Here is a 212,500-nt window from a genome sequence, read left to right as displayed (position 1 = left end):
GCTTGTTAGCAGGACCTCTTACAAGCTGACCAAAGATGCTTGCTGGTCTGCTAGCTTACTTTGAATAGCTTTTTACTCTGAATCTCTGTCTTAAAGAACCACAAACAGTGATAGCAGGTATGATGAAACAATACAGTATTACAAGTGTCTGTGTCTTGCATTCTTGCCTAACAAATGAGTTAAATGCAACTGGACTCATGAGGCTGGACTGGAGCTGGAGCAGATTAAAGTTCCTTTAAATGAAATTGTCCCAAATCAAGGCTTGGATAGGGAAAAAATTGCCCTGCCCTATCTCACACACTCCCTCCTCCCTGCCACAAAAAGCAGAGAACAGAAAATATTAAAAGTACACTTTTTTTTTTTTTTAATTAGCCATGATAATTTGGAATATCCTTATACTGGATGTTTGTTTTAAGCTTGCATCCAGATACTCAATTCTTAACAGCTAAACAGCAGGTTATTTATGAGTGACTTGTGTCTTGTGACTGTGTCCAACACATGATGCCTTAAATCTGGATTACAACAAAGTACTCAAAAGGATTGCCCTTCTAAAGAGCTAGCTTGTGGTTTGGATGTTAGTGACAGAGTAAAAGCTAGAAGAGTTTTAGTCTCCTTCAAAACCACAAAAAATGGTGTGTTGTTTTTTTATATTGGCCGGGGGAGGAATAAAAAAAATCTTGGGACTTTACTCCTCCATTACTCCAAATGAAGATTCCAAAGATGTTGGACGGTAAACTTGCTCTTGTAAACAGCTCTGCTTTAGGAACTCTTTGTTCCTTACATGAGTCACGGCTATGACAGCATTTTTACTGAGCAGTTAATGGTTCTCCAATTCAATACATAATGTCTTCCCTATATTAGAAAGATACTATTAAACAAAACTTGTTAGTTTTTAATCTTTAAACTACTCCACAGTATTACCCAGTCCCCATTCAGAGGAAAAAGTGGATTTTTCTGAAAAGTGGACTTTAGAGCATTTACCGTAAGGCAGTTTTGGTCCATTACTGGCATTCTTCAGTAAACACTGCTTTTTGTTTGTTCTCTTGGTAATAAATAACAAAAGGAACAGATAAATAAATTACAAATTCGGTCATGGCTATTCTAGTCTATTCAGCTACAAAATGAGAATCATGCTTGTTATCCTGCAGTTTATAACCATACTATGGAACTTAGAGATGGTTGTCTCACTTTTGGGGGAAAGCAGAAGGTAAGTGTTCTTTATCTTCTGCAGCTGTCTCTACTGTTTTGTTTCTCTTAACACAGAGTATAAACATCCAATGCAGACATTTCTTGTGGCAGCTTGCTTAGATACCCTATGAAAAAGCAAACTACTTCTTGCTGTATTTCAAGGAGTTAAATAGCAATGCTGTATCCATTTATTCTGGATGTGTGTGACACAATAAAGGTAACTGGTAGCAATTGAAGCCATATTCTTCCAGGGTGGTGAAGCTCAGACGCCTGTTTTCTGTTGCACACTGAGTGTTAAAATACTTAATATATTTCTTTCTGAAGATGTACAATTTTATGCTGACAGTACTTCTCTTACTATTTAAAGTCTACCTATTTCTAATCTTTGGAAATATAGCCTTTGTGTTTTCACTGCAAGTATCACTAGGAAGTGAACGAAGGCTTAGTCCCTACAAAATGATCACATGAAAACAACTAAAGCACTACTCTGTCAGAAATGTCTATATGTCATTTACTAGAATGGCCAATATGAATGATGAAAAAAATGTAAGTCTTATGTTGGAACAAGTCCAGAGGGCCACAAAGTTGATAAGAGGACTGGAGCACCTCCCCTACAAAGACAGACTAAGAAAGTTGGGGTTGGTCAGCCTGGAGAAGAGAAGGTTGTGGAGAGACCTCATAGCAACATTCCAGTGTCTGAAGGGAGCCTGCAGGGAAGCTGTAGAGGGACTTTTCAGCAGAAACTGTAGTGGTCAGACAAGGAGTAATGGGTACACACTGAAAGAGGGGAAATTTAGGCTGGGGACCTTGAAGATCATCTAGTCCTAACCACCCCTGTCATGTGCAGAGACACCTCCCACTAGACCAGGTTGTTCAGAGTTCCATACACCCTGGCCTTGAACACCTCAAAGGATGGGCCATCCTCAACGTCCCTGGGCAACCTGTTGCAGTGTCTCACCATCCCTACAGTAAGAATTTTTTCTGAATATCTATATGAACCTACTCTCTTAATCTGCTTTCCCTTGTCCTGTCCCTACATGCTCTGGTAAAAAGTTCCTCTCTATCTTTCTTGTAGGCTCCTTTCAGGTACCAGAAGGCCGCAATTAGGTCACCCCTAAGCTGTCTCTTTCTAGGCTGAACCATCTCAATTCTCTCAACCTTTCCTCATGGGAGAAGTGCTCCATCCCTCTAATCATCTTGGTGACCTCTGCACTTGCTCCAACAGGTCCATACCCTTCCTGTGCTGGGGACCCCAGAGCTGGATGCAATGCTCCAGGTGGGGTCTCACCAGAGCAGAGCTGAGGGGAAGAATCTTCTCCTTCACCTGCTGCCCACACTGCTTTGGATGCAGCCCAGGATGTTTGACTTTCTGGGTTGTGAGTGAATGTGGCCAGTTCATGTCCAACCTCTCATCCACCAGCACTCCCAAGTCTTGCTCTCCAGGGTTGCTCTCAGTTTGTTCATCCCCCAGCCTGTGTTGGTGCTGGGGATTACCTTAATCCAGGTGTGCAGTACCTTGTACTTGGTCATGTTGAACTTCGTGACATTTCCATGGAGCCACTTTTCGAGCTTGTCCAGGTCCCTCTGGATGGCGTCCCATCCTTCAGGTGTGTCAACAGCATCACTCCACTTGGTGTCATCTGCAAACTTGCTGAGGGTGCACTTTACTTCACTCTCTATTCATTAAAATATTAAATATATATAAATATATATAATAAATATATATAATGACCATGTTAAACAGCACTGTACGGACCCCTGAGGTACACCACTTGTCACCAATGTCCATTGGGACCCTGAGCCATTGACTACATCCCTCTGGATGCAACTATCCCAACTACTTCCTTATCCATCTAACAGCCCACCCACTGACACCATCTCTCTCCAATTTAGAGAGAAGGAAGTTGTGGGGGACTGTGTCAAAGGCTTTACAGAAATCCAGATTTATGATATATGTAGCCTTGTCCACTGATGTGATCACCCCATCATAGAAGGTCACTAGGTTGGTCAGGCATTTGCTTCTTATGTTTTGATGTTTATTATTATTTTGGCATTCAGATCCAATCAAAGCACAGGGTAGACATGTTCATTTAGAAACAGTCCTGCCAGAATATACAATTATTACAGGGAATCCATAGCAGGCAACTTTGGCCAGCAGCTTGGCTTCCCAGTGTACCAAAGACTGTGCAGCTTGATGATGGTGCTAGCAACTACAGCTGGCAAAGGTTATGCCCTCATGTGATGCTATCATGTCTCCAAATTTAAGAGAGCCATGCTTTCTCTCTTGGTCAGTGATAATTAAGCAACCAAGGCTTTTTCTTCAGTCTTCACTTTTGTCACTGATGAACTCAACAGTCCTCTATTTTGAAGTATGGCTCAATAATAAATCACCAGAGCTCTGTGGCCTGATGCTGTACAGGGTGTATTGTGCAATCCAAGACAAGGTGCAAACAATTCTGTGTTCTGATTGTGAAATGGCTTTTGCTTTCTAAAGAGTACCCTCCTGTCCCTCAAACCTCTCAATAAAGGATTGCAGGGAATGTACTTTGATTTCCTTGCTTGTCTGCAAAGTTCTTGCTTTCAGCTGTACCCTTCAGTGAAGTTCAGAAATATATTTCACTATAAACTTCTCTAGCGCCTGAATACGTGACGATCACTAGGAACAAGACGTACATCTACCTTTAGAAATCCTCTTAGACATCTCAACATATCTTTAAGGAACCTGTCAAGTCTTCAACCTGAGGTGCTGGAATACATGTTGTTACTCAGAGGTTTACAGTCCTACATCAGTAAGGAGATGAAAAGGTCATATATGAAGGCATCTCGCAGATATAGGAAGGGCTGATTCTCAATCATTTGCTAGAGCAGTAGATTTTAGTTTCTTCCCACTGTTCATGCTGCTGTCTGCTAAGTGGGCGGAAAATATTTTGTAGAATGCTGCACAGCAACTTTTCAAGCATTATTTGTTTATTATTAAGTATCTGTGATACTTATGATATGAGCTAATTACAGATGAAAGTTGTTTTTGAAGACACTGGAGAGCTATGTCAAATTTTGAATACACTACAACTTTCCAAAATTTCACAGAGCTGCAAAATACATTGAAAGGGACTTCTGGAGGTCTTCTACAATGTTCTGTTCAAAACAAGGCTTTAGATTAGGTTATCCAGGGGTCCTGTCAAACAGTCTTGAATACTTTCACGGTAACCTGTTTCCCTGCATTTCCCTGGGTAACCTATTTCAATGTTTAATGGTTATAATCATAACTGTTGGGTTTATTTTAATATTCAGATGACATTTCTCCTGAAGCAAATTCTGTATGGGACCTTTATCTTCTATATAACTATCTTCTAGAACTTAGCCTTTCCTATAGAAGTTTCTAAGAGTTGCTGTACACACTTCTCTTTTCCTTTATTCCTTTTGATTTATAAAACTTAATATAACATAGGGTAAGTGCAACTGAAGTGGAATTATAATGTCAAAAATCTTTATCCTTTCCCAGGCTGAATTATCATTCTGATCTATGCAAGCACATATGCTTAGTCAATGTTTGACATACACACACCTTGTAGTAAACCTCAACAGCACTGGAGAAAAAAAGCTGGCCCCTAGCTGGGCATGTGAAGGAAGAAGAAAGGACTCATGTTAAACATACCATGTTGAATCTAATCACAGTCCTTCTGTGTCGGGGTAAAGAGACAGAATCACAGAATCATGGAATCAACTGGATTAGAAAAGACCTCCAAGCAACACCACTGTGGTTACTAGACCATGGCATTAAGTGCCACATTCAGTCATAACTTAAAATCCTCCAGGGATGGTGACTATACCACTTCCCTGGGCAGCCCACTCCAATGCCTGATTACCCTCTCTGTAAAAAATTTATTTCTAATATCCAACCTAAACCTCCCCTGGCACAGTTTAAGACCATGCCCCCTTGTCCTACTGTTGGTTGCCTGGGAGAAGAGACCAACCCCCACCTGGCAACAACCTCCTTTCAGGGAGTTGTAAAGAGTGATGAGGTCTCCCCTGAGCCTCCTCTTCTCCAGGCTAAACAACTCCAGCTCCCTCAGCCTCTCCTCATAGGACTTTTGCTCAAGTCCCTTCACCAGCCTCACTGCTCTTCTCTGGACCTGCTCCAGCACCTCAATATCCTTCCTGAACTGAGGGGCCCAGAACCGGACACAACACTCCAGGTGTGGCCTCACCAGTGCTGAGTACAGAAGAATCACTTCCCTGGTCCTGTTGACCACACTGTTCCTGATCCAGGCCAGGATGCCATTGGCCTTCTTGGCCACCTGGGCACACTGCTGGCTCATGTTCATTTTCCTATCAATCCAAACTCCCAGGTCCCTTTCTGTCTGGCTGCTCTCCAGCCACTCTGTGCCCAGCCTGTAGTGCTGCAGGGGGTTGTTGTGGCCAAAGTGCAGGACCCAACACTTGACCTTATTGAACCTCATCCCATTCGAATCAGCCCAACTCTCCAGTCTGTCCAGGTCCCCCAGAAGAGCTCTCCTGCCTTCCAGCAGATTACCCCATACCTGATAGTGATCATTAATGGATGCACAGGTAGAAATGTAAGAACAAGACAGATGTTGAAAGCCATCTCCCTCATTCCCAGCACTTTCAGCTGCCAAACAGTGGGTTATAGATTTAGGTGCACAGAGTCCACCAGAGTATTAGTGAAAGAGAGTTCTGTATAAAATGGACTTCTCACAAGGTGGTTTCTACATCCTCTATCAAGCGCCCCAATTCCTGGTGTCAGGGACAAGCAAAGCTTCATGCTTCCCTACCAGGTAAGAGTTTGTAAGGTTCCTGTTGTATGGAGAGAATTCTTCATTCTTTATCTCATTTCTCCTGTGTATAGAGATTGGGCATACTTGCGCTCTTCTTTTTTTTTTTTTTTTCATAATCCCACCTGTTAAAAGCAACATCCTCAGCCAAGGATATATTTACTGCAGGTCCTGGGTTGAGGTCAGGGGACTTCTGGGAAGGAGCTGTTTAGGAGCAGCAGGCAAGGCCGTTGGGAGTCTATGATACAGATATTTCCAACAGCAGCTGTGTTGCATTTTTACTGCTTGTGTGTGTGACAGCAGAAAGTCTGAGAAATCAGAGCCAGTCAGGTCAGCAGATTATATAAAAGGTTGCACAGCAACCCTGTTATCCTTGATCTGTTTAAAATTCAATAGCTAGAAAGAAGTTGATTTATCATCTCAATGACAACTTACTACTTATGTAAACTGAACATAGAATAAATGGCACAAGGAAGTTAGAACAACTGCTATATCTTTCTTGTCCAAACTGCAGATTTCTTAATCTTGTGGAATCAGGTTATATTTGTTTAGAATCCTGACGTATCTGTACAATGTGAGGGGCTCAAAGAGCAGAGGGTAAGGCCCTGCCTGCAATGAAAATCCATATGTACGTCACACTGTGATCTGCTGGGCTCGGCAGAGAAGGTCCCAGTGTAGAGCAGAAGCAGCAACATTAACCTGGAGAGACACAGAGAGGGTGAATGAATATGGAAGCATGTAAGGCCAAATTGGAATAAATTACTCAGAGCAAACCAAGCAAGTCAGACTTTAATGATCCTTCATTCCTCTGCTATCTAACATTGTTACCTGTGAAGATAAGGTCAGCAGTAAACTACTGGCCTTGGTTTTTAAAATTAAAAAGTCATTCTACAGTGCATTAGTTTTTAATATCTACCAGTGAGTGCCTTAAAGAAACTTTATTTCTATTATGGCCTTTCACTTAATGACAACTGGTAGTTTGATGGTGTTTAAAACTGAGAACCAAAATGAAGAGTCACTCTAAAAGAAATAGGCCTCACTGCAGAAGTATTCAACTTGACAAGCTGAACAACAGTAAGATAAACACTTGTCTTTTTTTTTCCAACAATGTAAGTTAGTCTGTTACTAAGTAATACCTGTATTTATGAGTTTTCTTTCAACTCAGGAAAATATTTACACTTTTATCCAGGCTTAAGAACAATGCCATTAAAGTTAATAAGCTAAAAAAAAATCACAAAAACATGTGTTGAAGTACTGCATCTATTCAAGATGTGCTGCTGTGCCTTTGCCTTTAGACTTGCATATTGGGAAGCACAGCCACTGTTTGAATGGGGGACTGCAGATGTTCTCTGTGTATTATTGTTTCATTCTCCTCAATAATATGACCCATCAGAAGAGCATTTGTTTGCATGAAGATCTAAAAAACAGGGAAAGACCTGGCTTATTAAGTCTTCAAACTGTTTTTAATGTAATTGTAAGCCACCAAAGAATTTAATATTAGGCAGCTGTTTATACAACTAAGTACTGCTATGAAAGTGAAACAGAAATCAGCTTGAAGATTCTTCCAAAATATTGGCCCATGGTTTAAATACAAACTCACATGTGATTTTAGTGTACTGTCCAGGACTGTACTGGAATGTTTTGTTTGACAGCTCTTCAGAAAAAGCTTTCCACAGGGGAACAAGAGAACTGAATGCTCCATCTCCAATAGATTGTAAACTGAGCAGCTGGAGCGCATGGGGGCCCTGCGACCCATGCACCTATCAAAGGGTAAGCTGTTGTTGGAAGTCTTTGTTCCAAAGCCACAACTGAAGGGATGCTGTCTGTCTGGTTGTTGGTTATGAGAAAACATCAGACTGCAACTCTTAATACTGTATGTTCATGACTCAATGACACCCACAATCATTTCAGATGTGAAGCCATAAGAATAAGACAATAATGTAGAATAGTGTCAAGTGCTCTCATTCAAGATGTTTTCTTCATAGAAATTATCTGTTTTGGCCATATGGATGTTTCTATTAAAAAGCAGATTTTTATTTTCTTAGGGGAGTGGTTCTTATGAGACTTTAGAAAATAAAAGACTTGAAAGCATACAAAATATAAGTGATGCACTACCTCCATGGAATGAAATAAAAAAATTAATGAAATAAAGTAATTAGTGAAAAAATAGCATCTGTACGTATTAGCTGAATATTGATAATTATTAATTCAATATTGTTTTAACCAATGTGCCTGTGGAATTTCAACCAAATATTTCACCAAAGATGCTTCATTTTGAAAAGTTCTCATGTTCACATAGAAACCCTTCAGTTCTGGTAGAGTTCTCTTTTCTCTCTGGGCCATGTTAATAGTGTTATTTGTCTTTCAAGTTTCGCTCTAGACGTATTGAAAGATTTGGACAATTTGGTGGAAAACCGTGCCTGGAGGCCTTGGGAGACACACAGACCTGTGAAACCAGTGAAGTCTGTCCTGAAAAACCAGAAGCAGACTGTGGTGCTGACTTTCAGTGCACTTCTGGTAGGTCTTGTTTTTGTGCCATATAATGCCTTTACTCAGAAACTACACTTTACTTAGTGCTGTAAGTTAAATCATTCTCCATTGAAGACAAAATACATACACAAAAAAGAGATATATGCTTCATTGCTTTTCCAGCTGGAGGTGATTCCCTGAATAAAGGCCTCATGCCAGCACTTAAAGACAGTCTGTAGGCAGCTGGGTTCACAACCACAGTGACAAAACAACAGCATGAACAATGCTTAAGACAGAGTACATTCCTCTTATCTTCCATTATAATTTGCATGTAGTTTAAATTCTTCTGTAATTTCTTCTTCATGGTTAGAGGCTGACCATGCTGTGAGTATCCTTTCTTCTACCTTAACTGCTCCACCTGCTAATGAATCACTATGTTTTATGAAAAATCACTGGGGGGGGGACCTAAGGCTAAAAGAATTTTAACAGAATGGATATGGAAGTTTACTGATCTGAGGGTTATGATGGATGCTAGCTGGAGACCAGAATGCATCTCAATTGAAAGTAAGATATAAATTTGTAAAGCGATGCAAGCATGGCAAAGAAATTAATGTAGTGCTCAAGACTCATCAAAAATCAAAACAAAATAGGAAAAGCTAATAGTAATAAATCTAGTCAAAAAAGAAACGGAAAGATGGTAACAACTTTGAGGACTGAGACATTTTTAGTATTGTTTTAAAATCAGAGTAGTGCAAAAAGAGAAATTAAAAATTGGAAAGTAGGCCTTTAGCTACTAGTTCACAGGCATTGCGTGTCTTTACTGGAGAGGCAGATGATATCAAGTAGTGATGTTTTATTTTGCTAGGGCTAATTCATCTAAATCTTTAGATCCTATGGGGAAAAAAAAATGAGTCTTTGTAAAACTTGTGATATGCAGCCTCAGGAAAATTACTACTACACTGTTGCTTTAGAACACAAATCACTACAGTTTTGGACACTACAGTGGCCATAGTATTTAAATAATATTGTCCAAATTACCATAGTTTAAATAATTTAGAAATAATTCTTTGTTGATGTTGAATTGGCATTTTCCTGTAGTCTCTTAATACAAAAAACCACCAAACCCAAAACAAAACAACCAAGCTAACAATCAAAGTTTAATATAGAAAAAATCTCAGGCTGTAACAACTTTCTTCATATGACAGCAGTTCTCCTGTGACTTACTTTTCTCAGCCACCCTAATAACTCCTATGTAAATACAGTAATATGGGGGTTTTCATTTTAAAGAGGTAGAGTGTAGAATTTTAATCCCTCCTGAAAATAATAGAAATGTATGTAGAGGGAGATCTCAATAAAGAGTAGCTGAGGGTGTCATTTATAATCCATCTTGACAAAAATGCATTCATGTAATGTTTTATTCTTTGATTAGGTCGGTGTATAAAGCAACGACTTGTGTGCAATGTAGACAATGACTGTGGAGACTTTTCTGACGAAGATGACTGTAAATCTGACCCAAGATCACCATGCCGTAACCACGACATTGATGTGTCTGAAGTTGGTAGGACTGCAGGGCAGGGGTATGTATGAAGTAAAAGGTAGTATTGGACCTGGTGAAGAGTTTAGGATTGTCTCGAAAGCCAGCTGAAAATACTGGGGCACACTGACATTCCCAAAATTGGAATCTCAGTCATGTTTGCATTTGTATTCAGAAATGCTAAGTAGCTTTTGGAAGAACACTCAACTACCATTTTATTTTGTATACCTGTGGAGGATAAAATATTTATGCAGACAGTGTAAATCAATCACAAAGTTAGTAAACAGAATCATAAATAGATACTACATGAATTAACTTAAAATGCATATTATTCAAATGTAAAGTTTATAGAGATATAGATATGTTTCAAGTGATATTTCATAAGAAATCAGTAATTCCCAATTACTTTACTAAAAAGCATGTGTAAAGGGAGAAAATATCTCTTGATTATTTATACAATGAGATGCCTTACTGCAATAACACTCTGCCTGCAGCTTTTTTGCACCATTGAATTCTCCACTCCCCAGATCTTTGTTGTTTATAGGAGTTTTCATCGTTAATCTAAGATATAAATGAATCTTTCTATTCTCAGACTCTGCTGCATTTCTTTAGTTTCAAACAAAAAAAAGAATGACATATTGTTTATCTACAAACGGTTAGAAGACAGCTATCTAAACTTAATAGATGAAAATAAAAGTGTACAACAGCACCACCCTGTGTTTAATGAAAAGGATGATCCTTCTCATTTCATTTCTTACTGCATAAGGGAAAAAATGCTTCTGTTTAAGCATGGGGAAGTAAACCAAGTACTTAGGCAATTTTAGAAGTAGCTTCTTTCTTATTTCTACGGCAATCTATTACTAGAATCTTCCATGAGAAAACCTTGTATAGAGATGCAGTAGTGATGTTGGAGACTTCGATGATTCAATTACCACTTTCTGCACTCAAATAGGTACAGGCATTTCTCAGATGCATGTGTTGTAAATACTGAAAATACTCAAATGTATGAACCAGGCACAGAAGAGCAAAAAAGTCATGCAGAATCCTCCAAGGAGCAATTATTTTTGGAAATATTTCTTGTGCATCGGTATATAGATGCATAGAGCTTTACAGCCGATGTTCTTGCCTCCCTTGTTTTGTAATGATTCATATTTCCTTTCTTATGCTGCAGGAAACACTGCTATTTCACCAGGTCACACCCTGAAAGAAGAGACAATACTAGGAGTAGCTATATATTCCTTCTACAGATTTGATGGGTGTGGTACACGCTTGATGATGGAGCTCCTACCAGCAAACAAACTAACATAAGTTATGAAAAAAACCAAACCAGATCCAGGTTAAATATAGGTGTTGAGATGTACTTTTAAATCTATAAGGAATGCTTTCTCACAAACACATTGGTCAAGCAGAAATTATTTTAACCTCCTTTTATTCCTAAGGTTCTCACTGTGTTTGATGTTTACCATCTTTTATTTGTTTATTTCTCACACATGTAAAGAACTTTACAAAAGATGTTACCTGATTTCCGTTACACAGATGAGAAGACCACAAGAGATGAGTCAAGCTGCCTAGACGAAGCAAGATTCAGTTTCACAGCTACAGTCCCCATCTCCTGCAGAAAATGACATTTCCAGCCTTAATACCATTGTCTGCAGGTGCTGACACCTCCTGTCTTGTATTTTTCTTATAGAATCAATATTTTAGGGATGCAGCCAATGGCCAGCCCATTTGACAATGAATTTTTCAATGGTCTTTGTGAAAGGGTGCGTGATGGAAACACACGGATATACTACCGCAAGCCATGGAACGTGGCTGTTCTCATTTACGATGTAAGTTTAATTCCTGTGCAAACTAGGATGTGTTTAACCGAATACTGAATCCTGTCATCCTCTTGGAAGACTCAGCATATCTCTCGAGTCAGGCAGCTGAAGCTTTTTAGCATCAAGTTTGCGCTGAAGTCTAGAGAAAAACAAATTTTGTTATCATTTACTTTGGGAGTTAAGCTCAGTTGTACCAGAAAAACTCCCACAGGTTCATTGCTGCACCTTTGCACAACAAATGAAACTGTCTGGAATGTTTACAGTATGAGTGGATGAGATGAGCAGAAGCTGTACAGAAAGGATTATGATATCTAACTTTTACTCAGTAGAGAAGCAATTAAGCTACTTTTTCAAAGACACTGAAAAAAAAAAAGGCAGGAATGGTATTAGGATACTCTGGTCCTACTTGGTTTCCCTCTGTCCTGTTGAAAAAAAAAATCTAATAGGCTTTTGAGTTTCAGACTATGACTTCCTGTGAGGCTTGAAAACCAACAATGTTGATGATTGTTGAAACATAAACGTCAGATGCATTTCAGGAATCAAAGCAGTATTTTGCTTACCAAAGATTTTGCCTATTTCTTCAAGAAGGGACTTCATAAAACAAATACAACTTAAACCACCTCCTGCCTAAAATGTAAATCTGACCCAAGATGATTGTTTATATTTGATTTTGAGGTAGAACCATTTTCAGTTATTAAAATTCTATGTTCTGGTGAAGTATACTAAACAACACTGAAATAGGTATTTCTGAATTAGCTATTGTCTGCCGTAAGAAAAGAAGACAAAATCATAATTCTGACTCATTTCAGATGTCAGGACCTATTAGCAAACTTTATCTCCATTCTAGGAAAGAGATGGATACTATTATTCCTTACACAGAATCACAGAATCTCCTGAGTTTGGAAGGGACCCACAAGGATCAGCAAAGTCAACTCATGGCCCTGCAGAGGACCATCCCCAAGAGTCACACCGTACACCTGAGACCATTGTCCAAACGTTTCTTGAACTCTGTCAGGCTTGGTGCTCTGCCCACTTCCCTGGGGAGCCTATTCCAGTACCCAACCACCCAAGATGCTGGGTGAAGCACCTGTTCCTACTATCTGACCTAAACTTGCCCTGACAAAACTTCAGGCCATTCCCTCAGGTCTTGTCACTGGTCACCAGAGAGATCAGTGCCTGCCCTTCTGCTTCCCCTATGAGGAAGCTGTAAACCATGTAAAGGAACTCTTAATTCACATAAGGTACTTGGACAGTGTTACATGCTGAGATTTAATACTCACTGAAATATTGTCATTACAGCTTTCTCTTCACCATTGAACCACTGAACTGATTGAGATAAGGTGGTTTGTGGAGGGAATGGTATTTCTGTTTCCATTTGATTTGTTTTAAAAGAAAAAAAAGAGGTGTAAGAAAATGTATTGCTAAGTGATGTAAATTATATAGCTTTAAAGGGCTACATAGATTTTTATATTACTGCCTGTTTTGTTTTCTCATACAATCTTTCATTATCTTTTCTCAGACAAAGGCAGACAAAACCTTGGATTTTTTCTTATACAACTTTTTCATTATCTTTTCTCAGACAAAGGCAAACAAAACCTTGGGCTTTTTCTTACACAACCTTTTCATTATCTTTTCTCAGACAAAAGCAGACAAAACCTTCACATCAATATTCTACCATGATCGTTCAAAAATGTTACGAGAGGTCTACATGGAAAACCAGAAACACTTTAGTGCTGGCCTGTCTCTGAAATATACACCTACTGATGGAAGAAATATTGATGTAGAAGGAAATTTCACGTATAATTATAGAAAGACTGCAACCTTAAATTCCATTCTGCAAAGCTCCACTGAAAGGGTGAGTTTAATTCAACTAAAGGTTTTAATGAAAATATTCCACAAATAGCACAATTTGTACAGTGTTGGAATAACAAAATAATATTCTTTCTAATTATTCTAATCACCTGCTACTTTTCTGTCATTTAAAAAAACAATGGTAATAATAGGGTTAAGATTTCAGATGTGGACAAACGATAACCAAATGTAGCTTCTTTTTCCCACTGTTTCCCCTTGGCTAGCAAACACCCTCATCTCCCTCAGGAGTTGAAGTTAGAAAGGGTCAAGACCTGTGGTCTCACCTTGATTAAAGAGCAGCTCTGATCTAGTGCAATGTGGGCAAATTAGGTCAAGTTTTGTGACAAAAAACTGCCACTGAACAGACCTACACTATGTAAACAAAATAAACATGTAGAATAATGACTGAAAGGCCAGATCCCAGTCATTTGGGTACTTCTGTACTAAAGAACTGGCCAGGGCTAAGAGGCATGGGCATTAACACTGGTACATGGCAGTCTATTGTTTTTACTAGCATGGTTTTGGCAGTGTTAGCTCTTATGGACTCATAAGCAATGCCCATCCTGCACTTCCCTACAGGATGTTTGAAGCGGATGTTCTCATAGGCAGTCTGGAGAAAGCAAGCCTATTTTGGGGTTGCACAAAAGCCATATCACTACCATCACTTTGAGACAGGGGAAAGACCCATTTTATTTACCAGTAAAGAATTAGCCTTAGCATTTAGTGAAGGCCAAATGAGAAAGACCATAAAAAGTGACACTAGATGTGTTGTGGTTTAACCTCAGTCAGAAACCAAGCCCATGCAGCCACTCGCTCATTCTCCCCCCATCAGGATCAGGGAGAGAATTAGAAGGGTAAAAGCTAAAAATCTCATGGGTTGAGATAAATACAGTTTAATAGGGAAAGCAAAAGCTGTGCACATAGGCAAAGCAAAACAAGGAATTAATTCCCTGTTTCCAGTGTGCAGGCAGGTGTTCAGCCATCTCCAGGAGAGCAGGACCCCATCACATGTACTGCTTACTTGGGAAGACAAACACCATCATATCAAACATCTACTGCTTCCTCCTTCTTGCCTCCTGCTTTACATACTGAATATAATGTCATATAATATGGAAAATTGCTTTGATCAGTTTGGATCATCTGTCCTGGCTGTATCTCCTCCCAGCCTCCCATGCAGCCCCAGCACCCTCCCCAGTGTGGCAGTACAAAAAGCAGAAAAGGCCTTGGCTCTGTATAAACAGTGCTCAGCAATAGCAAAAACATCTCTATATTGTCAACCCTGTGTTCAGCACAAATCCAAAACACAGTTCCACACTAGCCACTGTGAAGAAAAATAACTCTATCCCTGCCAAAAAGCAGCACAACGTGGCATTATGGCCTATTCCAGCAGCTATGTGCTGGGTCATATACCATTCCTCACCCTGTATGCTAAGGTCTGTGATCACGACATGCCATCATGTACAAGGCACATCAATTCCATAGCGCTGAAGTGCACCACGTGAAAGCAAGAATAGATCTGCCTCAACTAATTCAAATTCTCAAGTTTATCAGCCTCGTTACCTAGGACCTGTTCAGAGCTCTGGAGGTCAAGTGGATATAAGGGAAAACTAATATAACTTCCACAACCTGTTAATTAAAATAATGCTGAAGAGAAAGGTCTGTACTATATAGATAATTTGACACCCAACACTGATTTTGTGTTGGTATGAGTTTTCTTGGGATGGAAAAGAACTCAAACCATAAATCTCCCCAGATGCAAAAGATCAAGTTCTGTAGCTTAAGGTGTTTTATGGACTGCTTACAATCAAGTGACCTGTGATAGGAATTTTGGCCTCCAATTCTTTCTTAGAGATCAATTCAGAAAATGAGTCACAATCTGTCACCAGCTAAGTTCTATCACTGTAAACTCATGTGGCTGAAGGGTAGTGGAGTGGTAGCCTCTGGCTGGGAATCCTCCAGGGCTCACGTGAAAGTTAAAGCCAGGAGGAGCCTGGAGGCACCTGGAGATCTAAGGATTTTGTACATCCTGGTTTGCAGGAATATTGCACCTGCAAAAATTTCCTCACAGTCATTTAGATACCTGCAGACTTCTGCTGGTCTCAAGCAGCATCTGAGTCACCAGTTTAAGATCCTTTAAATGGTGCCAGCTAGTATGATGGTCAGGTGCTAGATCCCTTTTACAAACCTCCTACTGGGCACTACTGTTGAGGGAGTCATATAAGTACTGCAGATAATAATGGGGTTTGGAAGGCATGCGTTTGCTTAGATTCTTAAGTAACTCTTTCAAAAAATTTTATTTCACAAGTTAAGTGCAGTAGCTAAGTCCTAGTTTAGAATATGATACAAAACCACCTGGTATGTAATTTACAGACATATCAGTCACTGTAGCTAGACTTACAATGTATGTATGGGTCAAATGACTCATGGATTTTTTCTGTCATTAATTCTCATTTTATGATGTTATTTGGGGGGCTTTTGTTCTTAATTGGAGCTGTGCCCTTCCTTCTGACGGTCTGAGAATAACAGGGAAGTGATCCAAAAAAAGAGAGAACTTAGTTCTGCTCTGACTATAAGCAAAGACAAAACTCCATCTTACCCAGAGTGGGCAGCTACTGTTATCTATATAGAATTACTTTTCAGTGTTATGAAAGTCAGAAATCCACTTTAGGTAGACGTCGTACTTACAGAGAAGACCCTGTTGTCAAATAGATCACAAAGGGCTTACTGAAATTAGTAAGGGAAGAGCTCTGCAAAACTGGAAGAACTGAAATTATGTCAGTCTCTTGATGTTTCCTCAGTTTAAATCAGAGAATGTTTAATTTTAATCAAACAAGTTTGACCTCTTCCAAAACACTAGACTGAATGCCATGTTTAAAAGTGCTGCTATAAATAACATAGAACAGATTTTCCTGCTGTGCTGCGTACCAGAATGGCACTCTCACCTCTTTTCTTCTTCCTGCATTCAGAACCAAACCTTTCTGCATATAAAAGGAAAGATTCAGCTGGGAAGATTCCAAATTCGAAGTCGTGATGTCCGTCTCACAGATAGTTTCCTAGATGATTTAAACGTTTTACCTGCTGAATATGATAAGGGGGAGTATTTCAAATTCCTAGAAGATTATGGAACTCACTATGCAGTCTCTGGAACTGTAGGAGGAAAATATGAACTTGTGTACGTGCTGGATGATTACGCTATGTCTCGAACAGGTATGCACTTTCTTGGTCTTCCTGTGGTAAAAATGTTCTAGCCAAGTCTCCAGACATTCAAAGAGATGTATGATGATCGATCTGTCTATATGATATGTGGAGCAATACTGAGAACAGCACAGTTCAGTGTGTACTGCTTGTGGTACACCAGTGGCATTACAGAATTACATGAATTCAACAGATATTAGAGTCAGCCTTTCTAACTGACAGAAATATTTGAAGTCTCTATTTTAAGTCTATAACTGAGAGGGATTTAAAAAAATTAAAAAGATCTCTTGAAAATATTAGGAATTATAATTGCTGGGACATGATTTACAAGAGATCTCCAAAGCCTTGAAAATCTGCCTAAATCTTAAATCCATTTGCTAGTTGGTACTTTTTGTGTTGCAATCACTCTAAGAGTACAGTGGTGACAAAAAACAAGGATAAAATTTAAGTACTTCCTAGAAATCACATGGTGCACTTGAGTGTGTTGAAACTGATTTCATAGCCTTTAGCATTCACACTGGAATTTTCCATGTCCTAGTTAAGATAGAAAAGCAGAAATTTAATCCTTCCTCATGTGCAGTTCAGAAATATGTGGGTTTGTGCTGGATTAAAGTGATCACTCTGGAAAAAATTTTAAAAAGGCAATTCTCATGCTGATTTTGGAAATCAGAAAATAATTACCTGCTGCATGCAGTGTCAGCAACAATATTACTGTCAGATATTCAGGCTATGCAAAGGGGCACAGGAGAAAGATGTCACATATCCTACTGTTAGTCTGTTCAGAACCTGGAGACTGTGGTGCTAGATTTTTTTTAAAGTACAAATTTTAAGCACAATTCTTTCTGAATACAAAAGTGAAGTTGCAGATGATATATTTGAGTTTAATAAACAGAAAGGAGGTGTTGGAGGCAATAGTGGATAGATGAGGATTAGAATTAATGAGAGTAGTGTACTTGTAAGAGATTAGTAGCCTTGATTAACTTTATGGGGAAAAGGAGTGGAGAAACTTGCTTGAGGTTAGGAAAAAGAGAGAGAGACTGGGAGAATTGAATAATTTGGCCCATAGAAAGTGTAAATGTTAAGCAGATGTGAAAGAAAAACATCTCAATATAATAATTGGAAAGAATGGTTCCTAGAGGGCCATTTGCTTTCAACTAGATCAAAGAAAAGAGAAATCCATTTTTAATATTTTCCTAATCACTATAGATCTTACCTGCATCTGTGCAGGCACTTCAATTACAATCATCCTCACATTCATTTCATAGAAGAGGACAAAGCAGAAGATAAATGGGAGGAAGAAAGCCACAAGCATTTTCAGTAGCCCCAAAAAATTTATTCTCTGTGAATAATATCACATTATTTATGGTCATGCAACTTCTCTAATCATTTTTTTCTACTCTCAGGTATCACTGTAGAAGACGTGCAAAAATGCCTTGGTTATCACTTAGATGCCAGTATTGCATTTAGAAACTTACACACCGATTTTAATATTGATAGTGGCAAATGTAAAAAGATTCATGTGAAGGACAAATGTAAGTATGTCCTTCATTTACATTATGTCTTTTACTTAAGAAAAGATGATAACAGTTGTTCCACCTTTTATAATCAATATAATCAATATAGTTATTGCTTTTAGTGGACCAATACAGGTGAGGCTGACATAATTCCATGCTCTCGAGACAGTCTGAGAACGTGTTTCCAGCACACACACATACCCACAAACACACTTACATGATACATACATATATGCACACATCACTGGCCACACAAATAAATACAGACAAAAGCACAGCACCCAGGCACCAATGGTTTCATCCTGTTCTCCCCTCCATCTGAACAGGGTGAAAGTCTTTTAGTGGGTAATATCACAGAAACACAGGATGGTGGAGGTTGGAAGAGTCCTTTGGAGGCCATCCAACTCTCCAGCTCACACAGGTTCAACTAGAGCAGATGTTCTTCCCAGGCACCGCAGGCCTCAGGATACTTCAGGCCCTCTACAACATACATGTATAGCCAAGACAGATCCCTCTAGCAGCTGATGTTAGGACATTCAATTGAATGAGCAACTAGATTGTTATAGTCTCCTGTTAGTGACTCTTAGATATACAACACTAGGCTCACAGCTCTACTCTCACTGCTAGTACAGACCACCTGATGCATGCCAACACACACCCACACACACACTGTGGATGCCTTCAGTAAGTGGCCTTAGGTGCCCAGTCTACCCAGCAATTGGCCCTTGAATCCTCTTACCTCCATTTGCCTTAGGCAGATATACCCTCACAAGCCAACAGGCCTCAGTCAAACCAGGGACCTTGACATCTCTCCAGTATTTGGCCTAGAAATCCTGGTCACTCTGGCAGCCATCTCCTCCACTTATCTCATTCTGGAGATATAAAATCATAGAATAACAGAATGATTTTTGAATGAGATCATCTAGTTCTAACACCCCACTATTGGAAGGGATTCCACGCACAAGATCATGTTGCTCAGGGTCCCATCCAATCTGGCCTTGAACACTTCGACAGATGAGGCATTCACAGTTTCTCTGGGCAACCTTTTCCAGTGCCTCACTGCTCTTTGAGTAAAGAACTTGATATGGTTTTAAGCTGGCTCCCTGCCAAGTATCCAAACCTTACCACAAGAAGTCCCGTCCCCCCCCCAAAACCTCAGGGAGAAGAGGGAGAAAAAACAACCAAGAAAACTGAAATTCGAGAGAAAGAGACAGCTAAAGCAACATATATAAATATATTTACACTTATGTTACAGTTATATACAATTGAAATATATATATAATTTCACAAGGGAAAGGGAAGGGAGAAGGGAAAAGGAATAAAACCAAAATAAAATATATATATATATATCCCGATTAGTAGCCCAATATCTAGCAACTAAAAGAACAGGCAAAAAACTATCTTACTACTCTCTTTGGGACAACGGAGAGTCACGCTGGAACAACCGCCAGCAACCTCTGTCTCCCAAGGTTGACAAGGCCTTACCAGGCCTCGCTCCCCAACCCGACAGACTCAACAGCAGGGAACCTGCACCTCCAAGCCGCCGGAAGGAAAGAGAGTGAAGGCCTTTCCTCCTTTCTTCTTATAGCCTGGCTTATGTAAAAATCATAAGGAATACTGGGTAAATCTGGGCACTTCCTTGGTTACAAACTGGTCACCAAGGAGGGCCTAGACCAAACTACCACAGAACTAATCTAAATCTCTCCTCTTTTAGTTTAAAACCATTCCCCTTGTTCTATCACTATCTAATCATGTAAAAAAATCACTCTCCTCTCTTTTTATAAGCCCCTTTTAAGTACTGGAAGACCACAATGAGGTCTCCCCAGAGCCTTCTGTTCTCCAGGCTGAACAACCCTAACTCTCTCAGCTTGTCCTCAGAGGAGAGGTGCTGTAGCACTCTGTCCATTTTTGTGGCCCTGCTCTGGGCTTGCTCCAACAGGTCCATATCTTCCTTGTGCTGAGGACCCCTGAGCCAAACACAGGTCATGTCTCATGTAAGCAGAGTAGAGGGGCAGAATCCCCTTCCACAACCTGCTCTTCTTACTGCTCTTGATGCAGCCCAGGACACGCTTGGCTTTCTGGGCTGTGAGTGCACATGGCTGGGTCATGTCCAGCCTCTCATCCAGAAGCACCCCCAAGTCCTTCTCACCAGGCTGCTCTCAATGATTTTTTCTTGTGGTCTGTACTCATGTCTAGCATTTCTCAACCCAGGTGCAGCACCTTGCATTTGGGTTTGTTGAATTTCATGAGGGTTTGGTTGGTCCACTTCTCAAGTTTGTCTGGGTCTCTCAGGATGAAATCCCATCCTTCTGTTGTGTCAACTGCACTCAGCTTTGTATCATTTGCAAATTTACTGAGGGTACACTTAATCCCACTGTCTATGAGACTGATAAAATCTCACAGACCACTGATCCCAAGACAACCCTGAGGGACACCACCCGTCATTGGCCTCCACTTGGACATATAGCCATTGACCACAACCTTCTGGCTGTGTCCATCCAACCAATTCCTTATCCACCAAATGGTCCATCCTCCAAATCCGTGTCTCTCCAATTAGGAGATAAGGATGTTGCGTGTGACTGTATCAAAGGCTTTACAGAAGTCTAGGTAGATGACATCGATTGGTCTTCCCTTGTTTCCATTGCAGTGACATCACCACAGAAAGCCACCAGATCTAGGCCAGAGTAACATCTGCTTTGATACCTGACTCCCAAGCCACTTACTTGTTTAATACCCGTTAGTGATCACACCTGGTGTATATATCCTAACTTACTCCACTTACTGGCACCACAAACACCAGGTCCCTGTCAATCATTGTCCAATTTTACATGCTGGCACACAGATCTCCATACACATGTGAGTACGCAGAATAAGGTCCCCTTGCCCTAGAAAATAGTCAGAAATGGACTTTAATGGTAAGCCAGGACAGACTGCAGAGATGAAAGACAGTATATGGTAGACAAGCTCACTGATCAGTCACCTTTCTATATGCAATCAGCCCCCTTTTCTTGCTTTTGTCCCTCTGTCTCCCTATGTTTATTCCTCCCAAAGCCACCATGATCACTCCTTACCTCTTCATTGGCACTTCTCTAAATATATGTCAATTATTTAAATTTGTGCAATTCCAAAATGCTATTCTTTGCATCCAAAGAACCCTTCCATTGACTCATCTTGGTCTTGACTCATCCGCAGCCTCATCCTGCAGGGCTAACGGCTCTGCTGGGACAAGGCCTGAGAGGACTCAAGGCAGGGGCTTCCTTTCCCTGATTAGCCTAGTTGTGTTCCCTTGCCTGTCACTGTTCATCTCTACTCCCTTGTGTGTCTGGAGACGGGCTTTGTTTCACATGACATAAAAGTTGCAGAAGGGAAGGAGATTTACTACTGGGTGCAGAAGAGGCAATTAATTTCCGTCCTCTGCTGTGTTTGAGTTACGAAGTAAAAGATGCTACTCGTCTAGTCCCTGCCCTTTACTGGTTCTGCTCAGGTGATACAGTAGCATTACTCATATTATCTTTGGCTTGTTGTCAAATGACTATGATCTCCGTAATACCTTTCAGTTTGTCCTATCCCTTCTTTTCATTTAAGACAATAGGGTTTTCTACTGTCATGGTTTGAGATAGCCCCAAAATCCAATTCCCTAGTCTAAGCCCCCTCCCACATCTCAACCTAATGTGAGATGGGTTTTTTCCAGACAAGAACACACCAGACTCCAAATGGAGGAAAGGGAATATAATACAATGACTGTACAAATAAATACTATAACACATTATACACACAATCACAACTATCTCTACGATGACATATAGTATTTACAATGGACCAGATCTCTTCTCCCCTCCAAATAAAAGTTCAGGAGGGAAAGAAGGACAGATCCCTTCCAGTCCTTAAGCAGCAGCATCTTCTAATGCAGCAATCTGTCTGTCCTCTCCACATGCAGCAGCTGATAGCTGGATTTCTGCCAGCACTCACGAGGGAGGTATCCAAGCTCCCTCGGCCCCTTGACGCAGGCAAAGGGGTCTTCTGTGGGCTTCATAACCCCAGACAAGGTCGTTTCACCACGGTCATATCACGAGCACAGGGGGCTTCGTGACGGTCTGGTATCTCCAGGAGATTCAAGCTCATTTCAAGGCCTCTGTGTTCTGCTGTCTCAGGCTGCCACTGTGGCAGCAGTGCGAGGGGGGGGAGAAAGCCAAGGTCACCCCCTCTGCATTCCTCTGGCTGTCCCGGTCCAGCTCCGGGACGTCTTTTGAGCTTCTTAGCTCCTCTCTCTCTCTCTCCAGTGCTGCATGTCCAAAACTGCTCTCCAAAATAGGAGTCCATGTCCCTCTTCTCCAAGAGGGGTCTCAAGGGAGTTTTTGGGGGGGGTCTGGTATCAGTTCTCACCCCCAGAGCTCTGTCTCTCAGCTGCTGGCTCTCTTTTTCCCGGCTCTCCTTCCAGGAGTCCTCTCTGCAGTGCTGCATGTTGTTTCTGCTGCTCCTCCATTTCAGGTCTTATCTGTCCTGGCTCTCTGCCACCATTTCTCTGGTCAGTGCCAGCTACTGCTCTGTGCCCATGGAGAAAACATCTCCCGGCATAACTACAGGCACCTAACTCAGCTTTATGCTGTTCCAGGTCCCTGCAGGCCCCCACTGGGGGCTGGGGGCCAAAGCCCCCCTGTGGGGCTCAGAGCCCCTTCCTCGTGGCTCTACAACATGGCCACCTCTCCTGCAACAACCAAAACTACAACTCATCTCTTCCGGTGAGCTTGTGGGTATGTTGACATTTTTGCAGGAGCGCCCATTGGACAGAATTTCAAAACTTCCAGGGATTTCCACCCCTTGGGGTCTACCACTTTTCTTAGCCTCTGGGGGAACACAAGATCCAAACCACTACATCTACTTAAATTGCAAAATAGATTTCCTCCCACATAAAAGGTAGGAGCAAAGAAAGATGGAATTGTATTACAACAGTGAGTGAAGGGGTCTCTCTACAATCATTTTAAAAAGAGGAACTGGCTGAACTAGAAGGACAACTGTGCTTCCAGATGCATGGGCATTAAACACTCTTCTTCTTCATCCTCTCTTTTTTTCTTTCTGTAGCACAATTAAATGATGATGCTGTCATTGATGATGTCCTCTCCTTAGTTGAGGGGGGAAAGATTGACTTTTCAGTTAAAATAAAAGAAATGTTACTACGAGGATCTAAAATGGTTGATGTGGAGGATTACATACAGTGGGCAAAGTCTTTGGTTGATGCTCCAGTAGTGATACAGCAACGGGTAAGTACAGCTTCTTCGAAGCTGTGGCTTTTACAGTTTGAAAGTTTTGTTCTAAGATGGAGGTAAGACACCAAGTTTATCATGAACTTTCAGGTATTTTCTTCATCTTGAGAGTTTCTTCAGATGCTTACGCTAGTGATGGCCATATAAAAAGGATTCGGAATTGTGGAAAAGTGTGTTTTGCATGGGCTTTTTTTTTTTTTCTACAGCCTTCCCCAATACATACGCTTGTTCCAGTTAAGATGAGAGATGCACATTTAAAGAAACAAAATTTGGAAAGAGCAATTGAAGACTACATTACTGAATACAGTGTGTGCAAATGTGAACCCTGCAAAAATGGAGGCACTCTTGTGCTGGTAGATGGAGCCTGTACATGCCTGTGCTTAAGCTATTTTAAGGGAATTGCTTGTCAGATTCCCAAATCAACATTAATTGAAGGTTAGTAAGTACTCTAAATAAACTGAGTATATTTGTTTTTGAAAATATCCTGACAAAATGAGCCTTCATAAGGACAGAAGAATTTCATAGCACTCCATTATACCTACTGCTGTCAAATCTCATGGGTATAATGGTGTGGAAATAAGTGTAAGTTACTGTGTTCTTTCTATAAAGAGGGTACTCTAATTTAGAGTTCATTGTCCCACATACATTATTGTGTCTGGAATGACATGAAGTTCATTTGAGTACACAGGAGCATTAGTGAAGCATGGTGCAGTAGTGGTAAACTGATTTCAGGAAAAAGCAATCTCACCATGTCTTAAACTATTTTGTCTTCAGCCTTCTGCAAAAGTGCTGTGTTTGCAAACACATGATCACATTTCACAGTTACTGTGCTAGCTTAATATTGGGTTGATCTACAAAATGGAAGAGGGAGAAGGATGCAGTTCCACAACTGACAATATAAAAAATTGATTGTGCAGTAAATTAATTCTCTGTGGCCAGGTTTTTAAAGCACAGGTGCCCAAAATGGGCCTTAGAACTTGATTCCTAGGATGAAAAATTGTTGAAAGCCTGGGGCTCTTAAACAGTGCCACTGATGAGAACATTCTCAAAAGCTAAATCTGTGCTTTGGGTTGTGTGCTGGAGGCTGCAATGGTCTGCAGAGTCACCATAACTCAGAATGTAAGAGTTGAATCACAGTCTCCTTGAGAGAGGTAGGTGGACTCATCTTGGTATTACTGTGTCTTAGTACCAGTTGTCATTAATGGAGGCTGGAGCTGTTGGAGTGCCTGGTCCACCTGCATCAATGGAGAAAGCACTCGAACTCGCCAGTGTAATCATCCTGCACCAGGACCTGGTGGCAGACCATGCCAGGGAGAAAGCATTGAAAAACGGCCCTGTGAAGGAAAAAAATAGCTAAGCTCCTCAAAAACAGGTAAGTAGCTTCTTTAAATGTGTTATTGAAGTTTATAGTAAATGATCAGAAAATACTTGGAGCATTTCAGAGATGCAGTTGATGAAGTACTGGGTAAGTCCACTTACATCTTTCATTTAAATCTGTTCTTTGATACAGCTGATCAGCCACCTTGTATCAAATTCAAGAACAGTTAGATTTGTATTTAAATGTCTTGATAAGTAATTTTATACTATAGAACTCAAGATTAGAATGGATTTCTGGATAAGAACAGACTAAAAATGCAATTCCTAAAAAAAGAGATTTCATGTTTATATTTCAGAGAGAGGAGAAAAGACGTATTTTACAGAAAAAAAATATTAAGACAGTTTGAGAAACTGAATTCTCTTCCTTGATAAATAGAATACTTAAATCTAACAAAGCTAGTGCTCTAGCAGTTTCAGAACTTTTAGCTTAGATAAATTTCTTCACCTGCTGAAAACAAGAAGCTTGTGTGCTGTTGGATGTGACAGTAATAGTTTTCATGCCTGGGAGGAAGTGCTTGGGTTTTCTGCTTAACGTGTTGTCGTAAGTTCTGAAAGTCACAAGAAGAAAACAGGTGGAAAGATAGGGAAAAGATGTTGAATGTTTTCCTACCGAAAGTCCTTGATGAGAATTCTTGCCATATGACCTCTACTTGCATAAAAAATATATAACAGAAGATTTCTTGTATGCCTCCCCTTTCTCAGCTTCAGTACAGTTCGGCTACATCTAATATTTTACTGCAGCCTGAAGCATGGCCAGCAAGGCTTAACAGGGGCCATCTAGCCATACATAAGGGAATTAAAAAAAAAGGAATTAATTACATTTCCAGGCTATCAGAGCTACTTATTCCATAAAGTGGAAAAGAGAAGATTGAGAAAAGAGCTGGAAAATCAAGAGCAATATAATGAAGACAGGTATAAAAAGTGGAGTAAATTAAATAAAATAGCAAGTGGCAAAGAAGACTACTCCTTCACACAGTGGGCATACGAAAAGTAAATATGCATTTTAAAACTTCAAGAGAAAATAATGGAAGGTTCTTCAACACATAGGCAATCATGCTCACTTAGGAAGTCTCTGAGGCATCAATTTTTGCAGGATTGGAAAGTATTCGGGAAAATATCATATTTCTGTGTGTTTCCCTACTCCTGGACCTTCCCTAGGTCAGTGCTATTTTCTTAAAGATAGGGTATGAAGTCAGTCTTTGCTTAATCCAGTTATTAAAAAAATTAAAAATAATAATTTTAAAAAAATCTCATAAAGAGCTTAATTTTATTCCTGTACTGTAGCACTAACATATTCCTGTTCAGCCATGAGAGCAAACACCATGATAATTATTCATGACACATGCATATTCACATATGTTTCCTGGGGTATGGCATAGTAAAAACTCTGAAAAAGCAATAACCTAACTTTGGCTTCTGGTATTTACATGGCTTCGGCCATGTGGAGCACTCACTCTTCAAGCAGAAGTCTGATAGTTCAGTTTTCTGAAAATCACACAATCACTAATCATGCTTCACGGAATTACAGAACCACAGAGTGGGTCAGGTTGGAAGGGATCACAGTGGGTCTTCTGGTCCAACCTCACTGCTCAAGCAGGTCCATCCCAGAGCACATGGCACAAGATTGTCCAGATGGTTCTTCATTAGAACCATTTCAGATTACAGTCATATTTGAAACACAGTGAAGTCATGCTCTTGGTGAGCCATAAGACTGCAATTTCTCTTAAATTTTAACAAGTATATATGTTGTGGCTACTACCTTCTATCATTGCTTCACTACTCTTTCTTCTTTTTTAGAAAAAAATAATGGATTTCAAACAAATTCCACCAATCACAGTTTCTGCTGTCCAGCTAGATACCCAAGAGCAGTGGAATGGCATGATAAAAGTACCTGCAGCTTCAATGATTGGTAATCAAAACAAAGTAATACACCAATAAACGTATTAACAGTCATAAGCTGATACACTGGCTGTGGTCAACCTTTTATTTGCCTGTGGCTCTCATTAGAGCATCTGTCCTTCATCGCTGGCATAATGGTGTCCCTTTATCAATGTTTTTTCATAATTCTTTGTGGTATGTTTTCAAACTAATTTTCAAGAATTCAAATCCAGCATGAGTATCAGAAAAATGTATATGACATCCACTGATGGATGGTATATTAGCTATGAATCTGGGAGAGTCTTTATCTTCAGCAAAATGCCCTTGTGGATTCTACATTTTACATCTAATTCACACCATGAATCACCACCCTGTTTATGAAGACATGCAGTTTTGCTAGAGTTATTACTCTTGCTTTTCCCAACATTTACTGAATAGTCCAACTTTTATCTTGACTATGTCAATGAGTTAAAGATTATTATATGAAATCAGAGGCACATTACAAAGAGATAGAGGAATTGTTATACTACCACCTATATTTTTAGCAGAACTTCCAAAGGAAACAAGGCTGATCCAATTGTATTGTCATTGCACCTACCTGTGAAACTCCCTCAATTATTTTTGAACCTAGCAGACAATTACTGGAAAATTTGTTTGAGGTGGAAAGGAAGGACAGTTCTCAAACAGGTTTCATTTGAAAAGGCAGCTAAGTTGAGGAAAAAAAGGAAATGAATGTCCCTGCTGAGCAAAAGATATACATATTAACTTAGCTATACTACTAGACCTCAGAAAAGCTACATGGAAGCAAGGTTTAAGGAAACAGTCAATAACAAAGGTATATGAGGGCTGAGTGGTTTGGAAATACAGTAATAGTAAAAGGCATCAGATCAGTGAGATTGATCCCCTCCATTTTGGCAGTCCAGGCCTAGAAAAATCCAGTAGAACTTTGTTTATCTGCCTCCCACCCACCACAAGTGGCTCTAAAGACTCTGAGTACCAAGATCAAACATTATGAAAGAACGAAGGAGAAAGAACTGTTTCCCAGGTTCCTATGGTAGGAGAAAATTCAAAAAGTCAGTGTGCTGACACCTTATGCTAGAAAGGCAGAACAGAAAAGGCCTCCCCACCACCATTAACAGTTCCTTTCAGACCATGGGAGTGGCAACAGTTTTCCACCTAACTAATAGGCTTCCAGTGGTTCATGTTCCCAAGTGCAAACACAGGATTTTTTCAATGGATGCAGCATACGTGCACCTAGCAACCCTTCAGTCCTCCTGGGACATTTCAGAAAGCCTCAGACCTAATACTTGGGCTCTTTAAGACATTGTGAACCTGCAATAAAGCTGCTTTTGGTGGAAGATCCAATGTTAATATCTCACAGTGAGAATAGCAGAAATCTTCATCAAGAGCAGAGCTATCAGGTATGACAAAATTCCTACCAGACAGAGTGATTCCTAAGGAGCCAGACACAAAACATTCCTGCTTAAAAAAATGCAGAGGATAGGTGTAGGGAAACCCACCACAGTCTAAGATTTAACACTCAATGTGAATAGACATGGTACCAAGCATCTTTCCATACAATTAGCACAGTTACTGTTCTCTATCCGATAAACAGATTTTTTTTCTAATAGCAGAATTCTCCCTCTACTGTGATTAAGTCTCTTTCATAAATTGCTCATGTAGCATATGGAAGCCTTACTGATCTACTTCCTCCTCTACTCTTTTTGAAAGATCATTCCTGAACACAAATGACTAAAAATGAATATAAATTCAGCTTTAAATTTACTCCTAACCTATTTATACCCATTTGATTTCAATCCTATATTTTTTGTATAAATAATCATTTTTCTCTGATACTTGCAAACCTTTTCACAACCATTCATCTCCACTTTCTTAAGGTACCCAAGGTAAGCTCTTTCAATGTCCTTTCAGAAGCCAGGAACTCCTTCTAGTCATAATAGAAGACTTCACTTTTACTGTGTCAGTTTAAATTCCTGATCACTCAACATAGTTGACCAGAACAGCACATGAGACTCTAACTGAGCTCTCATCAGTGCTCTGCACAAATTCTTTCCCTGCATCTCTCAAACATCATTGGCCTAATGTGCACTCGAATTATACACTCTTTTCACATGGGCATGTCCTGTTAGTGACTCATTATCTCCCTGGCACAAAGCAAAAACTCTTTTTCTTAGCCCTAAGTATATGACTTTATTATTAAACTTTGGTTGACTTCTATCACTTCTATACAAAAACTCTTCTTATTTTTCCTGTATAATGACTTGATTGTCCCCAGGAGGAGTAGAACCATTCAGATAACATCGCTACAGGCCCAGCTCTTGAACCACACTCATGATCCAGGTAATGGATCAGACAGGATTAATCCCACGACCAATGCCTATCTACTTGCAGAACACTGCAAGTAATCCCAGTAAAACTCAGTAATGCCCTTCCCAGTGCTAAAATGATGTTTCTTTAGCGATCTCCTTATTTACCTTGCAGTCCTTCTGACAGGTCACATCCTCTCCCTGTTCCCATCACTTAAATTTCAACAAAGGACATTGTACAAAATATTCTGTTTAAGTCTAGATGGATCAAGTTAGTTGTATTACTTTTGCCTAAAATGTCAGCTAAACTTCACTCCTCTTCTTCCTTCCTTCCTTTACCTCTTTTCTTTCTGGTTTAGTTTTTGGGTTTTTTCTAGATCCAGCTCAATGTAGTTATGGCCATATGCCCTTTATTCCTTCAATTTTTGTGCATAGGAAGTCTGCAGCACTGCAGAATTTCAATATCCTGGTAGACCAGGACAACCCTATGTTTCTGGTAGTGTCAGTTATGGAGACATGAATAATTAAAAAATAATTGATAGAAATATAGCTCAGTTTATTAGAGGTATAAAATTACTTCAGATTTTAAACATCTGTGAAAGTTTGAGCCAGAAGGAGACATGCACGAGGTTGATAAGGGAGTCTAAATACATGAAAATTCAGGAACCGTGAGTAGGAAAGACAAAACAAAAATATATTTACCTTTTTAGTTGAGTTGAAGATTACTGAAAACATAGCTATATAATTTTGTCAGCAGCACAGACCTGATTTTCATAACAATCTTTGAAGTCATAAAAGGAATAAACAAAACCCACTTGTTATCATCTGTGCTTCACAGGAGTGCAGTGTAACCTCAAAAAAAGCCATTTGAAGTTCACTTAGGTCTCATAACCTTGAGGTAAGCATACTTGTTTAGACCAGTTGTATTCTTCTGCAGTCGTCCTGCAAAACAAGAATTTGCTGGTAAGTTTTCCTATAAAATCTGGTTAGATCGCATATACTTTTGCAAAAAGGGACATTAACATCGAAGGGCAAAGAACATCTTTGACTTCAGTCCAGGACATCCTCTTCAGCAGACTTGTGGAGACAGAAATATCATGACTATGGTAAGTACAGAGCTCTATTCATTTTATTTTTATTACATGGATGCATAAGATTTAGCACTATAGCTGCTGTGGATGTGACAGCAAAATTTTAAATTTATTTCTTATAGTTTTCAAATCAATTATTTACATCTGACTTCCTGCTTTTGGGGGGATGCAGAATCCTTTTTTTTTTAGCTCCATCATGTAAACTGGTTTGTATGTGCCTCAAAATTCAAAATTAAGGAAGAGAAGATTGCTTCTTTTAAGGCCAACATGACAAATTATTTTGTGTATCTAAAGGAATTCCACAGTCAAATATTAATGTGACATTGAGCAAGAAATGGGAATGGGCAGCACCTTCTAATTAGACTTTTCAGAAAGCAGTTGTGTTGTTTTATTTTGATTCAGCAGGACTTTGTCACTAAAAAGATAAAGGGATTTTTGTCTGTCTGAATCGTCAGTATAGTTCAAGGAGGACTGTGGTGTGTTTAGCTACATTTGGAGGTAATATTTTTTAACTTGTATTTAAGGAGCCCAAATATATGTGGAACCTTTTGTTTGCAAAACCCTACTTTAGAATCTGTACAGCAAGCACACTCTCCTGGCATGATTCAGGTGTCTTGCTGCTTTCCCAAAAGGTTTGTTTAGAGCCAGTGCGTATGTAAATATATTGAACACAGAACTTTTTCTGTTGCCAAATGCAGCTTGAAAATAAACAACAATTTACAGTCCCACTATTTTTATTTGATTTTGATTAGTTGGACAAAATTGCTTCCAAAAGTCTCTGCTTGCCTAAATTATGTTGGAAGGCTGTGATTTGTGTCGGCAGTGACTTCTCCACTGGAGGTCACTGTTGTGCAGAAAACCGGGAAGGGCACCACAGGAAAAACACACTTGATGTTTCTACCCAGAGCTGCGTGGAGAGGTTCACTTCCCTCATAGTTACGAGGTAAGATCCACCAAACTGCAGATGCGATTCATCTCACAGTGTGTGACGGAATGGGGGACACACGGCCCACTTATCTCTTATTTCCCAGGTAGCACATTCCAAATACCGGATAAAAAGAGGAAAGGTGAGGTTAGCAGAAGAGCCTTGGAAAAAGACATGAGAGTAGGGCAGGAAGAAAGAAATGTTCTTTTTGAAAGAAACTCTGTATACTAGTAAGACTTTGTGTACACTCTCTGCCTAAGCTGGCTTTACTGAAATGACTTCCAGCAGATGGAAAACTGATCATGGGTCTCTGCTGTGATTGACAGAGGCACAGATGAATGCATTCTTATTTAACCTGACTTGCACTTTGTTTTGTTTATGGGTTTATATCACAGGCTAATCAGTCACTTTAAAGAAGGTTTTTATTACCAACTTGCTACCACCTGCTAAGGATCAGGGATCAGAATTTTGACTGATAGTCAAAATAAAGTTTTTTAAAAGGCTAAAGGGTAGGGACATAGAAAAGGATGTCAGGCATTATGCAAATACCAGGCAGAAAGCCTTAGGAAATTTTTTTTTTGAACCATTCTTCTTAAAGATGTTTGGATTAAACTGTGTTTTCATTTTTAAACTTTATTGTCTTTGATTAAAACTGCTTCTGAAGTTACTTTATGTTTTGAAATGCTTATGCTGGGGGAGCATCCTCTTTGTTGTTATTTAGGCCACATCACTGTCTTTATTACTGGTGTCTGGAATTATACAAAACTAAGAAATCTTATAAAGGGCTACATTTATTTTTAATTAAACTTTAACATTCTAGATTCAATGTTTTTCTAGACACCTAACTCTATGTCTGACAATCCTTGAAAATGTGTTGCTCATACAAGAAAATCAACAATAGAGAATGTGAGATTGTCCACATGAGAGAAATTCTGAGGTTTGGCCAGTTCTGTGACTGGTCAAAAGGTCCAGTACTCTAAACATGTCTGTTCCTCTTGCTTTTGCACTTCCTCTTCCTCCTGATATCAGCAGCTGGGGGGATGCCGAGGGGGAACCAGCAGATAATCCCCTGCCCAACCACTTACATGAGGGTATATGGGGAGGAAACTGAAGCAACTTCCTTGAGAAAGTTTCCTTCCACTCTTACTGCCTAATATCTCCTTCCCACAGTTTAGACTCTCTCTCTTCTCCTCTCCCTGGTGCCAGGGCGCTGCTGAGCCCCGCCCATGCTCTCAGGCTTGCACTGGCTCCAGCCAGCCCTGGGTCCCTCCACGACAGGGTGAGTCTCAGCAAAGGGGCACATTCAGGGCCCAGTGAGCCGATGGTGGGAGAAGGCAGAGCACAGGCATGGCCATTCCTGGGGGGCACAGGGGAGGGGGGCTGAGGGACCACAACCTCACAAGGGCGGACTGTCCCCAGCTGCCAGAGATCCTTTCCCCACACAAACTGCTGGTGCTCAGCTCCCAGTAGCCCTTTCCTGCTCCTCCATCCTTCATCTCTACGCCAGTCTCTACTGATTTTCTCTCATACACAGGTTCTAGCAACTTCCCAGCCAGAAACTTCCCTGCTTGTTTGCCAGTCTCCCGACTGGCTGGTTTGCCTTACAGAGATGGCCACCAGGTCCTCTCCACACCTCGCTTGCCTCAGACCAGAAGTTGGTTGCTGTAAACTCAGCCATCACACCTACATGCACATCACCTACAATTTAGCTCATTAAATTGTCTCACCAAGCCACCCGTGGTGATCAGTCGTGGTCCTCAGTGAGGCAAAGCTGTGGGATGTGAGAAGCAGTGGTGCTGTGGCCTACTCTGCAAGCCCCCTTAGCCCCTGCTTCGTGGGGCTGTGTCTGTCTGCATCAGGACTCTTCACCACCATGGTGAACGCTATACCTTCCTGAGTCTACCCTGGTGCCTGTGGAGGGTTTAGTGAAAGCTCAGTGTTCCTGTTTATTTTGTCTGGAGCATTTTCTGCTGCTGCACAGCATTCAATTCCCCCTGAACTGCTACTACTGAACTCAGGCAGGCAGAACACAGGAGCGCTGACATGAGCAAAAACCACTCAGCTTGCAGGGCAAAAAGCCTCATTCAAAAGCTGCCTAATTTGAGCCCCCTCCATAGGTGAGTGGGGGGGGGGGAAACAGTTTTCCCCCTGAAGATATAAAATGATAAACCCGCAGGGGGTGGTGACCCTTGGGGTTTGAGCCAATGAGCGCTTCTGCAAAATATAAACATATCACAAGCAGACCAGAAGAGAAGGTGATGTTGTAGTTGCTGTAGTTGTAGTTGTAGAAGTGGCCATGTTGCAAAGCCACAAGCAGAGGGGCAGGAGCCCCCTGGGGGGCTGCAGGGACTTGGAACAGTGTAAGACTGGGCTAAGTATCTGTAGCTGAGAAGGTAGAAGTTTTTCCACCGTGAGCAGCAGCAGCAGAACAGTACTGGCCAGAGACTGTGGCTGAGAGCCAAGAGATAAGGGAGAAGCAGCAGAAACGGCACGTAGCCAAGGGAGAGAGACACAGAGTTGTCTGAAGAGAAAGAGAGCCAGCCTCAGAGAGAGAGAGAGCAGAACTAAGCTCTACAGAGACAAAGTTTGGGTAAGAACTGAAACCAAAACCCCCCAAACTCCTTGGAGACCCCTCCTAGAATGGAGAAGGATGATGAACTCTTACTTGAAAGAGTCTTGGAGTGCTACAGCACTGCAGAAAGGAGCTGAAAAGCTCAGAGAAGGAATGTGGAGGGGGTGACCTTGCCCCTCTCCCCTCCCCTGCTGCTACTGCCAAGCTGGCAGTTTTTAGTCAGAGCACGAGAGCTCTGCAAAGGGGGCTTGAATCCCCTGAAGATATGAACCGTCATGAAGGCTTCTGCATTTCATTGACATGACGTGGTGAAGCAACCTTTGTCCAGCGAATGCAGCCCATGGAAGATAAGACCCTCACTTGGAGTCAAAGGGCCACGAGGGCTTGGATACCTCCCCCTTGTGTGTACCGGCAGAGATCCAGCTACAACTGCTGCATGAAGTGAGATATACTGCTGCCCTGGAGAGACTGCTGCTCTGAGAGTGGAAAGGATCTTTTCCTTCTTCCCTCCTGGACTTTTATTTGGAAGGGAGAAGAGATTTGATCCATTGTAAATACTACTTTGTCATGGTAGAGATAGTTGAGATTGTATACAATGTATTATACTATTTATTTTCTACAGTCATTGTAATATGACCCTTTCCCCCCATTTTGAGTCTCGTGTGGTGTCTGGAAAACCCATCTCACACTGGGTTGAGATGAGGGAGGGGGACTAGGACTCGAGAATTGGATTTTGGGGTTCTCAAACCATGACAGTGAGCCTGGCAGCAAAAGGGGCCTGTGACATGGCAGAGGGCACTGAGGGGCAGTGCAGGGGCAGGCACGGAGGTGGGGAGCAGCACAGTGCAGGTGAGTCACTTGGGAGAACATGACAGTGAATACCTGAATAAGAGCTTTGTATTGAAAGAGAAACTGCTTGAGATTTGAGCACTCCTGAGGTCGAGTCACTTTTGGCTCTTTGTGTGTAAGATTGTTTTGTACAGCAGGTGCTTTGCATCAGCTTTAGCTGTCCCTGGGAAGGATTGTGAGTTATTACAGTGTGTACACCCCAGCAGAAAACCAAGAGCTTAACACACACCTGACTGTGATGCTCTGGAGCACACTGGACTTCCCTTCATGAGAGGCATATGTTCCTCACAAAGCATAGCCAGAGCAAGGATGATGCCAGCGTCCTTTGACTTCTTTCTTGAATTTGTCAATTCTAACTTTCTATCACATAGAAAAATATAAGTAGTGGAAACAGATTTCTTCACTCTTGTTCAGGCAAATATAAATATAATAATAGGCAATGGTTAGAAGATCATAGAGATTGAATAACAAGTATTTGATAGATCCATAGCATTAACTTGAGGATCCAGGGAATCCTGCATGTCAGTTGTCCCCAAACAGCATCTGGAAAGGCCAGTTGTTCCCATAAGCATGACAGACACAAGGGAATGCAGTTAATTCAAACATGACCACATCAAATTTCAGTCAGAAATGCTAAAACTACCTTCAGTTTTTTTACAATACAATGGAAATGCCGCAGCACATTTTTCAGGAAGTCTAGGCCTGCCTGCAGACACAAAGATAATGCAGCTTGACACTGCCAGAAACTTTGGTTCTCATCACGTGCTGTAGCAATTGCAGGCAGAAGATCCTGACAGTGTCCAGGAACATCAAGTTTTTACTGAAAATCAGTTATTTTTCAAAGTGATGCTGTAAAAGGATCACTGCTGTGGTGAGGAGGTACTTCTCCCCAGATTTCCTGACCCTGGGGAGTGGCACAGCATTGTAAGGCAGGACTTCAGACTCTTTGACTTGCCTTCTGACGAGGTTTATGTACTCAAAATATTACTCCCAGCAGCAGCATGAAAGCAGGTACTCTGTAGCTTTTTCAGTACAAGTATGTATAGAGATTATCAATGGAGAAATATGTCATTTTTGCTGTTGTGTCCAGTCTTTCACCAGGAGGCAAAAGCCTTGTGAGAGAGAGGAGGAGGTAGGAAGCAAAATTGCACTGAAAAATGTTCCTAGCATTGACTTTCTCTTATCAATATTCCACATAGTTGTGTGCATTGTTATATTATAGAACAACATTATTCCACCTTACAAAGAAGATTTTCAAGTTTGCTTTAATCATATTAATGTACCCGTTTAAAGGTGGTCTCCCACATACTTCCCTCTACCTCCTTCCCCATATATACCTGGTTTAAAGATTATCTGCTCCAACCAATCATTTCTGCCTTTTTCTTCTCTCATGCTCACTCACCACTAATTCTATTATGCTGTCTCACCTGATCTAGGATCATGTAATATACTTAAGGTCAGTGAAATGAAGTAGGTTAAAAACAATATGAAAACAAAAAGATTTTTTGTGTATGTGTGTATCATGTCACTTCAGTTTACACCAACTCCAGCAGCAGTATTGAGACAGCTGTGAAGGTAACAAGATTCCAACTATGATAGTCTTTGCGACCATTGAATTGGAAAGCCAGAGGTGTTCAGATGGAAGTGCCTGACTTTTCAAACCCTTTCAGTGCATGGGACAACATCAGTAGATGAAAACAAGGCACCTCAAAAAGGTGGACTAGCACTTATAGCAGAGAAACTCAGTGATACTCACAGAATCACAGTCACAGGATTCTTAGGGTTGGAAGGAACCTCTGGAGATCATCTAGTCCGAGCCCCCCGCCAGGGCAGTGTCACTTAGAGCAGATGACACAGGAACTCCTCCAGGTGCCTTTTGAATGTCTTCAGGGAGGGAGACTCCACAGCCTCCCTGGGCAGCTGTTCCAGCGCTCTGCTCAATGCTATGTTTCTTCCCATGTTGAGGTGGAACTCCTGTGTTTTAGTTTATGACCACTGCTCCTTGTTCCATTGCTGGGCACCACTGAAAAGAGTCTGTCACCATCCTTTTGGTACCCCCCTTTGAGATATACATATTAATGAGATATCCTCTTAGTCTTGTCTTGGCTAAACAGGCCCAGCTCCCACAGTCTCTCCCCTTAAGAGAGATGTTCCAGACCCCTCATCATCTTTGTGGCATCCACGGGACCCACTCCAGTACCTCCTTGTCTTGGAGACCAGAACTGAACACAGTAATCTAGATGTGGCCTCACTAAGGCTGAGAAGAAGGGGAAGATCGCCTTCCTCAATCTGCTGGCCACACTTTTCCCTAGTGGCCAGTGTTCTAACTCTTTTTCTTCCCTTTTTTCTTTCTTTGGTTTTTGATAAATTTAATTCCAAGGCAGGCACTTTTCCCAAAGGTACATGGAAACAGCTGAATAAATGGTCTGATAAAAAAACATATTTAAAATTGCATTCATAAAATTTGCACCTTGTACCAATAACACACCATTGCTGTGCTGGGATTTAGATGGTGGCTGTGTTCTACACAGAGAGTGTATGGCATGTTTATAGATGGCATGTTTATAGATGAGAAAACATTATCATTATTGATATTCTGGTCTTGTTTGAACATTATCTTGTGATTTTGTTGCTGCTGCTGTTGTTTTTGTGAAAAATAAAAAGGCAAAATAACTTCACATTGCTTTCAGGCTTGAGGGTCCTGTTCCTGAAAGTATTAATTCCTTCATATTCTTTCTTCACCTAAAAATAACTAATTTCTCTATATCACTCACAAACATCCTTCAAAGAAATACGTGGAAAAAAAACAGAGAAGTTTCAGGAAGCTGCTGCACCTGCAAGTGTAAAATGAAGCATATGAGCATTGCAGATGGGCAACTTTCACAGTAATTTCACAGCATAAACTGTTATTTTCATTGTGGCTTTTGCAATTTTTATTCTCAGCAGCATTCTGTCAGTCAGGGTTATACTTACTTGTGTGTACTGGATAAAAGAGAAGATAGCAGGAACTGTCTAGCATTCAGAGCTGCAGAGATGAGCTAGTTCTTTGATCGTTGCATGATTTGTCTAGAGCTGATATTGTGAGCAAACACTTGCAGTGGTTTTTACCCATGCAAAATGACTGTATTGCTACAGTTAGCATCTTAAAAGTCCAACTGTCTTAAGACTGCCAGATATAATAGCAAGCCACAAAGTCTAATCTGCCCTAGTATTAATAATAAATGCTTTATCATCTGTGATGATTGTTTATTTTCACAAAAAAATATTATTTTATAAATAAAATATAGTGTTTAGCAGAATGAATAGCATAAAGAACTGCATTTCTACCACTACGAAAAAAACCCCATTATGTTATGTAACCAAAAAATCAGTTATCTTTGGCATGTAGCAGTGTCTTTAACTCAAATAAGTACCATCCCGCACTCTAATAAATTTCTGAACATACTAAGATAGAAGTTTTAGTAAAATAAAGCTGGAAACATAATGCGCTTCCAATGTTTTACTTCGACAACCCAAATCCTTTCAAAAATACTAAGAAGGTTGTGCAGAACAGCCTTTAATTAATTCAAAGACACACAGTTTTCTTCTGCAATCTCACCCCCTGCAGAGCTCCAGCAACTTCACTGAGCTGTATTTTGTAGGGGGTTCCGCCTTTGTGGTTTGGGTTTACCTTCAGCACAAATACAAGTTTAGAATTTCTTGTGAAGCTTATTTTCTCAATGTTGGCTTTCCCATTCTATATCATCCTTCCAACTCTTTGACTTGTGTAACAAGCACCCTTCTGAAGAAGGACGGAAGAAATGCATGATCATAGTTTTTAAAAAAGATGTATCTCCACATTGCAGAAATTTAAAAAAACTGGCAAGCAGAATCTCTCGAGATCCTACTGGCATAGGTCATAGCAAATAAACACATCAGCCAACACCTGATGAGTGGGAATGTATGCAGGATTCTTAGTGGTAGCAGGGCACTAGACTAGAGGTCAGCCCAATCTTTATGCCTGTAATTGCCACACACGTTTCCTTAGCTGCTATTCTGTGAAGATTCAAGCTTGTGTGCACCCATAGAGCTTCACGGGACTACACAATATGGGGAAAATGCAATACTTTTGAATATCACATGGTGCATACTGCTGATGGCAGCAGCCAACCAGCCTGAACACACTTTAGTTCCCTTTTCCTACACCACTTCTTGCCTAATATCCTGAAGAGAGCAGTTTTCTCTACTGTTCATGATAATGAAAACCACAAGCGACATTCTTATGCAAACCCTCTGAGAGAAGCAGAACTCCTCTTAGTGAACAGACCAGGCTGTAAAGGTGAAACACCCGTGGATTGTCACACTGAGGGAGCCAGTTTTTCTGCCTGTATCAAAATACTGGAGACCTTTGGGATATCCAGGTAAACTGTTGTATATGTTTGTCTTTGAAATAAATGTGCAAAGTTCCAGAAGAAATAGAATCAGTACAAGATATTACATATAATTTAATTAACTGGAAATTCATTTGTAGATTCTACTTGGAATTCATTTAGGAGCTGAAAAGATGCTAAGCTGACAAAACATACTTCTGTCTCTCAAAGTCTTTTTTGCTGAAATTTTACTGAGTGGTCCTAATTTAAGTCAACTTTGCATTTTGAATAATAGCATAAATGGTATCACTCAAAGGCAGTTATTTTTTTGTTATTCCTTTTGCATTATTTATGCCTTCTTGCTTTGTGGGTGGGCTATTTTTGTAATATACCATATTCTGGACTGAGATATCACTTTGTGTACTTTGTTATTAGTTGGCCATGGAAAATATTTTTGTTTCCAGCTATGAGTCTAAATGGTACTCAATGCCTTAAAACTCCATTAAATTTCCTTTAAAATCATCTGGGATTCTGAAATTCTAGAAATAAGGGTAGGAACTTTGCAGTGACAGGAACCCGAGTTTTTCTTCCTTGAAACTTAGAGCTGTTACATCCACCTTAGTGGGATAACCAGTCAAATAAGACATTCATAAGTTACTGTATGCACTGTATATGAACAGGGTTCTAAGCGAAGAGAGATCTGTTTGTTACATTTCTGGGCAGATCACTAGAGAGTTGAATTATTTTGAAATAAATAATTTATAAAGAAACTATATGAGAAAAATTATTTAAAAAAAAAAAAGAAAATTTTTAAGTTTAATGTAGTTCTGTGTTTATACAAAACCATGTTACAGAAATGTAATTGTTTTTCAGAAGGGGTATTAAACAGTCTGGTTTTATTGGATGGAAGCTCTTTATGGAAAATTAAAAACACCAGGTTTCTGTTGTTGAAGACTGAGTTGCCAATGATTGACAGTTTTTCTGATTTTGACTTAGATAGGTACCAAAAATAATCAATAAGGGAGAAACTTTGTGGTGAGGTTATCGGGACATAGGATGAAGAGATCATCATGCATAGACTGATGCTTAGACCTCATGCACAGCCTGTGACAGCAGTAGTTTGGGACTAAGCTGGGATGTCATCTGGCTGTTCTGATCCAGCCCTGTGCCCTCACTAGTCCTGGTCTCGAACTCATCTGGAGCTGTCCGTTTATGTTCCTGCAATATGAGTAGTTGGTCTCATGATTAAATAGAAGGTGAGTAAAAGTGACAAGAGAGAGGTACCAAGGTGCAGAGCAATGCACAATGGAAAAGATGCAGAATACACTGTGATCAGGCTGGAAAACTGTCTTGTGTAATTTTGACAACTGCACATTCTCACGGATGAGCTGGTTTTGTCTTGTTGGTGCTACGGGGATGTTTGAAATACTTTCAGGGTAACATAGAGGCTCTAAGCCTCTCAATGGAGAATCCCTTCGATTTCTGTCTATCCTTTCCACCCTAGCGATCTGCCTTTCATAAAAACTCCAGGCAGCAGAATAGCCTGCCTCTGTCGGATGAGGGCTGGTTTCTCTTTATACCAACCATTGTATGAGAAAGTCTTGCTTGGGCAAACTCTGTTTTTCTGCCTTCTTTTCATATTTTTGCTACCTACATTCATAGGTACAGAGCATTGCAAAACCTCAACTCCACTTTCCAAATGCTGTGCTTACTCTTAGAGTGAGTCTTCTTTAACTAGAAATTACAGCTAGACTCAAGAGGAAGAAAAGCAGTGTGGAAATTATTTAACTCTTCTGGAAACAACAAAGTTGCATAATGGTAATTCTGAAACCTCTCTGTCTGGAAAAGGAAATAGTCAAGCAATAATTTATCACTAATTCAGAATAGGACTAACATCCAAACAAGCAGCTACATTGCCTCAAATTCATGAAGTTCAGTAGAAGTTATATCAGGCCTCCATAAGGTTGCAAAATAATTTTCAGATCTGTATTTTTCTATAACTTTTACATAATTTTCCTTGTCTTTTCTGTCCAGTTCCTTATTCCATATATCGTGTCTGTGGATTAGAGCTCAATTCCCTTACTGGTTAACAGTTTCTCTGGTTATTTCACTGTCACAGAATTCATGAGGACAAACACTTTTCTTCTTAAAGGGATAGGTTTATAATGTTTATTTCATTACTCTCTAGCAAACTCATCAAGGTCTACTTCTACTGAAAGACCATGAGTTTTTTAAAGGCCTGTTTAGATCTTATCATTGGGGAATAGAAAGGAAAAAGTTACAGTTGAGAAGCAAACAGATTGGGTTTTTTTCCTTTATAAATCAGATCTGCATGCATTTTGAAGAATTGCACAATTCCTTGTACAGTCAACTTACATATATTTCATTTGCCTGATTAATAATCCTATGCACACACATCTGCTATTCCATTCACTGATCCAGTGTTGCTGTTTGAAGAAAGAGTAGCCTCCAGGGGAAGTTGAAGTTAAATGATCTTTTGTTTTCACCAAGACAGAAAAGTAAATAATAAGAGTATATGTATTCCCAGGCAAAACAAATATTTTTCAATCAAGCTTCTAGTTGAGACAGAAATATTCATAGTAAATTCAGGAATAATGTAGTTGGAACCTTCATACTTTTTGTGTTCTCATTACACTGCACTTCTGTACAGAAATGAGCAGTTATTTTGTAAATTATGGAGAATTACACTTGTTAACACTGAGGTGTAATTAAGATCTCATTGTGAAAGAATTCTGTACAAGTGATTCTTGGTACCTGTGCGAGTCTCTACTGAGGGCAGTGGCAGGCTGGAAAAGCATTGTGTATACAAAGGAATGTGTGGCATGGGAACTAAAACCTGAGGATTGCTCTAGAGTTGAACAAACACATTTGAATAATGCAAACATCTTGTATCAAAGCAAATCTTACTGTGCTCCTTACGTGCTGCTTCCAGTTCATATCAGAAGCTGAAAAGCCAAAAATATTTTGCACTGAATTTCCCAGTAGAGAACAAAGAGAGAGGTTAGAAAAATAATCCAAATATTATTGCATGAGGCTCCTCTGCTGCACAGGCAGTTTGCTCTTTAGAGTGCAAGGGTAGCGGGAGCTTAATCTCACTTCAGAATCTGTTCAAGTTCCCATTTCTTGATTTACAGCCTACTGTATGTGATAACGAAATAAGTAACTGCTGTCACTTCTGAGAAGGGAAACACAGGAACTGTGGGGATTGCTCTATGAGCAGGGCCACAAAAAAAAGATTTTCTCTTTTTCCCAGTTCCCAATCTGTCTATCTAGCCTGTCAGGTTGTGCATTAGAATCCACAACATGGCCTCTAATACAATGTAGTTTATGAAGGCAGAAACCAGTGAGGTACATTTAAGAGAAGCAGAAAGATTTCACCAAGTTTCTTACTCTCTTCTGACTCCTAGTGTTCCCTTTACCATTTACTACTCATTTTAATTAGACGAAAGAGGGTCTATTGCTGATTGTAAACCTTTCCACATGTCCAGCAGCTTTTTAGTCTTGAAGAGCTTGCAAATATGTATGACAAGGACAAGGTTTGTTCACAGAGTTGGGAAGAAACTTATTTAAAAAAATCCATTGGCAATCCTAACATGGCAGTAGTGAATGTTTCAGTGCATTTTAAAGCATGTATGAATGTAATTAATGTAATTTTGTTATTAAAAAGATGTAGAAAACTTCTCAGAAACCATATATATAATAATAAACTTCTTCAAGGCTGCATTCCCAGCTTTCAAAGTTTTACGTGCTGACCGTTGTGGGAGACCAAACAGGTGTTCAAGCTCTGAAGACTTCAGATATGAAGTAAAATTACATTATCTCTACTGGTTTAGTTTTGTTACAGAACTTAAAAAAAACCAAAACATGCATTAGTTCAAAATCAAAAGAGATCAAAGACAAAAGGCTTTATTATTCTCTCTTGCCTTTCTATTAGCTTAACTTTCTGTTTAAGGGGGTAAGATCAGTGTTTTGCAAGGTATTTTGGGAGAAATCTTAAATGATTAGTGGTACATATGTGTATGTCTGCAGTGGAATTCTGTGTGTGTGTGTGTGTGTGTGTGTGTGTGAGTGCATATGCATCAAACAGCAGTGGATGGCTTAAACCTGATAATTTCCGTAGTAAATGTGCACTTCCTCCCTTCTCTATATGTGCAAAAGAAACAACGTGGTGGTCTGGGTATAAATTTTATTAAGTCAATCTCGTTTTGGCTGCATTAAATGTGAGTAATTTGTACAACAACACAAGCAGTTTGGAAAGACTGAATTTCTTGGCAATGTTGAAAGACTGAGAAAGTTAACTTTAGGTTACAACTTTAGGTACAACTACTCCAGCATGACAGGCCATTTATGTAATGTGATACAATCAAATGGAAGGCAAAAGGAGCAAAAGCCCAATTGAAAAGCTCTTGTTAATGAAATTTAAAAAATCACTGAACACACGCTGAACTGTACTGACTGAAGACACAGTTCATTCCTCAATATTTAGATTTTTTCAAACACCTGTTTATTATGCTTTGTAGTGATACTTCCTTGTTTACAAACAAATTATTCAGAATCCTTCCTATTAATAACATTCCTGCTTTATGCTATTAGTTTTACATTTTAACTCACACACAAAATCCAGATCCTACTCAAACAAGTTGTGAATTGGATATGTCAGTGTATTTGCCATAGATGCACACCTGCTGCGACTGTCAGCTGGGAAAGGACTTCCTCTTTCAGGGGGCCCCTGGAGCCCAAAGCACAACAGGACCAGCTCACTCCCTTTGGTCCCATCCTTCACCGTGTTGGGTTTTGCTTGTGCTGAACTCAAATGTATTGAGCTTTTGTTTTCAGTTCATATTAAAGACTGGTCCAGAAAGTTACTCAATAGGGCTGATCAATTCAAATATTTATTTCTGAATGAAGCTGCATTTTATCCACTTGGAATTGTTCAACTTTTTTTTTTCCCCAAGAAGTTCAGTATCTTTGAAAGTATCTGGGTGCATTGTTTGTCATTTCTTCCCATTTTGCTTCACGTATTTTCATTTTCCATCCACACATGCACCATGTTTTTCAGATACAAAATGGAGAAGAGAAAGACGGACAAAGCAAGGGTGGGGGGAGCAGCAGGGAAGAACACTGCTGAGAATGGAAAGAAAAACTCACACACACACCCCTCAAATCAGAAAAATTTTTGTTTTCATGAAGGAACTTGCAGTTCTCCAAAGACTTGGCAGGAATAGCCCTAATATGGTACATTACCCAGGTCCTAGTACAATCTGTACTTCTCACCACAGACACTCAAATTTTTAGGTATATATTAATTTTAAAGTAGTAGTTTTTTACATTTATTATATGTCCAGTTCCCAATTCCAGATATAAACAGAAATTATAATAAGCCCAAAAGGAGCTACATGGGCACTCTCTAAAGGCAGTGCCTGAATGAAAATTTTAAAAGATTGTATCATCGAGGCAAGGATATAACAAAATGCTCAGCTTCTCTTAACCCTACAGGAAGATGTGCTAGCCAATCAGCAGTACCACAAGCCTCAGACCAGGAAACTCTTTAAAGTACAGTATGTGTGAACATTGTAACAGGACTTTCTCATTGCTCCTCTTTGTTTTTCTCTTCTTTGTGCTTTTAGCGTAGGAAGTCACATTTGACGTTACTCATGGAAAAATTTGAGAAGGGTAGCGGAGACAGAGAGGATGATCCTGCTCAAAGTCAACCCTTCAAAATCCCAAGAGAAGAAATTCCTGAAGGATTACAACAGGAAAGGAAAGCAGCATTTGAGAAACTAGCAAGTCAAGGAAATGCATTGTGTACTCCAGGACCCAGTACCTCTCATGAAACTGTTCATCCTAAGCCTCCTCTGGCAGTCAAGCCTTCAACTGATGACAAAAGAGAGCATGATCCAAAGCCATCACATTTGAACCCAGTGGCACAAAGGTTTGGTGTTCATCTTCAGCCAACTAACAGAGAAAATTATGGAAAAACTGAATGCACTAAATTCCCCATCAAAACCTGTCACTCGGCAAAAGGGGACCCAAAGCCTCTATGTCCAAAACCTGCAAGGAACAAGTTCCCCAGCTCTGCTCCTCCTGATAAAGAAGAAAATACTCTGGGAGAAAAACCAAATTCAGATTTGGCATCACAGAAGAGTGAGGCAAAACCAGCATTTCCAAAAGTAACTGGAATTAAGAAAAAGCTAATGTCTGCAGCACAGGAAAATGTACCCAAGCCTTCTCTCTTTAAAAAACCTTTTAACATTGAGGTCTCTAACAATACAGACACTTCTAATAAATGTGGTTCTCTTCAAAGTAGTCTGTCAGGCCCTAGAACAAATACACACTCACTTAAGAAAGTAAAGGAAATGAGTGAAAATAACTCAGCTGCAGAAGCTGCAGACAGTCATCTTCCTAAAATATCTCTGAAGCCTGCTGGCCACTCACAGAGCTTATTTCAAGGCACTTCGAAAAACGTGGAGGAAGAGACTGAAGAAAAGGGAATGAGTGTTACCAAGACCACCATTGCCAAGAAAGTCAACCAGGAAGGATCAGATTCTTCTAAGTTTCATAAAATCAATACAGCACTTGGTACAGAAAGGTCATCAGATGAATCACGAGAGAAAGAGGATGGGGACAGGAGTTCAAGATGCCCCAAGCGAAGGGTTTGGGGCCCAGTGGTCAAGATGGCCCCAAACCCACCAAAGCCCGACAGACCCCCACATGTGGAACTACGAGGATACCAGAAGAGCGCCCCAAAAAAGAGTAAGTCCACTCCGTTCTTTCTGTCTTGAGTGTTGGCTTTTTGAAGCATTTAGTATCAGGTTAATTTCAGACGGAATCCTCTCTTCTGTTCAGAAATAACATGGCACTGCTGCATCAGACAACCCCTTAAAACTTTAATTTATGCTTGTGTACAATCTATGTTTCCGTACAGGACAGAAATTAAAATTATATTCTCTATTCTCCAGCAATAAAGAGCAGGATGAATGCTTTCCGTATTGGGTTTATTTGTTTTTCAAAACTGCTTAGATACAGCTTTAACTTGTGTCAGGGAACATATTCTCAACAGACATTTAAGTCCTGATTTCCTATAAATGAGATGTTGGTGTCCTGTTCTTGACAGTAACTTCATGGCCACAGCTTGAGGGCCACCAAAATATTATATATATGATATTGCATATATTAAATCATAATCTGTAGTAACCACACTTTTTTTTTCCTTTTTGCCTTTCACAATGACTAGTCACAGCAGGAGTCTAGAATTTGAGGTATTTTAAAGTTTGTGACCCTGGAATTTGATGCATTTTAAAGTTTGTTTATAAAGTTGAACACTATGCAAAATGACAGAATTAAATGTTCTTACATGGAGCTGCAATGATTTTATACCCAGATCTGAATTTGGACTCCAAAACCTTCTCCCAGACTTAGCGTTTTCTGTTAGGTTTGGATGACTGCAGTAGTGTGGCAGCTAGTAGTACCTGAGGCTCTGTCTCATTATTTTTTGAAGAACCAAGTCTCTGAACTGTATAATGGCCCCAATATTAAGGCTTGTCACTAGCTTTCTGTAATATTTGAGATGGTCTTGCATCTGACCAGATGTCTGTAAATACATTTGAAATATCTGACAGGACACAAATCCCTGTGAAAAAAAAAAGAAATTGCTGTGACTCCATTTCTGCAAAGACTACTGTTTCAACAAACTGCTTTCACTGCATAAGAGAAGCTCAACAACAGTAGAAGCTGTTTCTGAGACACTCAAAATATGCCTTTGAAAAGCTCGCATAAAAATGTAGATTTCTGAAGTCAGACCCACATATCCACTGTGACCTCCTTGAAGGAAAGACCTATTTGCAGAGATTCCAAATGTCTTTGATTCTCCCCTAGATCACCTCCATTTCAAACTTTTGGGTTAGGGTTTTTCCTCAACAGCTTTTAGTCACTCTTTGACAATGCCAACTGACAAATGTTTAAGTTTTATAGTAGCTGAAGGAGGCTCTCTGTTTTTCTCTTCTAGCAACAGGTGTTCGCAACTATGAATGTGTAAGAAATACTGATTGCATTTCAAAATCAACATTTTAAATTATATGGTGGACAGGGAACGTCCCTCTCAGTGCATGAGAGAAATAAGGACTGAAATAAAAAATTATTACTGTGTTACATTTTTATGGGATTTTCTTCTTTTTTTCTTTTTTTTTTTTTTCCCTTGATGCACTGCTGTCTGTGTTGAGCACAGGAAGCAAAGAATATATTCTGTCCCTATATATATTTTTTTAGGTCACGTAATTTTAGCCTGTTGTGTCCTGTGTCTAACTGTATGCAGTTATACACATTTCACCTCTGTTAGTTTTCCTTAACCATTTCTCTTAGATTTAATTCAACAGATCAAACTTTGATTCTTAAATTTTTGTTGTAGTTAGTGGGAAAGGGAGATGCCCAATGATGTGATTTAGAGCTCTAAAGTACCTGACAGTGGATGCTCTGAGTAATTCCACGCTGTGCATATGCAGTACATCAGGTACGTTCATGTAATTTTGTAGATACATAGTTTGTCCTTGTACTTTCTGTGTCTAGAACACAGTATGGCTTGTGCTTCAGCAGTTCTTAATATATATAAGGCTGGTTTTCCTGAGACAGAAGATATGAAAAAGCTCAGAGTTGACTTTCTCTACAGACAAAAAGCCTTCCTAAAAACACAGAGTCTGCATGCAACTATGTATTGTGTTACCATTAATTCCACCCAGAAATTAGGAACATATCAGTAGCAAAAAAATGTACTTTCTTGTCAGCTGCCATATTCTGGTTTTTACCTATTAGCCTATAGTTAAGGAAATCCAAGATCAGGCCAAGATCCTCAAATGGTGCAAATTTGTGTATCTCTTTAAAAGAAATACGCCAATATACAATGTCAATATAGAAACGCAGAATTTTCAGCCAATTACACCAGCAAATATTCTGATTAAATAAAAACAGGAAGAGTTTTGCTAGCTAAAATTTTAAGAAGCCCTGACAAAGGCTGGAAACAAAAAATGACAATTTATGTTTTAAAAAATACATTTTATGGTTTAAGTAATTAATGGAGGAATTATTTTTATTTGTTTGCCTGTTTGGTCTTTATTCAATTTTTTCCTGATTTCCATTCAGTTATAGACACAAAGCATTTTTTTCAACTTCTTTTTAAAACTGAGGGTTAGAAATATTTATCCTGTGCATTTTAAATTAACACTATGAGCAGGGCTGTAAGAATAATACCAGAACTTTGCTAGAAGTAGGGTCTCCACTAACCAAGAGTTAGTGCAGCCATTAGATTGGATGAGTCACACTGGGAACTAAGGATGGAGCTGCCCAGCATGGTGGCACGGGTTGTTTTCCAAACGTTACAAAATGCACACCCAACTAAGTAGAACAGAAGAATCAGACATGATCTTCTCTATCTCACAGTCACAGGCTCAGGACAAGACTGAAAGATTTAGAAGCCACATTAGTGAGAAGCTGTTCATAGAGACCCTGAACTTCAGCCTTCCCCCACAGAGCTGGCATGAAGACCCTGATGTTCTTTAATTATCTTTAATTAATGCAAAGCATTCCTTTGTGGCCAGAAGTCTCCATAGAACAGTTCTGGTGGACAGCCCAGGGGACCTAGAGTGAATCCTGAACAAATTCCTTTTCAGATCAACAGTTATTCACTGTTGCTGTATTTCTTAGAACATAAGTAACAAAATCTACCTGCTTTGCAAGAGCAGTTAAACTGAAATGTATTCTTTTTTTCTTTTTAACTGTCATTTCAAGATTCAAAGTAATGTCAGGAAGACACCGCCCCCACAGAACAAAGTCTTCCCGCTCATTACTGTGTCCTGATAAACAGCAGCTTGCCATAGTTTCTTAATTTGGCACCATGATTCAGGTGCTGAATAAAAGAAGAATAAGCAAATGCAAATAGTTTTCCCATGCAACAAAGTTTTCTGAGATCTAACCTTCAGAGCTTTTGGTCTGTATTAGGGCAAAGGTTAGGCTTTGTGTTGTCGTTTGAGAAGAGAAAAGCTTTACACATGGTAGTTGTTACATTTGTGTTAGGGGTATGTGCCTGCACTGCAGAAAAACTTGTACTGCCTGATTTAAAATAGGAGTTTGAATTCTGCTTTCTCGGAAGTATCAGTTCACCCCTTTCTCCTTGTTTGTTCTCCTTTCCCAGGAAAGCTGTTTTAATGGGTTTTGTACATAAGTATTCACAGGGCATGAAGTAACATTAAATGTTAGATGCTGAAGGATGTACCTTTGACACAGCAGTCTTAGTCACACGTGGGAGAAGAATTTAAACCATCCACCACGTCTGCTTGAAAACTCAGGGATGCTAGTTTGGTGTTGGCATTGTTGTGGATTAGAAATTTTCACCTAGTCCTGAATAAAACTTCTGTAGATAACAAATGTCTTGTTAAGGAAAGTTTGACTATTGATGTGTTACCATTTTTCAGTCAAGTCAGTCTTTAAGAAATTCCTATCTGGGCCTGTGAATGCATGACAGGTTGGTAAATTCCTCTGTTATGTCCCATTACAGCAATTTTCCCTGAGAGGAGATCATATTTACGTCAGTTAAGAATCAATAATTCTGAACCACACATGTGCTCTCTAGTTCAGAAATAATACCAACTGTACTCTTTTATAATAAACATCTGAGATCTTAGGAAAAAGAAGAGAAGTAAAGTCATTTTGCTGGCAGCTTTCCATGTGAGGTCACAACCATACTGTTGCTTCCAGAGGAGAACCCCATCTGGGCTGACCTCAGTGGGATCATACATGTACAGGTGAAGTCAGTTGGAGGCTGAGAACCCCTTGTGCTCCACACATCCCTGAACAACTGGTGAACCATCAACACTGGGGCTTCAGCTAGGGAGAATATTTTGAGCTGTATGGTGACCAATGAAAGGATGCTCTGTACAGAATTTAGGAGGAAAAAAAAGAGATATGGAAGAAAATTCTCACTATTTATATTTTGGGTTATGTATGTGCAGTCCTCATTAAGGTTCTGTTCTATGATGGATTGTGTACCCGCACAGTGACATGACTCTTTCAGTTGGGTAAGACAATCAGAGAGAAAGGAGGAATTTGAGGTGCATTGTCAAAGTTATCATAACACTCTTTTGGCAAAGTAATTAACAATAAAACCCCACTCCCAAGGACAGTAAATGTCTTAACTGTCTTTGCAAAGCTGCTTAGAACAAGTCTATTGCTGTTTCTTACTTGATGGCAAGATGACACAGCAGCTTCCAAAGTTATAAATAACTGAGGATTTTTATTTTTTTTTTAAATCACATGGTGTCATGGCTATTTACTGCAGAATTTGGATTTAAATCTTAGAAGATTTTTCTTTTCATACCTCAGTGCCACACTGAATAAAGTTATGCAACAACTCAGTATTAAGGTGTAAGGGGATAAAAGAGAATTGTAACTCGAGCAAACCCTCTGCTTCTAAGATAGATGAAACTAAAAATAGGTGATGATATCTGATGACACTGTTCAGGGTGGGGTAGCAGTCACTGTGTGTAATGATGTGATGCCAGTGATTGCACTGATGAACTGTATTATGTATTATTACATTTCATGATGTTGATGTCTACTTTTATTGGTCCCCCATATATTTAACTGAAAACTATAGAAGTGATGATCACATAGATCTGCCAAGAACTTAACTTTCCTGGATCTGCTTGAAAACAACTACAAAATCTGGAGAAGAATTTGTATGTAGTTTTTAGCAATTCAGCATTCCTCTAAGGACATTTGTTTTTCTCCTTCTCTGAGAGAACCCAAACCATTCCTGTTTCAGCAGCATTATACTGAGAAACAGTACACCTCTGAGAAATAGCAGAGTCAATCTTTGAAGTTCCTAGAACTGATGAATGATGTTCAACTGGAATATAGTCGAAGCTGTGCGTTTATCATGAAAATCAGACTGCAGCATATGAAATCCCACACAATGTACATGGTTTAGTACAAGTGCAATGACATCACCTGTGTGGGCCCCCCTCCAAAGGAGTCATCTTGCTCATGCGAGTAGTATAAGGTCAGTTTCATTCCTTCCTCATTTCAGTATTGTTTCTTTGGCCATTTTTCAATACTTCAACCTGTAAGTTCCACAAGACCTGTTGAATTAAATTTCTCTCAGTCTTTTAGCTCACATCTTCATTCTCCAGCTATAATTACATGCATCGTAACTACAGAATATGCATGTAAGACCAAATTTTTCAGTGAGCAAGACAGAAAATTTTTCAGAATTTTTAAGACATTCCACAAGAACATTAAAGGTATGGAGGAAACTCTGACACTAAAGTTTTTGAAGCATTACATTTAATTGGTCAAGGGTTTATCATCTAACTATGCTAAAATATGTGGACAAAATTGTAAATTAAACTGCTAGTATGGCTTACAGAACTGAAAAAAAAAATCACTGCAATTTAAAAATTAATTCAGCCATCCTGATAGAAATATACATGAGACAGTTATTTATCTGCCCAAGGAAACAGGTAAACTTAATACACATTATAGATGACATGGATCTTGAAGGAAACCAACACTGAGTGTTTCTTTGCAGGTGATTTTCTGAGGGCAACTTGCTGGTTTTGTGCATTAGGAAGGAAAAGTACACAAAAACCATTGCAAATTGATATTTAAATTCATTTTCCTTGATTATTTGCTTTAATGTACTGAAATTTCTCTTTGAGCTGAAAGTCCTAATAATAATAATATTTCAAATAATATTTCCTTAGCAGCTCACAGATGTAAAACCTATGCAGTAAGCATAATGTTTGAATTTGAAAAAATAGGTATTATACTGGAGCAAGTACTTTTATCTTTTTATTTTCTAGACCTATTTTGGTCCACAGAAAGAAGCACTTTTAATGAATCTTTATCATTTGGTTGCATTACATGGGTGCAAAAGTTAATAAGTTGACTAGTTAAGATAGTTATCTAAATAGTTCATTATAGAAAATATATAAACAAATAAAAATAATAGTTCATGATACTTTATACATAGAAAACTTTCAGTCATTCCTGAAAGCTTTAATTATTAAATGTTAAAATAAATATTCACTATTAATAGAGATAAACAAAATACCAAGCATTTCATAGCAAAGCTGCTAGGAAGACTTTGAAATAGTATCCTAAAAGGTTCATTTTAATAATGAACATTCCTGAAGTCATTGGTTTCCACTTGAAACTGAACCCTCCCAAAATGTGTCCATTTGGAACAATGATGTTCCTTGTTTGCAGATGCTGAAGAGAAAACCTGCAAACCTCTACTGTCTGAATGCAAGACTTTGTTGCCTTGGATTTTTTATGAAACTGATGTTTTATATACCATGTATGATGTAATTATTTTTCAGATTGAAAAATTCATTTATGAAATTATCATTTTGTTAGTTTGGGAAATAGATAGTCACATTTCAAGTAAACTTTTACCTTTTCATCATTCTACACATTTTTTTTTGCCCTCTCTTTCAAATATAAATGAGTTATGAAATATTTTAAATTATTACTATCTTACATGTCATCTGTTCCAATTGCTTTTTTCTTGCATATGAAATGATACCATGCAATGTAAAATTAACTGGCTCAGGTTAATACTTCTTATTAAAAGCAGAAGTAATCATTAAAGCTTTTTATCAGACAATGAAAAGTTTCAACTGCAGTTCAATTGAGAATTAATTTTTTGTGTTCCCCTTTACATAAGGATAGGCTTCTGTGTAGGATTACACATCTGTAGTTTGAAATCACTTATGCCAGTCGGCACTGCCCAGATGAAGCTTTACAAATATCTAACCTCATATTTAGACACAATAAGGCTCAGTCCTGCAAACTTTACATACTGAAGTACTTTGGATGCAACCTGTGGTCTTTCCTTTGGGAGTAAGACTATTACTTATGCTTAATATTTTTCAGCTATCAACTTTAAATGTAGATTTAGACTCTTGCTTTCATTTTCCTTCATCTGTTTGTTTCTACATACATAGAATGGGAAAAATCGCCTACCAGGTATCATGTCTCGGACTTAATATGTCAACTCCATGACATTTTGAGAATATAAGGCATTGAATAGGTGTTAACACCCATAAGCAGTCTTTTCATCTGTTCTGGAAACAAGATTTTCCAGTTGAGATCAATAAGAAGTTCTGCTTAAAAGAGGACAAATTCTCCATCTGCTTTGATCATGTTTCTCATGATGTATGAGCAACCATCAGGAAAGTGATCTTAAAAAGGATGGTGAATTAGGTCTCCATTTTCCCCTTTTCCCTTCATGCACCTTTTTTTTTTGGAGGTGATTTCTTTTGTGCAAAGATGAAAAAGAGAGATTTATCATCCAGCTGGAAGGAGAATCAGGAGAAATGAGGAGAAGAAAAGAAAAGAAAATTAATAAAAGATTTTACCCTGTCATTTCTAAAAGTGGAATCTAGACTCAAGGAGAGCAATAATCACAAACTTTCTATGGTCTTTGTTTTGCATGAGCAGTGTTGCAAATGAGCTTTGTGTCTCTGTTGTCACAGTATGTCTGTCAACAGCATAATCAAAAGCACTGAGCTTCAGCAGTGTTTTACATTTACCTGCTCACTTTGAGCAGCTCCCAAGCAACATAACTGTGAAACCTGAAACCATGGCTTGTATCTAAACGAAAATGCAGTTAGGGAAGCAGAGCAGAGCACAGCTCTCTGCACATTACGAATTAGGTAGGAAGAGGGTGATCAGCTGCTGCAGATGTTGTTGTAGGTTCTTAAAAAACCCTCTGTAAAACCCAGAAAACTTCCCAGATCTTGAATGTAGAAGTGGTGAAATGTTTTGCAGTAAGACTGAAAAACATGTTGTGTTTGCAGTGTAGCTCAAAAGTGGTTTGCATTACGGAACTGTGCTTCTTTCAAAATGCAAGATTTTTTACTGTGTAGCTGCTTAAAAAATCCTTAAGTTCTTTTTTTATGAAAAATATAAAAATTCATTAAGAATTTTAAAATTCTGGGCATTTTTTTCCTGCAGAATTTTTGGAGTCTCCCTGTTGTACCTGATCATTGTCAGGTTTTCTTTAAGTTACTAAAAGAAGAAGTCAGCACCGCATCACGAGCTCACTGCGTCAGGGGTCAAAGGGAATAAGCTTTCACCAAGGCCATACTCTAGGCCAAAGGAAAAGTGGGGTAGTCTTCTTTTTAGGATATGAAGTCAAGAAACAGTTTTCCACTTGCATGTGCAAGAGACTGTCTTGTTTCTTACATATGGCTATGCATTTAAGGTGAAGCAGATGCGATCAGAGTGAACTCAAAACGGAAGGTAGAGCAATATGCGTTGCTATTTGGTTTTAGTTTTGTTTAGAAATTTCTAATTCAGTTTTGAACCAGAAATTTCTGGGTTGAGGAAATTAATAGCTTAGATGCTACAACCTGATACTTTAAACATCATTAAGAGTTCATTCTTTGCTGTTAAGTCTGGACTGCTTAGAGGCTAGAGGCCAGGCTGATGCATTAGGAAGAGAATGTGTTGCTGATAATATCAGTACAGTTATTCTGAGCTAACTGGGATTTCTAAGGCACTGTTGGCTTTGAGAGCAGGTACACATTGTTGCTGCAATTCAGCCAAGTATGAGAAAAATACAAATAGCTGAATCCAGATCACCCTCTGCTAGGATGGGATATTTTCCTGATTCAAGGGACATATCAAAATTAATATTTGCCACTGTTGTCAGGTAAAACCTTTCTGCCAAATAACCACATTCTATTGCAATACAAATTTGATTGATCAGCAGGTATTGTATCATCAGTGAATGGATGTTGAGCTGCAGGTGTGAGTGCTAAAAAATGTGGCTTTTTTTTCTTCTACTCTTTCTGTTCTGGCCAGGTTGATAATTGGTTATTCATCTTCATCTGCATCTCTTTATTCAGTGTAGCACAGCATGTGAAAAGTTCAGTCCTAAGAAGAGGGGAGAGGCTATTTGGAAACTGAGGTGCTAGTGGTCAAAGCTACCATACAGTGATCATCCCTAGCACTGTTTCCTGTGATGAGAATGCTTTAGGTGCATGTGAAGCCAGAATGTAGTTTCAGTTTGAATTCTTGATCTAAGTGTCTGCAGCTGACTGCAGTTCCACTACCTGCACAGAGCCTTTCCAGGTTTTCAGAGTTCCAAGTGTCCCAGACACAAAAAAACCCAAACCAAACCAAACAAACAAAAAACCCAAACTGGAATCAAAATTAAATGCTCCACTAAAATAGGAAAAAACACACTATTGAAATTTTATGATAGCTTTGGCTCATCAGGCCTGATTAGCTTTTTTATACTGCTTACCACTTTCCTATCTAACTCATCCCACTATTTCCAGTATTTGAGGTAAAGCATTTTACACCTACATCAGTCTCAGTCATAAGTGCGGTTAATTACAACTTTAAGGCAGAGAAGAGTCCATTCTGATAGTTAGACAATAAAGAGCATTATTTCCATTATTATGATGATCATTTAGTTACTGTTAGATTACAATGTACATAAAAAGGACAGATCACTCAGCCCTTATACTTAAAAATAAGCACTAAATCTAAAATGCATGTGGTGTCCTTTCCTGGCTCAGTTTCCTATTGCCTGGATTTGGCTTCCAAGGTATATCAGATCCGAGAAGTGTTATACACTGAGACTTGGGCAGAATTTTTACTTTAGTCCTACAAACTAATCACAATGAAGTAACACAATATGATGACATAATGCTTTTATGCATGTTGTGCATATACACAACACTCCATAAGGGCAACAGAAATCTAACCACAGAAAAACAATATAGGATATCCTGTTAAAACACAAAAATAAATTTGAGAGTATCATTAATACCAATTTACATGCCTTTTATGAAAAAAAAAAAGAAAAAAAATCAAAGTAAAAAACCCCTTCTTTCTGGTTGCTTTCTTTGGCTAGAATCTAGAACTCAGCTGCAGATATATGTTTAAGTAGTCAGTGCTATTCATCTTTATAAGGGGTTTCAGAACAATAAGAGATCATAGCAGATGAAACCTGTGGATGAATAAAGCCTGTGAAGAGTTAAATGCTACCACATCATCCTATGAGACCCAGATACAAGAGCACAATCATGTGTAACCTTGGCTCGTTTAAGCAAAGTTTACCTTTATTCAAAAGCAAGCATATATGTTGAATGAAGAAATGTGTTCCTTAACAAAAACACAAAAGAATCCACCTGTTTAATCAGCAGTGTTGGGGCTATTAGTACTTTGCTATTTAAGTAATGAAGGAATTTACAGGTTTCAAATTCACTCTTGTTGATGTGTATGTTAGCAGGTTGGTCCATCCAGCCATGAAGCAAAATTTCTCCATATATTTTTGAGTTCTTCGGTAATAAGTAGACAAACTGTCAAGGCTTGATAATTTCACTTTGATTTCCACATCAGACATGAGAGGTCCTTCTGAAAGTTACCAATTCCCCTTTTCCTGTCTATCCCAAAGACAGAATTTTGGACATCTCAGCAGCTAAAAAAAAGTCTTCCAGTAGTTTTTGTAACTTTATGTCTTGATATTAAACATTACTAAGTATTTGTTGTTGTTCTGTGTTTAAGGCAATTTTTTCCAGTGGTGTGAACATTTTCTTTCCTGACAAGATTTTAATTTCCACTGTACAGATGTGAACTTAAAGAAAATCTCCAGAAGAGAAGGGGGTTTCTTTTCACTTGTAGTTGGTGTTAACTTAACTCTGAATTTCCTTTTTCCTGCTGTTCTCTTCTTCCTTGGATTTTGTTGGGCTTCCCCCCATGTGGCTGGGGACAATTCTTTTTGGGTAGCTTTTAATCCACTAGTGATAATTCAGAAAAAATTCTAGGTTTAATATCATGACATCCAAACAGTGATTGAATTTGATTGTGTTGAATAAATTCTCTCAACGTGAACTCTCAAAGCAATGGTTACTATGGTTTGTTTGTGACTTATACATAGAGCATGAACTCAGTGCAGCACACATGAACACCAGCTCGCTCATGAAATTATGGCTTCTCTGCCTGGTGCACAGCATCATCATTTTTTTAAGACTACACCTGTCTGTTGAGGGGGTAGCTTCTGTGCAGATTCTTAAACTGCGACTTTTCTAGTGGAGGCTTGCTAGAAAATTATGTCCAGCCTTGTAAAACTTTCATTAAATACATATTTGAAGATGTTCAGGGACCAGTATATCTTTTAATAAATGCCCAAATATATTTTTATCTCTCATCCTTTCCCTTAAAACTCTGTCTCTGAGCAAGAAAAAGTCATCAAGACTGCATAAGTACTCACATGAAATTCTGCAGCTGGTTTTTCCAAGCAGATTGTGGAATTATATTATAATTTAGTTTCAAAGCACAGGTACTTATATATACTGGATGGCCTGTGAAGTTTTTGCATCTTGTTCATGTCTTGGCAAAGACATTTTCAAGGCTTTGTGCAGGCAGTACATTCTGCTATGTAGAGCCTCTTCCTCTCTACTCTGGTAAGATAATGCAACAAAGATTTATAAGAAGCAGGTTCAACAAAATATATTTGCTCTGGTATGTGTTCAGTACTGATATTTTACCCAATACTTCATGTAAAACAGCAAGGTTCTGTCCTCAGCTTGATACATCAATCTGTTCTTTATTTCAGCAGCTAAAGGTTTGAAACTCACAGCACCTTCCTCAGCAGCATCTGCCCCACAGTTACCACCTCCTCCACCAATCTCTTACCCAGCCCTGCAGGTTAAGGCAGCTCCCAGTCTGCCTCCCAGAAACATCAAGCCCAGCTCTGAAACAAGGTAAGTGAACGTAAACCTCAAGCTCTTTATTGTTTCACCTTTTTCTAACTGTTTTTTGCTCATGCAGCTGCAGATGAATACTACAGGAGTCCCAGGTTTCTGGGGGAGTGAAGTCTTACCACTGTCCTTGTCTTGCCCTGGCCTTGTCCTGTCTGGAATTAGTTTTTATTAGTTTGAACCCTTCATCTATTCAGTTGTTTCCCTGAATTGCCTTAGCTATAACAACACTTTTTTTGCCCTGTTGTGGGGGCTGGGGTGGGGAGAAGGGAACAGACTGAGTTTTTATTTTGAACCTGTTGAAAGACTTCATACATGGGTAGAAAAACAGTTGTAATAAATAACTGAAGGTTTACCCTGCATTTTTCTGGGGTAAGAGAGCAAGGAGAGTGATAACTCTGAGAAGCCTCTGTCAATACAGGGCTCCCTTCTTAATCCTTCTTTGAAGACTTGCATACAAAAGTGGAACCTCTGGTGAAAAAAAGTTATAAGTACTTTGATCTTGTGTCAAAACTGACTGGAATCAAGCTGAGCCTCAATAAGGAGATGCTCTCTGGCCAACAGTTACTGCAAAGAGCAGCAAACAACAGGCAGGGAGTGTTGGTGTGTGCCAACACAGGGCTCTGTGTCACTGTGGCCAGAGTGACAGCATCACTCCAGCCTCAAGGCCACGGCACCTGCAACAGCCATCCTGGGTATCCTCATCTTCACCTTCAGTGACCTGCGAAATTTACCTCCAGATGGCCCTTCTGGTCTTCCATTCCTGTATGCTCTCTGGGGTCTCCCCTCCACTGAAAACTTGTGCCTGGGTGCTGACACTTGTGCTTTCACCTGTCTCTGTGCTTTTGCTATGAGGCCAATTTTAGAACATCCCATTCTGCTTCAAAGTCCATTCTTTGATTACCCTTCTTGGATGATCACTATCAGCCCTAACTCTCTTTCAGCTGTTACAAGACATATTAAAGTTAAAAGTCCCTGATATTACTAGTTATATTCTCAATCAGTTGGACAGCACTTTTAAATCTAACATCAGAGACCTTTTACTTGGCCTAACCTTACACTACTGCTTCTCTTGTCCCTTGTTTAGACTTAAAGCCCTACAAGTCAAGGAGTAGTCTCAGAACTATATTTAACATTGATCAAAAGTCTCACGTTATGCTTGTGTATTGTGTAAGAAGCCTGCACCTGCAAGGATAGTTTAAAAGCCCAACATATTTTTTCATTCAGTCAGCCCATCTCCTGACTATATTTTTCATACCATACTCATCTTTATGGTATCTGAGTGCCTTTGGCTTATTTTGATCTTTTATTCTCAAGATCAAGGTGTCCCCATCTGAAACACCAAGCCACAATCAGGAAGAATAATTTAAAGAATCTTGTTTCTACTAAGTAGGATATAGAGCTCAATAGACTGTCCAGCCATTGTACAAAATAGATGGAAAAAGTAGCAGGACAATGGTGGATGAAAATATAAATATAAAATATAAGACCGCCTTCATAGGTTTCACGTGTCCACTTTTTCATACTTACAGAAATCCAGAAAATGAAGAAAATTATGATGACGTGGAATTTGTTTCGCAGGGTAAGATGCATACATTTTAATCAGTGGCAACTATGAGAAGCTGCAAGAAAGTTGTATTTATAAGATAAGCAAAAGAATATTATTTTCTATGTGTGATTTGTGTAATTTATTATACTAGTTCTGTAGTTTCATGAGTGAAGATGGTTGTCTCATAACACTAACTGTTCTACTGTTCTATGATTAATATGACAGACTTTCAGGAACTGCTTTAAATAACTTCCCTCTTACCTCCCTCCCTCCCTCCTTTCTTTTTTTTTCATTAGAAAAATGCTAGGACTGTAAATTACCAGATTTTTTAAATCTGAACCAAAATGAATGCTGTTCTTTCAGAGCTGAAGTTGTGTGGTCTGGTGAAGGAGGCACTGGCTTATACTTGCTAAAAAAAAATAAAAATTGTTGACTGTGCTTTTAATGTTGCTTTGTGGTCTGCCTCAATTAGAGGCAGTGAGCCACTGTGTTGTACCAGGAGCAGCAGAGAAGCAGATTGTGACATAAAAAATTTCAATCTGCCTTCTGATCTCTCTTTGGGGGGACTCAGTCTGTACCAGGCACAGTGTGCATCATTTAGTGTGCTGGCCATCCCTGACGGACAGCAATGCAGACTGTGGAGCTGAAACCGAGCTTGTCTAACCTAACTCCCTGCAGACTAAGGAGGAAGCAGGAAAGTCACAGAGCTTCTTCTTCTGCAGCCCAGGGCAGACACTGCCTTAGCCAAAGGGCCTTTGGCCTCCTTATTCAGCTGTGGGGCTGGTGCAAAAAAGTTCTTTGAGATCTGTTTGGATTTCTTAGGTTTTTAACCATGACTTTCTCATATAAATATGCATTTTTGTAAACAAATAGTATAGGTAAATTTTTCAATGTCACTAAAGAATCTTTAAAACAAATTTTCCACTTTTAAAACACAGAGTTAAATATGCTGTTTGTAGATATTTTTATTTTAGAGTGTACTATAAAACCACTTTGGAAGAATTCTGATTTTTGCATTCATTACCTCATTAAAAACCTGGAGTCTGCACATACTTCTGATTAATATCACTTGTATTATTAGCAGTTTAAAACAGTTAATGCTACAATTAATTGTTTTGTGTACAAGAAAAAATAAATACCCAGTTTTTGTTTTTCCTCCCATAGGTCATGGAAGTACACAGGGGGTAAGTGCTATCCTCCAAGATAAACCTATCATTTTTAGCAAAAAACTACCAAATTTATTAAAACCCCTTAAATGAATTAGAAAATTAATTGCAGAAATGATCCAGTATATTGACAGTAAGTTGTAGAAGCACTTACTTATTGTGAAGGACAGAAATAAATTCAGGTAAGCAGAATAAACCAGAACTAATTTTCAAAGCTGACTAGACAGCAAAAATTGATTAAAAAAAAAAAAAAAAAAAAAAAAGGCAAAAGTACACGTTCTAATAACACTGACATTTCATTTCACTACAATTTTCCAGAAACAAGGATCCTGCTGCATTCTAGTAAGAGAATATTTCAGTTAGTATTTCAGTTAAGCACAGTTTTATATTGGTATGCTTAAATACCTGGTTATAGGAAGACTAAAACTGTCTCTTGGACCCTAATCTTAGCCCCATTTAGATCATTAACATTCCAGTTTAAATAGTGCAAACTCTGCCACATTCATCATAGCAGTGCAACCATCAGCATGGATGCAGATTTTTCAGGACTAATGTTGCGATTAAAATGTCCCCTTAGGATTAAGTAGTGTGCTGGTGTGATTCTAACAATCCAGGACTTCATAGTTGTGGTATTGTAAAAACAAAGGTGGGGAAAAAAGAATAGTGGGATTGTATAATGTAGTAACTTGTTTTGGGAAGATTAAAGGAATTTGTGTTTGCATATTGCTATAAATGTATTTTATATAGTTTATGTGAAGCTTACGTAGCAGGCTCAGTTTCTTCATATCTTTCCAATTGTACTTAGACCATTTAAAACTGATTTTGTTTGTTTGTTTGTGTTTTGTTGTTTTGTTTGTTTGTTTGTTTTTTGTTTTGTAGGGCCAAAAAAGTGATGTAGAGATGTATGAAGATATAAATGACATCAGGTAGCAATTTTAAACTCTATAACCTATTGTATCTTTATTACTGTCTTTGTTAACAAAGATATTTCATCTGGCACAAAAGTGTCATTCCACTGCAGTCCCTGCCAGGGATTATTGTGTTCATTTTCACCTAAAGAAAGTCCAGTTGTTCTAAGGTTCTTTTCTAGTTAGATCTGCCATGCCTCGTGCTGGAAAAACTCCTGTAATTAACTGATGTTGTTACTGTGATTGAGGTAACAGAAGACTGATTTCTGATCTGAGGAACATGTCTGAACCACTTCTTGGAATTACAGTCTAGTTCTCTAAAAAATAAGCTCAGCTCAAGATACTATGGTACCAGATAGATTTTTGTTGTGGTTGTTTTTCTTGCTTTTCAGATAAATTGTCTCAGAACTCCTGTGGGAGGCTGGATTGACAGTTTTCATTGCCTGAGTACACTAGCGAGAATACAAGTTCTCTTATTCTTCTTCCATTTAGACCTTTACTTTGAGGACTCTTTTGCCCTGGTAATATCTAAATGTATGGCGTTTGCTGTATTACAATAGCCAATTCCCTTCAAATAAGTAGTAGATGTAGAATACTTCAGATTTAGAAGGACTTTCAGCAAAAATTTTTTGGTGAATTCCCTTTGCAAATAAGTGATATTAATACATGTTTTATAACCCAAGCAAATGATCTTCATTCTTCATTTTTTTTTAGTATAATTTAAGCATATCAGCTTATCAAAACTATCCTAAAAAAGGAATGAAACTGCTACCAGTTTCCAAGCTTGTTCAACACAATTGGGTCAGGGACATTTAGATACACACATGTAGAGCTGGTATTTTACCTCCAGGTAGCCTTTCCTGGTGTGCTGTCCCCTTAAGGACAGCCACTTTAAATTATATATGTAGTAAAGGATTCCTTACTCTATTTGTTGCAGCTTCACTAGAGTTTAGAATCCATAGCTTTGATTTCACTTGGAGAAGTCTTTTTTTATCACATGTAATTTTTTATCAACCTTGAGTAAGGAAGCTCTAGGGAAGATTTGCTTCACACATTCATTCCTGGCAATGCACTTTCAGATCATCAAGGGAAAAAGAGAAGAAGCAGAACAAAGAAGATAAGAGAAGAATGGAACAAGAGAAAAAAGAACAAAAGGAAAAAGAAAAGAAAGAACTGGAATTAAGGAAGAAGTTCAAAGTAAGCTTTTTGTTTTGTAATCTGGCCAAAAACACGTAAGAAGGATTATTTAGCAGTGTCAAGTTCAAAATACACTTCTCATCTAGTTACAAAATTATTTGTTATGGTAGGTAGTTCAAACACCTGAATAAATTCTGAATAAAGTTTTAAACTACCCTTTTATGTTGGGCATATACTTGACTTCAAGCTCCCCACTGATGGCAAGGACTTTGTTCAGTGCCTTTACAGTTTTCCTTAAATTACCTTCACAACTTCTTTCCATGTTAAAAAACAAAAAAAAAAAAACCAAAAATACAAAAAAAAACCCAAAACCAAAAACAAACAAAAAAACCAAGCAAAAAAAAAAAAAATTTGTTTTCACTTTTCTGTTTCTAATGATTTGCATCATTAGAATAGCACCAAAAGTCTTTAATAAAAGTGGGAATTGTATCCCGTATACTTAGTGTTACTTGCTTTGCTGTAGTCAGATACAAAAGTATCTAGCCCTTGAGAGATTTCATAATTGCAACATATTGCCCTTGCACTTGGCATACAGGTATCTAAACGGATATACAGCTTAAGTGGGGAGGAAGTGAATAGGGCATGTGTAGGGGAGCTAAAGTCTGTGTCTCAGGCTAAATCATGAGGCAGTTCTTTCTGTTATTAAATAATATTTATATATCTGGTGGTCAGCATGCTCCCACAGTTTGCAAATCAGCCAGCCAGTTTCTCTAAACTAATATCTGTTCACAATGCTCCACTGTGCTGCTTTCAGTGTCATTGTACATAGTGGGCAGCTTTGTTTTATTTCCTATTATGTTCAGTACACAGTAAAGCCATAGTGATTGTCTCACACTGAGGCCTTGGTCAGCTGTGGAGAGACTGGCATGACTTGATAAGCAAATATTAAAGAACCACTTAGTTAATAATAGTGGATTAACCACTCCTGTGAAGTGTAGGTATTAGTGCACAGAATGCTTTTAGCTTGCAGACTGTTGTCCTACAGCCATTAAGGAATGTTATTATATTTAAATAAATTTTAGTTGGTATTTTTTTTCACATTTATTCGCCACCTATACACCTATATTCCTGACCTATTCTCTAATTGGCAAGAGCACTGTGCCTCTGAAAGGTCATATATATCTTAAAGTAACAAATACTACAATCCAAAATGGTTTCTCCATAATGTAAAGATCCCACAGAGCAAATCCTAAACTCCAGTAAACAGTGTGATCATCTCTTGTGAGTATTTGCAATATCATTTATAGAAAAGAATTGTAAACACAGAGGATTATGTGACAGACTCTTTAATGTTAATGAATTTTATTCATGTGATTTGTATCAGCAATAGTGTGGCCAGCAGGACCACAGCAGCGATTGTCCATTTGTACTTGGTACTGGTGAGGCTGCACCTTGAATCCTGTGTCTGGTTTTGGGCCCCTTGCTACAAGACAGACATTGCTGTGCTGGAGAGAGTCCAGAGAAAGGCAATGGAGCTGGTGCAGGGTCTGGAACACAAGTTCTATGAGGAACAGCTGCAGAAGCCTGAGGTACTCAGCTCAGAGAAAAGGAGGTTCAGGGGAGATCTTATTACTCCAAACAAATACCTGAAAGGAGGTTGTGAGGGGTAGATTGGTCTCTTCTCCCACATAACAAGGATTAGGACAAGAGGAAGTAGCCCCAAGTTGTGCTGGGGGATATTTAGTTTGGATATTTCTTCCATTGAGCTCAGTGATCTCAGAGGTCTTTTCCGACATAAAAGATTCTGTTTTGGTGAGTGGTTCTGCTGGAAATACATGGAGATGTGCACTGGAATTAAATATGTCTGTTTTGTAAACTCATGAAAGGCTCCATAGTTAGTTCGTTGGTTTTAGTTTTTGTATTTTTGTGATTTTGCCAATCAGTTCAACTGGTCTACTTCCATGCTGTTCCCCTCTCTTTTAATCTCTGATTATTAATTTAAACTAGGTAGTTGTGGTGGCAGAAAGCCTTTCTGTTTATTTGCCTAGGCCACTTTAATGTCAATGAAACAAGTAATCATCATAACTGTTATTTTTTCTTTCATTCTGAATGTCTGGGAGAAAAAACCTCCATTTTCCACATCTGTGATTTATTTTGTTCCTTCTTTTCTGCAGTTAATGAGACCCATTGAAGTTATTCATCAGGCACGAGCTTGTGTTGACTACAAAGGGGGGAAGAATGAACTGACTGTCAAAGAGGGGGATAAGATTGAAATCATTCGCCTCACAGACAACCCAGAAGGAAAGTGGCTGGGCAGGATAGGAGAATGCTGTGAGTTCTGTTTCTCCCTTGTGCTCCTGAATGTTTTCACTGTATGACAGCAAACAGGTGAGCATTACACCAAAGAGTAGCCTTACTAAGGCTGAGTCACTGGCCACCATAGTAAGTAATTACCACAGTTTGCCCTCCTGTGCCCAGCTAGCATGAAAGGTTTAGTTCATATTATGAAGGTATTGCAAAACATGATGTAACATTTATAGGCACTAAAATAAGTCAGGTACAATATGCTGGAACCTTCGTTGACACACTGAGAAGCAATTCCCTGTCAGCTTTCAAATAGCATCAGAACTGGGCACTCTGCAAGTAACAAGGATCGCATTTTTTCCTGTCTTTCTCTTAATCATAACATTGGTGTTCCTAAAATAGAAATAGAGACTATAAGGACCAGTTCTAAGTCTTTATCTTGTTTCAACTCCTACGGAAATTTTCTAACTGATTTTTAGTTTTTATTTTGTCTGAAATCCAAGATGTTTTTCTAATTGTATAAATATCATCAGTGGATCTGTGAGTGTGATAAAGGGGTTGATGATCTGGCTCCTGGGTTATAAAAGACTGATCCGTTAAATCAATCAAAATTATTAAAAACACTTGCATGATTTTTAAGAGGACTGTCTAAAATTCCCCTCAGGAGATACAGAGTTCCTCATCTTAGGCCAACTGTTCTGATGACCTAAAATATGCGCAAGACTGCAGTGGTTCCAAGGTTAGCTGAGAAATGGAGTCTGCCTCATGATTCCAGGAGTCTGCAGTCCAGAAAATTCTGAGCTAGCACCTGAGAAGCAAATAGGGGTGAAGTTAACTTGACACCACCTGAGGAAGGCTTAGTGGGGAGACAGATCTGAGATTTGTATTTGTGTTGATGGAGAGTCAAGCTTAGGCTGCTTGGAATGAGACACTTTGAAAGTTTTCAAAACTCATTAAAAAAATTTCAGTTCTGAACCTTCTGTTAAACTCATCCCTTTACCATGACCTTTTAAAACTGTCTCTGCCTAATGATTTCATTCATTTAGATGGATACATTAAAACAACCATGGTAGAGATTGATTATGACTCTTTAAAAAGAAAGCAACGAGCACCTACTGGAGTCAATGTGGAATTTTCAGAGTGTGACATGGAAGTGTATGATGATGTTGGAGAGCAGGAGAGCTTGATGAGGTATGTATAAGGAATACATGGAAAGAAAAAAGTAATTCATCCCAGTCAGCCTAGCCAGGGGAAGTTTCACAACAACAAAGCCAACTCTTGTCATGGAACAGTCATTTGTATAAGAAACATGTAAGTTGGTTAGAGGAGCATAAATGAATTCTGTAATCCATTATCTGTAAGCTCCCATATTCAGGAGGAATTCATACTATTGGAAGAGGACCTACACTATTGCAGTCCAAAACAGAACAAAATGCAAATCATACAGGATTACAAATCATATGCAGGAAGTGCAGTTCTCTTCACTCCCTCTCTTCTCTCATCCTGTCTTTTGAAGTCATGTAGTCCCTTTTCTAACATGAAAAAATAAAAGACTCTAAAAGCAATTCACTGCAGGAGGGAACTCCTGATCACCCCCATTGCTTTCATGAGCCTCAGTGTGAGTCCATAAGTCTTCTTTTGAAGGGAAGGGACTTCTGGAATCAAGTTTAAGATGGCCCTTCAGGAAAGAGTGTGGCTAATGAGTTTAATCCTGAAAACAAGGCCTCTCAAGTTCCATGAGATGGGTATGAGCTTTTTTTGACTTTTTTGACTTCACCAGAAGCTTCTTCTCTATGGAACGGTCTCACACTAATTTGCAATGCAGTGCTCCACTGCATACTCTCTACTTCAATATGTCATCTTTTTCATGTCAAACAGATCTGCAGTTAAGATCTTCTTCGTACATTTCTCTAAGTGCCACCTCCAGCAGCAGATCAGATTTGCAGGCTGGGAAATATCCTAGTGACCTTGTGACAGGAGTCAAGGCTATCACACAACCTAGCATGACAGTGGTACCCTCCATTACCAGGCCTCACATAAAAGCCTGCTTCTGAAATGTGATGCAACAAACTAGTGCTCAATCTCCACTATGTGTCCAGATGTGCAGGAACACATAGCCTGGGACAAGGTATCTGCATACAGCTGCAAAGAATTTCCATATGTAGGACAACCATCTTGAAACAGCCATTACCCCTGCTTTCACTGCTTCCCATGAGGCTTCCTAACTTTGTAGGCCTACATAGAATAAAAGGACTGAAGCTGGCTGCCTGCTGAGTGCAGCTGATCCTCAGTTGATAGAACATTCCCACTGAGCTCCAGAAACAGCACTTGGAAAAGTCTGCTTTCAGGCTGACATTCTTAAGCAACAAATCTGATACTTCGCCAGCTTGCTCCATATCAGTTTTCCTCCCTGCACATTGGCCTCATGGCTTCGTGACCTAGCGAGGAGACTTGAGTTAGTTGTTTTACATTTTAGGTAATCTCAGCAATAGTTACTTTATTGCAAAAGTATCTTTGGCCAATCCTTCTCACTATGGCAAGAATCACAATTAACCATCTCAATGCAAGGTATTTAGAAAATCTGTTGAATGTAAAAGCAAACAATAATACTGACACTGTTGTGTACTAAAATAATAGTGTATTCCAAGGAACTTGGAAGGATGAATGATTTGCTCAGATTCATTAAATCTTTTAAGCTGTATTTTGACATTTTTATCTTCTCTGGTGATTAATAGCATTCTGTTAAGTTCTTGAGCATGAATTATTGGAAGGTCTGACATACATCAACATGTTTTGAAACCACTGTAAGAATACCATTCTAAAAAAAATCTCTTGACCAAATAGTATTAGCTCATTATCAGCAGTATTGCTAATATTCGAAAATTAATAAGTGATCACGGCTGTCGTATTTCAGGAGTTCTTGGCGCAAAAGTTTGACAGATAACTTGGTTCGATGTATGGTTTTAAGTAAGACTCTAACTTGGAAGTAATCTCAGCTACTGTGAACCTCTCAGGGTTTTTTCAACTACTATTAGAACACTGGGCTAACACAGAAACTTTGAAATGTTAGAAACATGCAGTTAGAGGTTTAAATTGTACCCAATGAAAGCTAGTTGAGCAATAAATTAATTTGTTTAACATTTCATTTCAAGAAGATCCCTCATAGGGAACAAATCTAAAGGGTCTGGATGCACTCTGTAGTGTTCAGTTGGATTATATTTTTATTCCCATCAAGTTAGACTACATGACCCCCTGAGGTCACTTCCAACATAAATTATCATATGACCCAAAGGCATATTTTGTACTTTAGTTTAAAGATATGAACAAGAATATAAAATATATTCTAAATATAGTAAATCATTATAGCTGTAGACATCAATTTGCATTTCGTTGAAAATGACACTTCATTGGAAATTGCTAACAATTGCTAACAATTAGGACCCAATATTCTGCTTATATGAAAAAGTGCACCTTCACTGGCTTGAAATATCTGCACTGATTTGTGAAAATAAAGAATTTGCTTCACAGCTTTACTTATAAAATACTAAGGATCGTACTGATAACCCTCTTATTCCCCTTTCAATTCCTTTGAGCGATGTATTAAAGCACTCTTTTATGATTTGTAACTAATTACTTCCCAGAAAAAAAAAAAAATGAAGCATTTTTCCTGCTTTACCAGAATCTACTAAGAGTTAATTTTTCTTCATCTAGGCCCTAGTTCATGTCTGAACTAGATTACACATTTTCTTTGGCATTAGTAAGAATACAAACTACTTATTTGACTGTAAGAAATTGATGTGAGTGTGGTGAAAGCAGACAGAAAGGAAGAGCTGGCACATTTAGTTATTCCCCACATAGAAAACACAAGCATGTGTCTGAGCTTCCAGTGCAGAACTGGTAATGTTCAGCTGACATGAACATGAGTGCCGAAAGTTTTAGAATTAATAACTGAAAAAGGGATGGGTGATCATGATGTTTTCTTTTACTCAAGGATGACTGCTCTTCTCTAAAATGTCTTTTGTTTGCTTTTCCAGCCTAGGTTCTGACAATAGTGGAACTGGAAGTAAGTTCTACATAAACATTTTGGGGGAGTTGTTAGTGTGTATTTTTTACAGCTTCCAGATAATGCACTAATTACCCATAAGCATATTAAATGTTTGCTAACGGGCAACAAACAAGGAAGTATAGTAGCCAAATTACCTTCCCCACCACTTAACAGGAACTTGAGTGAGATAGAAGTTTTGTCTTCAGATACTGTGAATCACTAGCAAGACAGATGACCAAACTTGGGTTTTGTGTGTGTGTGGAGGTAAATCATCCCACAAAACAGCACAGATATAGCTGTCAAAATACTAAGATGAGCAAGGGTTTCTGCGCTGGAGAATTCTGGTTCTGAAAAAGCCAGTAATACTACCAAATAAAGCTGCATTTTGCTAACAGAGTTAAGGGCAACTTCAGTTACAGTAATACACTGGAGTCCCAGATGCAGGAGCTCCACGCTTTAAGAACACACATTCAAACCCGGTTTCCCCTTTGGTAGCCTATATATTTATATAGCATTCTCTGCTGATCACAAGAGCACAGCTCATCTTCTCAGCTTAGAGTTTAGATACTGGTCATGGCAGAAGCATCCCCTGGCAGTACTGAATGGAGCTGCTGCCAGCTAAGTACAGATTTCAGTGATTGCTCTGACCGATGGCTGGAATTGCACATGCAAACTGAGCTAACTCTGCACTGAAGGAGGTGGGGCCCAAAGGTCAAAACTGAGGCCAAAATGGGGAGCTTACGTTGCACTTATCTCTGACTTCCATGGATGAAGACAAGATGTCCCTTACTAAGAGTATTGGTCTGGCATCTTCAGTTATCACTTGAGTCACACATAAAAATTTAAAAGTCATCCTAGTGTCTGGGCCGAATCAGCCATTTAGAATTTCATTGACTACAGTGTAGAAGCATACGTATTCAGTATCCATGCTCTTGTGATGGGTAGTGCCACATTAAAATTCTGTGGATGGCATTCCCAACTGAGATAAGTCTAAATCACTGTTTTAATAAACAGACTGTGCTGGTTTACAGAAATATTCCATTTACAAGGATATTACCTAAACTGCATACATGTCTAATATAGTCAAGAGGCCTGTAATGAATACCCTATTCTGCAGCATTAAATATATTTGCATTAATTCATTGTTTCATCTGTTAAAGATGTGTTCCCACCTCTTCCTCCTTCTAATCAAGATATTTACGATGAAATTGATGATGGAGATCCCATAGCAAGGTAAGGTTTTATATAATTTAAATAATTTTCTACTTTAACAGAATGTTTTCAGGTTTTAGTATTTTTTAATTAGACGTAATAATTAGCAAGTATTAGGATGATCAGCAAGTGGTTATATATCAGTATGAATTAGTGAAGCTAAACTAAAACAGTTCTTCTGTCTTTGGAGAAATTTTGTTCTGTAATTAATTTTAGTAAGTCAGCAAAAGCAGTTGCAATCATGAAAATCTCCAAATCCCCAAGTAGACAGAATAGGTCTGAAATGAAAATAACAAACTAAATGGCTAGCTAGCTGAGTAACAGCATGAAAACAGTAAGCCACTAGATTAATATATATACTATGAATATATCTCAGTATCTACAAGTAACATAACGTACATATTTCTAGTTTAGCATTTTACCATTTGGGTAAGTGACCTCACTTCATGGTATATATACATTGTTGGCATTAATGATAATTATGTGCATTAATGAAGAATTTAAACTGGGCCTTTTAAAAAGAACATTACATTTGACATTGTGATAATCGCATGCATACTCCAAAGGTCTGTATCACAGGATGAAGATAAGAATGGTATCTGGTCCTGGGGAATCTTGAAGAGGCTAAAGGTCAAAGATGACAAAAAGAAAAGTATACGAGAAAAAACAACCAAAGTCAATGAGGCAGAAGATAATGGAAATTTATTGTAAGAGTCTGCCAGGAAATCACAGTGCACATTAACTAATTCTAATAAAGCATTGATCATATGCTACTAACATGTCCTCACAGCAGCCTAATGAATCATGCATAAAATTGCAGCTCAGGATGATACTTTTCTGCAAAAACACTGAGCTTTCTTTTCACCTGCATAATTATTCTCTTAACAAGCCATATTTTTTGCAAAAGTCTGGTAACTAAAATATGCCAAATTTTCTTTTCAGTGAAGAGCACCAAAATAATCCATCATCTTTGTGCCACTCTGGTGATGCAAATTTGCTGTGTCCTCAGTTAAAATGTACTTTGCTTACCAGTACAATGTACCTGAGATAAACTGGTAAATCTAGACCCATTAATCCAAATTTTAGGAATAATATTCCAAACAGAAAAATGCAAAGATTGTCTTCTACTCATCTTACCTAGAGGTTAGATCAGCAACTGCTGCTTTTACCACCTGCCTCAGTCATTCAGTTCTGAAAAAGTTTACTTTGATTCAGTGGTAAAAATACATTTAGTCCCGAAGCATTGGTGGTGTCGGTGGCACCTCAAAATTTCTGGAGATTATTTGGAGCCCTGGTGTCGCAATTTTTTAGATTATTTAGGTTACAAAAAAAGCCTATGAATATGCTATAAATACTTAATAAGCTTTCTTTCACCTCCCCTCCCCAGCACATCTTCTTCAACAAAGCTGCCTGGAAAAGGTAATTAATGGTCTATTGTTCAGTCTCTCTATTGATTCCTGATCCTTTTTTTCTGTATACATTGCTCTGTATCATTCTAGTCACAAAAATACATCCAAGGAAGGAAACAGGATTTCCTATTGCTTACCCAGTTCTAGTAAACAAATTTCAAATATTGTGACTGATTGGCTACAGACAAGGAGATACATATACATTGCAAGCTCTCTAGAAAACAATTTAATACATTTAATGTGATTTTTCTATCTGAGATTTACACTAGTTCATTTTATTGGAACTTGATTTGAACAGATACACTTGGAAAGAAGCACTCAGTAAAAGACTTCAAAAGTAAAAAGAGGTGCTTGCTGTTACTTTTATCACTTGCAGTATCCCTGTAAAATAATATATAACTCATAACCATTGGCTCAGCCATGGAATAAAAAGCAACTTCTTCCAATTTTTGAGGCTGTTTCTAGAACTGAGTTCTAAACCTTTTATAACCTACTGATTTCTCTAGGCATTGATTTGATGAGTTAAAGAATTGCTTCCTCTCTACAAATACACTGAATGTGGTTCAAAGAATATTCCTGGGCTAAGATTTTTTTCGCTTCTTTGATGTTGCAATATGACCTAAAAACTAACATACACGTGATTCATATCCACTTTTAAGCAATGTTGTATTGACAAGAGTGCTCTACAAGTCCTTGAATATATGTTAAAATCAAATTCCAAAAATACATTTTGATGCACTATAGTGGGACATGGATTAATTAAAGTGAAGATTAAAGGCTATTGCATTAGCCATCATGTGCTAAAACTTGCTTAAACTTCAGAAGATTAAAATTTCAGTGACTACTGGCTATTGCTATTAAAGAGTCTTAATTTGAAAAGATTGGGTGGTGTCGCACAGTAGATTGTGCTAAACAGAGAATCCACAGTTACTATAGACAGTAAATGGCTACAGTACTTGCCTTATTTTCTTGTCAACTTCAGTAAAATACCATAGACTGTAACACAGTGTATTCACTTCTTAAGTTTCACATAATAACATTTCATTCTCCTAAACACTATTATTTCAGATTGTGGAGAGGATGTGTATGATGATGTGGATTCTTCGGACTTCCCTCCACCGCCGCTTGATGATACGTAAGTGGAAATATTATGATTAGAAATCTAATACATTGAGAGACATTTTTAAAGTATTTACTAGAGACAGACTGCTGTTAATGTCTGCTTTACTTAGTGTTGTCAGGTTTTGTAGTTCTCAAAAACTAAATGGCAGTTGAATGCTCTTTCCTCCATTTCAGATTGGAACAATAATTAGACCATAGAAAAAGTAAGAGGTAGAAATGGATGCATGGCTTAAAGGTACTTTTCAACGTAGATTCTCTGCACATAGTTCTTCTTCTATCAAAATTTGGGGACTGTTAGGATACATACTTGATCTCAGCTGCTCCAGTATTTTGAGAGAAAAGGAGACAGGGCTCTGTGTTATAAGTATGAAACACATCTGGAGGTGTAAAGTTCAGCTAGGAAGACTTTTATCCTGGATCAGAAAATTATGGTCATCTCTGGAGCATAGACGTGTTATGAGCACAGATGCATCTGTGATGGTGACTGCAAAATGATGCATTCTGGTGTCACTTACTCCACTCAGGTGGAGCAACAGAGTGGACTATGATAATCTAGTCTGGAGACGTTAAAACAGAGAGAACTCTTAGGCCTGTGTATCCAAAGGAAAATATGTGGCCGTTCTAAACTAAGTCTAGATTAGTTCACATACACACACACACAAACACTCATCACTAATGAAACTGTCATCCACAACTCCTACAGAGATCAGCAAGGAACAAAAAGGAGAATGAGACTTTACAGTCCCAGATACAGCATCAGAAAGGACAGTTAGGGCATGAAACACTTCCATGATTCTTGGCAGAAGTCAACACTATCAGGGATGTGGAAAAAAACCAACAGAACCTGAAATGGGTTATGTAATGCAGATTCTCTGGTGCAGCAAGGTTTTTTATGGCCATATAGGACTAACATATGTAAGGCTAAGATGTTCCAGCTGCCTCCACAGTGAGATACACTGTTATTCAGCTTACTGCCAAAAGATACACAGACTTCATAAAAATTGCTCCTTGCTGAGAAATTCTAAAGTGCTGTAGCAGACAGATATTTAAATACTCAATACTTAAATACTCAATACCTCAATATTCGCTTATGTGATAGATACATTAACATCAGAGAAAAACACAAAAGACAACTCCAGCTTTTTATTAATTTTGAAATAAAATCTGTATTGTATTACCTGCACTAGTTTTACAGAGCAACAAAAACATGATGAAGCCACATGAAGGAAAATGCATTTTCATCAAAATTATCGGAAAGCTTTCCAATACCTCAGATGTGTTGCTGATTTGGTTTTGTCTGTAACCTCTTGCTTTAGTTCATCAAAAGTAGCAAGCTTTGGAAAAAGGAAATCGGATGAAAAAGATGTACAAAAGCATGAACAGATGGAAAGAAAAGAGAAAGAATTCCGGAAAAAATTCAAAGTAAGTTTTGTTCAAAGTAAGTTTTTTTTCACAAAATATAAAAACTAAAATATCTATATGGCATGCTCTCATTTGTGTCCCTTAATCCTTTGAAAGATGAGGTATTACTACTTGTAATAATAGTGGTCTGAGCATCTGCAAGCATGGGCCCATACTACATAGCATATACAAATATTTGCCTAATTTTAGAAAATTTAGTAAAAAATGCATGAGCACAAGCTGTACATTAATGATTTTTAACCAGCATTTTTCTTTTTTTTCAGTTTGTAGGTAAAATAAAAGTTCTTTTTTCTACTACTGCGGTTCAGAATTTGCCTAAAAAAAGATGGGGATCTAAAGAATTACATATTAAACCGGGAGAGTCTCTTGATATTATAGAAAGTACGGATGACACCAAGGTCCTGTGCCGCAATGAAAAAGGAGAATGTAAGTTTTATGAAACAACTGCAGCACATATCAAATTATCAAAGAATGATTGAGTTGGAATATGTGAAAACTCTCTTCCACAACATATCCAAGTAGAATCTAGTACTTGTCTTTTACCTTGTCTGGTAGTTGACAAGAGGCAGATTGTTTTTATTTCATTACCATGTTTTAAGAGCAGCTTGCCTTAAAAGGAACTAAAACACTCCAAGGAGCAAGATATACGAATATGAGAAAAATAGACAACTTGATTACAGAAATTTTGCTTTGCATCAACTAGGATCAGCAGATGTTTCTGTTGCTTCTGTCTTTCCCTCTTTGCCAAAACGAGTATAGCTATGATACCCCACAGTGGCTAGTAAAGTCCTCACTGTACCTTTGGATAGCACTTCCTCATTGATTGCAGCCAAGAGAAAATCAGTAACAATATTCTTACTTTTGGTTGCAAGAGATGCAGTTTAATCTTTTCAACAGGCTGGGGGGAATATTGCTTAGTAGTCTTCCACCTAGCCTCTAGCTGATCCAAGGCATATGTCCTTGTTGGCATGTCTGCTTGTTCTGGGAGCTGCATGAAGCCTTCCAGTGTTTCTTTGAAACCTCTGGCTATGGTTTGCATTGGCAGAAGTTTTTGCATTTTTGAAGAATTCCGGACCATCTCCTGATGGTTTCGATTTCTTAAGTTACAATACTTTTCAAATCTCCTAACAAAAATTCATTTTGTGCTGGAACAGCCTAGGTTCAAAGTATCCTTTGAACAAGTAGCATTTTCTCACTCATTTTTACTTTTTACTTCTGACCTATGTAGAACAGAGTCCAATGCTATAAACCTCTGAAGGGGATTCAAGCACTTTCCTGATATTTTTTTCCCCTCTATACTCAACTCTTACAGTCTGGAGTACAGCCTTCTTCCTGGCAGGCCTGCAGGGTGAGGAAGAATTTCTTGCATAACACACATATGTTTTTCAAAATATGGATTTCACTAGTAAAGCCACTTCCCAAAAAAACAGCTTTCAAAGCTCCATTTTTTGAATCAAGCTAATAACAAAGTAGAAAGTAGTTCATGTTGACTGTTTTCCTCTCGTAGTCTCAAAGCCTTTCAAATAATGACAGGAGCTACTGCTTTGCTATGCATAAAAGAGCAAAACAAATAAAAATATCCTCCCTGGAAACCTCTGAAGAGATCTCTGTCAATTTCCACATTAGTTAGTGAAGTTTGAATTCTACTTCAGTAAATGCATGACAGTTTTGGTTATTTGCTGTGATTGATCAAGTTCCTCAGATCTTAAAGCTATGATTTTACCTTCAGAAGGCCAGATAGACTGAAAATCAGCAATTAGAGATGACTTTGTTACTTTCTTGCACGAGTTCTTTGATTTAATCATTAACTTCTGAAGCACTTCCATAGCTTCAAGCCTCTTCCAACAGTTAAAAAAAATTACAAATTATACTGTAATGTGTTTACACCTTTTCAAGCAAGGGCTGGTGATCTTAGGAACACATTCTGCTATCACTTATTTTGTTATTAAATTATTTGAAATGTCAAAAGTGAAACAAAGAACCGATTTTCATTTACCCTTTTAAATTCCTTCTTAGTCTGAACACATACATCTTTAAATACACAAAAACTTTTAATTCAGGTTCATAGATTTTGCTTAAACATTAGGATATAAATGGATTTCATTGCCTGAAAGTTTTTGTCCTCTCTGAGCTTCCTTTATGATGCAAATGACCAGCTGGCACGATGTGTCATAGCTTTCAGTGGTGCGAAGTAATTAACACAGAGTGTGCTGACCTGCTGGCTTGTTCCCTATTTGGAAGCCCTATAAAAATTAATGAATTAGTTAGAAACTGAAACTTTGGACATATAGCTTGGGATTAGTAACTCTGAAAGGCTGTGAGATCAGCAGGAGCTGTATTTCTCACCTATTTGAGGGCCAGGGACCATCAAAACTTAGATTGTGCTTTACCATGATCTAAGCACAGTCACATGCACATGACTTGCAAGCACACTGGGTTTGTATGCCATGATGGTGAGTGAAGAAGCTTTACTTTGGTGTATTTCAGAAGATTAGAATGATTTAGCCAAATCATTTTAAATTATTCCCTGGAGACTTCAGAAGTAATGGAAACTATTGGACTGTCCTACAGAGAACTTTAAAAAGACGACATCTTTAAAAAAAAAAAAATTAATCCATTTCCATTACTTTATCCCAGATAATAAAATCTGGGGAAGGACAACCAGGCTAAAAAAATCCTGATTAGACAGAGCTTCCTCAATGGGTTCCAGCTGGCATTCAACCTGAGACAATATTCAGGTGACTGAAAACCTGGAGCACTGGATTCTTTGACTTTTGAAGATTACTTGCAGCTCAACAGCTTTAGTAGGAAACTGTTATAAACGAATTTATGTATGTATCAAATCTTCATGACACCAAAGATAGAAATCAGGCAAATCAAGCAAATTGTATCTTATATGGCAGCAATCAAATATTAAAAGCACAGAACTGTTTTTTAATTCATGTAATTGTTAAGTCTTAAACAGTAGCTAATGTAGGTAAGCGTAAAATAAAATATTATCACGCAAAATTAATGCCTTTTCAGGCAACTTCAGCTCTAGCACAAGACAGAAGTTTTCTTTTAAAATCCCATGTTTGTAAATGTATTATGGCCTTTACAGATCAAATCACTAATCCACTATATATAGCATATTCTAGAAAAAAACCCCTTATGTACTTTGAGATTTATATAACATCTGATATCAATCTATTTTAAGATGGAAATATGCCAAGTTAAAGTGAATTATACAAATGTTTGTTTATGAAGAAAAACTGCTTATTATTGTGTTCTAAGAGGAGCTTGCCTTAAAAAAACCCACAAACAAAAAACTGTTGTTAAATAAAAGTTTTTCATTACTACTTGCAGGATTATTTGGGGTATTAGTCTTTTTTGATAGCTTTTCCAATTTTCCATATAGGAAGCATAGGATATTCTTATGTATTAAAACACTTGCCAGTTAAAGACTCTAATAACTTATCAGCTTTTGGGAACAGTTCTAGCTTATTGTATCTGACATGCATTTACAAGGCATGGTTCCCCCTACTAGTATATTTACAGATCTTAGAAAGGACAATTTCAGATAGAATAGAATTAGGGCTTGGACATAAAAAAGCCTTAAAAAAAATATGAGATTATGTAGCTGGACATCACTGTGTATTTAAAAAAAAGAAAAAAAAATACTTCCATGTCTTGTGTATCAGAAAAGAAAAATTATTGTGAAGGAGGAAACAAGATAAACAACATTTTATGAATATGTAAAGTATCCAGAACAGTAGACACCTAACTGGTCTCACAGCTACTACAGTATTCTGATTTCCTGTCTAAGACACCGTGTTATACTAAACAGGCAAATAAGAATAACTAAAACACTGGATATAGTAAAAGCTTCATCAAGTATGTGTCCATTTTACATTGTTATCCATCTATTATGTTTTTCTGTCTGAAGTATATAAAAGAGAAATAAGGCATTTCACTAGTGCTAGCAACAGAAGTAATGAGTATTTAAATTTAACTTTAATGCATATATATTTTACTTTTACAGATGGCTATGTCTTGAGAAGCAATTTAATTCAAAAGTAAGTACAAAGTGATTTTTTTGAAAAAATTGTTATAACAGTCAATTTTTTTCTAAACTCTCTGTTAAAAAAAAATGAAATGTAATTATTTTAGTCTGTCATTCTAGTCTGGAAAATTGAGTTATTTTTATGAAGTTATAATTTCTCAAGAATTAATCACATGCATCCACGCTGGAAATTTGCCAGGGCCTCTTTCCTTATTGTATAACCATAAACTCTGATTAAACCATGAAAAATTATATAAATTAAGTATTATTAGTATTAGAATCTATTAATGAACTGCAAGTTAATGTGATTAGGTGTATTGATGTCCTTTTCAAATGTTTAACTAAAATCAATCAAATTTTCTTTAGGTTTAATTTTATTTCAGTCTTATGAGGATTGAGCAGATTTGGCCCAGTGTTGCTCCAAATAATTGCATGGAGTTCAGTATTTCAGTTCTACTCCAAAACTCTTGTCAGACAAAGCCTTTCCATTTCCTTCAACAAGCTCTATATGAGACACTTAAATATCAAATCAGATGTCCCATTTATAATTGTCACATTTAGAATGTAGAGGCATCCAAATACTTACACACACATTTGAATTTTTAACATATATATATAAATATATATGTGTTTTTATATATACACAAAGCCTTATTGTCTTCCATGGGCTTCTTCACATATCTAAGTGAAATATTTTGAAAATTCCTGTTCATGAAGCATGTATCTTTTACAGACATTACCTAAATTCATTACCTAAAAAGAAACACCTCCAAAATTATGGAATTGCCAAGTACAGAAACAAAAAGAATTTCAAGGGCATACTGGGTTTTTTTATTCCTTATTTCTGGTGTTCATTTAGAAAAACCAAGGAAGTACTTCATTTTTTTAAGGAAATACCTCTATGAGAATAGCTGCTTAAAAATTTAATTGAAAAATCCCACTCTTTTAAAAAAGCCAGCCTTTCATATTAAAAAGAAATATATCCAGGTCAACCCTTTGCTGAAAATCCTCTAACCTGACCATCCTGCTAAACACTGTTCTATCACCACAAAGGTTGCACTTTCATAATTAGCAAATTAATTACTTGATAGCTTGTCTGTACCATACTACTACTCTATTTCATATCTGCATGCAAACAGTAATTTATATCTGATGTCTCGATATTTAAATGTATGGTTTTTCTTTTTTTTAACTTACAGCGAAGGAGAGATTTATGACAGTGTTGCTGAGGGTATGTTGAACATTTCAAACAATACAGTAGCTACATTCAATTACAATTAATAACTTTCTCCTTGAGTCAAAATACACAATACTAATATTTTTTGCATTTTTTTTCCATTTCAGACATCTATGATAATGACTCAGATGCATGATTCTGTTCAACTAATGACTTAAATGAAGATCACCTCTAGTTTGGACTCCTACTTGTGGAAGCTCAATTACAAATTAATTGGTTACACACCTGTAAATGAAGAATTAACTTTTCTTAGGAGTTCAGCCTTTTGTCCTCCATTGCTTTAAAATACATTACATTGCTATTTATCTGAGCCATTAAAATTCCCTTTATTGATGTTTTAAATACAATCAAATACAATTCGAATACATCTCAGAGGAGGGATATGGGGATATTAAAAAAAAAATAACTGTGGAGATAATAGCCTAAAAACTACTTTTTTACTGTATTTAAAATTACTGATAAAATAGTGAAAAGCTGTACACAAACTTTACTTTCTCCCTTTATATTTGCTATTTAACCAGCATCTAGACATAAAAAACTAGTGGTATTGTAAGTGTTTTCTTTTATTTTACCAATGCCATTCACTGGATGCATTTTTTTCTCTCTTCTGAAATTCTTTTGAATAAAAGCATACTTTCTGACGAGAAATGTGTGTACACAATCTTCTGTCATGTAGAGCAACAGTAGCTGCACAGTAACTTCTGAAAATTACCACTGAGCAGCTTACAGAATGAAAATCAACATTCTTATTGCTGTAAAGGCAGCACGAATACAACATGGTATTTGTCAATAATTGCTATCCAGAAAGTGAAATGTAAGCAGAAAATCTGTCAGATAGGAAAATCTATACTTAGGTAGTCTATATTCTAAGGGTTTCTCACCTGTAATTCATTCTATTTTCTTTTAAAAGTCATAAAGAAAGAAAAGAAAAGCTGTTCATGTGATATTTTTCCTTCTCCAAATTCAGTCTATCATTCTGGTGTATTTGGCTGTGCCTGCTAAAACATTCAGCAGTGAAAACATCAAAATATTGACATAAAAATTAGGCTTCAGCATGAACACCCCAGTTAAGGTAAACAGAGCTGGTGTTGTATCTCTATGCTGTCCCAGTAAACAGGTTAAGCAAAACCAAAACTGGGAAAGCAAAAAAGAATTCTCTAATTCAGTAGCTTTATAGCATTTCTCTGCTGTTACCACAGGCTCTGGATTGCAGGAATGCAGCTGATCTCCTGCACGTTCCTGTGTAAGAGGTTTATATTCTCAACCCACATAATTGCAGATCCCCTGGCTACTCCTCCTACAGCAGTAACAAAACCTTCCTCTATGTGTGATCCTTTTGCATAATCTGTCTCAGCTGTAAAGATCAGTACTTTAGTAAGGGGGAGGAAATTCAGTGGAGGAACACAGATTCTCTGTATGATTTAGATTACCCCTTACCACTACATTATTTTATAACAGACACAGGTGTAAGCACGTGTGCATATGCATGTGTGCCTCAGTGTGTTTGAGTATATATTATGTCAAATAAGACAACTTCTGAGGAGACTAACAGACCCATGAAAGGGTACCCTTATGGCTTCTGTTCAGCAGCCCCAGACCATCCTACATGGAAAAGCTTTTGCATGTAGTGTGAAGAACTCAAATGGTAGGAGAGGCAATAAACATGCTTGTATTTGCAGAGCCTCAGTTCTGACTCCTTCTGTGGATTCATCGTTAATTGCGTGCCCAGTCTATAATTACATGATGGCTCAGTACTTTTTTCCACAGGATCCCTGCCTCATTTAGTGCATGGGCTGGATGAAAGCTAACAGAAAGGGCAGTTGTTCAGCCCTGCTCATTCAGTTTCTGGCCACTCCTTTATTTAGTGCAAATCTTCCCAAGCTTACGCTGCACCCAGAATTATTAGTTTCTCATGGCATTCATCACAATGGTATCTCAGATTCCCATGAATAGGAATGGATCTATCTTGTGAGAGGAAAACATTTTATCCCATTCTAACATTTGAAAGGAAGGCATGAACAGAGAACAATTTGTGGCAGATGTCCATTAATCCTGGATATAAAACCAAACTGCTAAAGCTAAATTAATTAATTTTTTGTACTTTCCTAGATTAGGACTTTCACTATTTTATCTTCCTTTTCTTTGCCTCTACTTGTGGTTAAACACAGAAGAGAGAAAACACCTTGTATTTTAAAAGCTTGCAAAATTTGTATTATAAATATACCACAAAATCACAGAATTTCCTGAGCTGTAATGGACCCACAAGGATCATCAAAGTCCAACTCCTAGCCCTGCACAGGACAGGCCTAACAATCTCACCAAATGCCTGAGAGCATTGTCCAAAAGCTTTTTGAACTCCATCAGGCTTGGTACTGTGACCACCTCCCTGGGGAGCCTGTTCCAGTGCCCAACCACCTTTTGGGTGAAGTATCTAATCTAAACCTCCTCTGACACAACTTCAGGCCATTTCCTTGGGTCCTGTCACTAGTCAAAACAGTGCCTACCCCTTCTGAGGAAGTTGTAGACTGTGACTGGTCCCCCCTCAGACTCCTCTTCTGCTGGCTGAACAGACCAAGTGCCCTCAGATGCTCCTCAAGGCCCTTCACCATCTTAATTGTCCTCCTTTGGACACTCTCTAGGAGTTTAATGTCTTTTTACACATTGTGGTGCTCCAGACTGCACACAATATTTCAGGTGCGGCCACCACAGCGCAGAGCAGAGCGGGACAATCCCCTCTCTTGACTGGCTGGCAATGCTTTGCCTGATGCCCCCCAGGACATGGTTGGCCCTCCTGGCTGCCAGGGCACCAATGACTCATATTCAACTTGCCATCGACCAGGTCCCCCAGGTCCCTTTCCACAGGGCTGCTTTCCATTGTTCCTCAGTCTATACACGCAACCAGGGTTGCCCCATCCCAGGTGCAGAATCCAGACCTTGCCCTTGTAAAAAATCATAAGGTTGATGATTGTCCATCTCTCTAATCTAATTTGTTGACGTGTCTCTGCAGGGCCTCCCTGCCTTTGAGATAATCAACAGTTCTCAGTTTTGTATTATCTGCAAACTTATTTAGTGTCCCTTTGAGCCCTGCATAGAAGTTGTTTACAACAATGTTAAAGAGCACATGGCCTAAGATGGGGCCCTGCAGAACCCCTCTAGTGACCAGTCACGAGCAGGATTTTACTCCAGGCACTACAATGCTTTGTGCCTGACCTGTGAGCCAGCTGCTCACCTGTCATGTGCCAGCTGTATGCTGGACATTTTGTCCTGAAGGATACTATGAGAGTCACCATCAAAATCTTTTCTGAAATCCAAAAAGATTAAATTAACAGCCTTTACTTGATCAACAAGGTGGGTTACCTTGTCATAAAAGGAAATCAGATTTGAACCATGTTTACAGTAATAAAAAGAAGGGTAGATAGGAAATACCAATTAAAATGTAATGTAAATAATAGGTTAGATTATGTTCTGAAACCTTATAAAAAGTGGGAACTAATTCTAGAATTAAATGGTCCATGTTATTACCTCCACTTACATGATTTGCTGTCTCCCACCTTCCATGTTGACAGCTAGCTTTTTGGTGTGGTTTTCAGTGATGTCTATGGCTTTTGCCAGAATTAAACCCTTCTGTGTGTATGGTCTGGACATATCCTAGGCTGAGATACCTAAACCAGTTCTGAAAGAGTCAACTTATTTATCAGAAGCAATTCACCCAGGACACCAGCATAGCCCTACAAGCCCTCCACCTTGACTGCTTAGACTGGCTATGAAATAAGGTGGTAGTACACCTGGAGGGTCATCCTAAGCAGTTTCCAGCATCCCAGGTGGTTGGAAAACATAAGGATATTTCAGTGCCACTCCAGTTAGCTGTGGTACTACAGAACACCACTACTGCGTGTTGTAGCCTTGTGCCAAAAAGCAGTGCAGTAGTCCCAGGTCCCCTTCTTTTGGCTGTGTGTAGCAAAATACAATGATCTCAGAGTTTTCCTTTTTGTGTTTCATTCTAGCTAGCTGACTCCTACATAGAATTTGGTAAGTCATCTCTATTCGCCTTCTTCTAAAGTACATGGAGAGAGAAGATTAAACTATTACTAAATGTACAGAGTTTCTTGATTGAGGCTTTTCATATTGTGGGTCTTATTGAAAAGAATATGGGAAACTGTGCATCTTTTTTCATAACACACAGACTCATAAGTATTGCTTAAGTTTAAAATGGTTCACTAGTAGGCATAAAGGAAGTATGCAAAATGTCAACACAAACATGAATGAAATGTGAATTAGATGGATACCAAGGGTTTTAAGAAATATTATATGATTTGCAATACTTTAGTAATATCACCAAATCCTACTGCTCAGGCATCATGAGACAGACAAAGAAAAGAAAAATCAGCATTGGCTTTTTTCCCTGCCTTTTTTTTTTTTTTTTAGCCTGATTCCTGATTTTCAAGTTCTTAACAGGAAAAGCTGCCTTCATTTACGTGTGAGTGTGCTTCAGGTAGAAAATGTACACAAAACATAGACACAGAAACCGGGGCTCCCATCCATGTTTCCTGCTGACAGAAGGGACACACTGCCAACCTACCTTCCCTTCTCCTGCATCTCAGCTTATTTCATATTCTCCTACCCTGGACAATGTTGTCACACACCTTCCAGCTCACACAGGTAAGGCCAGTTTCTTCTTCTCTATTGATCCAAAGAAATCCTTATATTTTTATTGTGATTACCTCCTTTCACTGCCTAGGATGTTCTTTGTCCTACTTTTTTTCTTGATTACTTCCTGTTCCCTATAATTATTCCTCTTTTCCTTGAGCCTCTGACCATGGCATTCTGTTCTTTGCTTTTCTGCTTCCTTGTTCCTTTCTCTTTTTATGCATTTAAACTGTTCCCCTACTTCTGCATTTGTCCCTGGCACTTTCATTTTTATTTCAATTTTAAAAGCCGCTCTGTTTAAATGCTCATTTTTCGTGCAAGATTCCTAACTCTGTGGCTAACACCAGCAGAGGTTTCATGACTCACCATGCACTGGGGAGACTTACAATCCTTGTATTTTGAGTTCTAGGCTGTTTGTCCCATAGCATTTAAAATCAGGTCAAACACACCTTCCCTCTGCACTCAGTATCTGGGGAAGGTTTTTTTAGTACTTAAGATGGGATGCTGTATGTATAAATAAACCTTACTATTGCCAGTTTAAATTTAAAAATTAAGAAAAAAATCTTTTCTATCGCATCCCTTTTACTGGTCCTGTATTCGTAGCAAGCTACTTTCTACTGGCCATGTAAGAAACTGAAGCATGTTCTAAAGACAGCCACTGATGGCTGAGAATCTCCAATATCCAAATATTTCAGTATGGATACTGTGATATATAACAGTATTGCTGCTAAAATGTTAGCCAGCCTTTGTCAGCCAGTGCCCAAAGAAGATGCTAATGGACTTCTTCAGTTTTTAAGAAAAAACACTGAGTTACAAAAAGTAGTTTCTGCTGCCATATGGATTTTGAATTGGTTAATGATAAATTATCTTTACGTACAGCTTCAGCACTATTACTAGAGTTTGTTTGGACTGAAATACTTAACAGCTGCGTTTTTTTAAAGTTTTTTTTGCTCAGATCTAATTAATACGCCAACCATACCCAAACTCAACACCTGTTGCTTTTCACAGCTTCAATAGGATTATGCAGTGCCGAATCCTGTGAAGAATCTTACATGAATGGGTGCCTAGGTATAAGGTTGCACTAATTAACAATCTGGTTAGCAACCTGCCCACTTAATTAGGAAGACTTGTTGCATCACTTGTCATTCTGTTATTTTCCTGCTAATTATTAACACTTTAGTATGATATTTATTGGAACTCTTGCATAATTTCATGCTATGCACTCTAAGTTCATTTTTTAGTTTCTTCCACCGTGGGATACTGAGGAAATATTAACATTACACACAACTGCAACTAATTCTGAATGTTATTAATAGTTTTTATTTATATCTGTGTTTAAGGGTACTATCTTCGTGAATTAGCTTAGATTATGATATTTTTCAAAATCAGAGAAATTCTAGAAAAAAAAAATCTAAAAATTTTGTTAGGAATTGGAGATTTGTTTTTAGCAAATCATGTTACTTCTGCAAACTATATTACTGATACCTAAAATAGTACATGTAGAACCTTTTTTGCATTACAATATATGCAGAAACACACTATTGGATTGTATTTGAAAAGGCTAGCAAAGGAATATTTTAGGAATATACCACATAAGCCAGGAGAGTATTTGCACCCCAAAAAGCAAACTCAGTGGTAACAACCTTTCTGGGGAGAAAACTGCAAATTGCCCTTTCTTTTTCTCCAAGCTGGTGAACATGAGACCAAACCAGACAAACAAAAAATTGAACACATGGATCAAAAGTTAAGAAAAAAAACATTCAGCATCCACGTATAACCAGTGGTTAAATACTAAGGTCCTCCTTGCTTGACTTGCTCTCAGCACTGTCCCAGTTTAAGCAGTTGAGCAACCCACACCTTGTCTATAAACCAGATGCAGCCCAAAGCTGCATCCACATTAGTCACTTAAAACAGTACCAGTGAACATCCCTGGGCACAGGACCTTTATGGCCTTTATTGTCACATTGGTTTCATTAGACAGTTTTGGTTCATGACCAGTGCAAAGCTGTCCAAAGAATTTCCAGCATGTATTTACAGGATCTCCGTGGCACCACTGCCCTCTCCAAGCGACATCATGACCAGCTGGATTCCCAAGGGAGCAGATATGTGTAAAATACAATATCCTTGATTTCACATTGCAATTCGGTTTCGAGACCTCTTTCTTTCCCAATATCCCAAATTCTGCTAGCTTTTCAATCAAGCTCTAGCCACACTGACATTTTCTCAGATCCTCTGGCAGCATCCACAGCAAAGAAACTCTGTTCCCAGGAGGCCTACAATTTTATATGCGGGACAAAGGACCTTTGCTAGTTCTGGTTGTTGCTGTATTATCAAGACACAGAACAAAAATCCCAGGAATGGTGGACATTAAAGGACTTTGATTTATGCAGAATAAACTGCAGCTAGTAGAGTCACCCTTTTCCCCTTGTTTCCTTTCCCATATACTCTGGAGACTCAGCTGTTTTCATCTTGCAGCACAACCCTCTCCCTAGCAGATCCTACAACCTTCTGCTGCACACAAGCCCAGAGCTGCAGCTCCATCCTCCAGCACACTGCTCCATGTCACTAAATGGAGACATGGCGTTCAGGCTTGTACTACTTTATACAAACTCTGAAGCACAGGGAGGTCTGAGAGTATCACTGTGTGGCTGCCCACAGGTCAGGCATGGTGCAGGTCTGCAGGTCTACTCTCACACCTGTGTGTTCCTTCAGAGTGACCACTGGTATTTCAGAGCTGCCAATAACTTAATTTGGTATTATGCATTTGTCCAGCTGCTAAACTGTGCTGATGAGCTGGATTTTATTTATCTCAAACTGTGGAACCTCTAAATCAAATGCCTGCCAGGACCCATTCTTAGAATCAGAGAATCATTTAGGTTGGAAAAGGCCTTTAAGATAATTGAGTCCAACTATTAACCACTGCCAAGTCCACCAATAAACCATGCTCGTAAACACCATGTCTATATGCCTCTTAAATACCCTCACAAGATGGTGATTCCACCAGTTCCCTGGGCAGCCTGTTTCAATGCTTGAAAACTTTCTAGTGAAGAAATGGCTACTAACGAAGAATGGCTAAAAATCACAGTAGCTCAGTTGAATTCAATAAGTTAAGTTCTTGTCTGCATATCTTAATTCAAGTTTATATTTTTCTTTCTTCTACATCTACATAACAGGTGGGCTGCAGCTGGTGTACATTGCACATCCTTATTCATTTTCATGGAGTTTAAATGATTTAGGACAATTAAGGCTCTGCCCCTAGCTTGTCCTTCATACCCATGTTTCTTCATTTGACCCCAAACAAGTGAAAAGCTCTTCTCTTTGATCTTTATTTTGGATTTAAATCTTGAAAATTTATAATTCACATAGTAGTACCCTCTAGAGCATACTGCATATTCCTGTTTAGCATATAAAAAGGCTGCCACAACATGGGGGGCATAAGGGACAATTTTCTGATTGGAAAAAGAAGGAACAAAGAAGGTTTTTTGTGACTCCTTTGCACATATGCACAAAAATATGTCTCTAGCTTTAGAAGCCCCTCTCTGCTCCCTGAACATGTAGAAACATTTTACCATGGTTTCAAGATTAACCTACCTTTCAAACTTCCGGGTGACACTAGAGGTTTGTTATGGTCTTGTGTGACATGCTCTGCAGGTGGGAAAGGAAATACACCAGCAGCTCACAGGAAATTCTGCTTTCACACTGTGTTCTCGGCTACAAGAGATTTACTTATCTATATGGAGACGCTATACTCACATATAATTATAAAGCAGGAACTCAGACTAAACTATTCTTATTTCCCATTTGACCATTACAGTATCTTTTCTTTAATTGAATTTATAGGATTCAATGTATTGTGATTTAGACACTGAAAGACAAAAAAAATAAACTGAAGAGGCTGTCATATGCTGGATCAACTGTAATTTGTGACGCACAAGCAAAGTGCAGAAGTTAATTTTCTCTTTGGTATTAATTTCCCTCCTTCAAATGAATGAGATAGCTTTTTTTTCCCCTCTATGTTTCTCCACCCTGCATACTCAGGAGCAACAGTGGATGACAAAAATGTGTAGCAAATTTGATGGGTAAGGAATATTTATAATTTTTCAATTAGACTGCTGTGATTCTTTCCCCATATTCAAGGGAAGAATAGTACATAGGAAAAGCTCTAAAACCAGATACCCTAATGTCCTCTACTCTCACAGGGTGAGGATTATTCATTCCACCAGTTGTTTTTGTTTGATTTTTTTGTTTTGCTTTGTTGGTTTTTGGTTTTTTTTTGTGGGAAGCTCCTGTGGTAGTTAAGTAGTTAAGGTTAGTGCATTTTTCCTATTTTTCATTTCATGATAACAAAAAATTAAAAATCTAATGTTGTTTCCTTTTTTTTCCCAGTTGTGGCAAATATTAATTATACCTCAAACTACCTTTAATGTAGACTTAAAACTGACATTATGGCATTCTTTTGTGTGTCATTATCAGAGACAATCTCAATTTTGTCCACAGAATTCAAATATAACTAGGGTGAAAAAGAAAGAGGAAACTGAAGCCCCGCAAGTTAAACGTAATATTTTGATTATTAAAGGGTGTCTGTAGGAACAAAGCTGCAAAAGGGTATTTAAACCTTACTCCTTTCTTACTCTCCCTTATTGGAAGATGATGTTCAGATTCTTTTAAAATATATCAGTCTGTCTGACTTTCTATCTATAAGGGAAGAAATAAGTGTTGTATGATAATAATAATAAATGCTAACTCATATGGCAATAGTAACAAATGCTAACTCACAGCACTTGGCATGAACGTCCAAAGCATTTTACATGCAGGTTACAAAGTTCAAATCCGATTCAGAGTAGGCCAACCCTGAGTGGTGTTTCAAAGCTTATGTGAAAATAATTAGACACAGGAGAATTCGTAGTAAACAGGATACAAGATTAATACCACTAGCAGTAGTTAATTTGGCATTTTTAGGGTGTCAAAGGTTTTCCAGACATGAAATTTTAAAAGACAGTCCTGAAGCCTATTGATGAAACTCCTCAAGGATGTTTGACATGTTTTGGTCCTGTGGATGGATGAGATTTTACTATTTAGAGCTTTTAATTTTGAGAACCTGTGATTCCTCCAGAACATTAGCTTCATATTTAATAAGCAAAAATTATGATACAGAAGTTTTTTAAAATGGTATTTTAAATTAAATATGCTTGATATAATTCTATTGAAACAAGATTCTCATATGTGTGATATTAACTATGTCAGAAAGTTTTTCCACTCTGTCTTAACAAATAATTATTTTACTCATCTAAATCAGTATTAAAGTTTTAGAAGTGCATCAGTAACTGTGAAATCTAATTTACCAATTTTTAGGTGAAACTTATTGTTTATGAATACTTATAAGCCCCAGATTTTTATGGGTAGTGCAGGGTCTGAATTGAAAGACCTCTGGAGAAGAGGGAAAATTCAGAGTGGAAAATGATTGACTAGAAAACAGGAAAGCAATTATCTAAGCTTGTGAAGCTATTTTTATACGTCTGGCTACTTCTACACTTCAGCTTGAGTATTATTTGCTGGTTTTGTTCCCGAGAATTTCGGAAGTCTGTGTGCAAGAATTTGCCTCGTCTGTCTGAAGTGTCAGGGAACGACGACGTAAGGTGTTATCTGCATATGTAAACTCCTGCCTAAAAAAAGACATGATCGAGTAGGTAACCACACGGTTTCTTAGAGTGGGACTTTCCGACTTCTTTTTTTTTTCTTTAATATATACACTCATTAGTTAAGTTCAACAAATATAATTGCTACTTTTATATTTGTTGGAACTTAACTAAGTAGCAAGAAATAGACCAACGCTCGAGCTGCAGAGAGACCCACCTCGCACAGACCGAACAAAGCGGCGAAAAGCTTTTTTTTTTTCTGTTTGTTTTGTTTTTTTTAATTACTTCACGCATTAAAAAAGCAGAAAACATCCGGCGTACAAAAGCCCCCACGGTCACGCAGCACCCACGTGAATTACCACCTCGTCACAAGGTCAGGGGAAAAAAAAAAAAAAGAAAAAGAAAGAAACAGAACAGGCAAAGCTCGTAAAAAAAAAAAAAAAAAAAAAAAAAAAGAGAGAGAGAGAGAGAGAAAGAAAACGCAATTTCAGCTCCGAGGCCGCTCCCTCAGCCCAGCCCCGCCCACGCCTCCTCAGCCGCCCCGGGGCGGGGGGGGCGCAGCGCGCGCCTCCCCTCGCGAGAGCGGGCGAGGTTTCCGGTGTTGTGGCTGCGGGGCCGCAAACATGGCGGCGACGCTCCGCGCCCGCTCGCTGAGGCACCTCCGCATCCGAGGTGAGGAGCAACCCGCGGGCCGCCCCGCCGCTGCCCCATACCCACCGGCACCCTCCTTGTCTTCTCTCCTTTCCTCCCTCTCTCCCTCTTCCCACCTCCCTCTCTCCCCTGGCGCTCCTTCCTTCGCCGCCCGGCTAACGCGCTTCTCTTCCCCCCGTCCCTGCAGGTCGGAACGACAGCGGCGAGGAGAACGTGTCCCTCGATCTCAGCCGAGGTATGGGCGGGGGCGCCGGCCCGGGAGGGCCGCCTGAGCCTCGGTGCGGCCGCGGCTCAGGGGGGGGTGGGGGGGGGTCCGGCGGCGGCGTGGAGCGGCCTGGTGGGGCCGCGGGGCCGGGGCCGCTGGTGAAGCCGCTGCTCGGGCACCGCGGGGCCGCGCCGGGGCCGCTGGGCTCCTCCCGCACCGGCGGGCGGGCGGGCGCTGCGCTCCGAGCCTCCGGTGCTCGTGTTTACAGTGCCCGGCCCTCCGGCCGATCGCGCCCTGCGGCTCCGGGCAGCGCCGTGAGTGCTCCTGCCACCGTTCTGTGTGTATCCCTGCCTGTCGTGACTCCCTGCCTGACCTAGGCCAGCTGGCTGTGAGCTTTTTGCTCCAAGACCGGCAGCCAGTCGTCTCCCCTTTGCTTGTTAAATTGCTCCGAACATCCTCCACTGCCCTCAGATGTGCGTGTGTGTGCGGGGGGGAGGTAAGAGGAAGGAAGCAGCAGTGACATCTGCTACACACCGAGAGATTTTGCCGCAGGCGATCGGGAACTCTCCTACCTAAATGTGTAATTGGTCTTGTCTTGCTGAGCACTAAGGTAAGCGTTAGGCTCTCTCAAAACAGATGAGTAAAATACAAAAAGTAAGCTGGAATATTATTGCTCTAGAAGCAATGATATTTCCTGGAGCAAAGGATCCTAGTCTGGGAGAAGGAATAAATTTGATGCTGATGTATAACCGTTCTGCTTCAGGAGATTCAGGACTGCTTTTACCCTGTATAGATCAGTTTTATGGGGAAGCAGGCAGGGAAGTGACAGAATCAATGAGATAAAAGTGAATAGTGAAACATAAAGGAAGTACAAACATTAGCAGTATAAGTATTGTTTTCTACTTAGTAAGATGCAGGATCAACAATTTCTTTTCTAAGTCTCTTTTCCTCCAGTATGAGTGTTTAGAAACGGCTGAAAGTTATCTCCATGTATATGTATCATATTTACAAGTATGTTTTAGTTCCTGGGAAGAGAGCTAGGGTTTTTTCAGCTTAAAGAAGTAGGCTCTTATGTCTCCTCTCTCTCCAAATGGATATAATTCTTCCAGTGAAATACGGTCTTTAAAGTCAAGACAAGGGAAACTTTTGCCAACACAATTAGTACTGTAAGCAGTGCTACCTGTTTATCTGCAGAATCAGAATTTTAATCAATGGGTTTAGTAACTTTTTTATGTTGAGTAGCATACTGAAGTGTTTTGATGTGAAAGAACAATACATAGAATTTAAATGGTGGAATGGTAATTTTTAGATGTGGTCTGTTTGAAATCTTTTACTCAGAATTCCGTAGGCAACCATCATTGTGATACTGATTTTTGCCATGAGCTGTTTTCAGCCACCTACTGATTTCAAGAGACCTGTAGTAGTAGCAGTAAAACTACTTGACCTGTATGGTATTGAAAAGAGGCTCTCAGGTAAGATGCAAAACATTTTTAATACCATAAAAAATATTTTGCAATATGACTATATAGCTCCTATTAACAACAGTAAAAAAAAAAACATTGCAGTGGTTGCAGTTGAATAAAAAGCTGCTTTAAATTTAAATGTCATCTCTTATCAAAAAAGTGAGAGTCTTGATATTTTGTTGGAAAAACTGCAGCTTACTGGTCAGTAATCATGTAGCACTGTATATCCACAGTAGGTATTAACATCATTTTAAAGAGAAAGCAAAAGTAGGAAGCTTAAAAGTCATAGCAAGACATTAACTAAGCTAGATGATAACTTGATTTCCACAGTGAACTCAATGAGTATTTGTTTTTCCAGCTGTTAAAATGGTTATGTAAGCAATTAGTTCAAATATTTTGTTACCCTAATTCGCTACTAATAGTACAGTATTTTGGTTCACTGTGTTGTGCAGATCGCATAGTTTTCCATAGGGCTCACCTTTACATTAGCTTAGAAGAACATTCTAAAGTTTTTTGTTTCCCTGGACAACACTTTGTGTTGATTAATATGGAATACCTGATTTGGGCCAAGTAGAGGATCACCATAAACAGTGTTTCAGCCATATGCTTCTAGTTACAGGGGCCTCCTTGTTACAAACACAAGAAGTTATATTAGCATTGCATTGTTTTGAGTAGGTTTCCATTAGTAATGGTTTGATGAGCACGACTTAGCATACAGGTCAGTCCTTCACTCGTCTGTACCTGTGGACTATATTCTAACTATGTTCTTCCCATGCAAGGAACCAGTGCTGTTATTAAGAATTTCAAAACTAATAATAGATGCGGGGTGAGCACTACCCCTGTTTATGCTGCTTTGGGTCCTGCTGCTTACTGGCTTTTTGTGCATTAAGGCTCAAAGAGTGCTTTGCTGCATGTGGAGCCAGTCTACATTTCTCTGCATGTGTTTGGTTTGCTCTTTGCTGCAGTAGTTTCAGGGTTGCTGATGTTCTCTCACAAGACACCATATTGGTTTTTTTACTATGGCTACTTTAGTAGGGGTTTATTCTTTGGCGATCCTTCGTGCTCTACCTTTTTAAAAATGATACATAATGATGCTTATGAATGAGCTTTTATATGATAGTGGATGATGCATTGTCTGTGTTTGTGTAGGTGTGTGTGAATTTTCTATGTAAAATATTAGCCTGGTAAAAGATGATAATGTAAAGTAAGTATGTGGTTTGCTGTTTTGGGGCAGGAGGGTTTGCTTTTTTTTCATTTGTTTTTGAGTGGGGGATTGGTTCTTTCTTGGTGGTTTTGGTTTTGTTTTGTTTTTTTTTATTTTATGTCTGAGCCACTTGGCCCTGCCTGTACCCCATCTTTTAAAGGGATTCAGATAAATCTTCTCTTAAGAAAATCAGTTTGCTGAAAGGATGATCAACTCTGGAAGAATTGTTCCCAGGACAATTTTTGGCATAATTGCTGGTATAGTAAGAAAAAACTGTACAGATACAGGTTAAATTCATTGCTTTTGTCTGCTTAAGGTCATGTGTCATGTGTTCTGTTGATTATAAAATTGCAATTAATAATTGGGATTTAGAGCACTCAAGTTTTGGCCTTGTGTTATGTTACCTACTCAGAATAGAAAAGAAAAGGAAAAGGAGGGCAGACTTGCCACCAGTGCAACTCCCATTGCAGTCATCTGGAAGGAATTAGCAATGGGATGAGAGAGGCTGGTTTAATTAGACTACTGAAATCAAGCTCGTAACTCCTTAAGGCCAGAAAGGACAATGCAAATATTATATATTTTTAGTGTAATTCATCTTTGTTTCTGGATGTTTTATAGGTATTCCAAGCTGAATCACAGCAGCTCATATACCTCCCAGAGCTTTGGGCAAGCTCTAAAAGGCATGTGTAATCCACACTTGTTTTGCTCCTAAATTCTTTCAGGGAGTTGGACTAGGTGACCTTGAAAGGTCCCTTCCAGCCCAGACCATTTCATGATTCTTCGCTCACCTCTGTAGCTGAGTTGCCTTATGCTGCTGGGTGATCAACACCTTTTTCCTTGTTGGAGTTTTAGCTGTTGCCTTTGGGTTGTGAAGGCTGAGGTAGTTTATAACTTGCCTAGTTGAGAGCATAGTGCATTATCTGTAATCAGGCTTGTCTTCCTTCAAGGGATCCCTGTTTTCAGGGAATCTTGTAGCTTAGAGCTTGCAAAGGCTATTAGGAACTTTACAGAGCATGTTCACTTATGGATAGAGGGGTGCCAGCTGCTGATGGTTGAGTGCTGTATGTGTTCATTTCCTCCTTTTTGAGGATAACAGTCTTCACTTTCTGATAATGTACTCTTTAATCAACTGAAATGTACCTATCTCAAACATCAGTGCTTTCATTTATTATTCGTAAACACACATTATAAGATAATACTTTGGTTTATCAGCTTCTCCTGTACAACCAATTCTCTCTGTTTTGTAAATGTTGAGTCTTCTAGCTATAACACAGGACATGTATGAACTACGTAGCTGAGAAAACTGGCTATTTTTTTTCTCTTTGAGAGCGAGTATCACAAAACTGACTAGTGTTATCTGAGAAAATACCCTTTTCCTTTTTTGCCTCCATTGTTAATAATTTCCTCCTGTCATGTAGGTAATAATAAAACATACAGAGGTTCCCTATAACATCACAAGGTCTAAATGGTGTTACTTTTCTTACTGTGCTTGCATCGCTTTAAACCATGTAGTATTTGATTCCATATTCCCACATGGCAAATCGTAGTGCATTGCATGCAGGGCAAATATCTCGGGATTCTATTTGCAGTTTACAGCCCACAGAAATGTCGGGCATTTTTAAGGGTTATTTGTGGGATAGTCAAAGAAGGCTGGATGAATTTTGTTTCCAAAGTCAGCTTGAGATTTGATGACCACGCTGTTTTCAGCTTCCTTCATCAGGATGGAAGAAGCAGGGGAGGAATACAGGGCACCTGTCTGATACTGAAAGCTCAAAGTAGTGGGGGAAGAAAAAAACCCCTTTCGGAGTGGTAGGGAACCAGTGCTGAGATGGCAGCTGGTACATACTTTTTGGTGGCTCAGAGGCAGTTCTTCCACACTAATGGAAAGACTGTTGTGGAAAGCCTGTAGGTTCTTCTTTGCGTACTCTTATGGAGAAGTGGGGCTCTACCACACCATAGAAACAGTATTTTAAAAATAGCCAAGTAGTCATAATGTGTGGGCACCTTTCACCCTCACTTTGCAGTTTGCCACCATTCTGATGGGTAGCTATAGCAGGATGTTTTGTTAGAGCAGGTCACAGGGAGCAATAGCTGTTTTTTGCTCCCTTGTTTGTGAATCTGTAACTGAAGCTGTAATAGTAGCAAAAAGGTAATTAGTGACATTTTTTTCAGCTATTCTGAGATACAAAGGAGCAACTTGAAAAAAGCTGTCAGAGAGAGATCTTACTGTGCCTACTGTCTGAGAAATGTTCTACTGTGTTATTCTTGTATATTGAGGTTTTTATGTAGGGGGACCAAAGGAAAGTGATAATGAGGGTGGCCTGCTAACTTTTTTTGCAGTGTGCAAGCTTTTGATAGGTTTTAACAGTAATAGAGTTAGAAGGGCTGAGTACATGCACTCCAAAATTAAGGCACGCACTTAACTTTCTTGTCTGCGCTTGTGCTTGCACATGAGCTTTAGTTGACTATTGCTTTGGAATTGTACAGTGCATTGGCCTGGTTAGATTAAGAACACTTGTGTACCTTTGTCTTTGCTTCCTAAGTGCTGCTTTTATAATCGTAAGACTTCTCAGAGCTACAAACACAGTGTGTGCTTAAAATATTTTCACTTTTCATTTCTTGAAAGTAGGAACAACATTTTCAGTGAAGGAAGAATATTGACAAAAGACCACTTTAAAACCTTATGACTTGCTTATCTGTCATTAAGGTATCTCTAGGAATTGGCTACTGCTATGTCTTCAAAGATCTGCACTCATATCTGTGTTTAAAGTTCTCGTGTGCAGCATCTCTAAATTTGCTTCTGTGTGTGGGTTCTTTGTGGTTCAGAGAATAAAATATCTTGTACTTTCTGTTTTGCAAAAGAGATTATTCTGCGATTTGCATCAGTATCAATATCGTCTTCGATGTTTAGGCAATGCTGTGTTTTCACAACATTCCACAACATGCTTCCTCCCTACTCACCCGAACCGGTGAAGTATTAAAATGTTTTGCTTCCTTCTTGATATGTTTGAATCTTTGTGATAAATGTTATTCAGTTTTTTTTCATTTGCTTCCCACCACCCCACTTTGAGGTTAGCGCAATGCCTGGTTTCGCCATTTTTTTCCGTCTGAGCCTATCCATTGTAGATACTGTGTAAAGAAACACACCCCTCATCATAATTACAGTAAATAAGGAAGCTGTGTCAAGGATAGCCTGCCCAGAAAGAAATACATCACTTGCCAAACTGATGACCTTCATGCATACTTTACCAGTTACTTAGCAATCTTGGAAGTTTTCCCTTAGTAACATAAAGAGATGCTTAACATCAGGTAGGGATTTTTCTCTTTTAAGTGTAAAGTGAAATAGTCAGTTATAGTTATGTAGTTATAGTTACAACTGTAGTTTTCCTACTGTTTATATCCGTACAAACTCAAACCTGCAAAGGAGGGCAAGAGAGCTACAGGATGGCTTGAGAATTGATGTTGAAATGATGGCCGACTGGCCTGGGGGAATGTACTGAAAAATCAGATAAGTTTTTCTTAATTCTTGTACTTGAGATTTCATAATGGATACTCTTGTCTGAAACTTCTTTTTTAAAACAGTCAAGTGACACAAGACATCTACTTTTAATACCGACTATCTTCTTGCAACTAAGACATAAGCATGTGTGTTGAGGCTTTGATAACTACACAAAATATGTTATAAAATAAGAGCCTTGCTTTTCGTTGGAGGTGTTTTTACCTGCATACAGGTAGGCAGATGCTTGTACAAGACTGCAGGTAAATTTGTACACTGAGCAGCACTCCTGTGGTTAGTTATGATACAGAAGGGAAGGTGACATAACGTTGCTACACCCGTGCTAGCTGATATTTGTCAGTTTTTTAACTGGAGCACTCATAACTGTCACAATCAAAAGTATTTATTCCAGTTTAAAAATCTGTAATATTGGATTTAATGCAGAAGTGATTTTTTTCTTTTTTCATTTGCTGGTCATCTGTTTGGTGATGGAAAATTTGGGAAGCAAAACTTCAGAACACGGTTAGTGAGGAATTTTTTAACTAAGATGTTGTGTCTAGTGAAGAGGAGGAACACTGGTAAAGATGCATAAGTGAGAAAATGGAGTTAAAAAACCCCAACCAAACAAAAAAAACCCAACCAACAAGAACAAAAAAAATGTACTTACCACTGTATTTTTTAGTTACTTGACTGAATTTTACTTTTAGCACATATCTGAAAGCTTTATAGTATGCACCTCAGTGGTGCATAGGTTTGAGTAAATAAATGTAATGAGGAGGTCTTTTCACCTAAATTCTGCCTGAACAGCAATAGCTTATGAATCAATGTTATTCATTAATAAATTAGTCTGAGTGATAGAGTGTTTATGAAAGTTTTCCCAAAAGGGGAGATTTTGTTTCTAAATTTACTGGTTCTGTTCTTCGCTATCTGGACTTCTCTAAGGTCACTTTAATTCAACTGCTACTTACTGCTATGGTTTTGGCTACATATCACCATTCACTTAGGTGGTTTCTCCTGCAGCATTTCAGAGCAATACTTTTTAAATTGTCTATTTATTTATTTATTTGTTTGTTTTCTGACATTCATTGTCTGACATGTAAAATGAAAAACACAAAGATTTTTAATTCTCTTTCAGTTGGAGAAATGGGTAGTTAACATAATTTTATACTGTTTATAAGTGATATTTTCAATAACCTTTCAAGTCCTAGACCAAAAGGATGGCAGAATGATAAAGATGAGCAAGGACAGTTACTTGCCCATATTTGAAATGGCTCCTGTCAGTTAGCACTTGTTTGGTTGAAACGAGGTATCTACATCTCTATGCCCTATTTGCATAACTATTCATTGTGAAATGAACTACAGCTGTTGATTTAAGACTACAGAATGATTAATAGGAGGTACTTGTGCACAGAGGTAATGTATTTAAAGCAAAACAATATGGCCTTGATTTATGGAAAAATACACAATAATTGTAAGAGTAACAAAGAATAATTAATCTCTTCATGTAAAGATGTATGGTGAACAACACAGGGATTTTGTTTGGTTTTTTTTAGCTGCATAAAATATCTGTTTCCTGCTTGAAGGGTACATAGTCTATAAATAAATACATATATTTAAAAATAATTACTTCATAAAAATAGAGGACTATCAAGAACAGCTGTTGCCTGGAAATTACTTCTTTAAAAACAAATTATTAAATCTGTAAGTAATCTTATTCCTTTGTTACCTCCTGAGCATCAGTGAAGTCAGAATTCAGCTTGAGCAACCTCATATCTAGAGAATTTAGAATGTGTTCATATCTTTCTTTATGCAAACCATATGTGTGTGTCGTGGGTAGACTTTTTTTTTCATGAAATACAAAAAATGAAATGGAAAAAAATTTGCTGTTTTCATAAAAGTGATGTTTGCAGCTCAGATTTTTAGGTTAGTGTGTTACCTCAGTGGAATAGGTTTTCCTAAGTTGAAGCTGACCAAAAAGTTGAGTGTCTTGTATGTTCAAAGAATTGTACCTAGGTCTTGTTCTGAAATTTATAAATGACATTCCTATACCTTCTCTTAAAATTACCTTTACAGGAGAAAGTATAGAAGTCCTGAGTGTTGGCAGCAATGTGACTGTATGAGCTGTGTGACACAGGGACCTGTCCCTAATACAAGGGACTGAAGTTCCCAAGCGTCATCAATCAGCAGTATTCTGAAATCTTCTGGTTATAGCATTTTAAGGTGGGGTAATGAGCATATTGCATATTTACCACAGTTTAAAGTTTTCCTGCTGAAGTTAGTACTGTTTGTCAATTACTTGTAGTTTCTAGATGTCTCCATTTATTGTTTGAGTATGTTATTATTTCGATGTTTCCAAATTGCCCTTCGTGTCTTGATTGGCAAATTGGGTGATCCTACGTCTGCTGATGTTGCTGGACTTCTTACATGACTCTCTGAGTAACAGGATATTTCTGGAGAGAGTGGCTACCTCCTGAAAGCTTAGAGTTTATCAGAAAGGGCCAGGTAATACTTACAATTTCAGGTTCTTGAACAAATCAAAATGATTCAGAGAAGAATCAGAATGCTAATTGAGAAAATAGTCCTAGAATAGGATGATATTTCTGCCTTTCGTAAATTTTCTTTTAATGTTAGTTATATTAACTTGCTTCTCAGTTTGATAATACTCAGCAAAGTAGGTGATCAGGATTCTCTTGAGTAGTTTTGAAACCAGATTTGCCTGATCTGCTCTCTAAACAATAAGCAAATGATGTGAGGAAGGTGCACTGTATGTTTTTGTTAAAACAACTAAAAATTGATCACCCTGAATTTTCTGTTTCTAGAATTGGTGACAGAAAAGAAGAAAATGGGTTGAAAGAACTGAAGATAATTTTCTAAGCCATTACAATAAACTTATGTTCGTCATTCAAATCCATCCTTGATGTTCTGGGAAGTATTAATTTGATTTGTGTACTGACATGACCAGTGTTTTGTATCTGGGAAAGGCTTTTACTGACTTTCGAGCATAAGAACAGTTGTACTGGGTCACTCCAACCTTGGCAGCAGCTGATAATTGTTGCAGAGAAGAGAGCAGAACAGGGCAAATAAATACATAGTCACGCAGTTACAAAGTGTTTCTCAACCTCCAGCATTTTGATCCTCTGTGGTTTTTGTCTTTTTTTTTTTCTTTCTCTTTTTTCTTTTAAATATCTAAAATTATGAAAGTTTTAGGGGAAGTTCTTCTTGAGTTTCACTGTATTCTGGAATACGTGTATCACTATGAAGTGGTAATGAAGAAATGTTGTTAGGAAACTGTAATCCTAGTTTGGCTTTAGTCATCATAGTGTACAATTGTGTATGTACTAGTGCAGAGAGATGGCATTGTGGTGGGTTTTTTTGGAGAGGGGTTGGGTATAAGTTTGTTACTCTCTTTGCTGACTGCCATGAAAGAGAGGAGGTGTGCTTTTTTCTCTATTACTGAGCCCCTTTCATCTATTCATAGCTTTCTTAATTAGTAGTCATGAAAATAATCTGAGTTCTTAGCTTTTGTTTGCTTTCTATGTTCATGAACCTGAGTTCCTGGAACTTACATGTATTGAAAATAAAGTGCTCTTTGTATGGTTAAAGCTAGTGGAATCCCGTGAAAGCTATAGGAATCAAACTAAATAAATCACATGAATCACTAGTTTCATTCTTCAGAAATCTCACTTTTGCTCACCTACAAGGGGTTGTTCTCAATTTTTAAAACTTGATATACAATGTGGATTTTTCATCTAAAATTTATAAGACTTATATGGCAAAACATTACATTATACCAGTGCAAAGTATTTCACACCTCACTGATTCAAATGTCATAATACAATTTTAACTGTGATCTGGTTTAGTATTCAATACATTTTTCAGCATAACTACCTTAACTTGATACTGCTAGCAAACAGTTATTTATGTTTTTACCGTATAAACTGAGACATATCTTCAGTCTAAACATGTGCTATTATGTTTTTGGAAATCCTTGGTTGACTGTAAAGTCAATTTTTTTTTCAATCTGGCAAAGTGGAGTCGATGTGTTAACTTAATTCAGGAGTGATCTCTGTGTCATGCAGTTTGCTTTTTTTAATGTAGCTTTCCCTTCTTTAATTGTTCTTAGGTTTAGTGTGCAGTTTCCACCTTTTGAATTAGATGTATATTAAGAATACTTTCATATCACAAAGATTACATAATTGCCCTGATTTTTTTTTCCCAACAAGTTGATAGTGGTTTGATATGCCTTCTCACTGATATTTCATTTCAATAGTAAAGGTCTTGATTAAAAAGTGGTTTAGCAGACTCATTACTTGTCATATAGTCTTACGTAGACACCTTGAAGATATTGATTTCTGATGTTTCACTGCTTTTAATAACTGATAAGTTTTTCAGCAGAAATGGAGAACAGTGCATTAATGCTTCTAGTTGGTGTGTTTCCTTCAACTTCCTTCATTTTGGCAGCATGTACTTCAATTAAGAACAACTTGGCAATATGCAGTGGCATAGCATTTAAACTTTAAAAATCTCTTAATATATGTAGAGGTGTACAGAAATTCACTAGGATCATGTGTTTATATTGTGATTCTTTCCTTCAGAAAGAGGAAGGTATCTCTTGTGTTCTTAGTCAACAGTGAGATGCTTGATTATAGTGAAGTACAACTTCCTTCTTTTATATGTATTTAGTTCTTTACTTCACTTTTTGGCCCTGTGATTCTAGCAGGTGTGACATCAGCTGCTAGTGGAGTCTCTCACTTGAGAGTTTACTTACCGTACATACATTGGCTGCTGTGTACAGCTACTTTTTTAGCATCTACCAAGTGATGCATATGAAATACACACTCCTCAGTTTAACTCATTATGCCTGACTTCAGAGTTACTGAATTATTTGTGTGCTAAAGCCTACCATTTTTTTTCTTTCTGTCTTTTTTATTCACATGGCCATAACAGAATAGCGAGTTGGCATGCTGCTAGCATACTGAATGTGGTCAAACAATGCTGCTAAATCTGTCAGGGGAAAGGAAAGGAGTCGTCACTTGTGCTAATATAGCTGTTGCTGGTCCTATTTCATCCCTGCATTAGATGAAGCGCTCGCTGTTTTGTGTAGATGGACCTCTGTGGTGTTCTTTCTCTCTGGAGAATGGGATCTGTCAGAACGCATCATGATTCTCACTGGGGAAAAACAATGTCACAGTCCTGAAGGGGTGAAAAATGAGTCAAGCCCTAAAAGGTCATGAGAGTTTGAAAACAAACAACAACACAACATCGAAGATTTTTGATATACATGCATCTGTGAATTACTTTTAGGCATAGGAGGTCATGGAATTCTTGAGGCTAATGTTTTGAAAACACCAGCTTTGCTCTGTGCTAAAGATTATAATTTTAAGTACTGGATGTTAGTGCAGATAGTTGTGGGTGAGAAACTGTGTTTGGTGTCACAAAAGTAAACAGAACAACTGCTGCTACTTCAAAGTGTTTGCTGTCCAAAAAAAGGCAGACAGATATTCAGAAAATGAGATAGTAATGATTAGCAAGCTAAGCTGTTGCTGCAGAACACAAGTGGGCTCGTTTGCAACTTCTATATATACCAACAAGTTTTATGATGGCATTTGAGCAAAGTGGCTTTGTGTACAGTAATTGGGATGATTTGCCAATTGTAAAGTGCAAGTAAAAAAAAAAGATAGTTGGACATTTTTCTACTGAGCGTCTTGTGGAACAGGTACATCCTGCTTTCATCACTCTACCTGTGAATGGCTCAGTGGTTCAACCACTTCTGTGTGGATTTTGTAAGAATTCAGTTTGAGTGGTAACTCACTAGAGAACTAAGATAGCCAAAAGAGCACAAAGGATTCTGCTGAGTTATTTAACAGGATAATTTGAATGTAAAGTCAATGGGTGCTGAAGTAGTGTAAAGGATAGGATGTATCATAGTGGGACGGGAGAGGGAAGGGAAGGGGTTGTGCATCTTTGGCAGAAGAAAGCTGTAAGATCAGCTCAGTCATTTTGCGCAACTCCACCCTCAGAAGCACTATGGGAAAAAATGTGGAGATACTTGGTTGTTGCTGTGGGCCGGCTGGAGATCACAGAATTGTCTAGGTTGGAAAGACCCTGGGTCATCGAAGCCAAACATAAATATAACACTGCCAAGTCCAGCACTAAACCATGTCCCTAAGTACCACGTGTACACATCTTTTAATTACCTCCAGGGATGGTGACTCAACCACTTTCCTGGGCAGCCTGTTCCAGTGCTTGACAATCTTTTCGGTGAAGAAATTTTTCCTAATACGAGTCAGCATCTCAGTAATAAATGAAGTGAGTCAGAAAAGAATAGGCTTTTTGAGGGGTCTTTAATAAGTAGCTTCTTAGTCTTTTGTTTCAGATACAAAAGCAGGAACTTCTGAAGAACTAAAGAGTAAAAGCTAAGAAATCTCTGCAGCAGTGGTCTGAACTGGGGTCCTTAAAAAAAACAAACCCAAAACAACACACACCACCACCACCACCAGCCCCCTTATGTTGCAGTTATTAACTTCTTTTATAAGATACTTTTAGTGAGAGAGTTCTGGAGTTTAAAACAAGACTTCAACTCAAAAAGTCTCCTTTAATTTTAGTTCCTTCTGAGGTAGGATGCTGTTAGAAGGTCTTTATTTCTTTACTGCCTTATTTTTCTTAAGTGGTAGTGGTTTTGATAGAAGTGTGAGACATCTAACTTGCTGTATTTGTATTATCAATTCAATACTGGAAATGTCTGTCATGTTCTCAGTTTTCTCACAGGTTTGTAGATCTTGTTCTGGAGTTCCCACTTTGCTTCAAATTACTGATTTGAAGCTTCTGGGAAATACCTGGCTGCCCTGCTAAGCACTGCAGAGAGGGTTTTCCTCAAACTTTTCTGTTTCTAGAAATGAGTTTTTCTTAGCAGAAAGAGGACAACGTGAGGAAAAGTTGCTGTAACTGCAGTTTTTCATGCACAAATAGAGGAAAATGGTTTTAATGCATGTTTTAATTAGGCATCCTCATCACACAGGTCTGCCATTGCTACAGGATTGTTACTGTGGGAAATTGTAGTATCATTGTGTCCTGGTTTCTTCACATCCAAATTGACTGCCTTCCTCCAAGGCAGCGCAACTCACGCACTTCTGAATTAGTACCTGCTTTCTCAGATAGCGGAATAGGAATATTGATTCCCACTGAAGTGCAATGGGTTTTCTGGGCTACTCTCATGGTCTTTCCTGTCCATACAGCAAACTTAGTGTTGGTAGAGGTTTACTGGTTTACAGCTTACCATGCTCATGTAGCTATCTGCACTTTCAGAAATAAAACTTTTAAACATACTTGCAGGCATTTTGGAAAGTTACTTTTGCTGCTTGTTCTCCAGGGAACTGAAGTAGAAAACTCTGGAAAGCTCTAAGACTGCTCACCTGGGATCTTTATTGTGGTGTAAAGGGGTATGTTACAGGTCCAAAAGTGATGTGAGCCAGGGAAATTCCCACACGTTACCCAAGGCAGACCAAAGTATAAATGTCAGCCAAACTGTATTTTCAGAGAAACCAAATTATGAAGAAGTTATTTTCCTCTCCTGTTATGTACCCCTGAAATCAGGGGCTATGATATAAACTATTTGTAGTGCCATAACTATGCTAAACTACTTGTTTTCAGTGTGCCCTATCCTTGGAACTGTTAAAGGCCAGGTTGGATGGGGGTCTAAGCAAACTGGTCTAGTGAAAGGTTCCCTGCCCATGACAGAGGACTTAGAACTAGATGATCTTTAAGGTACTTTCCAACCCAAACTATTCTATGATCCTATGGCTTGAGCTATTGCAAACCTCTTAAACAGAATTAAGCCCTGGAAAAGCAAACTATTCAGAGGAAGCCTAAACTTGGGATCTCGTAAAAGTCTTACTGTGTCTAATTTCTGTGATCGTATCAAAGATTTTTTTAATTTTTTTCTGGATTGGAGGTGGTTCAAAGATGCGCATGCCCATATTCCAATTTAAATTCAGAGTTACTGGATGTTTGGTTTTACTATGCATACTGTTCAGCAGTGCAAGTGTGTCTGTATTTGAGTATCTGATTGTTGACTTTGCTTATGCTGTCATTAGATCTGTGGAAAAGGATGTTTCACATCAAGCTGGTGGTAGCAGAAATTGATGCCCAAATCTAAGAACCTATCTTGCCTTCCCAAAATCTCATTGATCCTTTGTCTGAAAATTGCCAGAATTATATGGTGTGACAGTAGCATGTCTCTACATGTACTAAAGTTTCATTAAACAGTATAGTCAATACAATTGATTCAACTTAGCCTTGAGTAGGCATCTAGCAGCTCATCAGGCTAATTGCTTTTGACTTCATTGGCTGATAGACAAGATATTCATTGACTGCAGTGGATTAACAGGTTTGTACACCTTAATTCGGGTGCCTACCTGTAGATGTCATAATCTTTAAATGCTGTCTGGATGCCTGATAGTGGTTCAAGTACATGATCTTGTCTTTCCAAATATGTTCTGGATATATCCTGACAAGATTGCTAGTTATGTTTGCTTTGTAGATCTGTTGGTTTAAGATTTTAAACTACAAGTGATATAAAAGCTTGGTTTATAGAGAGGTGGTGACGATGCTTCCTTTACATTTCCATTTCCTTTGTATAATGAAAAATATACAAGTACATCTTCAGGAAGAACAGGAAAATAAAAGACTATGTATGTGCCACAAATTCAACTCCAGCTGTTCATTCCGCAGTAGGAGGCAAGTTTCTCTTGCTAAAGCTAGCGTGGGGCACCACACACAAAAATCCTTCTCTGTCCTGCATTCCAGGTGTCTGATGTTTGGACTCTTCAGGTGTTTTCTGAAGGTTTCAATTTATGTAACACAATTATTTCTTTTTTTTTTTGGTAAGGTACTACTTTCACTAGTTTACATTTCCAGCGTAACCTTGGTATTTCATTTATTTCAAGCTGCTGATAGTATTGTTGTAATACCTATCCTCAGTGTCTAAACCAAGACTGCATGGGAATCCTGCAGCCAAATATATCTCCCTTTGAAAACTGTCCTGTTGCAGTACCATGATGTGCAGAGCTTACTGCAGTTTCTGTTACAGGAGCTCCCTGTGTACCCAGCCCCATTCTGCTTGTTCCATTCTGCCTAATCTTCCAACCTCAGTCCCAAAAGTGGAGCAATGCTGTCTCTTCTCACTATCGTAGTCCCTTTTCTGTTTTCCAGCAGAATGCGGGGTCGTCAACTGGTGTCTGAATTCTGGTTTGTGGGGTTTTGTTGTTATGGGTGAGGTTTTGTTTGTTTGTTGGGATGGTGGACTCTTAGGAAGAAAGGAGAAGACATTCCTAGCCTCTCTGTTTACCTTGTAGTTCACTTCCCATGTCACTAGAAAGGTCTGGCCCCCTATTTAAAGTTTAGGGTCATTGTGGAAAGTAATAGGGAGAGCAGAAAAGAGGCCCATGTTTACAAAATTCCAGCCCTTTGTCTGGAAAAAAAGAAATAATATGATGTGTCAGTAACATACGGTCCTTTTCCTTCCGTCTTTAAGCTTACATCTTGTCTTTCGATTGCAAGGGGATTAAGGATAAAGTTGTTCACTTATGAGATGTACGGATTGGAGTTTCAGACACTAAATGGATTTCTTTGTCAGCTGTAAATCTAAAATACTGATTAAAATCTGCTTTAAAATAAGAGTATCTCTCCTCCATGGCCTTTAGCATTTATTTTCCGGAACGCAGGTATGCCTGCTTTTGGTTCCAAGCATAAATCAAATTGGTGCTCCTTGGAGCAAAAATACTCTGTATCCCTAACTGAGGCCGAGAGAGCACCTATTATATTTATGAAACTGCATGCTGAACACATGTTTAGGGGGTTTTTTTGGTTTTGGTTTGGTTTTTTTTTTTACTGTATCTGCTAATAGCCTGTTTTCTTTTGCAGACCCCTGTGATAATATGAGAGAGATTCTCCAAAATGTGGCCAAATTACAAGGCGTGTCAAATATGAGAAAACTAGGTCACTTGAATAATTTTACTAAGGTAAGAGCTCAAATGGTGTCAGAAAACTAATAATCCTACAGGCAAAATATTTTGTATTTACTCTCAGACATTGGCTGGGAGATTAATGAAATCACTTAGTATCATGGAACGGTGCTTGAGGTCTGCATACATACTGTGGGAGAAGAAGGTATCAAATAAAGACAGGAATATATGTGAATGGAGAGTTATACTAAAGTTTGAGTACATGTTCTGCTGGCTGAATTTTTGTAGTATTTTAGTGCTTAGAAGATTGAAATACCTCCCAATTAATGGGTTAAGTTGCATAAATAGAGCTAAAGATTAGTTCTTGTGCCACAGAATTAAATCAAAAATGTGAAATGCCAAACTTTCTGGATGTAACTGATTGAATATGGTGAGTGGGGAGGACTCATGCATTTTGGGTATTAAAAGGACTCCTTGTAAGATTGACAACTTCAGTGGTAGTGTATGACATTCTTTTAGCTGGTGGGTGAGTATTGAGAACAAAATCACAATAAAAAATAAATGTATCTTCTAATGCATTAATAGCAAATGTGTAAATGCTCCATTTTCTGGGTTGGTTCAGAGCACGTGTAGGTGCACAGCATTCACTGAGGAACTGAACTTAGACTGAAATCTTTTCTTTGGGTCATTGCCTTGTGTCTGTCAGGCATCACCCATTGACAGAATGCTGCTGTTTTCACTGGGATTCCAAACTGTTGCAAGAAAACCCTTTATGCTGCTAGAAAAGTCTGACACATAGCTGTGTTTCCCTTTTGTGATAATCTGGAAACTTTTAAATGTGAATGCTTCCATATTCTCTAGTCATCTTAAAATTAAAGAACTGGATTAGGTTCGCAGATGCACAATTCCTAATGGAAAGTCAGTATTGGAAACTATGGATCTTAAAACAATGTAAATTCTGCTATTGAAAATCAGATGTTAATCACCCATAACTGGTAAATTAGTAAATAAACATACTGTAATTAAAAGAGGAACCAAAAATTCTTTTTAGAAGATAGTTTGGAAAAACTGAATAATTCCACAATTGAATATTTGAAGAATTTTCCATTAAAAATGGAAAATACTTACAGAAATGCAGGGAAGTTTTTCATAAATTGGACTTAAGACTGGCAGGAAATCATGAGTTTGTGAGAAGCAACTTCCTAAAATGAAATATACCTTTGAAGGTGGAGACTGTAGTTCATAAACTGGTTTTTATCCTAAATCAGAGTGACCATGTATAAGACAATCGTACTACTGTGTTTAATATTTAACACTTGTTCTTATATTCATCTCCCTAGAATATGTGCTTTACAAATGTACAACAGAGCATTTGGTTTTAAAAACTCTTCCTATTTCTGTTTGAACTGTAAATACAGTTATGAGAATAGAATAAAAGTGGCAAGTTGTACTGTATTGTCTGCCTTGTGGTTGGAACAATTCTGTGTCTTTCATTCCAGTGGTTAAAAGTGAAAGCCTGGAGCTTGAGGGAAATGGTTTTATTTCCTTTTTGCACTCTGTTCTTCTACCCTGGACTAGTATAGTCTCAGTTCCCCCTTTGCGAGACAAAAGTGTGAGTAAGGTTGATGTGCTAAGAGCTGAGGATGTTTGTATCCTGTCTTGGAATTGAAGGTGAACTTGATTTGTTTGTAAATTCTTGCATTTTATAATCCATTTTTGAAGGGCTAGTTTTTATCTAGCATATTTGTACTATGGACAGGGGAGGGACCTTTGAAAATTTTTAATAGCATATTTTAGATGAAATAATATGGAAAATTGATTAAGTTTAACTCTCCTACTAGGAATTTTCTCTTATACTTAAGAGAAAATGTCTGCAGTAGTCATATTTTCCTTCAAAGACTGCAAATCTGACTGTTCTAGTTCTTTGGTCAGGGGAAGCAAAATGTTCATATCATGTGGAAACAAGTGATGGAAGTTAACATGGAGTTTCCTGGTAGGGATCATAATAGATACCAAATTTTAAATTAATTTAAAGATGTCTGAAGTGTCTTAGATTTAGGTTTCTTTACTTGAAAGAGGGTGGTATTTTTAAGGTGAGGTTTGTTCCCCTCACCTCCCTTTATTTGAGGAGAAGGAAAGTATTCATCCTTTAAAAGTTACTGAATTAGTACTGAACTAGACTCCGGGATTTTATGCAGAAGTTAAATACTTTGATTAAATTTTTTTTTAATTTTTTTTTTTAATTTTTTTAAATAATAGTGATCAGCAGTCAACAGGATTTATTACTTCATCTGCAAGAATGATACTGTAAAGCAGATACTTTGTGTGTAGGTGATATAAATCCCTTTTCATTTTTATTTGCCTTCAAAACTAGTTAACTAGTTAACTAGTGACTTTCACATCTCCACAACACCATTATTACTGTGCAAAGTATGCTGTATGCATGATATTTTACAAAAACTTACATTTCATTCATCAAGTTTTAGCTAGTACTACTGCTTAGCTAAGTCATTGATGTTCATGTTCTTGGCTCTTTGGCTGCAGAACGTAGGTTGTTCTTGTCCAACAGGTGTTTTAAGTTTTCTGATCCAAGAAATTAGCATTCCCAGTCTGGTGATGCACGGGCTATGGAAAGGTGTGTTTAGTTCTGAATTGCAACAGTGGCAGACTCAGAAATCTTAGATGCTTTGAATGACAGCAGACTCCTCCCCTGCTGTTTGTCCACCTAGTAAGTGGAGTTGCAGTTTTTTGGGCAAAAACTTGCATTATCTCAATCTATATTCCTTTCAAACTACCTGTATCGCTATTTAAGCTAACCTAAATTCTGACCTGAAAACTGTTTGAGAACTTGACCTCTGGTAAATGATCAGTAACACTTTCAGTTGTCACAGCAGTTCACAAGCTTGGTATGTGCTTTTAGCTTCAGTAAGCTGAGTAGGATTACCCATCTTTCATTTATATGGCCACCTACGTAGGGCAAGAGCCTTGAAGTTTCCCAGCTTCTGCTGATTAATACCAAAACATCATGGTTACTTCTTGGGGGTTTTCCCCACCCCCATGAAAAGCAGTAAGTGATAAATCACTGAAAACCAGAAGAAACAGTACAATTGCAATTACCTAGTGGAAAATATCTCTGTGAGTTGAAGTATTTATTTATAATCCTGTATTATAGGAGGTTTATCCGACTGGGAGCTTCTGAGAGATCCTTTATACCATTGTAAAACTAAAAGGGTATTTTACTAATGAACTGAGGAAAAAATCCACAGACGATGTAGGGATTTCTGTTTTTCTTTCAAAAAGGAAGGTGCTTCTTAAAGGACAAAAATCAAACTTAATTCACTTTAGCTTAAACTTAGCAATTGAATAGCATTAGTGATACAGTGATTTGGAAAATTATGTTTTCAAACTGCTCAAAACTAATTCTGTCACTATTTAATGAAGCTCTACTGTTCTGCTCTCTATATCTCTTAGCTTTTAACCATGCTGCAGACTTTCACTGTGACATAGATTGATTGCCTTGGATATGGATATGGCCATAGAGGCTTTCACGAATCGTGTCTTGATTGTAGTCTGTGATTTTAGAGTCTTAGCTGTCTTTTGCAAAATCTAAGTATGTTAGAATCTGAATGTATATGCAGACTGTAACATTCATCCAAGTAGATAAACCATTGTCGGCAAAATGTGAAATGTCGTGATGATGTAGCAAATTGGAACAGAACATGTGCTTAGGGACATTTGGCTGTGAAAAACCTGGAGACAGTATGTGTCTAAATCTAGAGTCCACAATTTCAGTAGGGGCTTCTCTTAAGACTGGGATCTACAAAGTAGTCTCCTCATAAATATTACCAGCGGTGGTTCAAACTGTATTTCCAAAGTTACAGTGTAATAATTACATTTTGGACGCATAGAATAATGTAATATTTTTACCTAGTAATTGCTGTGGCTATTCTAAATATGAAATTGAATGGTCTCAGTGTGCACTCGCCTTGTATGAGCTGTTGACCTCCTGTGGTTTTGTTGTTCTGAGCTACCGTTTCCAAGACATGTTGATATGTTACTCATATTACTATGACTCATCTGAGTAGCATGAAAAACTCATAGCTGACAGTAAACATGAAAAAAACCTTCACTGTAAGTTAGTCACTCTCTGACCTAGTGTAAGTACCATTTTGTCCCAATATTAAATCTCACCCTCAAAGAGTCTTTGCTGTGCCTATTCATTGTCTGTTATATCACAAAATTTTAATTTTAAGGTTGACTCATTGGCACTTTTAAATTGCAAAGTATACTCTAGTTTTGTTTCTGTATATGTATATATAAAAATATATAAAATTTACAGTATGTATAAAAATATATTTTATATATAAGATCTATGTATGGAAAAACATAAGAAATATAAAAATATAGAGAATTGCATAATTCCAAGTATGATATGATAATCCATTGCTATTTTAATGAAATATGTTAGTGTATGTGTATATATATATTTATACCTATGTATAAAGGTAGATTTAGTGTACTGGTTGCCTACAAACTTATGCTACAATGTTATGTATGTTACAGTCAAACATAGGACAGTTACTTAGTTTTGTCAGGAATTCAGCCATCTACAAATGTCACTGCACTTCAGCCAGAATCTTTGATCTGCTTAATGTTGTTTGAAGGTGAAATGAGAAGAAAGTGGCAAAGTTTTTCATGTATTTAAGCCCAGATATTTATAACTCAGCAACACCCAAAGCATTAAGACCAGCAGAAGGGTATCTTCTTCATGACAGCTTCCATGACTTTTCTGCTTTCAAACATACAGCAGTCTGGCTTTACCTTTCTTTTTTTCCTGGACTAAATAAACCAAATTTAGTTTTGAGTGCACTTTCCCTCTTTATCTGCTCTTAAAATGTGGCACACAAAATTTTGTTCTTATGGTTTTGAGAGCAGCCTGTCAAATGGGGAAAACAAAGTCTCTTAATCTCAATCGTAGTGCAGTCCTATTAGTATTCCCAAAGATAAATCTCTTTTCTTTTTTCTTTTAAATTAACTTTATGAATGTTTTCTGGACACCTACTGTTTCTCTACTGGACTCTTTTAATTTCTTATGCATCCATTAATGTGTGGTACCCTGAAGGATGTGATACGCTCTTCCTTTTATTTAATTGAATTTTTTTCTTGAGTTTGGTCACTCCTTTTAAGTCACTGAAACATTTTTGAATTCTGATCTTGCTGTCGATCTTTCAGATTCTTTTTTATCTGGAAATCCTGTTAGCACACTACCTTGTATAAATTGTAAAGAAAGCTAATGCATAAGTATTGGTGGCCCACTGAAGTGAGAAGAAATGAGTAGCTACAGTAGCTAACCTACATATTTTTCTTTAGCCAATTTTACCAGTTCATTCTCTATGAGAAATATTGTGCATTTATGCACAGACACTAGCAAACACCTCTATAATAACTTCCATCAAATTCAGAAATATGTATCTGCACAGCGGCTAAACTTGATGAAAATTTTAATTTGTCAGGTCTAACTGTTTTGGAATTTCAAGATTAGGTCTAATTTTTTTCTGCATCAGTGAAAGTGTGTGCAGTGGGAACACATACAGAGATGAAAACAGTTGGCGTTGAGGAGCTAATAACCACAGTATACATATTTGCTGAGAACAAAAACTAGACTAGAACTGGTCTAGTGAACTGAATGCTCTTTAGCAGTTGCAGCAGGTTGAGTGGGTTCCTTGAACACATCAACTGCTTTAGTTTCGTCTCAGGACTGCTCAAGATGCAAACCAATGGTGAGTATGATGCTAGGAGAGCAGATTCAGAAATGCACTGATGCACACAATGGCAACTTTTTAAAATTGTTTTTTTCCTACATCAGAATTACAATTCTGTGGGGTTTTTTTTAAATAGGAAAAATAGACTGTTGAGGGTAATCTGGTATGTTAAATTAGGATTTCTCATTTGTGTCTGGGGTGGAATGCTGGGGAGAGGTTTAGATGTATAAATGATTAGCCTAAACAACTACTGATGTAATTGTCTGAAACTGAACAATGAACTGTTTTTACTGGCTACCTTCTCACACTGTTTTGCCTACACTCTGCCAGCCAGTTTTTACAGTTCATAAGATGTCAATAGAAATGCTAGAGCAGCAGTGGTGGCCTTAGGCAGTCTAACAACATGGCACAAAAATAGATTGATGTTAGGAAGTGGCAGGCTGTCATAACCAGTTAATGCATCAATTGTCTAGTTTTATTATCACTTAAATTTGAAAGGTGGGGGAAAAGAGGTTATGTAAAAACTTTCCCTGTATTTTATAATCATCTTTGGTTAAGAAAAGTGCAAAATCCAAAATACTTCAATTAACTTAGATTATTTGAACCCAAACGCGGAGCTGATCCAGGCCAATTTAATAATCTCTCATTAACCGCTTTGGATTTCACAATTATAACTATGCATACAATTTCATAAAATGTAATGTGATCCTTGTACTTTTTGAGCATAAATGTAAGTATTGTTTGAGTCTAAATGGTCATGCTAATAAAATGGGTTTACTTAAAAGCAGAGTTTGTGTGCAATATGCTGTTTTTTTCAGTTAGAGGTGAACAGTATAGAACTGGAGCATGGGACATACTAAATATTTTAAATTACAATAGCCTTAACTTAGCTGTTCGTTTTGTTTATTATAAATTTCTTATTGTTAGCAGTAAAAAGAGTGTCCCACGGTGTGGTATATTATAGTACTTTTAGAGCAGAGCTTTTGACTAGTTAGCACAGACACTTCCTGAATACCTCACTGAGGAGAAACTTAATACTGCACTGACTTAGAACTGAACACATGCCTGTTTTGAAAACAGAGGACAAAGTGCAAAGCTATTGCAATCAGTATTAGTCACTTGAGTTTTTGGAAGTGCTTGGAAAAGTGCTTTGGGATTTGGGCATGATAGTATTTTATAATTTTAGCTAGGAGGTGGTGAGATGACTAGGAATTTCTTTGCCGTTCTTGCAAAGGAGGATAGCATCACCTCTTCTCACAGAACAGATTTTCCTTTCCTCAAGAGGCTAAAACATTGGCATCCACTAGATTGCTCCTTTTGAGGTTGGTTTCAGACTTAAAAACTGCACTTAAAAATTTTTTGTGTTCAGAATTAATAGATATGGTTGAAATGTTCAGAGTTTGTGATAATTTACTGCTATCTTTTTGTGTACATAAATTCAACCTTCGCGCTGATTTTCCGGAGTTAGGAGTTCTGTGCAATGGATGACAGTCCAAGACCAAGTGCCAGTTACAGAACACTTGACAATGCCTTCTGATGTTTTGTACACCTCTGCTGCTGTGGCAAAACATGGCACTGGACCATCTGTGTCAGTCTTTGCTTCAAAATCCTCACCTGAACCTGCTTGGATCCAGATGTGCTGTGACTTCAGTCATTTTTTATCTCTGCTCAGGTTACCAGTTGCCCAGCCAGCAATCTGGAGCTTATAAACTTGACCAGTACACAGCTTACACAACTGTGCAACCTTTTCTTTGTATGAGAGGCCACAACTGTGTCTCAGTGTTTGATGTGCATAGGAACAGAATATGGACAACAGAAATTCTCAGACAAGTGTGAAGTTGGTACTTTTTTAATTGCTATGAATGAAATTTCTGAGGTTTATTTGGAAACGTTTCCCAAAATCTGAAGTTTTGCACAGTCATTTTTAAAAAGCTATAAATAACAGGTATTTTCTTTTATTTCCAGCTTCTTTGTAATACTGGCCATGCTGAAGAAAAGCTAGGTTTTACCTATGACAGCATCATAATATGGTAAGTAGTAAGGAGCACTAGAGCAGTCCTAGGGAGCTTCAGTTGTTTTGGTGCAATTCAATAAACTTCATTTGTGCTTTTGAGCTAGCATTTTGTATTTACAATGTGTTTGAAATTTCATAATGTAAGCATTGCAATGCAAATAGTTTAATGAGTAAAATCAGAAATACATTACTTTATTATATTACTCATAGATGTAAAAGTACCTCTAAATATTTCAGTACTTACAGAAAGCACTTTTAGTAAAAATGTACACCTACAAAATATGGAGCATACTCTTGATGTAGAATCAGGATTTTAAAGATCAATATTTTGTTATTTTGTTATGTGTATATCTTTGTAGCGTTGCTTTCCCTGCTACCAAACTGCTCTGTGTTTGTACTCTTAAATGAAATTTTTTTTTATTTTGTGGCCATTTTTGACAGTCCAGTGACGTGCATGTTTCCACATAGACATTGGTAAATTTGTCCTGAGGCTCAGCAGTGGTGGCAAAAACAATCACAAGAAGATCTAGTATTTAGTACATTTTTTGTGTTCTTTCAATTTGTTATCTCACTTAAGAAAAAAACTTAGAAAAGCTAATCACTCTTTAGGTAAAATGTTGGGAAATCTTGTGTAATTGCTTATGGAAATATTGTAAGTCATTTTCCTAAATAGAACTGGTGTCTTTATCTTTCTGGCTAGCTGTACTGTTTTCATTACATTTCTCAATATTTAAATATAATGATACATCCCTTTTTGGTAGCTTTTTCTTTTGAATGTTGGATCTCATGATTGTGTTGTCCTTTGTAGTGGTTTCACTTTAATTGGTGTACACTTTCCTCATAAGGGAAAGTGGAGGGGCAGACACTGATCTCTTCTCTGTGCTGACCAGTGACAGGACCCGAGTGAACAGCACAAAGCTGTGTTAGGGGAGTTTAGGTTCAGAAAAGGTTCTTCACCCAGAGGGTGGTTGGGCACGGGAACAGGCTCCCCGCAGAAGTGGTCACAGCACCAAGCCTGACAGTTCAAGAAGCATTTGGCCAACGCTCTCACATGGTGTGATTGTTGGGGCTGTCCTGTGCAGGGCCAGGAGCTGGACTTGGTGATCCTTGATATCAAGAATACCCCTGCTGTCAGTACAGACTGGGGCATGAGCTGATTGAGAGCAGCCTTGCGGGTGGGTGAGAGGCTGGATATGAGTCAGCAGTCCCATGTCCAGTCTTGCAGCCCAGGTAGCCAACCGTGTCCTGGGCTGCATCCAAGGCAGTGTGTCCAGCAGGTCAAGCGAGATGGTTCTTCCCCTCTACTCTGGGGTCCCCAGCACATGAAGGACATCGATCCTGTTGGAGCAAGTCCAAAGGAGGGCCACCGAAATGGTTAGAGAGGTAGAGCGCCTCTGTTACGAGGAGAGGCTGAGAGAATTGGTTTTGTTCAGCCTGGAAAACAGAAGGCTTAGGGGTGACCTAATTGTGGTCATCCAGTCCCTAAATGGAGACTACAAGAGAGACTGAGAGGAACTTTTTTATGCAGACAGATAGAGGCAGTAGGTTTAGGTTAGATATTAGGAGGAAGTTCTTTGCTATGAGGGTGGTGAGGCCCTGGAACAGGTTGCCCGGGGAAGCTGTAGATGCCCCATCCCTGGATGAAGCATCTGAGCTGGATGGAGCTCTGAGCAACCTGGGCTAGTGGAAGGCATCCCTGTCTGTGGCAGTGGGATCATTTTATGATTCTATGATTGATTTTGGTCTACAAATTAAGAATATCTTCCTCTTGTGAGTTGTAGAACAAGCTCTCAAAGCATTGATTTCTGTTGAGGAACTGTTTGTCTAAAGGTTGTTTTGGTCTGCCATTCAAGAAACATTTTCCTCTCAAATATAAAAGTAAAGCACTCTACTTGATGAGGGGAAGAAAAAAATCCAGAATTAATTTTTACCTGTGCTAATGAGAAATGACATGGATAGCAACAACACCACTTGCATGAGTAATGGGTAACTTCTGCCCTAAAAGGAAACTGCTGAAGAGTCTTTAACTGGCATATCCAGAGCAGTTGTAAACTGTGAGGTAGATGTCCAAACAGAAAAAATACCACTGACTCTTACATATTCATCCATCAGACTTTCACCTCTTCAAACATGCAAATCTAGAAACAGAGCAAAATGTCTGATCTAAAAAATACCTATTATCTGCTCAGCACAATTGAAGAGTTACTTATGTGCTTTTCTTGAATAACTCTGGAAATAAATATCTTCTCTAGTACACTTTTTCTTACAGGAATACTTTTTCTTAATGTCACAATATTGAAAATCTGTGTCTTATTTGCTTACAACTCAGCTTAGAGTGGCACTCTTTTTATGTAAAGAATCTTATTTCATGTTACAGAAAAGATGGTCTTCCTAAAATAATTCCCTCCTTGGTGCTGAAAGTAATAATCAGTTCATCTTTATCTGCATATGACACTGCAGACCTTCTACTTTGTGTAGATATCACCTGGAATTAGGCTTCTGTTACAGTGACTTACCTAGCCAATTAATCACCAACAGACTCAAGAGACTTTTTGCCTTGCAGTAGCTGATTACCACACATCATGACCCTAGAATAAGAAAAAAATAAGCCATTAGTATAAGTAGAAATTCAGTCTCACTGGCTGAAGTATTTACATTCTTAGGTGTACAGTGAAAGATCCTACTAGATTTTGTCACTGGGGGGTTGAGGATCCCTCCCCCACCTTCATGTGGTCAAGAAAGAGGGATGAATCTTTTGAGGGCCTTCAGAAGGACAGTGTGCCACTTACTGCTTTCAAACTCCATTTCTAGAGGTCTTCCGTATCTTATTTCCTCTTACCTACTTTACTCAGCCTGTTAATTTTCTTGGACTAATATTGTACTCCGCTGTTTTGTCAAATAACAAGTCACATACAGGTTTTGGTCATGTGTCATTTTATGGATGTACAAGCTGTTCTTTGGGGAAAAAAAATGGTTTGTGGCTTTTTCAGATTAGTATATGTAGCGGGTTGACCCTGGCCGGATGCAAGGTACCCGCTAAAGCCACTTTCTCACTCTCCCTCTGCAACTGGACAGAGGAGAGAAGAAAAAAGCAATGAAGGATTCATGAGTTAAGAGCTGTGAGAGGCCACTTACTGATTGCCTTCATGGGCAAAACAGACTCAAAATGGGGATATTCTAACAGGATAAGAACCAAAGAGTGAGAAAAAAAACAGTCTTAAAAGCACCTTCTCCCCACCCCTCCTTCCTTCCATGTTCTCCCTCCTCCCCCCCAGCTGTGCAGGGGGACGGGGAATGGGAGTTATGGTCAGTTGTTGTTTCTGCCGCTGCTCGGGGAGAGGAGTCCTTTCCTTGCTCCCGTGGGGTCCCTCCAATGGGAGACAGTCCTTGATGGACCTCTCCAGTGTGAGTCCATCCCTCGGGCAGCAGTTCTTCCCAAACTGCTGTCCCCTGGGTCACTCCTCCGTGGGGTGCAGTCCTTCACAAATGAGCTGTACCAATGTGGGTCCCCCACTGGGGCCACAAATCCTACCTGGGAAAAACCTGCTCCAGCATGGGTTTCCCTCTCCATGGGCCGCAGGTCTCTGGCAGGACCCTGCTCCATCTTGGGCCTCCCACAGGGTCACAGCCTCCTTCATGCATCCACCTGCATGGGCTCCTCCATGGGCTGCAGGTGGGTCTCTGCACCCTGATGGTCCCCCATGGGCTGCAGGGGCACAGCCGCTCCACCATGGTCTGCACCACGGGCTGCAGGGCCTCAGCTCCTGTGCCTGGAGCACCTCCTGCCCCTCCTTCTGCACTGACCTTGGTGTCTGCATTGTTGTTCCCATGTTCTCACTCCGCTCTTCCCTGGCTGGAATTCTTTTTGCACCACAACCTTCTTTTCTTAAATATGTTATCACAGAGGCGTTACTATTACTCCTGACTGGCTTGACCTTGGCCAGCGACCGGAAGTCCGTCCTGGAGCTGTCTGGCATCGGCTCCACTGAACAGGGGAAGCTTCTAGTAGCTTCTAACAGAAGCCACCCCTGTAGTCCCTCTGCTACCAAAACCCAGCCACAGAAACCCACTACAGTATATTATCTGTATCTGCTGACAAGGCTTCTAGGCTGCACATGGAAGTATCTCAAATGAGTAGGTAGTAGCTGCATGTCAGATGATGAATTCTACCTACTGCTTACTGGTTGTTTGTCCCTCTTGTTTTCTTCATTGTAGTCTGAGGTTAGCTTTACTGAATGAGGCAAAAGAGGTGCGAGCAGCAGGATTGCGAGCCCTCCGCTATCTTATTCGAGACTCCAGTATTCTCCAGAAGGTGCTAAAGCTGAAAGTGGATTATTTGATAGCCAGGTAATTTTTCTCTTTCTTCATGTTGTAAATTGCACAGTTGTGAATCACTTGCTTTTTCGCGGTTGAGACAGGTGAGAAAAGTGTTCTCATATTTTCTTACCTTCTTAATAAGCAGTTTTATAAAAGCCATTTTTCTTCAATAGAAGGCTATGTCATCACAACATCTAATCCAAATAAAATTTTGTCCTAATACATGATATACTATGAGTAATCTAAAGAATTTTTTCCATCATAAATGCCATTAATCATAAATTAATGAGATTGAAATAACAATAATTTTCATGTCTTAAGTTGTTGTATGTGAGTTGTTAAATTCTTTGTATTATCACAGTGCTTTGGAACCTGCAGTACAAATTCAGGGCTAAAACGTAGTTCATGCCGAAGAACTTGTAGTCTAGTATAACCGATGACACAACAGAATAATACCAAAGGGCAAAGCAACAGTGAGATAGTAAGATCAGCATGATGAATAGATGTAAATACTAGCAATGGTAGTGCCTTCTGTATTAAAATTTTTGGATTCAATATACTGATAGAGGTGTGTGTGAATTTTTGTTTGCAGATATACACATATAGTTTTAGTGTGCTGTTTAATTTTGTTTGAGCAAAAGGCTTTTCTAATCTGAGAACTCACAAAATGTGTTGATATGATACAAATACTTGGTTTAGTCTCATTTGCAAATGACAAATGCTAGCTCAGACAAATGCTTTGCCATTGTATATTTGAGAACATTCTACTGACTTAATTATAATGAGGATAACTGAAAAAAAATAAAGCAAAGCTAAGTGACCTATCATAATGAGTATGTTTGTTGAAATGCATAGTTTTTAAACAATAAGTCAATTCTTTTTCTTCTGTTTGTTCATGTGCATAAATATTAACATGACTTGTTAACAGTTAAGGTGAAAGTTACTGTTGTTATAAACAAAATGTGTTTTTTGACTTATTTTAGGTGCATTGACATACAACAGAGTAATGAAGTAGAAAGAACACAAGCACTTCGATTAGTCAGAAAGGTAAAATCTGCTATGTATGGTGGTATCAGCTGTGCCAGTCCGTTGTGCTGACTTCTGGTTTTTTCCATCAAGAGTGTTTTTTCACATACCTTACATTACCTTACATGGAAAGAAATTATAGATTTAGATAATTTGAATATGGATAATTTAAAAGACAAAATAAAAGTAATGAGGAGACTTGTTTTGATTTTAATATTTTACCATTTAGAATCTTGCTGATTTTCCTTTGATAGAAGTCATACTAGATGAGATTTGGGGAAAAACTTACCAAGGAGTGAATGCAAGGGCATAAGAACAATATTAAGTTTCATCTAGTGACTTGACTTCATTGTAGTCTGTTTAAGCATCTGTGAGTCAAGAATGGGAGATTTTCTGCCATTTGAGGAATGAGACAAATTTGCATCACTGTGGTAATCGGTTAAAGAATGCTTAAAGCCTTATTGCTTTATTCGTAGAGGTTGATGCTACCCATGGGCATTTTTTTCTCAGATAGTCAATAAGACATGGTTAGCCTATGATGGTTACTGCACTGTGTACTCACGTATATGAGATGTTTGAAGCTATGGTAGCTACATTTTCAAGTTCATCCTTGAGAAATTGGCGTATACAGCTACTAAATGTATTTTCTTCAGTGAAGAAAGTCCACGAAGTGCTGGACTTCACTATTCTTTATCATTCTTACATTCTTCAACTGACCTAAAAAGATTCAAGTCTGAAGTAGTTGGAAGAATTGTTCCTTGGGAGCACTGTGTATTTACAGTATATATATATAGTTTTAAAATATGGAAGTTTTCTGTATGATTTCTTTTCTTGTAATAAGCTCCTTTGGTTTCTGTCTTACAGAAAAAAACCAGTATAGTTGATTAACAATTGTGCCAAAAAAGAGGGGTTTAAATCTTAAACACTGGCCTCCACCTCCAAACCCAAACAAATGAACAAGAAAACAACCATAATGGAACGGGTCCTTGAGAAAGTTGCAATTTATAAAAGTTTTTGCTAATCTACTTTGAAATAAAGAGTTTCAATGTAGAGTCAGAATAACTTAAATCTGAAGATGGAGTGGAAACACGTTTATAATCGGTTTTATTTGGGTCAGAAATTTGTCCTCATTATTCCTGGGCTTTTTTGAGTATTTCCTACTTGAGTAAAAGCTTTTGTCTAGCGTGAAAGAAGAGACAGCAAGAGAATCAAATCCATTAGTTTCATTTGAAAAAATTATGTTCATAGATAAACATTAGAGAAATTATACAGCTGACCACCAGTCCTTTTATTTGTCCATCATTGTGGCAGGGTACTGTGCGTGCACCAGGTATGTGCATCAGGTGTATCGACTGTACAGGGATGCTTGTGGTTCCTTGACACTGAGAACTGTGTTGATGAAAGGTGTTTTCTACCATCTCATGCTACCTACAACATTCTTTTTTCTTGAAAGACAATCTCAGACAAACGAAAACCCCACCCAACCTGGCTACCAGTAAAGTTAACAGTTTTTTCATGTGCTATTTAGGCTACAGCAGCTAAACATGCCTTGCCATAGGGTAGTCGGTACCTGGGGGACTCTAACAAGGAATACTGTGACACACTTCCTGAATGGCATGCTCTGTATTTTCACACTTTTTATTACCCTGCTCTTACCTTTTTGTCACCTCTGTCTTCATCTCCCTCAATGTCTCAGGCTCAGTGGCTTGATGCCAGGATTCCTAAAAGATCATATAAAGGTCTAGAGGAGGAGAATGAATGGCAAAGACAAACAAAGCTAACTAATTTGTGCAGTAGATAATTTACTGTGAGCCATGAAGGAGCTGAACTGGGTTTTTTCAGCATCACAGAACTATTGTTTTCAGTTTTCTGGATGCAATTCTTTAGTAGCAAAAGTACCTATATGAGAATAGCAGAGATTAAATTAAAACATTTTCTCACTCTCCTGTCTTCCTTTTCATAGAGTAGAAGAACAAAATATAAAATATTAATACTTGTTTATGAGTTTAGAAAAGGCACTTAATAATAAATTTATTTAAAACTGTGCAGGTTAAAGTAGTAGAGGAAGATAAAAACAATTTCCTACTAAGAGCTTTACAATTTAGTAATGTCTTCAACCATGAAAAGGATGGCATGAAGTTGCTTAGGGAAGTGTTTTTCTACCTAACAGAAGTCAATAAGACAATTTTTTTTTTAATGTAGTAGGCAGGGTGTTTTCCTGTTAAAGCAGAGGTCAGGGTTAGATGCAATATGAACCACCTTCTTTCTTCCTGTTTTTTAAAGGAATCTTAAGGGACCAGATTTGTAGTCTTTATTATTATTTCATGATAGCTACTTGTAAGTAGCTCTGCATTACCTGTCATTTAGTCTTTAGAACTGCATTCTAATACCTAGCACAGATACAAATACAAAAATTTGTTATTCTACTAATGTATTTGGAATTGATTATTAAAATAAGTCTTTCGTTCTCATGTCTTAAAACTAAAGAAGGCAATGAAGCAGAATAGCCTTAAGAGGCTGCTTGTGTCCTCTCACTAAGTACATGTCAGTATCAGTAGGAAACAGATTACAGTTTTACAGTACACCCATTTTATTACTAATTCTTGTTTCTTCATGCCATTGTAAAACTGAAAGACTGTGTGGGTGGGGAGGAATTTGTTTTTAATTTAGAGTCCTGTCTTAAAGCTTCCTGTTTTGTTGGCATTAACATTATGTATAACAAGAAATTTCTCAAAAACATGTCTTAAAAGTAAATTTGTTAAAACTTCAATATATTGGTCATTGAGATTGATCTCATTTTAACATCCGTGCAAAAAAAGGTAGAAAATTAATCGCCTTTGAACAAGTGTCTATAACACATCAAAGGCAGATGTAAAATGAATATAGGACAAAACATTCTTTTGAAAAATAATGAAGATTTTGTTGTAAACGGAAGGGATGATAAACCCATGGAAAACTAACCCTGAGTTTTTAGGTGCTTGATGGAAACTGAGTATTTTTGTACATCTCACTTTTAGTGGGGAAAAAAGTGACATGGTTGAGTGGGCTATAAAACATTGTGTTGTTCCCTTTTTAAGCAGTCAGACAAAAACCTACTTCCTCCTTAGTAATATATCTGTTTAGTGATATTCTTGTTCCATAGTAGAGAGTATATGTGTATTTAATTTTCACAAATTGAAAAAATGTGGAGAAGCTACTCAGCCTTTGTAATCAAAGCCCCACTTGGGGGATGGTGAAGAGTTGGTGGTACTGGTTGTTTGTTTTGGAGTGGTTTTCTTGGCCTTTAATGTGTGCACAGGGTCTTGGTCCTTCATCTGGTGTGAATTCTGAGTGTACCAAACTAGTAGCTGAGGGTTTCCATGGTGCAGAACATCCTCAGTAATATAAATGAGCATTGACTATTAAATCTGTTTTTCTATTCTGTCTCAGATTTAAGTATTTTTTAGTTGAAGAACGACCTCATTAATGGACACAGGTGTTATTTCCATCTTTGCTTTTCCATTTAACATGTTTAAAGTGTGTGTGGTTTTCTTTTGCTATATCTCTATAACTTATGATGAAGATTAATTACGTTGCAGTTCTAGGACAATCAGGTACTGTGCAAAAGAATATAGAGGTGTTACTGATAGTTGCATTCCAAATACTGTTAGCAGCTGCTTCTGTTGCCTGTCATTTTTTTGATTTTGCAGCAGTCTAAGGATATCTCTACAATACAGGAGGTGCTAGTCTTGGCTAATTAAACAGTTGAGTAGGTATTGAATAATCTGCTGCAGTATGAATGAATCTTCTACATGAATTTGTAATCTACTCTGTGTCATTGGATAGTGTTCTTTGTCATAAAGAAATTATTGAAAACAGCTATGGAAAATGTAGTCATAATTCTAATTGCAACAGTCATCTTTTAACTCTTTCTTATTAAGATAAAATAATATAAAAATAAACAACTGGAGCAGGAAGAGAATACTAAAGTAAATTGACTGATGAATTGGAATTGAAATTCAATTTAGGAGCAAAAGAAATAGTTATGAGGATTCACCCAATAAACCAAGTAATAGACGGAGTGGTCTGTCTAATTATATGTAGGAAACAGAATGCTGGTGAATTTATGAGTGTATTTAGAGAAATATTATGAAGAAACCAGAGGACTTTTTCTTTCTTTTTTGGCAGATGATCACTGTGAATGCTTCATTGTTCCCCAGTTCTATAACTAATTCTTTGATAGCAGTTGGAAACGATGGTCTTCAAGAAAGAGACAGAATGGTTCGAGCATGCATAGCCATTATCTGTGAACTAGGTAAGATGATTTTTCTTAAATAGTTTTCAGTTTTGATGGGGTTGTCATTAGCAGTATTTGTTTAATTAGTTGTTAAGAGTTCTTAATGTCAGTTTCATGGATTTTTGCAATTAACATGATATGAACCAAATTACTTAAAATCCCTTTAAGAATAGTACCTGAAGGTTTCAGGTGCTCTTCTTTGCATTAAGATCTGCCAATTTTTGATTTACCCTAAAAACATTTCTGTACTGCAATTGGTGTTTCTTAAACTAATGGATTGGAAATAGGGAGAATTCCATACACATGATGCTGACAAATTTACAGGAGTTCAGAGAATTACAAGACATTTTCTTTTTAAAAATTCCTGGAGTGGTTGCTGTAGTTAACTGGCTTCTGAAAGTCAGTATTTGTGTCCCTGTTTAAAGGCTATCTGGACAGTGGTTTATACTAACTCCCTAGACTTTCATTTGTGTGCTGATTTTTGAAGTTTTTCCATAGTCAGTCAGAGGGAAATAACTTCAGCAATATTTTCAAGATACAAACTTCTGTTTTAAAGAAATAAACGATAAATTACTGTTATATTCTAGTCTGTCCAGTAAAGCGTGAAACTTCTCTGTGGGGAAATCCAGAAACTACCACATGGAAACTTGGTTGGAATTACGTTGGGACATGGCCACATGGTGGATACTGACCAGTATTTTTGTGTTTGATAAATTAATCCAAAATCTCTATTTATTGTCAGCCAGTTCCATTAAAAGCTTTATATGTGCCTCAGCGGTGTTCAGGAAGGATAAGATTTATATACTGAAGAGATGACAAGTTTATCATATGCCATGAAATGTTTTCTTTCCTATCACTGGCCAGAATGACGTGTTTGTCTTTATTTAGCACTTCAGAATCCCGAGGTGGTGGCTCTTCGGGGTGGTTTAAGTACCATCTTGAAAAATGTGATTGATTGTCAGCTAAGCCGAATAAATGAGGCTCTGATAACTACAGTTTTGCACCTCATTAATCATCCAAAGACCCGACAGTATGTGCGAGCAGATGTAGAATTAGAGGTGGGTGCAGTTTTACTTGTTTAGAGACAGAAATTAAACATTGTATTGGTAATGAAAATATTTCATTTTGTCTCAGATTTCACCCTCTGTGTTAGTGCACAGTGTTTAAAATATAATATTTTAGGCTAAGAGCCTAAGAAATATAAAGCAGCAATAATATGATGGTTTGGAGTGGGACTGAGGAAAGGACAACAGCGATTTAACTGTATTTTCATATGAAAATAATGTATGTCTTTCTTTTGTTTAGCGAATTTTAGCCCCTTACACAGATTTTCACTACAGGCATAATCCAGACACAGCAGAAGGACAACTCAAGTAAGTGTTAGTGCTGTAACTTGTGCTCCCAGTTATATTGGAGTTAGGCTATTCTTCTTTCCAAATACTAATTTTCTTGAAGTTGAATACAGTAGCCTAAAGTGCAAATTCCTAAAATACTGTTAAGCATTTAAGAATTAAAAGGGCTTGATTTGCCTAGAGAAGAGAGGGTTGGGGGACACCCTCCCTGGAATAGCAGACTTTTTAATACTTATGAAGAAGTTATCAAGAAGATGTAGTGTGGCCCTTCATGGTGGCGTAAGGTGGAAGGACAAGAAGCAACAGAGAGAAATTGAAGCAAGAGAGATTTCAACTTCATATGAGGGTAGCAGGGGGATTATTTTCTGTGAGACCAGTCAAGAGTTAGAACAGGCTGTCCAGAGAGATCCTGCAGCCTTCATTGTTAAGAGTTTAAGAGCCAACTGGATAAAGCCTTGAGTGTTTTACAGGTTTCAAGCTGAATTACAGAAGGCTTATGTAGTTCCCACAGCTCTAGATACTGTAAAAGGCATGTGTAATCCACACTGCATTTGCTGAGTTCTTTCAGGGGGGTTGAGCTAGATGACCTTTAAAGATCCCTTCCAAAGCAAACCATTCTATGATTCTATAACCTGGCTTGGTTTGATAACTGTCAACTTCTTTGTGCAGGAATTTCGACTAGAGAGAGATCTGAGATTGCTTCCAACTTGAATTTTTCAGGCTTTTTTAGTTGTCAGATGGGCTTAGAAGCGTAGGTCTGGGAAACTGAATAAGGTCCAATCTTTATGTCCCTGCTGTAGACCCACTGTCAGTGGAGGTGCAGAGTGATTCACCTGACCCCATATAGGTGTTTACTTTTTGATGTTATCCTCCTGTGGAAACTCCCCTGGAAGAGGAAGAGTAACAATACTTAAAAATTCTAAACTTTTTTGTGTGTATATACATTGTGTAAATACATATGCATGCGTGAAATATTTCTCTTACTCTGGATTTTGTCCCCCATCTAAAATCTCAATTAACTACCTTTAACTTGCTATGTTAGTAACACTGTTTTCTAGTAATTACCTGCATTGTGACATTTGTTGTTTTAATGACAGAGAGGACAGAGAAGCACGGTTCCTAGCTAGTAAAATGGGAATAGTGGCAGCATTTCGATCATGGGCAGGTAAGATTTGTTTACTTGTTTGAAGCTGGATGATTGGAAGGGTGATTTTACTTTCCAGTATAAATGATGCAAAATCTGTGTCATTTGATGTTTCTAACTTCTATCAATACCTTTGTACAATGTTTTGATACTGTAAAATTGGAGGACACATAGATAGTTTTCTTTGACTATAACATGGCACAGCTTTTTCCCTCCCTGTATAGAATACCTTATGAGTTGTATCTTATTATAAAAATTTGCCTTTGAGATAGTTCTGCCACTGTTAATGAGAAATGTCTATGTTAAGAGATACTGACAGAATTTAGTTTCATTAGCACCTGCTTTTACGAGCTGCCATAGCTTAAGGGAATTTGCAAATGGTATATAGGTTGCAATTTTTCATGTAGAAAACATTTCTAAATCAAAAAAATAGTTTTTTTAATGTTTTTAAATTCTTTCCCTGCAATATTACAATATCTAAAATGAACGTACTGCTTAGGGACTGCTAATTTTTTTAGTCAAGACTGTGTCTTGCAAATTTTAACTAAATCAGTTAATATAACCATTTACCAAAATTTTGAGTCAGAATTTTGCAGGCTATACTTAGAAAAGATTCAGGCTCTTTCTTCATACTTTTTGATTTAATTTTTAAAGCTCTGAAAATGATCACTGAGTTTAATTTTAATATCCAAGTATCCTCCAAGTTTCTCATGTGTTCTTTCATGTTTGGAGAGGAAGTGCAGGAAGCTTGAGACAACTTTGAAACTTCTAGGAAACAGTTTCTGATGGGAGTGTTGTTCCATCTTCCTGTACTCAGGCACTTAGAACTTAGCCTGTACCTGAAAGTGCAAGTGACTGAAGAAACAATTGTCCTGGAATATGTTACTTGTTGTGGCACTCCTGCTGTTAACATGTTCATTCTATTTTATATGATTTGTTATGTTGGAGACTAATGTCTTAGATATTCTTACTACAAAAGTGTCCTTATGCTGTCAGCCTTTGAAAAGGACATGCTTTAGGGTGTTGTTCTTTTTGTTTTGACTTCTTCTGTGTGTTTTTTCGCCTGTCTATTTGCCATATACTGCTGTTCTATTCTGCTTATTTACCAGTCTGTGTTCTTCTTCTGAGCTGATGGTTACTACATGCTTTATGCTCATGTGTGATCCTGTCCTTAGAGACAAAACTGGGGCATGGAGCAATGACTGCACGCACCCAAATCTATTCCTGCGTTGCAGTTGGGATGTGGCCACTGTACGCTCTTGCAAAAGGCCTCTGAGGTGCACTATGGCTCTTAGTGTGTCTAAGATGCCACATGTGCATATCTGAAGTTTTTGTGACTTGTAATTTTCAAAATTGAGAACTTTCTTCAAGTTCCTATGAAGCACACCATGGAAGTTAAATTTCTATTAGTGAAAATAAGTAGATGAGTAGGTGATATTTTCATCTCTCAGTACTTTTTAAAGAATAACAGTTTGAGTTTGTTTATGGTATCTAAGACAAAAAAGTGGGAAAATCTAGATTATTTTTGTTAATTTAAAGTTGCATTTTGTAGAAATTTGTTTGTTTTCTGGATAGTGTAATTTCTGTAAGTTTAATTTGTTCTGAGAAATCTGAAGTGGTCAAGGAAATGAACAAGGTTACTGTCTTTGCAGCCACGTTTAATGAAGAGACTGCATAAACTGAGGCTGAAAATCAGTGTGAGCTTTAAGTGATATGCTGTAACTTGAAAAATTTGAAGGTTCTCCCTATTAATATTGAAATTTTAAACTAACAGAGTAAAATAGAGTGTAAAACATGCAAATTTTAAGAGAGACTTTTATGTAATGTTAAATCTACTGTGTTGAAACATCCGGAGATGAGCACTGGTCTCTTGGGGGAATATTATTCTATATTTAATGTTTTTTAGGTATTATCAGCCTGTGCAAACCTGGAAATTCTGGGATTCAGTCTCTTATTGGGGTACTCTGTATACCAAATATGGAAATACGGGTAGGTAGTAAATATTTATTACTGATGTAGGCATAACATTGAATGTTTTAATTTACATATTCTAGCTTTCTAGCAGTTCGGTAAACACAGACTTCACAGTTATGAGACCACAGTCCTCAAGTTCATTTAACTCCCGAATTCAAGTCTGTAATTCCATTACAAAATTCCTGCGAGAATGGGAAACAGAGCATGTATTCTGAGAAAATGGAGGAGAGAAAAGTACAGGAATTAAGCATTACTGTGCTCCCAAATCAAAGGAAGTTTACAATAGCTGCAGTTACAAGCTTAAAGCATAATAATCAGAGTTGAATCCAAGGGAAATAAAAACATTTCTTCACAAATTAAAACTATTAACCATTGAAGTTGATGGTGCTAGCTGTGTAAGTGTTCTAAAAATCTGCAATCGAAATAGTCTGAACTTCTATAGAATTCATAGTGATAATTAGGTACAGTTCAAAAGTAAGAAAACCACGTCTTCTTCAGATTATTTCAGTTTATGAAAAAAGGAACAATTGCACAAATACACAAATGCAACACATACACCAGTTTTAGCACTCTGTAAAAAAATCTCAACTTCAGTATTAATAGTGAAAGTAAGGACAATTTTTTTGTACATCTCTAACATGCATGTTGTGGGGTTTTTTTTGGTAGCGAGGCCTGCTTGAAGTTCTCTATGACATATTTCGCCTTCCTCTTCCTGTTATCGCAGAAGAGTTTATTGAGGCACTTCTCAGTGTAGGTAGGTATTTAAAACAGTTCACTTAAGAATTCTGTCTATTAAACTTCTCTGCAAATTTGAAACTTTCACTGTTTCCTCTATATTGTCAATTGCCTTATTATTAACTGTTTTATCTCTGAATTCATTGAGTACTCAGAAGTCCTCTTTAAAATCCTTTATCAACTGTTAAGTGTAAAGTTTGATAAAAGATCAGCAATGGAGTGTAGTTAGGCATTTACACAAAGGATTGTGTAAACATATCTCTACAAATTAGACTTCTTTGAACTGTCACAAGTATTTATAATGCAGATGTGTTAGTGAATGTTACAGAAAAGTTATTATTCAATTTTTTCTATGTACTGTCTATCTACTAGCTATCCGCACTGCACCTTACCAAACTTTTGCTTTTTCAAGGGCAAGTGCATGTTTTTTTATGTCTTTATATTTAACTGAGTTAGTATTTTATCTTTAGAATTACTCCTTGTAAACCCAAGGTTATTCTCTGCTTTGTCCCTCAGTGCAAAAGTATGAGCCCAAAAGGAGCAAGTTTCAGCCTTTAGTGTTCCCGCAATTCTCCTCTTCAAACTCTGATTACAAATGTTTTGGCATGCAATTGATTATAAAAACTTAATCCTTGTTCCAAGTTTATAAGTAAATAAATCATTCTTTGTTGCAAACTTGCTACTTCAATGTGTGGACATATATTGTAAAATTTTAGGTGCTAATCGTATTTTCTGTTAAACAAGTTTAATGGGTTTATGGATTGGAAATGTCATTATTTTGGTTGACTCTTAGATACAGTCTTTATCCTAGCTATCAAGGGATCCTTGCTTTGTTCAGGAATGTGGGTTAGATGTATTGTTAAAGATCCCTTCCGACAAAATTTTCTGATATTTGAAACTGAGGTAACATTTGCTGGCAAGGATTATTATTTACCTACTGACAGCCATTAAAATAACACTACGAAAGCCAGTGTTATAGTTACCTTTGTCCATATTTTCTTGTTATAGATCCAGGCAGGTTTCAAGACTGCTGGAGACTTTCTGATGGCTTTGTAGCTGCTGAAGCTAAAACCGTATTACCCCATCGAGCCAGGTCAAGGTGAGGATTTAATGAACTCAGTCTAAACATCTTTTCTTGTTTTGTTTTTTGGTGGTGTTGACAAAATACTTCCTGTTTTCTGGCATACTTTTTTTTCTCCTTAGGCCTGATCTCATGGATAATTACTTGGCATTAGTGCTTTCAGCTTTTATTACCAATGGACTTCTAGAGGTAACTAATGACTTTGAGTTTCAATAGATGCTTGCTACTTTTTTCCTGTAAGCATTCAAATAAGATGTTACACATTAATGTTGTAATATTTTTTAACTTTTTGAAGGGTCTGGTTGAAGTGATCACGAGTAGCGATGACCATGTGTCTGTTAGAGCAACTATCCTTTTGGGAGAACTTTTGCACATGGTAAGTAAAACTTGTTGTAATTACTTGTAAATAGATATTTGCTATTATAGCTATTATAATATTGAATTTGTATTACAAACCTGGAACATGTAGTTTTCATCTGAATAGTGGATTAGTTTACGTTGCATCTTTTGGCATTTCATGTATTAAAACCAGTATTAATCAATAGAAAGACTGTTTGGAAAGAATTGGAAGTGCTAGGGGTTCTGATCCAAGGATAGTCTCCAGCTCTACCTCTCACCACTGCTATTCCTTGCTGTAGTAACCAGTTGTATTTTAAACTGGAATTGTGCAAACTCACCTATCAGTTACTGTGTTTGGGGAAAGGACCATTGGTGATTTTTCCTTTTCTTAGAATGATGGTAGGTAGCCCTCTGATAACGTGCTTAGCTTTCTGCTTCCCAGGATAGGCAGATAAAACGTTTTTCACATTCAGCTCCATGTGGTTTGGGTACTTGGTATTATTCATTGAGGGAACTCCATCTTGGTGGAGTGCCCTTTCAGCACTGCTGTGGGTATCTCCTGCTACAGGGAAGCTTTTACTTTGTTCTGCTTCCGTCTACCTTACGTGGCTTTTACAGTACTTCTCTCCTTTAACCTAAACTATTTTCATATGGAGGTGACATCATGTCCTCTCAATGATGAGAGTAGCATATGCAGCAGAGCACTTTAACCAGGTTTTTTTGTGTTTTTTTTAAAGAGTTAGTAAGATTGTGAAATATGACTTTGTCTTGCAAAAATTTGAATATGAGTTATCAGATGTAGTCTGCATCTTTAGACTGTTGACTCCTTTCGGTGGTATGCCAAAAAACCTGAAGTCACAATCTTCAGATATAGGATTGTTTATTACTGTAGTAATTACATCTCAGTTCAACAGTATGGGTCACAACCACAGCAAATCTTTTTTTTGTTTTTAGTTTTTTGAGTCATTTTTCTTTAAATAATTGATGGAATTGCACAGGTGTTCAGTCAGTCATTACAAAGTTTAAAAAGAGGAATCTGTAATAATGTTTACTATTTTACTGGTTTCCAGATAATTTTGAAATGGTTGTGATGGTTACTCACATTGGCATATTCTGGAAAGCATAGGTATTTCTTGATTTTATGAAGAGGTGATTTATTAGTCAAATATGGCTTTTATCAAGAACAGAACAAATATTTATATTTTTATTTAGTTTATAGAGATGGAAGTCAGTTCCTTATTTTCATTATTCTTTAGTTTCCAAAAATATTTGCAGAACTACTTATGTTTATTAAAAGCAGTTGAACATCTAGTACCTTATGTTAATTAATCAGTTGGAGTTTTTGTGCGTAGCATTTTAGTAGAAATCAGCTTAAATTGTATTTCTGATTTTAGATTTTTTTTTTAGTACTATGTGCACATAACATAAGCATGTCTGATGCTCTGCAAGTTTTTGCATGTTAACACTTAAAAAACCACCAGTGCAAACAATATGGATCATAAACTTCTGAAATCTGAAATTGTCCTAAGTTACTTTCAAGTGTATTTGAGATTGATCAGTTAGATCACAAATTCGAAATTGTATGTGTAATATGCTCTGACATTAAGTGAAAGGTAGTTTCATTGTCATGATTTTCTGAAAGTCTTGTGAAAAGTGGTAGATTCTTCAAATGTTGATCCTAAAGAGATGGCTGAAATTGTTATAATAAGTTATTCTAACTGGTCTTTTTTTGTTTGTTTTTTTTTTAGGCAAACACAATTCTTCCTCATTCTCACAGCCATCACTTGCACTGCTTGCCAACACTGATGAATATGGCAGCATCTTTTGACATCATGAAAGAGAAGAGACTGTAAGAATTCTAAGTTACATTTAAAAGGATAAAGCTCTGTCACAAAATACCATCTTCTGGGTACTTTACACAGTTTAAACCTCCTAATGAAAGAAATCAAATAATTTGATAGATTCGCATCTTTAATTGGTATTTCTTCAACTCAGTGTCCTTAGTTGCTTTTTTTTGTAGAAGACAAACTGAGTGTGTTGGGTTTTTGCTAATAGGAAATATTTTTATTAATTACTCTTTTGTTAATTACTCTTCCATGTGTCCTGTCAGATCATTATTCTGATAAATATCATAAAGTTCTGTTTTATCTTTCATTCTGTTGTTAGTGATAAATTACAGAATGTTTCCAAACTGCTACCGTGAAATGATAAATGCTACTTGTAGAGTGCTTCCTAAAAGTGTAGTGCTCTTCTGCTTTTTAGATTTGAAGATTTCATATCTCTCACTAGAAGATTTTGATATGCAAAAGCACCGTTAGTTTTCAAAAAAGGCATATCTGAAAAACTTCATCAGAGGATATTTCAGGTGGTCAAAGCTATGGGATGAGAGGAAGGATGAAAAGCAGAACAGATATGCTTGTGGATTACCTTCGGTTCATTTGCTTTTTGGCATTTGTGGACATACCTGGTAGAGCAGTAAGAATTCCCATTTCAGTTGGAAGAAAGTGATTTGTAGAAGTGGTACTTTTTATTTTGGGATCTTGATATTGGTCAACACTGCATTGTTTCATACATTCAAAAACTGTAATTCCTGCTACTGATTGAATTTGCATAATTTAGATAAGTGACCAAATTCAAAGGTATTTGTTTGAAAACAAAAAAAAACCCACTCTTCTATACTTCAAAAATTTTTATTTATGGGGAAGGAAGATAGACTTAAGTTCTCATTTTTAGACTTCCTTATTTTTATTTGCTCAGCAGGTGGGGGTTTTTTTCTGCTACCACTATTTTGTAATTAACTGTTCTTGCCCTTGTCAGCTGTCATTTCTGATACTTCCTATCTTTTCCTGTAACCCTTGTTACATGCTGCTGCTGAATTGTTTAGATATAAGAGCAGGAAGCGCACTATTGATAGTCCTACCACCCTCAAGGGGTGGGGGAAGTAATAGAATGTAAGAGAAAAACTTTGTTACTCTAAGTTGAAGCTAACCCCCTCAGCTGTCAAACAGCAGAATATTGATCTACTGTGGCATCTCACAATGTAAATCAACTTCAAACTTTACGATACCTTCTGTGAACTGTGACAGACACCACTACTTGCAGAGCAGAAGAAAAGTTATCCATAAGGGTCATACTTCAGAGGCTCTGAAAGATAGTTTTCTGTATAGTTTCAGTGTGAGACTGAGGCTTACAGGTATATGAAAACTTGTCTCAAGAAAATAACTTTCTTTGCTTCTGAATTGTTGGTCAAGTCTTTCTTGAGCTGTTTACTCAAGAGATAGTGGTGCTCTTTAGTTTGATAACAGTTGCCAAATACCGATTATGGTATTTTTTTTTCTCTTAGACGAGCAAGTGCAGCACTCAACTGCTTAAAGCGTTTTCATGAGATGAAGAAAAGAGGACCTAAACCTTACAGCCTTCATTTAGATCATATTATTCAGAAAGCAATCTCAACACACCAAAAAAGGGATCAGTACCGTGTACAGAAAGACATCTTTATTTTAAAGGTATTACCATTATTCATTATTCAAAAATGAATTTGACATTGTATTTTGGAGACTTGGATCCTGCCCTCACCCAGGCTTCACTTATTTAATTCTGAGTCATTTATGTGATTTCTTTGTAGTATTTTTTTTAATCTGTTTTGTCTTTTGGGTACTTGTAGATACTATATTATATTTCCAGGCATTGATGTGCAAAACTCCAGTAATTTTTAATTATTTTTGAGACTAGTTGTGACTTACTTTTAGATTCTTAATGCAGTACTATAACCATACAATTTAACTTCAAATGAAAATTATTGTGAAGCATTGCCCTTTTAATGATTGTGACATGAGCAGTAAGTATATCATGTGACAAGACTAAAAAATTAATGTAAGGAAACTTATTGTAGCTTTTTGTGTCTGTATTCCAGGATACAGAAGAAGCACTCATCATGAATCTTCGAGACAGCCAGGTTCTCAATCACAAAGAGAACCTTGACTGGAATTGGAATCTAATAGGGACCATACTGAAGGTGAGCTTACAAAGAGCATGATAATATTTTGAAGAAATTGTTTGGGAAAAAGTCTCTGTTTCACATCAGAGCTTTGACTTTCTAATATTAATTCTGTAGTACATCCAATAATCTGTTTTATTTGGGAAAATTAGGATCTCATAGGTTTAATCAGTGCTGATGTAGTCTCTTTGAATTCAAAACTATACTAAAAAATACACTACAGATAAATTCACAAGTTTTCTTAATAAACATGTGTTAAATGTTATATATCTTTATTTGTATAGAATTCAAGTTTACAGAATTAGCTATATTGTCTTTAAAGCTGCTTGTACTTTAGACTGCAGAGGGATACTGCCTTGTTCAGTTTCATAGCAGATTTTTAAATTATATGAGCTGAAAGTTAAAGCCAGAGATGGGTTCTAGATCAAACTTTAGATGCTTAGACTGAGCCACATATCAAAACTTCATTGATATGCAACCTCATCGAATGTTTTGAACTAATACAAACCTGTAGCGCCAGGTTAACTACAAAATTACTTTGGCTTTACAACATAAAGGTAATACCTGAGGGGGGGGCATTATTTTAAATATATTTAATGCACAGGTTTTAAGATACTGCCTCTTTTTATAAGCGGAAAATTTGCTTTCTTTGAGTAAGAAAACTCTGAGTACTCAGTATAGTTCAAACTAAAATAGCTCCTGTCATTCTGTGCATCAAAGCCATCCTTCAGCTGAGTAACATTTTCTTACTGTCTGTACTGTGTTGATATGAAGACAGTGAAAGTACAAAAAAGGATTAATGGTAACAATCATAATCAAGATTATGTGGGGTTTCGTGGGGTTTTTTTGTGTTGTTCATTGTTTTTTTTTAAAAATAAAAGAAATTAAGTATTTCTGTGCCTTTCTTTCAGGGACCGATAAACTTGAAAGAGCAAGAATCTTTCTGGTATAAAGACCTGAATATGTATATGACAGTAGCTTTGCTCCACCAGATTTCCAGGCTTTTTTTACAGCAATTATTAGATTTACTGGGTTACTAGATACCTATTATTATTAGTTGTAGATATTTTTACCTTTGATTCAATATTAAAGATATTATCAGGAAACTGTTTTTCAGAACCTCACTGTTAATTAGTCTATATAGTACTTTGACAGTGGAAGTTTTATTTAGTTCAGGTGTTTGAGTTTTATTGAACTGCAGTTTGCACCAAATGGTCAATTTTTCTGCTATATCAGACCTCCCCAGCAATGTATTTTCTAGTGTTCTGTCAAACAGTTGCTAATGTCTCAAAACTGGGGAGTTCTTACAGAATGAGAAGTGTATGTGTTTTCTGGTTCACTTTTAACCACTTCTGTTCCTGTTAAACTGCACAGCACCAGCATAAACTGAGATAATGTTATCAGAATGATCCATCTTTAGTCCTTAGACAAGCAGGATCCAGATTCTAGTGTTCTGAATCTGCTATCTCATGTGGCTACTCACCTGCCTCTTACATTTGTGGAGCATTAGCGCTCTAACCACCTCACTATGTGCATCTCATGTGGTCCCTTACTGCCTTTTTTACTTGCCCAGGTTGCTGTGTAAGCTGCTAAAAGAGCTTAGACAAAAGTGTCAACCTCATCTGTATCTGACACTATTATTGTAGTCATTTTTACTGATCATTGACTAGTGCATTTTATGTCTTAATGCATCTTACAAAGTGTCAACAGGGGAGTTTGAATTCTGTTTTAATAAGCAAAATTTAAGTGAGCTATAACAGAATAATGTTTATTTTTAAAACAAATCTTACAAATATTGGAAACAACAACCTAAAAATTATTTCCCTATTGTGCATATCAAATTTTTTTATTTGCAGAGAAAAAACTGAGCAAAATTGTTTATTTATTTTTCATCAGCTTTTCATGGTTTTCTGTTTTCATTAGAATTGTGGCCTTGTACATGTAGCATGTGACCAACATTCCTTGTCCTTCTCTAGAAAAAATTAAACAGTTCTTGAAGCAGGAAGTATGGGCTTTTCAATAAAATAAGTGCTTTTTACATATGTAATGTTAGGTGTAAGGAAACTTGTATTTCCAATTAGGTAAATATGACTGATAGAAGTATGTGAATTCTAGTGACTAATTAAGGACAAGTTTCATATAATGCTATATTTGCTGTTTTTCTAGTGGCCAAATATAAATCTAAGGAACTATAAAGATGAACAGTTGCACAGGTATGTAAAAATTATTTAGACTTCCTTTGAAGAAAGAAATTTGAAAAAAATGATTTTTACTATTGCAATAAAATATTTCTTGGATATATCACATTTCTAAAACTTAATCTATAGATAGGTAGAGAATCTCTACTGAAAATTTATTCATGTGAAGCAAAACTCAAGCTACGTTGCTTACTGTGATTTCAAAAAGTGAGAGTCTGTGTTTGCAATCACTGTGTTATGTTTCAAAAATGGTTAAGTTAGGTGAATGAAAATGCTGTTGCTGAATGAATAAGACCATTTCCTGTCAGAACACAAAATCGTGTTTTTTATGGTAACATTAACTGTTATAGCTGGAGAAAACTCAGTTTGCAAGATTCTTTTTTAGCTCTTTGTTAGTCTAGATAATATAGTCTTTGAAACTTGCCACAGGATATATTACAGCAGAATAGATTATAGGCATGAGAATGAGAGGGGAGCTATGTCTCCTAAGAGCATAGAGATTTTAAATTCCTTTGCTTATATTAAGTAATGGTTTAGACAACCCTTTATAAAACACAGTACAGCAGCATCTCTGATGTCGTCTGGATAAACTCATTGCTGTTACCTGCTACTCTTCTAACAGAGTTTGAAAATTTATTGCCAATAAACCAATTTAATGATAACCTATTTTTTCTCCCAGCATTACTGTGTCCTGTGAGACTGTCCTTGTCATACTGAAAAGTAGCAAATTCTTTTTTACTTTCTGTAGGTTTGTAAGAAGGTTGCTGTATTTTTACAAGCCTAGCAGCAAACTCTATGCCAACCTGGATCTGGACTATGCCAAGGCAAAGCAGCTCACTGTCGTGGGCTGTCAGTTTACTGAATTTCTTCTTGAATCAGAAGAGGTAATGTATTTTCAGCTACAGGACTGGAGGCAGAATGAGTAGTCTTGCTGTGTGCCACTTGGAGTAAAAACCTTAATTTTTGGTAAAGACTTCTGAGACTTGGGATCTTAAATCTAAAGTGACCAGTGTAAATAGGAAATACAATGTAAAATACTGAGAAAGATGACTGTGATTATGTAGAAATTTTATTAAAAACAGCTTTGTTAAATGCAACTTAGAGTTTGGAGTAATTTTTCTATTATTTTTGCTATGTATAACCTTCCTTTTCTACGTCCTTTCTTCTTTTGTGCTAAAGACTTTTATGCCTCAAGTCAGAGGAAAACATCATAGAATAATACTTTTCCCTTTTCCTGGAAAGAAATAATTAGTTCCTAAAATACCTCCAAGCTTAACTCCTTTTATTTGCCTTGAACCTTCTTCTTTAGTCTGAATTGATTACCAGCCTGCATTTCTATTTTGTATCATTTTAAGAAATTTGAAATTATGGGTTTCAGTACAGAAAAGAGATGCAGTTCTGTTACTTACAGATGTTACTCCTCTTTGTTTTGTTAGGATGGACAAGGTTACCTAGAAGAATTGGTTAAAGATATTGTACATTGGCTCAACTCTTCATCGGGAATGAAACCTGAACGTAGTCTTCAAAATAATGGGTTACTAAATACCCTTAGCCAGCACTACTTTCTGTTTTTTGGGACTTTATCTTGTCACCCTCACGGAGTGAAAATGCTTGAAAAATGTAATGTGTTTCAGTGGTGAGTGTTTTTATCCTGTTTGAGCTGTGCTTGCGCTGTAAGAGTTATGAAAATTGTAAACTGTGAATCAGGGCCACCATCTGGAAAGCTGGGAACTCTGAAGTTGTTTTGGTTTACTTGCAGGTAAAGATCCCCCTTTTTTTTTTAAGAAGGGATCTTTTAGTCTGTCACAATAAACAGATAGATATGATTGTGGCATAAACAGCTTATTTTTTCCTATCCACACCTGTCTGACAGAGATCAGTCTCAGGAAGGATTATAGTGTACTGAAAAGACAGGGGTAGGGAAATAGAAAGACAAACAAAACCTAAAACACACAAACCACCAAAAACTGATGTGCATCATACTGTTTGTGAAATGTGTTGATATGTGTTGTACTTAATGCCCAGTCCATTATACTTGAGTGAAGTTCTGAAGTTCAAAATTTTGTTCATGTACAGATAAACTTACCTTCCTTTGGGAATGAATTGGTTAGTGACTAATACCAGTTTATTTAAATATACTAAAATACGAGCAGAAATGCAGGTGTTCGGATGTACTCCATTTTTTGTAAGTTGGTTTTGTCGATTATTAGAAAGCAAGGTTTTTACTGCCTTCAGAAAACCTGATTTACAATAAAATCTAGACAGCTAATAGGACTAACTTTATGGCAAACTTTATACACAGCGTTTCATAATGAAGAATTGTTCACAGAGCTTCATGAACAATTTCTATACTCATAATCACTTAAGTATGCTGACAAAACTTTTACAGAGCAGTTACAGAAAAATGTTAGTTTGAGGTTTACCCTACCCCCTTACAGTTCAGTGCATTATTTTGTCCTCATTTGACTTTACAGCTGTAACAGTTTATAGATACTCCATTTCATATGATAATGAATTTTGTGATTATACCTCATATGGAAGGATAATTCAAAGTGCTTAAGTTTAAATTATTGCTTGAATAAATAAACAGGTTTGAGTGAGTTCAAGTACTAATTTTATTCTTCCTCCCTTTTCTGCCTCCAGTCTTCTTAACCTTTGTTCTTTGAAGAACCAGGATCACTTGTTAAAATTGACTGTTTCTAGTCTGGATTATAGCAGAGATGGATTGGCAAGAGTCATCCTTTCTAAAATCCTGACAGCAGCTACTGATGTAAGTTCAGTTCAACGTATGTTCCTTTAGATGCCATTAGACATTTATTTTGTTATTCAAGGTGTATGACTTTATTTTTTAAGCTATTATATATACAGGAAGGTTTTTATTTTTGTATTCTGGGAAATGAAACTCCTACTCATCTAGCTTTTGAATTTGTTGTGAACTTCACACCCTATATTGTATTTGTGCTCAAGAAAAGTTGTTCAGTTAGAGGTTTCTCTTGTGTGTGAAGGGGGTTAAAGTCTCAGTATGTATAAACTAAGTGTAACATTATTGTCTAGGTCAGTGGACATCCTAAGTTAATTGTGAAGGCATTGCTATCACAAACAGAAATCTGTATTTCTAGCTCTACAAAGAAGGTTAACCTTCTGGTAGAAGATACTGTTTTAGTAATGATTGAGGTTACTCAGTGTGGTGGAACTGAGCAGAAGCTGTAGCTCCTGGAATGAGGGGTTGTCCAGAAATAGTCACTGGGATTTGTTCTCTTGAATCAAAGAAATTGAGTGGGAATAAAATAGAATTACATGGACTTGGGAGAGGAGACTCTTGAACTTTTAAGTTGTAATATTATTAGACAAGCAAGCGTTGATGTCAGGGAAATGACAATTAGTAAGTTGAAATATAACTAGGCAAACATTCATTACTTAAGGGGGGGTTGTTTCTGTCACCTGAACAGACAGAATGTATTCTAGAGTGGATATGAGAAAGAATAAAGTGCTACCTTTAAGTGTCTCATGGTGTTTTGGAAAAGAGGGAAGGGAACTCAGAGCCTGCCAAAGATAAGATGATTCTTATGGATAAACAGTGGAATCTGAAAGTAATGAAGATAGTTGAGGTTGAAGGGTGACTCATTGAAAGAAGAGGGTGAGGCTCCTTACTGACTACAGTTTTTTTAATTGGGTTCTCAGTTCTGTTTAAAAGCAATAAAAATATATGGGAGTTGACATAATTTCTGAAAAGCTATATTTAGGAAGGGAGAAAGACAATCTCCAGTAGGTTTGTTTTTTTCAGAATTCTTAATTCCCTGAGAGTGTCTCCAAACAATAAAAATTAGTTTCTCTTGTCAACTCGAAATTAGAAGGGGAGAGTAGCATTTTGGGGTGACTGTATACAACAAAACATTTACAGAGCAATATCTTTACAGATCAGTGAAGGAGAAGCACATCTTAACCTACTTTCAGATGTGCTTTGGTCATTCATGCTAAAACAAATTAATGCTGCCTCAGCTGCCTTTCTGCCAGTTCATGGTAGAAATAGCAGAGTAGCCAGTGTGTCCTCAGGTGCTGCAGTTCAAATTTTATCCTTATAGGTGGCTGGGAGAGGGAGAATTACCCTACACCTATCTATGCTCTGCTGTGTGTAGTCAGATGAGCAGTGACTTCTGACTTGCTTCATCATTTCTAGGGGTCTTAAAACCCCGTAATAGTAAAAGTAAGAACCTTCTGACAGATTAGAGCTTTATCTATGTTTTTCATGTAGTTCATGCATGAGGAAAAGAGATGTCCTCTGCACTGGTTTTCCTGTTCATTCCCATCAAAAGTAAAAACATTTCAGGATTTTCCTTCATCTGGAAAGGCAATACTGGGCTTCCCCTCTCTGTTTTTTACCCTCTTCTCTTCTCCACACTGAACAGATAAACTAATCAATTTATGCTGTTTATTCAGTAAGTTTTGAACAGCAGTACAGAAATTGACAGGGTACTTGGTTGATTATGCTGTCACTTGGAGAAACTCATAGTAGGTTTTCTAAGAAGTTTGGAAGACCAAGTATTTTCAGGAAGGAAATGAAAATTTATAAAAATAAGTTCCCCAGAGGTTTTAGTATTTGATTTTTAAAGTCGTCTGCAAAAATTACAGACTTGTTGCACTGGCCACTTGCAAGGTATATTTGTTGCTAATTCTGATGACTTTGTATGATGCTCTCACATAAGGGCTTTCCAAGCAGACTCACAGTGACCAATTTACTTGTGATTTCAGACTTGATTTTCCTATTTGATAAGATAGAAATAGCTCTAATAAACTGTAATTTTAATAGATAAGGTGTTCATCACAGCTGCTTGCTACAAGATATGGTAATTGAAATGTCTTTGTAAAAGGTAGAAACTATTTAACTGCATTAACTGTTTTTCTTCCATTCAAGAAAGCATTTTCCTTGCTTTGCAGAGCTGCAGGTTGTATGCAACCAAACACTTACGAGTATTGCTGAGAGCTAATGTAGAGTTCTTCAGCAACTGGGGGATTGAGTTACTGGTGACCCAGTTACATGATAAAAATAAAACTATTTCTTCTGAGGCACTTGATATTCTAGATGAGGCATGTGAAGACAAGGTGAGCATCCTTTCCCTTTTTGACCTCTTTTTGTTATGATACTCTTAAGTCTGTTCCCCACCCCTTTCCCTGGTAGCAAAGTAAAAATATGTAAGAAGCTACTTATGGTTGCCTGTCTTGGTTCTCATTGATGGATTTATAATAGTTTATAGACCCCTTTGATGAAAACACTGCGGTATGATTGACAGGAAAATGCAGACTTCTGGAGTCTGCGTATTTTAAATAAGAATTGCAACAAATTCAGCTGTTTTGTTAATGATATTTTTTGTGACGTAATATATATTTAATGACAAAAGGTACCTAAAATTGGTAATATCAGGATACATTTGGTGCTGTTTAATATTTCCTGTTGTGAAAAACCTGCTACTTCATTGCTGGCAGATTGATGTAGTTATTGTAGTTTTCAGAATAACATAGTGCTCAAATACTCCTTATGTGTTCTTAATTATTTTAGGCCAATCTTCATGCCCTTATCCAAATGAAACCAGCTCTTTCTCATCTTGGTGACAAAGGTTTGCTTCTACTCCTAAGGTAAATGTTGAATACTGTGTTTGACTTCACACCGTGAAAACAAATAAGTGTTCCTTTCTATTCAAATTGCGTGATTTTTTTTTTTAAAGTAGAGTGGTAACTGTCTGATGTTATTTTACAGATTTCTGTCCATCCCAAAGGGATTTTCTTATCTAAATGAAAGAGGTTATGTAACAAAACAGATGGAAAAGTGGCAAAAGGTAATGCTAAGAAGAAAGTGTGCTTGATATCAGGAGGGGGAATGGTGTGAATGTGGGTTTAGGCAGCCAGAGATCCTTAAAAATATTGTATATTAATGTATGTGCCTGACTAATGCAAATATATTTATTGCCTCAGTGACTTAACGGTTTTGCTGAAAAAGGTTGACAGGGACTTAGAGTTGCGTAGGTCCTCTGTACCTGTGGGCTTTTGATTTACCGAGGCCTTTATTTCAGCAAATATTTCAGAGTGTAATGACTTCCTGAAAGAGGTTGGTTTGTAAGGTCTTATCTAGCTGAGTGTGCAAAGGAATGCCACTTTTCAAGATAGCTGTTACCTCTGGTTATTGCTAATTATAGTTAAATGTGGAGCTCACGAAGATAGAATTGCTTTACTCTCTTAGGAAGTAAAGAGGAACACAAGACCATTAAAAATTCGTAATTGCCATAACTTGAATAAAACTCTCCAGACCCTACTTTGTTTTTGTAATTGATTATAAGTGGTTGGTCTCATTCCCATTGGCAATTTTTTTTACTAGTTTAACTGTCACTTCTCAAGGAGTGCTGAAATGCGTGGTGGTCTATTGAGATTATTTGAGTTTGTCAGATGTGAAGTATTTTCTTCCTTTTTTTAACAAATTCACTGAAATGGTTATGGAGTCAATTGTTGACTCTGCAAACTCATTGTATGTATGGAGTGCAATAATTTTTGTGAGCCCCACCTTCAAATTATAAAAAAATTCAGCCAGCCTTAAGGAGCACTTTAATTATTTCTTCCTTATAAAGTGTCATGCTATGAGACCATAAACCACTAAATGTATTGTGTCAACCTTTGTCTTCTTATAGGAATATAACCTAAAGTACGTTGAATTGATTGAAGAACAACTTAATGAAGCACTTACAACATACCGCAAACCTGTTGATGGTGATAACTACGTTCGTCGGAGCAACCAAAGGTAAGTTTGGGAAAGTGAGTCTTGAGGCATAAGTTGGTGGGACTGATCAAGAAAGCTGTAAACTAGAATGTATGAAGGAGGGGCATACCGACAGGGTTTCAGTTTACACTGCTCCTGGGAACACAGAGGTCTCAGGAGCTTATCTGAAATACTTCTACAACATGGTAGAAGAAACAAACAGGATGAACTGGAAGTGCTGGTCAGTTCCCAGAGCTTTAATATCAATGGTATTAGCAAGACTTGGTGGAATGAGCCCCATGATTGGACTGCTGGGATGGTGGGCTACAGGTTGTTTAGGAGGGATATACAGGTTGTTTAGGAGGGTGCAGAGCAGATGGATGCGTCACTCTATATATAAGGAAGAGATTTGATTATACAATTAGTGATGATGTGATTGAGAACCTATGGGTAGGATTAAGGGGATGGGAAATAAAGGAGATGTAGTGGGTGTCTGCTACTGATTGCTCAGCCAGGATGTTAACACTGATGAGTCATTGAATAGGCAGTTAGGAGAAATTTCTGGATCTTGTTCTTATGGGCTTCTTACACAAGACTTCAACTTCCCAGGCATCAACTGTGAATATCATACTGCAGTAACAAGCAAACTTGGAAATTCTCAGAGTCTGTAGGAAGTACCTTCTTGACGCAGGTACTCAGTGAGCCAGCTAGGAAAGATGCCCTCCTAGACTTGCTGTTTGTGAATACAGGAGGACTTGTGGGAGATGTGATGTTCTTGGCCACAAAGATCATGACATGGTTGAGTTGAGAATTTTCAGTATAGTGAAAAAAGGGACAGCAGAGCTGCTGCCTGGAACTTCAAGAGAGCTATTTAGCAGAGTACCCTTTTGAGCTTTTGAGGGCCCAGGACTCCATGAGTGCTGGTCTGTGTAAGAACTGCATTTTAGAAGCACAGGAACAGACAATTCCATTGTGTTGTAAGTGAAGCAAGCAGGGCAGAAGATCACCTTGGCTGAACAGGGAACTCTTCATGGAGTTCAAGAGGAAAAGAAAATGAAATTATCTCTGGAAGCAAGGTCAGGCTTCACAGGAAGATGATAAAGCTGTGATTCACGTAAGCAGGCACAAAAGGGAAGGCACAAAAGGCCAGAGCTCATTCAGGACTGAAACTGACCAGTGTTCTGTCATACAATAAGAAAGGCTTTTTTAAGTGCATTAGTGGCAAGAGTAGCTCAGAAGAAAACATTGGATCAATACTTTTCAAAGATGGTCACCTGACTTGTAGGGATGAAGGAAAAACAAGGATATTCAGTGTTTTTTGTCTCAGTCTTTAGCAATATTGATAGACCTTGGTCGCGAGTTGGAGGTCCACAAGTATGGGAAATGTAACTTTCCATTTGTGGACACTAAAATTGTAAGGGACCAGCTGTTATCAGCTGAATGTTCACAAAACCATGAGACCTGGTGGGATTTCTTCCAGAGTACTGAGGGAGCTAGTTGATGTTGTCACAGGACCCATCTCTGTCAAAGGTCTTGGGAGCCTGGGGAAGTCCCTGCTGACTAGAAACTGTTATTCAAGTTTGCAAGAAGGGCATAAGGGGAGACCCAGAAAACTGAAGACCTATGAGTCTAAACTGGGTTTCTGAAAAATTATGAATAAGGTTACACTGGAAATTATTAAAAGGCATTTGTCGAGTTTGGAGAAAAGGAGGCTGAGGGATGATCTCATTGCTCTCTGCAACTTTATGAGGAGGGGAAAGGAGAGGGACATACTGATCTCTTTTCCGTGATATCCAGTGACAGGATTCGTGGGAATGATTCAGAGCTGAAGCAGAGGAGGGTCAAACTGGACATAAGGAATCATTTCTTTATCACAAGGGTTGTGAATCGTCACATAGTGGAACAGGCTTCCTAGAGAGATGGTAGATGCCGTAAGTCTGTCAGTGTTCAAGCGGCTTTTGGACAGTGCCCTTAGTAATGGGTTTTAACTTTTGGTCAGCCCTGAAGTGGTCAGGCAGTTGGGCTAGATCCTTTCCATTCAAAATAGTCAATTCCTTTGTAAATGCCTCTAAAGAATTCTCTTCATTTGAAAAAAATCAAGAGTAACTCATTGCATTACGCTGCAGCGTAATTTATTGTAAAAGAAAATATTAGAAGTGCTGGGAAACCTACGTATGATTTCTCTTTCTGCCAGATTGCAGCGACCACATGTGTACCTGCCAGTTCACCTTTACGGCCAGCTGGTGCACCATAAAACAGGCTGCCATTTATTGGAGTCCCAGGTGAGGATAATAACTGTTTATAACTTAAAATATTTTTAAAGATCACTGTAACCCTTTTTAAATATGTCTTGAAAGAGATGGCATTTAAATGGTCATTGCAAAATAAGTTGATTAGGTTGTTGTTGATTAAGTTGTGAAAGTGTTTGCCATTTAGTCTCATGTTAAATTCCTTCCTGATGCTGAAATGTCAGCAAAGTACCTTGTAACATTTTTCTTAAAATGACTGGCAAAATCTTAGAATGGAAAGCAATTCATAAATGGTAAAAATTTTTCACTCTCTGCGAATTGTATATTGACAAATATACATGCAGTAAAACTGTGCCTATCCTTTTAAGCATGCAAAAATATGGAGGTGAGGAAATAGAATCTTTTGAATATTCTGAAAATATAAAAAGAAAAACCTTAAGTTCATAATTGCTTAAATTTACTTTCCAAGTGTGCTTGATTATGATCATTGAAAAGTTCAAGAGAAAACTTATATATTCCAGTGTGTTAGTTTGACTAATCTTTTGTCTTTATAAAATCTGAAATAATGTCATGCAATCAGTGATTTCATTTAGATTTTCTTCTTGCATTATCACAGCTGTTAATTTATGGTTATAATTCCAGAATTACCACTGTTCATCTTGGGGTACATGCTTTAAATAAGTGCTTTAACTTTTTCTATAAATGCAAGAGAACCTGTTTAACTGAGATCTCCTTTTCATTTTTGACTTAATTTCTTCTGTTTTTCTTCTTCAGAGTATTGTTACAGATCTAAGTTACACTGTTCGTTCCCCAATGCTGGATAAATGGGAAGGAATTAAGCAGCTGAAAGCAGCCCTTTGGGCTTTGGTTAGTAACAGATTTACAAACCTTTTGCAGTTGTTTAGTTATGACTCTTGGTTCTGAAATAACCAAGCAAATTTTCATATAAATAATGAATTAGGGTTTTTGTCAAAAAGTATGTGATTTTTTCAAGTTGGAATCTGTACCATAACTGGACTTTGAGTTGAAAGTGGTTCACTGCACCTGTTTTGTTCTGAGTTTTTTAATAATCACTTTGTCTTTTTTTCTTTTTAACAAAAAAACCTCCACATTGCCATATGTAGCAACAATATTAGTATGGAACCAGTAGTTACAAGTTGCTGTGGTCTGATTTTAATGTATTCACTGTGGTAGTCCCTCATATTTTCGGAAGAAAGTTGGCTGCCAGTGTAGATGCATGAGAATATAGGCAGTCATGGCACGCCTGGTACTTGAGACAGGCAAAAACCTATTATTGGTGTGAATCCAAGCTACACTTCTAAATTTGCTTTGCCACATCAACTGTTCACCTGCTTCTTTCTTGTAATAAATTGGCTGTGTAAGAGGAATATAAAATGAATAAACCCAGATCATACTGCAGAGTGTAGTAGAAGTGATAAAGTGAGGGATACATAGTAGTTGTAACTGTGAGCTGATTGAGGTATTATAGATAGTGTGCTGAGTCCTTTTTTGGATTTGCACAACTAGAAGATGCAGACAGGGTGCTCCAATCTTGTAATTGCTTTGAGAAGATATGGTTTGAAACTCTATCAAAAAACAAAAATGTCAAAGTTTTACACTGACAGTGCTGCAGATCACATCAAGATCAAAACTTACTTGACAAATTTTATTCCAGGGCAACATTGGATCATCAAACTGGGGTCTTAACTTGCTTCAAGAGGAGAATGTAATTCCAGATATAATGGCACTTGCTCAACATTGTGAGGTTCTGTCTGTTAGAGGGTATGTGTATCTGATTTATACATAAAATTTCCAGATGGTAGTTGCCATCAGTTTTCAAATAACTTTACCTTGTTTACATGAGTGTATTTTTGTACTTTACTGGAAACCACCTATTAAAAATCACTGATGATTGATACTCAGTCTCAGTTTGATGTAACAGTAGAATTGTATAAGAAGTCTGAAAGAAAATGCAGTAAACAAATGAAACCTATGAAAAAAGATACATACTACTCTTCTCCTTTTTAAAAAAAAATAAAATATTTGCTGCTTATGTCTGTGAAAATTAATTTATAATTTCATTATTTTTATTGAACATCTTTTTGAATCTTTAAAAGCATAAATAGATGGTATCTTGCCTAATATTGCTATTGCATTAGTGTTTGTCCTTTTTTCAAAAGGTACTTTTCTACTTTATGTAATAAGGCTCTTGTGAGAATTAGTTTTTATTTTTGAATAGTTCTCAGATACTTCAATGCATTTCTTAAGCTTCCAGTGATTTACAAATAAAAATTAACAGTATACTAGTTGGCAGTTTTGTGAAGTTTCTGCTGAATTGTTTTGAAACTTTCAAGAGAGAAATAAGGTTAGTTAAATGAGATGCTATTATTGATGCTCTTTTTTCTATATGTACGTTAAATACAGAACCTGTGTCTACGTGCTTGGTCTAATAGCCAAAACTAAACAAGGATGTGACATTTTGAAGCATCACAACTGGGATGCAGTAAGACACAGTCGTAGACAGCCTTGGCCAGTGGTCCCTGATGACATGGAGCAGCTCTGCAATGAACTTTCTTCTATACCCAGCACTCTTAGCTTGAACTCTGAGTCCACCAGTTCTAGGCACAACAGTGAAAGCGAATCTGCTCCTTCAAGTAAGTAACGAGAACACCAAGACAAGCAAACGAAAGAAAAGCAAATGGAAAAAAGCCCCAAACCATGATAAAATGACATTTTGGTGTCCTTACCAACCTTCTGGCAGGATGAGGTTCAGGCAAATGGTGTAAAGGTGATAGTGCAGTAAAAAGAGTTGATAGTGCAGTAAAAAGAGTGCAAGCAAGAGGACAGTTATATGCATTCAAAGAGATGCAGACAAGTGAGAGGGATTAAACAGTATCTTAGCTTCACATTTGGTGTAGAAGAAAGAAATTTTAAGATTAGGGTAAGTTATTAATTTTTTATGTCAAGTCTTGGCAGTTTACTCTATCGTGGCTAGGCTTCACGAACGAAGATTTAGGAAGGCTCTATCCACGTTTGTTACAGGCACATTGGTGACTTATGAGGCCAATACAAGACAGACATATCCGATTGCAAAAGGCACAGCAGAAAGACTCCTTAGATGGTGTATTCTGTAAGACACGATTCTTTCTGCGTTGTCTTTTCTCCTCCAGAGTGATCCTGCGTGCGTTCTCAAAGGAAACGGCAGCGTTGTAGATGGTGTGTCTCCAGGCCTCCCGATTTGAGGCCAGAGTAGACCAGTTATGATGATCAATATGGCCAAGGCTGAGATGTTGTTTCAGGGAGTCCTTGTATCTTTTCTTCGGGGCTCCTCTCTTGCAGCAGCCGGAGGCAAGTTCACCGTAAAGCAAAATCTTAGGGAGGCAGTGGTCCTTCATCCTTGAGACGTGCCCTGCCCAGCACAGCTGAATTCTCAGCAACGTGGCCTCAATGCTAGTGACTGCTGCTTGTTCTAGAACAGATGTTTTGGTCACATAATCTGACCAGTGGATGTTTAGGATTGTACGGAGGCAGCGTTGATGGAGGCATTCTAGGAGTCGCAGGTGGTGGCGGTAGACGACCCATGATTTGTAACCGTATAAGAGAGTAGACAGCACTATGGCTCTGTAAACACTGATCTTGGTGCTTTTCTTCAAGTGTTTATTTAAATCAGTCCAGCAGTTTACCTACCTAGGTAGCCTCATCTCCTCAGGTGGTAAGATTGATGGGGAGATAGACAACAGGTTAGCAAAGGCATATAGTGCTTTTGGAAAACTCCATAAAAGAGTATGGCGTAATAAACACTTGAAGAAAAGCACCAAGATCAGTGTTGCTATAGTATGCTGCAGAAAACTCTGTGCTTAGGTATAAAGATACACTTGGCTGTAGTCAAAGGAATATTCTAGAAAATAGATTCATGTATTCTCTAGGTGTACATACATACACAAAGTATTGCTGTATTTAAATCATTGTGTATTTCGAGTATCTAATGCATTTTATTTTTGCTGTGTGTAGCTGGGATTCAAATCCAGAAGTATATCATATTTAGATATCATTAAAGGAGTGCTTCTGTTGTAATCCCAGTAGGTGGATATTTGTACTGAAATAAGATGGCGTGGCTTTTCTTTTGAAGCAGTGAGACCTTCACCTCAGATACTCCTCAAGTAGTTAATTTGCACTACAATATGCAGAAAAAAATTATGAATTAAAGTAGCAGTAAATTGCATAGATTCACACTTTAGCTTCTATAGAATGGCTTCCTGTTTTGCAACATAGTTTCTACACTCTGAAGAAATGTCCATTTGCAGTGACAAAGTCTCATATAATTTCAGGTATGTTCATCATGGAGGATGACCGTTTTGGTAGTACTTCCACCAGTACATTCTTTCTAGATATTACTGAAGATGCAGAACAAATATTTTATGACAGACCTGGACCTTCAAAGGACAAAGACCGTAGTCCCTTTCCTTTTTTTTCTTCTAGTAGACTTGTGAAAAATCGCATTCTAAACTCTCTTACTCTACCTAATAAAAAACACAGAAGTAGCAGTGATCCGAAAGGAGGAAAGCTGACATCATCTGACAGTAAATCAGGCCTGAGGCGAAATCGTACAGTAACAGAACCTAGTGGTAGCATAGACTTTCCTGCTGGGGAAGAATTTAACCCTGTTTTCAGAGTTCCAAAAATCCAGACTTTACGATTAGAAACTTCTTTTGTTGGAAGTAAACACGTAGAAGATACTGATAGTACCCCAAGTATTGGAGAAAATGATCTGAAGCTGCCAAAAGGTCTTGGAAATGAAATTCATAGGGAAAACACAAGCAAAGAAAGGCTGATAGGAGATGGTACTACACAAACACATTTCAAGAGTCGTAGCTTAAGTTTTAATACAGATACCACAACAAGTGGCATAAGCTCAATGAGCTCCAGCCCTTCAAGGGAGACTGTAGGTGTGGACACTACAAACGTAGATACTGACTGTGGAAGTTTGAGTACTGTGGTAAGCACAAAAACAGTTAAACCAAGTCACTGTTCAACACCACAGTCTAACCACCTGCCTCTCTCAAAATCCAACTCTGTATCCCTGGTACCACCAGGGTCTTCTCATACCCTTCCCCGAAGAGCCCAGTCTCTTAAAGCTCCTTCACTTGCTACGATAAAAAGTCTTGCTGACTATAACTTCAGCTACACAAGTTCTCGAGATGCCTTTGGCTATGCTACACTAAAGCGCCTACAGCAGCAGAGGATGCATCCTTCACTGTCTCACTCAGAAGCCCTGGCATCTCCAGCAAAAGATGTGCTGTTTACTGACACCATTACCATGAAGTCTGGCAGCCTGGATTCTCGGCTAACCCCAAGCCGGTAAGAGATTATTATGTCCTCATTTCTTACTTCAGTGCTGTAAGAATCAGTTAAATCGGAAAAGTATCTTTCTATTACTTCTTTCTATCTGTGCCTAAAAGGGGCAGTTGTTGCAAGGTGATTCCTAATTCCACTGAAAGCAGTACCGGTATTAGGAGAAAAATAGAAGAATAATGATCAACTTTGTAAGGGCTGTCAGAGAAACCTGGCTTTCCAGCTCTGCCTAGCCCCTTTAATGCTGTTGGTGGCAAAGGAAAATGTTTCCTTTTATCACTTCCTTCCTGTTTTATTTTTCATAGTATAAAAATGCAATTGCACTGCTAACACTGTTAAAGTTGCAAACACACCAAATTGCCCCTGAAGTCAGAGCTGTATTTAAGAAGCAAATTTTCTTGATGTCACCGGGTGAGGTTTTAGGACAGGGACTCCTGCCAGTATGCTATATTTGTGTTCACTGTGGCATTGAGGCCAGTGATGAGATACTGGTACCACTGATAGGAATGTCAGTTTGGCTCTAGCTGCAACAGAGCAAAGATTTACTCATAGCATTTATTTTTAGATGGCAGTGTCACCTCTTTATTTTTGAGTGATATTAGATGTTCTGAAGACTAATTAGAGAGTTACATAAGATGTCTGGCTCTTGACATTGACACTGTTCCCAGCTGCAGCAGTCAGTGCTTAACAACTTTAACTTGAAAGGCCTTGTGTCAGATTTTTCCTTTCACATCATCTTACCTCATGTGTTGGATTTTCACACTGCTGTTGAAAAGACACTTTATATCTCTGTTCTTCCCTTAACATCATCTCTCAGATGAGAGAAGGCGGAGATGCTACCAGTACATGCGTCTTATCGCACAGATCAGCAAATGCCCCTGAGCTGCACTCCTCACACCCAGCTGAGTGTATACAGTGCCTGCTTATTGCTCTGCATTTTTGGCCTGATAAAGAGCAACATTCATTTGTTGATATTTTCACATCTTTCTGAAAAGATGCCATAAAAGATAATTTCTTCTCTCTTTGTTCAGTTTCGTTAGAACTAGACATGAGTGTGTTGATTAAATTAAGAATGATTCAGTAGTTAACCTGTGCTGTCCTGGAAATTGAAAGTGCTGTTCCTTGCTCTGTCATGGGCTTCCTGTGCTAATGCAGGAACAAATCGGTGTCATTTCAGTGGTGGTACAGGTTCTGTTATGGCTGTAAGTAATATTGTACCATTACTTGCAGTCGTGTCCCTGATATGCAGAGCAGCCTTGCTGCAGTGGACTTTCATCCAAAGACTCTGCATGCAGTGGCATACTGACAATATTCCTGGTGCTTAGCTGTTCACGTTCTCTTGTATCAAGGATTTGAGCTGACCTGTTTGACACTGAACTGAAATGTCTAGAGTGCTCATATCTCTCAGAAGGTTAAATAATTGCAAACATACATGCTAAAAGAGATTTTCAGATTGTGTTGGTCACTGATATAATTGATTGGAAGGACTGCAGTGTAACTAGTACATGTGTTTTTCTTACTGCTTACAGTTGAGTGTCACTGCTGAATAATTGTGGTCCTTATAATTTCAGATTATGTTTACTAATAATTTCAGAGTAAGTTTACTATTTCCAGCTAAAATTGTCCTTAACTGTTATTTAAATAATAAATTAGAAAGAAATATACTGTCTTTTTTATCTGCCAAAGCTATTTGTCTGTCAGTCTTCAGAAAACTTTTATTTATGATTTATTGACAGATTTATGTGTTACATTTATTTTTGTGATGATTTTAGTTGTTCTTTTCATTAAGAAGGTTAAAAAGCCTTTTTATTTGGGTGAATTATTTTGTAAGGCTAAATTTCCCACCTTTGACTTCAAAGACCAACAAAAATGTTAATGCACGTGTTTCAAATCCTGATCATGGGTCTCACCCTATCACCTGCAGACATTCCTACATGAAAACTTAGTAATGTTTATAAATACTAATGATATGTCTGTTAGCTTTTCTAAGAAAAGCAGGGACAAACATTTAGGATTAATACTTCTGTCTTTAATTTTGAGAGTCATTGTAACATGTTGTATTATGAAATAATTAATGCAATTAGTAACTTTTTCAGTTTATAGTCATACAATCTTTTAGTAGGAAAAGTCCTTCAAGATTGAGTTCAGCTACTAACACAAGTCCACCATTAAACCATGTCTTTAAGGGCCACATCTACACACCTTTCAAATGTCTTCAAGGATAGCAACTCAGCTGCTTCCCTGGGCAGCCTGTTCCAATTCTTGACAACCCTTTCAATGATGACATTTTTCTTAATATCCAATCTAAACCTCCCCTGGCACAACTTGAGACATTTTCCCTCTCTTTCTGAAGTATGGCTTAACTTTTATTGGAAGTCCACTGCTACTGTCATTAGCAATGGTCTGAATAAGTATCAAGAAAACTATTGATATCCTGTAAATTGTTTCATGCATTTTTATTGCTTAATAATGTCTTGAACCATACATGGTCAAATTTTGGTAATTTAGTTTTATCTGAATATCTGCTAGTCTGTTAGGGATAAGAAGACTTTTTATTGCCCTTCTATAACAAAAAATTGATAGAAAACTATTTTGAAGGCAAAAAAGAAAGCAAATGTTCACTGTACTTTACCTTCCAATATATAATAATTTGCAATAAAAATTTACTGTTCCTGATGTATGTCTTGTTATTAGGAAGCTTTAATCCACTGCATATAGACCATCTACATTATCATCTGATTAGCAGAAAACATTTATAGATTTTTGTCTTTGATGAGAAATAAAATGACAGATGGCCAAATGTGAGGTTTCCATGACTAGGGCTCTGATCAGCACTGAGGACTTGTTCTCCTGCCTCTTCTATCCCATCTCGTTTTCCCAACCTCTTTGTGTCTTCGTTCTTTGAGGTATTTTTCGCAGTCAGCTCTGCTCACTGTACAGGTTTAAGTTTGTTCTTTGGGCATTTGTTGAGCAAATACTTCCTCCGTGCTTTGGTGGCCTGGTGGTGGCACCTTCGGAGTACAGGAGTAAAATATTCCCTGCACGCATCGCTGGTAGGCTCAAGGTCTGCCTTTGCAGGGATGTGCCTGCTCAGCTCAGAGTTTGAGAATATCCAGGAAATACATGTTCAGTGTATGAGTACATTTCAAAATGAGGCAGTTAGGCCATTAGCCTAAATCATTACTGACTCCATCTGGGCTGTAAATATTCAAAGCCTGGAAACTTGGAGAAAATATATAGTTTTGCAGGATTAGTTTGAATTCCTGTACTTGGAATTACAAAGAAGAAATTTTTACTCTAGGAACTGCCAAACCATGCAGTATGAGGCAGAAAAAGCAATGAGCCTGTAGCTGTAATTTGTTGTAACAAGCTCCGCGATCTACAATGGGATGATAAGGATAGTCTTACTTTTAATGTGCTAGAATGGGAGAGTTACTAAAATTGTGATTTATTGTTTCCATGTTGCAGGTTCATGAAAGCTTTAAGTTATGCTTCATTAGATAAAGAAGATTTATTAAGTCCTATTAACCAAAACACACTTCAGCGTTCCTCTTCTGTTCGCTCCATGGTTTCTAATGCTACCTATGGTAGCTCTGATGATTACATAGGCCTTGCTCTCCCGGTGGATATCAATGAAATATTTCAGGTATGTATGCATTAACTGATTTGGTTCGTATGCATTTTCATACTGAAAGGTAGGTAGTCAACTGTTGCCTTTCCATCAGAGTAGATTAAATCTAGAGAAATGAGCAAAAACGGATGTGGTACTTTCAAGAAATGCATTTCGGAGAACAAGAGGTTTTCTTCAAACCCTGTTTACGCAAGGTCACTAGTCTGGTTTGCATTATTAGGCAAATAATGAGACACACTATGTTAGAGGAATGTTAAACAATGGTGACATAAATATGCTGTCATAAGATTTTTATTTGACATCTGACTTTTTTACTAAAATTAACATAGTCTGTGGACATTTGTTAATGCCTCTTTAGCCATTTATAGTCAACCATAAATTATGTGCGTAACCACACAGTTAATTCCCTGCTTACCTTGATCTTGAAATAAATACCAATATTTTATTATTTAATCATCATAGTATTAAATTATATTGTCTTTACTTAACCTTAAAGGTACATATTTTTAAGTTAGAACAGGTTATTTTAAGTGTCTCAGCAATTGCTTTCCTCTTTCTACTTGGTAGAAAACGCATTCTGGTTTAACAAACTGATACATCACAGGCTTTAATATTCTGTTACTTAATTATCAAAACCAGGGCATGGTCTATGTCAAAAGTAAATCAGTGGGCTTCCTTATGTTTACTTTACTTAGTTGTTGCCTTTCAGTTGTAAATCACTTTCTTACTAATCTTACAAAAATACAAAACCAAGACCAAAGGCAAATTTTTCTGTAATACCTGCTTCTGTTTTCCCTTTGTGAAATGATTACTTTTTCTTTCTCCTTCACAGTCTTTGTGGCACATTTATGTTGCTAAATTTCTTCTCTCTTAAGTCTTTTTGTAGTTGAGACATGTCTCAACTCTGCATCCTACAGACAGCATGTTAGATGTCCTGGTTGTTTTTGCACTGGATTTCCAAGATCTCCAGTGCTGTAGAGTCATCATAGGCAAATTATTAATAATCATTGTGGGTCACTGGTTTTCTTGCACCAGCCTATCACCACTGTTAGAACATTTACTAACTGGTCATAAGCCTTACTTAATAAACATTCATTCACAAATGTATATTTTTCTCATTTGGCTTTTCTTCAGTACTTGGGAGCTTATTCTTAATTTTCTTCTCTAATTATATCTTCTTCCTGAAGTAAAAAAATCAACAACATTTTATTTCCTCATAAAATCTCTTTTTCCTTTGTATTATGATTATCACCTGTGCTAATTTTAATTTTCATTTGAATATTCCAGGTAAAGGAAACTCCATATTTCCAGAAGAAAACTACACCGCCACTTGATGACCGTGGAGCTAGGGTCTTTGCACCTGATGCAGGAGGTACTGGTTTTGTTCCTCTCCTGCATGTTTCTGTTGTTTATTGGTACACTGAGTGGGTTGTTGATTTATTCGTTAATTTTTCATTAGAGAAAAGCTTATTTATTAGCTGTTAAGTTTTGAGAACTGTGTTCTGGAATCTGGATTGCAGGCCTTGAATTCCCTGTTTTATTTAGTTTGAGATAATACAGTGTTGCATCCAAGTTTGGTCCTGCTCTAATGAAGGGAGGAGGAAAGTCTGCTTATCTTCGATAATGTGAGCTAATGCTAATCAGAGACTAGTAGTGATATTGAATTAAAGGAAGTAACACTAGATAAAATATGAATGCTACATATTGAACTGTTACATTTTGATTTCCCTTTGATTAAACATGAGTTTATAGGAACCAGTAATGGTGTTCAGTGTTTATTTCAGAAAGTAAATTTTGTCTTTCTGTGATGTGTCCATCACAGTTGATCAGTGAAGGTGATGGGACATGGTACAAGAGAACTGCAAGTACTCAAATGTGTGACTTGTTCTGGAATGCAATTTCTTTTTACTCCAGAGAAATTTGTAGGGTCTCAGTATGTCTGTTAAAAAGGACAACTGAAAAAAGAAGCCTTGAAGCTGGTCCTCTAGTAGTATATTAGGATAGCTGTTGTTCTGCCTCTTGGCTAACTGGTGTTTCCTTACAACCACTTTGAGCATTTAAAAAGACACACTTTACTGATTTTTTTCTTTTGTTTTGTTAGCATTGTATATAAAGCTGATTTTCCTGGAAGTGTGTTTCTGTAGTTTGCTAAGTTTCAGTGTAAAGTAACTCTTGTTCAAAATTGTATTTGTTTTTTCCACTCAGGAAAGAGCATGTCACTAAAGTGTCTTCTGTTTGTTTCTGCATTGTTGACTCTAGTTTCTTCCTGTCATGACCACTAAGTTACAGTTTTTTAAATAGTGTTTCTATGTGCGTTAGTGCATGTGTAATTTAAACATCTGGTATATTTTATTAATCTTGTTGGACACTATGAAAATTGGTAATGTGTTTGGTGTTACATAGGTATTAGTAATGTTGATACTATGTCAGGATTTACCACTTACCATCTTTTACAGTATGTGTTTTTAGAGGTTAAACTCTGTCCTTTGCAATGTTATTTTATGTCTGGTAAGTTGAGACTAAAATGTGATGTCTACTTCTCAAATGCTAACAATATTGGGAGCTTAACCTCTCTCAAAAAAAATAATGTTACAGGTGTTCATGTGCACACACTCCCCAGCCTTAAAAGGCTTAAAAGTGGAAATTGATTGAAATAGTGCAGGTTGCTTGGTTTTGTGGGTTTTTTTAATAACTAATTCTTATCTACAGGTCTTCCATCAGGTGCAAGTGATGTTGTCAAAAGCCCTTTCCAGATGCTACGGCAGCAGATCAGTCTCACAGAAATCATGAATACCAGCCGTTCAGACGCCTCTCAGTTTTTAGAAAGTACAGAGGATACTGGTCTGCAGGAGCACACAGATGAGAACTGTCTTTACTGTGTCTGCATTCAAATTCTGGGTTATCAGCCTAACACCAAAGTGAACTCTGCATATAGTCGTACAGGTTAGTGTTCCTTGTGGAGAAGTGTGGTAAAACCAAGTGAACCTGTTGGATTTTGTTCATCTTTAAAACTAAATAATCTGTAAGAGTTTTTGTGTAACTGACTATCGACCTTAAAATTAATTCTCTAATAAACTCACTCTGCAACCAGTGGTATTACTGTGGTCATTTCCAGCTTTTCAGTTTTTAGTATTATTATGATTAGGTACCTGCATGTATTTTTAAAGTATTTCTGAGTGTATGTTAAAATATAAATCTTGAAACCTTATTTGGTACTTAGAATCCGTTTCCTAAAAATTGACACCTGCTGTCCAACTATGAAAAGTCTGACTTCAAGTCTGTATCCTAAAATACAATGAAGTAAGTCTGAGGAGTTGGTTGAAGTTGAGCTGTAATTTCTGGGATTTAGTCATCTTCCCTCATATTTTGAGTTTCGGATGAGACTCATTTATTTTTTGTAACGTCTTCTGCAGAGCTTGCATTTACATGCCTTTTTACAATGTCTGTGGAGAAAAGATAATCCAGTAATGGATGCTTAGTAGGAAGCCTTACTGTTTGACATTAGTGTTACACATTCAGCTAGTAGCACATGTTGGCAGGGGGCATGATACACAAAATGTGAGGAATGGCTCAGAGAGCTGAGCTTGAGGTTGAGTTCAGAAGCAAGAAAGGATGGCAAATAAAATCCCAGCTGTAATTACAGCAGAGCCAGGCTCTTGTCAGAGACTTTTCTGCAAACTGTGATAATTGTATGAAAAAAAAGTATGCATATGAAAGAGCATCTGTATTGTCATATAAAATGGAGCTTTATGTGTGAGCATTTTAGGCTTCCATCAGTGTCTAGAAGAGCTGACTATTTTCACTGGAGTATTTTAAGATTCTAAAAGAGCAATTTTTAAAGATTTTAAGTATGATTTTTTCAAAATACAACATCTACTTTCCAACTGTGCATAGTAACTAGTGCATCAGTGTCTTGCATGTTTACCATTGTTGAAAAATAGCAAAAGCATGTGAATTGAAGAAAAGTGTGAATAACAAAGATGCAACATTTTGTTTATGTCAGATTTTTCAGACATTCCATATACTGACTGGTGTGGGCAGACCATTCACAATCACTTAGACGTCCATTCCTCCAAATTCTCTGGAATTTCAGGCTGTAGTGATGCAGTATCCCATGGTTCGGCTAGCAGCACCAAGAGTACAGAACTTGTCTTAGGTAAGTTTGAAAGCCTTATGATTATTAGGGACTGTAACTCTTGAAGTATGTTTTAGGTATTGTGGAAAAATTATATTTCGCTTATATACACTGCAACTGATTAATGCTCATTATTAAACAAAAACTGAACAAATCTGGATAAAAACATCTCCGGGTGGGAGAACAGAGTTCTAGACTCTTCTTTTGCTATAAACATTTCTACAGGCTATTCAGTAGCTCTGTATCTGACGTTACAAACAAATTGATTGCCTTTTTTCATAACTGATGTTAATTTAAAAAAAACTTTTAAAAATTACTGAATTTCTGTAAAGAGAAAGACATTTCTTTTTTATACTTGCGTATTACATTTTGACTTATCATTTCTTACGAAGTAGCTGGCTGCTGAATTCTTCAGTATCTGAGAGAAACCTCATCCAGTTTGCAACATGATTTAGTGATAGAGAGAGCACTGTGACTTTATCTTAGAGGATATTCCAGTTACAAAGTTTTCAAATATTTGAAAAGGTTTTAAACTGTTTAAATTCCTGAAAATAGTATTTAATTTTAGTAGAAATATTTTTGATCACTCAGAATAATATGTAAATATGTATGTGCATGTATGTGTATGGAGTGCTAAAACAGACTTTTGTGGCATAATATTAGCACAATCAAAGACAATTTTGTTTAAATTCTATACTGTCTAATTTGTTTTTCCAGGAGTAAAATCAATCCCAGATGATACTCCAGTGTGCAGAATACTTCTGCGGAAAGAGGTCCTACGTTTGGTAATCAATTTGAGTAGTTCAGTAGGAACTAAAGGCCATGAAACTGGACTTCTGACGTAAGTTCAACACATTCCAGATGTTTTAGCAACATTTAGTCATCTGTATTCTCTAAGATCTGAGGGACAATGAATAATTTAACTTCTCAAAAAATTGTCAAGGAGATATGATTTACTGTCATGTAAAAGCTAAACAAATAATTTTAGCATTTTTGCTCTGTGTTTAATATTGTACTCTTCACCAGACTTTTTAAAATCAGTGTCTTTAAAAAAGAAACTAAGTTTTTTTATTTATGCTGAATAATAAATAAGCACAATAACAAACTGAAAGTAACTTCTTGAGAAGCACAACTCTGCTTTAGGCAAGAGTACAACTACTGAAATTAGTTTATTTTAAAAAATGTTATAACCTATAGGTTTCTGGACTAGTGACATTGGATACTGGCAAATGCTAAAAGAAGAGTTCTACTTTAAAATATTATGGAAATCCGCTCAAGACTTATAAATTTTGTTTATTCTGTTGTTCAGAATTAAGGAGAAGTACCCCCAAGCATTTGATGACATTTGCCTTTACTCTGAGGTGTCCTACTTGCTAGCACATTGTACATTTCGACTTCCATCCCGAAGATTCATTCAGGAGCTGTTTCAAGACGTTCAGTTCTTGCAAGTAAGTGGAGGGTTCACATGTACTGAATGTACCAAAATGTGCTAGCTCGGTGCAGGTTTCATGTTTTGAGTAAAAAATGCTTTCAGAGAGGTATGTCCTAAAGGAAACCAAAGTCTCTAACTATTAATACTTCCATCTTTTTCTTTTAGATGCATGAAGAAGCAGAGGCTATTTTAGCAACACCAACAAAACAGCCTGTAATCGATGCATCAGCTGAATCCTGACCTCTGCCCAAGCAGTGCATTTCATACAGACTTTCTGAAATCCTCACACAACCTACGACTGACTGGACAAAAAAGGCTTGGAGCACCATCTTCTAGACTGTTCCAGAAGCTACTGGTACCTGAAGACTGAACTGAAAACATTTGCTTCCTCAACCAATTACTGCCACAGTCATTTGAGCCCTTTGGGGATTTATTAAACATTACATAGTTTTAATAATAGTAATTACCAGTATATGCAAGAGCCAAGCACTGAACGCCTCCACAAGTTTTCATTTCATTTTCTACCATACATTAAGAAGAAAAAGGACAACTTGCAGAGACATTATTAATTGACTTAAGATTCTGTTCCAGAGAAGCAGAACGATGCCTTGCTTTTTAAACCCTGAATACCAGGAATCAGAGAGATGGGAGTGCATTCCACTGCCAGCAATGGGGAGCCATGCTGTAGTTGTGGGCACTAGGGGATTATTATTAGCCCTTCTCTGTTGGTTTTTGTACTGTTTATAACACTATGAACATGGGGATTTTTAACTTCAGACAGAAAGAAATGCCTCTGTGAATCTGAGGTTTCATTAAGTTATTTTAATATTGCTATAGTTGTAAGACATTTTATTAGCAGTTTCTTCAATTTCATTACATTTACGTACATGTATCTTGCCTGAACCAGTTAAGGATTTTCACTACAATTTGATTTTCAAAAAACCAAATAATTTAAATCTAAAATGCTGAAATGAGATTGTTTTCCCTGAATATTATGCATGTGTTTGCAGTTTCTACACTCATGCTCATATAATACATATGTGGGTCTTACTCTTAACTACAATCGTTTAAAAAGCATGATTTGTATCAGATAAGCAAATATTGTATGAACTAAACTTGAAGACATTTAATCATTGTAGCTTTTGTGAGGAGACATAACATGAGTGTTTTCCAAGTTCCACGGAAACAACTTTTTATAAAAACAAAGGTTTATTTGAATTTTCAATGATTAGTGATCAAGTGTCTGATAGTACTAATAATTGTAGTGAAAAGCCTTAAGTAACAAATTTTGGAGCAGCCGTACTTATAATTTTGTACTGGTATTTAAGACTTGTTGCAAAAGTTAAATGATACAGTGACTGATAATGACTGAAGTAGTTGCCTCAATCATGTTACTAGTTAGGTTTCTAAACTAATAAGTGCAAGCTTAAAAGAAAAAAAAAAAAGAATCCCTGTCACTTTTGTCATGAATCTAAAGATTCAGAAGCCTTTATACAAAGGTAGTATAAATATATGCAAATGTGTATATATAGTAGCATGGCCACCTTTGTTAGAATGCCTGTAATAGAAGGGATTACCCTTTGATTTTGATATAGGTGAATAATTCAGCTGGACTGTACTGAGTAGAACATATTTTTATCCATTCACTTCTACCATTTTTTATAATTGTCAGATTAATACTTAACTGAAACTTATCCTGATGCTCATAACTCTGTTCTTACTAGCTATGCTACTGGAGATTTCAAGAAGTAGTCCTGTGAATGGTAACACATGATTCCTAGTGAAACATAGAATTTATTTCTTCTTATTGGAAATTTCACCATGCCATATAAGCACCGCTTTGCAGCTATCACTTCACTGAGTTCTTGTGTGCACTGCATACCATCAGGTTCCGGTAAAGCAAATTGTAAGTTGCTGCTCGTAGTCAAATTTAGTTCCTAAGATTATCTTTTCATGAGTTCCCACTGAAAGAAGGAGCAAAAAGAAACTGATTCAACTCTTCTGTGGTCATTGACACAAATAATACATCTATGTGTCAAGACATGTTTGAAATGTTCTGAAAACAGGCCACACCAGTAACTATTGGACTTATGGTCATAAGAAATAAATGCTTCTGTAAAACCAAAATGTCAATCACAGTAGACCAAATAGTGGTGTAAACTCCAAAGGAAAATAATGTAGTTTTCCCACAAATGGGGATAGCGTATGTTATACAGTAGTTTCAAACACTACCTCAGTTAGGCTAGAGTAGAAGAGATTTGTTTTAATAACTAAATGGGGTTACATCAAACAACTCCATGTTATTTTTCTGCAGTTAAAGCAAAATAAACAAGTTTTATCACCTGTATTTAAATAAAACACCTCTGTTCATTTGTTAAGTTTAACCCATAGCACTTAATGTAGAAAGGCCTCTGATTATAAAAAGGTAAGCAAACCTACTTTTGAAAGAATTTCCATCCTGAAATGCTTATTCATTCTGAAGTACTTGCTTGCTTGTGTGGGGATCCATGACAACAGAAACTTGACATAAATAATTATGGCTGCAAATTCAGTTATAAAGCGTGATTTTTCTTCTGAAAATGTATGAGTGTCAGTAATTTCAACAAGTATGCATCAAGGATGTAAAGTCTGTGCTGTACATAACATACAACATTTCTAGAAAATTAATTTACATACTGACATTAAGCTCATTGATGTTTCTGTTTAATTGGCAAATGAAGGGGATACTGTTATTGAAGGAAATTTATATTGGCCTAGTTATAAACTGTGAATTTCTAAATCTATAGATCTCTTTTTTTCAAATACTGTTTTCAAAGTTCTTGTTTTGGGATTTCGTTTGGTTCATTTTAAAGCTTCAAAATTAAAATGTAGTAAGCAATGATTGTGCTTGTATTAGCCCTAATAAAGAATCTCTTCCACTTCTCCTAGGGAAGCTGACAGACCACCCACTTTTATATTTCCAGTCTGAGTGATACTGTTGAATAAATGGCAAAGTGTGTAATGTTCACCTACACTATATACTACCAATGCAGTTGGGTTGCTGTGGCAAAGAAAACTTTCCCACATGCTCATGTGCAGCTCAGAGACAGAAGCCGTTGTGGGAAGGAGAGGCTGCTTGTGAAACCAGTCACATTTAGTCTGCTGCATTAGCTGTCCAATTTACTTTGTCGGCTTTTACAGTCAGTGGAAAGGGGCAGCCCTTTGCAAAGGGCAGTGAACTGGTGGGGCCCCCAGGTACCTCCCTAAGGACCTCTTTCTCTCCAAGGAGGGAAGGAGGACATAGCTGGGTGCTGAGTCTCCTTTTGTAGAGAGAGACCTTTTCAGCTCTCTGAAATTCAGACATGCAGCATGCTCCCAGCTGTTGCAGACATCAGTTGGAGCTGGAGATGGTCAGGCTTTGAAGTGGTGAACCTGTATGTGGGGCCCCTGGCATACTGTGCTTCAGTCAAGTTTCTTTTCCTCATCTGACCATTCTTATTTGACTGACATCTGACATACCTACCCAAAATGTGCTCTCATTGCAGGGTGGTGGTGTTTTTTCCCAAGTGGAGTTCTAAACGATTCAGATTCAGTAGTTTAGGGTGCAGTGGCTCAGCATGCTGAGGTAAGCTGCCGTTATAAGGCACCAGTGAGAATCCTGCTTGGCTCTTTGTCGTCTTATTTTGAAACATACATAGTGATCTTGAATGCGATTTATTTTGCAGTGAGACTGAAAACCAAACCGTAGCACCTTTGCTATGTGCCTGAAGAGCAAGGTAGCTATTCAAGAAACAGAGAATAATCAAAGCCTAGTGAGAACTGGAAGAGTTGTTGCTGCTTCATAGTTGTGTCCTGGTCATGGTATTTGGCTTTTTGGGCTGCAGGAAGCTGGTGTTTCCCTGTAAGGGAACATAAGCTCCAGTTTAGCAATGGCAGTGGAAGGCTTGTTGCCAGTCTCTGGAACATCTCCCTGGTTCTACTCACCTCCCAGCAGGGCGGCACACAAGTCTTGTTACTCTGAGCTCTACTGGAGCCAGTTGAAAGCAGGTCCAGTAACTACTTTTTTTTAATAGTTAAAAAAAAAACTATTAGAACACTTCTATTATTATGTGCTTATTAAAGATATACTTGGTGAGAGTAAAACCTGAACTGTAAAAGAACTTTGGGGACATGCTAGATACCGTGTTTGTATTTTTCTAGAGGGCCCCCATCTCCTTGGTTTTTGTTTTAAATCCTCATGGTGGTTCCGTAGATAATTTTGTTTTCAACGGATTTATATTCATTAAAGAATGCGGAGTTTCTTTGGGCTATTTTTGTAGCATAGATGGACAGCAATGCCACAGCATGCAGAAATTGCACATTTTGAGTTACTTTTTAAAATACACTATTTTATTTGAGAAATGTGATTTATGCCAAAAAATGTAACATGCCATTTTGCCACTGAATAGGGTGTCTCAGCACAAGATGCAATGTCTTAAGGGGATAAAAGGCAGACAATTTTTAGTTTTAATTGAAAAATTGTTCCAGTACTGGGCTGTCAGCATCCCTAAAACTTCATTACAAGAGATTATCTAAATTAATCATTCTGATCTGAGGAAAGGGATCAAGGAAAATCTCAATACTTATTCTCCCTGTCCTGTGTGGTCTTTTTTTTATTTAGTAATACGCTGCTACATATTTGGAGGTTTTAGTGTTTTAGGTCACTGAACAGACATTGAAATCTGATTTATATTGTATACCTGTAACATAGAAAGAAAAAGTATTTATATATTTTACGTAAGAATATTGCATTGAGCTGTGTATAATTTAAACAGAGGCTTGTCCCAAAATGGTATTGCCCATCTTGATTTTCTTCGTGTTTTTCTTTTTTCTTTTTCTTTTTTTTTTTTTGTATACTGTGTACAGTTCATGTCAATGAGCATTAAAGGCCTCCTGAAGCGTAGTCTTATCAAAGGGATGCGTTGTTAATAAAATGTACTTAAACTTCTAATAGTTGTTCTGGTCTCTTATGTACCTCTCAGCACTAGAAATGGGTTGGAATTTTATTTACATTTGTAAGTTACTAATCAACTAGAATGACCAGAAGCTTTCTAAATAAACTTTTTTGTCAAAAATATATTTTATATTAATGCTTTGTAAGATATAAAAATAGAGACTCTTTAATAGTTTGCACACCATTTTTATTTTAAAACTTTATCATGCTGATACTGAGAATACTTTTCCATTATGTGATGGTTTAAGTATTAGCATTTCAACAACAGCTGTGAGAGTTGAATTATTAAAAAAAAAAGAGGATTACACTTTTGAACTCATTCAACCATTAATGCAAGACAGATGTCTTAGTATATAAAAATTATACATGCTTCCCCAGCCATGCAAAAATACTTTCCTAATCTTCAGTTCTGGCACACAGACTGCACCTTCTGACTGGCACAGGAGCATTATCCTCCCTGGAATCCTCTGTTTGTGCACTTTTATGCACAGGTGGTTTCACGAAGCACCACCCATCGGGGCCAGGAACCAAAAGGGTTGGCTTCTCCTTAGCTCACCCAGCAGTCTGGTACCCAGTCAAGTGTTTCATTGTGTCCAGATAATGAAATTTCAGCAGCGCAGGATCTCCCTAGGAAAGACCAAGGGAGCTGAGAGGTGAACAGGTTAATGTGTCTCACCCCACCATCAGGAAGGCACAACTGGCTGAACCCACACACACACACTCACACTCCTCCATTCACTTCCTGGGCGGAATTGCTGCAGCCAAGCCCCAGTGACAGCAGCTTTTTCAAGTAGGGATTTGTACTTTGTTGCAGCTGTCCCCTCTGACACAAGGAGTTGCAGCAATGCCAAATTTTAACATGTTTAGTGGAACGTTGACTGACTTGTCAGAATTCCTTAGCTACGTAACCCTTGATTTAGGGTACCTTTCAAACCTTTTTGAATAAACAGGCCTTTTTCTGAAATGCACAGCTCAGAAGTTTTATATCGATAGTGACAGAACAGCTCCCTTCTGTTTATTGGCCTTTTCTCCAGCAGCAAAGCTTTTAAACTACACAAGTACATACAATGTGATGAAACACTTTGGAGAAGTAAATGTTCCAAGCTGTAATGGTACTGTGGTATCAAGGTTTCAAATGCACTGTAACCCAGAGGTAAAGGGAGGAAAAGTTTCTCTGGGATGTTTCCATTAAACAGCATCAGCCTCCTCCCTTACCTCCCTGTTCTCTTGTCAAACTGCCCTTCAGCAAAATGTGCCCAGCCACATTTCCTTACTCCACTGGCTGAAGGCTGACAGGAAGGACTCTGCTGTAATTTTTCTTTACTTGTCAAATGAGTCTGTGTGCCATCTGTACACACACAGCACAGTGTGCGTGGACTGGACACCTGACCCCAGCTGGTCATCCCTGTGTTTGTACCTTTGTCTGTACCTCGCCTTTTCCTGCCTGAAAACCTCTCTTTCTTTGCAGGGAGTGCTCGTCTCGACTATAGGCTAAGGTCTTACTGGTTTTCCTGTTGCAACATAGCTTGTGGACATTACAACAGTATCTGTAATCAACAGTGTAAAAACTAGATGTGGTTCAGTATCAGAACTCACTTGTGCCTGCAGCTGCTTTAGTTCCTAGGAAGTGCGATTAGCTAGCTAGTTAAACACAGGGAAGACAAGTGACTGCATTTTAGCGAACTAACTGAAGATCAAATTGGCAGAGACCTTCCATTTTTTTCACCTTTGATAACCGCTTATTCCATGCTCCTAAGCTGAAACCATGTGACACATTCCAAACAGCACCGTAAGGATGAAAAACTAAAGGGTTCCTTGAGCACTGAGGAGGTTAATCTAATGAGACTTTCAGTACAGTTCCAATGTTAAAATAATTTCATTATTGGTTAAGTTTGGTTTGGTTTGGTCTGGGGTTTTGGGGGGGTTTTGGGGGTTTTTTTTTGTTTGGTTTGGTTTGGTTTTGGTTTTTGTTTTGTTTTTTAACACATGCAAAAGCAGTGTTGGGAGATCTAGCTGATGCAGCCTGAATATGACATTCTTCACAAATGGGATACATACAACTATGCATCTGACCACCCTGTTTCCTTACATGGCTGGTGGTTTGGGGTTTGCTATGGAAGTACAGGAGTTAATGCCTAAAGAAGTTCAGTTCATGTGCAAAAGCAGAGAGACAGTGCATGGTACCACCTCTGCAAACAGCTTTCCTGCTGCAAAAAGAACTTCCTACCTAGCTCCCCACATTTCTTTAGTGTATAGTTAAGACAATTTTACAGGGTCATTCTTCCAAACAGAGAAGGCAGAAGTGTGATGAGCCCCAGTGACAAGAAATGGAAGCAGGGGCTTGTACTATAAAAATATGTTTTTTGTGCTCTTTCACCCAACAAGTGCCATTAGGACGCAGGTGCAGTGAAAGCATGGCAATTACTGGATTTTGGTGCTCCGGGCAGCTCTCCTAGAGAAAGTCAAAGTTCCTTCAAATCTTCTAGTAATGTACCACACTGTATGCAGGTTACCTTTCCATGATGATTCCTTACATCACTTAAGAGACAGAAAATAAAACCCACCCCTCACTATCACTGGGCTGGGTAATGCTCCATGCCCAGCAGCACAGCACCCCTGGCTGGGGTGGCCAGAGCATGTAGTAGCGTACTGCAAGTGAAATAAATTCCTTGAGCACAACAACCTATCCCCTTGTTTAACTTGCCCCTCTATGAATAAATTTATCTCTGTCAAATACAGCAGTTCTCTGCATCAGGCTATGACAGACTGCTGTGATCTAGCTTTCTACACAATACAGGCCACAAAACAGCCTATAAATCTTATATAATCCCCATAAACTTGTAAAGAAACCATAACACACATTGTTCCTGTGTGCAAGCCAGTACTGAAAACTAGTCAAAGTAGGGCAGTTGAGTTTGTGAGAGCCCTAATCAAAAGAAGTTCTCATCTATATTGTGTAATCAAACACTGGCTGGACTGAATGGAGGAGAGTACATCAAAGCCTTCTCCCCAGGCAGTGCACATCTCTCTGTGAGATATATCTCAAACCATTCTTTCTGCCAGCTGTTTCTCTGGTTGCTGAGGCTGTGTCCTCATTAAAAATATCAATATAGCAGTGTGGTTGGTATTGCCCTACTAGCAGCTCTGTCTCGTTCGCTTCCAGTGTCTCCGGTGTTTGATAGGGATGAGATTCAACATCAAGATGAGAAAAATAAGCAAAATTTTCAAACCAATTATGAGTTTGAGAGATAGGTGTGGGTGGAAGGTCTCTCTCTGCATTTTCCTTAGGGTAAATCCAGGACGAATTGTGACCATCAGTCTCGTCTTCTGTTGGTATTGAAGACAACTTGCTCCATGGATGTAATTTCTGGGCTTCAGCCTTATTGTCCATAGCCAGCATGTCAGGAATGCAGTCATTTATTTTTAGCACTTTCTCAGAACCAATCTACAAGAGAACCATTCAACAAAAAAACTAGTCAATGAAAAAAGTCCAGAGTAAAGAAAAGGGAGTGATCACTTCAAGGACTTCTAATATTGTCTTACACATTTTTTTTTATTTGGACTTTTCAAATAAATGAGAATTTGAAGGAAAACCTATGGAGAGAATGTTCAGTGGAAGTGGTATTTTATGTCGAATCTATCAGACTATTTATTTAGAGAATTCTTTTTTTAAAGTAAATTCATTACAACTGTATTTGAGGAAGGAACCATGCCCCTCTACTATGAAGACTTTGCCAGGTTTTTGATGCGGGCTGGTTTTAGTCTTAACCAGAAGCAACTGGAAGACAGCAGCATGGGCTGATAGGTGTACTGACTCCTGGAGGCCTCTGGCCAATCCTCTCCTCCCAGCCAGACCTGGCAGTACCTGGCAGAACCCCCTGTGTTCTCCCAGGGGCCAGCAAGTGCATGGCTCTGCAGTGCCCTACTGCAGATGGGTGTGGGGCAGGAGGAGAGGCCGGACACAGCTCATAGACTGGCATGTGGGGGCAGGAGGAGCGGGCAGGCACAGCTCACAGGCTGAGATGTGGGGCAGGAGGAGCAGGCACAGCTCATAGGCTGCAGTGAAGTGCAGTATTGTCTGGTCTGCTGCATTCAGTGTGAGGGCTTGAACAGCAGTAGTGGAGGAATCACCTACTGTATCAAAAGATTTCATTTATTCTCCAATTATGCACTGGCTTTTTGCAGTAACAGACTGCAGAATATAAGCTGGTCCCTGCAGAGTCACATGAATGCCAAAAAAGAAAATTCTTCACTAAAGAGTATTATTAAACTATGTTAATGTTTTTATAATGGTTAAATGAAGTCAACACAAAAATTAAAAATAAGTTTATTTTTAAATTTAATCAACACAAAAAGAATATTTTTTGAAACTTTGAGTTTGAAATCAAAGAATGGACAAATTAAACACACTACATTTTCAGTGATCTTACCTTAAACTCTTTGAATGACAGCACTTTGCTCTTGTTAGGACTAGGTATTGCAGGACAGCAGCACTCCTTCACCCTGGAAATAGGAGAGCAAAACAAAAGATATTTTTGTTCTCCTATAAAAGCACATTCTACCAGCAAAAGCCACACATAGATGTGTACAGACACAGCAGCAGAAGATGAGTGTCTCAGAAATGCCACAAGCCAAATGCAACATCCACACAGTTTGACAGCCAAAGGAAGAAATGAATGAGACCTTACAGCAGGCTGGAAGCAACAAGCTGCAGCAGTGGTTTGTGAATTAGGTTAGTTACATTCTCTGTCTACAACAGAAAAATGCTTTATAATTTACCACTTCTTCTTCCAGTGGCATATAGCTGCTACTAAGGTCGGAACTATCACGAGCAGGAATAGGAAGTATAGCATGTTATCTGTGAAAGAAAAATACTTTTAAATTTTGCTTTTAATTCCTCAGATGTTAAAATCAATACAGCCTTTCTTGGACAAAAATAACACCAAGCCCATGTGGGATACCTGCCACTAACTCAGCAGTAAAACTGTGTGGTCCATGGTTGAATTATTATTAGACTGCTTTTCATTTGCTCTCATATTGGCATCTTTACTGTGAGAGGAAATTTCCAAAACCTAAGGCAATGATAACTTCATTTACGGATTGTTTTAGGTTTTCTCTCGGATCTCTAAAGCCAGATTTTACTGTAAGAAGTGAACAGAACATCTGTACTTCCATTTTGGATTGACTATAGCAAGAGAGACACTACACTAGTGTTCAAATCTTCTAGGATTTGTGTGGATACAAGGATCTCAGTATTTCCTCCTAGCTGGAAGACACAGCCTCGAGCTACACTGTTCATAAACACTTGAGGCTGTAAGTGGGCTGAGGGGGAACACTAGTTAGTGCCAGCTCTCCCTCTGCCCTGTGCCAGAGGGTTCGTGTGTTCCTACCACACACCACAGTAGGGAATGGGCACATGTTAAGTTCTCCTTTTATCTCTTTTTTTGGGTCAGTTAAGCCCTCATTTTTATTCTCTGCATGGCTGTACAAATGTCTTGCTGGCTAATGGGAGCTGGAACATGGAATACAGAGGGATGCAGAGGCAGGACTGTGTCTGTGAGGTACCATGGGGGTTTAGACACTGTTCTGCTAGTTAGCCTAAAGCATGAAGTCTCCTTGCATAAGCCAATGCCTCCCCCTTTCCTATCCCTCCCTCTCACCTCCAACCCCAAGAAGTTTCTCAAAACCAGGATCTCCAATTTGGATCATAAATTTCACAACCATGACTGCTGACTGGTATTTTCAAGGGAAAAGAATTACAGCCAAGGGATTTCCTCTTCTGCTGTGGTGATCAAATCTGCCCACTTAGCAAAACACAGTGCTTAGGCCAATAAACCTTCCATATCGGTTTATGAAGTAGTTAACTTGGCAATGGATTTAAGGACTGATGAGAATAAGAAGTTCCAAGAATCCATACAGAAATTACCTGTTTGCACACGAATCTGTAGTTTCCGTTTATTAGAAAACCAGTTAAATCCAAATACAATTCTTCAATGAGCTCTAACAAACAGGACTCACTAGGCATGCAAGTGTGCATACATTAAGCTATTTCCCAGAAAGATATAAGACTTAAATAAGGATATAAATTAATTTCATTCTAAATTTTTTTTACAAAAACCTATCTACTTTAAATTATCAAAATGCTATGTTGGTACGCACATGTGATTTCTCAGTTGGATTCTTTCTTAAGTGCACTTTGCATTGAATTACATGTTTTTCCTTGAGAAAGGGAGATTATTATCAATAATCTCATGAAAATTTTAAATCATCCCATCCTTCTGCTAGAAGACATTTTCCACAGCCACTACTCACAGTTATATGGTGTGTCTATGTATATAAAGTTATCAATGGGAGTCTCTCCTCCACCTGTATATGCTGTAACCCCAAGTTTGTATTTTGTGTTTGACATCAGGTGTTCCACAGTGTATCTCTTTTCTTCTGGATTTTCAATTGTGTATTTACATAGCTCTGAATTATCTAAAATGAAACATAAGATAGAATCATGAAATCACAAAATCAACAGTCTGGGTTGGAAGGGACCCTAAAGATCATCCGGTTCCATCCCCCTCCACCATGGGCAGGGACACCTCCCATTACACCATGTTACTGGAAACCACATCCAGCCTGGCCTTGAACACTTCCAGGGATGGGGCATCCACAACTTTTCTGTGCAATCTGTTCCAGTGCTTCATTACCCTTATGGTAAAGAATTTCCTCCTAATATCTAATCTAAATCAATTTTTTTCAGTTTAAAACTATTACTCCTTGTCCTGTCACCAGGCCCTGGTAAAAAGTCTTTCTCTGTCTTTATCATAAGCCCCTTTTAGATATTGAAAGGTTGCAGTAATTCCTCTTCAAAATGTTACAAACCCGCTTATGCATGGCCACTGAAATAAAGAAAACATTTGTAACCTGCCTTCTTTGTAACTTGAACACTTTCTTACGAGAAGGATGATGCATCCTGACTCACTGCCACAGGGCTGAACTCACATCCCTTCTAGCTGGACTGTCCAGCATTGCCCATCCTCTCGCAGACACCCAATAACTTGTTGTCAAAGGCTGCAACTGTTTATTTTCGTTTCCTTTCACTAGAGCTTTTAACATAGTAATTTGAGTTTTGCCATTTCCTTTTTTTTTTTCTGCCAGAATTCTGTAGCCCTTAAGCTTAGGTCAAGTTCTTTGAAGATAATCGAAAGCAAGAAACTTCTGCCTGAAAAAAAAACGCTCTTTAACCTCTCTTGTGCAACTCCCAGACCCTAGGGAGAAATGGGTTAGCTTATTTCTCCAGTCACACCCCTTGTCTGCTAGCTCTGACAAACAGGGAAGCAGAAAAATCTTTGATTTAAACTTTTTAAAGTCTAACTGGGATTACTTACAGAATTATAGTACTTCTATAGTTAGTTTAGTTCTGAAAGGAACTCCTACATAAGCTTCCCTCAGTTCAAAATACGCTTTTCAGTTTGGTACTAGTCTAATCAGCAGAAGGATCACGGGACATGACCCGTGAAGAAGAGGCAAAGAAAAAAAGATATCCTTTAACATGATGGAAACATCTGAAAATCATAATGGATCAAAGTCATCTGGAGCAGTTTTGCATGTGGAACAGGAAGGTCAGATATAAAAGTTTAAACGTGGCTTTGTGTCACTTCACAGCTCACTTCAGCTGAAGGAACTCCACTGTAGAACACAGACACGAATACTGTCACTGGAAAAGAATTTAAATGGGGAATTTACGCAGTGTTCCAATTCTGAAGGAAATAAATTGCATCCCATCTGTTTCTAAAATAGTCCAAATCCTAATAAGACTAACATGCTTCCTATGACTCTTAACTAAGCAAACCACAAATGTTTTTTGAAATTCATCCAGAACTCCCATAACAAGAGGCAGAAACTTACATCCTCCTATAGTACCAAAGGAATGTTTTCTGGAGCTAAAAAGGAGCTACAGACAACAGGACAGGGGATGTAAATCTCTATAAAGCCAGGGTCCACTTCTGCCTGTCAGCACCTCAAGCACAGAGGGGAATCAAAAGCAGCAAGTGTTGAAATCTGTAGATGGCCAAATCAGCCAACTTGACTGCCTAATGTGAACCTTCTAAGATGCTGCAGTATGAGCAACCTGTATCAACAACACAACTTCCTACATTGCAGAGCTCGGTTACCTGGAAGAATGTGCTTTTTTGATCCTTTTAAACTGCAATTCTCTTGTATAGGTGACACATAGACATGGTAGCCTCTCACAAAACCAGGCTGTGACTCATTTGTGAGGTAAGAATCCCAAGACAGTGTTACTGCATTGAAAGTCAGTTCAACTTTGTCCACAACAAGGTCAGGAAGAGGAGCTGGAAGAAAGGAAATTCAAGTTAAACTCGCAATTATTCTTCAAGGATGTTTATATTTGCACTTAAAAAATCTACACTCCCATGTGGTGTTTATGTTTATATCTTACTTGTATTTAAAATTTGAACAAGGCCAAAGTGCTCTACAAACACTGTCAACTTCACAGAGCCTTCATGCATCCTCATTATACACAAAGTAGCGACTGATAATCACAGCTTTGTTTAGGTCTTCTAATACACATGGACTCTACCTGGTCACTGCACTAGCCAAATATCCTCTATGGAGGGCCTGTATGTTGATATACAACTGATGATATAGAAAGAACATAGAAAATAAAATTTTATGTAGCTGTGGGAAGAAGCAATTCTTCTAGTGGTGACAGGTCAATTTAGCAAATACACAAACCCTAAATATGTTGCCAACTTACGTAGTTCCTTGAGATAACCAGTCTTCTTTTCCAGTAAGGAGGCTCTATTAGCGACAGATCCATAGATGTGGAAGTTGTATCTCACCCCCGGAACAAAGGCAGCTAGAAAATAGTCAAACTGATTACAAAAATAGGTTATGGTCTGTATTTCGGTGTTGCTTTTGCTGAGCTGCTTTCTACAGAGGTCAATAATCTATTAGACGTCTTCTCCATGTGCTATTGTGCTATTAAAGCAACTGAAGGAGACAGAGGGTAAGCCAATTCATGGTATGCATACTGTGAATTAAACAAATTTATTCTGTCTGAAAGAGATAATGGGGGAGTGGTTTATATATTTTTTTTGTTGCCATACAGTATTCAAGGTGACTGCACAATAGACTCTGAAAGAGCAAGATAATTTCATTTTACATTTCTGGCGCAGGAAAACGTCATGTTTTGACTATTTAATGCAGATGCATATCCATGCATCAGGATTCCACATTATCCTCAGTGACATCCACTCCCATTCACATCAACCACGTGCAAACCATGAAGAACTGGGCAGTCCTTTTCCCATGTGTTACCACACTCCTTCACTAAGAGTGCACATTTCCACGTTTGTGTGAATTGCGGTGCAGTTCCGTTATTGCATATTGAAGTGTATTCAGTAAAATTTTGTTCAAACATGTTTCATTCCAAAATTAACTCTCAGTTTGAGAGACTCCAGAAAGGCTAAATTCTTGCAGCTGTGGAAGTAATCCAGAAAGGATTTACATCTATTGGCCACCACTGGGATAAAAAACCATGCAACTGATCCTAAGCAAGGACTGGTGCCGAGCCACATAATTTGTGGCACCCTGACAGCACTAAACCACTGTGGGTGTTAAACTGCCTGAGTCTAAACTTCTGATCCACGTTACAGTTAATGCAGAGTTCCATTTTGCATCTCTTCTGCTCAAAGATTTTTAACTCCTTCATTAACCTCACCATCCTCCTTCAAGATGCTACTACAAGCCACTCAGAAAAGGTTTTTTCTAAAATATTGTGCTAACTTTCCTAATACACTATGCTGACTTCCAAGGCTTAGTGGTGCTGGCACATTTGTGGTGTCTAATTAATTTGGTAGGCAAAAAAATGATGCCTCTGAAGAATTACACCTGCACTGCAGAGACTTCAATATTCCACATGATTTGCTTCCTAAATTCAATTAATGCCCATAGCATGAAGGAGTGCTACACAGACATCAGAACGAAAAGTTGTTTGGCTTTCACCTGAGTTAATCACAGCACTGGAAGTGGTGGGCCCAAATCTCTTCCACTGCAAATCACAAGGCCGCAACTTTGGAAAGTTACACCACTCGATAATGTAACTGTCATATATATATCTGGGCTTCCAGGAAATAAAAATGCCATCATCTGTACCATTAACCTGTTCTTCCTTAAACTCTTCAGTACCTAGAATGAACAAAACAAATATCTATTACTTTCATGAATGAAACTTCAGATTCATAAATGAAGATCAATATAGTTTCTATGCTAAATTGTGAAAAACAATAATAAAAGAGTTGCATTCCTTCACTACGTGACATATGGGCTCTTTCTCATGTTGAAAGCTGATCTCTCTGTATGCTAAAGGCTGATAGCTCAGAACCCATCCAGTAAGTTACTACATATTCATTAAAAAAACCCTCAGCTGCAGAAATGTAGAGTCAGAGAGCCACAAGAGGCTGATCAAACACAGAGTTCCCTGCAAGGCACTGGCTGCACCTTCAAGGCATCTGCCACAGGTCTGAGGCCCTAGTTTTAGGCCAAATGTGTTTTGTTCTGTGGGCACTGTGAGCTTAAGCTTAACACACATACAATTATCACCCTGTAGGTGAAAGTACAGTAATAATTTCCAAACAGCACTGATGTGAGTTAAAGGCCAGGTTAATTTATTGCCCAAGATGATAAATTATGACTTCACTTAAAATAGGTAGAAACAAAATTATCATAATGGAAATGTAACAGAAAGTACTCTTACTGTTATCTGTAGCTCTAGAGATGACCAGTACTGAAGGAAGTGAAAAATTAACATCATTCATTGCCATGATGCTGATTTTATAGGAATGGTTATCAATGAAAATCATGGTGCTATTGTAGACTGATGACAAGGAGATGCTTTCAGGCCTGGAGCCATCTTCTATTTTTTCCCAAGTTACTTCATATGAAATATTTCTTCCATTTGCTCGAAAACCTGGTGTTTGCTGGGAAAAAAGTTACAAAGGAAGAGAACAATAACTTTGTAAATTTTGCTGAAAAACTATGAAAGGAGCATTTAGAACTTTAAATAACTAACCGAGTGTATTATTTCTGTAAAAATATAAACCTTTTTTTCCACACACGCATATGCATACTGGTTGAAATGGAAGAAACCTCAGTAATGATATTTGTCATATTATAATACTTACAAGAACAGAATTATGTCTCAAATGCCAGGACAGCACACCATCACAGCTACATATGTTCTGAGATACATTATATATAATATCTGCCTTCGATTTATAAAAGACATTTTATACTGAACTGCTATTAAGTACAAACAAACTTACTAAAGTTTATGGGAAAAACTTCCAATCCCTTTATAAAGGGTTTTGTTACTATTTCTGTAGTGATGTCTCACCTTCCAGAACAAGGTCACATTCCTTCCCCCTAGAACTGGTGAAATTTCTCTCCACATGTCCAGTTTCCCTGACGGAGCTGCAATAAACATAGCAAAAAAAAAAAAAAAAAGATGCTCTAGATCCAGAAAGAATAGACAGTTTAATTGCTTCCTTCCACTCAAAGAAATTCCACTCCCAACACCTCTTTTTCCCCATCACTGCCAGGTCTTGCCCAAACATTATCCTTTAACATCTTTTCCCTTCATTCTTTTTTCTGGATGAAGGTCTGGTTAATTTCCCAAGAAAATCTTTGCTTGCAGTTCCCAGATGCTTGTTCCTACCTCTGTACCATTCCTCCAGGCCACAAAGGGCACTGTAACTCTGTCTGTCCATCCTCCCAGTCATCTGGATTCCCACTGTCTGTGCTGGATGAAATATCAGAGACCAGCAGGTAGAATCAGAGCTATTTAAGAAGTCACCTTCTGGAAGCTTGCCTAGTGTGCTTCTCTTTCATGCATGCAACAGGCCTCTGCTTTAGATACACAGTAGAAGAGTCACAACAAATAGCAAAGACGTGTGGCAAGAAAAGAATATCCCTCAAACTTCCCTTCTCAGTAGGTGGGACATACTTGCTTCCTTTGTTCTGATAGTCCGGGCTTCACTCCACTCACTCCACCGCCAAAAATGCTTTGCTGCCCCGCAGCGAACCTTCACTGTGTATTCCGTGTAGGGCTGCAGTCCACCCACAGTGATGCTCCTGTGAGGGGAATGCATGTCTGAACTATTGTGCTGCAACACAGAAAAACAGAACAGTCAGAGCTCAGTTCAGCCTCAGCAGCAAGATGTTTTTGTCTTAAAATATATTTCTTCCTCTAAGTCCTGCAGCAGCAAGTTAAGCTTGACTTGGGAAAGGTAATCATGAAACAACAATCAAAAAATAATAATAAAAAAATGCATGAGATGAAGAGTCTGGGAGATCCCAAAAGAGGTCTGAAAGTCACCTCTATGTAACTGAGTAGGAGTCACAACCCTCCAAATGAGTACTCTTTACATCAAGGAGGGAGTTTACTGAGATCTTGCCCTCACAGAGCCTGAAGCTATTACTTTATGTAAGCAGGATGCTGTTCCAGATCTAGGCAGAGCAATCTACAGCTACATTTTCTTTCCATTTTTTCCCCAACCTTTTCCCATACTCCCTCCTAATAGAGTTTGTTCTGGTAGCTCAAAATAAGTGAGCATGCTTTTAAGCCTCTCCTCAAAACTGTCTCCTGCAATGGCCACATTTGATCTAGACCTCTCAAGCAATATTGACAGAGAACACAGCTTGATTGTGATCTTCCCTATGCCTTTTTAATGTGCTAGAGGCAAGCTGCCTTTCTAAGAAAAGGACTACATAGAAGCCTCACTGTTTGTTAAAGAGGTGGAACAAGACACATGTTTTTGTGTATGACATTCAGGTCTCATACCAGGTCAGCTTTCCCATCCGGGTGGAGCACTTCAGTCTGACAAAAGAGCTCAATTCCATTGCTTTGATAATTCCAACATAATGTGATTTCTGTATCTGTGCATTTTTGCCACACCTGGAAAGGTGCAGTGGGATAAACTGCAAATGGAAAATCTGAGTCAGCTCTTGTAAAACATAAAATATATGCAAAAGTATTTTAAGGTATTTTAGCTGAGCAGTAAAAGCAAATAAAAAATACATACTTAGTACATTAAAATTAGCAAGATTTTTTTTTCACTGATGAACTATTCTACCTCCCTTACAGTAGGACAAAGGACATTGCTGTCCCATATGAGGACCAAGACAGGTTAGCATCATCACTTCTTTCCTGGCAATAGCTGCTTACACCTGTATCACATCTCATATCATACCAATTCCCAAGTAACCTACACAGTTATTTTCTTAAACTCCTCATTTTGGATCCTTGCATCATGCTGCTTTCTATATTATGAACTGGCTTCAGCAAAGCAGAAGATTTTGAAGTATTAAGGGTCATTTCAATAACCAAATCTGACCTTTGGAGTGAATCTGTTTTCTACCATTAATATGACTTTCCAGAGCTGAAACTGAAGAGAGAGCAGATAACTATAGGGACAGGTAGCAAAACTTGGAAGTTAAAAATCAATGGCCTCCATACTTTAAACAGGGCACTCAAGGTATCAAGCTCAGAAGGAGCAAAAAAAAAGCCCTCAACAAAGATATAGAAAAGACCTTACTTCTGTGATTTACATTAAAAACATCCATGGCAGTTTTCTTTCCCAGTGGATTTTCCACAGTCACTGTGACATTCCAGATCCTCTGCTGGCCTATCTCCCAAGAACATGCACACGTCTTGGAACAACTTTGTGTGCACTGAACCATTTTCTGGGAAGATCTATCAAAGAGAGGGGAGGGTGGGACAGCGGCGAAGAGAGAGAAAGATGTTTTTCCATAATGTACAATCAACACAAATGTTGAAATTTTTGATGTTCAACTAGAATGCAGCATCATAAAAAATAAGGCTGAGGGGGAATATAAAAAGCCAACCAGTTCTTTCCCTTAGCCTGAAGTAGGGTGAATAGATAGGTATTAGAAGAAAGTTTTCTTCAAAGTCTATGTTTGTCTTTTTAAGATACAGCTAAATTAGTGATTTCCTCACAGAAATTCTAAACCAGGGACTTATTTGCCAGGACCATTTACACATCTACCATTATGTTTTAAAATGAAGCTGTAATTTCACGTGCACCTTCTAAGCTTCCATTTTTAAATTACCATCATAATATCTTAATAGAAGTGAATGATGCAGAGACCATGAAGGTACGTGCAATGATGACCTGTCTTCTGCTGACATCTGTTGATTAAAGTTTGCTGTGATGATGAGGTATCTGTCCTGCTTAATGAGTTTCTCTGCAGGCTCTGGGGTAAAGCCCCTCTTCTCATCTGAGAGCCATGTCTGATTTGCCACACCTTGACTCAGAGTACTAAGAAAGAGCTGTGAGAAAGTCTGCAGAGAAATCTTTAAAAAAAAACAAAACAAAAAAACAAAAAACCAAAACCAACCAACCAAACAAAAAGTAAAGAAGCCAGCTGAAATTACAGAAATTATAGACACAAGTAGGATTTTTGAGATAGGATTGTCACTAGCTCAAGGACTCAAGAAGGAAAACACGAGCATGTAAAGTCCTAAAATCCTAAAGAAAAAGAATTAGGGAGGTGAATCAGGCTAACTAGGAGGTAGCTGGGAATCATCAGTTTTGAGTCAGCATTATTGTCAATGGATTGTTAGCATACTAATAGTCAGCCTAACAGCTGATTAGATCTAGTTGTCTGTTGCATACTCAATAATTATGTTACACTTTTAAGTTATCTATATCCTGATTTCAGGGTGTCTTCATACCTACTGGAAGATATCCAAACAAATTAACCCAAAAGAATGATTAGAACAAGCTTTAGCAGGCAGAACTTGGTCTAAAGGACAGGCTACTTTATATAATTAGTCTAAATTAGAGCAGTTCTGCATCGTTCAAGCTTTGTTAAATAAGTGATCGGTGAGGTGGAAAGAGGCAGGCAGTTAATTACAAAAAAGAAAAAAAAACATTTCCACAGATTCTAAAGGAGAGAAGGTGACTGTTCTATACAACACACACCAGAGTTAATACAACAACAAGACCTACTTTGCAAACAAGGTGTACTTTGATGAATACTTTCCATAAAGATAGGTGCTTCCTCCTTTGCTCCAAGTACATGTTATTATTCTCATATCTTGTGTTTCGCAGGAAACATCTTTAGGTGTATCAGGTGCTCCTTGTCAGAGGGAATAACCAAAAACACACCAATAGCATGGCAGTCAAGGCAAAAGTCATCAGTGTTTAATATATTAACAAGCTACAAATAATGGATAAGTACAAAGTGTGGTTTATTACAAATGTTATTGAAATTTCACTTATTCAATGACCAGTTTGCAAGATAGTCAGGATAATACCATAAATTAATAGCAATCCAAACACTTTTGTTATCATCTTTTGTTATATTCATATATCCATTAATTTAATCTGTTTTGTTTTCTATCTGTAAAAATTGCTACTCGCCTTCAAAATAGGGACTGTGCTGAGTTTTACCACAGGCACACAGACAGTGAAGCTGAACTCCTAAATGGGTAGGTATATTTGAGAATCAATCACCTGTCCTAGGATCAATTAATGGGATTAATTTGCACATGCTTGATGCTATTCTTGAATGATTTCTATACATAAATTCACAGATCTCAAGTCAGACTTTAACAGAGATCAGTTGGACAAAACAGGGCTACGACAACTTACAGAAGGCTTTTTTTTCCTCCCCCCACAGTCACTCTTGACTTAATAACAAAGGGAAAATAGATCCGTAATAACGTGTTCACTTACTACCCACAAGGAAAGCTGCATGAGCTGGGCAGCGATCTTGACTGTAAGAACAGCAGACATGGATGTGAGGCGTTTCGCGATGTCTCACATTTTCCATAGTGAGAAGTCCGAGTCGACTGCTTGTGCGATTGAAAACACGAACAGCTGGGAGCACAGAGAATTCTTTAATGATTTGACCTTTCCTTCCAATGCAACAAAAAGTGGTATCAGAGCCTTCCTCTAGAATTATTTTACTTGGAAAGATTTGTGGTTCACTGCTATTTGAAGTGTCCAGGCCTGAAAATTAATACATAAAAAAACCAGTTCAAGATCTGCTCAGGGCAAAAGCCTTCAAACAGAACACATAGCTAAGCATTTATTCAAGAAATTGTTAATGTTTTATTATCCATTCACAGACTTTTATTTAGTATTCTTCCCCACAGAGAGATGAACTTCAATAATACCTATATTTGTCTTAAACTCATAAACATACAACGTAGTCAACAAGATGGAGACTAAATCTATCTCTCTGCCTTTCACTGGAGGCAAAAAATGTGTGTGGTTAAGAACTGCCTTTACAGAGGAACATTACCTCCTGTACCTATGCCCAGACTTATGTTTTACAGCCAAAATGCCTGCTCTGGAAAACTATGAATACGGGGCTAGAAAAACCTCATGTTCTGAAGCTCATGCAGAGCTCAGCTAAGAGGAGTCAACATTGACTGAATCAGATCAGTAAGGAGACACTCCACTTGGAATGAGATTCCTATGGCTTTTAACGTTGGACTGCTTGCTGGATGTAAGAATTAGTGGAATTTAAGTGACTCACAGTCTTTTACACATGTTGCGTGGATAAACTCTACTCTCGAGAATCTGATCCAAAAATCTGATGACATCTAGGATTACTATGTCTCAGGGAGCTCTAAATCAGGTCTGTAACGCGGGATCATTTTGTGACTGAGAAATAGTATTTTTGAACTATATCAAATTTCAATTGAAAAAAATAAGGTCTCAAAGACTGAGGTTAGTGAGACAAAAAGGGAGTCTTGCATCCTATTATCTATTATATAAGGAGAGGGAGATGGACAACTTAAGTGTCACAATCCAGGTCTAAAGACCTGTGATGCTCTTCCTACCATGATGTATCTTATCTCAATTAAAAGCCTTTGCTGCTCCAAATGAGAATAGTGTTTCATTATAAAATCACTGTACCAATTTTTTCTAAAGTAGTTACCTATTTTATTTAAACAAAATTCTCTGGAAATCAAACTGTTCTAGTAAGACACGGTAATCTTAAAAAAAAAAAAAGTGTTTTCTGATATTATTAATTATATTATTGGTTCAGTCCCCATTTACTCTCATATAATTCATAAGACATTCATTCCAAATGACATAAGGACCTGACTTGCTCCTTCATTCCAGGTGACATGAGGAGCTGACTCACTCCTTTCTCTCTGCTTCTGTAACACTAATCAAAGCTATGAAACCAGATAAAAGTAACACATGCATCAGATCAAGTAGTCATAGCAATGTGCCTCATCTCCTCTCCACGAGTCTGGGGCAGGGATGTATTTGACCTGGTGATAGATTATGCTACAGCCTTTCCAAGATCCCATGCCACTCCATATACTGCATTGTTTTAATGCATGAGCAAAAAAAGCTCTGAAACTTTTAGCCTACTAGTTCAGGAAGATAGTCTGCAAATTCTAACAATGAACTGAATCACTGCTATTATTGCCAACAAAAAGTAAGGAATTGGTTAGTGTTTAGAGATTAATGAGTTCAAAATGGATTCTTGATTTGATGTCACTTCTCCTGAACTGTCCGTCACAATTACAGACAATGGTGAATTACAAACTAGGTTTGTACTATAAAAAAATAAAGCAAATATTGCAAAATCTTGTTTTACTTACCCAAGACAGTCTCCCACAGACTCCACTCACTCCAGATTTTTGATGTTTCTGCTTTGGTCCTGATTCTCACTGCATGAGACATACACTCCAAAGGTATGTCTGAATACCATATCCAATGAAGAGGCTTTCCTAATTTATCAAGTGTGACATTATGATACTCCTACAAACAAAGACCAGGAAGGCAAAGTATTGAAAACACAGCAGTGTGTAGACACTCTGTAGACACTGTATTTGGAAACACAATCAAAGGCAGTGAGAGAGAGAAAGCTCAAAGGAAGAAAATGCTTTTGAAAAATGAAACTCTGAAATCCCACTCACTACCTATGATCTCATGTTAAGTAACTATTAGCTAATTAACTACTTACAGATCTGTACTGGCAGCAGTAGGGTGACTGATGCGCTGACATATTTGTGAGTCAGGCCTTACCTCTCATGACATGGATTCACTCCCAGAGACTTTAAGTAGGTTATTTGTGCCTGATATTATATGAGTAGTAGCATGCACAGATGCTGCTGCCTACAAATGCATCCTGGGTTACATATCACCATTCCTTGAGTGATTTAAAACTCATGTAGATGCAGCACTTAAGGACCTGGTTTAGTGGTGGATTTAGCAGTGCCAGATTAATGGTCGGACTCAATGATTGTGAAGATTTTTTACAACCTATAAGATTCTATGATTCTACATATTTTTGTATTTTTTAAAGCAACCATACCAGATTTTCATCACATAGACCCATGCTATTTGTATGGGTTGTACTGAAGCCTGGGCTCACACTGACCACTAGAGAATTGCTCTCTAGTACTGCTTCCCATCAGCAACACCTGCACTTGCATATTATTACTGCTCTGAGAAAAACTCTGCAATCAGTTCAAAATTTACTTTCTCAGTTATAGCCCTGAGAAATGTAGTCACTGATTTGGAAGTTATAGGGGCTGTTTGTGTTTTGGTAGGAGCAGACTTACAAAGTTTCTTTATTGGTACATATTCTTCAGAAAAACACAGAAGCAAATAGGTTCTTGTGTGGTAGTGACATCCAAAGTAACCTGTTTGTTTTCCTTGTCATGTTTATTACGAGTAACAGAACACACTACATCATTGGATTTGAAAAGCTCTTACTTCCTGCCAGCAAGTTAATAACAGTTTACTGAAGGATAATCCGAAAAATACAAAACTTAATTGTTTGTAGCTGTAAGGCCCCAGTTATTGACTTCAGGGTTAGATCTACTCACGGGGTGTTAAAAATCCTATCCAATGTATCAAAGTGGTAAAAATCTTTGGAACTGCACAGAGGTCATCTGCAGTGAAGATGTGGTTCTTCTGAATATTAGATCAAATACTACCAGGTAGGCTGATAAGAATAAATTGTGATTCTTAACAGTGCCTATCTTATTTTATTGATCACTGATTTCTGAAAAAATAAGCCCTTCACTGTTTTATGTGTTTTTTCATGAACAGCAACTTTAAATGAACCAGAGCAGTTTTTCAGTTTTACTAAGTTTTAATATGTGCGTTTCATATTCTTCCATAATCCAGGTGACTCATAATAGGTTAAAACGTGACTAAAACATTACCAAAAGATTTTGTCAAACTCAAAGGAAAGGAAATTTTCTTTGGAGACTGTTCTCACACTGAAGTCACAAAGAGGGGAAAACAGTTGGAACAGGCCTAAGCCTATGAATTGGGTGATCTCCTCCTCTTCAGAAAATTTGGCTGATTTAAGTGTTAAGAAAAACTACCAGGATAGGGACTTTGCAAAGACACATTACTACTTCTTCCTTTTCCTTTTCCTTCCTTTATATTGTAAAAACTAGTATACTTCTTTTCAAAGTACACTTACTGTCAACACAGTAGTAGAAGTAGTTTCATCTGTTCGATTGACTTGTATTTCAAAAGACATTGCCAGCTTAGCGTCATGTGCTGACTTGACAACATCCCATTCCACTAGCAGCTGCTGGAGAGCCAAATCCTTGGAAACGTTAAAGTAAGTTACTGGAAACACATCAGATTCTAGGAGCACAAAAAGGACACAAAATTATTGCTGTTTAGCTAAATTACAAAGCAGATCTGAAACAACAGTGGTTAGAGATATGATAGGGTCCACACTAGATGGTTCTGAAGGAAAAAACCAAAACTGATCAAGACCCATGCTGCTGATAAAAAAAGCAAAGATAATCTTTCATCTTAAAGAACCAGCAGGCTAAAATGAGGTTTCTAAATCTCAGTAGCCCTCCCTACCATGACATTTGGTATGCTATTAAATTTCTTTATGCCCTCAATTTACTAGCTATTTTATGGGAATACAAATCCAACCTTTCATATTTTTATGAAGAGGAACAACATAATGTATTAATAGGGATTAAATTCCAAGAAATCCCAATCCCAACAAGCCTACTTCTCATTAGGGCAGAAACTTTGGGCTCAGGTTTGATCTCTGATAAAATACAGATTAAATTAGTTAATGTAAAACAAGTATTTGAAGAGGATAGATCAAGAGATTCCCTCCAGTAGCTAGCTCAGATGACATTCTGGTATTAAGCACATTCCTACTTGTTCTACACAGAACTTAGGCACCTTAGTTGGAGCTGTGGATCCTTCTACTGGAATTAAACACCTAGTTTTAATGGCACCTCCATCCTTCTGTGGGTCTGGAGTTAATTCTCATAATAAAATAAAGTTTAAAAGTCAGACTAAAGTCTCTTTTGTTGCTGGGAAAGAAAAGGCCCTGCAAGAACATTATTCTGCTGAAAACTACAGATAACTTCATAAGTGGTTCCTCTTTTCAGACATTTGCTTTGTCACCCCTCCCAAAAAACCCCTAACTCTTGGAAGAGATGAAATATAGTACTCGCTGATTTGTAACTTCTTTCCTTCCTGAAAAACAAACAAACACAAACGCCCTAAACTTGATGTGGTTGTTAATGAAGCCAGGGAGCTGGAACGGCCAAGTAACTAGGCTTTTTCTTTTGCCACAATTGCTTTCCAAGGTGCTTCTCTTTGTTACAAATGACAGGGGTAGAATGTTTATGCTGACTGGGACACAGAAAAGAAGTCACAGAATTAGCTGCATCTTTTAATGAAACAGAACTCATTCTGTGCATTCCTGCCACAGCACAGTCCTCAGGGACACAACGGATTGAGAGACCTCAGCAGATCCTTCTCACAAAGCTGCCACCTCCACTCATCAGCCAGATGTGCTTCACCAACTGAATTACCTGAGCCTTTCATAGAGTATCACTAGCAGGAAACATGCGCGTTCAGAAGATTTAGATTGAGAATCTGCATTTTGATAGATGCTTCTGGCAGACATCAGGTATCCAAACCATTCTGCAACTTATCCTGTGGCGTCTGCTCCACACTAACTTCTGTGCAGCATTTTCCCTACATATGGATTTTTACATTAGCTGTAGGGAATGAAAGGCTCAAGAGAAGCTGCAGTTCTAACAATCTGTGATCACTCAAAGGAAGCAAATAAAACTTTATAAACTTTATATATTTGTTAATTATGAGAATACAGACACTGACACAGCTGAGTTGCTTATACAAGTCCAGTCTATAATTGAAGAATAAATGGAGGAAATAATGTATTTTACTGTTAGTTCTAAGATACTAAAAACTGCTGGAAGAAAGGAAGAAACAAATACACCTAAAAGAAATGCCAGCCAGCTGGCAGAAAACACTTCCTTTTTCAGGGTGCAGCATTAAAACAAACCCCAGCATATCTTCTGAATTTCTCTATCCTTCTTCTGCTCTTTCTTCAGCCAATTCTAATTGCAAGTGTCACTACTATGCCTATTGCACTGATGATGAACCTTCCTCTGTTCTTTACATCTGTCTCGTTTTGTCCAAACTAAAATATTATTGCTTTTTTCACGATGGAGAATATTTTCCCCTGCCACATTTAGTTAACTTGATAAAAACCACAAAGGTCTCATTAGTTTCTGTTTTTTTAATCCATCTGTACAAGTGTCCCTCCACTATCTCTTTTCAGTTAGGTGACATATTACTTCAAACCTCACACAATTTTGTTTTCCATTTACTCTGGCATAACACAGTCTAGATCACCAGTTAGAGCTTATACACAGTACCAACAAAGAGAAGAAACAATATAGTTAAGGTTATATCCAAGATCCCGATGGCCATTGAGTTACAATGTGGATATTAAAGAATTTTTAAACATAATTTTAAGATGTAGAAACATCTGTAGCATTCAGTTATAATATTCTCCTCCTAGCAAACTGAAACTATCAAGACCTCTTTAAGACTTGTTTTAACTTGAAAGCTAACTCAAGACTATGTGAATAGCTTAATGATTAACAACAGAGATGAATTTTATGCCTAAACAATTGCACGTGAAAACGAGTGACCAAGTTATGATAATGCAGCAACTGTTTGGACTTGCCCGCATTACAAAGTTTTGCCACTCTAGGAGCACGGGTAACAGAGCCTCAAAACTGGGGAACTGGCACCTTGCATGAGTGGTGTGTGAACCCACAAATTTCAAGGCTGAAGAGAGGCAAAATGTCTGAAACTCCCTTCAGTATTATAACAAATACATTTACACAAAAAACCCACCATCTCTCTTCCTTCTTCGCCAACTTAATTAAGGCAATAAAACTTCCATAATGCAGACTAGAACCTGGTAAGGTCTGCCTTCTTAATGGTGGTCACAGAAAAGTCAGTGAAAATTTTTCATCTCTTTTTTTTTTCTTCTAATGGAGTCATTAAAAAAAGTAAAAAAATAGAAAGAGGGGAAGCAAATAAATAAATACACTTTGACTTCATATCTTTGCGAGTCATCTGTTCAACAGGCAATTTTGCATAATGGGGTCACAAAAAGTAATAATACAAGTTGCTTTGCCACCTTACAAAAGAAAATCACTTGATTAAGTGTGTAACATGTTGCTTAATCACAGACTTAGAAGTAAGCAAGTCCAAAGCTTCAACTGCTGTAGATTGGTTCCAAATAAAAAAATTGAACGTTCAGACACTTACCTTGCTGTGAGTATGTAGCATAGCAAGTCTGTAGGGGGAGCAGTACTGCCAGAAGCATGAAGTGATTCATCCTTTGTCCACCTTTTCCTGCACAAGACTTATCAGCAAAGAAGACATTTTTAATTATTTGTCTTTTTAGGAGAAATGCGTGCCAAACAATAGACTAGATAATATTACTGTATTTAAAAATGAAAAAATAAAAACCTAATCACATGAACTCCAGTTTAAGATAAATTCAGGAAAAACGGACAAAGAAAGATAGGGAATAAAAAAAACACTCGGTTTTGGGACCTGGTTAGAGCATAGAGAGAACACTACAATCAAAAATTTCAATTGAGTCCAAACTAATAAATCACTAAACTAATAAATTAAACTTTTCTATCCACTTATTTCAAAGAAATATTGAAACAAAAGTTTCTCCTGATATATTTTGGCTTTCCTCCTGCACAAGTAACAAGATATCCATCCTAACAAGCTAAAAGAAGGTATTAAGGAGGACACTATATGGAGGGCTTTAGCTAAACTGGAGTTGAAATACACATATCAAAGCCTTAGCACATTCCATTCCCAGAAGGACTATCATCTCAAGCAACACAGAGCTCTATCTAGCATTCCTTTTGTAGCTTTTACACTCATATTTTGACAGTATGAAAGAAACTGTGTCTGACGTGCACAGCCCAGGTCTGAAGGACTGATTGTATGTCAGATCTCAGAAGACATGAATCACCTGCAAATTTCCCCATGCAGAAAAGAGAGGAAAATATTCAGCACCAGTACGGTTAAAGCTCTCAGGCACAGAGGGTACTGGAGTACAAACAACAGGAACAGGACAATGGATATAGCTATCTTTAGCTTAGAACTTCTATGTTTTACATTTCTGGAGCTGCGTAGAACACCAATAAAGTGAGTCTTCTATCACTGCTTTCATAACAGAAGTTGAAAACACTTAGCAGGAGATAACCAGAATGACCTGTCTCCATAAAATTGAGCCAAGGACAGAACATTTACTGATTTCAGATGGGCCAGGAATTCTCTACATAATTTTTTCCTAGCAGAAAACCTCCAATTTAATACTTCAGAGCTACAGACTGTTTAATAAGTTTAATTACATTCAGCGGTTTTGAGAAACTCTGAATTTCTCCAAAGGATCAGAAGAGAAGATTCTATTTTTTTTCAGTATGTTTTTAAAGGTCACATGAACACTGTAGAGAAGTCCTGCACGCAGCACTGCAACCCAGGGCTCAATATGTTGAGCTGCAGCATGCCCCACATTCTCCTTGTGAGTTCAAATGCTTCACATGGAGGGCCCTGTACTTAACATGGAAGCGTTGCCTTGCCCAATGTATAGGCTTCTGCAGTCTTTCTTGCCATTATACTAATATCCTCAAAAGTGTTTAAATAACGTTAAAATCAACATGTATGAAGAATCCAAACATTTCTTAGAAGCTAGGCCTAACTCACATGCAACTAACAGACCATTCCAAGAACTGATTTAGGGAAATCTGATTTTTTTTCTAGATTTCTAAATTTAAACTCTTTTGTCACCTGATCAACTTTTTATCTTAAAGGGAAAATAATTTGTTATGGTTTTTCTGGAATAAACAAGATAGAATGGTTCTTTCTTACAGAGTGTGAGTGACACAAAAAGTAGATTATGTCAAAACTTCTGGTAGCTGTTCAGTAGATTGCTATTCTTTTGAATTGTTTGAAATTAATATTGAGACACAAAGCCAAATCTTAAACACTTTTTTCTTTTTTTTTTTTCTTCTCTTTTCTTCAGAAAAAAAGGTGAAAATACAACTGCCTTGAACTCAAGGGAGTCGACTTCTGCTCTAAGACTATTTAACACAAGGGTGGTCAGCTGGGTTCAGCAGCATATCTCCTGAGTTAATTACATCAGCATGATGAAAACCTGGCCTCACAGGACTCCTAATTTTGTAAACGTCTTTGGGGTTGGACAGACAAAATTTGCCCTATTTATTATGCATCATTTAAATTCAACAGCAAATACAGTGGGAAGGTATTGTGGAAGTAATGACATATTAGACTATTTGTTTAAATTACTTCCTATTTAGAAAACAAATCTAAACTCTTTTACACTCTTAAGAGGCATTCTCTACTGTTGTCATGAAACAAATGCCTAATGTAACTATCTTGCTCCAGTAATTTCCACTGTCAGTTCACTAAGGACTCCACCTAGATCGCTTTTATTGATGCAAATACCTTATGCTACCAAAAGGCAGTGTAATATAATAAATGATTACCAAAATATAAACATATTTTGGATTATGAAAATGATTTTCACTATTCAGTATGTTATTATTCTAGTTTAAAACTGCATAATAAATGAATTGTGGTAATACATGCAATTGTAGGTAACAAACCAGTTGTCATGAGGAAAGTCCTAAAATCCACTAACAAAAAGTAAATTTAAATAAATGAAACATTAGTTAAAAAAAAGAAATATGGTCCTTAATATATGAGTAATATTTTGCATTACATCATCTTTATGCAGAAACATCTGCCTGAGACTAACAAATTAATCACACGTCGTATTTACTACCAACTAATGTCAAGCACTTATTTAGTATTATAAATAATTAAGTACTTTTATAAAATAATAATTTAAAAATCTGCATCTTGGTTACAGCTTTATAAAATACATTATCAATTTCATCAAAACAACAACAACAACATGATGATAATAAATTAACAACATCCTTGCCAAAAGTGAAAATAATTGAACAACAAAGGGAACGAAAACAAGTAGCCAGGGAAGGTTTTTAGGTGTCTAAGCAATTCACCACCCTGAAAGAGGCCAATCTGAAGAGATATGAATATCACACCATTATGCCACTGTTAATCTGAGAATTAATTACTGGCGACTCTTTCCTTTTAAGCCTAAGAGAAGATATGTTTTGTCACTATACTCCAATCTGGAACATCTGCGTACTTTGGTCCACGAATTGCAGATAAGAACAAGAAACTCTTTGTCAGTAATTTTGAATATTGTCTCGAAACACATAATTTTAATACTTTTTTCCCTTTCTAGCTACTTTCGTCATTGACATAATTTTGCAAACGCATTTTTCAGCCTATCGCAGAATCACAGAGCAGTTTGCCTAATTGCATGTTCAAGAACTCCAGGGATGGAGATTCCACAACTTCCCTAGGTAAATTGTTCCAGTGCTTAACCACTCTCCCTGTGAGGGTTTTTTCCTCCTTGTATTCAAACATGTATTTTGTCCTTATATTCATTTAAAGAGAATATCTTTTTATATTCTCTTTATATTCCTATTTCTCCTTATATTTTCCTTTGTGCAAGTTACACCCATTTCCTTTGCCCTTTGTCTGTACACCTCTGCAAAAAGCTTAGCTCTGTCTTTTCAGCTTTCTTTGTACAGTGAGCCCAAAACTGTACACAGTAATTTACATATTGCCTCATTTGTGCCAAATAGAAGGAGATAATCACTGAGCTCCAATTCTCTGCCATCAACAGCAACACTAATTACAGCTCTATTTTCTGTGTTGAACCTGGTTATTGAGACACACTGCAAAATGATCTATAAAATGGGGGATAACACTAAGTTGCAATCTGAAGTCAGTTGGGCACAAAATAATCTGTCTGACCTACAGAAGTTAGCTGACCAATAAATCTTGCATTTTACCCTATATTCATTCCCCTTTAAAAAATTAAAATCGGGGGCGGGGGGGATAAAGCAGATCAGTCTGTAACCTAAATCACTGATAGATTTTTTTAAAATCATGACTGTATAGTCTATTGGTAATTCTTTCTGTTGGAAAAATGTTACCTGGGGTGTGACAAAACACATACAGATGGATTGAGGTCTCCCTAGCCTAACTTGAAATTAATCAGGACTGGTAGATACTTCAACAAAACAGAACCATTTTGGGGACCTGACGGAAATTGCAATAATATTCAGAAGAAACAGGAATTGTTCAGAGACCTGACAATTAAAGAAGAATCATTCAAGAAGTAAAGACAGCATAGGAGCAAATTACCTTTGAGTAAATGAAATCTGCTTAAGTAGATAGTTTGTGAATATTTTAAATAAATTATCTCCAGGTAAACTATTTCTCATTCAGAGCAAAATTCTGGCTTAGATGATCCCTGTAGTCCTGTCCAGGCCAATGCCAGGGATGAGAGGAAAAAGAAATTCTCATTATTCATCTGCAAAACACACCTAAGATAAACATTTCGTCAGACCCCTCCTCAAAGTCTTTGAAGCACCAAAATTCAGCTGAAACCTCTTACCAGATCAGGCTCGCAGTGTCCAGCAGTCATTGGTTGGGAGCTGGAGCCATACAGTGCAAATATTGTTGCAGCACCTGGAATACCTGTGTAAGAAAAGGAAGCCCCTGCTATGAACATATTATGAACATCATAGTTAACTGCAGAGTTAATCTGTTTTGTAGCAATCTTCCTAAAGGCACATATTTCAAATCATATTTCATATAACTTTCCTTTCTCAGTGTCCTTTTCTTTGCTTATTTAAAACAGCTGCCCTAACGTGGCCATAACAACACAAGCCATATCCTTAAATGAACCACAAGCTGGGAAAAGAAATGTTTCCAGGTGCTAGGATTCAAAAAACTGAATCTATTTTAAGTACTAGAGTATTAGATAGGGATACCGAGTCATAACCACCATGAATCAAATAAATTTTTCTAAACCAAACATGGAAGAGGACTGTCAACAAGGCAACTACAGAAATAATACTACTTTGGATTTATATAAATCCATAGTTCATCCTGTGTTCTAATTTCATCTACTTCATAGACAGACTGAGGATAGGAATCACAATCCAAGTTCCTACTGCACAAGATTGATAACATTTAGTGATACTTTAGTGCCAAAACCCAATAAGCTCTTTCCATAGCCTCTAAACTCCCTAGAAAGTAAGACAGCCCACAAGCAGATTAACTTATCCTCCTGATGTGTTTATTTTCCTCTTAAATAAACAGATAACTAGGTAAGTGTCAAAAGGACCAGAAGGCCCCAATGATTTGTAAAAGACCCTACAAAGTAGTGTGCCTCCACTCTCCTGATTCCTGCCATTCCCAGTATATCCTTTGCAAAATCAACAGTGCAGAGCTGACATCCAGCTCAGGCAGCTTTACTTGAAACAGTGAGCAATGTCTAACCACCAGGAACTTAGGGAGTGTCGGTAAAGCAGTGTCTGCTGAAACATCCTACAACTAAATAGATCCCTCTTTAAAATAAACATCATACTGTTTACAGAAAATCTGATTTTCAGTTATGGGGGAAAAAAAAAGGAACAGCTGAGATACCACATTCTAAAGTACATGAATCCTTCCTTTAGTCCTTGTACTTGCGTTCTTCTTCTTTTAAAGATGTTTTCAGTTACACTTGGTGCACAAAATACATCTATGTGTAAAACAGTGAAAGCTCTTGATAAGCCTTTGAAATCTAATGGGTGAGGAACAAGTTTAAAAAGCTGCACTTGGAAGAAAGTAGTTTCTATAATTAAGGTCTGATATGCATGTAATAATTTGACCACTTAGAGGAGGCTTTATTTCCTGTGTTTTGGTAAGTAGAAAGCTCTTTAAGTTCTTTAATGCATTCTGTTGATTTTCTAAAAAGCTTTGCCAAAATAAGAAAATATGTACTTCATGGTCCCCAAAAGACTAGAATCTGAAAAAAAAGCAGTAAAAAAAAAAGCAGGGGGGGGGGGGGGGAAATGGGGTCTAAAAACATAAAGCAATTAAAAAACTGTGTAAAACGAGTTCTGCTCTATCAGAAAAAGAATGTTAATAATTGTAGAGAAGGAATCACATAACAACAGGAAAACTTGTTTTACCATGTTTTTCAGGCATCATCGACTCTTAACTTGGTTAGGTTTACTGCCCTGGAGTAGGGACTGGAAGAGGCAGGCAATATTCAGATAGAAAGAGAAATAAAAACGTTATGCAAAAAAAAAAAAAAAAGTCAACCTAAAAAATCAGGAACCAGACTAGAAGTTATGATGTTTTCTCACTTACTCCAATGATTTTGAAATTAAACTATGGATTTAATCAGCTTAAAAGAAAGTAAGAGCAAGAATTTTTCTCTGTATGATGCCAGATTCAAAGATCCTGAAGTCTTCTTGAATCAGCAGGAACAGGAGATGCTAACACCAAACCTAATCAGCGCGTTTCAGAACAAGCGCCGGGGTGGAATGGTGGGTGTTCCTCAGCGGGGCAGGCTGAGCGGCGCTCGCCGAGGGTGGACGGGACCTCCGAGGGAGGGGAGGGGAGCTTTGTTGAGGGAATGAAGGACAAGGGGACACCAGCATCACTTACCTGCAGCCGAGAGCAGCCACCTCGGGACTGGGGCAGACGGGACCCCCAGCGCCGGGACGCGCCGGCCGCTCGGGCAGCGCAGGGAAGCGGCTCGGCCGCCCCTCCCCGGGCAGGGCGGTGTCTCCTCCCACCTCGCCGAGCCGGCTGAGCCGAGTTTCGGGAATTTCCCCCCCGCTCCGGGAAGCGCGGCGTGTTCCCTTGGCTGGCTTCCCGAGGACAGGATGCGGGCTGCCCTCCGTCCCCTCCTCCAGGCGCCCGCGGCGTCCCCGGGGCGTGGAGGGGCTGCAGGGTCCGGGCGGGGACCCGGGGGGGAAGCCGAGCAGGGACAGGCAGGGGACAGGCAGGGGTAGCCTGAGATGACCAGGGAGGGCAGAGAATGTACATTTTCCCGGCCCCTCCAGTCCCCAGCGGACAGAAAGCGCAGGCAGGAATGATGTCTCAAAGGCTGCTTTATCTCTTATGTCATGGCCCGGGGTACCTGTGTCTCCCTGGTCTGGCTCCGGGAGGCAGGAGCCGTCACTTTGGTCACGAAGGCAGAGGGGGTGAGGAGATGGCCTGGTGCTCGCAGCAAGGCTCAGGGTCGTAACCGTTCTGGTGCAGCGCCTCATTCCCTCATGCAGCTGACCCACGGAATCTCTCTCAGAAAATACGTTGAGTAAGATTAAAGTCTTCAGTCCCAATATCACATAAAGCACGAAGGGAGACCAGGAGTTGACTGTATCTGTTGCCCTGCCCTTCAACTGAGGGTCCCCAGCTGACTGGCCTCAGTCAGGGAGGTACAGCGTGACACAAGCTGCCTGGCTACATCAGAAGATGTATAGCCACGAGAAAGTTTTGCTTAAAGATGTTGCTTATCCTTGTCAGTGTGTCCATGGTGAAGGTTTCTCCAGTTTGTAGCACTGAGGTCTTCTGTCTCTTACTTTTTTTTTCTTAAGCTACATTTGTAGGTTAAACACAGTGTACCTATTAGGATACTGCTTTCCTTACTTTCTTTTGGATTACCTCATATTCTTGAAGCTTGGTTGCTTTTGGTCAGGAGGATGAGGTCTGCAAAGTTCAGCCTTATAGGCTATATTACTTATTATAACTCTCAATATATAGTTTGCCAATTTTTTTGTAATAGAATAGTGTTGCTCACTTATACTTCTCTTGTGAACCACTTCAGCACCTTGATCCCTCTTTTCTGCATTGCTGTCTAGCCAATTGTTCCCTACCTCATTTTATTGCAGTGATTTCTCATACTTCCCTCTATCAAGTGACACCCTGTTTCTTAGTCAGGTATTCCATTTTCTTATTATGCTTTTGCTTTCTAGTCAAGCAAATTATTCCTAGTCAAGGAATAGTTCTGTTCTTCAGAGCCTTATTCTGGAGAATTGTGTCCATTGCTTCAAGAGTTCCTGTGCATGTTGTGTGAATCATGGAAACTGAACTTTCATAGAGGGTCACTAGTTACTCCTTTTTTATTGCCTGCGTGCTGGTCCTCTAGAGGCACCACAACAGGACATTTACTGTTGTGTCAGGACTCAGAGTAGTATGCACTTGAAAGGTCACCTTACTGCTTAGTTTTACTGAAAATGCAAATCACAGATATCTAAAATTGGATGCCAAAATTTTTGTGTTTCTTTTTTCTCTTATGTTTGTTAACAATTCTCTGCAATATGCTAGTAAGTTCTTTCCTCTAATATTTCTAGACAGTATAATTGGAAAAGCTTCCTGAAAATTTACCTGTTGTATGTTTGAAAGTGGGATTTGCAATGATATGCAATACATAAAACATGGGGTAGAAAATTTTTGCACATACTATTTTAAAGATAATGTATTTGTTGATTTTTCTGATTTGAGCATTCTTTTTTCTTCTTTTAATAGAAATACCTGTTAAAATCCATTTATATATTTAATATTTTCTGAGTGATTCTAACTCTGCTGTGGTTCTCTCTTGCCTCTCTGTTTGGGTAGCAGCAATAGACTCTGATGCTGCTTTCACACTGATCCAGATGATCCATAAGATCCAGAATGAACAATGTGTTAGCATATTCTTTGAATGCTTACTTATGAACATATGAATTCACTGCTATTTAGAAATACTGTTCGAGGTACTAATTAGTACCCAGAACCCCTAACAAGTTATTGAATATGTTGTAAGGAATTTCATGCCTGGTCATAAAGTGTTTCAAAATGCAGGTTACCAAGTTTCTCGTATTTGAGGAGAGCAAACTGAAGCAGAAGGAAAAGAACGAAGGTAAATCCACAAAACAGCTTGGCAACACAATGTGTCAAGTGTCACAGAATCTACAGAATCTAAAATCCCAACTTAGATACCAAAGTTCTCTGTATACCAAATCATAGCAGCCTAATTTGGAAAGGCCTAGAAGACATCCAGTCCAACCTGGCACACTCCTTCTCTGTAACCACAGCTCTGAATTTCACCCCACCTCTCCTAGGTGCTGAGTTACCTATGTTTGTGTATCCGAAGACCATCTCTGATATGACACAGCTGCATAACCTTGATCCACACTGCTATGAAAGTCTGTCATCTATAGAGAAATTTGAAAGTTGGGCTGTTGACATGAGATTGTTTACGTTCAGAGGTTTCAGAGGGAAAACACCAGCATGGAAAGGTATAAAATCACAAAGGTAAAAATCACCCAGAGAAGCCTGGTCAAGCTAGCCAATCTAACTGCGGACTAGCTGTCAATCCTTATGTTATGTTATCAGTGTTGGTGAAGGATTGCAAGTTGACAGTCCCGGGATTCCTTTCCAGACAGCCATGGATAGTGATCCCTTCCCTTTTGACTCGTGTCTGCTCACCCAGCAAGGCCTTCTTGGGTGGGTTAATATGAATAGCAAGGATACTTATGCTTTGTCTAGTAGCTCATTAAACTCTACCTAGCTCTTCTGTCTGTTAGTGAGTAACTAACTGATTTATTTTGAATTATATGTATTATATATATATTATTATATGTAATTTCTCTATGCCTGGCTAAAAGTACCTGAACAAACTGACTGAGTGTGACAGATGCACTGAACTCTTTAACCAAACTAGGGGTAGCTAGTACAGGCTCCAAAAGGAGGTAACAGGCTAAGACATAACCGGGCCAAGAACTTCTGTAGTTCCAATCTGTTCTCTGAAAATCCACAAAGGAACAGTGTGACGCCGGTGAGCATTGATGCATATGAACTTGGATCACTGATCATGTGAATAACATGTTAATAGCGGGTGACTTTTCTAAGACTTCTTTGTCAAGGAACAAAGAAAGTTGTGGATGCAAGAAGTCTTAGCATTCCCTTCCCATTGCTTGCAGTTTGGCTACAAGCCAGCCACTTTATTCCATAAATATGACAGCCTAAATGAGCACTCTTTGAGCTCTCCCTGCTGAGCGACTGGCTGCATGGGATCTTCCCTTGAGCTGGGACACCTCTCAAGGTTGCTCCTCACGGTGGGAAGACCTCCCACCAACTGCAGATCTTTGGTAAGTGACAGATACTGTGCATTACCTGGTATTATGGCACACTAAGATTTCTGTATTGGCACCTCTGATTTTTCTATTGGAAGATTTGAATCATTGTTATATTCTTTGTGCAGTAAGTAATACAATAAACCTTGTTGATTTTTTTTGTAAAAGTTGCATTTTTACAACAAATTTCAATAAATCCACTTTTGCAGATACTTTTGACAATAGTTCTTTATTTTTATTATTTTAACATCAGCTGTACCTAAAATAGAATATTTCCCTTTTCATACATCAATTTTTTGTAGCTTCCTGGCATCAAAAACTGATTTGTCTGTATTGAGATCTGTGTTCAAAAATGTTCTTGTAATCTACTTGCATCATTTACAAAATTACCACTGGTATTGTATACTAGTAATCTTTACCCATACTGACTTATACAGTGCAGTAAATCTGCCCCTTATGAGTAATAAAAAAGTAATTTTCTTATTCCTCCACCCTTCAGGAAGAAAGGAAGCCATTGGAACAATGCTATCTATGCTAACAGGACCATTTCAAAGGAAAACAAAAAAAGAATCTGCAAACATAATGCACAAAAGACAATTCCCTCTGTCAGGCACTGAATCAAAGACTTGTAACAAGGAAAATGGGGTAGTTAAATGTTCCTCGTTAACAACGCAATGAAGGACTTCTCTTTACTATGTTACTTAAAGTAAAGCAGAAATATTAGTATGTATTTCAAAAGTTTCTGATTCCAGTTAGTTAATGGTCATATACATGAATTTCTGGACAGTTTACTAGAGATGTTGATTCTCCTATTAAAAGCCAGTAATTTTTATGAAAAGAAACCTGAAGTTCTTTCAGTTGTAAATGAATATTTAAGATAGTGTGAAAGGTGCCATCTTTATCCCCAAAACAGGATGAATCATACCCACATCCTGATTCAAAGAACTTTTTCTTAAAATTTCCCATTGCTGAGCTGCACTGGACTGAGCAATTTCAGATGTACTTTTTAGGGCAGCCAGAATTCCAAGAGGTTTTCAGCAGTATTCATGGAGTTTCTCTGGGAGTAATTTTGGTCATCCCACAGCTGCAGAGGATTCATTGAAACTGTAAAGCCATATTAGTGTTGCACTGAGCTAATATTCTTTGCTTCTCAATAGGCCCCTCAGCTTGGAATCAAGCTAGAATTCCTTGGTACCAGCCTGAACTGTCTCATGAAATGTAGGAGGTAGGAATGATGCAAGTGTCTGCACTTGTTTTGCAGGTGCATCCTGAGTGCACTTATTTACTGCTGAGGTTGTTTGCAGCTTAGGGACCAGCAACTTCCAAGAACTTTTAAAAGTTCTAGATACTTTTCTGAGCAGATAAATTCCAACTTGATCATGTTCCCAGAACTATTCTTTCCCATTGGATTGGATGAGGCACAAGTAATCTACCTCTCCAACCCCCACACTTCCGTGTCTTTCCAAACAGTGACAACTTTAACTGGAAGGCAGTGGCTGTATGCATTTACACTACTGTTAAATCTGTTACATTCTTTTTAATAATTAATTAAATTAAGTACTGTTTATATACTTGGGGTTGTTCCAAGAATGCATTTGAACACTTACAGCTGAAGAGAGAATTGAATTCTTCCCTTTACTTTCAGGTTGAGCACTCTGGTCAGTAGGCTATTACAAAAGGGCTCTGTGCCTTAACATTCTAAAAGAAGGCATCTTAAACCTTTCTGAGAGGACAATTGTATGCAACATGAGATAGTCATACTCTGAGAAATTAACTTCCTGGGAATCCTCACACGTAGTTTTTGATCCCAAAAGCACCTTTACAGCTGCATGCTCCTCATACTGTAACAGTTCTCTGTATATGAAGTCTAGTTCTTCAAGGTATTGGAATGTAGAGAGGCCAAGTGTATTCAGACTTTCAGGTTAATGGATAGCCAGATGGGATTCCAGAGGGGAAATTAGCTTCTGCCTAAGAGCCTCGATATGTAATTGTGTAGTTTCCAGGCTCATCCAAAACAGAGTAAACCCAAAAACATGCACTCTCCTGGTCCCAGATGTGAGACACTTTGCGGTCACATTTTCAGATCAGTTTTTCTCGGGAGAGACTCTCTGCTTCCATCCTGTGGCAAACTGGAGGAAGAGACATAAAGAGCAAACATTAGTCTATGTGGGAGTCAAGAGTTAAATTCGATCTATATTTTTTGAGCACTGGACTAATAAAACATGGAGAGGGTGATGAAACATTTCAGGCTAGAAGAGTAAACAGCACGGTGTGCTGGAACACTGCTCACTGTTGTATATTGGGATTGTGTGCTCAAGTATGACGGATTTGTTTGGTTTGTTCCTTTTTTTTTTTTTCCCGTGAGAAAGTTTGCTAGGATGAAAAAAAGGGCCCAGTATTTCTTCCTATGTGATCAGGACATTTGTTATAGTGGTAGCAGGGCTACTTGAGGACCTTTATGGTAATATTAGACAGTACTTATTCAGGGTGTGCATACAGTACTATTTCCCATGTCCAGGTGCAACAGCCTGTTTTGAGTGATTGGGTAATGGAGTTGGGCATATTCAGAAGAAGGATAAGAAGATTCCCTGTGGACTTTTGCTGTGCTATGGGCCTTCACTCTGACGTAAGAACAGATGTGAAATTTTCTGCCCATTTTCTGATGGAGAAATCACATCAGTGTAAAATCCAACATGCAAAATCCAACATGCCAGCTGGAGATAACAGCTAGCATGAGATGACACATAGGTTACTTGTCTGCAAAAGTCCCTCTGGTAGCATGGGACTAGCCTAAAACCATTTCTGAATTCTGGAACACAACAAGCCACTGACATGACGAAGTTCAGGCACAATTCTCTGCCAGACAAGCAAATGAGACTGAGGCAAAGGACTATTTCCCACAGGGTGAGTGTTGCCTTGCTACCAAAAATAGTTTTTTCCATAGATGTTCCACTTTCCTGAATTAATACTATACTACTGTAACCCATAAGACAATTATTTGGTTTACACAAAGTTTCAAGGAATGTCTACTCTAAACTGAACTGACAAATCTGAACTAGAAGCTTGCATGGGCTGCTGCAACCAGGTGGTTTTCAGGCTTCTCTGTTAGTTATTTAAAATGAGTGTGGGGATTTCCACTGTATCAAGCATTGTGGGTAGTGGAACAGCTCTAAACAATCTACAGATTTTCATTAAATATGATTACTAGAAACTGCTATGTCACTTGGACTGAAATTTAAGAAAACACACAAAAACCTACAGCAGTCAACTGTCACAGAAAATTTTAACCCAACTGAATTTTTCAACTGAATAAGCAGTTGGCAGTATCATCTTCAAATGGTAACACTACTGTTATAGACCTGCTTATTTGTCAGTTCACAGTAGTCAATAAAAAGAATTCAGAAAAGGCTTTGAAAACCCATTGGTGACACAAATGAAACAAAAAAAGGGTTGTTTTGTTCCATGTCTTGCCTTTGAATTGTTGTATTCAACATTCTTGTTCCTGAAAACGTTGTTCAGTAGAAAGTCCATGGGAAGGAGAATAAAGCTCTAAAAGAGGAGGTAGGCTTTCTTAGGTGTAACTCAAGATATCTCACAACAGGATATCTCAACAAGATATCTCACAGCAAGATATCTCAACAATCAGGATTCCTTACCAAATTTTGAAACATCCTGGATGACAAATCTAATACATTTCTTGGAAAAATGAAAAGTGCTGGGTGGTATGTGAATGTGCCAGAAGCAAAAATTCAAACTCCCACCAGTGAGAATCAAGTTATTTTTTCCTCTTCCCTCAAAATGTAGAGTATGTGAAATTTAGAAAGAACAAACTGGCAGGTAGGCAATCTTGAAATCTTAAGTATGTTAGTATCATGTACTATTTCTTCAATAAGCTGAGATGCTCAAATTTAAGTTACTGCTTGCAACTTGAGTGTGTATCTAGTGAATGAATAAGGTAATTAATCAATTAGAAATTAATAATTAATTCACGATAAAAGATGACATAATGTGAATGCATGATGTAATGTATAAAAGGTTTGCTATATTATTTAAAGAAAATTACACCTTTGATTCTTCTTGTACTTAGGCTCAGTGGTTTGATGGCTGGAATTTAGTGCAGTATTTCCTATCTGGCACACAGAGTAAAAGATTCTGTGGCAAAGACAGTGTTGCACAGTGCATCTAGGTGAGGCTGAGGAAACCTGGCTTGTGGAAGAGGAGGCATTAGAAGCACATCCTGGAGTAGTGGACTAAGAGCACCAAGCAATCAGACACTGCGTGCAGTGCCGGGAGTTTGGATCTCTGTGGTTGATAGTGCCAGTTAATGACCATTAAGTAGGGAGGAGGCAGACTTTGGAAAGAACAGCCCAAATAATATGTCATTAGAGCTGTTCAGGGGCATAATCACAAGTATTGTCCATGCCTCAGGGGGATGCGGGCATTCCAACACCAGCTATTCCAGCCCTAATGTTGTATCAGCAAAGCTCTTCCTGGAAATGGAATTTTGGGATGGTATAACACCAGCTGGCAGCTCGGCACCACTCAGCCTCTCACTCATCCCCCCTGCCCCAGTGGAGTGGGAAGGAGAATCAAAAGTAAAACTTTTAGGCTGAGATAAGAATAGTTTAATGATTGATACAGAAGTAAAATATAATAATTACAGTAAATAATAATGGTGATTAAAAAAGGGAAAAAAATAAAACTCAAGGAAGCTGACAAACGCCAGGCCCTGTCCCCACACCCTGATCAGCCCTGCTTCCAGATAACTCCCTACTTTATATTTTGGGGATGGTATTCTAACTTGTGGAATGTCCCCTTGGCCAGTTCGGGTCACCTGTCACGGGCGTGCTCCCTCTCAGCTTTTTTGTGTATCTCCTCACTGGCAGAGCATGAGACACAAAAAGAAAAGGTATTAAGTTAGGATAAACACGATTTAGCAGTAACCAAAACATCAACGTGTTACGACATTATTCTCCTACTGAACCCAAAACGCAGCACTGTACCAGCTACAGAGAAGAAACTAACTCTAACCCAGACAAAACCAGGAAAAAAGTTCTGTTGTCTTCCCTGTTCACACTGCTTCCCTGAGAAAAAGAAGTACTGCAATCCAGTGGCTTCTCTGCCGATGTAGGGCGTGTTTGCACAGGTTACACTTGTGCCACTTAGCAGTATGATGGTTTTTTCTCTGCTGAGATGTGTATAGTGATTTGCAGATCAAGTCTTTTTCTGAAAGGGTAGCTTTTCTGATTTACCTATAAAGCCTTTCAAGACAAGAAACACAAGCTAGAAAATATCGTGCTCATATTAGAGTGTTTTACCCATGGAAGTACTTCACCGTGTACTCAGTATTTAAATACGCTTCTTGACTGATAACGCTATTCCATGACAACAGACTCCAGGGGAAAATGTCCTCCAAGTAACGCTAGGTGGCGCAGTAGGTTAATGCATTAAAGTTTTTCAAACGTTTTAAGGTCTGCAAATTCCTGTAAATTTCCACAGCCTCATATGTTTATTGATATATTGATGCACTGATTAATGTGTAAGAACGTATTGCTTTTTGTGGGTTTTTTGCTTTATGATTTTTCATAGTCATCCAAGTAAAAGTCCACATAGGAAAACTTCCAAGGTACTTCCTGGACAAAACAATAGAAACACTTTTCTCACATTTTATACCTTGCCTTCCAAACAGAAGTGTAGCGGAGGGTAGAGTCTGGCTGCTTATAATTTGGGAAAATTAGAGTTTATTTCGTTCCTACTGCCTTCTTGAATACCACAGGAGTGTGTTTATAGATGCTTTGTATACCAATAAACCACTGTCTCCAAATACTTACCAAACATTAAGAAACCTTCAGTGTCAGCTGTTTCCTCTATGGAAAATGAGAGATTTCTGAAAATACATTATTAGTATGCCCTCAATACTTGTTCCATCTATGATGAAAAAGAAAGCTGAGTCTAGCAGTGAAAAATCTCTGTTTTCTTGAAAAACTCAGAAGAACTACTTGGATAGTTTTGTGAAGCTACTTACTAAGCATTAAATGGAATTTTTTTTGTTGCCAAATTAAGTTGTAGCAAACTGCTAGTTCCTCAGAGAATATTGTTTACATAAAAAGTACACGATAAGTGTGTCTCATGTATTGTTATTTGCAGAAGATAACTGAGTGATGATTAATGAGTAATTTATATTATTTAGAAGAGGTCAGGAGAAGAGTTACCAATATTTGAGCAGCAGCATGTGCCATTTTAAATAACCCCAATTTCAAAAGAGTTGAGTAACAGTCAGATGGTTAATGTACTGAGCATTTAGCATCTGTTCCTGTGAGGTGTCAAGTACCTTTGCAAGGCACTGAGTGCACTCAAATTATATTAAAATAATGAGGGAATTCACTTCCAGGAGATTCTCAGCCATTGGCAAAATAAAGCTATTATCATCCAGGCAGTAATGGATAGTAGGAGAAATCCATTTCCTTCTTTTGATTTTTTTCTTCTTTTTTTTTTAAGATTTCTTCTCCTGAAATGCCTTGTGGAAGTTACCAATGCTCTGTAAACACCAATCTGAGAGCTGAGTGCCTGCAAGCAAAATACCTCCTGTCTACTCTGAGACGTAGGGGAAGCATAAAAGCTGAAGACAACAGAGGGAAATTGAAGTGAGCCAAAGGCCATGAAAAGCTTTTTGTGGTAGATTTAAGCCCTTCACTCTAAGGTATTTCTATAGTATAGGGCAGCTCCAGACATCTCGGTGTGACTGACTCCTTTGTTTATGGACACATTGGTGTCAGCTCTCTGCTGACAGCCTTTGCAAGCCTTTGCCCCGAGGGTAGAAACGCAATTGCTTAGCAGCCCAATTCAGCACACAGCTCCTATCAGCATTCACAGCTCATATTCGTAACCTCTTCCAGGATAATCTGCTTGTCCTGTCATGGGCTTCAGGAAGGTGCTGGTTTAGATCCCCTTTAGTGCTAGTCTCTATAAATAGCAAGGGCTGGGCCAGTTTCTTATGGAATTTTCAACCACTATAAAGATGTTTTTGGCAGGTTTAGGCCAAAAGGAAAGTAACAATGGTATTCCATAGGAAAGCAACGGCAACTTAAAGAACCTACATGGGCATAAAGAAGTGTGAACGAAACTCATGCTGCTTTAGAACAGCAAATACCTCCTTAAGCATTTTTATTGAGGCAATGTCCACACACTTTATAAGGTGTAATCATAAGAGATCCATGCAGAAGCCTGTTTGAGGAAATATTCTGGAATTCGAATGGTAAGGCATCCTGATGAAAAAGCCAGCAGCAGGTAAGTGTTTAAATTATTGAAAAAGCTCTCTCCTGGAACCTCAGTGTCTTCTGTGCCAGGTCCTGCACATATACTGGACAAAATAAATGTAAATTCCAAACAGTTGTGGAAATTTGACGTAAAAGACAGATGATGATTATATGCAGAAAGGGAAACACAAAGAAAAAATATTTGTCGTGTGATAAGTAGCATTAGCAGGATTATATGACAGCCTCTAGCTACTGTTGAAATTTCAACAACTTTATGATATTGAGCATGAAGTTACTCTGGGGAAGCAAATATGCATTTCTCAAGCTGTTGAAACATGGCTTCCATTCTAGGTCTATGTGATGTCACTAGGGCTTTGGTGGACCAGGCTGCTGAGTATTCTCAGGTCTTCTCTGTGGGAGAAAGCCAGCAAGTGTTTCTGAAGCTGGCACTATGTGATAATACCCAACCTAACCCCAAACCACAGACAGAACTGTGGGTCTTCTGGGGAGCCACTGTCATCTTTACAGAACTATGATCTTTCTCTACTCAGGTCTCTGAGGGATATGGTGAGTGACTTGTGATTCCTACCCTCTGGTTTAAGGGTCAGCAAGGTTGTCTGTGCTTGGGTTAGTCCATGAAAGCCCTTGAAAGAAAAGATATTTGGTATCACAAGGAGGGGAGGTCATTGGTGTGGTAATGAAAGAAAGGTAACCAGTCAAAATGAAAGATAAAGACAAAATGGTAGAATAATATACTGCATAAATATGAGCAGGTCAAGCTGGGCAAGGCCAGAGAGGGAAGTTTCTTAGGGGCTGATATGAAAGACAGCAGTCTTTTTGGAAGAGTTTTAACTAGCTCTAAAAATAGAAGAGCCTAAGTTGTGGAAATGTTACATGGAAAGGACACTTAGTTTTTAGACCTAACCTACAGTAAATACTTAAGAGAGTGTAGTCAATGATAATTCTTAGGTTACTGACTTGTGAGACTAAGTGATGTATCTCAGAAAAATAGAGTGTGGGAAGTGTAGTGGATTTCTGAGAAGGTTCAAGTGCCATCAAATTTACCAGCAAATGGTTTAAGATTGGAAAAAAGGATGAGTAATATGGCGAATTAAATGTCAATTAAAATAACTGCACAAATTATTTGTATGTCTGGGTTTATTCTGCTGAATGGGTTAGCTTGCTGTAAGAACAGCAAGCTTGTTTTTACAGATTGAGTAAATGGCTTTGGCTCATTCTCTAGCCAAGAATTGTTCTTCGTAGTCTATGGTACATGGTAACATCAAGACTATGCCAGGGAACTCATGGTAACTGGGGGTTTGCTACCATGTTTTATAACTCAAAACATTCCTGTTAATCCCATTGACATAATTGAAACACCAAGTCTTACTCGCTGATGACACAATAATGTGTCATACTCTTCTTTCACTTCCCCTTAACAGCTTTCTCCTCTTCTTTGCTGTGCTGTGTGATTTTCTGATCAATTAGGACAATACTTTTTGTATCATCAACTTCTGTCTCCTGTCCTAGACACTGAATGGCTTTCTAATTTGCATCATATAAATTTACTTGCATGATAGTTTACTCTTATTCTTTTTTACACCGTTGAAAGTGAGCTTTCTTATAAAAAATAAATTTCTTTTGCTTACTCGTGCTTCTGAGTAATTATCCAAAAACAAAAAAATAAGCACTTCTTCATTTGATCAGCCCACATATAAGGAAAGTACTCCTTGAGCAACCCTGTGTTATCTGCTCTTTCTGACTATAACGCCACCTCATCTGCTTTCTCGCTAATTCTGTTCACCCAGAAAGTTTTCTGAAGGATGCATAAATCCTACATGAGAATACATGAATGACAACTTGATAATACCAGTTTTTTGGTTTTGAGCTCATCTTGTCATCATTTTGTCATCTCGTAGCAATCCCAAACATCCTATGTGGGAAGAGAAAAAGAGTAGTGAGAGACAAGTTACTTCTTTCTTGTGTAGCTGGTGTTAATCCTTTGAGCATCTAGTGAATGTTTAGATGTACTTTGAAGAGTTTGTGGTTGCACTGGGTTTGGTTAATTTTGATTCATGAGAAGGGATCAAAGGATCACGGTAACTCTGTTGTGGTTGCCCACAGCTGCACGTTTTCTTTGTGGTAACATGCAATAATAAAATGCCTTGAGTGATACCATGAAATTTGCCCAGTGATGTACTTAATGGTGGATTTCTCACATTGTTGTACTGAAAATGAAGTGTAGTTGTGCGAATGTTGGGCAAGGAAGACATCACGGATGAGAGACAGGAGAAAATAAAGATGTTGTAAGACCAGCAAACAGTGAGAACAACATCTGGGGTATTAGAACTAACAATTGAAAGGAAATTCTTTATATCCAGAAAGTTTTTGATTACATTCAGACTTCAAAATCTGTATGACCCAATGTGTTAAAAATTTAATTTCATAACTCTGTGTGATCTGGGTTTCGCAGATGCGTGGTTTGTATTTTGCCTAAAATTTTCTTCATCTGTCACAATCACCAGTTACAATGGAAGGATATCAAAGGATATCAAAGATATCTTGTCTGTGTTGCTGCTTCTGTGTCATTTGAATCCCCTTCAGGTTAGTATAATGTGAGTAAACCATTAGGTTGTTATTACTTTTTTGAGTACTTGGGCCTTTCAAATCTTTTGTGAGTAAGAGGTGGGTGGATCCAGGTTCTGGGCTGCTTTGAATGACCCTATGCTGGTGTAATACCTCCCTCAGTATTGGGTATTTCCACTACCAATCAAAGACTTTTTTGAGGTACCTCTCCATAGCTTGTCAGTTCATCAAATTCTCCTTAAAATGTGGACTGTAGAGCTGTATTATTTTGACATCAGTCGCAGCAATTTACATATAGGAGCCAGATCTCAGCAATTTACATATAGAAGCAGTACTACTAATAATTCTCTTTCTTTGTATTCTTCCTCCTTCTTTACTGTTCTGTCACTGCATCACTGATGTGTCTGGTGAGTTCCTTGTCCACGTGGTCCCATGTCCCTTTCAACCTTTTTGTTCTAGGAAACTTACCCTCCTTTCATTCATCTAAACTTACTTAAATTTCTAACGTGAAGGAATCCAGCTCACCCAAGTGATTTGAGTCTGTTCTCTGCCTACCTCTGGTTTCACTTGGAATACACCTAATTTTGTGTCACTCACAAAAATGATTTTATATTTGTTTTCAAATTAAAATTCTTTCTGAAAATGTGAGGTAGCATCCAGTCAGGGAAAACTGATGAAAGCAGTTTGATGCAAGCTTTTTTTGAATTTTAAAAATGTTTTCTCTGCATCTGCAGAAGGCATCCAGAATACATCTGTCAACACAGCATATATGCCTAACCATTAAAAGAGTTTCTTATTAAGTTGAATGTTTAGAAGTGTTTCAGTATAATTTTCTAGATGAGCACTCCTTATGGACATTCACCACCTTCTAGGGGGTTATATTAGTGAACATCCATACGTGTATTCTTTGGCATGTGAGGTTTCAGTAATTCCAGAGTAATTGATCTTTTCTGCACAAGCCTTTTCCATGGGCCCTACCAGTTATAGGGTGGCTTTACATTTCAGTCACCTGGAGTTCCTGCTTTAACATGTGAGCAATTAAGAACTTTCTTTGTATCATTAGCCACATAGATTCAGTTTCTCTATTAAATACAGACTTTTAGCTTGTACTGCACTTGGTTCCCTCTTCCTGTTCTCCATATCTCTGCCCCTTTTCAGTGCCTACCAAATGTAGCAGTTTGGATCAGAAGGACTTTTAAGAAGCACTGCGGTACAAGGCAGACGTGTCAGGATTTTACTGAAGGCAACTGGAACATTTTAAAGCACAGGGAAGTCAGTTTCTGCCTGCAATTATGAACTCAAGCCAAAACAAAAAATTGCCACAGTCAAACCTTATCTGCAATAGGCTGATTGTAGTGTATGAGATCAGAGATGCTGCATTGAAAGAAACTGTATTTTCTTCTCTTTAGTACATGGTTGTAATGACGAGGCAAGCAGAGTTTTCCAATGGTCATATTGTTCTTTGACACGTAGACAGCTTGGTAATAGTGAATGAAAGTGAAATTATAGAGCTGATCAGCTTTCTTTAAAAGTTGGAAACACAAATGTATACAGGGAGCATTTTGACTGTGCTTCTCAAATATGATATTAATTTGAACTTTTATAACCACTGCTCTGTCTCCACAAATCAGCACTGCAAGCATTTAAGAATCACAGGCTAAAGCGGGAAGTGTTGGATCAGTTTATTTTCTAGACAAGAGTTGAAGGAAGTTTAATGGGTCACCTGCAAGTCTTCTGAGAAATTAAGAATGGTGAAGCTTGCCAGAAATGATTAAATTTTTCATCTGCAGTTAAATTGCCCAGCACAAATGTCATGTCTCATCTTTATCAGCGACTGCATGTGTGAGCAGAAGATGCTACAGGATATGACCTGAAAAACTGAAAACATTAAGAGAGATCAGTGCTGAAAACATTGAGATATCAGTGCTGCCAAAAGTCATGGATCTTGCATGACATTTCTGTACACTGCAGACTCATCATGAGTTGTTCAGTCTCAGCAGGATTCCTGTGCATTTGACTAAGCTTCTGAAGACTTCGGACAATTGTGTCCAGGTCTTTATCTCAGTCCACCAGGGACAGTGCAGCCTTTCTATCTCTTTAGATAAGAAAAATGCAACTCAGTCCAGTCACACAAGAATTAAGAGCAGACAGGAATGGATCCCTTGCCCTCTGCAATTAGATTTCCTCAGTGACTCTCATATTTGCACTTTCACAGTGTTTTTTTGACTACTTAATTCAGCATCCACACAAATTCAGAATTCCAGCTTTGTGAGAAAATGCATTTGTATACATGAAATCACAGTCTCATATAAATGGCAGCACAGAACTCTGCAGCAGTAGGCAGAAGCCTTCACAATTTTTCACTGGAAGCTTCAGTAACAGGCAGACAGGAAAGCCAGAGGTAGAAGGCTTTCCAGAGACAAGCTAAGGAAAGGTACCTCAAAAAAGTCTTTGACTGGTGGTGGAAATACCCAATACTGAGGGAGCTATTACTCCATCATAGGGTCATTCAAACAAGCAGAAGTGAAAGGCATATCTGCTGCCTTTTATCTTCAGCACAAGAAATGATTGCAGTCTCTCTTTACATACTCAGATCTCACCAGTTCAGGGAATGGTTAGGGTGGAACAGGGAGAAGCTGCTCAAGTTCTCAAAGTTACATGTGGCCTAGACCAAATCTTGTCCTTAAATTGGGCTTAATTTGTCCCATATTTATGCTTGGAAAATGGATTTGAAAATTATCACTTTTGTAAAGACTGTTTCTCTTCACTGTAGTACCTGGAACCCTCTTTTAGGAGTACGTGCAGGATGAGTGCGTGTAATGGTTGGAACTTGTGTGTTAGATCTGAGGTTGCAGTGTGATAAAAGTCTTCTCACAGCCCTGTTCTGATGGCACCTTTATAGTTACTGAGATTGTTTTTCTTTCTAAGCACACAGTGCAGCCACAAAGATGCGGGATTTCTTGCCAGAAACAGTTGTGAGATCACACCATTGCCATCTCTTCTGAGGCTAAGCTAAGAATGGAGGGGGTTTTTTCAGCATGAGTCAATGCCATTATTTGAGAAATACAGTCTACCTTTTGAAGTGCCCCTGTTCATGACCACAGACTGCCTTTAAAACAGCAGATCTCAAGACATAAACTTTAGCTGACATGCTCATGATCTGCTTTTGCTTAATTAGTCACAAAATCCTTCTCCTCCACTTGCCGTACAGTAGAAGAGATTTATGATGTTACAAACCCCTTAAAACCTGTTAAAAATGTACGTCTGAGATTTTTATGAAAGAAAGAAAGTCTTTGGGGCCTTAAATGCTACTAACAGGAGTGAATTTCCTATTTTTACACTAGTACTCATAAGCCAGTCACATGTGGGCACTTCTGAAGGGTAGCATGTGGGTAGTCAGTGGGAAACTCTGGACTAGTATATGGGACTTGAATGAGTGAAGTGGAAGCATACTGGCTACAAGAGTTTTGCTATCTTTCTTTTTTTTAATGAAAAAAATTGAAAGAACATATAGGAAATTTTTCATTTATAGCAGAAAGCAAAAGGTAGGCTAATTTTTAAATTATATTGCCAGCATTTGTTTTATAAAATGCTTTCTGTAAGAAAGGGACATGAAGTTTATTTCTAATTTTATAGCATTAAACAGACACTATTCCCATGCAGTAAGACCTACAAATTATATGAAACCATCTAACTTCCTCATCCTGTTATAAAAATACACCTATGGCTCTCCTGTCTATTTTCCTCTTTTTTCCTTTCTTTTGTGTCTTCATTATAAAAGCACTTCTTGCACTTTTTTTTCTCTGACCGTACAGATACAAGCTTTCTTTGGTAGACATCATTACTAAAACCTTCCATTTGTCTAGTTCTTAATAAATATATATAAAATACATTAAAAAATAAAATAATAAAACTTGGTATGCAACATAGATATATCTGCAGTGGAATACTGGTTTTTATTAATAAAATAATTATGTCTTTATTTAATTTATCTATTAATACAATTTGAATGCTGACTACTATACGCAATACCTTTCTGACATTTGAATAAGCAAATATGGTCTAACTTCAGTTATCCTTTTGCTGGTATTTTGATTTCCTTCTCAATGCCTTTGTCTTCTTACAGGCAGAGGGAGAAATTAGTGTTGTATTTAAGAACTTATTGGTTTTACATTTGCTCCAACTCTAACTAGGAGCTGGGGATTGTCTTTCATGATCCCAATCAAGTTGCTTTCCCCCTCTACTTTAATCTTTGTAGGTAAGACATTTTTTATAGCATATTCCTTACCCACAAAATCTCTAAACATGTCTGTGGGACATGTTTTGTGGAAAATAACACTGATGCCAGATCTGAAAAACACTGACTGTAGGTTTTATGGCAAGACCTGACATTTAGCTTCCAGCTGATGAATGTCTCTGTAAGCTCTGTTTTTTTCAGCATTCCTTCACTGATTGTCTCTGTTATGAACATGACGACTCAGTCATGTTCTTTTCAGCATGAGAAATGTTTATTTTGTCCTAATAAATAGCCTCCAGCTTCTTATTTTTAGGAATTTACAAATTAATTTTCTATTTATATCTGAGAACCTTTGCTACACTTTAGCAGCAAGGATTTAGAAATGTTCTAAATGTCCTGCTTTAGCCATTTGGGTTCTTTACAGTCAAACTCACTGAAAAAGAGATCAAATTTCTTAGTACAGGTTGCAAAGAAAGTTATTGATTGATCTGGAGTGAAGTCCTCACGCTTAACCTTTTCTGGGCCTTTTCTCTGACCAACAGTCGAGTTCTCTCTCCCCTGACAGGTTTATTTGGAAAAGACTCATCATGCTTTGAAGTGTTTAAGTCTTTTGCAGTACCAGAAAAAACAATAGTGATTTTTATACCAGAGTTTA

The 212,500-nt window shown here is 38.0% G+C and overlaps 4 protein-coding genes across 12 annotated transcripts; 3 read left to right on the top strand and 1 right to left on the bottom strand.

The window, feature by feature from the left end:
• The first annotated feature begins 1,060 nt into the window (after positions 1–1,060).
• Positions 1,061–24,997, top strand: C9 (complement C9). Of its 3 annotated transcripts, none has more exons than XM_051772359.1 (11): positions 1,061–1,207; positions 7,634–7,751; positions 8,351–8,498; positions 9,880–10,027; positions 11,675–11,813; positions 13,444–13,659; positions 16,622–16,862; positions 18,254–18,382; positions 23,444–23,622; positions 23,832–24,060; positions 24,812–24,997. In XM_051772359.1, exons 1-11 carry the CDS (start codon positions 1,122–1,124, stop codon positions 24,976–24,978), a joined length of 1,800 nt encoding a protein of 599 aa, XP_051628319.1. In that variant the 5' UTR covers positions 1,061–1,121; the 3' UTR covers positions 24,979–24,997. The 3 variants fall into 3 exon arrangements, with proteins under 3 accessions (XP_051628319.1, XP_051628321.1, XP_051628320.1); XM_051772360.1 differs by having other exon boundaries at positions 1,086–1,207; positions 7,658–7,751; XM_051772361.1 differs by lacking the exon at positions 7,634–7,751 and having other exon boundaries at positions 1,081–1,207.
• A 1,805-nt stretch (positions 24,998–26,802) lies between these two features.
• FYB1 (FYN binding protein 1) lies at positions 26,803–80,039 on the top strand. Of its 5 annotated transcripts, none has more exons than XM_051772352.1 (19): positions 26,803–31,241; positions 44,642–45,767; positions 57,637–57,784; positions 59,314–59,363; positions 60,495–60,514; positions 61,376–61,422; positions 62,484–62,601; positions 64,716–64,872; positions 65,892–66,036; positions 68,880–68,908; positions 70,051–70,123; positions 70,669–70,809; positions 71,490–71,521; positions 72,580–72,646; positions 73,950–74,055; positions 74,319–74,481; positions 78,077–78,110; positions 79,297–79,328; positions 79,442–80,039. In XM_051772352.1, exons 2-19 carry the CDS (start codon positions 44,669–44,671, stop codon positions 79,468–79,470), a joined length of 2,490 nt encoding a protein of 829 aa, XP_051628312.1. In that variant the 5' UTR covers positions 26,803–31,241; positions 44,642–44,668; the 3' UTR covers positions 79,471–80,039. The 5 variants fall into 5 exon arrangements, with proteins under 5 accessions (XP_051628312.1, XP_051628315.1, XP_051628313.1 ...); XM_051772353.1 differs by lacking the exon at positions 26,803–31,241 and adding an exon at positions 34,587–39,044 and having other exon boundaries at positions 57,640–57,784; XM_051772351.1 differs by lacking the exon at positions 26,803–31,241 and adding an exon at positions 34,587–39,044.
• Positions 80,040–90,151: 10,112 nt separating this feature from the next.
• Positions 90,152–165,323, top strand: RICTOR (RPTOR independent companion of MTOR complex 2). The gene is made up of 38 exons (XM_051772336.1): positions 90,152–90,289; positions 90,456–90,503; positions 106,558–106,655; positions 114,326–114,390; positions 118,590–118,721; positions 119,675–119,738; positions 123,885–124,011; positions 124,882–125,051; positions 125,299–125,366; positions 126,443–126,510; positions 128,396–128,478; positions 129,130–129,217; positions 130,207–130,297; positions 130,402–130,468; positions 130,575–130,655; positions 132,367–132,467; positions 133,962–134,124; positions 134,532–134,633; positions 136,782–136,828; positions 137,562–137,697; positions 138,250–138,449; positions 139,457–139,583; positions 141,749–141,913; positions 142,368–142,444; positions 142,566–142,644; positions 143,488–143,597; positions 145,750–145,837; positions 146,579–146,671; positions 147,480–147,586; positions 148,229–148,458; positions 150,133–151,162; positions 154,625–154,802; positions 156,075–156,159; positions 157,497–157,730; positions 158,791–158,943; positions 159,640–159,763; positions 160,232–160,370; positions 160,520–165,323. The coding sequence occupies exons 1-38, from the start codon at positions 90,241–90,243 to the stop codon at positions 160,592–160,594; spliced, it is 5,142 nt and encodes a 1,713-aa protein (XP_051628296.1). The 5' UTR covers positions 90,152–90,240; the 3' UTR covers positions 160,595–165,323.
• A 168-nt stretch (positions 165,324–165,491) lies between these two features.
• LOC127463209 (oncostatin-M-specific receptor subunit beta-like) lies at positions 165,492–194,491 on the bottom strand. Of its 3 annotated transcripts, XM_051772349.1 has the most exons (21): positions 194,312–194,358; positions 192,264–192,346; positions 192,011–192,127; positions 188,656–188,714; positions 187,988–188,084; positions 184,833–185,002; positions 182,992–183,151; positions 181,100–181,375; positions 180,371–180,500; positions 178,934–179,091; positions 178,180–178,316; positions 177,343–177,502; positions 176,734–176,810; positions 176,095–176,317; positions 175,344–175,526; positions 174,094–174,195; positions 173,489–173,668; positions 171,639–171,803; positions 170,106–170,184; positions 169,757–169,829; positions 165,492–168,771 (listed from the first exon to the last, which is right to left on the bottom strand). In XM_051772349.1, exons 5-21 carry the CDS (start codon positions 188,055–188,057, stop codon positions 168,322–168,324), a joined length of 2,793 nt encoding a protein of 930 aa, XP_051628309.1. In that variant the 5' UTR covers positions 188,058–188,084; positions 188,656–188,714; positions 192,011–192,127; positions 192,264–192,346; positions 194,312–194,358; the 3' UTR covers positions 165,492–168,321. The 3 variants fall into 3 exon arrangements, with proteins under 3 accessions (XP_051628309.1, XP_051628310.1, XP_051628307.1); XM_051772350.1 differs by lacking the exon at positions 188,656–188,714; XM_051772347.1 differs by lacking the exons at positions 188,656–188,714; positions 192,011–192,127 and having other exon boundaries at positions 194,312–194,491.
• Between the last annotated feature and the right edge of the window lie 18,009 nt (positions 194,492–212,500).

Source organism: Manacus candei, unplaced genomic scaffold, assembly GCF_025592945.1.
Source record: "Manacus candei isolate 608988 ecotype Guabito, Panama unplaced genomic scaffold, ASM2559294v1 h1tg000152l, whole genome shotgun sequence".
In the NCBI taxonomy this organism is placed as follows: Eukaryota; Metazoa; Chordata; class Aves; order Passeriformes; family Pipridae; genus Manacus; species Manacus candei.
Note: the sequence above shows the minus strand (reverse complement) of the source record. Positions and strands in the feature narration are given on the sequence as shown.

What these genes read in the sequence shown, in the direction of transcription:
- C9 (XM_051772359.1), top strand. Translation starts at nt 1,122, where the DNA reads ATGAGAATCATGCTTGTTATCCTGCAGTTTATAACCATACTATGGAAC. An exon ending in TTACGCTATGTCTCGAACAG is followed by an intron (nt 16,863 to 18,253) that starts GTATGCACTTTC and finishes TTCTACTCTCAG; the next exon opens with GTATCACTGTAGAAGACGTG. An exon ending in CAAATCAACATTAATTGAAG is followed by an intron (nt 24,061 to 24,811) that starts GTTAGTAAGTAC and finishes ACTGTGTCTTAG; the next exon opens with TACCAGTTGTCATTAATGGA.
- FYB1 (XM_051772352.1), top strand. Translation starts at nt 44,669, where the DNA reads ATGGAAAAATTTGAGAAGGGTAGCGGAGACAGAGAGGATGATCCTGCT. An exon ending in GAAGATATAAATGACATCAG is followed by an intron (nt 61,423 to 62,483) that starts GTAGCAATTTTA and finishes ATGCACTTTCAG; the next exon opens with ATCATCAAGGGAAAAAGAGA. An exon ending in CCACCGCCGCTTGATGATAC is followed by an intron (nt 72,647 to 73,949) that starts GTAAGTGGAAAT and finishes CTCTTGCTTTAG; the next exon opens with TTCATCAAAAGTAGCAAGCT.
- RICTOR (XM_051772336.1), top strand. Translation starts at nt 90,241, where the DNA reads ATGGCGGCGACGCTCCGCGCCCGCTCGCTGAGGCACCTCCGCATCCGA. An exon ending in ATATCAATGAAATATTTCAG is followed by an intron (nt 154,803 to 156,074) that starts GTATGTATGCAT and finishes TGAATATTCCAG; the next exon opens with GTAAAGGAAACTCCATATTT. An exon ending in CATGAAACTGGACTTCTGAC is followed by an intron (nt 159,764 to 160,231) that starts GTAAGTTCAACA and finishes TCTGTTGTTCAG; the next exon opens with AATTAAGGAGAAGTACCCCC.
- LOC127463209 (XM_051772347.1), bottom strand. Translation starts at nt 192,293, where the DNA reads ATGACTGCTGGACACTGCGAGCCTGATCTG. An exon ending in CATAGACACACCATATAACT is followed by an intron (nt 170,185 to 171,638) that starts GTGAGTAGTGGC and finishes TTTCTTTCACAG; the next exon opens with ATAACATGCTATACTTCCTA. An exon ending in TGTCATTCAAAGAGTTTAAG is followed by an intron (nt 168,772 to 169,756) that starts GTAAGATCACTG and finishes GTTCTCTTGTAG; the next exon opens with ATTGGTTCTGAGAAAGTGCT.